At 43.1% G+C, this 288358-nt stretch overlaps 3 protein-coding genes across 4 annotated transcripts; 1 reads left to right on the top strand and 2 right to left on the bottom strand.

Moving 5' to 3' along the window:
• Nucleotides 1-95018: 95018 nt before the first annotated feature.
• PDGFRA (platelet derived growth factor receptor alpha) lies at nt 95019-142512 on the bottom strand. Its single transcript, XM_090035936.1, has 23 exons — nt 142373-142512; nt 135331-135391; nt 133620-133934; nt 129644-129907; nt 126311-126441; nt 124718-124889; nt 124434-124623; nt 123139-123254; nt 122038-122164; nt 119455-119648; nt 118872-118966; nt 118636-118768; nt 112587-112691; nt 111336-111446; nt 110945-111098; nt 108367-108533; nt 107072-107187; nt 106137-106259; nt 105490-105601; nt 101771-101870; nt 101539-101644; nt 99875-100110; nt 95019-98728 (listed from the first exon to the last, which is right to left on the bottom strand). Exons 2-23 carry the CDS (start codon nt 135377-135379, stop codon nt 98581-98583), a joined length of 3264 nt encoding a protein of 1087 aa, XP_089892062.1. The 5' UTR covers nt 135380-135391; nt 142373-142512; the 3' UTR covers nt 95019-98580.
• A 224-nt stretch (nt 142513-142736) lies between these two features.
• Nucleotides 142737-275816, top strand: CHIC2 (cysteine rich hydrophobic domain 2). Of its 2 annotated transcripts, XM_090035938.1 has the most exons (7): nt 142737-142940; nt 185365-185417; nt 244236-244290; nt 244489-244644; nt 265359-265415; nt 265582-265641; nt 268660-275816. In XM_090035938.1, the coding sequence occupies exons 2-7, from the start codon at nt 185383-185385 to the stop codon at nt 268708-268710; spliced, it is 414 nt and encodes a 137-aa protein (XP_089892064.1). In that variant the 5' UTR covers nt 142737-142940; nt 185365-185382; the 3' UTR covers nt 268711-275816. The 2 variants fall into 2 exon arrangements, with proteins under 2 accessions (XP_089892064.1, XP_089892063.1); XM_090035937.1 differs by lacking the exons at nt 142737-142940; nt 185365-185417 and adding an exon at nt 234473-234718.
• Nucleotides 189233-191433, bottom strand: GSX2 (GS homeobox 2). The gene is made up of 2 exons (XM_090035939.1): nt 190859-191433; nt 189233-190713 (listed from the first exon to the last, which is right to left on the bottom strand). Exons 1-2 carry the CDS (start codon nt 191301-191303, stop codon nt 190373-190375), a joined length of 786 nt encoding a protein of 261 aa, XP_089892065.1. The 5' UTR covers nt 191304-191433; the 3' UTR covers nt 189233-190372.
• Nucleotides 275817-288358: the final 12542 nt, after the last annotated feature.

The raw sequence follows: 288358 nt of genomic DNA, 5'->3' as shown, positions 1-288358 counted from the left end.
CAGGTAGCCGATACCAGCCACGTAGGCAGAGGGAGCAGGTTTCCCCCCTCCCTCAGGAATGCAGCCAGCTCAAGTTACCTAAAGAGATAGGCTGAGGTGTGACTCCTGTGCTGGGTTCATCCTAATCAAATGGTCACAGCACAGAGATTTTAATCACATTGTCACAGGGCAGAGATTTTGGGGAGAAACCAAGGTGGCTTTCTGCCACATGGCCCTTCTCCCTTTTAATAGGCCTTGATCTCCCAGTAATAAGCATCTTTCCTTTCTGGTAATTGTGTGTCTGCTATTCTTGGGAACTTCTCTCACCCCCTCCCACTGATGTCTTTTTTATTATGCTGTGCCTGGCTTCTCGTGATTAGATCTAAACTATTCTAACTTTATCCCAACTACATATCTGGTTCAATAGAAAATACCACCCTAAGACACCCTTGCCTTTTGCATAATTTCTGGACCGTCAAAACTACAACATCACTCTTACACTACCTTTAAGTTAGATAGCCATTGTTTTAAAAAATTAGAACATGAAACAGATAATGTTGGGACTAAGGAGAAAAACCCACAACTCCCTCTCCCATCTGAGATTCCTAAATGTTAAGCTACAGAATCAGGCTCCATTTCTTTCTCTAGCCCTAGGACTCATATTCTCTGCTGCAAAATGGCCCGATCTTTTCAACAGAACAGGTAAAAGTGTCTCCACACAGCCTATCTATAACCTAGTGGTTTGGACGGTGAAACTAAATGGCAACCATGCATCAGAATGAACTCTCACAGAAGAAATATAAAGGACTGGCATGTGCTCATGAACCCCACCCAGGAGGAACATATTTCCCACAGAACTATCACTCCCTCTCTGACCTCACTACCCTTGTGCTCAAGGTAAGTCTGCTTAACATCTTCAAAAGATAGACTAGTGGTTTGAGTTTCCCCCATCCTGGAAATGGGTCATGTGGATTTTTTGCCCCTCAGGTTGAGAACTAACTAGAGCCTAGGTCTCCCAATTCCTAGGCAAGTGCTCTAACTACTAGGATATTTCATAAAAAGGTTGTCACTACCACTGCTAATAGTCAGTCTGGTGCTTATCCTCAGAAGTTGGACTAAGTAGTAGAACATAAGAACGGTTGTACTAGGCTACATCAAAGAGCCATTTAGCACAGTATCCTACCTCCAGTAGTGGCAAGTAGTGATTGTTTTAAAGGAAGAATATAAGAAACAGGGCTTGTAGAGAGTGATCCATCCCCTGTCACACACTCCAAGTAACTAAGTCATAAGTTCAGAGATATCCTGTGGCTGACTGTTGTATTTAATACCATTCTGGATCTCAAGTGAACAAAAGTGCCTAATATACAGCCTGGCTTGGTTCTGGAGGAAAAATAGGTATTTATACATACCAGTGTGATGAGCACTTCCCATTGGCTGCCTCTCTCCATTTTTTGTAGGGAATGCCAACGCATTTACATATCAAAGTCTACCCACTGATTGAATAGGAGCCATAGGTTTGTGAAGCCAGTCAATTTGAATAACCTTTTCAACAAGGGACAAGCTCTCTATGTGTAAACACCTATATGACTGCTGTGGATCTGGTCCTAATTACCTTTAAAAATATGATTCCCAGAAGATTCACAGAAGTTTACGGCTGGAAGGGACCTTGTGAGATCATTGGGTCCAGCCCCTTGCTCAGGGTAGGAAAGACTGCTGGGGTCAAATAACCCCACCAAGGCATGCATCCAGTCTCTTTTACCGTTGTGCCACTGCCTCCAGGGAATGCCTGTGCTATGTGTGCATGGCAGATTACCCTGGCAGTCCTGCAGCTGGGAGCCTGGCCAGCAGCCAGAGTGTGGCTTTGGCTGGCCAGGCCCTGGTTTTGGGTGGTGTGTGCTGCTGCCATGTTCACCATCCTGCTTTTTTTTCTGCATTGGTTTTTTTGAGCCTGGGATCTCCTGGGGTAAAAAAAAGCCCCTGCACTGCAAGATAGCATGAACCTTGACTGGTGCCTTCCAAGACTGGGGGGAGCACCATTGCAATGAGCAGCAAGTGGGGACTGCCCACAGACACCGGCGGTGGTGTCGGCAGTGGCAAACAGTGAGTGGGGACTTCCCACAGACGATGGTGGCCATGATGGCAGCAAGAGAAGGGCAGGGTGGGTGGTGAGTGGAGACTGCCTGCAGAAGCTGGTGGCAGCTTTGGCAATAGCCAAGCTCATGGGGGGCACATGCCCCCCCATATCTGCCCTACATGTTGCCTATGAGTGCAGGGAATGCCTGAATGTGTGGTGTGTGGCACCGCAGATGGGTGTGCGGTACCACATACCACATGGCTACACTTGTCTGGATGCAGCCTTTGTGAGCAAAGGCATTGTAGCAAACAGTTACTATTATTGCTCATGAATCCAACAGTGATAGCTTATGAACTCAAGTCACATGGTAAGAAAACATAGCAGACATGCCGGACACGGCATGGCTTGTGTGCAGCTTGCTGGCTTGAGCAAGACACTGATCCATTGATGGAATTTTTTCCATCAATCAGGAGAGGGTGCCCCCTCCCTATCCTGATTGGTGTGTTTAAGATCCAGGGGCAGAGCTCCTGGGAAGAGGGGTCCCGGGGAGGTTTTTGCTGCCCCTCACTCTGATTGAACCTTTTGTGATTCAGGGTGGAGCCCCAGATAGCTATAAAAGAACAGTGTGTTTGGCTGGGAGACCAGACCAGTGAGGGATAAGAAGAAGGGTGGAGCCAAGAAAAGCTGGCGAGAGCTGCCCCAGCAGGTGATAGCTCTAGGCCCCTGAAAATGCTGCTGGAGGAGCCACCGCCAGAGCTTCAGCCCTTGAAGCAAGGAGAGCTTGCTCAGACCCCACACAGTCCACACCCCAGTGCATGAAGCCTTGGCCCTGGAAGCGGTGATAGACTGCTTGGGCCTCATCAAGAGGCACCTGCCCTAAGGTACTTTTGGAGCATTGCCAGTCCCTTTCCTCCTACAGAGACACTGGGCCCAGAAAAGGCAGGCTGCGCCCCATCTTTCGGCTCAACAGAAGGCCTTGGAGGTGCCCAGGGCTGGACCCTGGCCTACAAAGAAGGAACGCCTGGCAGCACGCCAGAGCAGCAGCCGGGTCCATGGAGAGGCGACAAAACAGGCCTACCGTATCCCCACTCAGGACAACCATGAGCTCAGGGAATAGAGGCTTTGTAGGGGAGGGGCTGGAGAAAAGGGACCCTTCCTTTCAGAGAACTGGGTGAGAGTGTGCCCTACAAAATGGGGAGCTGCACCTAATATTTTGTGAACTGATTGTACTGTGTGAGTTATGATATATTTTAGCTGGTAAATAATTTTAAGGTTGTTATTTTCTATTAGAGTCTATTATTCTTATTGTTTAGCTTGTTGAGTACAGGCAGTCCTTGACTTATGTTTCGAGTTACAACATTTTGCACTTACAATGTTTATAAATTGACACTCTGTTTTAACTGTATGATGTCAGTTTCGACTTTACAACGCTTGATCCAATGTGATGCCACACCAGTGAACAAGTTCTCTGTGTTGCTCATCTCCCTGGAGAACATCTGTCCAAACTTCCTAGGACATTTTCTTTAAGAAAGCAGACAAAACTCCAGAAAAACCTGCAGCTAAGACTCCTGAGAAGTCTCCAGCCAAGAACCCTTCAAAAAGTCCAGCAAAGTCACCTCAAAAAAGTCCTTCCAAATTAATGATTGCTATTTACAATATAAATTCACTAATGTAGCTATATTACTCATCTATAATTGATCAAGTACAAAATTCTGGGGTATTTTTAGTGAAAACAAGGTATTGGGCTCAGGGTTCCGGAACCAATCTTCCATTTATATCATTATTTCTTAGGAGAAAATTGGTTCCCAGTTACAATGTTTCGACTAAGGCATGGTTTTCAGGAACCAATTGTGTTGTAAGTCCAAGGACTGCCTGTATTATAATGGGAATCTGGTACTTACCTGCCGGAGACCCACACGGGATCGCCCTGTGGGCCCAGCTGTTCACCTTAAGGATCTCAGGGTCCTGGGTAAGGGGGGCTGCTCTCAAAGCATACCCTGCACAACCCCATTCCCAAATATAGTTATAAGTATGTGTATGTATAAGAGTGTATAGTGGTTAATTCTCTCTAATATTATCTATTGTTTTGGGATATATATGTATATAATTGTATATAATTCTTTATATGTTACATAAATTCTGTATATAGTTAAGAACCCTTTGTATGGTATGGCTCTGTAGAGAATAGAGGGCTTTGTACCCGAGTCACAGCATCCCTCTCACAGCACTATTGCCTGCCCACCTATCCCATCCAATGGAGCATGCCCTTGGATTACAAAAAGACAGCTTGGAATGACTGATGTTTTAGCCTCAGACTAAATAAAGGGCACAGTAATAAAGGGCCCACAAGAAGTTACTGTGTAATTAATATTAGATCACTGTTTAAATGAAGGATATTATTAAAACCTCACTGGTTAATAAGAGTGTTGAAAGATGCTTAACATTTCAAAGATCCTGATTAAATACTGGTTTTAGTTTTAAAAGTAGATATTGATGAATATGGCCTATTCTGTCTTAATAACCAATTTGTTAATCAGACTAATTATCAGCAAATGAATTAAAGCATGCTCATTTTGTTAAAATTATGCAGATACAAAAGTTTTCCTTTCCATTAGCCTCAAATTCTATAAAATAGTATAGTAATTTAAAAAATAGCCTTTGGCTTCTAAGATTCTGCAGCTAAATGGTGAATATACCACTCTATAGTGCAACAGACTTAGTAGCAAAACAACTTTTTTTTCCAACTTACTGTTGATTATAACCAATGTGCTTCTTAACTGTATTGCAAGATAAGACCATGGCAGTTATTAATTTCAATGACTCATTAAATAATACAGAAGTAGTTTGTGTAGGTCTCTCTCTTCTCTATGGCCACCCTAATAAATGTTCCCACAATGTGAAGAACATGTTGTCACTAAGCGGCAAAATAAGATACAGCTGAAAACTATCTATATTTCTAATAATTTACTAGGGCAAACTGGAGCAAATTATCTCTGTAGTGAAATCAATGCAGTCACGCTGAGGAATGAATGTGCCTTATTATATACAGTTCTGTAGTCAGTACTTAAATGATATTATTACAATGCAATGCTAAAAGGAAAGCCATGATCATTATTATTTTCCCAGCACTGGGGAACATGTGATACTGACTGCTATTATAAAAAAAACTATCTGAAAGAAGTTCATTGAATCAATTCCAAAATGACTTTCACTAGCAGCTATTCCATTGATTTAACTACTAAAATTATTAATATCCAGTTCTGCCACAAATTCCATTTATGTAACTTACAGCCCACTGAAGCAATGTGTTAGTGTGATATGTGTAACAGTAATGGCACAAATTGTCTGCTACACCAATAAAAATATTCTCTGGCAACAGGCATAGGGTCATTTTCCTGTTCCTACTAGAATAAAAAAAAGACTTTCATGTGATGGAGATGCTAAAATGAATTTCAGGAGATTCATGCTTAGTTCTTCCTTTAGCACAGACTTCCTGCATGAGCGCTCTCATTTCCTCTGTACATCTGTCTGTATACGAGCTCTCAATCTGTAAATGTGGGACAATAATACTTTCTACCAACCTTAGACTTGTCTATTTAGACACTTGTTCTTCAGAGCAGGGACTGTGACTGTCTGCTGTGTTGACAATTTAACATTTTTATCACATATCTTGTTATATTTGATGTCTTCATTAAATCCCTCACACTTGAACTTGTGCCATGAGAATTTCAGCATTCATTTAGAAACAATCCTAGCCAATACTGTATCAGATAAAAGCTCACAAACCTCAAAGACTAGAAGACTAATTACAAGACCTAACATTTTTTGCTTCTAGAAAGAAGCTTGTGGTATTCTTTGCTTCCAGGTCATGAGTTCTGAACACCTGGGGGCAACGATGCTGTGTATCTATGTACAGCATATAAAACAAGCTCTAATCTCAGTCGAGACCTGTAGGCACTACCATAATATTAGTAGTAAGCCCATAACATTAGTAATAACCCGTGGACTGGGAAATATGCCAGAGGCTGCAATCCTGTATTTGGAACTAATAGCATATGGATCCAACCTCCTATGACATGGTCCACTCAAGTCCTTTCAGCCCTACTGGAGTCTGCAGCCAGGATACCAGCTGAAAAGAGAGGGTATTCATTGTGCAAGCATAATTTAATAAACAGGTTATAAAGGACACATTGCCTTTTCTTTCTAATCCAAGTCATCTTGCTCTACCTTTTTCTCAACTTTTCTCTAAGAATAGGGTTTTATTTCTGTCAGAGTATAGACTGCCTGCTTTTTGCATTAAAATTCATCTTTCCAAAGGGTAGCTCACCACAAGCTTTTACTCTTGCTGATGACCCAGCACAAACAACTGATGTATCAGCTGATGAGAAAGCTAGCATGCTCCTCCATTTTACTTCTAGGGCTCCAGATTTCTTAAACCATGATTCCCTTTCAAAAATTCACTCTTCCATCTAGAGGTAAAGGATCTCCTTGCAATAAATGGCTCTCAAAGGGTAGCAACCTACTTGCAATGAACTATCCTTCCATTTGACATTTTAGAAGTTCCACTGTCACCACTTTAGAGAGGTTGGAAATTTTTAATTGAAGTGAATTTTAATAAAACTTGAAGGGGGAAAAAAGACAAAATCTTTCAAATATTAGTCAATTTCTAACCTGGTATATAGCTGGTAACAGCACTCTTATGCAATCAAAATTTTGCAACTCTCAACCCCACCAAAAAGAGTTAGCTTTTTTTCTGAATTGGCATTGATTTTAGTAGCTGGTGTATATTTTCATTGCTATCTACCTTATTATCACTAATACAAGGCACACTTAATTAAGACAACTGTTACATCCTGGAGAACTGTGTTTGAGCTAATAACTGTTTCTGGTTAGCTCAGGGGCACAGTCTCTTTCTTCATGCTTTATGCAAGATAACTTTATTTTTATATCAGTGTTGTGGGAGGTCTACATCATCATCTCCAGACTATTCATACCGCTATTACTGCCTTCAGCCCTCCTTCCTCACATTGTTGCTTCAAAACAGTGCTATTTGGCCATCTAGTTTGCGAGTTCAAAGTACAATAAAATATATGTAAGCTACATAAGTTCAAAGTACAATTTAATAAAATAATATTATTGACCTAGTTTGATTTTACTTAATGTAAATTCCCCTTGCTATCCTGAGCATGTTCTATATTTCTTTGTTCCAAGATATTGTTTATTCTATTCACCTGCATGGGTGGATGGGGAAATGAGATGGTAACAATATGCTACTACGTAAGCCAATAGTAGAAGATAAGCACATTTCTTCTTGCAAGGATCTTGGTAGAGAAACAACAGGAGGATCCTTTGTATGACAGTTGGCACATGGGACATGTGCAGCCCCTGGGGGGTTAACCTGCAAGCCCCAGGCTCCCAGTCCAGGTGACAGGAGTCTCTGTCTGTCCCATCTTTCACTTCTGCTTCCTGCCCCTGGAAGGGGTGGTGTGATGTGGCTTGTGGTCAGAGGCACCCCATGGCCAGAAGGTTCAGGGGCATCCACAGGTGGTAGCAGGTAGGGAAGTGGTGCGGAGGCACTGGTGCAGTGCAGTGAGGAGCTCCCACTGTGCAGCATGTCAGGGGGCCTCATATAATGTAACACAAGGGCCCTGGTGCATCATGCACCTGTAACAAGAGCCAGGGGGCTCCTGCTACTTCAAGAGAATCCAGCAAGCTAAAATGGCTGTTTGGGGCCACAGTGGCAGGAGCACAGGCTGTCCCTAAATTAAAAGGGGAAACTCCTGTGTGTCGCTGGGGAGTAGGGCATCAAGGCATATAAACCCAGGGCCTGAGCCAGAGCAGGTAGTTAGACCTGCATGCTGCAGGGAGAGGAGCTTCCCCAGGGAAACTGGCTGCAGAAAGGAGGCCCACGGACACCCAAACCACCTACAAATAAGAGCAAGCCTGTGCTTGCCACAAGGAAGTATAACTTGTGGTAGGGTGCTGATCCAGACTGGGGAAGAGCTTTGTGGAAATGATCAGCTTATATTTCTGTTATCCTGATGTTTGTTTGTCTAGGACCAGAGGATCAAGTTGAGGCTATAAAGTGGTTTGGAGGCCACAGGGGTGACTGAGAGATCCAGTAGAGAGGTCCCTAGTGAGGGTCAGGACCTCCAGGAGCAGAGCAGTGTGCAAGCACCTGTGCCCGGGCTTGGGACCCTATGGGTTGCTATACAAGAGAGAGGCAAGAGGCCCAGACTATGAGAATGTGAGACAGGGCTGGGGCCCAGAGCTGAGGTCTGGGCCAGTGGTCCTTGGGCTAGGGGGCCCAGCAGGAGAAAAGGAGCTGAAAGCAAGGAAGCAGAAGCCCCCAAGCATGAATGCTGCATGCCCCCAGAGGCTGGGGGGTGGGGGGGCACGGTAAGCTCCCGCAGGCAGCGGTGGTGGTTTCAGCAGCAGGAGTGTGGCAACGGCAAGTGGCAAGCTCCCACAGGTGGCTGTGCCACTGTTGGCAGGGGGGCGGCGGGTGGGGAGTGCCAACCAGTGGTCAGCAACCACATCCAGGTGCTGCCGGCAGTGGTGGTGGCTCTTTTTGCAGGGGGTGCACTGCCACGCTCAGGGGGTGCATGTGCACCCCCTACACGTTGTCAATGCCCCAAAGGTTTGAGGCTTAAGGGGTCATGTATGAAGTTAGGCCAAGGCTGTCCCTCCTCTAAACACTGACTGCCATGTGAGACAAGGGCGTGACTATGGGGGTAGCTGGAGATCATGATTATTGCCCCTAAGGCATAACTGGGGTTGTCTTTAAAGGGGAAACCCACCCTTTAGAGTTTGGGACAGACATTCTGATGACTGTATACTGAGGAAAGGTACCCAGGAAGAGGCTACCCTGGCCTCTGGAGGCAGCCTCCACAGTTAAAAGACCCTAAAGATCAAGTTGTGGCAGGCAAGATATAGGCTGGGAAGCACGGACAGGCAGGTTTGACTATGGGGTGTCAGCTTCTGGGCAGATTGCCTGAGTCTCTTACAGGTCCCCAGTCAATCTAAAGTTGGACGGCCCTGGTTGATGAGCTTCTTATCCCTCTTTTAGCAAATGCTCATGAAAGCCTGACTGATTGTTCCACGATGTGCCCTGACAAATTCAGCTCTGATCTGGAGGGTAATTAAACTCTCATGCTTTGTGCTTTAATTACTTGACTCTTGGCTGAAACTCCCTGCAAATATGGTAATCAATGCAAATAAAGGTACTAATTCTGAAGTTCTGCGCTCTAACTGGGCTGGACTGTTCTTTACTTTAAACTTGGCATGTTCCCACACTGAGCCCAGCGCATGCCCAGAAGAGGCATCATGTTAGTTGGACTTGGCTTGCCCGATGTCTGTATAGATTGGGCGCTTTAGTGGGGCTCTTTTGGTGCTTTACCTAATAGCTGATTGAATTAGCTTTAGATAGACACACTAAAACATCCTGCTGAAGTGCACTGACTTCAATGGACATTGAACTGGGTTTCCTGTGACATAGGTTTTCCAAAGCCATATCTGGATCTCATCCAAAATAATAGAACTGTCATCTCATTTTTAGAGCCAGAACCATTTTTGATATAGGAACATGTTAGCAGAAAAGCAGTAGCAAGGAAAGGTGATAACAGGAAATCTTCTCAAACATATAAACTACTTAATATCTAGCACTTGCAATTCCAGCAACAATACCAATGAATTTAAACATGGTTAGTGTATAGGCTCAGCATATACAATTAGATTAAATTAAAATTAAAAGAATAAAAAATAAAAAAGCAAAAGACAAAACACCTGAAATGTTTAGGAATTAGTTCCTCATCTTTGTGGCAAGCATATTCTTTGCCCAGATTTGATCCTTCCTATGCGAGTAACCCATTCCTCTGCCATGCTAGTCATTCAAGAGTCTCCTCATCATTCTTCCCTGAATCTTGTGGCTGCTTGAAGTCAACAACTTTGGCAAAATCCTATAGTACTTTAAGCACCCAGTTGGCAGATGCCCAGCTGCCTCACTGCTATTTTTGGTATTTACACACAGTTTACAATCTTCCTCCACATCCAGTGTAAGCATATAAGCATAAGCATACATACAACTTCTGAGCCTAAGCAGTAATCTGTGCTCTGACCAGTTGCACATGTGGCTGTATGTGTGTATGGGATTACAAGTCCCAGACTTATGGCCTGGCTTCCCAGCACAGCTGGGTCTAACCACAAGACCACAAGGCATTAGCCATTTCTCTCTCCAGCCATCCTCTTGAAGCAGAGTCATTGCACCTTGCATTTAATATTTATTGGATAAAAAGGATAAAGAGTAGTGGGGAAATGTCTGCCTCTTGGGAGCAGGAGCCTAGGCTAAAATCCAGGGCCTACTCCCTTTTAAAGCAGCAGCCATCTAACTGAGCACATATCCTCCGCTTTGTTTTCATCCTCCTGTCCCTACATATCTCCCTCTTTTGGCTTTCTGTGGGGATAATTTGAAAAGGGGAGATGGAGAAGGACCTGAATATTGCCAGTGGCCTGGTTAGAGCACCGTGCTGAAAAGTCAGAAAGTTGCAGGTACCGGCACTGCAGAATGGAGACCTGTAACCAGGGTCTTCCACTTCCTGGATGAGTGCCTCAACCACTAAGTTACTGGGCTAACATATAGGAGAGTATTCTGTCACTGCCTGCCATCTCCAATTTGGGGGGTTTTGCTGGGCACAATTTCATTACTTATGCTTGCCCAACAGAAGCACATTGAGAGCTGAGTGCCTGCCTAGATAGAGCCCTGCCTACTGTGCATGCCAGCAACCATGTGGACATATGCACCTACACTGCACACCAAGTAGAGCTACAAACTGTGCATAGATGTTAAATGTGGCAGGTAAACAGCTGAGTAATGGTCACTTAGGCACATACATTGTATACATGGCTGAAGAGATCTCTTTTAGAATACATGTATAATTCTGATTGCTCATATTCAAGAAATATAAATTCCAATTGAAACAGGTGTAAAGGGCTGCTAGGATGACCAAAGAATGGAGACCCTATCTTATGAAGGGAGACTAAAAGAGCTTAACTAGTTGAGCCTACCACAATGATAGCTGTGAGGCAACCATCACTGGGTCTAAGCATGTCAGGGATAAGCAGCAGGGAGGGACAAGAGCTTTAGAATCAGCTTTAGATAGATGCACTAAAAAGCCCTGCTGAAGTGCTTTATCTATACAGATGCTGCAGAGCTGGGTTGAACTAACACACTGCTTCTTCTGGTAAAGCTTTTTTTTAATGTCTGTAAACAGTCTAAATTATATGTTTACCATCGAGAGCAGGCAAATGGCCTCAGTGACCAGGCGGGTCCCTTCCAGCCCCATGTTCCTAAAATTTCTATTGTCAAATGACAATAGAAAACTTCATAGTACACTTTGCATTTGTTCTTTGCCCAGGGTACAAAACCCTCCCTACATTTTAGTGTTAAGGAGGAAACAAATAACCTGCTGCTAAGAACAGTAATGTTAATTTGTGTTTGAAAGTAACTACTCCTGTGTACTTGTGTAGCTATTCTTGTGTACTCATCACCCCTCATATTTTGCGTTACAAACCTGAGGATGAATTTGAGAATAGACAATGCATTTCCTCTTGCTCCCTACGATAATCTTTCACATTTTTAAATATTCAGGAAAAAACAAAAACAAAAAAACAAGTAAATACATTAATGGCAAGAGGATGTCTAGTGCATGAAGGGATGCTCTGTGCACTCATTCGACCTATTTCTTGCATAACTTCCTGGCCTGATTGGAGTCAATGAGCATTTTGTCATTGACTTCAATGGGGCCCAACTTTTGCCCACTGTGCACACCGTGGCTCTCTGCACGTACTCATACACACATTCACATATGCTCTTTGTGATCACAACTCGGAGATGATATACAGCTTGGTGAACCGGCCATAGATTGGATGGCTAGTTGTGCTTTAAAAAAAAAAAGCAAAAACAGTGGACCTTCAAGAACCAAAGAGATCAAAATAAATGGGGTGACAAGATAATCCATGGGCCATTTTTTATCATGAGGCAATTATGGAGGAAAAACGCTGCCTACTCTTCACTACAGAATAATACAATATTTAAAGCTACATTTGCTCTCTGAGGGTTTTTCCTCGTTATTCTTTTTTCTTATTTCTCCTTTTCTTTGCACTTATTTTGTTATAACATCCCTTTTCCCCCCATTCTCTTTACTCAGTTGCAGTTAAATACTCATGGAAAGATCAATTACAGAGGAAAAACATGACAGTTCAATTAAATATAAACAATATAAAGCCTTTTATAATTTAAAATTCTTTGGGTCTTTTTTTAAAGATACACCTGATTCAGTTCTGTGAACATGCCATCTACCTGCCACTAAAATCAGTGCAGCAATGGTTATTTCACTGAATAAAATTAACAGGATAACAGGAAAATGATATATATTATATTTTATCTCAGTAGATTCCAGAGCATTTTTTATATTGCTATTGAGCTGTAGCAGGACTTCAAAACAGAAAAAAATATCACCCAGGCAGCAGACTGGCTCTGCTAACACAGTAATTTTATATCAGAAGAGCTCCACTGACTCCAGTACAGTTTTCCTATTTTATGCTAGTGGAAGTGAGAGGAGAAAGTCCCTAACTTCTTAATTGTTTGCTCTAGATAACTTGAATTCATCCTGGTCCCTCCTCTCCCCGTTTCTTGCTCATGAAAGATTTGAGCATATTATACTCCACTCTGCAGTCATGTTGCTCAACCTCTCTGTGAGAAAACAGATGATCAAATAAACAGTGAATTCAGACTCTGGAACCACTGCTGTTCTGTGTATTAGCTGGCAGGATATGCCTACTCATCCTGGACTTAGTTTGCATACTGCCTCAAAAGAGTCTAAACTCAGAGAGCCCTCATCTCTCTTTTCCTTCCTGGGTTTCTTCATGTTTCTTTAGTTTTCGGAGGTATTTGCCACCTGCCCCACTATCTGAATTTCTAAGGAGAATCTCCCTTCTTTACATTTTACGTGTCATTTAAACAGCAGCCAAGACCCTTAAAAGTCCAATTGTTGGCAGGAAGTGTCTATGCTTTTTTGTTTGCTCATTTTATTATTTTGTGGTTGTTTTATTCTTGTTTGGTAACAGGAATTGCTTATTTAGTGGAATTCACCTAATTTTCTTTTGTAGGTCTCCCTTACTCTTTCTCCTTTCCCCCCCCATCCTTTCATGACAGCCCACTTGTCAAAGAATGATTTCTCCATTGCCCTCATTCCTTGCTGATTACTAGCTTAGTTGTCCTTGCCCTATTCACAGCCTTTTGCTTTTCAACCTGAAGCCTGGCTTGGGTCACCTGATTTTCCTGAATTCCCAAGTAATGCAGACCTCCTTTTTACGCAGGGATCTCCAGGTCATGGTATCAAGCAGCAGAGGGGCTGGCTGGGGCACGAGAGTGAACTTCTGTTTGGTCCAGAGGATTGTTGTAACTTAGAACACTTCCTGCAAAGCATTCTGAGTTACAGCAGGGACTCTGCACCCAGAATATCCCCCTCAGGCCATACCGCTGTAGCAGGCAAAATTCATAACTGGCATGGCCTCCCCTGCAGTCATTCTCCCCACCTGAGACATGCTGCTTGTGGTAGGGCAGCCTCACAGGGCACAGCTGTCATCAGCTGAATGCTAACACCACCCTGAAGACATCTTCGGTAGTACAGTGCCCCATATACAGGGGAAGAATCTCAAGATTTTTCCCCTTCCCCTGCCAAAGCATATCTGTGTCCAAGCACGCATCACACATTAGGGAATGCCAAGCTGCTGTTATATCTCATCTGTTTTCAACAGACTACAACAGTGGTCAGTGGATCTTGATCCACTGGTAGATGTCAGAACCTCTTGCAGTAGATCTTGGAGCCTCTTGGAGTTGATCCAAGGCTGGGGTGGGGGGCTGTGTGCCTGTGTGCATGTATGCACATGCCCCAGCCCAGCAGGTCAGTCCGTGGGGAAGGGAGAGGTGGGGCTAGATCAAGACCATATCCTGAATCACCAACACCTCTTGCAGTGATCTGGCTTTTGATTGTAAGCCATCCATTAAAATACTGCACTGGTCTGCTTAGCTTCTGACATCAAAAAGGGAGTATGATGGATTGCAAGGCTAGCCATCAATTTTATGTTTAATAGGACAGAATCATTTGTTTATCAAGGAGTTGGCAATGCGTAACTAACTACCAATGTCACAATGTTGTCTACAAAATGTGCCTGCTTCTAAACTTGTTTTCTTTCAGAGATCTCAGAGAAATGACTAAAAGATGTTATTGAACTCTTTGAATTAGAATCCGCTGAAGGGAATATTTTGTTTAAAGGACTTTTGCTGGATTTACTGACACACTTGTCTGTTTGCATTACCATTCTTTTCCCAGTTTTTGCCATGTTTTTCTTTACCCAGTGCACAGACTTGTTAAATGAAAGACTGCAAAACTTTCTAATAAATGTATAAGGCTTGAGCTTAAGCTGTTAGTGGAAATCCTTTTTCAACATCACTGAGCATTGGATCAGGCCCTAGTAATATAAAAGAGTTAAATGTTACCCAGCAAATCTGGAAGTTTCATTTTAGGAAGCAGAGAGAAAGAAAAAAACCCACCAAATGCTTTTTTATAGTGTCTGTAGAATCATAGCTCTGAATGGTGGCTCTCCTGGAGCTGCCAATTGTTGTGTGACAAACACCTAATCAGATTAGGGTGGCTTTAAATAAGACAGCAGTAATCGGCTCAGAGACCCCCCAATACAGACTTGCAGATCTATGAAGAAAAGCAACTTCCCTTGCTGTTTCCAAGACTACAAACAGCTTTAGCAGTTAAAAGAGAAGAAACAGAAACCAAAGTACATAGTTTAGTTCTAAGATGGGATTCAATACCTTGGAGGCCACATATTGAGACAGAGGAAATATCATCTTTCTTTAAAAATGTTTTAGCATGGTTAATTTTCCCTTTGGTGCTAAAATTCTTCTGGCATTTCAAAGAGGGGAGGGGGACAGGGATTCAGAAAAGAAAGACAAAAACATTTCCCTTGGAGCACCAATACAGTTCTTTCACATAGAAGAAACAAGAGAGGAAAGGACAAGATGCAAATTCTTAATATGCTGGTCCCAATTCCCCATCACTGAGCAGCACATCAAATCAATTCCACCACTTTAACTGCTACTGTTATGTTGTGAGAAGGTGTTATAGCCATGTCATGCTTCGTACACAGGATGGAAGACTATGAAAAAATAAAGCTTCAAGGCAGGGGTTCACCAGGAATGAGGAAACTGGGGTCTAGACCAGCTCTTCAACCTTGGACAAATTCTTCATGCCTCTGTTTACCCAACAGTATAAACTATACGAACTTCATAGTGTCACATGTTTTAAACTTTTTACTAATAGCAATAAATTGCTTTGTGACTCTTAAGCAAGAGATGCTATATACTAACATTTCAAGGGATAGGTTACAGTGTAGGTTTTCACTACTGCAACTTTTGCTTTAGGGCAGGGGCGGGCAATTATTTTAGGCAGAGGGCCGCTTACCCAGTTTTGACAAGCTGTCGAGGGCTTCATGGGTAGCCCTGCCCACTGGTCACCATCCTGGGACCACTGTCCTAATGTCTTGGGACCAATGTCTCAGGGCCAGCGCTGGCAGGGCCCAGAGCAAAACACAGGCTAGCAGGGGTCTGTGGAGCTGGACTGGGCTACACCAGCAGGGAGAGGGGGGACCTGGCTTGGCTCCCTAGAGCCCCTGCCAGCCAGGACCCTGTACTCCTGCTGCCCTGCTCTGGGCCGTGCTGGTGCTGGCCGCAGGACACCGGTGTGGGCCCTACATTCCCACTGGCTTCTGCTCCCGCGCCCGCTCATGCCCAGTGCCCTCCCAGCCCTGCAGTACAGATAGGGGGCAGTGTGCAGCCCCGACCCCCTGCTTGCTGGCAGGGAAGGAACTGGTGCTGAGCATGGAGAAAAGTGGCCCGTCCCCCACCCCGTGGCTGGCACCCTCTGCTGCAGCTGCTTGCAGTCCACACAGGGCTGTCCTGAGGAGGCACAGGCTGCCCCACACAGGCTGCGAGCGGCTGCAGTGCTGGGCACCAGCCATGGGGTGGGGGAGGGGCTGCTTTTCCCTGCGCTTAGCTCCAGCTTGTAACCCGCCCCCACTGCCAGCCTGGGCAGCTGCTTGGCACAGAGGAAAGCGGCCCCCCCACTTGCCGCACCTGGCACTGCTTGCTACTGCCTCCTCTGTGCTTCCCAGCGCCTGAACTCTAGGTGGGCAGCAGCAGCAAACACTGCCTGGCATGGCAAGCGGGGTGGCTGCTTTCCTCCATGCTGAGCAGCTGCTGCTGCCATGGCACAGCCCCGACAGGGGAGCCCAGTGCTGGCACGGGGCCCAGGCTGGCAGTGGGGGTGGGTTACAAGCTGGTGCTGAGTGCAGGGGAAAAGCAGCCCCTTGCCCACCCCATGGCAGGTACCCCACACTGCAGCTGCTCGCAGCCCACATGGGGCTTCCTGTGCCTGCTTGGCAAGTGGCAGCAGCAGGGAGTGCCAGCCATGGGGCGTGGGAGAGACTGCTTTTCTCCAGGGTCCTCCCCTGCCCTCCCCCACCCTTACCTGAGTTTCTGGCACCAGTGCAGCTACATGGCCTCAGGCCAGAAGCCCCTGATGGGACTTCCAGCTGGGGTGGGGGGTGAGGTCAGGTAAGCCCTGCTGTCACAGGAGCCTGCTGGGGCTTCCCCTGGGTCTTACTGCCCCTGACTCCTGTTATTTTTTAAAGGAACCAAGGACAGATAAATATTAATTTTCTAAATTTTTAGGGGCCCTGTGGGCTGGATAGAATGACCGTATTTTGCCCACCCCTTTAGGGCTACCTGGAATTTAGCCCTGGGATCTGGAGAATGCACAGCTTCTCCAGTGGGTGCAAGTGGGTGAGGAGTGAACAAACACCACGTAAAGCCAGGATTAAGTACTGAATTATAGAGCATCAATATTTTCCCATATGTTCAAGAACAAAACTATAAATCCCTGAGCAGATATTAAAAAAGAAGCTAGATCTACTGATCATGCCTTTGGTAATGGATGAGTAAAATAAGCACTCAGCAGCTTGACTGCAGCCACATGCAGATTTACCCCAATCCATTTAATTAGAAGACAGTTTTGGTTCACTGTAGTAAAGTTTTGAAGTGAACAGTAAGTGATTTATTTTGGCCAAAATTAGAAATAAGTATTATTTTGCTGTCCATTTTCACAGTTCCACATTACACTAATGTAATAAACATGGCATCCCATCCACTTGAATTCAATCAGAATAAATTTGAGATAGCAAATCGGAGACACATAATATACCTAAATCATGTTGCATAAGAGTGATTAAAGGAAGTCATACTACTGGGTTGGGTATGGTCACCTTACATTCATAAATACATAATATGATTAAATAATATGCATTTCATAAGTAGAACTATTGCTTAATAAAGGCCAACTTTAAAGAAGTACCAAGAACTTCCCAGAATCATTAGGGCAAAAAATGGTCTGAAGCAGCCTTTGCTCCTTTCCCCTCATCTCACCTTATGGCCTACTTCTTCACTTCTTCTCTTGGAAGCGCAGAACAGAATCTCACCTTATGTTTTTTAGTTAATCTGTCTCTCATTAAGCATTATTAATCTGACCCTGAATAATGCCCCGTAAGAAGATTCTACCAGGACCAGGATTATAGCATTAAATTTTCTAAGGCTGTACCATCATCCTCAGAAGCACAGTCTTCAGTCAGAGATTCATCAGTGCATCTAGAAATAATATGAAGATACTGTACCCAAGTCACTGTTGTCCTGCACTTTGAGAGTTTATTTGTAACTGCAAAATGTCTATATTAACCCCCAGGTTTCAGGGCATATATTCTCCTATTTCACCTTGTGTGTTAATTATGTGATACGCTATACAGAAATAAGAAAGGATAGCATAGATAAACAGAGTATGTTTGGGTCAAATCACTTTAAGAAAGCATTGAAAAAGAAGTTTCATCGAGATAAGTGTTAGAAATTTACTATTGACCCCTGGAGTTCATTTTGGATATGGGTAGAGAGCTCTATAATGATATCAGATAAATATATACTATCAGGAATTAGATCACTATCCAATTATTCCTGGATGTGACAACCAAGATTTTTCTTCACCAAAATAGTCATGGAACCTACAAGAGATGATGCTATTTGTGATACCATTTTGGTAAATAAATAGTACATTTTAAGAGGGCTGAGTTATAGAAAATAACTTTGGATTGACTGAGCAGGAGTTGATTCAGATTAAATGCAAGAATTAAGGTGTTATTTCAAAAGGCAAGCTTTGAAAAATTAAGCAAACTAATGAGTGAAGTCAACTGAAATGAAGCAATCAAGGACTTGAATATGAAGAAGAGTTAGAGTGTTTTTAAGTGAAAGATGAAAAACATTGTATCACAAGCAAGGTATATGTGTGGTGGGGGAAAACCTTTTAAGGAAGGGCTCCAAAAGTAAAAGAATTAATATCCCCCTCAGGTTCATACTGAAAGTACCAAGGAGACTATCAGGAATAGGAAAAGAGCTGGATCAATAAAGAAAGCTAGATCCTAAAGGCTGGGAAGTGTTGGAAGAAAGTGAGAAATGCTGCAAGTCAAGCTGACTTCAAGTTTCGGAGGGAAATAAAAGGCAAATAGAAAAAGGTACTTCAGCCACATAAATAAAAAGAGAACAAGGGAAGAAGTGGGGCCACTATGCAGTGTGGATATGGTAGGGATTAAAAATAATGTAGTGTAGCCCCAAATTTAAATGAATACATTGCCTCAGTTCTCATTCATGATAATATCTCAGAGTACTGCTGCAAGAGCTAATTTATCCAGTTTATGCTTCACTGCTGGAGCCAACTCTGACCCAAGATGGCTGAACACTAACCTTGAGATCCATACATTTATGAATGATCAATAGAAAGTTTGCAAACCTAAGGAAGCACTGAAGCTCATACATATTTCTTAGACCTGCCCAGTGTGTCACTGTAAATACATTTTTACATCCATGCTTATGCTGCTGGAGGACATTTCATAATGTAAGGGCCCCTCTAGATGTTCATGTAAAGGCATAATAGGATTTCATTCATGATCAATATGATCACAATCCTGGGTTCCCCTACTCTGGCTACTGCTGCTATGAGCCCCATAGCTGACAAGACTCACATTCATGACAGTGACCCACAGGCTGCTGCCACTAGAAGTCCCATCACCTGACAAATCATACATCTACACCAGTGCCCCATGGGCTGCTGCAAATGGGGAACTCATCAGTTGATGGGACTCACAGCTGAAATACCTCAACTGTGGGACTCCCAACCACTGAAGCACATGGTGCACCCCTCTAGCTGGGACCCCTGTCAGCTGATAGAGCTCCCAGCCACAGAGGCATAGCTACGCTTTACATACAAATTACATCTGGGTGGAAACCAGCTATAAAAAGTGAGTACACATTTTCCAGCTCTAACTTTATATCTGGATGGACCTTTTTATGGCTGGTCTAAATTAATTGTGAAATTAACCAGGTAATATGCTGCAATGCTGGAGCGTCCCACAGGAGTACGGGGGAGCCCTTCATGTGCTCAGCAGTGAACCCGGGAGTGGACTGGAGGGACTTCTGGTGCACTTCTGTGTCCACAGAGGAGTGTGCTGGGGTGGGGGGAGGACTGCATCCCCTGGGCTCAGTGATTGGCTGTGGGGAGACCCTGGCAATAGTGACCATAAAATCATTATGTTTATGGTCTGTTGCAAGGCTGACAAAACAGATACCAAGCTCAAAGTCTTAGACTTCAAAAACTCAAATTTTATTAAGCTCAGATTACTAGTAGAGAATGCCCCAACAGACCAAGGGCCACAGGTAAAGGGAGCATGAAAAGAATGTTTGTTCCTTAAGGATACAATCCTTAAGGCTCAGAGAAAATCCATTCCCTTACAGAGAAAAAGTAGCAGAAGGGTCAAAAAAACCCTCTTGGCTAAGTAGGGAAGTTGCAGCCCTCCAACAGAAAAAGAAAGAGGCATACAAACAATGGAAGCTTGGGAAAGCCTCTAAGGAAGCCTACTTGACAATAGCCTGCACTTGTAGAAAACAGATTAGGCAAGCTAGGGCAGAAACTGAACTAAAACTAGCTACAAGAATCAAGGACAACAGGAAGTCCTTCTTTAGCTACATAGGGAATAAAAGGAAAACTAATGGGAGTGCGGGGCCACTGCTCAATGCCTCAGGATACCTGGTCACTACCACTCAGGAAAAATCTAACTCCTAAATGACTACTTTGCCTCTGTCTTTCACAAGACCAGGGGGAACAAGATGCCAGGTAGGGCACAGAAGGAGCAGGGCAGGATTGACACAGTTCCCACCATTGCCATAGAACTGGTGTATGATCAATAACAGAAATTAGACGTATATAAATCAGCAGAACTGGATAAACTCCACTCAAGAGTGCTGCAAGAGTTGGCTGAAGTAATTGCAGAGCCTCTGGCAAAGGTCTTTCAAAAATCATGGGCCTCTAGAGAACTCCCTGAGGACTGGAAGAGGGCCAGTATTGTGCCCATCTTCAAGAAGGGGAAGCGTAAAGACCCAGGAAACTACAGGCCAATGAGCTTAATTTTTATTCCAGGGAAAATCCTAGAAACCTTCATCAAAGAGGCTATATGTGACAAACTTGCAGAAGGCATGATACTGAATGACAGCCAGCATGGTTTTGTCGCAGGCAGGTCTTGTCTGACCAACCTCATTTCTTTCTATGGTCAGGTGACTTGTCACCTGGACAAGAGAAAAGCAGTTGACATCATATACCTCGACTTCCAGAAAGCCTTTAACCTGGTATCCCACGAGGTACTGATCAGAAAACTGGAAGATATCAGGCTCAACTATGGGACCATCAAGTGGGTGCAAAACTGGTTGCGGAGTAGGACACAGAGAGTCCAAATGAATGGATCAGTGTCATCCTGGTGAGATGTGGGCAGTGGCATATCCCAGGGGTTGGTGCTTGGCCCAGTGCTGTCAATATCTTCATCAACGACCTGGAAGAGGGGGTGAAAAACCCATTGGGCAAGTTCACAGACGACACCAAGATATGGCGTTGTGCAGATACACCCGCAGATAGGCTACAGATACAAGCAGACCTAGACAGGCTGGCATGTTGGGCAGAACAGAACCAGATGAGGTTCAACACAGAGAAATGCAGTGCTGCATCTGGGAAGGAAGAACCCCCAGCACACCTACAGGCTGGGCATCGCTAACCTGACCAGCGCTACAGATGAAAGGGATCGTAACAATAGACCCCAGCATGAATGTGAGCTGGCAATGAGACACAGTAGCCGCTAGGGCCAATAAAACTCTGGCACGCATCAATAGATGCATCTCCAGTAAATCCAAAGAAGTGATTCTCCCGCTTTACTCAACATTGGTGCGACTACAGCTTGAGTACTACATCCAGTTCTGGGCACCGCACTTCAACAAGGATGTACTAAAGCTCAAGAGGGTCCAGAGAAGAGCCACCCACATGATCAGGGATTTGCATGGGAAGCTATATGAGGAGAGGCTGAGGGATCTCAGACTTCAGCCTAAAGAAAAGAGGGGTGAGAGGGGACCTGATTGAGGCTTACCACTATATCAGAGGCATACATCAGAGGTTCAGTGAGCAGCTGTTCACCAGGGTGCCTTGGGGGAAAACTAGAAACAACACCCACAAACTCCCAGAAGACAGCTTCAGGCTGAACATTAGGAAAATTTTCTTTACAACTAGTGTGTCCAGACTATGGAATAAGCTCCCCCCAGAGGTGGTGCAATCATCTACCCTGGAGATCAAGAGAAGACTGGATTGTCACCTGGCTGGGGTTGTCTGACCCCAGATGTCTTTCCTGCTCATGCAGGAGGCTGGACCCAATAATCCTTTGGGGTCTCTTCCAGCCATATTATTCTATGATTCTATGTCCAAGTCTCTGAATCTTTTCGAATTTCTCTGAATCAATTTGGAGGGTTCTGATTCAATTCAGAGAGATTAAAGGGTCCTCTGATTCAATTCTGATTTGGAGATTCAGCCACCAAATCGAGCCAAATATCCACCATATCAAATCAGGGACTGAAGCTTCGCGCAGCCCTAGTATTTGTGTCAGTAGGAATAGCTGCATTTGATCATGTTTGTTTTTTATCTTCCAGTTTGCAGGCACAGGCAATTCAGGCATCATCATGTTGACCACTCTGTATCAGCCCCACTGGTAAGGTCCTCCTGGGGTTCCAGGTCCATTTCAGGGCATCTGATTGCATATAATCTTTCCTTCCATAATCTCAGTTCCTCCCCATCAGTCATCATGTCCAAGGGCGTAACACTGGTCACAGAACTCATTCATGCTTTCAGTCATTTGGTTACTTCTGTGTGACCGCAGAATGGATGCCTGGGCTCTTCCATCTGCCATGATCTTTCTTTTTGGCTCACTACCTTGCTTCTGATATCAGGTGGTGCAATGCCAGCCAGTTAAACAGGCTATCCTTTGGTGTTGGGTTTAGACATCTCATTATTTCACAACAGCTGTCATTTAGTCCTGGGTCAAGTTTCTTGGCATGAAGTGATTGTTCTCATACTGGACATGCATACTCTGCAATGGAGTAACACAAGGCAATAACTGTGGTTTGAAATGTAGCTGGGTTCACTCCCCACTTTGAGGTGACCAACTTTCAAAGTATGTTATTATGGGCACTGACTTTCCTTTTTATCTTCTCTACATGTGCTTTGAAGGTAAGTATTTGGTCCAATGTAATCCCAAATACACATGGTTCAGGTGATTAGTCAGCGGAATTCCATCCCAGATAATGTTTAGTTTCTGCTTGGCTTCTCTATGGCATAGCTGAAAGGCTGTGACCTGTACCTTGGTTGGGCTGGTGAGAAGCTGATTCTTACTGTAATAATCTATGAAGTTGCTCAGTGCACGTCAGTCTCTTCTCAACAGTGCCAAAGTCCTTCTCTTGTGACATAATGCATAAAGCATCAGCATATATGAAGCTCCACATATTGCTCTGTGTGAGTTTATCACTAGTATATGTTAAAGAGGATTGGTGCTAGCATGCTGCCCTGTGGGAGGTTGTTTCATTGTCATCTCCAGTGGCTCTGCTCCTTGCACAGTCCTGTGAAAAGGTCTATTCTCTAAAAAAGAATGGATGAGCTGCACTACATGATAGCCATTCATCATATCATAGATCGCTTAGGGGTTCACTTTCTGAAAAAAAAGTCTACTATCTGAATAGACTACTATGATGTTTGAAATATTAAATGCTATTAGCAAACAAACAAAATAGCCATACCTAGTGTGGAAGGCAGTTTTCTCCTTTGAAGTATTATGGGTCAATGTGAATCAAATTATAGGAACCCAAAAGTCAAGTTTAATAAATGCTTTCAAAGAATGCATTCTCTCAAGCAGCTGACTGATCAAAGGGAAGAAATGGAACAGTTACAGGGTTAAGATGGGAGTACACATCAGCATTCTTTTTGTTGAATACAGTATCTAGGTCTTGGTATTTTACTAGGATCAGTGGAAGAACCTGGCTTGGAGGATGGCTTCAGCTGTGTGGCTTTGGATCATCAAAAATTGTTGAGAAGGCACAAAGCACAGGATCATAGGAAAGTATGACTAGAAGGGGCCTCACAAGGTTATCTAGTCCAGAACCCTGCTCAAGGCAGGATCATCCCTGGCTAAATAATCCCAGCCAAATGTCTGTCTAACCTGCTCTTGAAAACTTCCAAGGATGGAGATTCCACAATTTCTTTAGGTAGCCTATTTCAATGCTTGATTGCTCTTGGCTTTTTTTGCAACAAGAGTATACTGTTGGTTTATATTCAGCTTACGATCAACTATAATCCTCAAATCCTTCTCTGCAGTACTACAGCCTATCCACTCATCCCCAGCCTATATTTGTATATGTGATTATTCCATTCCAAGTGCAGGACTTTGTACCTGTCCTTGTTGAATCTCATTTGACTGTTTGTGGACCATATCTCCAGTCTATCAGATCATTCTGGACCCTAGCCCTACTCTTCAGAGTATCTGCGACACCAGATTTGATAGCAGCCTTTAACTACATGAAAAGCAGTTCCAAAGAGAATGGAGCTAGACTGTTCTCAGTGGCGACAGATGACAGAACAAGGAACAATGGTCTCAAGTTGCAGCAAGGGAGGTTTAGGTTGGCTACTAGGAAAAACTTTCTCACTAGGAGGGTGGGACTGGAACAGGTTACCTAGGGAGGTGGTAGAATCTCCATTCTTGGAGGTTTTTAAGGCTGAGATCAACAAAGCCCTGGCTGGAATAATATAGAGGGGGAGGAGTAGATGACCTCCTGGGCAGGGACAGAAATTACACAGAAACTGGTTTAAGTGATCAGAAACTGGTTCAAATTTGTAACACAACAGAAGTTCAAGTTAACTCACAGTCCCTCAGCATCTCAGGATGTTTTGCAGCCTTGGCTGTGCTGTCTGCTCCAGTGGAATAGGTTTGGCCCCACCCCTCTGCTCCCTAGCTAGAGCACTATCACTCCTCTGGATGGCTGAGAAGGGGGCAAACATGGGACCAGTGAAACAGCGCATCAGGCTTTTCCCTGCTCAGAGAGGAGCTGCTTCACCTCCACCAGGCAGACCCTGGCTGAGGTCCTGTGCAGGCCAGGGAAGGGGCTAAACCCCACTCCCCACCTCCACCTCAGCAAGCCGGCTGCAGCCAGGGCCTAGCCATGCCCTGCCACTTGTGCGGGGAAAAACCTAGCAGGGGCTTCTCCCACTCTCACACCCTCCGCTAGGGCCAGGGTAGGAGTTTAAAAACCCCTCATCACACTTAGCAGGCCAGCCAAGGCCTGGCCATACCCTCTCTCTCTGGTCGAACCAGGGTGGGGGAGCCTCAGAGTGCTTCTCTCCCAGATTCTCTCCCTTCCATTCCCTTCGGCAGAGGCCTGCAGGCTAGGAGGTGTGCTTTAGTGCCCCCCACATAGCTTCTAGCCTGAGCCACTGCAGGCATGTAACTGCATTTCTAGTTACAGAATTAAAAAATGAATGTCTGTTCACTTACTTATTGGTTCAATCTACGCATCTTAGACTAATCTGCAAAGATTGAATCGATTCAACCTCTGGCTTTTTGACTATCTGTACTTAGCCCTGAGGTCCCTTCCAACCCTAATTTTCTATGATTCTATGACTTTTCCAATCATTCCAGACCTCATTCAACCTCTATTAATCCTCAGACTTATGGCTCTGAAAGTACCTGAGCCAAATCTTTCAGTATCCCATCCAGCCATGAAAACATCTAGCTTCTATAAGTAATCTCTAACCTCTTATGTCATTACTCCAGGCTATTTGTGTCCTTCCTTATCTCTGCTTTGAACTGGTGTCATAAGCTGGTAGCTGCCCCTATTTCTGAAAACAAGTAAAAAGGCATTAAATACCTTAGGCTTCTCTTAATCATCTGTAACTAGATTGTCTTCCACATTCAGTAAGAAACCTATGGTTTCTCTGGTCTTCCTCTTACTTCTGAGATATTTGTAGGCTCCTTTTTTATTGCCTTTTATGTCCCTTGGCAGCTGCATCTCATATTGTGCATTGGCCTTCTTAATTCTCTCTCTGCATGCCCAAGTGATACTTTTATGCACTGCCCTAGTCCTACAAGCATGTTTCTGCTTTTTATAAGATTCTTTTTTGAATTTCAACTCCTCAAAGAGATTGCTGCCTAGCCTGACTAGTATCTTGTTGCATTTCCCATTCTTCTGGCACATCTAGAGAGCTTGCTCCTTTGTATCTTAAAAGGGCCTGCTTAAAGCATAGTCAGATTCCCTCTCCATCCCCAGAATTTCCCTTGCTAGGGCACTCAGCTCCAGCTCCAGCTCCAGCTCTTCCTCTGGCATTGGAAGGCTCAGCATGGGAAGTGAAATGGGGGTGGAAGAGACTGTCAAGCTGGTGCTGGTGCTGGTGCTGCTGCTTGTTGTCATGGTGGTGGTGGTAGTGGGGGTTATGTCTGGTGCTCTTGGGGGGATGCAGTCTTAGGTACAGGCAGTGGCACTGGCACTGCTCCCCTCTCCTTGCTGCTTCTGGAAGCCTCATCCCTGCTAGTTGTAGGAAAGAGGCTGTGTCTCAGTTTGGGAGGAGGGGAACTTACACCTCTCCCTCTACCCCCTCTTCCACCCCTCTCTGAAGGCTTGCCAGCTGCCTTTCCACCATGCTTCATGGTGTGTTTCATAGTGTCTTATAAAAATATATAAATTTATCTGTGTCCCTATATAAATTCTATAATGTATGTAATATGCCACAAGGTATGAATGTATAGAAACAAAATATAAAGGTGTCTCCCTTCCTATAGAAATATATAAATTCTATAATGCAATATGCTGCAAGGAATAAATGTATTTCCCTTCCCATAGAAATTCTATGATGTATGTAATATGCCTCAAGGTATAAATGTATAGAAATAAAATATAAATGTATCTCCCTTCCTACAGAAATTCTATAGTGTAATATTCAATATAATTATAAAATTGAAAAGAATAAATCAATGAATATAACAATAAAATAAAAGGGTCCAAAAGAAAGCAAAAGGTATTGTGGAATCCCACTTGCTGGCTAGCAAGTAGGAAATCATTCAGATCAATGCTAGTAGTAACCTTTGTTGTCTAATGCTCCTGAGCTGCTAGAAGATAGCTCAGTAACTGTCAGACCCCCAAGGCAGAAAGCAGGCCAGTTCAAAGAATGCTGCCTTCTATGCTGGTTTTCCATCCCCCCCCAGAGCACTGGGATTTGAAGGAACCTCAGGGAAGGATCACAGTCACTGGCCAGCTACACAGTCAATATGAGGGCAGTCCTTCTCCACTCTTCCCCCTCCCTTTCCTAACTTTCCATTTCCCTGCAGCCAAGCCCAGCTTGAGCTCCAAAACTCGAAACGTTTTGAAACTTTTGAAACATTTTAACTGCCCCCATTTTGTTTTCAGGTTGTTTTGAAGCCTTTTGTTTCATTTCGATGTTGCTGTTTTGAGCTCAAAACAAGTCGAAACAGTGTTAAAATGAAACAAGAAGAGAAATTTCACACAGCCTTAGTAAAAGGAGTTGATTCTAGAAACCATAGAGCTAGTCTGAGTTAAAAAATCCTAACTTGCTTTGAGATAGAGCTCAATTCATTTATGAAGAAGTATTATTTGACCTAGCTGTCTTCAATTTCAGGGAGCTGAATTCACTCCCTTCCAGTCCCATGTCCTATGCTCCCATGTTCCTGTATCTGTCTACTGAGAATTGAACTAGCTCTTCCCAGAATGAATGAGCTCATAACTGCCTACAGGCAGCTTACTTAAATCTTCCTATGAAACATGTTGTTTTGGCCCATCTCAGAGACAGGATCTACAACAGGATGGACTATAGGAATGAGCATACTGGATCAGACCTATATTTCTAAACAAAGGCACCATATAGGGCTAGTTTTTAACTATGTGCCTCATGTGAATAGTGTGCCAATTCAAAAAATCTGTTGCATAGTTACACATATGAGTACTGATTATCACATAGTATGGAAACCAGTACAGCATGTAGTGAAAGAAGCTCTTGGCTGACAGTCATGAAAATAGGTAGTATAACTTAATGTGAGGAAATCTGTTGCTTTTGAAATTCAATATCAGATTTACAAACACTGTTTATCCATTAAATATGCATAAGTGCCATTAAAAAGGACTGGCAAAGATCTTAGTTTGTGCTTCCCTTCTGCAAATTGAAGCATGAATATTATTATATAATAACACTTTGTTAATTGGGCTATGCCAAGCATGGATTACTGGATATTCCTTTAACTGAAGAATGAGGAAAATAACATTATTTGATAAAATAACTATGTATAGTTTGTGAAATAAGTAGAAATAGAAGTGACAGTTCATGTGACAAACTTCAGGTCTATGTAAGTAAAAATGATCCAAAAATCATACCACTAGGTTTCAACAAATGAAAATCAGTTTCATTTTATGTAGTGTTTTTCATATCCATGAAATCTCCAAAGCTTTACTTGTTAAACATTATTGACTGATAATTGAATGGAAATAGAGCCAAATTAAGCTATAATGTGCATATCTGTAGTTCATACCATGATTTTCATTTTCTTATTGAAGACAAGAAACACTGGGTAGGCTGGAACATTGGACCTACACAATCTCCAATTTCTCCTCTGAAAAGCCACAAGATCTTTAATTTTCATTGTTTGTGTCTTCTTTTTAGAAAAAGAAGAAGGATATGGAACTAGGTGAATGAATAGGTCAACAAGGTGGGCCTGGCATAGGAAGATATTTTCTCTTTCTTCAGACAAATTTCATGAGTGAATGAGGTGCATGTTGAATAGCAGGAACTTGAATAAAAAATACATGTTGCTATTCAGATTGCATAAATACAAACTGGGAATGACTGACTAAGCTACAGTACTGCAGGAAAAAAAGTACCTGGGGTTGTTTGAGCCACTATAAAAGCCAAAAGTGTGTTTTTGTTGCCAAGAAAAAAAGCCGATAGCTTACTGGGCAGTATTTATAGGAGTGTCACTTGCAAATTAAGAGAAATTATTTTTCTGCTTTATTTGGTACTGGTGACAGTTCACCTGCAGTACTGCATCCAGTTTTAGGAACCACAATTCAAGAAGGACATGGACAAATTAGACAGGAGCAATAAAAATGATTAGAGGTGTGAGAAACGTGACTTAGGGCGAAAGATTGAAAGAACTAGAATTATTCAGCTTAGAGAAGAAGACTGAGTGGGAATTTAATTAATATCTTTAAATATGTGAAGAGTGATTATGCTGAGGATGGTGATAGACCAGGCGCTGCAGGTGATAGGACAAGAAGCAATGGTCTCAAATTACAGCAAAGGGAATTTAGGTTGGATATGAGGAAGAACTTTCTTGCTATGGAAGTGGTTAAGCATTGGAACAGGCTACCTAGAGAAGTTTCTTTTTTAAGAGCAGGTTGGACAAACACTTGGCTGGAATGGCTTAATCAGGTACAATCTTGCCTTGACTGGGGGTTGGATAAGTGGCTCACCAGCCCGACTTTTCTATGATCCTATTCTATTATTGGTTGAGGGAAGTACAGAAATAAAGAAGTTTAGGCCTTTGAAGAACCTAAGAGGATGATGTAGATTCATAGATGTTAGGGGCTGGAAGGGACCTTACAAGATCATTGGGTCTAGCCCCCCTGCACTTAGGCAGGAAGACTGCTGGAGTAAGATGACCCCAGCAAGGTGTGCATCAATTCGTTAAAGTAGCGGGTGTGGGGGTTTGCCTAGCTCAAAAGCCTTTACACTCTGCACAGAGTTTTATTTCCTGGGCATGCTTGCTTCTCAGGAACCATCACCAACATAAATCAGAACTCAATAACCTGCTTAGCATAGTCCGTACAAAGTGCACTCAGGCTAGGGATAGAAATTACAATAAACAATAAAGTGATAGGAAACCAGCTCAAATCTATAACACAACAGAAGTTCAGCACACATAAACCACTTTCAAAATGGCCAATACAGGTTTAAGATAAACCTGGATGGATGTAGTATCAGACTTAACTGATTTAGGTTAAATTGACTTACTGAATTTCTGTCTCAGATCCTATCCAGATTCACAGTCCCCCAACATCCCAGAATGCGTTTCACTTCCCCCACAAAGTCCCTCTGGTAGGGTGGGTGGGCTGGCATTGGCCCAAGTTGTCTGCTCCAGCCAAGCAGGGAGGTGTGCTCTAGCACTCCTGGCTTCTGGCCTGAGCCACTGCAGGCATGTGGCTGCATTTGCGGAATCAAAAGTGGCTGTCTGTTCACTTGCTTATTGGTTCAATCTGTGCAGCTTAGACTAACCTATGAAGATTGAACTGATTCGGCCTTGGGCTTTCTGTTTGTCTGTACTTAGCCTCACAGTCCCAAATCTCTTTTAGCCCTGAGATGGTGCCTCTAGTTCACTGCTGCTCCCTCTGCAGTTCAGTCTTCTTTCTGAGTCTATCTCTGACTCCAGTTCTGTCATGGTACAGCTGCTTCCAACCTCACAGCTTGGGTCTCTTTCCAGACCCCAAGGCATAGTCTGGCTCAGTTCTGCTGCTGCTAGCCTAGCTCCTCTCTCCTCCCTATCTCTTTCAGTTCCTCAGTCTTTCTTTCTTCTTCCTGGTTCCTTGTGGCCAGCCAATTATCTGGATCAGCTGGCCCAGTAGCCCCTGCTAGCCTGCAAAGCATTATGGCCTGCAGTGTACAAAATGTTTTTTGCATATAGGAAGAGTAAAACCTGACTTAAATTTAGAGGGATTCTAATGCAAGGCCAAGAGCATGTAACAAGCACTCCTGTCTAATCAACAGAGAGAATTAGGTACCAAACTGTTACTTTACATAGATTAATGAATTATAAGGACCACAGTAGGTGCTTAGCTTGATGCAGTATAATGTTGAGTTCAATTAATTTATTTTTACCTGAACCAGAGTATGTCTTTTAGAGAAGCATTTTATTTTGATTTAAAGATTGTCAGAGATGGAGGAGTCATTACAGTCTTTCAAAAGTTGTTCCAATGTTTATTTACCCTTGCTATTAAAAAAAATACACCTTCTTTGTCTTCTGAATTTGTCTAGCTTGACTTTCAAGTAATTGAATCTAATAGACAAAGCCAAAAATCTAGGTCCATCTTTTAGGTACTTCTGAGATCCTTAAAACCCTTACTTAGTTGCTGCCAAAGCCTATAGGTATCTTAAATTTCAAAAGTATGATTTTTTAATGGACCTACTTCTTAAGTCCCAAGAGCTACCCAGAGTCCTAAATCAAAGCAGGATTCTCAACCAGGCATGCCTTTACCTGCCCTGTCCATAAGGTTCAATGCTGTTAGCATTCTCAGAGCTCATTTAATATACTGGGCCTCACATAAAAATAGCAAAGACAAAACTTTTCCTGACTGTCTACATGCCCAACTACAGCTGTTACCCCAGTGATAAAAAGCAGTCATCTGGGAGGAGAGCAACCTGTTTTCCAGTCCCCACTCTGCCTGAGTAGGAACAAGGAGTTAAATCCATATATAAAGGGAGCACCCCAAGCACCTTGCTAGTGGCTACCCTGGGTTCCAGATTTCTCATTCTCTTGTGTTGTTATAACTGTTCCTGTTCACTGAGTCAGAGAAACTGAGTTTGGGCTTTCACTTGCCCTGTGGGTGGGAGGTTCAAGCAAGGTTCAAGTCCTTGCTCCAGAGAACATTTAAATTAGTGCAATTAATATAGCTGCTAAGCACTGTACACATCAAACCTCCAAGACACTAACAGCATGCCATATATACCATGATTCAGCATGGAAGTTGCTTCAGTGGCTAGGTTTTGTAGGTCCTGTTCCTGCGGGCTCCTCTCAAATATTTCCTCTAAAAGGAAGGAAGCTTTTCCAGAAAAAGGTTGGGGGAAAGGGAAAGGCTGCAAAACCCTATATGCAATCATTTAAACAGTTTTACTATGAGTTACCACAATAGAAGGAATCACCTAGGACCTAAGGGTGCAGTACAACAAAGGGTTCAGCTTCTAGGCCTAGGATCAGGCATGCCCTCTCCAGTTCAGTCTTTCATTAGAAGTAAATAACTCCTTGTGTGTATCCATGGCATGGCCATTTAGTGGAATGGCATGTCTCCCACTGGAGCCTTCTGGGTGCTTTGCTGCTTCCCCACAAGTCCCAGGTATAATGTCTGCACTCCACTGCATTGCACTGCTATAATGTCTGCACTACACTAATTCCCAAAACATGGCTCACCAGCTGTGTAAAACAATCTGTAGGGTTCCCTCGGCATTCATATTTTCTTCTACTCCTGGCTTGCTGTGCTGCTTTATATATTCTGGTTTATTCCTAAGTCAGTGTTTGTCTAAATAGTTCTTTACTCCTTCCCAGGGCAAATTTGGCTGGCAAATGGGAAGTGTCTAGGAGACACTAGAGTCTTGTAGATCAGCAGGGGAGGGGTTAATGGGAATAGTCATTCCCTGCATAGCCACATGATTTATTTATAAGGTGCAGAACAACTTCAACAGGAGAGACTGAAAAAGCCTCCAACCTAGCACACTGGCTCATTAGAGCACTCACCAGGATATAGAAGAGCTGGAGTTAAATCCTTGATCCAGATCAGATAAAATAGGAAATTGGGTTGTCTACTGCCCAAGCTGAGAGATCTCTCTAGTAAATACTTTGGTAGGTAGGAGTTTTTCCTTGTTTTTAGGTATATTAATGCTATAGCTCATGTAAACATACCCAAGATAGTTTTGCATAAGGCAGCTTGGTTAACAATTAGAGAAAAAAAGCATACAAAAATGAGCCTTGAAGGGACTTCAAGAGGTCATCTAGTCCAGTCACCTGCTCAAAGCACTCTAAAGCAGGGAGTTCACTGCAGGCTGTAAAACCCCACCCAAGAGCTGCCCTGCTCAGGCAGTTATCCCAGAGGAAGTTCTAGGTTGTCACGACTAGACTGTTTCCAGTTCTAAATGAGCCATCTTCTGTATATCTGCACTACTCTGCAGTCTACAGCATAGCATAGATGCATGCAGTCTTCTTTTGTCAACATACTGTATAAAATTGTTATTTATCTACATAAACATCATATCAATTGCACTAGTAAAAAACTGCTTTAGTTAAAAGTTGCCAAACACTTTCCATTATAACATCTATTATTAAGTGTTCACAGTATTCCAAAGCATTTGCCAAAAAACTCTTTGCAGAGGCTGAGCAGCGCATTCCCAAAAAATGCTTCAGCCAGCAACTGGGGTTTGCTGTGGAGTTAGTCTCTTTGAACAAGAGCAAAAAAACAGACTCCCTGTGGTTGCATCCCTCCTGGCCTGGCTGCCCAGGCAGCCTAGAGAAGGAAAAAGCCTGAGGAATGAGAAGGTTCTAAGGATGACTGAGAGAGGAGGTGGCATTTGGGTTAGAAACAGAGCGGGACCAGTGAGGTGGGTGTGGGATGGGGAGCCTGAGACAAGAAGCCAATGGATGGAGAGTGGAGGACTGGGAAAGCTGCCAAGTATGCAATGGGGAAGGAATGGGAAAGGGAGAGGCTGTAGGGGACAAAGTTAGGTTTCAGGCATGGGGGCTAGATGGAGAAGAGCCTGGAACTACCAGAATACATTGTGCTCCAGAATTTGAAATTACAAATAGTGTTCCTTGAATCCCAGAACTCCTTTGCGATCACTAAGCAGGTATGAAACCCACTAGCAAAAATGGGTTTTTCTTTATATCATATTTACTCACATACAACACAAACACTTTCTCCTAAAATCAGCCTTCCAAAATTGTGGTGTGTGTTGGGAAGCTGATTTTTCTTTGCAGGGAATAAAAGAAGCTGCAGATTCAGCTGTTAACCCCCTCACAGCCACTGGTGGGGCAGTGTCTTTTGGCTGAAAAGCCACTGAGCTGGCTGAGTGTGAGTGAGCTGCTGCATGCAGTCTCTTGTATCGTGATGAGATCTGTGGTATGAAAACTACACTTTATTATTTATAAGACCTTCCACAGAGAATTATGTAAAGTAAAAAAATAACAGTTTTGCCATTGGACTTGCAAGGTTCTGGGGCTTTTCCTTATTGCTGTCCTGCCACACCAAGAAGTTCCTGCTGCCTCACCCAGACTGTCTGTAAGATGCCATGCTTCCTTGACACATTGTGTTTCCAGGAAGACCTATTCTATGTCACACAGTCTGCCATGATTCTGAAAAAATCTTTTTTTACACTCTCCCTTCTAAAAACAAGGTGTTTGTTTTGTTTGTGGCTGTGTGATATGCAAGAAAAATACAGGTGATTGCACAGAAGAGACTCATCTACCACTGCTACAAGTCAGTTAGTTTAAGTAATAAAATTCTGTGCTGCAGATCTATAGATCCTAATCCTGCTAATGACCCACATGGGATCCATACAGGTTCACAACATGGAAAGCATTTTTTAATTCACTCTTTAAACAAAAATAGGAAATTACTTTAAGATATACTATGCTAAAAGATATGTGAGGGTCACAAAACTAGGAAATGCCAGAATAAGAGACTCTCATGCTACTATCATATGGTTTCAGTGTCTTTATGCATTACAGCACAGGTGGGCAAAATGCGGCCTGGGGGCCGGATGCGGCCCGCCAGGCCATTCTATCCGATCCACAGGGCCCCTAAAAATTTAGAAAATTAATATTTATCTGCCCTGGGCTGCCTGTCATGCTGCCCTCAATGGCTTGTGAAAACTCAGTAAGCAGCCCCCTGCTCAAAATAATTGCCCACCCCTGCATTACAGTGTAGTCTTTACATTATCCAATATTTTTTCCATGGGACCCACTTCATCTGTTGCAGAGGTTTAACTGTATCATGAATGAGGTAGAGGATTGTAGGAAAAGAAAGAAGAGTCCCATGGAGAAGGCAGCTGCATGCTACTCTAAAAATTGGTTTCTGTCCCTTTTGCTGCCACAGAGTTCCTTTATGATGCTGGAAAGGTCACTTAAGCCAAACTTCTCACAGGGTGTCACTAATTGCCTGTTCCTCATTCACTTGATGCCTGACTTGAGACCCTGGGCCCTAAGTGCCTCAGATTGGACACTCAAAATTAGCAGACTTCATTTGTTCCTGAGTACCTCATCAGTAAAACAAGGAAAACCTTCTTTACCTCAACAGGGGCGATGTGATGATATAATCATGTATGTATGGGAAGCTTTAGGCAATGTAGTCATGACTGCTCGCACTGAGAAAAGCCTATGAGGAAATGAATAATTCTGTATGAAGAGCAAGGTCTAAAGGATATACAGTAAATACCAGGTGGGGAATATATATTGAATATATGTAAAAAGAAATATTATTTCCCATTCAGTGAACATTGGCTATGTTGTGAACTGACTGAGACAAGGGATTCACAGAAAAAAAATAGAATGCAATCATATTTGGGCATTCAAATAAGCAGGTAAAACTACATATTAATGTGGATGTCTACAGCCAACATATCAATTGTGATAGGCAATCTTAACTTAGTCATTTCTTCACTTCTGAGGCTTGATTTTGCAATTTAAAGGGTGTATCTACATGTCGCTGTACAGCAACGTTCCTATAGCGCATTTTGGAAGTACTTATGGCATAGTACAGGCAGTTACTGCACCATGCATGTAGCCTATGGGTAGATTTCGCTGCTACAATTCTTTAGTGGTGTACTATACTCAGGGAGTGTGCCACTATGGCAACATAGTGGGTCATCATGTGTAGACACATGTGATGGCTACATTGCTGTGGCACACCATACAGCGATGTAGCGTGTCACTACATTACCACAGAGTGACATGTAGACATGTCCAAATATTCCTCTATCTTATGATTTTGGAAGGGTGGAAGGTAGATGTCGCATAGAAATCATATTGACTTTCTGGTGTGTTCTCAAAAAAAAATTTTCTAGCAATAAAACTTTGTGTATTATATTGGTTTAGCTCAAGGGTTATATTTTCAGCTAATCTATGAATATCAGACATGAAGATTCATTGATTAAACTCCTGACACAACTTTAACTACTGTAACAGAGATGATTTAACCAAAGCACATAAGCTGATTTTCCTATTTTGGTCATTAAAGTTTGGTTGGCAGATTGTAGCACTCTAAAGAAATACACACCAATAAGTCCTTTGTAGTCCAAAAATGGCAAATATAACATTTCCAGTCAATTTACAAATTCTTAGATAAGAGCAATTTAAAATGATTATAACGTCCACTGTTACTCTGTGCATTTGATGTTATGCTTTTTCATACAGTTTATTTTATGATCTTATGAACATGACATCCCTTGCATGTAAAGAGAAAGAAAAGTATTCAACAAAGCTTTAGGGCTATAAAGTTCACACTCAGAAGTCATGAAAATGGCAAACCTAAGGCCACATGGACAAACTTTTCTGTCTCCTGTAACTCTGCAGCATCATGCAAACTTTAGCAGAAGAGGCTTTAATGTCTAAAGTTGAGGACACTAGAAATTCATGGGTTCAGAAAATATACATAATCTGAAAGGGAAAAGTTCACACTTCTCTTAGGCCATCTTTACTTAAAATTTTGGCTGGCCTAGCTACATTAGTTACGAGTGTAAAATAACCACACTCCAGATTGACAGAGTGATGTTGGGGAAAAAAAGATCCAGTGCAGACACAGTTAATACTGACAAAACAGTATCTTTTAGGTCTAATTTATTTAATTTAGCAACCTAGTCTAAGCTATATTGAACTTTTCCCTTTCATTTCAGTGAAAAGTTAACCGTGATAACATAGTCAAGCATTACAGTTAACATTTATATTGCTTATTAATATGATAGAAAAATCAAGCTAGTGGTCTAACTCTTCAGGCATGATTAGTAATTTTGCATGTTCACCAACAGATGTTGTATAGTGGTTCTGGCCCTCAGATTTTCAGAAAGTGCTAACACCTGCCCTGTGAAATTCTGGCTCATAATCAAGTACCTTTTTATGGGCACACCTCTAAGATATTTATGTCAGGGCATCCAAAAAAATTGGGGCATTCCAAATTTTGCTACGTTTCAAAATGGAGGCTACCCTGCCTATTGAAGCTGGAAGTACCAAGACAATTCTAACATTTGATTCATTTGAATGTGCATGCTGTATGTAATATACTAGCTGCCTTAAATACTGGTAATACTTCTCTCTCCCGTATTTGGTTACCTCATCAATTTAGATTGAGAGCTCTTGAGGACAGAGCCCATCTCCTGCTATAATTATGCATGCTACCTCGCACAATCTGTGATCTTAGTTGGGCCTTCCAGACACTACTATCCAAACTTTAAATAAAAATAGCAATACGCAGGTAAAACAATTCCTCTATGTTGGAATCTCACCCATCTCAGTCTCTGGGTAAAGGTACACACTATACTAGTCCATAGTAAGGGCACTTAAAATGCAAGCGTCCACATATTAAAGCTCATGGATTCATTCTAAAAGTGTCCTTAGAGTATCTTAAAGACAGTCACCACTTCAAAGAGGTGACTCCGTACAGCACATCCTAACTTCAACAACACGTAACTTTGTATAGACTTAGTCTGGTCTAAGTGTTAACAAGTAACTTCACTCTCTCTCTCATACATACATGCACATGTAAACACATGCACACTAATGCTGGAAACTGAAAAACAGGTGGGTCCATGAACAATTCCTTTGAGGAATTTAGCTAATGGTTTGTCATAGTAACTTATACACAAAATAAGGGCCTGGAAATCTAGAGCTGTAAATAAAAAGACAAGTGTCCCAACTTCATAGTAAAATTGACTAAAGACAGTGCTCATTGAATTTTAACTGTTCTTACAAGATATATTTAAATAATTTTATAATTTTTTCATGACTGATTTCAGTTCATCTTAGATTGTCACTCCTTTGTTCCCCTGTTCCACCCTTGCAGCAACAGCAGCAGCACAGAAATTAGGGTGGAAGAAGTGCCACTGCCTTTTCTTCATCACCAGTGCTATTCTAACTCCAGCTAGAAAAAGGCAGTCAGACTGACAGCAATAAAGGGATAACTCGTAAAAGGAAAACCATTCGCTTAACAACAATCAGTTTTTCATCAGAAGTTTAGATTACTCTAAGAGATTACATAAAAAGTTCCTCTCATGGTTGACTGAATGCATTCAACAACACAATTTGTACACTTCATTTCACTGTTTCCCCAGTAGAGTCAGACATTTCCCCCAGTTGTTTTGTGTGGGTCTTTCACATGGTAACAAGGGGATGAAACATTTTTAAAGAACAAGAAAATGATTGTCAAGCCTCATCATTTAGAAGAGGAATGTGAGGGTAGGTGTAATAGCCAAAATACTTTAATCTTGTTTGTTCTAAATTGACTAGATTTGAAGATAGTCATGTCTCTTTAAACAACAACATGCTATGTGACATTTTTACCCCCAAGAAATAAAAGCACTGAATCAGTGACTCCATATAATCATGTGAGAAGCCATTAGCCCTAATTATGAGAGCCTTCTTTCTCTTAGCCTACCAAAAAGCCCAGCACATTTCAACTTGGCACCCTTCATGGTTCTCAGTAAACTAGATCAAATGTTTATCACCACATTCACATACCCTCTCTTCCAAATTCTGAAATGTCAGAGGTCATGGATTTTTTTAAAGAAAAACATTATAGTTGTGGCATCCATGACTCCCATGACAGTGCAGCAAAACTACAGTCTTATTATTAATGGCTGACCTCATTTAAAGGAAAAGAGAGAGAGAGAGAGAAAGACACATGCTTCAGGGTCCAAGACCTCCCACACAAGTTATTCTTAAATCCCACTAATTTTGATAGGAATCACTCATGTTATGAAGAGAAAAAGTAGGCCTTCTATATGGTAAATGGAAATCAGCCCTGATCAGCTGATGGGGCTCCCCTCCTGGGGAGCAGGGAGATAAGTTTGCAACTTGTCAGTGCAGGAAGAGACTTGCATCAGGCTCTCCCTGTACCAGCAATATGGCATGATGGGATCTGATGTGGGATCCTACAATCCCACCTCCTGCCACACGCATGCGGTATGGCAGAAAGTGCAATGGCTGGGATCCTGCATCAGATCCCATCAAGCCATTACTTCAACGTCTGTCAGGGACCCTAATATAATAGAAAATAAGGGTGGAACAGACCTTAATGGGGCATTCAATCCATCGTTTCTGCCCCAACAGAGGGTCAACAATACTTACACTAATTCTGATATTTCTAAAAATTTCTAGTTATGGAGATTCTTCAACATCTCTATAATCTATTTTAGTCCTTAAGCAGTCTTAGATTTAGAAAGTTTTTCTCAGTCTCTTATCTAAATCTCTCTTGTTGTAATTTAAGTTCAATACTATTTGTCCCTTTCCCCGTGGACATGAAGTACGGTTTATTACCTTCCTCTTTGAAGTAACTTTTGACATATTTCAAGGTCATCGTCATAGCTCCTCTTGTTAAACTTCTGTAGCTTAAACAAACCCAGTTCTTTTAATCTTTGTAGGCCATATTTGCTAGACTTCTGATAATTTTTGCTGCTCTCAGCACTGTTTGAAGTTGTCTCTTATTTTTCTTGAAGTGTGGTGCCCAAAACTGGATGGAATACTCCAGCTGAGGTCTTAATGAATAGAGTGGGACAATTACTTCATGTCTGTTTTGTATAGTACTCTTGTTTGTATGATGTTGGCTTTGATTTGAAACAGTGTGACATTGTTGAGTTATGTTCAGCTTGTGATTCACTATAACTTCCTGTGCAGAACTGTTGCCTAGCCAGTCATTCCCCATTTTATATTTGTGTGGTTGATTACTCCTGCCTAAATGTAGTACTTTTACTTATCCTTACTGAATTTTCCCTTGTTTATTGTATACCATTTCTCAATTTTATTTAAGATAATTTTGAATTCTGATCTGAAGTGCTTGCAACTCCTGCCAGTATAGTATTGTCTGCAGGTTTAATAAATGTGTTCTCAATTCTTTCATCCATTAATGAAAATGTTCAATACAACCAGATTTAGGACAAATCCTGCAAAACCCCACTCTATATGTCCTTCCAGTCTGAAGAAAGCTATTGAGCCATCACATATGGTTTTGCAATAAGTAGTGTACCCACCTTGGTTTCCTTTAGGCCACTTTACTGAATTTGCTTGAGGGGATGTCATGCATGGCAGTGTCAAAGTCTTACTCTTGTCCAAATATATGAAGCATTTACTGTTTTGCCACAAGGGCTATTTTCTTATTATAAAAAGAAATGAGATTGGTTTTACATGACTTACTCTCATCAAATCAGTGCTGTTTATCACTTTGTTATCTTCTAGATACTTACAAATACATTGATAATGTGTTTCAATAAGGTTGAAGTTACTCATTACGCATAAAAAGCTGTGGAATAGTACACGGTGTTAAAGTTAGAATGTGCTGCAAGCCATCACACATTAAGGGTTAATAACATTTCTTCTCCTGCCCCTCCCCCCAGCTCTGACTTGTGATGAGAGGGCTGGCAAGCAGAGGCAGGGCTAAGAGCCATGGGAGAAAGGGGGCTGGGAGTGATACATTCTGGGATACTGGAGGACTGTACATTGTTTATTTTATCTCCATGAAGCAGGCTGAAATTACCATTACGCTAACCAGGTAGTACAGCTGAGAGTTAACCCTCACTGGAAATGTCATAACTTTAAGACACTCAGAGGGCACTTAGCACAAATCACTTGAACATGCAAATGTTCATGTTTTAAATACCCTTAGTATGGTAACATGTAATTTTGCCCTATATATTTTTGGGAACTGAAGTTAGAATTCTAGAATTCCCTGGGCCCAACTTTTCAAAGATAGATGCCTTATTTTCAGTCATCTAGAACTTACTTGTCCTTGAAACAGAGTTTTCAATCCCTACATCTTTGACATTGCTTCAGCCATTTCCCACAGGGCTCTGTGGTGTCTTGGGCCCAGGTGATCTGAAAACATTCAACTTTCCTAAGTAATTTCTGATGTGATCCTTCCCTTATTCCAGCCAAGAAGTCTTGTCACTTTGTCATGGATTCCTACTAAGTTAGTCACCTGATCAAACTAACCTTTTTAGTGAAGACTGAAAAAAAGGCATTAAACAATAGTCAGTATCATCTGTTATTCATTTTACCTCCTTATTGAGACACTTTACTTGAGATTAAAGTAAATTACTGCACAGTAAGCATAACCATCTATGTGTGCAGACACTTATTGCACAGTAATTTGCTCTAATTGCAAATAAATTTGCTACCTGTAAATACAAGTAGTGAATTTACTTGTGATTACTTACTGCACTGTATGGCATGTGTGATGGCTGACTGGGAGCAAATGTGGGATTGCAGAGTGGGGGCTTGGAGAGTCTTACCTGATCATGGTTCTCACCTGATCACAGAGCAGGGGCTGGAAGATAAGAGTCTCCTGACCTTTGCTTTGTGATCTGTGATTGCGGAGAGTAAGCTGGGAGGTCTCTGCTGCTGGGGCGGGGGGACATTGTCCCCACCTGGTCTCTGGTGACAGAGCCCACCCTGTCTCCTAGCCCTTTGCTCCTGGCCAGCCTCTGGATTAGCTCCCCAGGGGAGCCTAAAGCTCTCTTCAGCTGCAGGGGGCCGGTGCAGGAGCAAATCTGCTCCCACTTCTCCACATGTATACATGCCTGTCCGGGGCGGGTTTACTCTCAAGTAAATTACTCTGGAGTAAACCTACCCTGCAGTATTTGCATGTGTATACACACCCAATGGGTAGTAGATCAACACTGTTCTTGGACTTCCTCTTATTACTAATGTATTTACAAAATGTTTTTCTTGTTACCTTTAATGTCACTTGATTGTTACATCTCATTTTGTGCTGTGGCTTGTATACCTCCATGTTCTGGTACTTTTCCATTGTAATTTGACCTAGTTTCCATTTTTCCAAGGCTCTGTGGAATTCTGATCAGCTGTGTCCCCTATTCCAGAGTGACCGCAGCTCCACTGGCCAGCCCCCGCAAGCTCGAGCAGGATACATAAGAAGGAGGTCTTAGGAGAAGTCAACAGCTGTGAGATGCTCTGTCCCAATCAGTGGAACTATAATTCTATCAGTGGAAAGTAATGCTTGTACACCCAAAATCTTTCAGAAACACCTGTACTTCAGAGATCAATGTTAGAAACTAGATAATTATCTAGATGGTACTGGCACCCAAAACACATAGTTATTATCGAAACACCATGTTTTGGCAATTATTAGACATATCTAAATGAGTTAAATTCCTAACAGTTCACAGTTATAATATAGAACCTGCGCAAGTAGCCGTCCGTGACAATTTCCAAATTTAATTAGTGCCATTGCTGTAATGCAGAAGCAAATTATTATGGTGTTCATCTTCCATCATTGAGATGAGGGTGTTTAATTCCTCTCTATCTCACTCTCTTAAAAAACGATTTGCAAAATGAGAGATCTTGGAAAAATCTTATCAAAAACAGCAATTAATGTACCTTTGGGCTGAAGGTACATTAATGAAAAAGGTAGTGAGTCCCCATTCTTACAGCTTAATCCAGTACATATTAAGCTTACAGAAAGAGTCCTATCAATTTTAATGGTCAGGAACCTTGGGAAAAAAAAACACATTGGCTCTTTAGGTGCTTGCAACTTAGGTTTCAGCATGCTTAAATATTAAATATTTGGTCCTAGAAGGATGATTTCAAGAAAGAGGATTAGGATCATAGACTAACTATACAGTCAATGGGGAGAATATTAATCTCTGAAGGGCAATTCAGAGTCCAAATGCTGAGCCTGAAGCTGCCTACAGGTAGCTAACAGAGAACTCTTAAACACAGAGGTATGCCTGGACTCCTCATTCCCCTCTAAAGATTAGGACTGTGTCTATACTGCCTGCACACAGAACTTGGAACTGCTGCAGAGAAACAAGCCATAGCCACTCCCTCCCCCTCTGCCTATGCTTAAGCTTAGCATTTAGCCAGAGTAAACAGCTTAGAGAAGTCCTGAGTGCTAGCCTCAGGAGAGTCAGAGACAGACACCCTGGAAGTGGGGCTAAGGCATGCTCCCAAAATCACTCTAAGCTGTCTGATTTGTCTAATTGCTAGGGATGGGCACACACACAGAGTAGGAGTGAGTAAATGGAGCTTGTTACAGACCCCAGCCTCAGTATTTTATACCCTAGTACAGAGGTTCCCAACCACCAGACTGGGCCACAAAGGGTTGGCTTCTGGATGGTGACATGAGGCCCCTGCTCAGACCCCCATCTGTCCACCAGGCTGGGAACCACTGGCCTAGTAGTTAGAGTACTGCTTTTGGGTGTGAATGCTATGAATTTGAACCCCAACGGAGGGTTCTAGGCCTGAGAAAGGCCTACGACTCAGGTGTCCCACTTCCTACTCTCACTATTATGCTATCATATAAAGCAGGGGTGGGCAAAGTCCGGCCCATGGGCTGGATCCAGCCAGCAGTGGTTTCCATTTCCCAGCAGCTCCTGCCCACTTGGCTGGGGCTAGTCTCCATGGAGACCCCAGCCTCAGCTGCACCATGATAGCACAAGACTGGGTTTGCCAGGAGACCTGCCCCAGCTGTGCTGGCAGGGCGTGGTGCAGGGCAGGGGGCTGCTCTGGAGCCACTGGGATCTTGTGGTGGGGGCAGCCTGGTTGGGGCCAAGGCAGAGCTGTGATCTGCAGCCTGCATGCTCCAGGAAGAGGCAAACAGGCAGATCATAGCTCTGTCCCAGGTTGGGACCTTGCTGTCACTGCTGCAAGGAGACAGGGCAAAACTTATCTAAAGTTTTGTAAGAAAGCAAATTAATTCTGAATAACTTAAGTATATTTGGGCCTTTCAAACCTGCTTTTCACTTTACTGTCACAATAGTAATAATTATTGCTAAATATTTTAGATTCTGGTAAAGATTTCCTACTGCTTCTGACTTCTGCAACCCTTTGATAGTGTAGATCATAAAATGTTTATTATAGATAAATTCTAACTGTGGTTTTATGACTTAGCTAGTGACAATGAGTCAATGAGTCTCATGAGACCTACAACAGCTTACTAGATAAAGGAATACATTGATGCTTATATCTTCAGAAAGATGTAAGGTTAAAAACAGTTGGTTGGTGTGATGGACTTCAGTTTTTGATGGCTTATGGCATGGCAGTATCCTTTTCCCAGTTTAGTTTGAAGCTAGCCTAATTAGAAGCTTAGTTATTAACCTTAGCAAATTCCCCCTGTAATGTTTTTTTTTTCTGAAACTTTACACACTTTCTCATATCAGCATAAAAATGTCTTGGAGGCATGGCAAAGATTCAGAAAGGGAGTTTACAGTTATGGTTTTAGAAGAAAAAATAACTGACATGTTTTTAAAGCTTTTTCCTTTCTTTTTCTTGAGGAGGCAAAATAGTTGGTTCTTAAAATTTGTCAAAATGGACTAGCCTAAGAATTCCAAATAAGTTTTGTTTTCTTAGCCTTTCTGGAAAGAACTGCCTGTTAGCATCTGAGAGGGGCAATTCTGGAGACAGAAAGAAAAATTATGTAGCTTGGTAGAAATAGCTTAGAATAACAAAATAACAAGGGGGTGATCAAAGCAAGATTATAAAAATGGAGGCAGTGGAAGGGCTCTGAGGGAGAAAGGAAGAAGCACTACTTACCATCTATGATCAGAGGACAATAAAAAATAATATGTTGTTATGGCAAAAAAGGCTGATTGCTTGTAGATCAACGTATAACGTGGGCAGGCAATTATTTTGGGTAGAGGGGTGCTTACTAAGTTTTGGCAAGCTATCGAGGGCCACATGATAGGCAGCCAGGGGCAGAAAAATATGAATTTTCTAAATTTTTTAGGGGCCCTGTGGGCCGGATAAAATGGCCTCGTGGTCTGCAGCTGGCCTGCGGGCCACATTTTGCCCACCCCGATGTATAAGCACTCTGAAGAGAACTACAGATGATGCCATACACTAACCCCTAGCAAATTATTCTTAGGCATGAGCTTGTTTTGCAATCAAAACTCTGAAGGCCCTTTGTGTTGTATATCACGGCACAAAAGAAGAGTGGACTTTCAGGGCATTTATACATGTGCTCTGGGAATAAGGAGGGGGAGGGGGTGCTTTAATTAGAGTGAATCTGAGAGCTGCTCTAATTAGGTGCCTGGAGCGTCTCATGTATCAGTGTCCTTGCACTTAAAAATGGTGGCAAGGGTGCTTTAACTAAAGCTCACTGAACAAGCTTTAGTTAAAGCACCCGTGCTGCCATTTTTCAGCACAGGGATGCTAATACATGAGATGCTACAGTCTGCTGGAGCATGGTAATTACCATGCTACAACAGGTTCAATTAATCAAGAAAGGGAGGAAAGTGGATCCAGCAAACTACAGGCCCATCAGCCTGACCTCTATCCCAGGGAAGGTCTTGGAAAAGATGATCAAGGAGGCCATCCTTAACAGACTGGCTGACGGCAACATCCTAAGGGATAGCCAGCATGGGTTTGTTGCGGGTAGGTCTTGCTTGACCAATCTCATTTCCTTTTATGACCAGGTGACCTATCACCTGGACAAGGGAGAAGAGATTGATGTCATATATCTTGACTTTAAAAAGGCCTTCAATCTGGTATCCCATGATCACCTCTTGGCAAAACTGGCTAACAGTGGCCTCGACCTCACTACAATCTGCTGGCTGGGGAATTGGCTCTGTGGTAGGACCCAGAGGGTGGTGGTTGACGGAAGTCGATCATTGTGGTGTGCTGTGACCAGTGGGGTCCCTCAAGGCTCTGTCCTAGGGCCTATACTATTTAACATCTTCATTAATAATGTAGACATTGGTGTCAGAAGTGGACTGGCCGAGTTCGCTGATGACACCAAACTCTGGGGTAAAGCATCCACACCTGAGGACAGGAGGGCAATCCAGGCAGATCTTGACAGGCTCAGGAAATGGGTGGACAAGAACCTGATGCTGTTTAATACTGAAAAATGCAAGGTTCTCCATCTTGGGAAGAAAAACCTGCAGCATGCTTATCGGCTTGGCAGTGCTACGCTGGCTAGTGTGACGGGTTAGCTGGTAGTGATTTAGCCTAGGGGTTTTGAAAAGGTAAAAGATGATTGGAGGTCTTGGAATACCCTTTCCTCACCAATCAGGCCCCAGATACTCACCCTCCCTATGCCCTAATTGGCCCCTTGGGTCACCTGGAAGGGGATAAAAGGGGCAGTGCAGCTGACTCGGAAGAGACCAGCGAGGGACCACATGGAAGGAGTTTCAAAGAGCTGGCAAGAACTGGGCCAGTGGGGTGGGAGCAGTTGTCCCAGGAAAACCTGAAAGAGCAGGACCTGCAGGCAGCAGTTGGGCCCTCAGCAGCGTGGCGTGTGGCCGGCAGGAGAGGCTTCCCGCTGGGCTCCAGGATCCCCTATGAGAGGCTGTGGCCAGCAGGAGAGGCTCCCCAGCTCCAGCAAGGATCTGAGCAGCAACATGAGAGGTTCCCAGCTCTGCTTCCAGTTCCTCCAATAAGAGGCCAGGAAGCTCGATTTGAGGCTGGGACTTCTGGAAGGTGAAGACCCCTAGCCGCTTGGAGCAGCACCAGCACTAGTGGCTGTGTGGTAGAGTTTCTGCTGTATCATACAGGGGATCTGAGCTCAAGTCTCAGCTGGGATGACTTACAGTGTGTGAAGTGATGGAGAAATTCTTGTTGCAGTGGAAGGGGTCACTGTGTTCCCCACCCCCCCTTCCAGGTACATAAGCCCTATATTTCTTGTTACTTGACATTTTGTATTTTGCACCTTTTATATTTCGCCTCACCAGTATTGTTTGTTCTGCTGTTTGTATTTTATATTTTGTTAACCCTGTCTTTTGTCAACTGGATGAATATGTCTATGATCATAAGTGTCTAACCTTTATTGAATCCTGCCCCATATACCCCCTGGTTTATACCTGTTATGTTCCCACTACTGTTCTCTCATTAAAAGGTATATGGTTAAGTCTCCATTGGTGATATGGCTCTGCTCTATAGGGGGAGGAGGGTCCCTACACCTCCCACAGCACTTGTGCACCTGCTCTTATCCCTTCAATTGGAGAAGGGGTACATCTTGGAGTACTGCACTACAGACGAAAAGAACTTGGGGGTCATGATTGACCACAAGATGAACATGAGCCTTCAATGTGATGCTGTGGCTAGTAAAGCGACCAAAATGCTGGCTTGCATCCACAGATGCTTCTCAAGCAAATCCCAGAACATCATTCTCCCATTGTACGCGGCCTTGATGAGGCTGCAGCTGGAGTATTGCATCCAGTTTTGGGCTTTACAATTCAAAAAGATGTGGAGAAGCTTGAGAGAGTGCAGAGGAGAGCCACGCACATGATCAGAGGTCAGGAAAACAGACCTTATGATGATAGGCTGAGAGCCATGGGACTCGTCAGCCTGGAAAAGAGCAGGCTCAGGGGTGATCTGGTGGCCACCTACAAGTTTATCAGGGGTGCTCATCAGGATCTGGGGGAACATTTGTTCCCCAGAGTGCCCCAAGGGATGACAAAGTCGAACGGTCACAAAGTCCTCCATGACCACTTCAGGCTGGACATAAGGAAGAACTTCTTTACTGTCCAAGTCCCCAAGGTTTGGAATAGACTGCTGCCGGAGGTGGTTCAAGCATCTACTTTGAATGCCTTCAAGACACATTTGGATGTTTATCTTGCTGGGATCCTGTGATCCCTGCTGACTTCCTGCCCCTGGGGCAGGGGGCTGGACTTGATGATCCCCCAGGGTCCCTTCCAGCCCTAGTGTCTATAAAATCTATGAATCTGTGAATTGAGCTTGCTCCAACATGCTTTAATTACAGTGGTAATTACAGTCCTTTGAAATTGCTTCGCTGATTGTATATAGGCGCCCTTAGGTTCTCAGTTAGACAAGCCCTAGGTCTTAGAGAGCAGCTTTGGTGTAAGACATTTCTAGGGGTAAAGCTGAGGAAATGGGGCAGGAAAGAGGGACAATGATAGCAACAGTAGGCTAGGAGGGAGGCTGTAGTTTTGCCATTTTAAATATAAAATAATTTATTGCAAGCTTACCCAGGAAAACATAACTGTACAGTGATTATGCAAATCTTTTCCCTCTGATTGGTTCTTAGGCTTTCAGAGTATACAGATTTGCATATTGTGTGCTTATTCCGCAATAACCATATAGTCATTATGCAAATCAATACCCTGAAGCAAAGTGTAAAGAATTGGGGTAGCTGAGTAAGAAAAGAGCTATTGTTTTGAGTCAGTAACTGTACAGCAATGCTTGTACCTCATGGAGACAATTCTAAGGCAATACAATGCTAAACCACAATACTTTCTGAAAATAGGAATCCTAAACTTAAATGAACGTGTAATCACAATCTCGATATGTTGCATACATTTTTACTTCATAGAACACACAAACAAGAAGTAGTAGGGCTGGTCATATTCTCTATGAACTCTACAGAACAACCTGTGGTAGGAAGAGCTAGATCGTTTAACTATTGTGTGCCATACCAAAGCAATAGTGGCCAAAAAACTTCATTCTGAATGTGCTAGAAATATAAGTACTGGGATTGTAATTCAGGTTGTATTAAATATTTCTAAACAACCACTAATACGATCTTATTCTTGCTCTCTCCCTAAAAAGGTTATCAAATAGTTTCAAGTAGTTCTAAATAGCATTCCAGATTGAAGAGTTGAATAGGGCATGGCATGCTTTTTCTTTTTACTATGTGGGGAGACAGGGTGGGTGTAAGAGTCACAATGAAAGAACATAGAACTAGAGACATATAATTGGCAAATAGAGCATCTCCTCTTCACTAAGTGTAGAAGAGAAATCACCAGAGAAACTGTAAGAGCAGCTGGGTTGGGTTTTACAAGGGATAAAAAACTTGGGCCTAGTTCCTACTAGGCCTTAGCATTTTATCCCTTATAAACAGGATAAATAAAATTGGAGGAATAGGAGACTGATACTACATGGGGCTGTGTGATCTCTACTATGGAGTTCTGCTTTCAATACTGGCGCCTTGCTTTTGCATGCCCAGGGAGATACCATACTAACAAGGAGGAGGACTTGTTTTCTTGTCTTGAAACACATTCTCCAGAAGTGTTCTTCCCTTCAGAAGTGCTTTGAAGCATATTTTGCCTTCGTATGATCTGTAACCTTTTTGCACTGGATAAACCCTTTGGTACAGAATGGTCCTAATCTTCAGGCCTAGTTTACCTCAAGCCATAGAGAATCCAGTTTTTTTAGTCGCTATTATTCCTGTTCCAACTATGCCCACAATATAGTAAATGCTGTGCATCTACATCAGTCCCTTGTCCAACTGGGCTCATAATCTGGTTAATTGTTTGCCTTTGTGAGGAAAGTAGGGAGTCAGATAAAATAAACAAACAAACAAAAAATACGTTTTTCAGATAGTAATTTTCTTCCCAGCCACTAGATGGAGATAGCTAATTGAGGTTAGTTTTGGGATTTTCTTCCATGTAGTGAGTATACAAGGAATTCCAAAAGGATTCAGGGTCAGTATTCAAAATATCTGGCCTTGGAAGTTGTTCAGAGTGATTCTTAATAAGGTTTACGTTTTTCATTAGCAACAATAGCCTTACAGAGCAAGGCTAGCTTTATCCTAACTTAACACAAAATAGGGCAGTATTAGGATAGACAGCTTTATTGTGTAGTTTGTATTTGGGCTTAATGGTTAAAATAAATAGTTCTTTTTTCCTGTTGGTAGCTGATGAGCCAGACTTACTTATGAACAACTGAAGACTTCTGTACTTTTTGACAAACACAGTACTCCAATTAAGAACAGTAAATAGGATTATACACTCTGAAAAGGCTCTTTATTGATAGAAAGTTTGTATGTGGGAAGGGAAATCTGGCTTAAGTGTTCATTGTGAGTCTATTAAAATACAGATTTAATGATTTTTTCAAGTCCAGAGCTCAGTGGCTTGAAAGGGAAAAGCTCCTTAAAAGCAGCAACCTTAAGATTTATTTTTAAACTGGAGGTCTTTAAGACCCCAGACTTAGATTTACTTTGATATAGATGAACAAAGTAATGTTGTTTATTCTTATTTAGTATTGCTTTCTTTAAATAAGTTTGTTATACATATTTTTTTCTCTTAAAAACAGCATATGTTATTTATTCTAGTGAATGTAAAGGCCCATGGGTATGGTTATTAAAAAAATAATATGGCTGAAGCACAAATGGATGAAGACCAAGACATTAAAAAATGAATTGGATACAGTACTTGGAATTGTAGGAGGGTCAGGGCAGACAACCAGAAAACAGATTCATTAGAAGTTCAGTATGTTTGTTAGAGTTTCATTCTGAATACAACTCACCTCACTTGTATTTTCATTAGTTCTGATTTAACCATAACCTTGGCAAAAATATCTCCCTCCATCCAGTTTGACAAGCAGCAGGGCTTATAATTATGAGAAATGCAAAATGCAGGTTAAATCTTTTAAGTCCTGAAGGTGCCCTGCTCTGGCTTCTGGTTTGGCATCCATTTTTTTCTCTCACTGCCTTATAAAATAAATGCCCCTCATTTAAAATGGGTAAAATAGGTTCAGTTACACCTAAATTAGTTTCCAGATGGTCTCATTGAGCTGTCTGTGGATCCTAGCTAGAAAGGAACCCCCAAAATCCAAGGTTATGGTAAAGGTCAGGAGATGAGTTCACAGATGCCATCAGAGTAGAATACAAGGGGTTTAGAATCAACTTAGGGGATGCCAGAAGAACTGTGCGTATCATCACAGTTAAAATAATAAATGAATAAGTGAATAAGCTAAGGAAAAGTACAGCAATTAGTTCATGTTTAGACAGTTTAATTTACTTAACCATCTGGAATGGTATTTTTTTCCAGAACATTTCTCCCCACAAGCCTGTATTTTGCAGCCAGAGAAACAACAGAAGTTTCCCTGAGCTGCACCTGAAGTTTTCTAGCCTACTTTGGGTACATTTTGGTAACTACTGCCCATGCCAGGTCGTCAGGTCAATTCCTGAGTCATCATCAGCACAGACTATCCTGCTTTCCAAAATGGAACTGCAGAAGCGAATGGGAAACTTGCTAATTCAAGGTATATGGTAAGCAAATTGGAAGGTTTTTTTCTGTTGTTCCTCAATGGAAAAAAGTGCTGCTGATGAAGAAGTGTGATAAATTACAAACTGTGAAATATCTAAAGTTGAAAGGAGTCTGGAGAGGCGAATAATCTCAAATTAACATATGTGTCTCTGCAGTAATGCAATGGAAGTTCTTTGCTTGATACTGATCATATCTTTAGCTGTAGAGATCAATGGTTTGTTAGAACAATGGGGAAAATTAGATGGTATATGATTGGCACAAGTTCCAAAGGGTCATGTTGCTAAGCACATCAGGGACAGTAACTACCATACCAACTCAGTCCATTGGTCCACCAGATGCTTCAGAGACGGCACAAGAAGACCAGCTGGATAATTGCAGAATAACCTGATCAACAAAATTAAAATTGTGTACTCCATCAGTCAGTGATTGGCTTATACCCTGATCCATGAAGGCTTATATTTCAAATAGGATGACTGTGGGATGTTCACATTATCCACATCATTGGCTAATGTTTTTTTGGCAATGATTAAGGTGTTAAACTTAATGATGTCTTCTGACAATGAACCGCATGGGTTAATTATGTGTATATCAGGTTTTTTAAAGAAATTCTTATTCTCACGAGATTTAAATATTCCTCATTTTGTATATTCTCTATTGCCTCTCGAAACTTAGCTTTCCTCACTGGAAGTTTTCTTATAACTATAACACTTCCCCATAGACCCATTTTATTTCTGATGCAACTGTTTGAGACAAAAGGTGTCCAGAACTTAATACAGTATTCCTAGTGATGGTGGGCTATTAATAGTTGTATTTTCAGTGTTATTTAATAATCCATTCCTTAAGCATCTCAGCATGTTTTGCTTTTTTGACCTCACATATACAATGAGCAGAGGTTTGCACTGAGTCATCCATATAATAGTCCAACAATGATCATGTGAGCACACCACCAGTTGAGGCCTATGACTTTTGCATGAATGGCTGTGGTGCAATTTATTCTGCTATGTTCATTTTCATTGGCTTCACTAGGATGAGTTTCAAATGATCCCCATAACATCATGAACTTTTGCCATTTAACCATGTGTTTGGCCATGAGTCTTGCTTTCCTCATTCTGGCTTTGTTTAGGCACATGCATGCCTCTGTTATCATATGTTTAGGTTGCCTCCATGCTGAATCTAAGGAATTTAGTGGCCTTCGTGTTGTCTTGGAGGTTGATTTTGGCTACCTGGCTCAGTGCGGAGCTGCCCTTAGTTTTCTAGAAATTAAGAGAAAATGGTAACTCTCAGTTTTCACCTACAAGCTTGACATTGAGTAGGCCTATTCGTCCCCCTCCATTTTTCTCTTTAGATATCCTGATTCATTAGCAACTATCAGTAAGGTCAAGTAATGAGGCACCAACACAGATAAAAAAGTGACAAATGGGAAGAGTCAAAATGAAAAGGAAAATCAAATTCTAGGCATGGTGCTGTCCCATCTCCTGTTTAACCTTTTATCTGTAACCTGCCCCTTTGTCCTCTACAGACCACTGAACAACTTATGAAGGGTGTTTTGTTATGTATCCTTTAAAAATTACCTCACAGTTGGATGATGCACTGATTTTCAAGGTGGAGGCAGGTATTTGCATGTGCTTTAAATGAGATTGTGGGCTTCAAATTTACTTTGATTTTGCAAATTGCTTGTAGCATAAATGAAGCCTCCTTAGACAAAGAAGAACAGAGACAGCAAGTGTAGCAGACTTGATCTTAGTGAGTAGCAAGGGATGTTGCAGCTGCATTTGTTGACACTAAATTAAAAAAAAAAAACTGGCTTAATGCCCCTGTTTTCTTAGTGCCCAAGGCCTTTCACACATTTCCCAGTGATCCATCTGTGGAAGACAGAAGCGTAGCAACAATGCTCAATGCACAGCATCGGGGAAGACCAACAGGAAGAGCTTTACACTCAACTGCTGAACACAGTGAGAGACTGAGAATTTCATTCAAGTCTGTTGACACATGCTGCAAAGTGAAAGGACAGTGGGGAGAAAAATCTTCACAGCACTCCATAAAACACACATCTGTAAGTTATTACTGTTGCTAGTTGGCATTTTGGCAAATACAGGTGCATGGGTAACAAGAAAGAGGAGAGGAAAAAATTCAGTATCAGTTGCAAAGTTAGTTGTTTGTTGAGACAGCTAGTCATAGGATTGGAGGAGAAAAAATTATTTTGAGATATTGAAAAGACAGTGTTATTCTGGTAGAAGCTGACTGGATCACAAGCATGTCCTAAATGATTTTTCATGATCAGCATTCAAATTTTATATAGACTCTGAGTAGCAACATGTTTATTATCCACATTCCAAAGTGCACATTTTTGATTCATACAATACAGTGTGGAATGCTGTTTTAAATACCTACAATTCTTCATTAGGGTCTTGAACCCACCTTGCTATTGGGTGAGAGAAATCTTGAGGGCCATTGAAACCTCCCATGCTGTTTCTCCCAGTATCTTTCAGCATTGAGAAACACAATTAAACTGAGAACTGGATACTGACCTTGTCTCGGGGAAACTGCTGGAATTGGACCTATATGATTATAGGTTTCAAGCTATTGTGCATTATTGGGCTACATGTGGTGCTGATATTTTTTTCCTTTAATAAACTCCTAGGTTGTAAAAGCTGGAATGCAACAGTTGCTAACAGTCCACATTTCCCACATTTAAAAAAATAAACCCTGTTTCAAAAAAAACCAAACACCATGTTCAACAGGTACTTGGCATAATGCAATAAACAGATATGTGGCAAGTTGGTGCAGAGCATGACTGCTCCCTGTACAACATTTCAGTGTATAATTCTGGAAAATGCGAGTGAATGAATCATCCTCTCACATTTTGTACAGGCTGCCTGGAGTGTGAGATGACATTTAAAACCCATTGGTTTCTGTCCCCAAAGGGGGAATGCTTACCAAGGGGGAAGATTCTGCATGATTCCAAGGGTGTTCCAACAGCTTTAGGGTGTACTTGTACCAGATAATATAGGTCTTATATGGGGCATCTACTGCCTCTTGGAGTTACTCAGAATGGTGACAACACACCCATTACATCCCCCTAATGATGGTGCCATGTGTTCCTGTCTTTACATATACCTGGTGTTACTAGCCAGAAGAAGACCACACCCTTCCTATGCCTGTTTCTTCTTGGATAGGTTTTCATGCCAAGGTGTGCTGGAGTTCGTAGAATCATAGAATCAATGAGTCGGAAGGGACCTAGACAGGTCATCTAGTCTGACCCCCTAATCATCTAGTCCAACCCCCAAATGGAGTTAAATGTTCTCTGTGCACAGGGGAATGATACGATTGCAGGTTTTCACAAGTGTTGAGTCGGGAGGGAGCACAATGGGGGAAGGATTTTAAAACGAGGAAAATGGGGTACAGCGGTGGATCTGCCAGGCACAATTAGGCCCAATTGACTTTAATACTACATGGCAATAAGCTGTGTTATGCTGGTCCTCTGTTCTCTTGGAAATTGACCAGAAAGCAACAGAAGAGAGTTCACATGGATAGATGAAAAGCATTGACTAGTCATTCACTGGTTAATCACATCTTAAGTGGAATGTCACCTAGGGGCCTGAAAGACCCACATTTTACATTTGAAATAAATCTCTACAGTGTTCTCAGGCAGGGGTGCAGCCTATTCTTACTTTCCAGAGAAGGGAAACTGAAAACAAACCACTACTCTAAACACTACAAACGTTTACATCAGCTCCCAGCCAGACAGCAACACACTCAGAAATTACACATGTAAAACTGGCCAAAGTCCTTGCTTTTATGCATCTCTGGAGTGAAGGGAATGAACACTGCTGCTGTTCACTCTTCCCCTTCCTCTCCTTACCCCTTTCTGCTAAGTTCAGCAGTGGGAAACGAAGGGGAGATGAATGGCAGCAGCAGTATTCACCCTCTGAGTGTCAGAGCCACAAGTAGGGGCTCTAGGGAGACCCTACACCAATGGCTCCTACATGGCATGGCCAAAAGGAGGTGTGACTACGCCACTGCACCCTCAACAACCCACCCTTGAATGTAGGCAGAGACTTCTGCTCGCTTGAAGTCTTTGCACAGCCAAAGTCATGTGGAATAAGTTTTACTATGAATAGGAATCACTTGCATCTTTTTTTGAAGATTATGTCGCCTAAGCTAATGCAGGAGTCATCCTCATTCTGATCTTTTAGATGTTTTTGGCTCTGTCAGTTGAGCTAAGCTCCCTAGCAAAACTGCTGGACATGAGCAAGTGGTGCAGAGATTTAAAAAAAGTAAATCTTTTTTTCCTAAAGTAACCTGTGAATTACCTGGTGAGTAGGTAAGGAACTACCTAAACCTGCAGCCCCAAATTCCAAGAAAAGATGACTTTCCCTAAACCCTCACTCATTTTCAGTCATCTTGCCACTTTGTACCAAATGTGACCTGAACTGGAAATACTGGATGAGAATTGCAAGCAGGATATTTCTAGTCCATCTAGAAGAAAGTTCAGATTTGAAGACAATGTTTCATTTGACTGGGCAAGGTTCTCATAAGTCTGGTGACTTCTAGATACCTTCATACCAAGCTTGTAAATCTGCTGAAGTCTAATTTTCACTCTTTTTACAAATATGACTGATGCTAGTGAAGAAATATGTCAAAGTGATATTTTAAATCAATCCTTTTCACAATGGAGTACTTACAAAAATATGCTTAAAGCACTGAATTTATTCTAAAACCCTATTTGCATTGAGATCAAAGCAGAATAGCCACAGGTTTCAACTAGTGATGGTGTTCAGCTAACACAGTTCTCATCCCTTTGTGGGCAAAGCCTAACATTCCTGCCACCTACAGCATATCCTGCTAGGGCTGTACGAGGCTTCGGACCGTGCTTTGGATCTGGAGAAGCTTCAGATGCTTCAGCGTCCGAAGCGGCATGTCTGGATCGAAGTGCTGGCTTCATTAGGCTTTCCAAAGTGGTTCACAGCTTCTGAACCACTTTGGAAAAGCTTTAGAGCTGCTTCAGAGATCCAGCCATAGGGTATAATGGGAAGCAATGAAATATCTATAACTTTGTTGTTTTTATCTGATTTGGATAAAACATGCAGAGGTGGTAGCCTATGCTGAGAGCAGGAAGTCTGCCATGTTTCAAGAAGATTGGTGCAGGGGTTCGGAGGGAACTGCACCCCAAATTCTTGAAAGCAAAACTCATGCTATGTGTATGTGTTACACTGTTAATGAGTTAACAAGCAACAATTAACAAACAACAATTAACACCTACAAAACCACAGACTGAGAAGAAAGACTCAATACAGACAATCAACTGCCCCAAGACAGAGACAGTCAGTTGCACAAGCACCCATGTCACAAGTTTTGCCTGTCAACAGCTAGAGGTGCAGGTTACCAGAACCCAGAAGCCCTGCACCTATCTCTTTGAAAGCTGGCAGGCATTGTGGCCACAGCAGGGGCTACCATCCCTGCAGCTTTCACCCTGCTGTGGCTTATCACACACAGTGTCACCCATGTCATAAGTTTTGCTTGTCTGCAGCTTGAGGTGCAGTTCCCCCCAAACCTCTGCACCTATCACCTTGAAACATGGCAGGCTTTGTGGCCTCAGAAAGGGCCCCCACTCCTGCAGTTTTGACCCCACTATGGCTTAACACATACACATGACGTGAGTTTTGCTTTCAAGAATTTGGGGTGCAGTGCCCCCCAAAGCTCTGCACGGATCTTCTTGAATCTTGGCAGGCTTTATGTTGTCAACAGAAGCTACCACTCCTGCAAGTTTCATCTACATCAGACAAAAAACAACAAAGTTATAGATATTTCATTGATTCCCAATTATACCCTATGGCCGGATCTCCAAGGCAGCTTCAAAGCTTTGGAGCCACTTGGGCTGGATCGAAGCAGGAACCCAGTCTGGAGCTCCGGATCAGATTGCTGGCATCCGAAGCAGCCGGATCTGAAGCCAGATCGAATAGCTGCCTACTCGCACAGGCCTATATCCTGCCTGAAAACATGAAATTAATTGTAGGTACCATAAAATAGATTAATTCTCTTATGTAATATCCATTTTACCATTACCTAGAATTTAAAGCATCCTGGTCATATATATTCTGCTTGACACTCAAGATCTAAAAAGTGAGCAGTGCATATTCGTTTAGTTACTCCACTGAATGTTCAAATAGAAAGATGGTTAGTAGTTCAGAGTCTTTCAACAATGCAAAATAGAAGAAAAGCAACAGTAAGTGGTTTCTGCATAGTAAAGTCTCTGCAAGATACCAGGGCGCTCAGACTGATATGGATATTATAAACAACAGCTGGTCAGATTTTTAAAAATTTGGTTTTGGATTTGGATCTGATCAAATGAATGCCTGTCACAGTTTCTGAAGCTGCAGCATTCCTGATATCCTTGATAATACTTTTCCTCACTTGCTGAATTAGTTCCCACCCCCTTTTCAGTTTTTCTTCCTTTAGATCATTCTGTCTTTCCAGTAATAAGTACAACTAATCTTTGTTGGGCATATGTCCTTAGCAATGTGGCGTTGATAACATACTATGATCACACTAGATTAAGATTTCTGTATGTTCCAATATTGATGTTCTTGTTGTGGTTTAAGATGAAGCTATAAAATAATTAACTTTACAATGCTGAGGTCCTGAAGTACCTATTTGTCATGATATGTATGTTCAGACACTTCCCAGGGTCACTTTCTGAGAAAATAATTAAAAGTTTTGTTTTAATTTGTGTTTATTTTAGTTTTAATGGGATAAAAAGGCCACAAAGTAAATGTATAAAAATGTTCTCTTTGCATTCTGCAGGTGCAAGCAGAGTTTCATAGAATTACTCCTCATACTACAAAGCACAAAGCTGCTTCAAATTAGATCTGTGTACCTGACAGGACTTCCTTGTACATATATGAGACAGTCAGTAAATTCAGGTACAAAGCCATCATCACAACTACCAAGAATGTCATAGAACAACAGATTCAAAGTAATTTGAATGGAAGTATTAAATAAAGTATTATATAGGTCATAGAGAAACTCTGAGTCCTGTATATATTTTCTTAAGCCCGTAAATATGATCAGTCCTGGTTGTCACTAGAGACAAGTCTGCCAATGAAGAAGTCAGTGCGGACAGTCAACCAGAAGATAAACTGCATACAGAAATAGCTATCATTAGTTGGAAAGTTTTCTGTGACTTCTTCATTGACAAATTTGTCTGTAGGGATAAAGAGGGAGGTATCTTCGAAGCAAGGCAAACGTAAGGAAATGGAGGTAGTGCAGCATATAGTACAACTGATCCCCTAAACTCTCACCAGCTCCATAAAATCACACTGGTGAGAAAATATATAGTAGTTTATTTGTGATTTTCAGGCAGTTACTCCTTCATTTTCACTTCTTATTTGCACACAGAATCCTAGGTTTTCTTTAAACAAGACTTTTTCTTTGCTGCCCATAAAATTCTGTCATCTTCTGCTTTCTTTTCTCATGCATTAATTGAATCTGTAAAACATAATTCTTATGATGCTATTATCCGGTGTCATGGAAACTTTGGAGACAGAATAAAGAAAACAGATTGAGAGGCTGACATTAATTCAAAGAATAGTGAGAAAGATATTTTTTGAAAACAAATACTGAAAAATTTAAGCTATAATTAAGGAAGAAATACCTTTTAAGCAGCAACTAGCAGGACGGTAAGCAATGCGTTTCACAGAGTTTATGTTGTATGCTACATAACATACAGTAACATTGCCACACACTCACGCTATTTACGACCTGATCCAAATGCCACTGAAATCAATGGAAAGATTCCCATGAAATATAATTCCTTTGGATAAGGCCCCTAAGCAGAAGCAACTATTCAGGATCCATTAATTAGAGACTGGTTAATTTTGGTTGACTAATATTAGGTTTGTTGGAAGGAAATTCTGCATTTGTTTAAATAATGTCTATGGAAGATGAATTTGAATTGCAAAGCTACACGTTACAAAATGAAAGTGTAATAAAAAGCACAAACACACAAAAATATTGTTTTCACAAAGAAAGACATTCGATTTACATTAATACAATGGACAAGACTGTTGAGGAAGGAAGAGTCACAAATCGATGAGTACGCTTATCTCAAAATAGAGACTGACATGGTATTACATTTCATGCATAAATATTATGTATAAAGCCTTGAAGTATAGCAGAAAACAAAAAACAGATGCTAGAAAAACTCCTATACTCTTGCAGTATAATCCCAGTTTTACATTATTGTAATTGAATTGCATGAATAAAGAGGCAAATATATCTACTTAAGAGTGAGAATATAAAATCATAGAAGTAAACACTGTCAGAATGTGTATAATAATCTAAAGAATATATTCCTATTAGATAAATGGTTGTGCTGGTAAAGAATTGTTGATCAAAACTTTTTTTAAATGAAAAATTAATTAAATAAAGCATGCCAGCAAGTTCTCTGCTAGCTAAAAGAGGATTCCTGACCTCTTTTTATGTTCTGGAGATAACTGGCCCCACCAATCAGCATGACTCAGGAATAAGTATTTTAATCTGAATGCCTTCAGACCTTGAGTGTGTTATAGTGCATCCACGTAAGTGAAATTTGGATTGGTATAATTACATTAATATAACTATCCTAGGGAAATCCTATATTATGGAGATGCACTGCCCAGTGCAAAATGTATGAGTAAAATATACTCCAGAAATTTGGCTCTATTTTATACCCATGAAATGTACCTATCTTAGGATATTGCACTGGTATAATTACATCTGAAAGTCTGCCAGTCTGTAAACATCTCTCTCTGCTTATTCTTTTACTTTGGAAATACTGAGTGCATCTACACATATGCCTTACTGTGGAGTTGACTAATTAGCTCCACAGTAGAGTCACAGTCTACACGTGTGCCAGTATTAGGGTGCAGTAAACTAATAATTCCATCATAAGATAGTCCCATTGGAGACAGTACTATCTTATGGCAGAGTCATTAAGTACAGTCAAATGCATGTGTAGACTGTGACCACCAGGCACAAATTGTACCTGGTCAGGACAGCCAGACTGGGGTCAGACCCCCAGTTCCTGCCAGCCCACCCCACTGCCCAACACTGCCACCTGGAGCCTGGGGCTGATCCCCCATACCTTCTGCCAGCTTGGGGACTGATCTGCCTTGGCTCCAATTGCTGCTGTCCCAGATGTACATGTAGATGCTGTGCACAGGAGCAGTGTGCTCTGGTTCAAACAGCTCCATAGTTTATTGCATTGCATTAATTGTATGTATAAATGCAACCCTGAGTCTGATTCTGATCTCCATCATGCTCACCAGTTTTCCAATGGCCTTAGCCAAGTGGGGGACAACCTGTATGACAGAAATGCCACAAATTAGCTCTGCACCCTCTCTGAGTGCCACTCCAATCTCCTTCCTCCTTCTCTGGTCAGATCTGCTGCTCTGCTTTCTATTCCTTCTCCTATCTGCCCCGGTGCTTTCTGTCCCCTCACTAGTCTGTCATATGTGAAACATAAAGCCTGCCCATGCCACTTGTGGCATGCATGCTGCAGGTTGTCCCTTATTGCCTTACCTATTGATGTCCCTTGAAAAGATTTCTGATTCATACCTATGTGAAATCTGAACCAAGTTGTCAGCATGCCCTCCCATTCCAGAGAGTCTGTAGACACTTAATTTCATGTTATAAAGAAGGAGAGTTGAAGCTCAGGTTTCACCTTCCTGTCACTTTGTTACTCAGGTCCTTCAAATGTTTTGCTAACACCCTATAGCAAGGGGAGGTTGGAAGGAAAACAGGATTTAACTAACTTTGCTAGTGTTAAAAACAGCACGAAAAAAACCCTCTAAAAAAAGTCTCTGAGATCATCATGATTTACATCAAAAAAGAGCTGTAAAGGGCAAAAGCAAATTTTTTGCTTTTCATATTGTGCATTGCCTTAACTAGAAGTCTTTTAACAACTAAACAACATTGCAAATTTATGGAAAACAAGCTTAGATAATTTTGATGGCAACGTACAGCCTACTGCAACAATATTGATATCGTTGTGGTTTTCACCGAAAAAAAATAAAAGCCTCTATTTTGCTTGCAGGTAAAATGTAAAGTTTAATTATTCAAACTGACATCCCACAGGAACTTCTATGAAAATGTGGATAGTTCTGCAGGTGGCCAAAAACACATCAGATAATCATTTGCAATAAAAGGACTCAATCCTGTACTTCACAGTGCAGTGCTCAGTCATGAGTGGCCCTATTAACTTAAGTGAACACTATTCACAGTAGTGAACATTACATTTGATAATGTTTTCCACTTAGGCTCATATCTGGAATGTTCATTTTTAACCTCACACTCTCCGCAATAATAGCTTGATCCAAAACTCATTAAAGGCAACAGAATGAAAACCACTGATGTTGTTGGGATCTGGATCAAGTCCTTGAATATTTTTCACTTCAAAATTCTGAAGTAATTCCGGCATGGTTTTTAGATCAACCTTATCTCAGCCTCCCTGTTTCCTTCTGCCCTTGTAATTATTTGGGTGTAATTTTGAATCCTCTATTACTTGCAGGTGCAATTGTTATAATGTAGCTGCCTAATCATCTGATTGCATCTGCACATCAAACTCTGAAGTAAGTAAACGATATAATTTGTCCTGTCAGATAACTGTTCACCTAAAATGTATGCCTGCACCTATTTTACCTACAAATTGCATGTACAAAATGAGAGACCAGGCTCTAAAACTCTGTTCAGCTTCTCTGTTTGCCCATTGTTTTCTCTTAGACTTTCATCTTCCAGCTTTCCATTTCCTGCTTTGACTTGAGTTTTTTGTTTTTGTTGTTCTTGTTTTTTCTTTTGGTTTCATAATGATCTGATTTTAATCTGCAAGGTCTGGACGACTCCTGAAAGCCTCAGTCATGCAAATAGCCCGTATATGCCATAAAGCTCATGTAACTAAGGATTACTAACAGAGAAAAGATCTTGCAGATTTGGGCTCTTTAACAACCAGCAAAAACATATCCATCAGCTATAATCTGTCCCATGCACAAAGAGCATGACAGGATGCATGACCTTTTAGAATAAGGAAAACAACAAAACAAGGAAGACTCCATGAGACAGAAGTAAAGACTTCATGAGACAACAGTACTATATTCTCTGTATCTGTTTTGTTAATTGTGGCAAATGCTTTACAAATTTAAAGAAAAGGTTCAATCCCCCTTTCTCCTCCTCAACAAATTATGACACCTAAGCTAAGTACAGACATTCAAAAAGCCCAAGGCAGAATCATTTAAATTTATGTGGGTTTCTGTAAGCAGAGTAGGTTAAGAGCAGGAACAGTGGCACCCCCTGAGAGAACTGGTGCACCCCCTGAGAGGCTGCACTTCCTGCTTCGGTGATGGTCCAGGGAGCAGGCAGGAACACTGGTGTCCTCCCCCCCGCAAGCACTGGCCGGGGAGTGTAGCTTCTGGGAGCACCATGGCTGCTTTCCGAACAGTGTGATCAGCCACGGGGGGACCCCTTGTCCCCCGGTCAGCAAGATTGGTCATGGGGGGACCCCCCTGCGGCACTGACTGGTCACTGGGGGGCATGTGCCCCCCCAACTCAGGTGGCACCAGTCACCCGTGATCAAGAACAAACTGAACATATATTTGCCCTTCGGGAGTGGCATGGGGACAAAGGCTGCCTGCACTGACCAAGGCCAGTAGGTTGGGAGTGCTCCTGCACACTTCCCAGCTGATTGGCTGCTAGGCACATGCCCCCAGCTTCCTGCTGTCACTGCAGACCCTTCCCCCATGCCCAGTGCTAGGCTTCCAAAAGAGCCCCAGAGCAGATCAACATGGCATGCCCCTCTTCCCCGTGCCACCACCAGCTGGGCTGCCAGGGGTGCCATGGAGACCCACTCTGGTGCTCTCCTGGAAACCTAGGACTGGGTGCCAGAGAAGGTCCATAGTGATGGCAGGTGGTTGGGGCATGTGACCAGCAGCAAGTCAGGAGTGGTGCAGACACTCTGCTGAGGGAAGAATCAGGCTCCTTGGAGCTCTGGCATGAGTAGGAGCTGCCAGGCACATCCTGCTACTGGATGCCACTAGTGCCAGAGTTTTGAGGGGCCTGATCCTTCCTTCAGTGGAGCCCCCATCCCTGCTGCCCAGCACGAGCATCCCAGGCTGCCAGGTGTACTCTGCTGCTGGCTGCACAGACACAGCTTTTCCTCCCCTCAACCTGTCTGTGGCTGACAACTGGCCAGAGGCAGGAGGCAGGGCTGAGGAGAGAATCTGTCCTGGCTTGCCTCTGTGACAGCCTGGAGGCATGGCTTGCTGGCAGGTGCTAGCACTTCTCCCTGTGAGGCAAGATTAGTGGGGGGCCACAAAGGTGCCTAGGATGCTGATAGACAGTGACCTACCATGAATCGATAGAGGATCTGGAACAAAAGTTAGATGGACTGGTCTAACTTAAATCCATTATGTTTGAATGTACATCAATCTAGGTCTATCTTAGACTGGGTTCCACCATTTTAAAACTAATCTAAGTGTGCTGAACTTCTCTTCTGTTACGAATATAGACAGGTTTTTGGTCACTTATACTGATTTATGTGTAGTGTCTGTACCTGGCCTTAAAGAACTAAATACCCCACGCTGGCTTTTTATCAATGTAAGGGTCTTTCTGCAATACCAATATCAATACTAGGATTAGTCTACACTGATAATATTTTTTCCAATAGTAACACCATTTATTGTAACCATTTCCCAGAAAAGTTGTCTCTCTCTCTCTCTCTCTCTCTCTCTCTCTCTCTCTCTCACACACACACACACACACACACACACACGAAACGAAGAAAAAATGGTGCTATTTTTGGTCTGAAACTAATATAAAATGATTCCTGTTAAAAATCAAAGCAGCTGAACTTCAAGGATTCCCCTCCCCAAACTTCCTTCATTTTCCTGGTGCTTACAATTTTTTCTTTTAAATCTTTCACCCTAGTGTTATCATAAGAGTTACCATCTCCTCTGTCTCTCTCTGACTAGCATACAGCAAGTGCCTTAGGGCTCTTAGGGTTAGTTCTATTCATACAGCACATAGACTCTCTTTGTCTCTCATGTGTATTAGCTTAAAGTCTCTCAGATAAAAGCAACTTGTTTATTTTATGTCAGAATAATGTTACTAATAATGTAGTAGAAAGTAAAAGTACCTCTTAGGGAGAAGATCAGCAACATGCAGACTAAAGACAATTTTATTTAATAAACTTAGCCTGATTACCATATGTGAATAAATGTACTCTTAGCTTTAGTTACAGGTCCTGAAAACTCTTGGTCTAATCTTGCAGCTGCTATTCTGGCAAAACTAATTCTAGCAGTGGTTAAACTATTCAGTGCAAATGTCATTTGTTACAAGTAGCTAGCCTTATTTTAAATGAACAAATTGCTTACAAATACATTCTAATTTTTATAATGTATTTCTATTTGGAGGGGTTCACTAGATGGCTTCAGTAAATACTTTCCAGGCTATAGATCACTTGAGAGCTGTTGTCTTCTGTGACTCACTAGTTTTTATTATTTGGTCTAGCAAGTCACATGGTCCTTTCTCTAGGGCCTGATTTGATGATTGATGCAAATTATGTTTCATATTATTGCACTAGCTCTGTAAATCTCTGGTGCTTTTCCAGTGGGGCAATGAGGGGATGACTGAGCAGCTGGAACAAGGTGAGAAGCAGAGGCTAAATTATCTTGGACAGAATTCCTTGCTGCTGAAGCCAGGCTGTTTCCACTATAAAAATTAGTTAGGTATCCCTGCACCAGCCTGTAGTCTGCAGTCTTGCCACACCCTCATATTGGCTGGGTTATTGGTGACAAAGTAACTAGAGAGTTTGGTCCAAGATGCATTGTTTACATTTTACATGGGCACCTAAAGCAATGGATAATAAGTGAGAAATAAATCTCCAGTTGCAATTGGCATGGTTGTAGGTATCCAAATAACTTTAAGTGACATGCTGTAGAAAAAACAAAACCCAATGAAATATTATTTTCAAATTCTGAGGCCATCTAATTCATCTGCTTTTCTCCAAATACTGCAAATCATTTGGGTTGCATTAAGCAGAATTGTTTTTATTAAGCTGATATTTTTCATTCTACAGCTTCCCCTTTCCTTAAAAATGATCTTAAAATAGATGTCAAAACCACCGAGCCACAAGCACATGTAAAGTCTCTAACTACATCAGTGACAAAAAGCAGTTTAAAAGATGCAAACTCTTAGTCAAGAAAAGCCTGCTCATTTAAAATTTTTATTTCATTTTCAATTCCCAATGTCAAGAGGTAAATTACTTTGCCTGTTTGGTAAGCTTCTGAGTTTATGTCAGGAACAAAAGAATGCTTGCTAACAAGCATAAGCAAACTGGTAAGTTTACCAAATGGGCAGAGTATTTTACCTGTTTTGTTCCTGATATAGACTCCCTACCCTACACTGAAAAGTAGTTACCCTCTTTCCTCCCTCACAAACTTGATTTAAGAATATTGTTCTTGTTGTGCTTCAAATGCTGGAATGTAATCTTTGCCTATTGTGAATACACTTTCTTTACCTGTAGAGGTATCAACAAAAGGCTTCACTCCTTTACCTGAAATTCAAAAATATAAAGATTTTTTTTAAGTTTATCTATTGAAGACAAGCTCAGTGTAGCAAGGCACTAAGGCCTGCTACTGACAAGTGGTAATATGGGCTCAGCTGCCAGTCACCAGGGCAGCACAGGTGCGGGTTGCCGGGGCAAGCAGTCTGGTCAGCTGACCGGAAGGGGGCAGGGCCTGGCCTTTATAAACAGCCAGGCTGAGGCTGGAAGGGCAGTTCCCCTCTGAGGAAGGTGGAGCTCTGCTGGAGCAAGCAGGGCAGGCATAGCAGAGAAGCTGAATGGCCTGAGTAGTTTTGTATGAGGATACTGGGTGGAGGAAACCCTAGTAGGGATATGGATGAAGGTTAGCCGGTTTGGTGTGGAGTTTATATTATAACCTAGGAGTGGGAGTTTTCTGTTTTGTTGTTACACCAGAGGACTGGGTGAGGCTGTAGGGGTTGGAGGAGGCCTCATGGGAGTTCCCCAGTAGCATGGGGGGTTCCTGGTGCTGGAGAGGTTGCTGTGTTTTGGGGTGTCCTGACCCCGGCCCCAGTGTGGGCAGTATCAGGAGGAGCCCAGGGTGGGTGCAGGCAAGAAGCCCCAGGGGGGCGCAAGACCTGGAAAAGGGGTCTAGGGGCCAGGTAAGGCTGAGGCCACCTGAGCCTCGATTGTGAGGAGCCCAGTGGGCCTGAGATCTGGGAAAGGGGTCTGGGGGCCAGGCATGGCTACGGCCACCTGAGCCCTGATTGCAGGGATTGCGAGGCAAGGCCCCGGTGTGGGCTACGAGAGCTGCAGGGATTGCAAGGCAAGGCCCCGGTGCGGGCAGGAGCCGCAGGAGAAGCCAGGAGGCGCCCGCGAGGGCAGAGGCGGGCAACGGAGACCAGTCTGGGAACCTGTGAGGGCACGGGTGACTGTAGGACTCACGTGTAGCCCCAGAGGTTGGAGTGCACCGGGTGACTAGACCGAACCAGGATACATCAAGGCACCATGCCAAAGAGGGCAGAAAGGCAGCCTCCCTTTTACTATATCAACATCAAAGATGTGGTGGGCGAGATAAAGAGGGTGCATTTAAGACCAATTTGGCATGGTAGCAGGGCACTAGGGGAGTTCACGGCACCCCTAGGTCGTGCGCTGCCACACTCAGTGAAACAGACAAGGGGTAGAGGGCTTTTTTGTGCAAAATGTGTTCCACACGGCAAAATACTGCAGCACTCTGGGTTGGTGACCATATGTCTGTATTTGGCCAGGACACTCCAGGATTCTGTAGCCCAGTCCCAGCCAGTGGGTCAAAATCCCAGCCTGGAGTCTGAGTGCCATGGTGCACATAGCAGACAGCCAAGCAGACACCCTTGAAAGGATTTCAAGGCACCCCAGAGTGCTGTGGGATCCTGGCTGAAAATCACTGTCCTAGACCCAGCTCTCAGACTGACCTCCTGGTTTCCTGACCCAGCTTGTCCCTGGATTCTGTTTGCTCTTCCCGACCATGGTCAGCACCTTGATTCTCCAAGTGGCACCAAACTAGGCCATCCATGCTCCAGTGTGACAGGAGGAGTCCCTTGTGATATAAAAACTATTACAGGGCAGGATTCCAATTTAAAATCTTCTGAGAATCTAGAAAGGGACCTAACTGATACACTAAGCTACAAGGAGCTGTGTGCTCCTGCTCTGCTATTTTGAAAGTAAATTAGGCCTGTGATGTGATGTTTATTCTCTTTTCTGAAGTAAATTTGCTTTGGAGCCTCATGTTTCTTCTTTTTAAGAATAAGTATAACTGCAAAGTGTATTCCCACCCCGCCTCCCAAACCAACAGAAGCTATGTCTTCACTGATAAAAAGGTGTGTTTTTGCTGTGTGATAACTATAAACAACGCACATTAGTTTTCCTGATATAAAAGCATAGTGGAGAAAAGGCATTTGTAGTGTTTGCAATGAGATAAACTCAGCGAGGTTAACCACAGGCAGGGGTTAGAGTGCTGACCTCACCCAGCTACCTTGCAGCAAACATCTCAAATGCCTTTTCTTCACCTGGGATTTCGCAGTGAGATAAGTGCATTTATTATCCCACTGTAAAACAGAAACCTTTGTGTCAGTGAAGACAAAGGTTGACACATTCGATTCTGTGATAGATAAAGCGACAAACCTGTTCTGTTCCCACCACTGTGCTTGCTTCAATCTGCCATGATTAGACCTAGGCAAGTATCTGGATCTATTCTCCTGGATGGCTACCATAAAATCCCTCATTAATGACACTCAGATGAGAATACTAGCAGTCAGTTGATAAAAATTATATAAATTATCAGTCATCCTGGTATGCGTCTGAGTAGAGGTGTGCAACATAAAAAAGAAAAGAAAAAATATTCTTTAAACTGGTGAAAAATAATGTTTTCAACCCATACTTAGCAATGGGCCCTGCCTAGTGGGCAGAGATGCACACAGTTTAAATAAGCAAAGTGATCACTAGTGTACAGAAGACAGTGTCAAGTGGCTTTATAGATTACGCTCAGCATCTGGCAAAGCAGGCTGGAAAGCTCATGCCTCTCCCAGGGATTTAGTCTGTAAAATGCCACCTTGCCTTGAATTTTGCCTAACTTCAGACTAACTAAGCTAACTACCCCTCTCTACTAGTACAAAGGATATAGTACAGGGTTTGTCTATGCCTGTTTTAGATTTGATATGCTTTGCAGCTGTGTCATAAACTGGTTAAAAGATGACTGAACATGTTAGTTCAGCTACTACTGTCAGACATCACTGGCCTAATCCCTGAAAGTCTGTTATCAGTCTTCTGCTTGTTACCTCAGTGCAAATCCCTAATGCAAACATACTGCATTGATACAAAACAGGGTTTGCATCAATACAATGTACACAACACATCTATGCTGTGATCTTGCACCAGAAAGCTACAACAAAAAGGAAGCAAGCAAGCAAACAAAAAATAGACAAAGTCTATTGCTGAAAGGGTAAGGATGACAATATTGCAAACTGAAGACCTCTTCCACACACATTCCTTAGTCGGAGCTACCTAGGAAGGCAATGTCACTACTTCATTCATGCTGCGTATCTGAAGCATCTGAAACCTGATCTTCCGGCATATGGGTTTACAGTATCCACTGTCTTTGGTCTTGCTGCTGATACTCAGTTTTTGTGCTTGATTATATTCACCAGGAACTAGACTGCTACTACCAATTTTATTTCACTAAAGCTATCAAAAATGCATCGGATGGCAATGACTTTAGTTTACCACCAAGCTGCATTGGAACCAAAGTTATGTTCAATGACTCATGCTTGTCAGTCTTCAGCAAAACTGTAGTTATTGTTGGCACATACTCTATGTTTGAAAAATCATTTCTGACTCCTGTTTGCATCCTGATTAAATTCAAGATTAATAAAAAGTCCTCATTGGGCTGGCAGTGAGATTCCTCAGACACCTCTCAATAATTATGCTCATCAGTAACATGGTTATGACTAGCACCCTGGTAGATAGCTGACATGGTATTTTCAGTGCAAGATTTTATCCTTGGACCACTACTTTAGAGTAGTTCAGAGACTAAGTGGAGGAAAAAAATCCAAGAAAAAGCATCTAAGAGTCCTAGGTAACAGGATCAGAATGAATTTTAATGTTAAACTTCCTATCTTACTGTTATTTAGCTATCTTATAAACACTTGAGACACTCAAATTCATATCTAAATATCCTTATCTTCTCTGTAAACATATTACTGCCCTTGACAGTTGCTTCATTAACACTTACGGAGGAGTTCAATAAAATGTTTTCCTTCCTTCTTTTTCCAACATTTCCAGTATATTTTGCACTACAATTAAGATTGGCTTTCTATATCACCTCCCTCCGTCTTTGTCCTTTCAGTTTTCCTATGCTTACACATTTGGGTTGGATTCTGAACAGCCCTACAACATGTTCAGTCATACACACCAGTGCAGAGGAGTGTAACCATTATTCATCTCATCTAACGGTATCCTACTGCCTGGTGCACTGAACCTGGGTGATGTGAATGATTATACCAGGCACAAGTAACAAGGGATCTGGCTTTTGTTATCCAATCCTCCCCCCTTGGATTTAATAGGAGTTTAGCTTTGACTTTACAGGTAGCAATGCCTTGATGTTTCTGACATCAGGTTTTCCTTCTCTTCCTTCTCCACTCCTTTCTCTCTCAATATTTAAACTTGTTTTGTTACAGCTTTGAATTTGAATTTTTCAGTCTGCTTGCATTTAAATCTCTACTTTCCTTACTACTGTTCTTAGTTCCATCACTTTTATTTTCTTTCAGTGCGTTAAGCTGGTTCTGGATCTGTATACCATCATTTCCTCTCTAAAACTTATTCCCTTGAAATGAACCTATCCACATTTTTCTGATTGAAATTGTAATGGTCCAGGGATCTCAGAGAAGCAAAATTGGCAAGGTGATCTAGTATCTCTTATTGGACTAACTTACATAGTGTGGAGAAATAGGCGTGATCAAATTTATTAACATAAGTGAGTTAAACTGGGCATGTCAACATGTGCATTAATGTGCTTTTCCTAATGCTCAATTTTGTAGCTCCAATGTACGGTACTAAATAAAAGCAGTAGGCTGCCCTAATGCATAGTAGCAAAAGCGCATACTTTTTTTGTTTTACTGTGACTTAGCATGTTTTTTAATGCAGCGCTGAGCATGTTTTTTAATGCAGTGCTTTAATGCACAGTAAAATATTGCACACTAAAGCACATGTGGACACATGCCCATTGAAACATTATTCTGATTTGTATTAAGTTGAGACTATGATTGTTTGTTTCCTAGACCTGATAAAAACACTTGAAACCCAGCATCTTGGGTCCTTCTACATGATTTACTTTACTGTGCAGTAGTGTAACTTATTGCACAGTAAGCATGTGTATCTATACGTGCACACACTTATTGCACAGTAAAACTCACTAATCACAAGTAAATTTGCTACCTGCAAATGCAAGTAGCAAATTTACTTGTGATTAGTTACTGTGCAGTAATGCTTATGTAGATGCCTGACTGGTAACGCTTATGTAGACACCTAACCGGGAGCAAATCTGCTCCTGGTTAGCCGGACCCCCAGGGGACAGAACGTTGCTCCCTGCCCCAGGAGCTATCTACTATCAGGGCAGGCTCCATCACTGGAGCCTGGGTGGGCACGATGTCCCCCTCCCCTGGCAGAAGAGAAGTCCAAGCCCCCCACTCTGAGATTGTGATTGGGGAGTGGGAGCTGGGAAATCCTTATCTCCCAGCCCCACTCCGCCATCACAATTAGGGAGTGGGGGGCTGGGAGATCCTTATCTGGCAACTGTCTGGGTCAGGGGCAGGTCCCAGCCCCATGCCCCATTGGGGCACTTGAGGTGCAGGACTTGGAAAGAGCTGCAGGGGTGGGGCAGGTCCCAGCCCCCTGTGGATTGCGGCAGAGGGCTGAGACCTGCCCCACCCCTGCAGCTTTTTCTAAGTCCCCTGCCCTGGTTGGGGAGCTGAGGCCAGGAGCTCCCTGCTGCCAGGGCAGGAGGACATTGTCCCTGTCCTGGCAGCAGACAGACCCCCCTCCCAACCCCTGGGCTAGCACCCAGAAGGAGCCTAGAGCTCCCTCCTGGTGGCAGCAGGGGTCCATTGCGGGGCTCCAGGAAGCAGGAGCAGTTTGTTCTCATAGCAGCAAATCTGCTCCCACTTCCCTGCACTTGTAGACACCTGCCCAGGAGTGTTTACTCACAAGTAAACTGCTCCCAGATCCAATGCATGTGCAGACACACCCCTTGTCTCCTATCTCTCCCAACTATACACACTGATCCAACAAAATAAATTACAATTTTTATTCCCCCAATTTTCTCTTGACACTAACTATGCCTGGCCTTTCTTGTTTTATGACAACAGTGTGATCAAAACTTGGTGGCAGTTTGTCATAAAGCAGTGGAGTGTAACCTTAAAGCTTTCACATTAACTGGAACTAAGGGCGTGATGTTCCCAGTAAGGCCCATTATTTTATATTGTGACAAGTACCTGTATTAATACATTTACAGGATTACAGGTTGCATGAAGGGTAAGGGGAATGGTTTAACTCCCCAAAGATTTTGTACAAAACTTAGAACATTGCTGCATGGCTAAAAATTTTACTATCCTATGTACCTAATACTGACTCATTGAATGTGACTGGCTTTGAATTAGGATCTATATATGTCATCTGTCTGTTAAGAATTTGTGAGAAACTTGCAGTGCCAAATGACTATGCAAAAACTACAGTTCATTTTGCAGTTGACATACAGGAATCAGGGAGACAAAAAAAAAATTTAATGTAGAAGAATTGTTCAGTGATGGGAAAAGTTTGCTTAAACTATTTTTTAACAGAAGAAATAACAGAAGATTTCTCCAACTTCAAATATTTATATGAACAGGAATACTGTGCTATATCAATCAAACACTTCACTAGACTGAAGACATGTGTAGAAATCTATGTATCTAATCTCTTAAAGGATTTGATGAGCCATAGTGGAGCAAGTTTACATGAAAAAATAGCTAACTAGAATGACAGTACCAGAACTTGTTAGTTTTGTGTTTACAGTGCATGACCTTAGGTTACCAAAACGACAGGAGAGGATGTATATTTTAGATAATGCAATCTGGTTTATATCTTTTATATTTTTAAATTTTAATCCTATTGCTCTCTTAGCCAAGCAAGGAAATGTCATGTTTAACCATTGCTGTGAAAGGAGGAAAAATCCTGGCTTAGCCTGCAAAACATGGATAAGTAAAAGAAACTATAAAAATAAATCTAATAATTCCACCTAGAATCTGTAAATCATTTTACTGTAACTTCTGATTCATTAATGAAATGTAATTAACTGAAAAAAAACTAACTGAACTGTTGCAAAGGTTGCTCTTGTTGTATGTTCATGTGTAGAGCAGAACCAGCTTTTGAACACTGAGCTTCACTGTATTAGTGCTCAGTGGCTGTGTCTACATGAGACGCTACTGTGCAGTGGTTACTGCACATTTATTTAGCACTTGTATACTAAATGAAGTGCAGTAACCCTAGTTACTGTACAATAATGCCAGGGAATGCCTTCTTGTGATGCTACAGTCATGTCTTTCAGTGATAATTTGTATTAAAATATACACATGTAGGAGCAAAGAGAAGATAAAACAGAATACTGCAGAAATGACTGCCCTTTATAAGAAGGGTTTCATTTACAAATAATTAATAAATGATTAATGGGTGATTCATTAATGACTAATTTCTAGTCTCCAGAGGTCAATAGATTCCTCATAACTACAGTATATAAACATCTATATCCCCTTCTACTGATATGCTATATAAATCAGTATCAGACTATTAATTTCTATAGCAGGCTTTTGACATCTCTCAGTCTTATAACATTTTTTGTCATTTAGTAATTCTTTCTGAATTGGCCTTATTACAAATGGCAATCAAAATCTTTACATTTTGGTTATCTCTGTATCAAATTTCAGAGGAAGTACCTGCAAACATTGGCAAGTTTCTATACTAATTTCTTGTATCCGTTCTTATTACTACCAATTTACATACACATTTTCTTTCATGTTACTTTACCATGAGATAGTCAAGAGTGTATAAAGTCCTAACAAAGCTAAAGGAAGACTTTTTAAATATTTCACTTAATTCTTTCTCCACAGCTTTCTGCTGCTTCATAATGTGGACCATACCTTGTAATCTCTGATGCTTGTGGTATATTCACTAGTGCCACTTGAAGAACTGATAAACAGCACAGGAAGCTTTGAAGGAGATTGAACTTATATTGATCATAGGACTTCTGGCATTTCACATCGTTTTGTAATCTTACAGAAGTCTGAAGTGACCTGTTGGCATAATTCTCATGTCTGCATCACGGCATAGTTTTCAGCTTTGTTTTTTAATTTTTAGGGTGATTTACTGGGGGGGGTTCTATTCAATCTGATGAGCTCAACTGATATAAGTACCGAGGGGAAGGGTCTTTTAAAGAGATAGATTACAGTTGAGGACTTGCGACAAATTATTTCTCCTGAGAACATTTTTTCTTTTAAATGATACAAGTAGCACCTTTCATGAAAAGTAAATGACTGTTCAAATACAGTGAACTTAGTTCAAATGAGGAACTTATGCCCTTAATTACTCTAAGCCATATTGGTGATGACATGACTATACAGTAGAAATGAGAATTTCATATTAGATCTATAAATGCTTCTTGTACATAGACAGATAGAACTTGAAACTGAAAATCCAGTTCCATTTATTCTTATTCTCCCACAGCAATAAACATTCAGGAATTCTAAACATTTAGGCAGTAAATATTTTCTGTCTTTTACTTTTATTCAAAATCACCTACGTACATCTATGCCCATTACTATGCCTTAGTCCATAGCATCCTTGTCACCTCAGTTCTAGATCTGAAGTACACAGAGTGTGAGCAGGTGGGCAAGGCTTAATTCTTGGTAGTAGTCTCGAGAATACCATGGAGCCTGGATAGACATGCACTCAAGCTGCCTAAGGGTGTGTGTATACAAAATGAGGGGCATGTGTGCACAACAATTTAAAGCAGATTATATGCTTTTGCACTGCTTTGATGGTGTTGGTGTTTGCACACGTCGGTGGCAGATTGCACATCCTCTTTAGCACATTTGGTGGCATAATGCACCTTAAATGACTTCAGGGTGCAGCAAACTAAAACAGTTTTTGTTTGCTGCCCTACAGCCACAGAGTGAAGTACCAGGCTCCGTGCAGCTCAGGGGCTGTGCAGGCAGCCCGTGCAGGCAGCCTGGCAGCAGCCCAGGAAGGCAGGCTCCACTGAAATTTAAAAAAAAACAGTGAGCCTGATCTTCTTCCTTTTTTTACCCCCCTGGAACCTGTCTGCCTGCATGAGCTGTACGGGGACCCGGTCAGTGAACAAGTTTGGGTGCCCAGAGATTGCAGAACAGGAGACTAGTAGATTGAAGTCAAAAGACTATATTTCTGTTGTCACAAGGAGCTAAATCTTGAAGGTGGCTGAATACCTGTAAAACTCACTGGCTTCAGAGCTCAGTAGAAGGTCATTTTCGCCAAGGGTTTAGCTTGTTAATTTCAGTAAGACCTGGTACAAACCTTTTCTTCTTCCTTCTCAGCTCTAAACCCATATTCAAACCCTATCTATGCCTTGGATTACAATGAGAAACTAAAAGTCTCTGATTTAGTTAGTTTATAAGGTGTAACTCTACCCTGCCTTCTGCCAAACTACAAATTAATCTATTGTACATCCAGCATGATATACAATATGTGATATTCAGAAAGCCCTCAAACAGGACATACACCTTCTCTTCTACCTTCTGTTACACTCATGAGAAATACCTGAACAACCAAGATAGACAAATCAGTCAGGAAACAAAGAAATAACGTGGGAAGGACAGAGAGAGAAAATAAGCCAGATGATTTTTAAAAAGCATCACCACTGGGTCTCTCTTTTCAGATCCTATTTATACAAGGATGAGATCTTCTAATGAAAGATCATGGAATAGATGAGAGTTAAGCCAGCAACCAAATTACATAACAAATCTATACTACGGGATACAATGCCAAAACAGCATGTGACCCGGAAACTGGAAGAATAGTTTTAATAACACATCCCAAACTTCCTGAGGTTGTTTATCTTGCTTCAGACTGATGAAGAGCCTTTTCTCCATATACGTCTTTGTGTGGAATGCCTTTTAGCCAGTGCTTAGTGTTTAAAGAATTGTGGGTAAAATACAACAGAACAGAAAACCTGCTGGCTAGAGGTAGAAGAATTACTTTAATAGCCTGATGGAAAAACACATATTTAGTAAGATAGAGATTCATGTTTTATCCAAGAATTACTTCCCTTATATAAATTAATATATTAATCAAAAGTCTTGCTGTAATGTTAGACTGATTTTATCATATCATATGACTGCAGAAATTGTCCTTTTTTTTTTACAGTATCACATGGCTCAAGGGATTAGCAGTGAAATACGGAACCCTACTTTTGAAAGCCACTTGTATGAATACAAAACAGTGCCATATTCACAAATGCTTTATTCTAGTTTTAATTGAACTCTACTGACAATGGCACAAAACTGGGAATCAAATCCAAAGTCTTTAGTGCAGTGGTTTTTAACCTTTTTTTGCTGCAACCCTAAATTGGCCACCAACAGGACCTCCCTGTTGGTGTCATAGGGGCTGCTGAGAGCAGAACGCAGCAGCAGAAGTGCCCCGAGGGTGGGGGCAGGGGAGCCGCCAGTAGCCCCGTTGTGTGCGGTGGCCCAGTCCTGCCCACCCGCCGCTCCCAGACTGCGTGCCTGAGAGTGCATGTGCTTGTGTGTGCGGGCTCTTCTCGACCCTGATGAGGACCTCCCATGACCCTGGTTTGGGTCATGCCCCAAAGTTGGGAACCAATCCTTTAGTGACTAAACACTAGTTACTAAAGAACAGTATTTTTGATGAACCAGATTAAATGAACCGGTGTTTTCAGTATAGATTCTAGAAGACAGATGCCTATATTACAGGAATTGTTTCACAATTGACCCTACCAGCCTCAGAAAAAGGAAAAGAATCTAAAGGAACACCAGCAATCCACAAGTCATGTTTCAGTTGGAAATACATTTCCCTACTATCATCTGTTTATTTTTGCTTGCATTATATGGCAGTAAGCACAACACTGGGAAGCTAATCAGGGTCCCTGAACCTCTGTGTTACATACAATGATAGCAAACCCACCTAAGATTATTTAAATTGAAAGTGAGTAGGTGGAAAAAGAAAACTTCTTTTTTCTGTATTATTCAGCAAGAAGGAGGCAATGCCCCTTTTTACTTAAATATCCTGCTGATATAGCACCTCTCCAGGATAAGGGAAACCCTGAACCATTGTCTTCCTTTTCATTAGCAAATTTTAACCCAGCTGCTATTCTCACAGAGCAGTTCCTGAACCACCAGACTATGAGGCCTTCTCACATGGTCTGTCCTCCATCTCTCCATTGATATTGAGCCACTTTGCATGGAATACTTAAATATTAACTGTACAAGAAAGAGAACAATTCCATAGCCCAGTGGTTATGGTCAACCAAAGTAGCAGTTCCCAGGCTAACAAACTACTTTCCAGAAAACGTTTGCCCAGACCTATTAACAAGTACGTTTACTGGAGAATCAGGGTCTTTGTGCAGTCACAATTACTGTGACTAGGGTCAGGCTTTCTGCTCTCCTGTAGTTAGTTATATACCCTTCAGACAACAGCAGGGGCTCAGCATGAAGAAGGTAACACAAAATGGAGTTTGTTCAACTACATATACTGGCAAACAGAGATGAAACCCTAAGCTAATTTTACCTCATTTTAGGAAATAAAAAACTTTCAAGTTGTTTATAAAATGGGTACAGATTCCCACTAAGATATGATCTCATGAGAATAAAGTTGGGGTACATCGGTGGGGACATGTGAGGCACTTCGAATGCCCTATTTTGTGAGTAATGAGAGAACTACCATTTCCATTGCTACTAACACAGCAGTTTCCAAGGAGGCCAAGTGTGTCTTAAAGTTAATTTTCAGTGCCATTTACATTATATTAAGTGAGGGTAAGGAATAAACCAGCTAATAACTGTCCTTGAGTTCTTCTCTGCTCTTTAAACAAGTTTGGCTCTGCTGCTGTTTGTTCGCTATCTGGGTCCATTTCTGAGTTGGAAAATTTAGGTCCATTTTGGCAGAGAAACTATGGGTCCAGACTGGAGGTTGCACTCCTGTGAGATGCAGACATCGAATTTTTATTTAGTATTGTTCAGACCCCTGTTTGGATGAGATGAATAGCTATACTTTGTCAATGGGCCACAGCTCCCAGGAGGCTTGTTTTTTAAACCTTGCCACCAAACTGAAGGGAGGCCTGGGATGATATTCTTTTCTCTCAGGATATTTAGCCCCAGCCTGTGGGCAGCTAAATCATCTTGGTTGGCAGCGACCTGTCCTGGAAGATGATACATGCTTCTGGAGACCCAGGTTATGAATTGGAAAGCAGAGGTTTGCACCAGACACCATCTTGCCAACACCTGTAATTTTTTGTCAAGCCTGTTATTTTTTTAAAATAAGGTTCTGACGCTCATGCTTGCAGAGAAAGATAGGCTAGCGTGAAATGAGTACAGCCCAAAGGGTTAGACAGGCAAAATGAAAGAGCCCAACATGCATTGTTTCTTTAAATCATGAGTTTTGGGGAGTTTGTCCAATGACTTCTGAAAGCTTATATTCAGTATTAATGCAAGGACTTTCAACTATTCATCTGAGAGAGGATAACCTTCTGCCATTGTCAACAGTAAGTTACATAGCCAATGGACTATCCATTAATAAGTGGCATGAAATACGCTGAGGCAGCCAGGAGTTAGGGACCTATCAGGACTGGGGAGCCATGAGGAGAGCAAGTCAGATCTGGAAATGGTATAAGAGACCAGCTGGAAATTATCTGTTTGTTCTTTTAACTTTTTTCAGGCCCCAAGGCTTCCAAGCCTGGAAAATCTTGGCCTTGTACACTGATTAGGAGGGGAAAAAATGCCTAAAGTTTCCTCCACACAACCATGTTTTGCTTTAAATGAAACATGATTAATTTAAAGAGAGAGAGAAAGAGAAAGGGCATGGAAATTTGCCACTAAATGCAATGGGGGTCAAACACAAGGGCAGACTGTGACTTAAAGAGCAGCAAGGAGGATACGGTAAATCAGCTGTATCCTCCACAGCAGTGTTTAGGAGGGTGAATCATAACACCTGCAGAGAGGGAAGGAGTCAGACTGATTTTCCATAGTCCTGACCACTGATAGAGATGTGGCCTATAGGCAAGGGCAACAATGAGAAAGGAGGATGCAGCAGACTGTGCTGCTGCGGTTTGCGTTTCAGAATGACAAACGTGTGCAAATTTTGGAAGAAATATGGAAAGGCCCATGTCCATCAGCTGTCACTTTCTGGGTCCTACATATCAAAGGGACCTTCTGCCAGACACTTTTAAAAGAGATATTGTTCCTGCATGTCAAAACCATTTCAGTACTGCCCAAGAGTCAGTGCCAATACAGAGAGCTTCTATGTCAGTGGTTCTCAACCTTTTCAGACTCGAGTCACCCCTTGAGAGACTCGAGGACCCCTCAAAAATGTTAGCTCTTAGTTTTCACTCAGTTTTTGACTACAGAAAAATAATAGGCCAATTCTTTTGTTGCAAGAACTCAGAAAGACTGCAGCAGGTCCAAATGTTTTTAACACTGTGGATTCCTATTTGAAAACTCCAGGTTTATCTTGTGAATCATGTTTGCGCACCTAACAGTGCTAACATTGCTTAGTACCCTGCAGCACCCTCTAAAGGATCTCAGGGGACCCTGACTGAGAATCACTGCTTGAATGGTCCTTGCCTACTCCGGCTTCCCACATTCCCTATACAGATCAGGAAATGCACCTTACAACTGGCAGGCAACATCCTTACTAACCTGAGCCTGAGTACCTGAAATAGAGACCATACTGGGACATAGAGAGATGTACATTCAGGTGAGACCACTGCATTTATTTCACTTGCTATCTAACCCATCTCAAAACAAAGCTTGTGCTGATAAAAATCTTCTAAATCTTACTTTTTGTCCTTCCTTATACATGGGATAGATCACTATTAGATAAATATGCATACTGTGGAAGATTTTTAAAATGCACTCTTATAAAAAAAAGAATTCTGCAGTAACTTAACATTATCAACAAAGAAAAATCTGTCACACTGTAATTGAGTGCCAACTCCTGTATGTACTTAAACATATACATTTCTATGGACATGTCTACATGTCGCCGTACAGTGACTTTGCTACAGCACCATGCTTTAGTACTTCCTTTTGTAAGTACTAAAGGATGGCGCAATACAGGTGGTTACTGCACCATGCATGCAGAGTACTGCATGATAGCGGTGCACTATAGCATGCTGCTACAATGACATAGCTAGTAATCATGTGTAGACCTGCGTGATTACTATATCACTATAGTGCATTGTACGGTGATGTGGCGCATTGCTACGTCACCATAGGGTGACATGTAGATGCACCCTGTGTGTGCATAAAGAGCTCCATTTACTTTAATTATGTTATTTATGGCTAGGTACGGACATTCACAAAGCCTGAGGCAGAATTGATCTAAGTTATATGGATTTCTGTAAGTGGCATAGTTTAGATCAGTAGCAAACAGAAGACACATTTGCCTTTTGGTGGAGGGGTGGAAATCTTAGGGTGCAGACAGAAGTGACAATTTTCACCTGATCTGGTCACAGAAAGCAGTGTATAGCCATAACCCAACACAAGTACTTAGCTGTAGACAGCTTCAAAAATTTGGCCTATCAGGTGAAAATCTGATACCTCTTTGCATGAGGGGTCAGATGAAGATGTTTCAAAACAGAGCATCTTCTGTAACTTCTGTTTGTGCTGTCTGCTAGCCTGTTGCTGTTTTCAGAATGGGAGGGGAAAAAGGGAACAGAGGAAGCTCAGTCTCAAAGTGTCAGGGCTCCAATTCATCCACCCCACCTTCCATCACCGGCTGGGGAACCCCTAGAACGAGGTCCCTCTGCTCCTTTTCCCCCCTCCCATTCTGAAACCTTTGCAGTCTCACAGGGAGGAGGGGCCATTGCTAGGGGAAACCAGGTGCAGGCTCCCAGCCAGCAGCTAGATTCCCCTCCCCACTGGAAACAACAGTGCACTTCTGTTTGTTCCAGGGATCACTGTAACTCAGAAGGCTTCCTGCAAAGTGTTCTCAGTTACAGCGGGGAGCTGCACTTCTGTCTGCACCCCTAGACCAGGTTCCACCATTTTAAACCAGTCTATGTGTGCTGAGGTTCTGTTCTGTTATAGGTATAGACCAGTTTCCGACCACTTATATCAGTAAAAGTGCAATGTCTGTACCTTGCCTATCTGTGCAAACTTATGGGTATGTTCAAGTCTTTCCAGGATTAAAACCTTAACTTTTAGGTTGCATTCAAAAGAGCATTCTGATGCAGTTATGCTATGATGGGTGACATTTAGGATATGTATATATTTTTAGTAAATTGGGTTCTTTCCCATTAATTGGAACATTTCCTACCTATGTCCAAGCTTAGACCTTTCATGCATAGAATCTGTACAGATGGCAGTGGAGCTCTGTACTTGGATGAACTGTAAGTAGATATTGCTTCTAGATGCATCTGCTGTGTATGAAAGATTTGATCTTCTCCACAACCCTGCATAAGAATTTGGGATGGTTGACTTGTTTTTGTTGTTGCTAAAATACTATTAAAAAGTTCTTTTCAAGTATTTGAGTAAAAAATTTCCGTGTTTTTGATGAGCGAAAAGTCATTTTCAGCTTTCAAAAAGCAACAAGAAAAAACTGCAAGTTTTTCTATTTTCCCCTCCTCACTTCAGGTTTTCCAGAGTGAGGAAAAAGGACAAAGACATTTTCAAAACATTGTTTGTTTTCAGTTTCATTAAAAGAATAGAAATTTGAGGTATTTTTTATACTTCATTCAAAGCTGTTTAACAGCTCTACTCAGGTTGTGTGGGAATCAAAGACAGCAGAGGATACAGCTATGGACCTGATAACCTATATAAACATAACAATCTGATGCTGTTGATCCTGCACAAATATGCTCTGTTTCTTAGATAAGCCCCTTTGTTTTGAAGAAAAGCAACCAATACTAGCACACGGCTTCTAATCTAGGTAACTTTCATAAACTCTTATCCTACCACATCACATTACTTTGAATAATGTAAAAAAAATCAAGAATTGTCATAATTTGCCAGTATTTCCACTAATGCTAGGGTATTGTTGATCTACAGCAGTAACTAAATGGAAGGCTTTGGGTCTTTGCAAGAGGATATACAGCATATCAGCTGTTCAAATCCAGCCCAGATTGCCAATTGAAATAATAGTAGTGGAAAGTCTTTACCACCTGACAGCTGTTTGGCTGTGCAAAACAAGTTAGTGGTCTACTCAGATATTTTTAGAGTACCCATCACTTGAGTTTCTGGATAAGGATATCAATCTCTGACCCCATTTCCTGGTGCACAGGTGTCCATGCCATAAAATTCAGCAAGGCACCATTAGTAACGATCTTAGTGGAAGCATCTAGGAACAAGTAAGTTCAGTATGGAGACTCTCCCTCACAGAGCTGGCTCCTTCAAGACAAGTTTGGGATATGCTAGAAGTAGAAGACAGTAAAACCTTAACTGCCAGGAACATTTTTGTACTTTTGTACAAAGTTAAGATTATCATTCTTCAGGGTCTGTATGAATTCAGCCGCAGACTCACTACCATAGTAGAGAAGAAAGGTATTTAGGTTGTGTCTATAGAATTCAATTTTTGGTCCTATAAAACCCCATAAAAAGGATTTTGAATAATCCTCTGTTCTCAACACATTCTCCATATTACGCTTCTCTCATGTTTTTCCCTATACAATATTGTCAGTAACCATAACATACATAAAATAATATGACAGCAGTAGTAATCAGATTCTTCCTTTATGTTATTCCTAGAGTCTAAAGCAGTGGTTTTCAACCTTTTTTCATTTGCAGACCCCTAAAAAAATTTTAATGGAGGCATAGATGACACATAAGTGTAACCAGTGGAAGGACACAGCTCTGCACCACCGCTGCCCCCACCATCCACACTGCTGCCAGGTGCTGGGTCTGGCTGGGCTACAGCCCCACACTCCAAGCCCCACTGTTAGCACAAAAAATCTGAGGTGTCATGTACTCCCCCATACCCTCCCACACATTGCCTTTGAATGAAGATATGGATCCCTTTGAATTGTAAGTGTGGGTATTCACATATTTCTGATTGATCATAGTAATATATCACAGATCCCTTAGACATACTCTTTGGACCCCCAGACTACAGGTTGTAAACCACTGGCCTAAAACAAAGAGCCTCTGGGCACATGGTAGTATGCATTACACAGATGATGCTATGTTCTTTGCAGTCACACTTGTGAGCCATTATATCAGAGTTGCTCCCCTTGGATGTGTTGCATAAGTCCCCTGCAGATTCACACCACAGGGAGAGCAAGAGAACTAAATGGATCATTCATGGTCAGATGTACTGAATTTTCTCCTTCTCTCCTGTTTGGTTTTGTGCATGTCTCAGTTTAAAAACACAAAAAGTTTTAGTAGACTTCAGATAGCTTCCCACAGGCAGGAAGGTATCTGAAGTCTGTCACAATTTCTTGGAGCCTGCCAATATGTCAAACACAGAAATGTTATGATAGGAGCAATAATACTACCTAGTAGTTAAAGTCAATCTGAACCTGTTGTTTTCTCAAAAGGTCTGTCTTGTGCTACATGCCTGTCTATTCTTATTCTGACATCATAGCATGATTTTTTTCACCTGTACTCTCAGCAGCCCCAGGCTAATGTAGATCAAAAATACTTTTGCCTCAGGAGCTGTTGTTTTTTCCACCAGTAGAGGGACTCAGTAATCCAAAAATGCCACCAATGCTCCTCTAAATCCAGACCCATCATTTTTTCAAGCAATGTGAAAAAAATAGCCAGGCAACGAATCAGCCTGGATCTGCTGTTTTAGGGAGGGGAGCTGGCCTCTGCATACCTGCATAGGGGCTCAAGGAAAATGCTCTCAGGAGCCCATGATAGATGGAGAGGGGCAAAACTTGGTAAAGGAGTAGTGTAGCCAATTGACCAACCACCCAAATTCCTGAGACGGAGAAAAACATGGTTGATTTCAGTGTTGCTGCAGCTCAGTGAAGTGGATTCCTCTCCATCCTCACCAGCAATACACAAAACTTATTTATTTATTCATTCATGTAGAAGACAAAATATTTGGTCCTGAACTAGTGGTTTGGGAGTGGCGGAATCTTTGCAATGACTTTGGTAATTAGCAATGCTGTAGCAACGAAGTTTGGCACCTGGGGCAAAGTCCTCAATGGCAGCCTGCCCTCATCCCATGCACAAATCTGGGGGGCACACGGCCCCCCATGCTTGCCCAGGAGTGCACATGGTGGCGAGACCCACCCTCCCCCTGTCCCCACAACCCCCGAGATGAGCTGCTTGTGGCTTTGTCCTATGCCCTGCCCCAGCTGGGCAGCACCTGTTAGCACCCCTTCGCTTTGGCGCCCAAGGCAGTCACCCCGCTTGCCCCCCGCCCCAACCCAGTGCTACGGCACTGGTGATCAGAACATACTAGTGAAATGTGTGGACATGTTAAAATCCTCATTCAAGCACGCTGCTCTGGACAGAGCACTGTTTGCAGAGCCTGATACAGAGCCACTTCTCAGTCAGGAGGAGTCAAGGGAAGGTTGCCATACAGCATGAAGGAGGGAAAATAGGTTGAATGAACTTGACCTATCTGCTGTGGCAAGACAAGAGAAAGGAGCCAGTCAGCCCCTGCCAGTCAAACCTTGGCAATGCTGCTTGTAATCATATGTTACTCTGAAAAATGAAAACAGTGCTCCTTGAACCATGTGCTTCACTGCTAGCTGAGGCCAGAGGCAGTGGCCTGAGTGATGGAAGGTCACTGATGCCAGATTGGATGCACAGTGGTTGGGAATGGTACGAGGAGTTTTCTCTGCACCCCCCCCCACTCCCCTCCCCCCTTCCTTCCAAGTCCTTTCTTACGTTTGCATGATTGCTCTAAGATCCTGGCATAATTGCATTGCCTGAATTCAAGGCAGCCCTGGAATTGCTGCAGAGTCCCCAGGGAATTGTTGGGGTCAAAGGGGAAGTGGCAGGAAGAACATAAGGCCATAACCCCACCCTCCCTCTTCTCCCTCATGGATCAGGGCAACAACAGGGAAAGCCTCACTGTATCACCAAAAGCTGCAGCACTCCTTCTAACATGGCAAGAAGTTGGAGGAGACATTCAGATACATCTGTACTTCTGTGCTCCAACCCAACCAGAAGTTAGGAATTTGCAGTAAGAATTTCTGGGTGAAATTCTACAGCCCATGTTTGTCATGCCAGAGATCACACTAGATGTGGATAAAGGTCCTTGAGGTCTTAAAAAAATCCATGAATCTCCTGGTGCCCAGCCTCTGTACCACCCCTCAACATAGTACAGTGCCTTAAAGACCTTGGAGCAGAAACTCCAGCTCAGGTAGGCCACAGAAAGAAGCAAAGCTGTGGCCCAGAAGAGATAAAGAAATCCTCTCAGGTAATGGAAGGAAATCAGGAATGTCAAATTCAATTCACTCATCTATTGTTGCAGACTATAAATAGCACTGGTGGCAGCTGAAAGGTACACTTCTGCCTCCGGGTCTTTCTTCTGATGATAACAGGTCCAAGATGAACAACCTGCATAGACATAGCCCCGGGTGTTTTATACTGATTAATGGAAGTTTGTATGAACCAGTAGAAAAAGTTCTGCCCTAGTGAGATGCATTAATGAAAACCAACTGCTGTCCCACTCATTTCTCCAGTTATACTAGTAATAATGGCTGTTGGGCCTTCATGTCCATCTAAGCAAACAACACTGAGATGTGGCCTGGTATATGCCTAGTGTGTAGAGCTAATATTTACTCCACATATAAGCAGCTGCAAAAATTGGTATTTACACAAGGATTTGCAGAGTTAAGTCATTTTTTTAAAAAAGATATGCTCTAGTACAAACAGGAATTAACTCAGGGAAGGCCTTTAGCTTATACATGTATCAGGTCGGACAAGATAATGACATAAGTCCCTTCTGCTCTGTCAGCTATGAATCTAGGAAGGAATCTAATGCTTTAATATCTTGGCATTGAAAAATATGACACCATATTTTTACTGATCAAACTACTCTTCTTTGTTTGTATAAGTTAGTATAAGAATGAAGGTTTTTTCTCGCAAACATTTTTTCCAAATCAACAAAAAATTGGATACAAGTACATATACACACATGCACATTGCACATCTATCTTGGCTAGTAAGTGAGAGTTTTCTATAGAGCTGGTATTACTATGTGTATTCTAAATGATATATACTAAGTTTATTTTTCACATGATAGAGTACATTTCCAAGCCTATGGGATAATTCTTGAGTAGATAATTCCCTCACACTCAATCATCTGAGCCAGGGTACAGCTGCTATCAACACGGTAGCTATTGTCACAAAACACATGGGTAAACTTGTAGCGCTAGTCTCTTCAGATAAGTGTTCCCAGAAATGCTGCAGGATGTGAATCTTGTCCAGTCAGGGCACAATAGCACTAATGACTAAGGGGACATCAAGAGGAATAGCATATTAGTTAGATAAGGTCTTGACGTAATACTGGTCCTGGGCATGACCATAAACTGCATCCAACTGGAAGGCCTGGTGGCTATGTGGTGAGGCTACTTGTAGTGGGGTTGCTTCTATAAAATATCACAATATTGCAACCTCCAAAGTAAGGCAAGTATAGGGAACCTCAAAAACCTAGCCCCCCAGTGCCATGTGGTACTCCTTGGTTGAAGAAAGGCTGTATGACATTGCCCTTACAGAAATGTACCTTCACTGAGGTGTTAGGCAGTCAGCAGCAGTTTTTATTTGTTGCTCTCTGGCATAAGCTACAGTTATTGAGGCACTAAATGTCTGGACTTGGTCTAGCCTTTGGATTCTGTCTTGGTGGCCTAAAAGGGGGATGGTAGGTCTTAGGCAGCCTCCACTCCTCCATACCCTCGCCTATGCATACACGACAAATGTCTTGGTCTGATATTCACAGGACTCTGTACAAGCAGTTTCATCAGGCACCTGATTAGACCTCTTATGTATACACTATGATCCAGAGGATCAACAATTACCTACTGACATAATATCAAAACTCACCAAAAGTGTATCATAGACATTTTGGGCCAGCAGTGAATTTTGCATATGGATCAGAATTTAACCAGATTCAAGAATTATGTGGATAAGCTCCATCCCTAATACTAGAAACATATTTAAAAAGATGATAAATATCTCACATTGGTAAATATACTCATTTTCTAGAAGTCAGTCTCAGTTGAATCAAGTCATTTCCAGTCCCACAAAGGCTTAAAAAACATGCCTTATTCTATGTTCAATTATTGAGAGTGGAACTACTCATGTGCTTAACTTTAAGTACTTACAGGGGAAAAAAAGGTTGGGGGAAGAGAAGAGGTGGGGGGCGGGTAGTCATCAGTGATTTAACTGACCTTGAGTTTCAATGCTCAGTAGCCTATCAGACTTCTGTAATTAGGAAACTCTGGTTCCTACAGCCAACAGTAAACAAGGAAGTGCTGTGGCTAGTGTCACATCCAGCTGTCTTTGGCCCCTTGGTTGAATGATCAGGCGTCCATTTACAGTTGGGTCAGTGAGAACCAGCTTTCCCCACATATACAGAACAAGACTTGAATTTCCAGCTATGGAAATATACAGAGATATGTTATCTAATATGCTACCATACCTCCTAGGCCAAAACAAACTTAATAACAACTAAACCTTGACTAAACCAGCATGGTTTCATTGGGGGAGGTCATGTCAGACCAACCTGATTGCCTTTTATGATCAGGTCACAAAAGCCTTGGATGCAGGTGTTGCTGTGGATGTAGTCTTTCTGAACTTCAGCAAGGCCTTTGACACTGTCTCCCACCCCATCCTCATTAAGAAATTGGGTGACTGTGGCATTGATGCCTACACAGTCAGATGGATTGCAGATTGGCTGAAGGGTCGCACTCAGAGGGTGGTGGTGGACGGGTCATATTCAGCCTGGGGAGAAGTAGGCAGTGGAGTCCCCAGGGCTCGGTCCTCGGGCCCGCTCTGTTCAATCTCTTTATCAGCGATTTGGATGACAGGGTGAAAAGCACCCTGTTTAAATTCGCTGATGATACCAAAATTTGGGGTGAGGTGAGCACACTAGTAGGGAGGGAAAGACTGCAGGAAGACTTGGATAGGTTACAGGGGTGGGCTAGCAAAAACAGGATACGGGAAACTCCCTTCTTGAGAGCACGGAGGCAGAAAGGGATCTTGGAGTCATTATTGACTCCAAGATGAACATGGGCCGACAATGAGAGAACACGGCTGGCAGGGCTAACCGGACCTTGTCGTGCATCCACAGGTGCATCTCTAGCAGGGCCAAGGAGGTGATCGTCCCCCTCTACACGACACTGGTCAGGCCACAGTTGGAGTACTGCGTCCAGTTCTGTGCGCCCCACTTCAGGAGGGATGTGGACAACATTGAGAGGGTCCAGAGGAGGGCCACCCGCATGATCCAGGGACAACAGGGCAGACCCTACAATGAGAGACTGTGGGACCTGAACCTGTTCAGCCTTCACAAGAGAAGGCTGAGGGGGGATCTGGTGACCATATATAAACTCACTACGGGGGACCAGAAGGGTTTGGGGGAGACCTTGTTTCCCCTAGCGCCCCCCGGCATAACAAGGAATAACGGCCACAACTTGTTGGAGAGTAGGTTTAGATTAGACATCCGTAAGAACTACTTCACTGTCAGGTGCAGCTAGGATCTGGAACCAACTTGCAAGGGAAGTGGTGCTGGCTCCTACCCTGGGGGTCTTTAAGAGGAGGCTTGATGCCTACCTAGCTGGGATCATTTGAGCCCTGTTTTTTTTCTCCTGCCCAGGCAGGGGTCAGACTTGAAGCTCTATAAGGTCCCTTCCGACCCTATTTCTGTGATTCTATGATAAATTCTGGTGGAGACCCACGAGAACTTCACTGTCTTTACAAGCCTTATACCACTTTTCTCCAGTGTTTAGTGGCATTTAGCCATTTTATTTATTCAAACAAAACAGAGTTGCTTGTACTTCTAAGTATAAGAAAAAATATGGCTATTGTGTGCAGATTCAAATATTTCTTAGCAAAGCATTCGGGCATGCATATGTATTCTTGTTGGTTCCAAAAATCCATGAAAATTACCAGGTACTTCAGGAGAACTCTTGTCTTGGCCTTATCCATGCTTCTCTGAAAAAAATAAGAATTACTTTACTAATTTTTGTGCAATACTTCCACCTTGTGGTCAGCTAGGAAAGAGAGGAACTTCTCAGAACACAGAATAAGAAGCTCCTTAAACTATATGGATTTTTGTAAATCCTTGCAACATTAAGAATTAGCTATGCCACAATTCAAGAAACATGACACTAAAATGACTAATGACTAAATTACTAATAAATTCAGCCCTGGTACAATCTGTGGGCAAGGCAAGAGCCCCCAAGGGGACACTTGCCTGCCTGTACACAAATGCCAGGAGCTTGGGGAATAAGCAGGAGGAGCTTGTCCTCCTGCTTAACACAAAAATTACAATATCATAGGGATAACGGAGACTTGGTAGGATTCGACCCATGACTGGACCATGGGTATAGATGGCTATACCCTGTACAGGAGGGATCGAGTAGATAAAAGGGGCAGGGGTGTAGCTCTCTATGTTAAGGAAAGCTACACATCCTGCAAGCTGATATTGGTGACCAGAGTGGACGACTGGAGACCCTCTGGGTTAAAATCCATGAGGAACACAGCACAGGGGATGCAACAGTGGGAGTCTACTACAGACCTCCCACCCAAAGTCCTGATCTTGACCAGAAGTTCGCCCAGAAACTGGCTGAGGCCGCATGCTCCAGGACCATGGTTGTCATGGGTGACTTCAATTACCCGGACGTCTTGTGGGATGATCACTCAGCAAAAGCCAAGCGGTCGCAAAGCTTCCTCTCGTGCGTGGATGACCTCTACCTGACTCAAGAAGTCTATGGCAAATACCAAGCAAAGCAATGCTTGACTTGGTACTGGCAACTGGAGATGACCTAATCGGTGACCTAGTGATCGATGGGAAGCTGGGTGACAGCGACCACGAGCCGATCACCTTCACCATCCACCGTAAAGCTGGCAAGTCAGTCAGCAACACTAAAGTCCTTCATTTTAGGAAAGCTGACTTTGAAAAGCTCAGGAGGCTTGTCAGTGAGGCCCTAAGGGACCACGACCCCAGGGGGAGGGGAGTTCAGGATCAGTGGTTGCTCCTCAAGGAAGCGATCCTTCAATGCACAAGCTAAAATTTGATTCCATCTCGGAGGAAAGGCAACAAGAGGGCACAGCAGCCCCCCTGGCTCTCCAGGGACCTAGCAGACCTCCTGAGGCTAAAAAGAAAGGCCTACAAAGGATGGAGGATGGGATTCACCTCCAAGGAGGGTTATTCTGCACTGGTCCAGTTCTGCAGGGAGCAAACCAGGAAAGCCAAGGCTGCAACTGACTCCAACTAGCTTTGAGCATCAAGGACAATAAAAAGTCCTTTTTCAGATATGTGGGGAGCCGGAAGAAAAGCAAGGGCAACATTGGACCCCTGCTGAACCAGATGGGGCAACTGACAACTGACACCCAGGAAAAAGCCAACCTATTAAATGGGTACTTTGTGTCAGTCTTTCATCAGTCCCATGGGATGCCCATGCCCGCTACGGGACAGGGAGGTCTGAGTGAGGGTGATCCATGCCAGAAGATAGGCGGGTGATCCAGGCTGACCTGGACAAGCTCAGCAAATGGGCAGACAAGAACCTCATGGTGTTTAACACCGAAAAATGCAAGGTTCTCCACCTTGGGAGGAAAAACCTGCAGCATCCTTATAGGCTCGGCAGTGCTACACTGGCTAGCACTACGGAAGAACAAGACTTGGTGGTCATCATTGACCACAAGATGAACATGAGCCTGCAGTGCAATGCTGCGGCTAGTAAAGCAACCAAAACACTGGCTTGAATCCATAGATGCTTCTCAAGCAAATCCTGGGATGTCATTCTCCCCTTGTACTTGGTCTTGGTGAGGCTGCAGCTGGAGTACTGCGTCCAGTTTTGGGCTCCACAATTCAAAAAGCATGTGGAGAAGCTTGAGAGAGTCCAGAGAAGAGCCAGATGCATGATCAGAGGTCAGGAAAACAGACCTTACGACAACAGGCTGAGAGACATGGGACTCTTTAGCCTGGAAAAGCGTCGGCTCAGGGGTGATCTGATGGCCACCTATAAGTTTATCAGGGGTGACCACCAGGATCTGGGGGAACGTTGTTCACCAGAGCGCCCCAAGGGATGACGAGGTCGAACAGTCACAAACTCCTGCAAGACCGTTTCAGGCTGGACATAAGGAAGAATTTCTTTACTGTCCGAGCCCCCAAGGTCTGAAACAGTATGCCATCGGAGGTGGTTCAAGCACCTACATTGAACACTTTCAAGAGTAAATTGGATGCTTGTCTTGCTGGGATCCTATGACCCCAGCTGACTTCTTGCCCTTTGGGCAGGGGCTGGTCTCAATGATCTTCCATCCCTAATGTCTATGAAATCTATGAAATCTAAATGTATTACATCTATAGAACATTGATGGCATATATATAGAGTTGGTTAATTTTTTCTCTGCTAAAAACATTTTGAATGGAAAAGTGGGTATTTGCCCAAATGAAAACATCTGCTTTCGTTCAATTTTTCTTTTGATCTGTTGTAAAAAGAAATGTTTCTATTTTTGGAAAGTTTATGGTATAATTCCCTTTTTGTTTTAAAGGAAGTCAAAATCTCCTACTGAAAAGCAGTCCTTTTTGCTCAAGTTTATTTATGTGAGGAGTGAAGGATTTCTGAAGCCCTTTCAGACAGTAGCATATCTAAGGCAGGGCAACTGGGACATCACCCCAGGCACTGACTTGAGGACAGTGGAAAAATGACAGCTGCTCCTTCCTTCATGCAGCCACACTGGTAGCACAGCAGCAGCCAGAAATCCAGGCATCACCACTGCCCTGGGCACATGCCTTTTTATTCCTCAGCTTTCAGGTGGTGGGCCATGTGTAAATTGTAATAGCCAGCTGTATCCCAAAATGGTAGGGCTTGGGAGAAATGTGGTGGAGGGCTATAGTAGTTTGCAGATATATCATCCAGAGACTCCTACAGAGTGGCATACTTTGTAGAAGTATGGGTTAATGCAAATGGGTTAGCACACCATCCCACTTATCGAGCTAAAAGGCAGGTAAGGTCCTCTTTTCCTCCTTCTCTGTCATTTCAGCATCTTCCTCAGAGTGAAATGGGTAGCTGTATAATAGAGCTGTATGGGTGTGTCTATGCATGCATATTAATGCAACACAATAAACTCTGGTGCATAATGCACCAGAGTTTATTTCTCCTAATCACCATGTTTACATGTGCATCCTACAGTGCAGCACATTTAGCTAATAAGGCAACTCTACCAATAAATGTCTCATATAGACACACCCTATAAGAATAGGTGGAAGCTATGTACTTTCCTGGATGTATTAGGAGTATAAAAAGCAGACTTTATATGAATAGGAGAATCACTTGTCCATGAAGGCTGAATCATGGGACTGGGCTAGGTTGCCCATTGAGAGACTAGGAGAGCCGTGTGTCTTCTTGGGCAGATTTGGACTATGCTACTGATGCATGATTTTTGTGCTTTCTCATTGAACTATTTAATTTTCTTCAATGTGAAATCACCAGCTCCAAGCAAGTTTTGGCACTTTTCTGAAAATGAAAGTTCACAGGGCTTCCTTTTATCCAGTAACTCAATGGAGCCTGCCAGGAGATACCTGGTCAAATACCTGCCTTTTCTTAGGCAAACAGTTTCCTAAGCTGCAGGCTATAATGTATCTAGAAATGCACACAGAGTTTTCCCACTTAGTATAAAAATATTTAAGCAGTCATTTTATGATTATGACAAGGAGTTTCTAACTTAACATCTTGATCACTCAAGTGGGAAGTTGGAACATGGGTTCCAGAGCCCACCCTAGAGAAAGTTTAGTTATCTGTGCAGACTATAATAGCTCTAACAAAAGAGCTTAAAAGCACTTTATGCCCAATTAACTTGTAGCCTGATTCTTTCTTCAAGATTCTTTCCTGGAAGGTAGGAGATGTAAATTCATATGGCCTAAGGCAAATATGCCAATTGAACTTGAATCTTCGGGAGCCTGACACTGAACTACTGGATGTGTGTTATTTCCCACCCCTCCTCCCATCGCCAAAAAAAAAATTAAAAAATCACCCAATGATAGTTTCCTATGTATTGACTGAATTTACAGAAGAATAGCCATAGAACTCAAAGGGATATCAGCAAAGACATATAAGCACCAAACCTCACCAACCGCATCACCAGAACCAAACTTTCTGTGGCCCAAAGTACACCGAATATATCATAGTATCATAGTACATAGTAAACAGATTATCAGGCCCGACCCCCTGTCCCGGGCAGGAACGGGTGCCAGGATCATATCACCCCAGCCAAATATCTGTCCAGCCCCGTCTTGAAGACCCCCAAAGTAGGAGAGGGCAACACTTCACTTGGGAGTCCGTTCCAGAGCCTGGCAGCCCTAACTGCAAAGTAATGTCTACTGATGCCCAGCCTGAACCTTCTCTCTAACAATTTATGGCTGTTATTCCTAGTAACCCCGGGTGGTGCCCAGGGGAACAGCGCCTCCCCCCAGTTCCCACTGGTCCCCACTGGTGAGTTTGTAAACAGCCACCAGATCCCCTCTCAGCCTTCTCTTGTGGAGGATGAACAGGTTCAGGCCCTTCAGCCTCTCTTTGTAGGGCTTGCCCTGCTGCTCCTTGACCATGCAAGTGGCCCTCCTCTGGACCCTCTCGATGCTGGCCGCATCCCTCCTGAAGTGCGGCGCCCAGAACTGGATGCAGTACTCCAGCTGTGGCCTGACCAATGCCACATAGAGGGGAAGGATCACCTCCCTGGACCTGCTTGTCATGCAAGGTGTGGTTAGCCTTACTGACTGCTTCCTCGCATTAGCGGCTTATGTTCATCCTGGAGTCAACAATGACTCCAAGATCCCTTTCTGCCACCGTGTTGACAAGAAGGGTGTTCCCTAGCCTATAGGTGTGTTGCTAGTTCCTTTTCCCTAGATGCAGCACCTTGCACTTGTCTGCATTAAGTTCCATCCTGTTCTCATCCACCCAGCTCGGTAACCTGTCTAGATATAGCTGGATGCTGTCCCTCCCCTCCAGCGTACCCACTTTGGCTGTATGAGCTCTGACCATAAATGGATCCAGACCATGCCGGGACAAAAAATGTAAAACCTGCCAGCACATCTCCAACATTTCCACAATAACTACACCCCACAACAGGACCATCACCATTCCTGGATCTTACATCTCTTAGCACCTCCAGAAATGTAATATATCTCATCCAGTGCACTAAATACCCTGATGGGAAATATATAAGAGAAACCAAACTACAAGTGTGTACTAGAATGAACATACATCAAAAATCAATCAAAGACAAAAATACTCAATTACCTCTGGATGCACATTCTCACAAGACAACTGCTCTCTCTCCAATCTCTCAGTTCTAATCCTCAAAGGAATTTGCAAAACGCCTTTCATAGATGAATCTACAAACTTCACTTCATAAATCTACTGGATACAAAAAATCATGGACTAAATATAGGCATTGGATTTATGGCACATGATAACCTGCCTGCTATCTGATAACCCCAGGTAACCTGTCTGCATTTTACCAGCTACTTTCTATCAACAGGTCAGCGTCCCCCTTCCCCCTTCTGTCTCCCCGCTAACCCCAAGGACATGTATTGTCTCCCATTCCCTCCGATCCTCGCTGCCACGCATTTGCATTTTCACAGACGTGCACGTTGCACATTGGCTTCTATTCTACCATAGAGAACACATAACACCAGTAGACTTTCCCTATGCCTGAAGAAGGGTGTTTTTGCCGCAAAGCTTGCAAAGGACAATTTTTCCAACTATTTAGTTGGTATAATAAAAGATACCACATTTACCCAAAGAATCTTGTCTGCCTAAGACAGTAAATACATCCTCCTTAGAAATGGGACTGTATGAATTGCTACATGCCTTACCAGAATTGTTAAAGAGAAACACTTTTAGAGAGAGAAGGGGAAATTAAGTCAATTTGTTAATGTCTTATCTCAAATTTAGGAGAAGACCTAAACTCTTCAAAGATGATTCTGTCTATAGCTAAATGAAGTGGAGCCTTGCTTGATGAGAAATTGATTTAATTGACAGGTAGACTCTGCATAGAACATCAGCTAAAGACATCAGCTAAAAAAGAGTGAATGGACAGAAGCAACTGTTCCATCAAATAAAAGATGCTAATCTGAAAGCCTTTCTCCAATATTATTCCACAGCTTGGCTCCATCTAGCTCCCACTGAGATGGATGGCAAAGGACACTAAGAAAAGGAGCATACCTAACAACAGTAATTTAGTTTTCATGCTGGCACCTGGGGGTTCTTCTCAGCACATGTGACTCTCTTATGTTCAGTTATGTAGTGTGGGAAATTGGACCCATGGGGTGAATTAGCTTGGTTCTGGGAAAAAGTTTGCTCAGGGCAAGTTTAAACACTCCCCTATCCCCCTCTTCCCCTTCCTCAGGTCCCCCATCCAAAAAAGGGGGGGGAACATTCAGCCATAGCCAGAGAAAGGGAAACCGTCAAGGATGGTACTTTTTCAGCCATCAAGAACATTAGATTAAAGACTCAGCCTTGCAGGTGTCAGTACTTTTTAAATATAACTCTATGTAAATCCTTTCCTGTGCTGTGCAGCTTCAAGAGAAGAGGAAGAGAGTACAGGACACCTGTAGCCTTCCCCAGCAGCTCACTCAAAGATAAGCAAGGGAGGATCCCAATTTAGCCCTCCAGACTAGACTAAACGAGCAACTACCCTATCTGTCAGCATCCTGAGATAAGATGGTTTGTCATCCTGGAAGAGTAGCTAGGCCCCCTCCTTTTTGTATAGAGTCTGGAGTTGACAGCAGGTTCTGGAACACAGCTCCTCCTACATTTTAAAGGAACAGCATGGTTTATTGCAGAGGACATGTCCACCCAGAGTTGCACATCCTTGTGTTCTTCTGCAAGATCAGAGTATGTTTTGTCCCTACTAGTTCATGGCATTGCAGAGAAAATCAACAAAACATGTCTAGAAAATAAGAAGTCGGGCTGATTCCTTATGAAGTGATCCTCTTTAAATAAGTGAGTATAGACCCCTTGTATATCTTTAAATTATATATCATTTATTGAAATATAAAGATCTTCATTTACAAGTTTTAAGACAAAATCTGAACAGGGGCATTTTTAATACATTTTGTGCCTGTGGTCACTCATGCCAGTTTGCCCTTCTTCAAACATTTCACAACAAACCACCATTTGGAAACACTTACTTTTTTATTATTCTAAAATATAATTTTTGGACATTCAAAAGTGCAACAGTTAACGTGCCTGTGGAGTATATCACAGTAAAAAAAAATATTTAAACAAAGGCAGTGGTACAGCTTGTATAAATGTTTTGGCAGTATTCTAGAAGTCTATATAAAAATACTTATATACATATTGATGTATAACATCACCATATCTTACGTCCTTCATCACATAATAGGACCATTTTGTACAAGTTCCAGACCACATTATAAAGAATCAATTGGCCATTCAAAATCAAAAGGTGTGTTTCATAGGCAAAGTTTGATTGTCATTATTCAGTTACTACACAGAAGGAATTGGGAGCGTCTCTTCTAGTGGCTTCTCAAAATTAAGCCATAAAAAAAAATCAGTAATACTGAAAACAAAAGAAAACAAACCAACCCCCCATTAGATTCAAATCCAAGTGTTTTTCCCCCCAAGCTAAAAAGTACAGTCCTTATCCTGAAATGAGTTGTGCATGGTTGGATCCCTTGCAACTATACAGAACTCTCATCATATGGTTGCTGTGACTGCACACACAAATTAAGCTACCTGTTGTTTCGAATAGCCTGCAGTCTAAAGGCTGGAAAGGCCTATTAGATCACCTAACTCAATTTCCTGTCTATCACAAGCCCTGTTACACTAATGAGCCCAGTCACTTGTGCTTGACTAAAACATTTTCCAAAAAGGCTTCCAGTTATGATTTAGTAAGAGATGAAGAAAACACTGGCTCTTTTGGTAGCTTTTGGTAGCTTTTGGTGTTCTAACTGCTAATCACACCCAGGTTTGAAAATATGCACCTAACTTGCAGTCATAATTTTCTGTATGAAAACTTTTGCACACAGCCTTATTTTTATGACATTTTGAAATTCAGACCCATAACAAGTTACCTATAACACTCCATGTTACATTTGCTGTCTGCTCACTATCGCCAACTGAAGTCAACAGGAGTTGTGCTGCATGTCAAAGGGTCCAACTGGTCCTTCAAGTTTAGTTGTAGTTTGTTATACAGAATCCAGGCAGTTTGTTCTTTTAGTTAGTATTTCCTGGTCCAGATTTCATACTTACTGGGCATGTCTACACATGCACATTTACTGCACAGTAATAGAAATTACTGCACAGTATGGGCATATGTCTACAGGCGCATTCCCATACTGCACAGTAAATATGGTGACTTATACTGACTTGAACATAAATTTAATACTTGCATTATACAAGTATCAAATTTATGCCCAATTAATTACTACGCAATAACATGTGTGTAGACGCTTTACTGTGCAGTATCTCTGTGAGTATGGACTGACTTGGAACTAACTTTAGTTCCAAGTCAGTCCACACACAGCGTTAATGTGCTTTAATGTTTGCATGTGTAGACACCAGCCTATTCCCGCTTACTGTGCAGTAACTTACTGTGCAGTGAATTTAAGCCAGCATAAATGCACGTGTAGACATGCCAACTAGGAAACAATTACAACACAAGCTTGATTTTGTATTGCATTTGCATTGTTTGTGTCATGTTAAGTGCTGAGCACTTTATGGTTAGTTACAGACATTCAAAAAGCTTGTGGAATCAATCTAATTTATGAGGTTTTCTGTAAGTGGCATAGCTTAGATCAGTAGCAAACAGAACACACATTTGTCCTTTAGTGGGAAGGACAAATCTTAGACTAGGTTCTGCCATTTTAAGCCAGTTTGTGTGTGCTGAATTTCTGTTATCGCTATAGACTGTTTTTTTTGTGCTGAACTTCTGTTCTGTTGTGGTTACAGACTGTTTTCTGATCACTTATGCTGGTAAAAGTGTAATGTCTATACCTGGCCTATGTGATGTACTCAGTGCACTTAATTGTTAATGAGTTTAAAAGCTGAGCACCAGAGAAAGATGTGGCCTGTTGCAGGCACGTACCTTAATTTAATGTGTAAGTCTTCCCAAGTATACTATATCAATAATATACCATACAGTGATAGCAATAATCATAACATTTTCAGACGTAAGGTGTCAGCAAACAAGCATTGCAGACCACAAGTGGATTAATTTTTGTGTTCCCTCCTTTGTAAGTGAGGGGGCAGATTAAAACTACCAATACACTTGGAAGCAATTAATTCTCTTACAGCTGGCGAAGATAATAGTCAGCCTTCTTTACTTTTACTTAAACCTGAGAACTAAAACAAGAACATTTGTTGAGAAATGATAGTCATGTATTTCCTTGTTAACATCTTGTACAGTTGAAATAATAAATCAGTTCTTCACATTTGACCTCAAAATAAATTCTATTGAATAGATATGCAATATGTTATTTTAACACTAACAATACTGTTGCTGTTGATTGCTCATACTTCTATTAAACAGTAACATGAGAAACATGGTATAAACTAGTATGTTTAAAAATAGCTCCACATTTTTAAAAGAATCAGTAAATCAAAGATTGATTGATTGCTTTTAGTATATCTTATTGGGAAAGCCACTCAGCAGATGGTAGAAAATCAAATCTTAACTTCTCCTAGAAGAAACATGTTCTTCCTAAGCTGGATTTAGCTCACCAGACATTATCATAATGTGTTCAGTTAAAAACCACTGCTCTTTCATACCAACATTTGAATCTTAAATCTCATTACTTATTTAATAATTTTTTTAAAACATTGTGCTTTTGCTGAAGGACAATGAGTTATAAACTATATATTTAGTGTTACTGAAAACAGTAGTATTATTATGAAAACAGCTATCTTCTACAGTTAATAAAGACTTACTAGGCTTCTAACCCCTATTATAGAAGGTTTTTTTAATTATTATTATTCTCTTTTATTTTCATTAACTGTAAAAAGTATAATATTATGTAGTGCCAGTCAGTACCTTAATGTTTCAAAAGTGGTTTTTGCATGTACTTCATTCACGTGGTAGTTTAACAGCAGCTGACATTGAGAATAAAGAAGGAAGTATACAAAAATCAGGAGTGATCTCTTCTATAGTCTGTAAAGTATTGTCAATGTGCACCTCAAAAGTTCCTTGAGGAGACGCTTATATACATAATTACAACAGTGAAGTTTTGCTGCAGTGGAAATTCTATCCATCGGAGTCATGAATGCCCTTGAAACACAAGCTGGTCTGTTTATGGCCTTTTCCTTTGTCCTTCTACCTATTCAGACTGCAAACCACACTGAAATGCTACTGAAGTACGCAAGAAGCAACACTAAAAAGGTGATTTCAACTTCTTTCTGTTTCAGGATGATGCTCATTACTGGGAACTTCTCTTTACATATCCAAACTCTCCTCACATCCTTTGCATTGCAGTAAAGTGGTTCTCTCTGGAGTAATAGTCTGTAAGTTGTACGGCAGCTTCCCTTTTTACATAGCTTGAAGATGTCCTTTTTGATTCCATGAGAATTACAGGAAGCTGTCCTCAACCAGATCTGAGGAATCTATTCCAATGTCATCCATTATGTCAATGTCCTCAATGGTCTCATCCTCTCTCTTGATAAAGGTAGAGCTGCTGGAACCAGTCTCAATAGCACTTTCTTCAGATGTTTGGGAACTGTAAGAGACAAAACACTTAGGAACAATACACTGAGTAATAAACATAGTACAAGTCTCAGCACAGACTTTCTAACAACTTAGTAATCTTAGAAACCTGTGTCTCAAGACAGACAGCTTGTATGAGAAAGTGACCAAAGGATAATTAAGTGTCTTTGAATTTAAGCAAGCAAGTTCAAAACTCTTTCCTAAGGACACCTTCTGAAAACTCATTCAGTCAGTATTTATGGAAGAAATAGTTGGCTTTAAAGAAGCCCCCAACAGAACAATGAGGTGTTGATGACAACTGTCCAATTTAAAAAGTTGGGGAAAGTCAGGTACTGGAAAGCTTGGGGAAAGATAGCAAAACATAAAGAGACCATAAGTGCTTAGAGAGACTCCTTCCCACAGTCAGTAGTGATGTTAGTCCTACATCTCTTGCTTATAATCCAAAAGGTCCACAATTTTGCTTCCTATGATATTAGCTTTATTATAAACCAAGTATAAATTAATGCTATTGAAAATGTTACTAGCCAGCTAAACCTAGATTTGGCCACACTCATTTACATCAAGCACGGTATTTATTTAGATTGATCAGATTCCATGAAAAGGAGCTCACCTAAAGACTTCAGGCACTCTGCCATCCAAACCCCCACATAAGAACACTTGGAGCAGCTTGACCCCTTCTATGAGTACCACAGGGCCTCATATACAGTAAATCACTCACATACCTTAAAATCCTGCTTCAAGCCATTTATCTTTGAAGAAAACAAATGGGCTTTCAAGTGTGTGCAGGTCAATCTATTTGTGCTATCCTGTATCTAGCTGGAAAGTGAGTTTTAAAGAGTGTCAGAGGGAACATCCTAACACCTACCCCATTTCTTTGGCAGCACAGCTGTGGAAGAGGGTGGTCCCTCACATAACTAGGTTCTAGTCCACAATGAAGGTCTGGCTTGATGGATTGCCCCATTGAAATCACTGTAACTAGTCATATAGAGCCCACTCTTGTTCTGTAGGTTGTCTCAGTGATGCCAATTGAGCTATTTTTGGAGTAAGGTACTATTCAATAAAACTAAGGGTATCAGAAACTGGGCCAGAATTGGGTAGTACAAGAAAATGTGGTCAGTGAGATAGTCTCTGGCATATAACAAACTGAAACAGCATCTACCTGTGCCTGTTTCTTTTGCCAAGCTCATCTTCAGATACAGGGTCAATGTCAGGCAGAGGGATGATGTATCCACTGTCAGCACTCAGCCTCTGCTCATCAAATCCGCTCTCCCTATCCTTGAGTTTGTCTTCATTCTTGTAGGTGACACCAATATAGGTGTTGTCACAGTCCCCTCTCATGCGTGTGACAGCTGGGTGGTCACTTTTCAGGAAGTCCAGATGAATCTTTTCATAGCTCTGAAAATTTTCATTTTAAAATGTTATATGATGCACTACACTGAGGCCTCAATTATTCAGTCACCTTCTGCAGCTAGCTATGCCTCATGAACTAAAAGAAAAAGAATGATACTACCCTGTAAGCAGGTACAGTGCTAGTGCCTGAGGCTGTGATGTCTGAGCACCTGGGTTACCAGGATGCCAGCATGAGATGTCCCAGGGACTGGCAACCTACATGCTATGGCTGGCTCTAGCCCACCCACTGGATCCAGCCAGAGGAGGTCCAGCCTGGCCTGGGTGGTATGGGAATCACACAACATGTGGCTGCACCTAGCCACTGGTCTCCTCTGCAGCCCCCTTCTCCTTTCTGCTCTCTCATGCCTGTGCTTAACCTCACTGCAGAGAAGCTAGGTATGTTCAGTGAGGTAAGTACAGGAAGCTTTAGTTCTCCAGGGGGTGGAGATTTATAACCCACAGTAGGAAGCTGGGTCACAAGTTTGAGTCCATAGCAGCAAAAAGTTGCTGACCTCTAAAATAGATTATTACAGTAGCATAACTGAAGTAGGGCAACTGGGGCAGCAGCCCTGGATGCTGCTATTGTTGGGGAGGGGTTCAAAAGAAGGTATTGCCACAGCAGCAGCCAGCACATCAGGAACCAGTGTTGCCCCGGGTGCTGCACGGCTGCCCTGGGTGCAGGGCCGAGCTGCTAATATTAGAAAGATGTCTATGTTTCTTTTCAAAGTAGTGCCTATATGCATTACATGTGCGTGTTTTGGCGCAGTAGCACCTGTGTGCAGGCAAATGATGGTATCTTTTGATTGGCACTTGTAAACCTTATAGGGAGATGTTAAATTCAGTGGGCACTTAGGCCATGAGATTGATTACCACTTAAGTGTTAGGTCACACCTATACAGTAAGCTTACTGTGCCTTGGCAATGGTGCCCTCAAGCATGCTGTGCTATTCTACATACACTGCATCCTAAAATGGAAGCTATGTTGCTGCAATTGTATGGTTCCTTGGGCAGGCTAATTAGAAAAGAAAAGAAAAGAAATAAAGGAGACTCAGTTAGAGGATCTTTGGCATGAAGGATTAAAGTATGAACAGAGAGGGTTTGTGGATACTGAGATTATGTGTACATGTCAACTGATAACTTTTTTTCTTTTTAAGGATTCTTGCATTTCCTTAAAGAAAATCTATAAAATAGGTAAAACCATCTCTTTGGTGATCAGAAGGATTCAGATGTATTGATGCCTATTGAAAATGGATACTGTTCTTAAGTAATATTGTAAAACTAGTCTCTATCAACAACATTCATGTTTTCATAACTGTTTACTCTATCTGAATCATTTAATTCACACACACAAATTGCTCATTGCTCAGGTTGTCTGAATAGCAGTTACAACCCTTCCTGTACAGACAAAATACAATGAAAATTCCAAAGGGCAAACCTTCTTGTACTCTCCAGGCAATAGACACTCAACAATTTCACTCAAATGGTAAAAAGAAGGTCTTTTTTCTGGTTCGCTGTTCCAACACTTCACCATGATCTCATACCTGAAAATAAGGTGGAATCCAGTTTAACCAGCTGCAAGTTGCAATAAATAGCCAGCAAAAGTGATGAAAAATAAAATAAATTATTATTTTAGTCCGAATTAGGAGAGAAGAAAAAAGCATACATACACTTCATTGGTGGCATGGTCAGGTTTTGCCATTCGGTAGCCACTTTTTATCTTGTTATAGAAAGTTGAATCAACCATCATTCCAGGGTAAGGTGTGCCACCTAATAGTCAAAACAACGATACAAATGCACCAACAGTGAGAAGTGACTCTTACATTGTTTATTTGAATACTTGTAGTGTTATAATCACAGAATCACTGGGTACCTTTACCCAATGTATTCTAATTAGATTAGATCTAATTAATCAAGTCTGTTTCAGATTCGAATTAGAACTCTCCAGCATCACCACAGCATCACGTGTATAAGCACCCACAGGTTTAAAAATGACTGCTGGAGTGCTTTAACTAAAATTTGTTGAAGGAGCTTTAAAGTGTCCTGCAACCATTTTTAAACCTGTGGGAGCTTAATACATGTGATGCTGTGACATTTTAATTAGACTAGCTCTCCAGAAACCACTCTAATTAAAACACCCTCCCCTGCTTGAGTAGGGGCATTTATAGGCACCCATAGAGAAGTAGGGCTGAAAGGAATGTCTGGAGGTCTTCTAGTTCAAGCCCCTGCCTGAGGTAGAATCTTCCCTATCTAAACCATCCTATACAAATCCATTGTCTAACCTCCTAGCAAAACTGCACACGACCCAAACATGACACAAGACAAAACACCCTGATTTGCCACAGGCAAAGCAGAGGGACCATGGCAGTCAACATCCTGCTGCTGCAAAAGTTATTAAAATATGGTCAAGAAATACCAGAAAGAGGGCCATAACCCTGCTACAGAGAAAGGCAAGAAAACCTACAGTCCATACCAATCAAAAATTGCTTTCTGACCCCTAATGTGGCAATCAGTCTCAAGTCCCTCCAGCAAAGAACCTCCAGGTTTTAGTCCCAGCAAGAACATTGGCACACCCCAGTCAAAATCCTCAGCCTTGTCTACAGCCACCATCCAATGCTTCTGAGAAAGGTTTAAAAAAAACCCTGACACACGTAGCAGGAGGGGTAAAAAATTCCTCCAAGCGCCATGCATCCACCAGCAAAATCCAGAAACATGGGAAATACCTATAGTAGAACACTGGCATAACTATGCCTAGAACATCCCTGACCAGTGGCTGTTCAACCTTTTCTTGAACACCTCATGATGGAGAGTCCGCAACTTGCCTAGGCAGTCTATTCCCTGGCCTCACTAGTCTAACAGTGAAGAGGTTTCTCTTGATACTTGTCTTGCAAGCCTTTTATCATTTTTCTCACCTGCCTCTGAATTCTCTCTAACTTTTCCATATCCTGTTTAAAATATTGAGCTTAAAACTGCACACAATATTTTAGATGAGGTCTAACAGGTGCTGAGTAGAGAGGCACTATCAGCTCCTGTGTCTTGCATCTGTTGATGTATTCCATAACTGCATTTGCCTTTTGCATGGCTGCATCACACTGCAGACTTGTATATGAAAAAACATGTATATAATTAAACCCCAAACAGACAGTTATGAAACTGCATATATTTTCTGGTGGGCATTTGAAAAGCTGGCCATGAAAGTTGGATCAGGGAAGGCTTCCTAATTAAGGCATCTCTTTAATATTCTTGACATGGATTTTTTTTTATATTTTGGAGAGTGCTAAGAATGTCTTTTATATGAAGGATAGGGAGGCTAAACTATATATCAGAAAACCATTAACAATGTTCTGAATTTATTACTATTGTGCTGTATATTATTCATTTAAATTTTGTGATGCAAAAAGAGCTAAGGATTAATTGCTGCCTTAAAACTGCAAATAAATATAAATATGTTATCATACATACACATATAGGCCATATCCAGACAAGTGTGGCCATGTAGTATGTGATACCATGTCTGCAGCACCACATACCACACGTTCAGTTGTCTGCAGCACCACATACTACACGTTCAGTTGTTCTCACACTGCAAGGGAGCAGCACAGAGGGTTTTTTGGATCCCTGGATATCCAGGGGTCAGAAAAACCTGTGGAGAAAAAAAGCGGAGTGGTGCACGCAGGGGCAGCACTGGCTGCTCAAGAGTGGAGCTGGACCATTTGGAACCATGCTGCAGCTGCCAGCCAGGCTCTGCGTGGCAGAATTGCTGCTGCAGCTCCAGGAGGCCCCCAGGACATCAAGTAGGGCTGCTGGGACCAGCCCAGTGATAGCCCCAGCCTCCCCTACTGCCCCCAGGGTAACTTACCACACACCAGATGGCATGTGGCATGAGTGTTCCCCAGGGACAACTAGCAGCATTGCAAGGTGCACCGCCACTAATTTGCCCAGGGAACCAAATGTCCACATCACATGTGGACATGGTCATAATGAGCATTTTCTTCAACTCCCAGCAAAGATTCATGGCAGACCACAACGGTTTGACTTAATTACTGGCAATATTATTTGTTACTTGTAAGGCACCAAAATGGCATCAGATCTAGGTTCTAAAAATTGACAGGAGTATACTAGAAAGGATCTATTATTTATATAGCAAGTATAACAGAATACATATTTATCAGTAGAATGCTCATTCTTTTTAATGGCTTTAGACTTGATTGATGCTTTGATACAAATCTATATTTCTATATAGTTATGTCTATATGAATACTTGGAATTGACCTTAAGTTGGCTCTAAGACTAGGGACAGACATTCAAAAAGCCTGAGTCTGAATTGATTCAATCTTTGCAGGTTAGTCTAAGCTGGCTAGGCTAAATCAGTTTGTAACTGCTCAGACATCCCAGACATGCCGGCTAAAGCAGCCCTCCCTTCCCTTCAACAACACTGAGCGGGGTGGTGGGGCATGGCAAGGGCAAGGCAGGATGATCCGATTATCCCAGCAGGGAATTAATAACTGTGTTTATCACCCCTAACTCAGTGCTTATCACCCCATGAAGAAAATAACTAATTACCAGCTACCTATTGATTCTGCCTTTGTTCCCATCTGCTACAGCAGGGACCATAGCCAGCATGTGGTCTGCTAGCTAACACACAGACACCTCTCAGCAAGGCAGAGGGAAAAGGGGAATTCCTGCTTAGCAGGGAGTGGTGAGGGAGTTGTGGGGGAGCAGCCTGCAGTCTCTGCTGGAGGTCCAGCCAGGGAGCAGAGGGGAGGGGCCAGCTCTGCTGTGAAGCAGGGAACTCTACCCAACCCAGAGAGCATGCCAGGATGCTGGGGGTGTCTGGTGCTGGGACAGACATTGCATAAACTGGTTTGACACAAATTAGTTATGCCTGACACTACATTCAACCAGGTTTATCTCAAACTGGTCTCAGCCATTTTCAGTTTATGCGCACTGAACATCTGTTCTGTTACAGGTTTAAACCAGTTTCTGATCATTTAAACTGGTTTATTTGTAATGTCTGACCCTAGCCTAAAGCTCATGTTCGCTAACTGTCTGTACTATAAACTGTGTTTTTTAACTCCCAGCAACAGTTCCTGCCAGCTGTGGAAGCCTCAAATACAGGAAGACCACAAGCAACAATCCCACAGTTCTTTGTTTCTCACTTCCAGCCCTTTTGTACCTCACTTCTCTTTACTGGCTATAAATAAAGATAAGCTCAAATAGAGCATCTAGCTCAATGAGGACTTTGATCCCATTAATATATATAATATAAATAACTAACAATAATTAACCACAGGTATTTTACCAATACTGTAGGGTTTACAGTACTTTAAGGCATTACAAACTCAATAAGCTTAATTATTGCATATAAGGAAGTCCTTATAGTACATACCAAGAGAAAATATTTCCCACAGTAGAATGCCATAAGACCAGACATCACTTAATGTTGTGTACAGATTGTCAAAAATGCTCTCAGGTGCCATCCATTTCACTGGAAGAAATGTCTAAAAAAAAACCCCATTAATCATTAACTGCTCCTCAGCACACTGGATGATCTGTCTGATAGCATGAACAAGGTTTTCTATAATAAGCAGACATTTGCTAAAATGGTTAGTAATTATTTTTCTTCAAATAAACATGAAATGATTATGAGATGAACTGCTTCCTCCTCATAAAATCTAATCCAAGGATTTGATTTGCTAGTTTATTAGCAAATGACCCAGTTGATTAAGGACATGATATAAGAAGTCACTGACTGATATGGTATGCTGTATGTATCACAGTGACAGTCCCTTAGTAATTTATCCAGTTACAGAGCTTGCCAATGAAAATTTCAGCCTGAAAAACTCTAGATGAGTCCAAGGATTTTTCATCATTCCAGAAGACTAAGTTATGTAAATTAATGAACTGAAGAAAAATCATTCCCAGAGTTTTCATCCAACTATCAATTAGTGTAACCAAACGTTGAGCAGTAGAATTATAAATGGCATTTTAAGCTGACACATCATCTCTAAACTAAAAAGATTAAGAAGTACATACACTGCCTTTGGAAACATAGTTGGAATCATGCATGATGTCCCTAGCCAGACCAAAGTCACAGATCTTCACAATTTTTCCTTGAGCTAGAAGGACATTACGAGCTGCCAAGTCACGGTGCACACACTGCATGAAAAGAAAATAAATCATTTTAGAGATACAAATTCCCATGACAGCCCTTTTCCTTAAGAATGTACAACTCCCTCCCTGAAAAGGCGTAGACTTGTTAACCTACTGAGGCCAATATAAATTGGGCCTCCTATTGTAAAGGTATTTGCAAAGGACAACCGGTGGGGCAGGGTAGTTCTGGTTTGCCATACACACCTGACTGGCAGTTGCTGTCGGACATAATGGGAGAAGAGTGCTGCTGCCTTTGTTTTGTATATCCTTTTTATCCTGTTTTTAAAGTTAATGGCAAAAGTGCCTAGAACCCTAAAAAGGCCTTTCCTTTTAGCTGTGTCTCTCAATCCAAAAAAAATAAATGCATGCTTTGAAACTAGGCCAGTGCTACCCAACATTTTGGCCCATGGGCCAGATGAGAAGCGCAAGGTGGATTCGCAGGCCAGATACAGTGTGTGGGCCCTATCTAAAGTAATAGCAGCTGAGGGCCCAGCACCACATTGGGCCCACTGTGCCTGCCCCAGCCCCAGCCCCAGCCCCAACCTTGTTTGTGACAGATTGGGCCCCACTGCCCCAGTCCTACCTTCTCTGCAAGCTACATGGGAAGAAGGCCATGTCATCTGACTCTCAAGACTTAGAAATGTGGCAGTAGGAAAGTGGGGGCAGCCTTAATTGCCACTGATCCCTTGCCACCAAATTTCTGGACCATTCAGGATCCCCACAGGCTGGATCACAAGGCTCTGAGTGTTGGAACTGGCCCTCAGGCCAGAGGTTGAAAACCCTAGGCCATGCCAGTTGTATTCCTCAGGGACACTTACATTTTTAGAAGCCAAGAACTCCATTCCCCGTGCAACTTGATAGGTGAAGCTCAGTAAGTCCAGTAGGCTGAGGCCTTCAGAACTGTCATCAGAAAGTAGGTTCTTGACTTCAGATTCTGTTAAAAAAAGGTAAAAATGTGCTTGCATTATAAACATTTCTTAAAGTTGTGAAAACAATGTCCAATTCTTTCTACTTTCTGTGAGGCTCAGTTAATGACTTTAACAGAGTATCATGGGCCAAGACTGTCTTCTCAGAATAACTAACTCCTGTGTATGTTTGTATTAGTTGCTGGCACATACCACATTCTTTTTTAAAAAGAAATTTCCAGTACCAAATATAAAGTTTGTTTTTTTCTGCATATAATTTTTCCCAGAGGATTATAGCAAAATGCTAAATTTAAAAAAAGCTGTCAGCATATTACATGGGTTGCTTTTTCCTATTCAATTTGTGGTTAAAAATGAAATACTGATTTAGAGATGGTAACTTCGTTACTTTTTTTTGTACATGTATGTACCTTTTTTACCATTAACTTTTGCTGAGCAGTGTTATGCTTCTCAGCAAGCATTCATTGGGATATGTCCAATACTATCAAAAAAAGGTCAGGAATTCTATGGCAAGCGTTCTTCATTTTTATGAAAAATGACAGCAAAATGCAGACTAAATCCAGTCATTCATTCAACCATGCTAACCTAGATCAAAGCAACAGTGCATTGGTCTACCATCTAATTCTGGATCTGGATATGATTTAGGTCCCAATGCCAGAAGTGATCAAGACTATTTCGGAAGCAATGCATTTAGTTGCTGAGAAAAGGAATAGGGAATGGGACGTTTTCATTGCCCTCATTACATAATGCAGGAAAGTATTTGGGAGTATTCTCTATTTGGAAAGTGCCAGTTAAAGTGGAATGTAAATGGAAACAGAAAAAGATAGATTATTGTTATTATTACGTGGTCTTATTGCTCAAAAATGTGCAAAATACATAAACGTAACAAAAAACTGTTGCCATGAAAGACTCTGTGAATGCCTTCAAGCCATGCAGCATGGCCACTCATACTTCACAGCAACAACAAAAACAAAACTCTATCCATTCTGCTCCTGATGGACCACAAGCTCCTATCATTAAATTTAAACAGTATAAGGCTTACATGACACAGGTGAGAAAGTCCAGTGCCATGAGGAGGACAGAGATAATATGTCTGTTTCTGTAGCAATGTGTTTTTAATAACAATGAATACAAAAGAGAGAGTTCTCAGTTACCTGACATGGATTACAAAAGAGAGAGTTCTCAGTTACCTGACATGGATTTCTTCTTGTATGAAGCAGGTCGATCATACATAGATCTCTGGATATCAGAATATTTAGAACCCTCCTTCCTTTCCAGCATGGGCACATACTGGGTCGTATCAGCTTGTTTCATGTCCATGTATTCTCCATTGTTTTCAAAGGATAAAATTACATAACTGAAATATAAACAAGCATTGCCCAGTAGATACATTAATATTTCACATGACATCTTCAATCAATTTCTGGATGGTGGTTCGCTCTAAACCCATAATTTCTCTTCTCTTCATTTTGCTCTGAAGTATAAAAGTATAAAAGCTTGCATATGGGAATAAATATTGCAGTTGATAAAAGTATTCCAGCAAGCCAGCCAGGTTTCATAGAATCTATTCTGCTGTGTGAACCCATATTCTCCTAAATATTTCCTATTCACACAAGTCAATGGGGTATTTACATGGGTGACAATTCCTGGAATCTCTCTATGTAAGGTTTATGAATTCTGATTAATTTTATGAAATTGTGTAGAGACTCATATAATGTTTTCAGGTGGTAGGAGCTAAAGAACAAATAAAAGGAGGTATTAACTTTAGTGCTGGGACTCTGCCCAAAGAGTGTTCATGTAAAGGAAGGTGTTTGCCCTTGGAGAACCAGTGCTAGTAAGTGGTCTAAAAGGATGGAAGGGTCAGAGAATGGAAAATACCAAGAGAACAAAAACAGTCAGAAATTGTTCATCTTTAAAAGATTATAATGACACACAGAAGCAAAAGATAATACGGTGGGTGAGAGAAGCACATGGATCATTTTTTGTTATAGAAGGGTGCAGTGTTCACAGTAGGGGTGCTACTATGAAGAGCCACCTGCCTCAGTGTGCCAGGCCTAAAACCATGCTTTGGGAGTCTCCCACAGAGGTCCTACAGCCAGCTGTCCCGCTTCCTGAAGAACACCCACAAGCCTGGAGTAACGCTGCCACCACCTGGGCACTGGTCCCTGGTAGGGCTCTGGGCAGCCCAGGGCACACAGACCCTTGGGAGCAATTTGCCCACAGTAATATTTCTGGGTTATTTTTTCAGCCTGAAGCATCCAAAGATAGCACCAGGTAAGTGAGGGAAAATAAAAAGACGAATTGGCCAAGCTGGAAGTGAAAGGCTTCCCCTCTCTCTACCCACAGTAGCACAGAAAGGCACGCTGTAACTCAATACCTTTATTGTTAAGGGGGGGGGGTTAGAACAAGGAAATCAGAATACACTTTGAGCAAACATAAGGAATGTGAATCTTTTACAGGTACAGTAAAAGCCATGTTATCCGGCACCTTACAAGCCGGCATGCTCTACTAACCGGCATGCTGGCTTGTAAGGTAAAGTGAAACCGGAAGTGCCCACCATGGCATTTCCAGTTTCTCTGAGCCCCCACAGCCCGAGGCAAAGCAGCCTGGGCTGCCATGCCCACACGGCCCAGGGGCATAACAGGCTGCACGGGGCCCGCCTCCCTGTCCCGCAGGGCTCCCAGGGCCCGCAGGACAGTCAGCGATGCCATGGGAGGGGCAGCAACGCCCCAGATGCGGTGGGAGAACCAGAGGCCCAAACAGGCAAAGACGCCTGGCTGGGCTGCTCAATTACCCAGCGTATTTTGTTATCTGGCATCCCCCGTTCCCGGGGGATGCCAGATAACAGAGCTTTTACTGTAATTGGACCCATAATCCTTTCAAGACATGACTGACCTAAACATAATTCCTAACTCCTGGCCACTTTCCAGGGGTTTACTTACAGAAAATCACAGGGGCATGTTGCTCATGGTGTTCCAAAATGCCTGCCACCAGGAAGAGGACACTCCCACCTCCCCCCAGGAATTTATCTGACCAGGTCATCTAATTGACCAGCCTGTACTAAGAAGAAAACCAGGAGATAGAGGGGTCACCTGGGTTGGCCCAAGTGAGGGGCAGAGAGAGGTGGAGGGGATTTCTTCACAAAGGTTACTTTGTGCATTCAGAAACAGTTGAGGAAAAAGGAAGATGGCTGGAGGAGAGAAACAGCAGACTGCAGGCTAAAGAAGAAAAATTATAAAGAGAGAGTTGCAAGGGAAGGGGGCTTGGAAATCTTGAAGGCCCAAATCCCAGAGAACACTTGTGTGAGGAAACTGAGATGGGAATTGGAGTAGAGGTGTTATATGATTTTTTTCTAGATCTCTGTATCTCTTGTGTTACCCAATGTAAAGAGTGATTGGTTTTAGAACTTTGCAAGGTCTCTGTGGTATGTGTTTCAACTATCATGTTTTCTTGAAAAAGTCAACTGCAACTCAAAGTGCCTACATAGTTGAGTTTGGGAAAGGGTATGCACAAGCAATTTGGTTATTTATGAGGGGCTTAGCACTGGTCCTGGGGCCTAAAGCAACTCTCCGAAGGGCTGACAGCAGAGTCAGTGTCCAAGAAGTGTATTGTGCTGGACCTTGCTAAGACTGAAGGAAACCTGATGAATATCCAGAAGAGGGAGCTTTATTGAGAGCTGTGACATCATGAATAAGGAAAGAAAAAAAAGAGAGTTTTCAACATCACACCCTTAATTTGCAAAATGTAATAGTTTTTCACTTTTCTCACCTTCTTGTGCTTTCATCAGCTGGGTTCATGCCAAAGATGTCCAAGTCCTTCTTCAGCTTTTCTGGGTGTCGGCTTAGAAAATTATCTCTGTTCTTATGCAAGTAGTTTACCAAATCCCCATAAAAGCAGTATTCAGTAATGATGTAAATTGGACCTAATTAAATAAGGCAAAATAATACATTTTTATTTAAAAAGTAAAATAATGAAATTCACATACAAAGGTGTTAAGAGTTATAAGTTTTTGGTTGTTAATCTGTGAAGGTAAATACTGGTATCAGTTTATGAACCCATTCTGTCATATTTATTTTAAAAAGTTCTTGTTAAACACTGCTTAACTGTGTTTAAATTTAGCTCTTAAGTAAACAGTAACTTTGTGCTGAATAAAGCCTACCTGATTTGGTACAAGCTCCTAACAGATTCACAATGTTCAAATGGGGCCCAAGATGTGTCATGATCTTCAGTTCAGACATTAGTGCTTGTTTTTCACTGGATCTCGCTGTGGCTATTGGAAAAAATAAACAAGCCTGTTAAGACAAATGTTCCATGTTATTGTAAATCCTATACAGTCAAGGCAATTTTTTCATGCAATATATATTGCTTTCCTGGAAACATTTATGTAGAAGTGTACTTCATATGATGAAAGCATAATACTGGAGAATACTATTAATGACCAATAAAGAACTCACTTGACTCAATTTGTTAAAGGGTCCTGCCTGTTTGCACATATCCAGTGTTGCAAAGCAGCAGCCATACATCCCATTTTCACTGCCACTCTAAGAGCTCCTATGTCATTTCTTTGCTTTGGGAAGAGCCTTGTTAGGAAAAGGGGCATAATCGAGAATTCCAGTTCCCTGGTGACACCAGAACCTAGAATGATGCTGGTAGTCACAAGCCGGTGGAACAAAGTAGAGCAGCTCTGGGGACTACTTGACTTCATTGTGGGAAGCAAAGTGAGAGCCAGACAGACCCAAGGTCAGTAGGTCACAAAAGTAGTTTAAAGACAATTATGTTCTATTATTCCAGTCTTGTATCTCTGCTTTTTATATTATTTATAATGCAAGAGCTAGCCAACAGCTTGCTATTATCAATGCTCAGTACCACTACGAAAAGTACTTATAGAAATAGAAATATTAGAATTCAACAATGTATAATTATGTATAATGTCACATCATGTAAGTTTTTCCTGTGTAGTGGACATGAACACAATTATGTTGTAGACATTCATTTAAAATTCCTTTTAAAGTCCCTGAGTCAGATCCTGAACTACTAGCTAGCTGCATTTCAATCTACATGCATTTATAGCAACTAAAAACCTGTCTGATTCTACTTAGTTACACCATAATGTCATTCTAACGTGCTCAAAAATGTAATGATTATTATATAATTTTCCAAGCTTACTAAAGTATCATGACATTTTGGCTGAAATAGTACCTTCTAACAATCGTCAGAAGCATAGCGAATAAAAAAAATCACAAATAACACTAAACAATCCAAAGGATAATCTCAAAATCAAACAGTTCTCTAGTTTACTTTCCAATTTAACAGTGGGAAGAAATCACTTACACACACTGAAACAAAGCTAACAATCTCTTGTGAATGTGAGCTATCTAGTCTGGAAAGTGGAATCACAAAGATTACTTACGTTTCAGCATTTTCACGGCTACCTTCATCACTGGTTGAGAACGACTTAACCCATATGCAGTTCCCTCAACAACTTTGCCAAATGCACCAGAACCAAGAATTCGACCTGCAGATAACAGAGTTTCACAATAGGTTATCTCAGTGTTTGTAACCATTGCTCTTTATGTTCACTCTTACACAGCATGAATATACTCATTCATCCAAAACATCATCATAATCTTGTATTATGGTTGTTGTTGTTCTTGTTATTCATAAAAGGAAAACAAATAAAAAATAGTAGTTTTAATCAAATAATATTTCTAAAAAAAAATAAAATAAGCAAACAATGAAGAGCAACTATAACTGGTTTCTGTGGGGCTGTGCCTTCCTACTTAAGGGTTAAACCCATTAAACCCTCCATGTTTAATGTTAGGCCCTTAACCTAGAACTGGACAGAATTTCAGACTGGAACTAGCAATTAAAGCAACCTACAGCTCTCAGGGCAGATGCCGCTTGCAGAGTCAATGGATCCAATCTGCAGAGCGTCAGCTTCAGCAACATCCAGCAACAGGGGTCTCCACCTGTGCCACACCACATCAGGTCACATTGCACCACAGCTATGCAGCCAGACACTTCCCTCATGCTATGTCACAGCTGGGCAGCAGAGAGAAGTAGCAGCAGGGAGAAGTGGTAGTGAAGGCTAGCTCCTAGTGCCAGCCCATCTTTGACCAATCTGGGTCATTCCAGCTCACTGCCAGAAAATGTTGCCACCCCCAGAATTAAAGGCTGGTTCCATAAAATGTATTGGACCATGAGAGCCACACTTTAATGATACAGTATGTTTGAGGGTGGTATCAGTTCAGTGTAAGACTACAAAAGCAAGTATTACAAATAATCTGAGAGACTTTAAAATACATGTTGATCACATATGAGGGAAAAAAACCTCTGAAGTTTAATACGCAAGTGTGTTTCATAGGCAAGAACAGTTTTTTATTGTAATTTCCAAGTGCTATAAGACACCTGATGTTTATCCCTACCCTACTTTTCCCTACCCACAAATCAGGTCAAACAAAAATGTTGGATTATCATATCCTATCTTCTGTTACGGATTCAGTATGCAAAAGGACTAGGTATAGAGCTGATACAAAGGCTTAGGCCAGATTTTTAAAGAAATATGTGATGGGCAAATATACATAAAAATAAATGTATTTCATAGATTTCATAGTCAAAGTCAAGTCAAGTCAAAGTCAAATTTACACTAAAACAGTGAAAATTTAGTGAACAAAGCCACATATAAATTCCAGAAGTTAGTATTTTATCATACTTGTCATCCATGTTACTTTTTACAACCAGTACAAAAAATAGTGCTTGTTCTTAACACTTAAAAATACAATATTGCATCTTTCAAAGTATTTATGTAATTTAAGTACTTATTTTGCCATATACTGCACTTTTACCTCTCCCACGCTCCTAATGGTGCTGTTTCTAGAGAACCTACTCTGTATTGTCACAACACACAGTACTTGATTTTATTGTGTGTGTGTGTGTGTGTGTGTATATATATAATTACATATATATAACTAATAGACTACGTCCTCTGTGTTGTTTTCAGCCAAAAAATTCATCATTTATTTTACTAAAGTTGGACAGACACTGGGCTGGGATGATTTAGTCTGGAATGAACCTGCCTTAAACAGAAGTCAGACTAGATGACCCTGTCCCTTCCAGCCCTACTTTCCTATGATCCTATGTAAAAGATGTTTTTTTCAAAAATGATTACAGCTGTTATAATTTAGTTCTCATGGAAAATCAGACTCAAGTTCACTGATTCTGATTTTTGTGCATTCCTGGTTTCTCTTATGATTCAGGATATGAGCAAGCTTCCTACTATACTGCAAACTGATTCAAACATATTGAGGTTGAAATGTATCCTCTGAATATGTTCAGATGAAAGGTCTGTGAACCACATGGCAGGATGCAGCTCTTAAAACACAATGGTATGTGCCGAAGCTGCTTGATCTTGTCATTTTCATATGCCAGTTCTGCCCAAAACCATATTGTCAGTTGAGCATGGAAAATACTTCCTCTTCATCAGCACCTCAGATAACATTAGCCCCGTGCAGAGAAGGCCAGGAGCACTTCCTGGATTCCAGGAATTTGTTGTTATCATATCTCCTTTTCATTCCTCTCTATACCTTTATTTTTTAGACCTACTCTGCATGTGTTTTCTGAAATTGGGTGGGAGCTGACTGAACAAATAGCACACAGCAAAATTCTGCCTACTGATACTACACTGGATTTGAATTAGTAGCCCAAAATCAAACTATGACTTTTTCTTTCTAAGCCATAGCAGAGTACCATAGCAACCACCTTGGAAAGCAAATTACACAGTTTTTCTGCGAAATGGGTATAGCCTGGGCAGCAATGATACAAGATTCCTCACACTGATGAGGAAGCCATGTTCAGGATTGAAATTTTTCTTCAGTGTAACCTCCATCCCTATCCTCATGGCTTCCTTGTTGACACGGCCAAAGAGAGCGCGATTTTTTAGCTAATATAAACTAAATTCTGTGCTTGGTAAAATGCTGACATCAATAGAGCCGTTCCATATTTAGACATATGAAGTAGATAAATCTGCACTTAAATAGAATTGTCTGTGTTGACAATGTCATCCAGGCCTTGAAATCTAGGGCCATCTTTGTCTCCTCACTCTTTACTACCTTTCCCATCTAAGCTTCTTCTTCCATAATATTTTAAGTGACAGAGAGCAGACCTCTGCCCTGTACTGATTATTGTAACCTCCTCTTCTCTGAACTCCCCTCCCTCCACATGGCTTCACTCCAGTGGTGGGCTAAATAGCACAGGAATAAGTTAATGAATACTGTAATTTGGCTAAGTAGTTATCCCACCCAAAGTACTACATTGCCTTAGCAACACTGATTCTGGTTTAAGAGGTAGCCTGCCTACTGGAGGGTGCTACTGCCCGCTACAGTCAATTTATCATGTAGACGTGCCCTGAATAGCTACCACACTAGGCTACTCTGTATTAAAATAACTAAGAAGTGACAGGCTTTGTAACCTACATCCAAACTCTTAAAACAAGTAAATGAGTGGACCACTGATTTCAATGGTAGTTCCATACATTAAGTAGTCAGGTGCTTGGCTTGATTTCTATGTAATATTGGTAGTCTAAAGACGGGAATAGTATCTGTAATTTTATCTGTTAGACTTACATTGGGTTTTAATGAGTACATTGTGACAAATATATGATCAGGTCTGAAATCAGGGTGGTCACCCTGAATCAGGGCAGTGACACATTCAGAAGTTCACGACACTAGCAGGGAGAAAACTCAAACCCTGCTACTTTGAAAATAATGTTTTCTGCCACTTCCCAGTATAGTATTCTAACCACCAAGTGACAAGTTAGAAATTGTCCAGCCCTCCTCTTGAAGCTAACCCTGTTGGCAGCCAAAAGAGGGAGATGGCCAAAGAAGGTTCAGTGAGATGACTACTGTTCTGTTGTGTTATACCCTGGGTCTTTGCTTCCACTGGGGCAAAAACTTTCCACTGCTCAACTTCTATTTTATCCAATCAATATTAAATGCAAGGTTCAGTGGTTGAGCCTCGAAAAAGGGCTAGAAAGGAGTTTGGATAAGGACAAATCTATGCCTAAAATGGTTAGCATACTGTCCTGGGGAGTTGGACAGATGTGCATTCAAGCCCCGCCCCCCACTGGGGTGAGGGCAGGTCTAGAACATGGGTATCCCATTTCCCAGTGTCCTAACAACTAGGCTATTGGCCTAAATCATAAGAAGGTTCCCCACTCCTCCTGTCATGTTCAGTTACAATTTAGGATTTATACATAGATATGTGCATATGGAACCATGTACCTGCCAAGTTAGAGTGTAGCATACAAGGCATACACAGTAGTCATGCAGACACTTGTGCATCTACTCTGCATATGGAATAAACTCACAAACTGTGTGTAAGTGTAAAAAATGTCAATAACACATTTGGGAAAGTGCCATGTGGGCATATAAAATTAAATAGAATTCTTCCCTGTATGCGCTATGTTTGAAAAATGAGAACAAAGCAAATACATTAGTGTAAAACTTATTTATGGAACTCCAGACAGTTGAAGCTTTCACTTTAGGAATGCCAAAAATTAAATCATAATCCCTGGTTTTCCCAACTCATACATTTTCAAAGAGTATTGACTATTCCTTGAAAGTCAGTGGATTTCTACTGGGCTAAATGAAGGCAGAATATAGCCTATCAAGTATGGTGAAAAGCTTAATATGTATCAGAAAAATAGTTGTGAAAACCATTGCTGATTGCTACAAGAACATACAGTATCATTTTTTATACCTATTCATTATGAATTTACTCATAAACAAGAATGCAATAGAGTAAACTGATGGTAATGAGTCAGAGAAACAAAATTACTGTGGTGGACTCTTAACAATTCAGCTCTGACAAAATCTTTTTATGTACATAATTAAATCCAGAAATGTAATAAAATAATTCCTTTAAATATCCAGCATGGTTTAACCTCATATTAGCAGCATGAATTTAATTAAGTGATTATTTTCCTGAACAAAAATGTATTTGTAATACATTAATTGTGAAAATTAACAGCAATCCTTTCTAAAACAAGAATTGCTTTTGTTTTGACTTGTGCAACAACAGCCAGCGATAGAAAAAGTGAACGTATTTTAAAAATGTACTGGACAAAAATATCTTCCACTTTTTCTTCACCTGTAGTTTTTCAATTAATTTGAGGTGCATGCCGCTAAAAATAGAACATTAGAAATGTTTAAGTCAATAGAAAATAGAGAGAGGGCATAATTATTTATTTTACATTTCTCGGGTTTATACTAGAATCTTATAGTTCACCTATAATGATATAAGGTACTTGTCCTTACAATAAAATTCTGCATGAGACTCAACAAAGGGACAGCAAAATAGTAAAAAATGCATGACAAGAAAGTAATGGTCACAGAAATAAAATTATGACCTTACTCAACAGTGATCAGGGCCAGATTAACCCATTAGTGGCCCCTAGGCAAACAAACTCATGGGCCCTGGGTGAGTCAAGGCCCTCCACCCCCGTGGCACTGCCCCGTGCAAGGAATGGGGCTCAGAGCTGCCACTAAGAAGCAGCTGCAGTGGCAGTGTAGCCGGCAGAGGGGAGGGAAGGGAAAGGAAGGGAGGCAGATGGGACCATTTGTGCTGCTGTCGTGGAAGGAAGGACCGGGGCTCTCCCACAGCTCAGAGCTATAGGAATGTTCCTAGTTTACCTATGTGTTAATCCTACCCTGACAATGATGTGCATATCATGGCTTAATAATTTTTAAAATATTTGTTAATAAATAAGCAAAATTACTTTCATATTGCACTGGAGCTTTCTGCAGTGAATAAACAAATGTCTTATAAGATAAACATGTCCCTGCTGACTCATTTCTTTTAGGCATCTCACCTGAAGTGAGTCTTAAAGCTGGAATTTAACAAAAAGAGGTGACAGTAATGGCCTGAAGAACATGAGAGTGTTTGAGTGCCCATATGGAAGAAGGTTAAAACAGAGACGTGGACGATGCTAACATTTGAGGCCGAAGGCTGACATTATTGGCAGAGAAGTACAAGCAAAGCATAATGCAAGAAAGGTAGAGTCAAATAAGAAGGTGGACATAGAGTTACACAAAACCTTAAAAATTGAAAGAAGGGACTTGAACTTAATGCAGTGAAGCATAGAAATCCAATGGGGTAGTACAAGAAAGTATGACATGGCTGAACTGATGGGTGAGGAAACTGATCTTTACAGATACATTTTGTGGTGTTGATTATTATATTCTAACTTAAGAATCCTGTTGATACTGACTGGCACAGTGTGAAGATATTGTACTAGTTTTATAATACCCTTTCACAAAATAGGAAATTCTTTCTCTATCTAACCTTCTCTAAAATAGTATGCCTCTTCCCAGAGCTCACCGCTGAGTACAGGTTCAGAATTCTGAATCCCCATTAAATCAAAGGTTTATCTCTACAAAAGAAAAAGGCCATGAAGTATTTACCAAGCACTAATCCATCTCTAGGAAACTCCCATCTTGAGTCATATGGCAATTGCATTGGGTCCACATAAATATATTCATGGCCATCAGGACTGATTGATTCAATGACTCTCCATCTTATCTCATATCGTGGCTTCTGCAATGCGGAAACAAATTATACATATATAGGTCAGGTTTATGCCTGCTTTAAGACTGGATCAAATAACAATATGAAGTTAGCATAATTTTTTGTGAGTTACCTGTTTCCATATGACGACCAGGACAATCAGTGAGATAATCACAATTACTAACAACACTAGGACTGCAGCAGCCACTGTTAACTCTGATCGCAATGCTGTCATAAAAAAAAGGCCACAGTTTAGCTTTGTCTCCTAAACCTGGAGGGACCTGACAGAGGTACAAGTTTGTATGGGACAATGAGACAGCCATCTCCTCTGCTGTCAAAGTTCATATGCTCTACAGATGTTGTAAGCGTGGTCCCTAAAGGCAAGGGATATTAAATCATTCGCCATCAAGAATAGCTGTCTTCCTATCTAAAAAACAACCATAGGATTTGCTTGGAAGAAGCTTTCAAGGTCAATGGTAACTCAGATGAAAAGATGAATCATGGAACCACATAATACATGAAAGATGGTTCCAGAATTAAGACTATGAATAGCTCATATTCAGATGTCTCTATTTTCATATTTACTTACTAGGCTGTTGGTTTTTTATCTAGGAGACATGCATGCTGCATAATTACGTCCAGATTTGACTGGTTTTACTTAAGGGGGATTTCAAAATGATTGCCCTAAACTCACAGGAGGGACAAATTTAACTCACTAGGAGCCACAAGCTTCAGCTCCCGAGTAACGGCACCAAGGTCGTTCCTTGCAATGCACCGAACTGCCAGGGTTTCTTCTACCTTCTGGAAGGTCACCTGGCTTTCCACCATGTTCTTCTCATCCAAATGAGCCTCCATGCTAATATCTGAGATGTTGCTAGTCAGAAGTATCCACGAGGTATCATTGCTGCATCTACAGAAAGAAGAAACAGAAATATATACATTTACTTTAGATATGGATGAGTAAGTGTGAACAAAGTAAGAATCACCTCAAGCAGTTCCATATACCCTGTCTCTGATAAGTCATTTTAAAGGCCAAAAATATTTATGGAAGCAAGTATCCTTTTCCTAAGAATCTCCTGACCCCCTACTTGTTCCTGATGGATTTGTGGTCTCCACTAGCAAATACTGCTTTTGATTCTCAAGCATTGGAGCCAAGCAGGTGTGGAAGGCTCTTTATTATGTTCCACTACTATTTAATCCACCCTTTGCATTCCTCTGGGGGTTTCTCATTACACTCAAAATTCATGACTCTGAGGCCTCCGTGCTGCACAGATGTATTTGGGGAATTGGGGAATCCCATACAGTAGTGTGAAATGTAGGTATAAGGACAGCCAAAAGCAATTGTGATAGTTTTTGTGATTTCTGGTCTCTACTAGAGCTGTAGTTTTCCTGTGTTGCTGTCTTCAAAGGGGAGAGAGAGAACTGTATATTTGACTCATGAAGATCCAGTCACCTGTGGTTGTCAAGAGGGTGACTCTCTCTCTAGCTCAGTAAATATGAACAGAATAATTAAACAGTGTGCCTGCAACTGTTTGAAAATGAAAAGTGCTACTATAATATACAGTGGGATCAGCTTCAAAAAGTTGGAGAATATAGATTTTCATAGACTTTCATAGACATTAGGGCTGGAAGGGACCTCAGAAGATCATTGAGTCCAGCCCCCACCCGAAGGGCAGGAAGTCAGGTGGGGTCATAGGATCCCAGCAAGATAAGCATCCAATTTACTCTTGAAGTTGTTCAATGTAGGTGCTTGAACCACCTCCAATGGCAGGCTGTTCCAGACCTTGGGGGCTCGGACAGTAAAGAAATTCTTCCTTATATCTAGCCTGAAACAGTCTTGCAGTAGTTTATTACCGTTCAAGCTCGTCATCCCTTGGGGTGCTCTAGTGAACAAACGTTCCCCCAGATCCTGGTGGTCACCCCTGATAAACTTATAGGTGGCCATCAGATCACCTCTGAGCCTGCGCTTTTCCAGGCTAAAGAGCTCTCAGCCTGTCATCATAAGGTCTGTTTTCCTGACCTCCGATCATGCACGTGGCTCTCCTCTGGACTCTCTCAAGCTTCTCCACATGCTTTTTGAATTGTGGAGCCCAAAACTGGATGCAGTACTCCAGCTGCAGCCTCACCAAGGCCAAGTACAGGGGGAGAATGATGTCCCAGGATTTGCTGGAGAAGCATCTATGGATGCAAGCCAGCATTTTGGTTGCAGCATCACATTGCAGGCTCACGTTCATCTTGTGGTCAGTGATGACCCCCTAGTCTCTTTCTTCCGTAGTGCTAGCCAGTGTAGCACTGCTGAGCCTATGTAGCACTGCTGAGCCTATATGAAAAGGAGATGGGGTAGGTGGGTTGGTCTAAGACAGTAGTGGCCAAACTGCAGCTCACAAGCCACATACAGCTCACTGGCAAGGTACTGGGGGAGAGCCCCATCCATCTCTTCTTGAGGGGGCTCCAGGGGACAGAGCAGTCTGGCACTGGGTTGCCAGGGGCAGGGGCTGCAGCCATGCCACTTACCCCAGAGTGGGCTCCCTGTGGGGAAAGCCAGAGTGGCTCAGTGGTGCAGGGGGTGGGATAGTCACCTCCACTCTCGGTTGCTCAGCACCCCCACCCCTCCACCCCGCTCTCCGACTTCAGTGGAGGATCAGATGTGGCTCCCAGGATGAGTAACTCTGGCCACCTCTGGTCTAAGAGATAGCAGGAAAACATCTGATCTTCCTTTTTCTCATCTGAACAAAGCCTCTGAGCTTCTCTGAGGACCTGTGGCTATATCTACAAGAGACGCTGACAGCACAGTTGTTACCGTGCAGTCATTTAGTACTTGCTTACCCAAGTACTAAATCACTGCTCTGTAATCAAAATTACTGCACAGCAACTGGTATTACCATACAGTAGTGTCGACGCATGGCTTCCTGGTGACGCTGACTGTGCAGTAACTTGTTACTACTGCACAGTAGCTCATCACTACTGTGTAGTAGTGTCACATCATGGTTCATGCCCTGTGACTCTACTGAGCAGTAGTAACAAGCTACTGCATAGTAGTAATGAGCTACTGTGCAGTAAGCATCTTGTGTAGATGCAGCCACTGAGGAGATACATTGTTTTAGAGAAAACCCTTAAATATCATATCTCTTCTATGGGATTAAATCTATAGACATGATGTTAACCATTTCTACCTAAACTCTACCTAACCATAAGGAACACACCATAGAAAGACAAATGTATTTATTGTTCATAGACATCAGACAAATCAAGAAAAAAACAGTCACATTTGAGATGAAGAAGCATCCATATTTTCTTACTTTTTAATGTCCTTGCAAATTAGCCATTCAACATCAGGAAGAGGTGTCCCTTCTGCCAAGCACCTTACTGTCTGTCCCCCAGCTGAGCCATGATGATTATCCACGAGGTCTAGAATTAAGGCTGGAACTAGAAATGAATGGGAAAAAAAAGTCAGAAAGGCAGTAGGTTTTTCTAAGTTTCCAGGCAGCATTTCAGATGGAACAGGACAGAAGTCATTTGGCCAGCAGACTAGTAATAACCAGAACTAGTTTAAAGTCAGGATTTCCACTTGATGGGAAATTTCAAAATTCTGCAAAAAATATGTTTTATTTGGAACAAACAGATTACACTTTGAAATATTCCATAAAAGGGAAAAGGCAAACAAAAATAATTTTGAAATAATCAGGAGATCACTTAGTCAAAAAACTCCCAGCCACTACTCATAAAAGTCCAAAGTCCTGCCCCTAAGAGACTCTGAAACTGCATCCAGAGGTTTTTGGTTGCTCCCCGGGAACTGATTCTCTACTTCTCTGAAGGAAAAAAATAAGTCAAATTGACTTCAATAGGAGGTATTCATATTTTGTAGGGTGGAATTGGGCCAAGACCTCAGGTCCATTCAGTACCTATAGTCACAGCATGGAAGTGCTATGCTGGACCTAGGGATCAGAAAAAGAAAGAGAAAACAGAGAATTTATGAGAGATAGTAGGTTGATAGCAATTTGAATGTCTATATCTGGATGCAACCAGTTGAGCTAAGCTTTAATCTCAGCAATACCTTGTATCAACTCTCATAATATCCTCTTAGATTACTTGAATATTGGGCCCTTTACAAATTCTTCCTGATTGGGATAAAATGCCCTGCTAGATGTCTGTCATCCCCATTTATCTGATTCCTGAATAAAAGCTTCCTGTCAGGGCTGTTGCAGGAAGCTGCACATGATTTCCTTCTCTTAGGAGTGAGGAAGAATTTTCTTGGAGCAGGAGCATCCATAAAAACACACATTTTACAGGATGGGACGTTAGCACAGGGGACTGGCATGCCACCATTCTAATACACCTGTGTTTAAATTAACTAAATTTTTGCTGTCTACTACTATTTCTACAGCCCAAAAAAGGCTTACCTTGTATTAGTAATGAGAAAGTATATCTTTTAGTCTCATCTTCATTTTCAGCAACCAAGGTGTAATATCCACTGTCTTCTTCCTTAGCTCTAATCAACTTTAATGTACTTTGAAACCTATGGAAGCAAGAGATTTTGTTCACACTTTTTGCAAAACAGCAAACTTAATTAATCCAAATCAGTAGAAACAAACAACTGAATGGTACAATTAATATCTGTATATGGACACTGTAATATAGAGATGTTCTGCATTTCTATAGTGCCTTGCCTATGTTTGAAAGAGGTGTTCAAACATTAACTAACTACCACAAAGTCACTAAAAAGTGAGCTAGCATTATTATTCTTTATGGGAAATTGGAAAGTCGCCTAATATGACTGAAATTGTAATCAAGAGATTATTTTGGAAATAGAGTTTTGGAAAGAGGCCAGGTTAGTATCAAGACAGGACTACAGAGGATTGGAGGAGGTTACAGTAATTAATGTAACCAATGAGTACAGTTTGAGCAAGTGAATTAGCCAGTAGGATAAAGGATGGATATTGTTTTTTCAGTATTGTTAAGGAAGATGTGGCAGGTTGTGGGGGAAAGAAGAAATAGGAGACGAATATGCTGTTAGGTTGTGAACCTGTACAATTAGAAAGATGATCATGTTGTCAACAGCAATGAATAAATGAATAAAGGAGAGAATGTGTGAAGGAAATATTGTGAATTTGATTTTGGCTTTTATAAGCTTGAGCTGGCTGCAACTACCCAAAACCAGATGCCAGGAGGAAAAAATAGATTTGTGAGACTAAGCCCCAGGAGATGCATATTTATGTGGAGAAGTGTATTTGAGAATTTACACCAGAAAGGAATTAGTTAAAAATGTAAGAAAAAAGAAACTCAACTTTAGAGTGCAAAGGAAGAGCCCAACTAGAGAGACTTGACACATTCCTTCAGTGAGGTGGTATGGACGTCTCCAAAGGAGACATTTAAAGAACAGTGGAAGAAGCAGGATTAAAAACAGGGAGAAGTCAAGGAGCAGAGGGAGTCAAGGAGGATAGAGTGATCAACAGCTGGGAAAAGACAAGGAAGATGAATGTATATACATTTTTGCATAGCTTATATATATATATATAGTGAATATATATATACTTGCATATTTAAACAATGTCCTTGTTCTTCATTAAATTCTAGAAATAGATGTCATTAAGTGTCATTATGTGAAATCAGAAGATGTCTGTAGAAGAAACTTTCAAATCAATATGGCAAAATGACTTCTAAGATGCTTACTGAAACCTTGACAAGAACATTTTACCTTGTCTCATGGATCTTATTTGAACTAGTAACAATCTCAGTAAGATTCTCAATCAGGGTCACATTGTCCTTCAGCCAGAACATTTTTGGAGCTGGGTATGCGTGCACATCAACTACAAAATTTTTGACCTCATGGAGATTGACAGCTTCCAAAGGACTAAACTGGGGCTCCAGATGAATGAATCCTTTGTCTATAAATGATGAAAGTTTGCATAAATAATTCTGCCCAGAGTAGACTGGTGTTTGTCAGTATGCAAATGTTTGAACACTAAAATCAGACTGTACCGTGAACTGTAATGACTACTCTCCTATTTTCCTTAACCTCCTTGGTTGCATGTCTGGCAGTGCATTCATAATCCCCAGTGTCTTTCACTGATGCCTCCGGAATGGTCAAGGTGTAAACCAGCTTCTGGTGTGGAACTTTTATGTCATCAAGTTTTATCACACCTTTTTCTTTCTGTATTTTGGAGAGGGGAAAAATCTTACTTAAGCAACCAAGGAAAGTGTTAAAGAGCTGTGATATCACTTTAGTGAAAGGCATGAAAAGTTGCTATTATATATTCCAAATTTCATACGTTAAAGAAACTGCATCATACAAGACACATTTTCAACTATGAATGAAAGGGGATCCATAAGAATACACAATTTTGGAGCTAACTACAGAAGAATGAGTAAGTTAAAAAGTTGTGTATTTTGTGCAGATGGAGTAAATTGCCATCTAAAAATTAGGTGAAGAGCCTGAAAGAGCATTTTAGTGCCAACATAAGCTAAGAGATTGTCTCCTGTGCTCATGGGGTGGGGAGAGAAGCATAAAGCTATTGATTATCATTCTGGTAGTCTTTATTCAATTTCACAAAGTGAGACCAATTCTTAATGCCTGCTCCTAGTGACCACGTTCTATGTGCCCTGCTTTTGAGCATAGTACCCTAGCCAGGAGTTCTTACAAGAACAAAAGTGTTCCAAATGGAAGGCAGCACATTCATTATGACTAAGGAATTGAAATAAAATAATATGTTGGATATCATAGGCGTTGACTCTTATTTTTCTGAGGGGGCCTAGATGATGGACATGTGGAAAGGTTTATGCATTTCAGGTGACAGCCCCCTTCCTGAGGGGGGCCAGGGCCCTTGAGCTCCCATGTACTTGGCACCACTGTTGGATATGGCATGAAACTAGAATGATTCATAGAAGGACAAGGTTGTGATATTTGAAACTGAAAGTAAAATAAACATTTCCTAAATTAAATATTTTATTCTTGGACCTTGGGAGAAATTATCAGATTTTTTATATAGTGCTAGAATCACACTATACTTGGATGTTCTGACTATCATGGGGTTCTACTAAACCTTTGCTTTAGAACAAATACTATGAAAATTGAGACTGGTTTGCCTCTCACAATGGGGTTTGATTAGTGTAACTCCACTGTTTTTAATAGTTAATACTGATTTATATCTGTTTAACTTCAAGAAAAATCAAAACCTCTGAGCCTGTGATTTTAAAAAAGTAATTTTTAGAGACTCACCAATGTATGTGAGCAGCAGGTTTAGGTTCAGGTACTACGCGAGTCATTTCCCAAACGTTCTATTTTGTTCCAAGAGACATCCCTCCCTCATTACCAGACTCCATCTTCCTAAATCTTCCTAAAACTTTTGCACACTTAGCTAGCCCTCATCTTCCTCTAATATTCTGAATTCTTACTAACAATGACTTCTAGCTCCTGATTCTTACTTTCAGTTGTGATAACCAAATAATATTAAAAAAATTCATTTTCATGTTCATCTGTCTCATTCAAACAGCAAAGAGTTGACCCTTTTCAGCCTCATATTTTCCTTCATTGATGCTAACACAATTATTCAGAAAGAAAAAAGGAATATTTACCACTTTCCCTGGATAATTCCAGTCTAAATTAACAACCTCATTGTGAGAGACCACACACGTTACAACAATGGTTTCGCCTTTTTTATATACAGTTTTAAGGGCTTCAATTTTAACTGGCAGCTGTGAAGTAGCTGAGGGGAAAAATAGAGAGAAAGTGCACCATGTTTAAAAACCATATGCAGAACATGAAAAAAGTTTACAATCCAATCTCATTTGTGCTATTGTAAAGCAGAGATAGCTCCAGTGAATCAGTGGAAGCAAGTCTGATTAACATTGGTGTAACCACCAAAAGAATATAATCTCTCTTGGTTATTTTTAACTTTTTCCAGAGTGGATTTAAAGTAATAAAATTCTATGAAATCTTAACACTTTCCAGCTGAATTTCAGCAAATACAATGGAAATGTCAGATATAGAACACATTACTTGTAACAAATTCCCCCCCAGAATTAAAGGTATTTTACACTCATCAATTTCACCCAAGGAGAAAGCTATAGTTTCAAAACTTTCAAAAGCACCTCACTAATTTAGGCCTAGTCTTCATGACAAGACTATGCTGCCATTACTTAAGTTCTGCCAACCACACTGTGAAGGCATTCACCCTCATAAACCCCTCTGCAATGGCAGAATCCTCCTTTTTGCTAATAGAGTTACTCCACATCTGCTGAGTAGAGTAGGGCTTTTACCACCACACACCCTATATGTGTCATGTGCTGCTACATGACACATGTAGGAACCCCCATGCCCTCAGCCAGCACACATGCATATGTATCAGCCCAACTGCTGTGTGGAGCTGTGGGGAGCTTTCAAAAACCCATGGCTGGGTTTGCACTCTGGCTGCTTGGCTGTGGTGGCTGCTGTTTCCTACCACAAGGCAGTCTTAACAATTTCATTTTCAAAAGTGACTTAGGGCGTTGTTTACACTATACTAGGGGTGTGATAGAAATTTTGGGGGCTGATACCAATAGCTGATATCTAAGGAGGCATATTGACCCACACTGATCCGATATCAGATACAGCTCCCTTCAGCTGGTAAGTCCAATGTGGTGGCAGGGTAGGGGAAAGGCAAGGGGCATGGGTGGGGCAGATCAATGCCCCCCCACAGTAAGGGAGGGCTAGGGTCAGGCACTGCCCCGCCAGGGTGGAGGGGGGCCATAGAACAGAGGTGTGGCTTGTGGTGCCGGGGCAGCTCCCAACACTGTTTGCAGACCAGAGGGCAGGGGCAAGAGGCACCTGTGCCCCTGGATCTGTGTGGCATGGGGTGGGTGGCAGCTGTGGGGAGGAGCTGGTGCTGCACGGGGCTGTTCTCACCAGGGGCTGGGCTCAGAGCAGGCTCCAGCAGCTCTGGGAGGAGGATGCAGCCACTCCAAATTTCACCGCAGCTCCACTCCCAGCCCTGCACCACTGCCTGGTGCATGGGTGGAGGTGGGGCATTCAGCTGGGGCTGTGCCAGGCAGCAAGCAGGTGGTGATGCAGGGCTGGGAGCGGAGCTGCAGTGAAATTTGGGGTAGCTGCAGCCTCCTTGCAAAGTTCGGTCTGAGTCCAGCCCCCAGTGAGAAGAGCCCTGCATAGTGCCAACTCCAGCTCCAACCTGCAGCTGCCACCTGCCCCATGCTGCACCATGCCATGCAGATCTGGAGGCACACACCTCCTAGCCCCCACCCTCCAGGGTGCAAACAGCGTCAGGAGCCATCCCCACCCAACGAGCCATGCCTCCATCCCGGGTCCCTCCTGCCTTGGCTGGGCAGTGTCTGCCCCTGCCACTGCCCCCTCCCTCACCACGGGTGGCGTTGACCTGCCCCCCCCACCCTCTTCTGTACCCCTCCCCTTCTGACTTACCAGCTGGAGGCAGCTTTCCATGCTGCCAGCTCTGCTCCTTGCTGCACTGCAGCTGCATGCAGCATGGGCATTTATCAGCCAAATTATCTGCCCCATAGGGCTAATATCCAATATGGACAATTTTCTTCATATTGGTGCTGATCTGATAGCAGACTGATGTATTGGTGCACCTCTAGCAACTACCATTGTGACTGCTGATTAAGAAGACAGGTCCAAATCAGCTTTAAACTAGTTACCTCATCAAATACTACTAGCAACGTAGCTGTAATAGCCCAGAGCTCAATGCAGTTTAACTGCCTGAGTATTTACCCCACATTATGTTGCAGCTGCACTGTGCTTCACACCATAAGCTACACTCGTATCAGTGCGTGAGCCACTTAGTTTAAAGTTCTCTCAAGTGTAGCCACACAATCTGCAAACACTGAAGTAATGTCAGTGTAGTCATACTCTTTAGCACTTAGGGCTAGATTTGAAAAGTATATAGGTACCTAAATATACACATACGTGCCTCATGTGATTTTAAAAGCATGCAAACAGGAGCCCCTATCTAACCTAGGAACTTCTGTGTACCCTATCCAGTACCTATCTACATCTTTAGGAACCAAAATGTCTTTGCAGATCCCTTAGTAGCCTAAATTCCAAAAACTATCAATAACACTTAGTCTCCCATCGATGTAGCTACACATGCACTTTAATGCAGAGTAGACTAATTAGGTCCACAGTAAAGTGTCACCATCTACACATGCATCGATATTGATGCACAGTAAATTAATTAAGCCCACTGTAAGATAGTACTGTCAAGTATGGTACTATCTTACAGCCAAGTAATTGACTATGATAAAATTCATGTGTTGATGGTGACTGCAGGCAAAAATGACACCTGGTCAACCTGGGGCCAGACTCCTGCCTGCCACCTAGCCATGCAGCTCCACACTTTCAGCACTCTTGTGCTCCAGCCAGCCCCTCCACCACCCAACACTGCTATCCAAAGCCCAGGGCTGACCCTCTGAGCCTACAGCCAGCCTGTGCCTGCTCTTCCCCAGCTCAAATTGTCGCTGTCCCAGGCACATGTGTAGATGCTGTGCCTGGGAACAGCGTACTCCAGCTCAAACAGCTCTAAAGTTTATCCCTTTGCATTAATGGCACATGTAGATGCACCCCAAGTGTCTAAATTACCTTTGAAAATGAATCTTAGGTTCATAAGACACATAGGCACTATTAGAAAATTTACCACTATTCACTAGAACACAGGAATTGTTATATCAGAACAAACCAATGCAACATCTAGTAAGTATCATTTCTTAATCAACAGACAGAGCCAGATGTTTCAAATGCAATGTAATCTGTAGGGAAAGAGAAAAGCGCTTCCTAAACCCAGATAATGAACTGTTCGTGTCCTGAATGAAAAAGAATTATGGATCTTATGACAGAAGTAAGAAAAGAATCAGGATCACCATTTTTTACTTCCCCTCCTAGGAAAAATGAAAAGGGATTACCTCTTAAAATATAGATAAAGAACTCATCGGACTTGAACTCCACTCCCTTAACAGTTGTTTTGCATGTGTATGTGCCTGCAGGAAAATTTCCTATGAAGCCTTGCTTGCTATCATAAAAAGCATATAAGGGTTTGGCTTCACTGTTAATTAAGGTTACTTGAGCATCAGGGTCAGTTGTACGACAAGGGATAACAGTGGAATCGCCTTCTTCTATTAGGATGAATTGATCCTCTTGTAACGTAGGAACAAAAGGGATATCTGGATCTGTAAAAAAAGAAAAAGTATAAGTGTTTTTACATTGTATTGTTTTAATACTTCCATAGTATAGGAGTAGAGAGATCTGCAGCTATTAAGCATCTTGAATTAAATTGTTTTTCCTTGCTTTTCCAGAGGTAACTGTTAACAGACATTAAAGTAGCATGCTGTACCTGATACAAACTCACAATGATGACATTGCTAGCAGATGGGACATGTAACCAGAGATCCCATTTGCCCACAAAGCACAAAGAACTATTTGTAACAGAAAGTGTAAGGCCACCAGGAGAAAAGTAAGGGTTGCTATTTCTTTTCCATTTACATCTGGTGGAGGTTCTCCAAAGTGCTATTCACTGGCAAAATTAGATTAAATGACAAAAAACAAGACAGTCACTAATATTGACATGTAAAAAATGGTCACACTTTTCAGTGGAATGAATTAAAAATAGAAGGCTAAGTTTGGATACTTCTATATAGACTCACTGAAATCAAATTATACCAAAGACTATTGGGCAGATTTTGAATCCAAAAGTCCAATTTTCAAGCTGAAAAGCATTAACTTGTACTTTGGACATATAATATATGCCACAAACAATAGGGAGATTAAGCAGGAGAGAATGAATGTCTTGGCATTTACTGCTATTTATTCTAATTCCTTTATAGTTGTGATAGCAGAGTCCATATAACTAAACAACCCTAGGAATTTTTGTTTTAAAATGGTATTACAAACCAAAGACATTGAATAGTTTGGGTTTGGCTAAATTAGTTAAAGCCAGATTTAATCTGAAAATAGTTATAGCTACATCACTTTGTTTATATATTGCTAAAATGCCCATTACTGGGCCAATAACTCAGATTATCACATGTCATCTCCAAAATTATAAACCACAACCATTAGAAAACATAAAAAGAAAAAAACCCCAAATGTATAAAAAATGAAAACTACAGCTCCCAAATCATCAAAATCTGTCATTTCAAAACAAACAACTGCTGCACAACTACATGCTTATGAGCCAAGTGTTACAGTAAATTTTAACAATGGGAGTATAAGCCCTCCAGCACTAGAACATTGAACACTGGCAATCTTTATAAAAATAATCCAAACTGGCACTCTATGGCTGTGTCCAGACACGCATGGACATTTTGTTCTCTGGGGACAACTAGCAGCAGCGCATCTTGCACCACTGCTAGTTGTCCCTAAGGAATGCCTGTGCCCCACACACTCTGGAGCACAGCAAGTTACCCCAGGTAGGGGAGGGAGGGGAGGGCCAGCACTGGACTGGTCCCAGCAGCCTTACCTGGGAGGCCTTCTGGGGCTGTAGCTGTGTCACTCCTGCCACACACAGCCTGGCCAGCAGTGGAGTGAAGCTCCAGCCAGCTAGGCTCTGGCTTTGGGCAATGTGTGCCACCATGTGCGCTTCTCCAGTTTTATTTTTGGTAGGGATATCCAGGGGTCAGAAGAATCATCTACGCTGCTCCCTTGCAGCACACAGAACAACAGAACATGTGGTATGTGGCACCACAGATGTGTCTGCTGCACCACATACAGCACAACCATGCTCATTTGGCAGCAGCCTATAAGATTTTTCTGCCAATTATATATATATTTATTTTCCAAATACAATTTAATACAGAAAGGGGATTTACCTAGATTTTTTTTTCTGCCTGCACTAAAATTGCAACATTAGGAGCATGCACAGAAGTGCTCCATGCATGTTTTACAGCAATGTAATTTAGAGCATTTTTTGAGGCATTATGAAGTTTCAGTGCTCTTAAACATGACAGAAGTACAGCATTTGGTTGGGGAGGCCCCTGAGCCTGATAAGCACAAGGGGGCAGGGGGCGCTTTACAGCCTCCTGGGGCTTTTCCACTAGCCAGAAACATGGCCTGCTTCCAGAAGTTATTTAAAGCACTATTGGATGCTAAAGTGCTGTAAAATACAGCATTTCAAATTTAATACCTCATTTAACAAGGGTTATTTAAAGCGCTGTACCCATTTTTAAAGTACTGCAGAGCTCTGCAATCTGTTAAATCACAGCAATAAAGCATTTTAAATGGAGAAAAAAGAAGCTTCTGTCATAAAACTGTATACACCCCATGTGAAGCTTTGAAGTGACTTTTTCTTGATAAAGAAAGTCTTATAATTTATTTCAGGGAAAAGAATGGTTTTGTGTCCAAAATCAAGAAGGTTTGCTGTGGAAAGGGAAATTTTGCAATTCTAAAATTTGTAGAAAAAAGACTATACTGAAATTTCAATAACTGTTTTAAGAAGTGCTAGTGTTTCAAGTTTGTTATGGTAAATATCAAGGAAAAAAAAGAAAAATCTTTCCTTTAGCATGTCTTTACACAGGCTCTGGGGTGGAGGAGTCGCTTTAATTAAAGTGCTTTAGGGAGCTGCTTTAATTAAAGTACTAGCCGTGTCTCATGTATTCAGCATCCCACACTTCAAAATGGCAGCCCTTTTGAAGCACAGGGACACTGAATATATGAAACGCTAAGGCTGCTGGAGCATACTATTTTGCTTACATTGATCAAGTCTGCTCTGACACATGCTAGATAGGAACAGGCATCAGACACCTTGTGTTACCAATGACACAAGCCATAATCTATGGATACTTAGCTACCTTTGCAAAATTAACCTTCAAGTTTTGACTGTTCAGAAAACCTCTAGTACTTGCTGCATGTTCCTCCTTATATAATCTTATTTTTAGCCCCAGACATTTTTCCTTCCTTTACAATCACATCCAAGTGTTGTGGAGTGAATTTCAACCTCTTCCCATTTTTCTGTAATGCCCTGATAGCCTACTTACTCAAGAACAAACACAGTAATTCTACCAGTGTGGACTTTTGTCCCATAACGTATGAAAAAGATGTATCCTTACATTAACTTATAGACCCATGTTTCTTTGCACTGATTCCCTACCCAAACACCATATAAAAATTCAAAGGTATCAAAAGTTATGGATGTAAAGAACTTAGACTTCATGGGCTCTTGTATTAATCAATTATAGCTCAGTTTGTGTGCTATTATAACTATGAAAAATACCGAAAAAACGAGAGAGAGAGAGAGAGAGAGAGAGAGAGAGATTTTGACCCTAGCCTTAGAAGACTAGTGAATAGAAGACTTTCCTGGGACAACCCATCTTAACAGAGTATGTGGGTGGGTATAATGGTGGACACTTTTAAAAGGGCAGGGGAACTTAATAGGTGCAGTGATATTCCCTGAGATTTATAAGGGGGGTAGGAAGCAAGGGGCGGTGGATCCAGTAGATTTTCCACTGTGCAGGAAAGGCAGTTTAGAGACAGGGAAGGCAGTATACTGTAAAAACGCTATAAAAATTGCAAAGCACTGTAGGAAATTGTAGGTGGAAACATAACATTGTTTGTCTCTCACAAGACTGTCCAGCAGTGCCATTTCTTTTTTTAAACTTTTCTCAAGCATATGTTTCAATACAGCAAAATGTTCTTACTAATCAGGATACCTGGCCAGATGAACCTTTAGTCTGATCTAACATAATAAGTCTTGTATTCTAATATACGTAGTCCAAGCAAAGAGGTTGCTTATAATTTTGATGTTAAAAATGGCCCCTGATAGTATTTCATGTCACCTTGCTGCCAAAGTACCATCAACAATCAACGTACTATCAATATCTTTCTCAATAGACAAGTTACAGCAATCCGGGTGAATTTTTCAGTGGAAACATGGCATAATCCACTCACCAGGTACATAGATGTAAATATCCGTCCCCTCTACTTCACCATCCTCCACTTGGGTATGATTGTAATAACAAGTGTATAATCCAGTAAGAGCAGCTGAGGCATCTCCTACTTCAAGCACAGTCACAAAGAGGCCACTGTTGTTCTCTTCAAGTCTAATGTCTATTTTCTGGTTTTCTTCAGCCATAGGGTATTGCCAGCTCACTTCACTGTCCCCAGAGCATTTCAGGGTGAAAGAAGAATTCAACTGCACAACCATTTCATTTTTATTTGGAAATATAGTTGGCAATGGAAGCTGGCAAAATATTAGCCATGGTCCTGGGAAAGTAAAAAGCAACATGTTACTAGGCAGGACATTCTCACCGCAGAGCTGTGGAAAAGAATGAACGATCTGTCTGTATTGTAATAATTTTCATGAATGATTCAGTTATGTGGCTTCCCCTGGAAATGAGCCCTTTTTGAAAAATCACAGCATTTCTCTACAGAAGGCAAAAAACCATCTCTTTGAAATTGAAGAGATTAAATACAATTTATTTTAGTTCAGTACTACTTGTGTCAAGACGTGAAAGACAGAATTGAAATTAGAGACAGTGCTTCCAAAATCCCAGATCCAAATGGACCCAAATTTCGGGAGCATTTTATTTTAAATCCATAAACAAAACTTTACTACTAGTTTTTGTTTCTGCAATGCAGAGACCCAAAACCAAGTGTTGTGGCTCAGACCCACTTCTAGTTAAAATGTGAGGAAGGTCTGTAGTCAAATATAATTGTAACTCATTAAATAGGATATTGTAGCTGAAGTGCTTTTTAATATGCAATCTGCATTTACAGCACCAGATTTTCTGATTCACAGACATTGTGCTTGGCCTGGCCAAAAGCCAGTCTAATTCCCAGTATAAGCATGAGCAGTCACACCTACAATTCTACACCTGGAGAAATCATCAAGGAGTGAGATACACTGTTTATGACTGCCAAGAGACAAGCACAAAGCAGACTTCATGCAACTGAAAACTGAGCCCAGAGTATAATGGTAGGCTGTGTAAAATAAACCAGCTATCCATACTTGTTTGGTAACAAAACAAGCATGGATGCTTTTATATGTATTATTTGGATCTACTGGCTATTTTGTTCTCAGAACCTGGCACCAAATCTTGTCTCCCACCCCATTCCTTTTGCAGATATGGAAGGCCTGATAGGCAGTACAGCTGGTCTGGTTATATGCTGCAGAGTGAAAAGAATCAAGGAGCTCACTCTGGGAGCCTGCACCATGCTGCTCGAGGAAATCTGTTGTGAAAAACATGGGATGGCTGGTGCGTTGGCAATCACACAATCCACCTATTTGAGAGAGCTAGAGAGTGCCACAGCCCTAAGGCTACAGCAGTAAGTGCATGGTGGATTTCATTTCTCTGACAACCTTAGAGCTTCTGGGAATCCCATCCATTTACCTGGCCTTGACACAAGACACCAGGCTATGGTCCTATGTATACTGTCCTGTCAACAGATTTTATTCCATTCTTGGGATTTGTTCTTGTCTAGTTTTACCATATTAAATGTGAGAAAAAATTGAACTTATAGATTGACTGATCATTTGATGTTCATTGCCACAGATGACATTGAAAAGAATTGTTTGAGTAATCCACTATTGAATACTGATTTAAGCACAGATTTATAAAGAAATAATAATTAAGAAACCTCAGGGATTTGGGAATATTACCTGTTAGAATATATCCCAGTCCCAGGAGTGTCCTTGGGAAAGTACCCATGATTGCAGAAAACTGAAAAAGAATAAAGGAAAAAGTAAAGTTAGTAAACAGATTTAAATAAATCAAAAAATACTTACTCACAGAGATTCTGATTCCATTAAAACACTAATCCCTCCAGAGCCCTTCCATAAAAATGATCCAGACATTTTGGGCCAAATTCTACAGCCATGGTCCAATCCTGCAGGTTACTGAACTCTTCTTGCTAATTTCCAAGTGCCTGAAACTTCAACAACAGTTTTCAGACTTGACATCATAAGAACATCACCGCACATATAGGGAAATGTCACAGAAGTCAATGGGGTAGCAGTGTATTTAGAGTAGTGTAACTGACAGCAAGATTTGGTCCTTTGATTGGATTTTTGAGAGGAAAAGCATATTGAATGTAATTTTAACAGTTAAAAGTACCATCATCCAGTTATCTTAATATTCTATACTTTTAATTCTGTTAATTGTGTTTGTTTCATCCAATTAGAATTACCTTGATCAAAAGACATTCTGTTTAAAACATGACATTCTCCAGTAAAACGCGAGAGGGAGCTCAAGACTAGCATTCATAAAGTACTTCTTCTCCCAAGCAGTATGAAGGACAATGATTTATATCTTTGCTTCTTTAAGATATTCAAAGCAAATTGCCATAAAACTGAAACAAATAGCCATCTAGCTACATGCCATATTATAACATTTCAATTTACAGTAATTGAACCATCAACAGATTTTCAAAGGCAAATCCTGCAGTTACTACAAACAGAAATGTTGTTATTAGCTTCAACAGGAATCCATTCTGGCCCAAAGTGGGTATAAACTGAATAAGAGCTGTACCAATGGACCTCTACTGGGGAGCACAGACCACTTAGATGTGAATAAAAGAATGATAATGCACTGTGCTTGGGATCAGTTCTTAAAGATTTGGGGCATCTTCAATTCATGCAATTAATACAGAACAGTTGGTTCTGGGAAAGGAAAGCATGTAAGCACGTCCAGATATTAAGAATATGTCACCTACACCTTTTAATAAAATTATTACAGAATGTCAAGAAATATTTCTTTATGAAAGATGAGTTTGACCCTCCTTTCTCTTGCAACATGTGGAATAAAACATATAAGGCAGAGTAAAATGTGTTTGATATCATGTGAAGGATTTGAATGGTGTTGTGGCAACACTAAGATTTACACACTACCAGCTACAAAAACATGTGCAGCAGCTTCAGAAATTCAGCAGACAGAATTCCAACAGAGACAAGCCATTTAGGCTGATTTTGCAATTAGTAATAATGGTCATATGTTTACGTATCTGCCTCTCACTGATAACAGACTCTGGGACATCAAAGAAGTCCTCCAGTTTCAGCCTTCTTACTCATTTTTATCACGTGTATGTCCTGTATTTCTTTAGATAGTGGCCTACTGTACATCCTTAAAAAATCCCATACTTTGCCCTACTGATTTGATTCCTAAATGTTCAGGATTCTCAAGACAGTAATACTCACACTGCCTACCAGGTTTCCTTCTGCCTTTCAGAGAGAAGGATCTCTTGCCTTCACTTTTATAGACTATTCACTGCAACCAGTAGTAATATGGAAGTGATTCTTATCTCACATAAATGAGGAGTAATTTCAACTAAAATCAGTGGAGTTTACAGATGTAAAACTGGTATAAGTTAATAGTGAATAAGGCCCTATAAATACCCATGTACATTTAGGTGACAACACAATATGTTTCCAAAGTACTGCATGAGCTTTAGCCAAAGAGCTCAGCTACCATAAAAAAAACAATAGGAGCAGAGTGGCTTAATCTACTGTGATGAATTTAAAATATACAGACTTCCTAGATGTCCTTTGGCAGACTGGTTGCTCTTTAAGACTTCATGACACTGATCATTTCCATCAGTGACATTAATTAGAGGACAAGACCCAGAGCAACTGTCAGAGAGAGACTAGAGACAAATGGGTGATGCTACGTCACATAAGCCTGATTCCATATAGAATTTGACTTAATGTTCTGCATTCTTGTGAAGGCACACAGAAGACCAGAAAGCTGCACCCATGTGTTATGGCTTATGCTCATTTTTCCTGTTTACTTAATTCAGTGCCCATACTTTAGGCGACACACTGGTCAGAATCTAATGATTTAGTTTTTGCTAGACACGCAACATTTTAAGTCTCATCCCAGGACAACAGAAAGAATGAACCCATCACTGTCCTCCAAGTTCTTTAACTATTTTTGTCTAGCAATCTTCAGTAAACATAGCAAGTCCAGTTCCTCCTAACACACCCCAGGGACCAGATCACCAGCTACTGTAAATTGGAGTAACATGTACCACTAAAGTCTCTAGAGCCACGGAAGCCGAGGTTCTGACCCAACTTCACTAACACATATGCATATCTGGTCTGATCCTTCATTCCTTAAGCATCTAACAGGAGTTTGGGAGCATGCAAGAAATACAAGACCTGGCCCAAATTTCAAAATAATAGTTTGCCAGTGTCTAGGTAAAAGCAAGAGGTGTTGAGTAAAACAGAAATTTAACTTGTTCAGATGTTTTGATTTTGAAGTGGTCTGAATTAAATATTAGTGCTTATTTTTAATTAAAATAAGTTATTACATGAACATAAGCAAAATGTTTTGTTTGCAAGTACCTGACCTTCCAAAATCTTACTGCTAAGCACAGGCAGACCACCATTGACAGTGGTATGGCAAAGCAAAATGTGCCAAAAAATTGTATAGAAAAAAATTGACAATCCTAGTCTGCCCTTCTGCATATAATGAGGAAAATGTTAATGGATGGAAAGAAAGAGAGCATCTTTTCTGCTGTCATAAATAAAACATAGAAATTTACGGGGATTATAGAATTTCACAAACACCGTTAAACCAAAAGTAACAGCTCTTGCCCATTGACACTATTCACCTGCTTTTAATCCAACTGGCCACATGATGGCAATGTTGATCCATCCTAATGTAATCAAATTTCTTTTCCTTGGCAGAAGGAAAAGGTTAGTCTCAAAGGCAGCAGATGGAATTTGAACTGGGTCTCTAGGGATCAAGCTAAAACCATCATTTTTTTCATATTTTAATTTCATATGAGCTCTATTTTCTTAAAAAAAAACAAAAAAACAACAAGACGGTCTTGCAACTGTTGTTCACGCGTTTGAGTGAGCAGTACCTCTGAAGACTATTGATACAAATAAAGGGTCAGAGGTTGGTACCCCAAATTCCGTTATCTCTTCAGGTCTTGGAAATACTATCCTAACTATGAAAAGGGGTGGATACTTTAATATAGTTCTCCCCAGACTGTAAGTCTGGCCTCCCTCAGGAAGCTCTGATCTTTTCCAGGAAAAGTTCAGGCAAGCCCAACAAAAGGAAATCATTTAATGAAAATGGTATATTTTGTTAGGTTGATTTAAACATGAGGACAGGGCCACCTGAAACTTTTCTTGGTGGTTGGCTCCTTTCCTTATGAGAAAATGTAAGGGAAAGCAGAGCCTTCCATACAATGAACAATAGCAGGCTCTGGAGTTTTTGGTGAGTGCAGAGAGGAAAGGAATGAGCAAGGAAAAGTTATCCATCTATCCCCTTAAAATTCAGCCTAACAAAGTAAAGCATACATTCAGTTTCAATGTTTCCCCTAAAGGGAGGTTTGCTCCAATACATCTTTACAAAAAATTACTTCTAGGATGATTTAAATATTTCTTCTATACCACAGAAGCATAATTAGCTATCATATCTAACTGTATGACATCCTGACATTGTGCACAGCCCTATACAAGCTACACAGTGGAGAGTCCCAAAGTGTTTACAAGTCAAATGCCTTGGTTCTGTGATCTCATGCATGGAACAAGTCCCATGTGCCCAAGCAGGGCTCCAATGACTTCAAAGAGCTTGTTCAAGAATAAGGGTTTCCCCTCATGGAATTGCTGCAGGATCGGGGTCCAAATGTTTAAAAAGATGGAGAAAACTCAACCAAATGGCAAAGCATGGAAATTTGGGGGAAAGGGAATGCTTTTGCTGGCTCTTCTAATTCTTGTGGGCATCCGTGAGGCAACTGTTGAAAAATCCTGCTTTGATCTTTGAAAGAGCTGAAACAAATTTCTTCCCCTCAAAGTACTCAAAAGCATAAGATACATTCAAATCCTAGTCTTGGACTGCAGACCAAGAGAGACATAAAAAATAAGATTTAAAATGTACTTAATTAATTCCTGCTTTCCTTGGTACCCAAACCTGTGCAAAGATCTCGTTAGAGCCTAGACAGCAGACCGCAAATGACAGCAAATTTGCTCACAACCCCACAATCAAATAAGTGCCCACAGATTTTTGTGCCCTCCTGCGCTGTTGTAATTTCAGCATCAGGAGCATGATTTTAAAGTAAACTGACTAGGGAGGGGGAGCCCGGTGTTGTTTCGGTTGCTAAATCCTAACTTTTTGTATAGTTGTAATTCTTCTTAAAACTGTTTCCAAGTTTTGGAGAAAAATTCTCTTTGTTGAAGCCATTGTTTGTCTGGGGGCATGTCCAACATGCAGAGCAAGGAAACTGGTTGGAAAAGAATTTTCTGCTTCTAGATCAGGCTTTGTTAGGTCTGTGTTGTGTCAGGGCTGGCAGTCTTCTTAAGTAGTTTAGATTATGGAGGGTATAGGGTGGCTGGGATAGCGATGACCGGCCTGAGGCAGGGGGTTGCACCAGGTGACCTCTGGAAGGCCCTTGCAGCCCTACGATTTTATGATCATTTTGAAATACCCTATCATCGGGATTCAGACAGAATATGAACCTTGCAGGCTTTGATTCCCGACCTCCTGTCTTGTCAGGCTCTGTCCCTCAGCCCACTGGCTTGCTAGGAAACTCCGAGGGAATCTTCTTCCCCGGGACTGGTGCCCCGGGGGAGCTGTGCTGGCAGATGCTGTGGCAGGCTCGAAGCCCTAGACTGCATGTGCGCTGGGACAAGAGCCACAGGCTTGATTCCTCGTCATCACTACGGTGCGGTGCTCCCCTCAGCTCCACTGAACTGAAGCCGGGCCGAGGTTCAGCCTCACCACAGCAAGGGCACAGGATCCGGCCCGCGAGGAGCCCAGCTGCGGGCTTTGGGGAGCGGCTGGCGGCTCCTCCGCGGCGGCCAGGGGGCAGCAGAGCCCGCGCTCCGGCCGGCCGGCCCCAGGGAGGCTCCGCCGCCCCTTGCCCTTGGGAAACCGCTGCCTGGCACCCGGCGGCCTCCCCGCTCCTCTCCTCTCCGCCCCGCCACATCACACAGCTGCTCCCCGCCTGCCCTCGGGAGCCGCCTCAGCTCCAGCCACCTCCGGCCCCTCGGCCTGTACCAGGGAGCCTGACCTTGCTCTTGGGACCCGCTGGGAAACGCAGGGCCCGGGGGGCTCAGCCTCACACCGCGGAGACAACCAGATGCGGAATCCATTCGCTCACGGATCCTTCCGGGGGTCCTTCTCTGAGATGAGCGGAGATGACCCCCCGGGCGGGATCCGGGCGCTGGGCAGGAGGTCACAAGTCAGGGGGCAGATAGTCTCTTCCCCGCCCCCCGCCCAGAGCCAGTCGCACGTGCGGGCCGGCCCGGATCCGGAGGAGGGAAAGGGACGAAACCAGCGGGGTCTCTCGATACTGCGGCCGGAATCCCCCCGAAAGCTCAGGCAGCTTAAAGAGACAGCAGCGCCGGGCTTGAGGCTGCTCTCCACCCTGGTCTAGCCTGCAGCAAGGACCCGGAGTGAGCGGCTGGGAGGTGGGGGTCTGCCCCGGCACGGGCATGGGGGCTCCTCCACCGCTGGATGTTATGGAGCCGCGCAGCTGGGGAGGGGGGTGTTTACATTCACCCCTTCAAAGCCCCTGTCCTGGGGTTTTGAATGTCTCCAGAGCACGGACTGGCCCTTGGGAAGTGAAGCCCTGGCAGGCGCCGGTGTCCCGAAGCGGGGAAAGCCACCGCGCCTGGGGGACCCGGAGCGTGGGGGGATGATCCGAGAGGTGTCCAGAAGAGGCGGGGGGGGAGCAGCAATAGCAACATCCAGCCTCGGAGTTGTTTTCCTAGGAAACAATAGGGGAGCCCTTGCCAAGTTGAAGCAACATTTTTTTCTGCGGGTTAGCCAGGAAAAAAGAGAAAGGAGAGAAGGGCAGGAGAGGGGGACCCGCAATGATTTCCTCCCTGGGGACTGAAATGCTGTCCAGGCTCGGATTGCCCCCTTCCCCGGGCAGGGCTCGGCTGCCCCACGGAGCAGAGGGCAGGGGTCCGCCTCGCCCGTGCCCTGGGGGGAGCCCGGGCGGGGGCCGAGGGGAGCGGGAAGGAGCCCTCGGGGCGGCGGCGCGGCCGGGAGCGGAGCGGAGCGAGAGCCCGTGGCCGCCCCCGCCCCGCCCCCGCCCCGGGGACGTGGCCCTGCCCGCTGGGCGCCGCGCTGGCCAGGCGGGGACGAGCCCTGAGGGATCCCGCGCCGGCGGGAGAAGCCGCGCCGCGGTGGCCGGGGGCTGGCGGTGCCGGAGCCCCCCGGGCTGTGCAACACGGCCGCGACCCCTGAAGCCATTTCCTCGCGCTCCCCGGACCTTGCCGGGGGGTCCTGACCGCTTCCGCGCCGACGCCAGCCCGGGCTGGGAGGGAAGAGCTGTGGGGGCAGGTCTGACGGGCCGCCGTGCCCGGGGATCGGGACCATTTGGTCCGGCTGGAGAGGCACCTGGGGGTCGCCCTTGTCCCGGCGCCCGGAGCCCGACCCAGCTCCCCGGGAGCCGCCACGCGTGTCCGCCAGTCTCTGCCGCCCCATCGCGCCCGCCCGCAGCGCGGGGCAAACCCTGTCCCCGCGCAGCTCCCCGCTCCCGGCCCCGGTCTCCATCCTGCCCCCCTCCCAGATGTGCCCTCGCCGCCTCCCGGCGCTCCCAGGTGAGCCGCCCCAGGGGCTGCACAACCGCTGGCTCTCTCCCCCACACGCCGCGACTTGATCGCCGGCATCGGCGGGGACGGCTGTGCTTCCCAAGCGACCCCGGAGCGGGCGAGGCGACGCGGGACGGTCCCACCCGGCCCGTACCTGCTCCTGGCTCCGCGGCCCCGCGCCGCCAGCCCTACGCGCGGAGCCCCAAATCCGTGCACGTCCTTGGTGGCTTCTCCTCCTCCCCCTAGATCCGACTGGGACGGGCTCAGAAACCGCGCCTCGTCATTGATCCAGCGCTCGAGTCCATCCTTCCAAAACTAATCATTTGCTTTAAGTAAATAGCTGTCAGGAAACGAAGCCCCCCCTCCACTCCCCTCCGGCCCCTTCAGAATAAGAGCCGCCCTCCCGCGCCCCGCGCCTGCGGCCCCTCCGCCTGCAGCCTGCGTGCGGGGGGGCTCTTGTGCAGGCAGGGGAGCCACTCGCCGCCTGCAGACTCCACCAGCCCCGGACTGGGCCGGGGGGGCGGGGGGCAAAGAGGGGGGGAGTTTAGCCATATGGCAGGGGAGCGTGTATGGGGGGGAGGAGAGCTGTGCACTGCAGGGAGGGGGAAACAAAGTTTCTTTAAAGCCCCAAGTGTTCCCCGTGTCGTGAACGAGCTCTCCTCCTCGGCCACGCACTCGGGGAAGGTGTGCCAGATGCCCGGACGTGTGTCCATCCTCCCCATGTAAGTCTCGGGATGAAAAGCTGAGCTGGAAATGACTGTCACGCTGTCGTTTCGACCCGGTTGGGCTCAGGGCTCGGCGCACAAAGCCGCCTAGCAGAAGCAGCAGGCACTGAGCCGCAGCCGAGTGAGCAATAGTTATGAATGAAAGAAACCGCGAAAGGTAACGCTAGGGAAAAAAACCCCCAAAACAAGAGCAACAACAAGCCCGCTGCTTTCCGACACCCGGGCTGCTTGGGATGGTCTCGGCACGAGATCAGGGGACCCTGTCTAGACGACGTCTCCACAATTTTGGACTGCTCTTGTGAATCCAGCTCTCTGGACAGGGCTTTGATCACCCGGCGGGAGATACAAGTATCTCTGCCTTGCTGATTGTTGCTGCGCGCTGGAGACAGGGAGGGGTGGTGCGCGCCGAGGGGTATCTGTGCTGGGGGGGTGAGACGGGGTCTTTTCCGTGCGGTCTTTGCAGCGGGAGCTGTTCAGCGGCCGTGGGAGAGGGGGCACTGCAGCCTCAGGAAAGGCGGCTGCGACGCGTCGGACGGGCCCCTCTCGGGACGCGTCGGGCTCGGGGCGGACGCGCCCGGGCGCTGGGAAGGGCGTCTCGAAGAAGTGGAGGTTACAGTGGTTCCCCCTCTTCTCGTCTGCATCCCCTGCCTGCTTTCCCCTTCCCCCGCGTCGTGCCTGCGTGCATCGCCCCTTCCCTTCCTTCCTAAGCAAAACTTTGTTCTCGGAGTCAAGCAGCAGGCTCCAGCAGCTCCATCTCTCCCAGACTAAGGAGAATTAGTCTCTGAAGCGAAAATGCCCCCGAAGGGAAATGAGGAGGGCTGTGAAAGGCAGGCAGTGAAAGCATGGGCCAGCCGAGTCCCCGTGGCTGGGCTGGCAGGGTCCCCCCTGCCTGGGCTCAGTTGCTCACATTGCCTGCAGCCTTCTGCAGCCTTAATACATCTTCAGCTTGAGTGAGTGCACAACCTCACTATTGCTTCCACATGTTCCTTCAGGAAATCATTGGAGGCAGATATATGAACAGCCCCTTGTTTGGAATGCTAACAGGATACCGTAATGCTTGTAAATAAATAGCAGGCTCCCATGGATTGGAAGTAAGGGTGGGGAGTAGTGGGGGTACACTCATCTTGCCATTTTTTACCTGACAGGTAAATAAATACATAAGTTTGATCTGTTTAGGTGGTGGTGAGGAGAGAGAGAATGAGGAGAAAAGGCTCTCAGGAACTCGAAAGGTGCTTTAAGATCACTGAAATGCAAATGGGCTTCAACATTTGAAACAAAGTTAGAGAATCAGTCAGGGGCTGCCAGGAGCGAGCGTGGGGTGGGTTTGCAAGCTGGCTTCACTTTCGTTGCCTTGATTTGTGCACGGATAGGCCGAGTGACGCTGTAAAGGGACCTTTGATGGAGTACTTTCATGATCAGATGTGACGAGAGACCCATTCTAGGACAAACAAAAAAAAATGAAGCAGAAGAGGGGGAAAAAAACAAAAAAGAAAAGCTCCTTCTGTTTGTAATTACCTGCTTAATTTGAATAATGCCTTTGTCATGATCATTAACAAACAATCGCTAAAGGGCTTCCATGTGGGAGTTCAGATCACAGGGCTGAACAACAAAGCGAACCCCCTTGGAGTGCAGGTCTGGGGAGGTGTAGGTTGTAGCCGTGTTGGTTTGGGGAGGTGGCTGCCTCCCAGGCCTTCATCCCCGGCGGGAGCAAGCTCCGGGGATGGTCTCCAGCCCCGCGCCGGGACAGCAGCAGGGCTGCCCTCGTCTCGGCGCGACCCTGCTTGGGGAGCAGGAGCAATTGTTAATCACTCGACCTTTCCTGCCTCTGCTCCTGGCCCAGCGCAGGGATCGGTACCTAGGACGTGATGACATTTGCAGCCCTTTATCTCCAGTCCCGAGTCACCTCATTAATTAGCCGGGGAAGCTGTCTCCAGGCCCCTCTGTGTCAATCACCCTGCAGGGCTTCGCCGGGGGGGAGAGCCAGGAACCCTTTCCATGCTGTTGTTGTAAGATCCGACGAGATTATTGCACGGAGAGAGGAGCAGGGCTGTCCTGTGTGGTCCCGCGCTTGGAAACAGGGCGAGAAATCTCCGCGTTTACAAGGCTGCGTGTTTATTTTTGTACCTCCCGAGGTATCTGCCGGGCAGAGAGCAAGGGGAGATGCACACCAGATGTGCCTTCGGGTGGAGAGCCCCGCTCTCCCCCGTTCCCAGCACAGCTGCCTCTTGGCCATTTGCTGGGAGAGAGACCCCACTGTGCTCGCGTCCCAGCCCCCTCCAGCCTCCTCCTTCCTGAGTTCAGAAACAGGCTTTGCAAACGGATCCTGGCGCGGTGCTGGCGGTGGAGAAGGTGGCACTCCATACAACTGTCACATGCCAGCACCTCAGTACTCCGGCTTGGGGGAAGGGGCTGGATGGCAGGCGGGAGGAACCTGGTGGGCTAGGAAGCCCTGCCTTACACGGCACTCCACATCTGGATAGTTTTACCACTTTTCTTCCAGAAAAACTTGGTGGTTGCGGCTTTGCCAGAGCCGGCAGCTCTTAAGGATGATGTCTTAAAACAAACATCTCTCTCCTAAGCTAGACGCTTCAACAAGTTGTATTCCTGTGTGCGCTGTTTCCCAGATGGCTTCCGTGACGACTTGTCTGATCCCAACCCCAGCGAAGGGCATCTGGGCAAGGCAGGAGGCACCTAGGCTGCTTGTGTTTGCGGGGGGCAAACCCGAGTGCCCGGGCTCTGGGGGCAAAAGCAAGCACGTCAGTGGGATGGTTTAGGAACATCTGGGCAGGGGGTGGGACTGGGTGACCCTTGAGGTCCCTGCCAACCCTGGGACTGTATGTGACAGCGGGGACAAGCTTGGTCTCTCCTATCCCGAGCTGTTACAGGGCTCCCTTTTCAGGCTCTTCCAGAATAGGCAGCCTGAAGCATAAGGCGCTGTGCCGGGGGGAGGGAGGGCTGTTTATGTGGCACGCAGAAGCGAGCTCCACATCTCAAACCAGTCCCAGCTGAAACAAGACAGAGCCCGGTGTTGACACCTCAGCCCTTCCCCGTGCGCTGTCTGCAAGGCCCAGCTGGGAGGGAGGCTCCGGGGCTGCTGTGGGGAGCGGGCCTGGCTCCCCGGGGAGAAGGGGGAGCTGGGGAGCTGTGCGGGGAGGAACAGCGCTTCCTCCTCTCCGGGGCTGCTCATTACAGTCTGCAACGCGCCGCTGTTTATTGGGCCGAGGCCCGGGAGCCCCAACCTGCCCCCCTCGCCCCTGCAGCGCTATTGGCCTCGGGACGAGAAACAATTTGCTGGAAGTAATGACCCCTTTCCTGCCTCTCCCGAGGGTGTGATGGGCTCGGGTTAAGTAGCCGAGGACACGAGGCGGGCGAAGGCCCGTTCCTTCGGGCTTCTCCAGACGCCGTCGGGGGGAGGGAGCCTTTGTCTTGCTTGGCGGAGGCCTGCTTTTAATTATGGCGAGCCCTGAGCAGGCATCTGCAGCACATAGGTCCTGGGAGCACGGGGCAGCCGGTTCCCTGCACACCCGCCCGTCTCCGTGCCTCTGCCCGCCACCCACGCGCGATCTCTTTCGTGGGCCCTGCGGGGTGGAGGGGGCAGGCGGGAAAGGGGGTTTCTGTCTTGCACCGGGGGACACACGGCCACTCCATCTGGATCCGTGCAGCCGTGAATGCCCCGCGGGGCCAGGAGCTGCAGCCCCGTCCAGGGCAAGGGACTCCTGGCTCAGGCCATGCTCGGGACCCTTCCCCGCCGTTGCCAGTCTCAAAGAAACGCCTCCCTGCCCCGATGCAGCTGAGCAGCATGTGCAGGAGCGGCGGCAGGAAGTGGCTTCTGGGAATTTCTCTTTGATGCGCAGTCAGATGCTCACTCCGAGCGGGAAACGAGCTGCGGAGGCGCGGACCGCCCTTCGCGCCTGGGCTCATCCGCACCGCGGCGGGGGGACGAGGTCGGCTCGCCCCCATGCGTATCTTGCTCGCTGGAAAGGAGGAGGGGAAGGGTGCGGAGCCAGGCTTAGTGAGACTCACAACTCGGGATTTCAGCAGCAGGTACTGGGGCAGACGCTGATTTCAACAGTGCCAGAGAGAAGGGAGGCTGGAAGGGGCCTCGGGACACCTCGTAGCCCAGCCGGATCGGACCTGCCGCCCGGGCCATGCCTGGGCGGGGACTCTCCAGGCCCGCTCCGCGCTCTGCAGGGCGCCGTGTTCCGGAGGGGCCTCCCCTGACAGGACAGGACAGGACCAGCCCCTGGGACAGCGAGCCGTAAACTCGCCTCTCACGCAAGTGCCCGCTGCGGAGACTAAAGAGGAGGCGAGGGAGGAGGAGGAGCAGGAAGCCAGCCGTCATGTCCATCGGGGCTGACAGGGGCAGACAGCCCCTCTGCTGACGCGCGCACATTTCCCCGCTTCCCTGGGATGTTTTCTTTTCCACAACACCAGTTCCACTCATTCTGTTTGCTCAACACAATTTGGCTTTGAATGAGCTCCAGTGACACTGGCGGGGAGCTGAACCAGACAAAAGAAGTTAACGCCGAGCTCCCTCCCACCTTTATTTGGATTCCCAGTGCTGCTGAAGGCAGGCGATTGTGCCCACAGGTTCTCTGGGGCGGCTTCTGCAGCGCGGAGATGTTTTGTTTCCATTGCTGGCGTTGCCTTTTAACATTAAAAAGGAGGTGGGGGTGCGGGGGTGAAAGCGTTTTATTCTCTGAAAACAAGCTTTGTTTTCCTGCGGCTCCCGCCCTGGGTCTGGGCTGCGGTAGTGTATGCAGGCGGCTTGGGTCCTGGCGGTGCTCACCCAGCGCAGAGGTGAGGTAATGCAGCCCGGGGAGGCGAGGAAACAGTGACTCCTCCGCCCCGCACCAGGCCTGGGGCCCGGGGGCAGGCAGACCATCCCGCTTGCTGCCACGGTACTGCGGGGAAGCTGCTTCCCCATCCCGCATATCCAGAGAGATAGAGACAGACGCGCTGGACTTTTAGTAGCAATCCTAGTATTACTCGCGATGCTTCACTGTGACAGTCTCCTCTTCCTGCTTGGGAAGAGCTTGCCATGTCAGCAGGCAAGAGAGAGGAGAGAAGGAAGGAAGCCTTGTTATCCCTTTGCAAAGAGGAGGGGCAGACTTCCAGACTTTGGAGAGCGGCCTGGCTTTCCTCTGGTTCAAGGGGACTTGGATGTGTCTGCCTTTGGGGTCGAGGCCCGAGGCAACCCAGGAAAGCTGCAGCACGCCTGGACTCAGTGCAGAGGTAGCTGACTGATCCGGGGGACAGGCAGATGGGATGGAGGGGACACATGTAGGAACTAGGGTGGCCATCATAGAGGACAGTCCGGTTGTCCTCTGTCCTCTATTGCTACAAAACCCGATGCATTCAAGAAAAATAGAGGACATAAAGGTGTCGTGTTTTGTAGCAATAGAGGACAGAGTCCTCGATGATGGCCACCCTAGGAAGGACTGAGCCAAACACTGTCCAGGAATCCCTGAGCATAAAAGCCTCCAGGTGGTCCGAGGTTAGTCACCTAAGAGATTAGCAGCATCCTCTGTGTATGAGAATTTCACAACATCACTTCACAAACATCTGTCAGGATCTGTGGAAGGGAAAACAACATCTTTCCTGTGCAGACTGCTGCTGGCAATAGCATTGCACAACGTGGGCTGGGCTTTGTTGTCGTTGAAACGGCCTGGCTTGCGCTGGCCTGGCGTCAGGGACGTTTTGGAGCGACATGGGGGAGACGTGTCTGCACGGATCCTAAAACCGGAGTCCCGCCCGGAGTCGGAGACAGCTAACGGCAAGAGATACTTGGAGATACTTATTTAAATCTCGAAAAGCTGCGAAACTTCCGCCGGTGGCCGCAGCTGAGAGCACTGGGGGGCGCTCGAGTCCAACACAGGACTCAACCGGCTCCGAGGCGGCCCGGGCAAACCTGAGCCCGGCACGAGCGGGCGAGCTGGCCTGTTCCCCGCGCCGATGGCACGTCCGGGCGGGGCTCCGGCGGGTGTGCATGCACGCGGGGGTGCTGCATCCGCTGACTTTGCAACGAAGTAAAAGCCTCTTTAACAATGACTCGTTCCTCGCATTTGCCACCGATTTCCTTTTCTGAAGATTTTGCCTGTCGGAAGGGTGAATGGCTGCTGGTCCGTGGTGGGCCTGGTAGGTACAGCGAATGGGAAGCCTCGGCCAGGAGAACCCGCAGGGCCGCCCTCCGGTGGTCCCCACCTCCCAGAGTGCTAAAAACACCCATTGGCCCAAGATAAATACCCTCAGCGGAACCGATCCAGCACAGCGGTTCACCAGCCCGGCCCGTGTAAGATGACCACGTGAAGCTGGCCGCCCTCGCAGGCTGCGAGGGAAGGTCTGCAGGCAGGGAGGGCGCCTCTCCCAGGGTACTGGAGCCAGTGCAGCTGCAACTGCACGAGGGATGAATTTGGCTCAGGGTAGCGAGCAGATTCGGGGCAAGCTGCTCGACGGGGGCAAATCCCTGCTGGCCCACCGGCTGGGTGGGGCTGTCGAGCGTCGCCCGGGTGACGGTGAGCAGCCACGCCTGAGAGAAGGATTTGAGAGCTGTTTTCAGCCGACAGCCGTGGACAGAGCGCTGCCGGGCTCGTTGTCTCCCAGCACGACCCGGCTTCATGCAGAAGGGCTCCCGGAAGCCCCCGGCCGTGCGCTGGCGGGAGTCGGGCCGGTCCAGGAGAGGGCAGTGTCCGCTCGGAGTTAGCGCTCCGGCCAAGGCAGGCAGGGGGCGGGGGCAGCAGCGCCCCGTTGCCCGGAGAGCTCGTGGGCATTAAGGAGCCCGGCTGCCTTTCGCACCACGCTGTGCTCCAAATCTCTTCCCTGCCTCCTGCAGCTCAGAGCTGAATTTCTCAAGTTCTAGGCCCCCGAGATGTTAATTTCCCACACGCCAGGGTTGTGATATGTTTAATTTATCTGCTTTACCCCGGCGTATTTTCTTGCTATTCTGTCTATTGGTTTTGGGTTATATCAAGGTGAACTTCTGTTCAACCCTCCAGCTGTGCCCAAGGTTTCCTAATTCCGAGCCAGGTTTAACTGGCTAGGCTGCAGTATATCTAGCCACAACCCCCTCCCCCCATCTTTCTCTCTAGGGAGTGCTGATTCAGGTCCCATTCATGGCAATACTAATGAAAAGACCTCTGCAGAAACAAGTGGATGGCACTATGTGTAAGGGAGGAAGGGCGACATCATGGCATTCTCCCACTTCTGACCTCCTTCAGGATTGGGATCTGAAAGGCTAAGGCTGAGGCTGTGTGGGATGGGAGCAAAAACAGATGCCTCCATATGGGACCGGAGGCCTTTTTTACATATAGCTCCAGAGAACATCACTGAGGGATCCGGTTACCTGTTTTTGAGGCGTCCCTTGCAATGGAAAGTTTGAGGCTTACATAGCTATGAAGAATCTGTGGTAGACTGGAGAAGAGAATATGGAGAGATGATGGAAGGGCCCAGAGCAACCGGCATATGTGGTTCACAGGGAACAATCAGGAAGAGATTCTGAAAGGATCATCTAGAGATGTCCTCCTCCTTCACACCTACTCCTACCTGCTTTGATTTCATCATGAAAGAACCAGATTTAGCCTCAGATCATTCTGGTAAACTGCATTAACTGGTATCTTTGCTGGCAGTCTAAGCCCAAGGACTGAATGGACATGGAGACTTAGCTTTTCTCTCTATGCAGGTTATGGCTGGGGCATATTCATCAGAAAACACAAAGAACTTTATCCTTCTTGGGGTCCTGTATGTTTCTGTGAATAAATAGAAGTTTTCCAGTTCTGGGACTATTCATATGACCCTGAATAAAAAAAAAAAAAAGCTACTTTTTTAGGGGGGAAAAGATTTGTCAACAAGGAAAAAATCAAGCACAAATCTCAATGGATAGTTCCTGGAACCACCCTGAAGAGCCACAGGTGTCAGTCTGAAGATCTGCATTTTTCAACAAGGAAACAGGTGGGGTTGATAGACAGGAAAACCAACAGAGATGGCCCCTCTGTCCTCTGCCACCTAATGGCCCAGCTGCAGGTGGAACCATTCTTGGCCTAAGAGATGTTTTCCTTCAGTCTAGTGTTGTCAATTTTCTCTATAATTTATTCAAACCCAGCATTTTCTTTCCCCATTGGAAGTACACACTGTCTTGTTAACAAGTTCCTTTGCCCCCCTATTGTTGAACAGTCTTTAGAACGTTAGGCTTTTTTGTCTGTCATTTAAGCAAGGCAGGCACAGTGGGTGAAGCTCAGTGCAGAAGTAAAGAGTGGGGGAGAGAAAATTCAGGCAGTTTGATGTGCAGAGCAGTGACTGTGAGCTGTGGATAGTGAATTTAAATTGAACAGGAAGCCACTGGTGAGACTCAGGAAAACAGAAAAACAGTGGGTATCCACCTCTGAAAATCTGAACTGTTGGCTGTCTCAGTCAGATACCCCCATTTTTAAGTTGAAAAATAGGTACTTATAGAAACTGAGGTGAGATTCAGCACTTTCCTATAAATCTGGTGCAACATCATTAACTTTCCTGGAAATAGTCCAGATTTAATCTAGTATATAATTGAGATAAGAAATTGGCCCTGGATATCTTTTCTTTGGCAATAAATCTAGAGAAGTTCTGGGAAGAAAAATAATTTGAACCAGATCATTTGTGAACACTTCTATTTAAAATATGCTATAGGCACTTTAAAGGCATTTATTCTCCATGGCAGCAGCATTTTTAAATGTTCAGTTTGGTTCCAGTAACCAAGTTAACTGTGGAGTGCATAGTTCCATCTCAAATACAGTGTGTGTGTAAATATATCATTCAACATGAGGGTTACTGATTGGCTGGGACTGTCATGAGATGAACAATGCTGTTCACTGTACTAGCTAGGAGTTATATGCAAATCTTAGCAAACCAGAGTTTATGGCCTGTCTTATCAGAAGTAGCTAGTCACTAGCTAGCCACTTGGAAGGAGCCTGATTTTCAGAGAGCAGTTGTTCAATGCCTTTCCAAAGCGAACTCCTCTGTGGTCTCCTTGTTTAATTCCATCTGCATCATGAAGGCAATATATCCTTTAATGCTCACCCTTATGTCCTTTGTTTACTGAGCTTACATCAGTGTTACAGTATCAGCTTATCATAAATTGTGGCAACCCATAATGTCTCTACATAGCTGCATGAGTCAATGGCAATGTGCTGAAGGCAATAGGAAGTTTGCCATTAACTTTCCTGGGGCCAGGTTAATAGGAATTTCTTTAAAAGGACTGCAAAAGTAAAGGAAGGATATATAGGTTTGTGCTCTGATTTATTTCTTTATCATACATTATTCTGAGAGTGGAAGGAGGAGATGGGCTACAGGCAACCTGTTAATTTTTTCTCTGGAAATGACAGAAATTTTAGGTCTTGTCATTCCTGTGTGTATTGGAGGACTCACTCACTGAGCCAAGCAAATGACACAGGTGTGTTCTCAGCAATCCATTTAAACTGGATCTTTCACAAAATAGTCTCTGCTCTCAGATGCTTGTTGAACACTTGAGTTAAATAGAGTTTAATAAAAAGCGTCAACAATCAAAGAGTTTCAAATAATCTATTTCACATCTTTTGCTCAGGATTCACTTTCTTGTTACTCATGATAGCAAAATAGCAGTAGTTACTCAGATACCCCCAGTCTTCTGAAAACAATAGGGTAAATAAGATCCAAATGTCTAAGAAGAAAGCTGAAGAAAAGCAAGATTTTAAAGGGAGATGGTCAGTCTCAGTGAGAGGTTACAATTGCAGGTAGCATGCACTCTCTTTTTAGAAATAGCTCCAGATGCCAGATTACTTTTCCTGTAGGAAAAGTAAGAATTAAGGCATAGGTATTTCCTTACTGAAAGGAACTGGAAATTGGGCCTATTGTGGTATAAGCACACAAAATTTCTTTTAATAAAAGTAATTATAGGACTAAATGCTGATCTTTCCAGTTGCAGGGTTGTTGACTGTAGCCATGTTGGTCTAAGGACATAGGCAGGCAAGGTTCTTTGGATAGATGTGATATCTTTTATCAGACCAACTAAATACAGTTAAAGCTCTATAACCAGCATTCTACTTCTGAAATACTCTATTAACCAGAATTTATGGCCTGCCAGCCAGACATGTGGAGTGGGGGAGGGAAGCTTACATGCGGTGGCTGCCGCTGCCACCCACCACCCTGCATTGCCCCTGCTTCGCATGTGACTGCCATTCCCCACACCCCTACTCCACGTGCAGCCACTGCCACTCCCCAACATCCTGTTCCAAAGGGATTCTTATAAAGGTTGAAAAACCCCTGCCTCAGATAACTGGAATTTTTAGATACCTGGCACCCCGCTTAGCCCACTCATTCTGGTTAACACAGCTTTTAATGTAGTTGGAAAAAAGTTCTTTGCAAGCTTTTTTCCAACTAGTTAGTTGGTCTAATACAAGATATCACATCTACCCAAAGAACCTGGCCAACATTTCCAATTGCCATTCTGATCCAACAGTATTTTATACTTTGCAAAGTGATGAAGGTGTAAATTATGTAAAAAGCATTTAACATTGGCAAATAAGAATGGTAGCATGTGCCCTGATGTGAGTGACTCCAGAGGGTGTAGAGTAATGATGAACTGAACCCACTCTTTTTCTATCTCAGGGGCCAAAGGGAGTAAGATCCAATTTAAGCATTTTAGTGCATTAAAGCTCCCTTTCTCTTTTTCATAAAAGGTAGAACTTTTGCCAAGCCTGTTTCAAGCCACATACATTCTTGCAATTCCTAACAATTTCACAGCCTATATTTTCTATATTTGTAATGATTTATTTTGGTTCCAAGTTGCTACTACCTCCAATTTAAACAGAATACTATAATACAGTTCACAACATAGGCTGTGAAAAGTTTTAGAAATTGCATAGATACTGTATTTGATAGTTTATGTCTAAGCATACCTCACACCTTTGTAATAATGCCTAAGATTGTATGAATTACAAAATGGGGCAGGATTTAGTCAACCTAACAAAATGGGGAAAAAAATCAGGAAATTGCTTTACTGCACAGAAAAGACACTACTAAGTGATTGTCTGGGGCATGATCCAAATCCTACTCACCAGTAGTCATGAAGGATGAGACTTAAGTTTTTATTAATGTCACCAGTGTAAACACTGGAAGTTGGAGTCATGGAATTTTGCTTATGGTTCGTTAAAATCGTTTAAATAAATAGGTTGTTAGCTTCATTGACTGCAGGTATTGTAAATATATAAGGGGCTGAGTACCTTCTTTTCCAGGGAGACAAATGGTTCCACAGCACACTTGCACCTGTCACTGCCCCTCAGTTGCCCTTTGCCCTGTATGGCTGCTTACTCTGAGTGCTTCCAAAGCATGGAACAGTTCTAACTTCTTTTCCGTATGCTGTTTTTTTCATTGCAGCCTATCCCAATATTGACTTAGGAAGAAGGAAAGTTAAAAATAACTCGCTCTGTTACGGTCTACAGACCCACTGCATAACTTTGCTTTAGGATCTTCATTGGCAAACATTGACTTAAACTATCATTAGCATCTGAATAGAGATACAGGTCATAGGAGAAAACTGGGTTAGGCAGTCACCTTGTGTAAATACCACCCCATCAATTAATTTCAAAACAGAGAGTAGAAGCAGGAGAGCAGCAGATGCCATTTGAGCAACTCAGCAGCATAGATTAATCTGAATTAGGGTAGTGACAAACTCACTTTTAACCTGTGTATCAAATCCAGTCTTACTCTAAATATATCCACTAGGTACCAGATTAGGATGTTGATAGCATGGATAACCCAGTTCTTTTCACAGATCTCTTCCTTTCTTTTCCTAGCCTCTCTGCCATCTGCATTTCCCCCCATACTGTTAGCAGCCTTTTGTAGCCAACAGACTCTAAGCAGAGCAGGCTAAAAAGCACTCTCTGGGTTTGGGGGTAGTAGTGGGAAACAGCAACTGTGAGTGAGAGTGGGATGCCAGGGGTCTGACTACAGTGGGTGGCACGATTTTACGAAGGTCAGTAAACTTTGACTCAGTCAGACCACCAGAGAAAGTGAGTTTCACAGCTGGAAGCACTCAAACAAGTGACCATGTACTAAAAACACTCTAGTCTCCAAAGAGCTTGCATCTGGAACTGTTAGCAAAAGCATCTCAGATGATCTCAATATTGCAATGTTGCATCGGGCCAGAGCCATGCTCTGAAAATGACATAGTCTGAATCATATAAGGCTATAAAGATTAAAATCAACTTCTTGATTTGCACCTAGAAGCAGGAAGGAAATTAGTAACATAACACAGGGTATAGCTAAAATGCATTCACTCTCTCCCACTACATTCAACATGCAGTTCACCATAATCTGTACACTTTGGAGCATCGGAGTGATCTTCAGGATTAGCATAAAGGAGAGCACACTGGAATAGTCAAAATCAAAGGTGATAGGCATGAATTATTATGGAAAGGCCTCCTTCAACAAGAAAAATAAACGGGGGCATTAGACAAAAGCAGTTACTGTTTTGACAGATTGGTAACTTTATGAACTAAGTCAGAGATGCACAGCATAAGCGTTTGTAACCAGAGAGCTTAGATGCTCTGAAGGGACTGAAGGAAGCAGAGCTGCTAAGTAGAAAGTAGTGGTTAGAGTATAAAGGGTAGGAAAGTTGGGAGGAAAAAAGAGGGGGAACTGCTGAGAGAGGCAAAGTGTGTAACAGAGAGAACAAAGCAGTTAACCCACTGAGGGACACGGAGGATGATCTTTATTCTGGAAGCTGTAAGTATAAATTATATCCTGTGTGCATAACCTCCTCAGAGCAGGGTGGGAATGCTACTTGTTTATATGTGATGCAAGAGTGGGCCTGAGTAGTATCACTTGCACAAATGAGGAAAATGGAAGCAACCCTGAACCAGGTCATGAATTGGAATAAGCAACTGCTGCAGGTTGTGATATAATTTCTGAAGGCATAGGTGACACATAGGAAGGGCATGGGACAGGAGCACATCTCCCCCCTGAGATTGTCCACTGCCACCGGTGTTTGCTGGTGGTCGCCACTCCCCACCCCCCTCCGGCTACTGACACTGCCGCAGCTGCCTGTGGGCAGTCCCCGCTTGACTCACCCTCACCACCTACGTCCCTGCTAGCTGCCACCATGCCCCCACCACGGCTGCCACTTGCAGGTGGTCACCATGCCCCCCAGCCTCAGGAGGCATGAGTCATTCATATCTGAAGGGGCAGCAGCAGCACCAACAAGCCCAGGCTGTGGCCCCACAGCCATGGTTTACAGAAGTGGCAACAGATCCAGGGTACAGTTCAACAGCAGCAGGAATTCCAGGAAAGGCAAGAAAGCCATTTCCAAGAATCTGTAAAAAAACATGGACCTGAGACTGATTCTTCAGAGAAATCACCACAACTACAATTCAGAACTCAGTAATGCTCGTCTATACAGATGAGTCACATTATGCAGAAGAAGAGTGCCCTCCCAGACTCCAGAGAGAAGCCCCTTTAGGTCAGGTTTTGTCTTGTGGTTAGTGAGGCTATAAATAAACATCTCCTTTGAGGTAGTCCTGAGTATGTTGGGTTTTAACCTGGATCGAAACAGGAGTGGCACAACACTTTACACACATGTCACTCTTCCAAGCTACGTTGCTGTCCATCTGCAGTAGGTGGCCAGGAAGAGCACAGATCCTGACATGCTTGTCCCTGGAATGACTGGCAATTACCTTGAATGACCTCCATTTAACTTACAGACATACACAGGCAGCATTGTCCTTGTGGGGGAAGGGTTAGCAAATTTGGCTAAAAACAGATGATAGGTTTAATCCCGAGATGATTAGTCCAAGATTTCATTCCTAGCAGAAGGGGCATAGGATAGTTAGTCATTTACACATGAAGCTTAAATGGCAATTAATTTGAATTAGCTGCAATTCTTCAGAGGCAAAGTGTTAATTCGGATGTTTTACAGGTACTTAATGTGGGACAATGGGCTTGTCCATCTGTAAAGTCAGGGGTTTGCTGTTAGACAAAATGCCCAAATCTGAATCAAACCAGTCATCTGTTTTTAGCTAAAGGGACTTAAGTGGGATCCCAGGACAAAAGGCTTTCTCCCAGGAGAAAAGCAATGTTTGTTTACAACTGAAGAGCATATACAAAGATTCATTTAATCAACTGTGGCTGTGAAAGCCACAAAGTCTTGCTTGCATCATAGTGTCCAAAGGATCCAGAGGCTTGTGGGTGTGAGAGTGTATCTAAACAAAAAACTGGAATGGCATCTAAACAACCAGAGTTGGGGTTCATCCAGGCAGAGGGGTAACAAACAAGGTTGGTATCTTGGGCAAGAGTGGGGGGACAGTGCTGTGGGAGTGGGGGAAGGGTGGTTCTGGTGCCCCTCCTAAGTTAGTGGCTGGTACCCCACTTGCCAACAAAACTTTACACTTTGAAAAAATCTAAAATTCATGAAAAGTTAACAAACCATGTAAAAGCTCCCAAGTTTTCCTCTGAACCATTTAAAAGGGGAAACAATTCTGAATTTTCAAAATAGTCTGAAATTGTTTCCCATCACTATTTTTTAACACCATTGCTGGAGGCAGTAATGTCATTAGAGGTGGGTGAGAGGGGCACCAGTCCTGGACACCATCTCTTGGGGGGCACCAGAAAAGCCCCTTACTCTCATAAAATGCATGCCCTGGGGGCTGGGACATTGTGGTGCTGCTAGGGTAAGAGCAGCAGCTGGGGAAGACAGATCATGCAGCAGGGAACTGTTCTGAGTCCCTGGCATAGGTAAGACTTCTGCATGCTTCCCTGCCCTGGTCTCAGAATCTGCACCCCTTCAAAACTCAACGCCACCTCTGGCCTCTGACTCTTGGTACCTGCACCCCTCTAGCATTCTCCTTATGCCCTACCCCACCTTTTATGCAGGGTTTGCCCAGGGTGCCAACACTGCTTGTTATGCCTCAGAATTTTGCTGTCACTTTATGATCAGGTTCAACAACTGGCTTCAAGCCAAGAGTGTGAAGGGGACTGGAGAGTCTCTCTGAAACGAAGGGAACTAGAGCCAGAGGAAGTGGTAACATCTGGGAAGAAAGTATGGGCAGATACTTTTGCTTTGTTTTGGAAGTTATGTTGGCTACGAAGGACCAACTCGCAGGATCATCATAAAATTCTAGTTTATTAGATGGATGCAAAAGTCAGATCATAAACCTTGGGGCTGATCCCCTCAAACACGTACACGTTCATGCACAAACACACACTCACAGTAGCTAGCTATGAACACTAAGCACTGGTGTCAAGATATACCTATCCCCAAGAGCTGGAGTCTGCTGTTGATGGCCAGTCGAGGCTTCTTTCAATGCAGTTTTGCTTCAGAAGGGGTTGCCAGCCAGTCCTTCTGGCTGGGCAGGTAGGATACTGGTCAGGTCAAAGAGGGTACCATTGGGGGTCATTCTTCACTGCCTTTTATCCCTCTCTGAAAGACTTTGGTGACTCCCCAATTTTCAGGCTTACTCAATCTAGGGGTTGTTGACCTCGTGGGACATCACCCATGGTGGTTGCTGGATGGCAGCTGTCAGCCCCAGGGATCATATCCACAGGTACCTTCAGTCTTGGGAGTCCATTGATGAAGTTTGTTAAATTCACAGCCACGATGAATAGGGCTCTGGGAGCAGTTGACTGGGGGGTGGGGGATATTCAGTCCCAAGAGTTGGTCCTCCGCATTGATTAGTTTAAACTGGGGCTTCTGTACCTTTAACAGTGAAGTTTCAGGGAGTTCCTGGGTCAGTATTGATTCTTTCCTCTCAGTCTGTGGTTTCCAGATGTTAATTGCTGCTCCTTAACTTGTTATCCTGGCTAGCTACTGTGTTATGCAATCAATGGCGATTCATTCAGGGACCTGCTCAATACAGAGAACCCACGGTTCAATTCCTGCCCTTGCTAACTTTTAAACTTAAAGTACATTTGTTACAAAGTTAAAAAGCATAGAATATAAACATAAAGGGTGAAATGCCATGGTACGTACAACAAATAGACCAAATGTGGGGGGGAGCATATTGATGCAGAATACTATTTTATACCCATAAAAGAATTTACAAAGTATATTTTTATTACAAGTACACCTTATATTCTATTAAAAATAATAATATAATAATAATATAAATATAAATAATAAAAATAATAATATAATAAAAGAAGAAGAGGGCGGAAGGAAGAAAAGGTAGAAAAGAGAAAGCATCCCCAAAAGGGAACAAATACGGCAAAAGGAGCTTTTGCCATATGGAGGGGCTTCACATTGGAGGGGGTGGGGACAGGCAAAAAAAAAAACAGTTTCTTGCTACAGTTATATATAAACCAGTTTAAGTGATCAGAAACCAGTTTAAACTTGTAACTGAATAGAAGTTCAGTGTACATAAACCACTTTCAAAATGGCCAAAATTAGTTTATGATAAACCTGGATGGATGTAGTATCAGACTTAACTGTTTTAGGTCAAACTGGTTTATGGAATTTCTGTCCCAGATCCCTAAGAGAATAATAAAAGCAGGGTCCAAAGTGGGGGAGTTTATACATAACTGTCTGAAAGATATAGTCAAGGCTGGATTTTACCTAGCAAGTGAAATTCATCAACCAATGCTCATTGCTAATTGTGAATTGAAAAAGACTTCAAGAGCTTCTCAGGGCCTGGGCAAATGACGACCATACAGTGGTATAAGGGCCTTACACTCCATGCCATAGCAATGAAGTTTGAAACCTGGGGCAAAGCCTGCAGCAGCAGCCTGCCCTCGTCCCACGTACAGATCTGTGGGGTGCACACCCTCCCATGCTTGCCAGGGAGTGCATACAGAGGTGGGAGCTGCCCTTCCCCCATCCCTGCACCTCCCACAAATGAGCCACTCAAGACTCCTTGCCACATTTCACTCCCTGCCCCAGCTAGGCAGTGCCTTTTGGTGCCCCTTTGCTTTGACTCTTGGGGTGGTTGCCCCACTTGCTTCCTCCCTCCCCTGCTTTTGCTGCAGCACTACTTACACTGATGTAAAAAAGTAGCAGACAGATTCTGCAAGCTCTAAAACTGGGTTAACTTCACCCAATCTGGTGGAGAATTGGCTCCTGAAAGAGGCAGGGATAGAAGTCTGCAGCTGAAAGTTACACCAGCATGGGCAACTGGTGACACCTTAGTCAGGGGGACACTTGCCTCCCCTGCCATGAGTCTCACTGCCTGGGGGGGTCCCCCCATGGCCAATCTCACTGCCCGGAGGGAGTTCCCCCACAGCCAATTGCTTCCAGGAATGGGAGCAGCTGCAGCGATCGGCCAGTGCTTTCAGGGAGGACACCGGTGCTCCCACCTACCCATTGTCTAAGCAGTGAGTATAGTCAAACAGGGGGTGCACTGGCACTCTCAGTGGGTGCACGTGCTCCCCCATGTACCCCCCTACATGTCGCCACTGTACACCAGTTTAGATGTTATCTGTAATCTGGTTTGCTGCTCCAAGCTTGTTATTTGCCAAAGGCAAATAAGACTATTATTGGCTCCCCAGTTGCCTCATTGTAAAAAAAAAAGTATAATAAAACCTATCTGCTACACATCACCAACCCAGGGATAGCTGTCTGTTCATCCATGCCTGATCCTGGTGTATCAGGATACAAAGCAGAGGCAAATTACACCAGGTTATCATCTATTCATGATTTCAGTTCCAACATGGTGTAAGGAAGAGGAGAATCAAAACCTGAAGCTTAGCATCTTTTCTGTCAAACTATGGTAAACACATGTTTTCTTTTTAGTGGTAAAACAGGGACTGAAAACCTTCAAGGGCACATGAAGTAATAAAAAATGTTATGCACCAAGAACTGCCAGCATATCTGAGCAAATGTGTCCAAAGTCAGAGCTCAAAGAAAGTTGCTAATATGTTTATTCCACTTTTTCAGACTCATATGTTAGGAAAATCACACAGAAAGAATTTTGTTTTTGGAAACATACAAGAAATGGAGCCAACTTTCCATTTCAAGTATCGCCCATTTAGAAAAAAAAATATGCAGAAAACCTTGATTTGATATGAATAAAAAGGTTTATGTTTTGCCAGCCCCAAATTTTAGGAAGAGAAATGCACCATTCTCTTCTCACATCAGAGAGAATATTCATTTGTTTTCACTCTATCCTGAATACCAGACTATTTCCTAAACCTCAAAGAGCTGACCATTAGCTTAGATTTTTTCCAAACTCTTGGCAGGACCGCAACTTAGCATCTTGTTTTAAAAATACATTTAGAATGTCCTTGAATTTAATCCACAATCAGGCTCTGGCTCCCTGGGTTTAGAGGCTTTCTAAAAATTAAAACAGGATCACACCACTCCACCAGGGTTGTCTACACTGCCCAAGGCCACAGTATGCCCACCCCATGTACACCATGTCCTCCTGAATCAGACAAAAGGGAGCCACCTTACTGTGGTGCTGAGTGTGTACTGACAAACTCACTGTCAGGAGTGCTTACTGGAGCACCCAGCACCACACAAAGGCAGATACTTTACATTTATCTGTGGTTCAGCACATGTAGAATGAGGGCAACCTGCTTCACTGAAGCATTCCAGCATGTTCTTTTGATAGTTCAGACTTGCCCAAGAATTGCAGAGGTCCCCTACAAGGCAATGCCAGGGTATTGTCTTGGCAATATCAGGGTAGAAGTCCTTTGCTGATTGAATCCTCCTTTCTTGCCACCTGAAGGTTTTTCCAGATGACTACAGGCATTGCAAGGGAGTAGACTTTATGAAAAATATCTACCGCTGCTCAAGACCTTGGGGTGGAGGGTTGCTTTATGTTATAGAATCATTCATTGCTTTGCAGGAATTAATCATTATGCTACTTACTCTGCAAACAAGGAAGATTTGCAGGAAGTCCTGCACTGACCATGTATCAAAAGTATTTTACATGCTTATAAAGATATATAAAATACCATGACTCTGTGCAACCATAAATGGATTCCATCTGGACTGGGGTAACTGGATCTTTATCATGTTGTGCACTTCTGCTCAGCGCTACCATTCTCTGTCCAAATGCATGGAGCTTCTTGGAAGCTCCAAGTGTCACCCTCCAAATTGTCTTTCCTACAATTCCTGGTCCAACCTGCTACAAAGGCCTGGATTAGATGATCTCTGCATGGATTGTTGCCCTCCCATGTTGATTGATAGGTTTAACCTACTCTGTGCCACTGTCAGTCCTCTTCCAACAGATCCTACAGAAAATGTTTTCTAGCCCAGAGTCCACACAGGGAAAAGAACAGGTAATGGATGGATTGGGGAGAAAGAGTGAAGTGCTTGGGGCAAATATGAGAGCACATATATTTATCTGCCTTTAATGATTGTTCCCCAGTGGGCACATCTACACAAGACGTTTACTGCAGGGTTGCCTAATTAGCATGTAGATGCTGACCCAGCTAGCCCCTTCATGCCCCAGCCAGCCCCTCCACATCACATTGAGCTGGGCAGGAACAGCCCTGGGCTGACAGGCTGACCCCTGAGGAATAGTTTACTCTGGCTTAAATTGCTCTAGGGTTTATTGCTTCATATTAATTGCAAGTGTAGACACACCCACAGAGGATAAAAAAAATACTTCCCAGGTTTTCATTTTTTTGTTTTTAACAAAAGATCTATTGATGATTGATCATATTTTCAAACTAAAAGGAAGTTTATAGTTACAGATATTTTGCTGCTATTGTGCATTCTAAGCCATCAGTGGTGATTTCATTGTAAGTAGCTTTGATATGTAATGTTTTCCCAATTGCATAATAAGCTCCTTCTTAAATGAGCAAAGTCAGTCCTATTTAGCAATTTATGCCAAAAGGAACTATAACTCTTAGAAACAGTGGAAGAATGGAAATAACAGTTCGTCATTTGTCCTGTAAAAAAAGCAATATAACTCTAATAATGAATTATTTAAAATTGATTGTGCACCCTATTATATAAATATTTTAAATTACATTGTAGGGAATGAAGTCTATAAATCTGAAAATAAGCTAAATCATATGGGAACAACATCATTTTTGGTTGACTAGATGCTGCACCAGTAAAATGTTTTCGCCCCTGGCTTCAGTGGTAGAGGAGACTTATGGGGAACTGGAAAGAGATTCCATTTCTACTCATGCAGATCGGGAGGTAGTCCACTGAAATCCATAGAATAACATTTTTGAAAAAAAAATCAGTATAACAGGAAAGCAGCACCTCTCAGGGAAAGGAACAGGTGTATGTTACCTGCTCTACCTACAAATGACTAGGTTTCTATTCACTTGAGATACTCCAAAGGATACAAGTGTTCATGTTACTTATATTCAACTGCATTATATTTTCTTTTCTTCTTTTTTGCTGGCATTTTCATTGATAGGCTACTTAAAAAAGGAAATAATCTTGCTCATTATTAGAAAGATTCTCTCTTCAGCTAGGCCCTGATTTCTACAATAAGATATGCATTTCCAAACTCTTCTATACTACAAAAGGGTTACATGAAAAAACTAAGAAAAGGAAGCAAAGATTGCCAAGAAATCTTTTTGATTTGGAAAATGTGCTCATAAAGTACAGCTCAAGGGCTTCATGTGCAACTCTTGCTTACATGAAATTGGCCTTAAGGGAAAGTCATTAGGTCAAAGTCACTGTTCATTTAACTATAGAGAAAGGTACATATCAGCTTTGGATACAAGGTACTTTCAGCTTCATTTATAACTGCTTTCCCCAAGACTTTGGAGAAAATGTTTCTGAGTAAAAGCTCACAAAAATGAGCAAGTGATTAAAAGTATCACAACTAATACTCCAGCAGTATCTGCTTTTCCAGATAGCATTCATAGGAGCTAGCAAGATTTAAAATTGGAAGAAAATGAACATTGGATTACTCTTGTCACAGACCTATCCAAATCACCACTCACTGCACATGAACAGCAGAGACTCCTTGTCTCAGAAGAGTAGAAACTCCCAATGCCTGAAGAAGGATGACTGCACCCGAAAACTTGTTAAGAACTTTTTCCCAACTACTCAGTTGGTCTAATAAAAGATATCACTTCTATTCAAAGAACCTTGCCTGTTTATGTCCTTAGACCAACACAGCTACAACCAAAAACCCAGGGATCTATCCTGGTTTTTCAGTTTTTAGGTTGGAAGTATAGGATTTCTTCCTTTGGTCCACTCTGGCACAAAGTAATGTCTTTGGAACAGACCCTTTAAATTGTATTTGTCCCTATGTAAGGAAAACCCAAAAGGGCCATATCCTAATCTTCCACACTAGGGTTCATAGGAGGACTGTCTCACAAGGGGGGTTCAGGAGATTTTGCAAAGTTTGCATCAGAGAGGTTGTTCTGAATGCTACCCTCAAAAGAAGGAGTGGGCAGAACTATAAGAAAAGCAAGACCAGCTCTCCTCCACTGCAGGTCAGTTTTCCATAATGGGGTTATTGGCCAGTTCTAGGAAGGGCCCTAGTGAATGGGCTCTGAAGCTATAGCAAATAATCTTTGATGACTATAGGAGGTATAAAACCCCTTCTAGATCTAATAGCAGGAAGGAATGAGAGAGGATGAGGTTCAAGATAACCAGTTATAGGTCTTGACCTACTTAGCAGCTCTACTAACACCTAACCATGGTCAAAACTGAAGTCAATGGCTCTATTCATGGCAATGTTTGCAGAATCAAGCCCTAACTGCAAAGCAGGCTAATTAAGGACTTTATCCTGTTCCTGTGACAAAATTCCCATTAAAATCAATGGAAAGAGGTTGCAATCTAGGTAGACACTTTTTGGTTCAAACAAGCTTTGCAAAGGGAATCAGAGAACTTTTAGGAATTTATAAGCTCTCCATCCAAAACCAGCAGAACTTTAAGATGCATTAAACAGTTCCTACAGACTTTTATTTTTCTTCTGTATTTTGCCCCTTCTTACTTTTGTTTTATTAAAAGAAATGACCCCAGACATTAAATCCCAAAATAGTGTCTAGGTAGAAGGCCAATAGGGATTTTAAATGTCTATTTTATTTGTTTCTCTTATATTAAAAACCTTTGGGAATTATTTCAGATATACCTCCACCCCTTTTTCCCACCCGGAGTCTTAAAACGTTATGAATAAGAAAATAAATCTGAGAACATTTTTAAAAGTTGGTGTGAGACCCTACTTGTGAAGGTCAGATCTGTAATCTGAAGAAGGATACAAAGCTGGATTTTTAATTTTTAATGCTACACACGGTGATAACTGGCTAAAACTGGAAAATATGAAGACAGGCAATATTCACTACTCAGCCCAATCACAGTCATATTACATCTTTAGTTTGAAGAATGGAAATACATTGACAGGAAGCTGCCGAAATAGGTGCAGATTTCCAAAAGCATAGGATTTGTTGCAGGTGATAGGAGACACCCGGCGTTCATCATAAAGGGTTACAAGTATGCTTAGACATTCATATGCTTCTATTTAGTTAAGAAATAGAAGGTATTGTGATACCTTTTTTTAATGTGAGCAAAATACTCAACTGTATGCTCAAAAGCATTGAGAAACATAATCATTACACTGTACAAAGATTTCAGTTTGAAGCACTCAGTGAAAAAATATACTCAAACTATCAACAAACACTTCTCTTGCATGTAACACAAAGAGCCATCTTGTTTATAGTGTTGAAGTGAACCCTTTTTAGAGGTACTGTAGTGCATTTGTCAGAAGAGTTGACAGTGTTATTGTTAATCCCATTAATCAGTCTGTAAGGATTTTCACTTGGAAGCCATGTCCAACAATACCTCAAATGGGAAGAATTGTTATTTGACTTATTCTTGAAAAACCCAATCCTGCTTCCATTGAGGTAAAAGGTGTAATTCCCATTGATTTCAGGAGCTCACATGAACACCTAGTCAAATAAATAGATGACATTTTGTTCAAAAAGAAAAACCTTGCAAAAGTAGCACATAACATCTGTTAAATGTAAATTAATCTGTCTAATTTTTCAGCTAGAAGTATCTTTTTGCCCCTATTTGCATCATGTGCTTAACTTCAGTAGAATTCAATGCGACTCAAAAGCATGTTTAAGCATGTTCAAGAACTTTGCTTGACAGTGAACCCATAAAAATAATACACAAAAATACATGTAAAATAGTTTATGTAAAATAGTTTGTCCTTGTTAATCATATTATTATTGACACATTTTAAAATGTAATGTGTAGTTCAGTAGAATTAATATGTAATATTGAATGATAAGAGATTTATGGATGTATATCATTCTTTCCAAACATGAAAAAGGCATGAAAAAATGAGGATGAGGCCAAAAAAAACCCAACAACAAAAAACTAAGTAGCAAACACTTGACTGAGCTGTTTTAGACAGAGATGATGCTGCCTTGACCAAGGGATTGGGCTAGATGACCTCAGTAGTCCTTAAATGTTGCCAGAATTTATGTTTTTAGGACGGGTAATAAAACAGTGATAACTTTTTTGGATCTCAAAGCCTAAAAGCCAGCTTTGTAATATTATAGTACCATGATAATATACAATGTACATATTAATCTGCTGTCACACTTCTCCTGTTGCCTCCAATTTTCAAGTGTCTTTCAATGTCCAAGTGTCCCCTGCACTTCACAGGCAATAATGACCCTACTTAAGATTTTGTTCCATCTCCTATGCTTATAGTTGTGTCTGTTTCCATCTCAGAGGCCTGAAGGAGGGTACTGTGATACCTGAAAGCTTGCCTATGTCTATACCAACCATGATGTTGGTTCAGTGAAACATATTGTCCACAAGAATGCTTGCCTACAACATCATCTCAACATTACTGTCTCGTTGTAAACATTTTTATTCCTGACGTTTGAAGAAAAGCAAGTCTTGGGTAAAAATCATATTCTAGGAAGGCATGGAAGTGTCATATGAACTGCTAGTTTTTATACGATTACAAGCCTCCATCTGGGTTTTTAAAGGGCTTATTTTAGGAACTATGAAAAAAAATCTAACCCTGTTCCTACAGATTTATGAGCGTTTTGTCACTGATTCCTCTGGAACAGTTTTGCAAACAAACATGACTGAGTCAAGCATAGTGTTTTCTACCTTGTATAACTCTATTGTAGTAATAAATATTATGTATATTAGCAATTATTTGCAAGACCTGGGGCCTGCACATAGTGCAGGGTGCTGGCCCAGCCCACTGGTGCACACCATCAACCAGGACCAGGCCAGCTCTGTCACTTAGCACTGCACGCAGAAGCTGTGCACTCTCAGGCCAGGCTGGATCTTGCCTCCATGGAGGTGGCCCAGCCCAACAGCATGAAGGACACATGGAGGCAGGACCCAGACTAGCCCAATAATGTGAGGCTTCTGCTTGTGGTGCTGGCAGCCAGGGTGACAGCAAGAGACAGCCTGGTCCTGATTGAAGGCTTGTGCCCTGTGTCATGTGAAGCCACCAGGTCTGAGGCAGAAATGCACCAGCAGGGGTCTCTGCCAGCAGCAAGCCATGTGTGCCCCAATGGCCACTGCTGCTGCTACTGCTGCTGCTGCGGGGGTGGGGGCCGGGGCGGGGCATGCGCCATTCAGGGGGCTGTGCACTGTGCGGAGGAGCAGATGGGAGACCTCCCTCCCAAGCAGTCCCCTCCCCACAGTCCCCCCACCCTCCCAGTCCCCCCACACTTACAAACTTCACCACAATCCAGCCCAGTCAAGAGCTTCCCAGGAACAACATAGGGATTGCTGGGGCTTGGGTACAGGTACAGGGAGTAGAACAATAAGGGCTGGCACTGCTCAGAGCCACAAAGCAGGAAGTGGGACAGCTGCAGTTGGGCTCATATCCTGGTGCTGGGACAGGATATGAGAGCTGCTGCCAGGAGTGAGCTAGTGCAGGCAGGTAGGTGCTGAGGGTCAGGAATGAGGGGCACTTATGGGGCTGCTAGTTGGGAGTGAGGGGCTGGGCTCTGGCATATCAGTGCTGCTCAGTGCCCCATATCCAGGTGAGCAAAGGGGGCAGGATAAAAGCCAAAAGCAAACACCGAAGTGTATAGCTACTTAGAATTCATTTTATTATGATGATAGAGGCACTGGTAGGCTTTCAAATTGCTTTCAAATTGTAACTGTATCAATAAAATATTGACCAATTGATCTCCCTATATATAGTGGTGTTCAATTTTAATTGCAGAAGAACATAGATTTGAGGTATTTTATGAGATAATTTGGATTTTTATCAGAGAATTTGCAATTTTTAAACAGGGGACCCCAGGAACTCTGCTAGTGAGGCAAGTGGTGGGACCCAGGCAGAAAAGTCTGCTCAGGGCCAACACTGGGGACCCAGCTGGAGTGGCTGATCTCCTGGCCATTTGGGGCCAGGAGAACATGCTTCAAAGTGGGTCACCGCAATGAGCACATCTTCTGGGCAATAGCTACCCAGATGGCAGAGCGGGGACAGCAGAAGACATGACAGCAGTGCTGCCTGAAGGCCAACTGTGCAGCCACAGCCCGCTGGCAGCTGGCCCAGAGTTGCAGACAGCTCTGGTACAGTGCTTGTACCATAGCCCAAGTGGCCATACAGTCCCCAGCTGAGTCTGGCAAGCATGCAGCCATGCAGCCACAGGTCCAAGGGGCCAGATGCTGTCACAAGTGGTATCAGGTCACAGCCAGGCAGCAGCCCCACTGCCAGAGGTACACGTACCCCTGGGGGTATGTGAGACATAGGCAGTGGGTATGCAGGTGCTGCATTTTGAGTTTGCCCCACCTGCCTGCCCAGCAGGTTGGAGGGGTTGTTACCTTTTTGGGACAGAAGTTCCAGCTGCTTCCCCTCCTGCCGCATCTGGTGCACCAGGGGTTTCGGTCTTTGGTGTCAGTGTGCCAAGGGACAAGGAGGGGAGCCCCACACAGGCTGTTTTGCCTCGGGCCGTGGTCCACGAGGAAAAAGTGGGACTCAGCTCAGGACGGCAAAACCAGAAGTGCAATGGTGGAACTTCAGGTTTCACTTTTACCACATTGATCAGCAGGTGGTACACAAGGTACCAAAGGTTGAGAACCACTGCTGCATTGGATAGTGGGTGCAGAGGCCACTCTAGGTTAGGGTTGCTTCATCAGTCCAGCTGGCACAAGGGGCTAATGTCCCTAGATACCAACTGGCTGAGCCTCAGAAGCTCCTGTCTATTTGTATCTTCCAGAGATCATGGACCTTAAGGCACACCTAGTTACCTAATAGCCACACTACTGTATGGGGCCAAAATTTGAAAGATACAACTATTTTTTTTTTGTGGGACAACTAAGGAAGAAAAGAGTAGGAGTGACATGGGGGTCCTCAGAAGCTCCTGAGAACAAGTATCCCTGAGCTGCTCACCAGGGTGACTTTTTATACTGCTGGGGCCAGCACCTGTGCTGGCCCCATGCTCTAGCTCCCCCTGGCTGAAGATCTAGGAGGAGCTGGGCAGTAGGGATGTGTGAATGGGCCGTATTCAATTCGGATTCTGATTTGGCCTGATTCGGAGGACAGTGATTATTTCGCTGATTCGGATCACTGCTTCAATTAAGCCAAAACCAAATCTGAATGTTGGACTCTGATTCGAGGAATCAGTGATTCGGTCATAGATACAGCTTTATATGTTTTTTCTACATACCTCAAGGTACCAGACATGGCTTGTGAATGCTGAGATGGTGGAGCAAATGGAGCATCCCACAGGAGCATTGGAGGGGTGGTCCCCCACATGCTCAGCAGTGGACCTGGAAGTGGACCAGAAATATTTCCAGTTCACTTCTGGGCCTGCCACCAAGCACATGAGGGATTCCTCCCCCTCCATGTGCTTCCAGGTTTGGCAATTGCTGCGGAGGGACCCCAGGTGCCCCCCCAGACCCAGAATGCACCAGTTGCCAAGCTGGGGAGCGGGAGGGGGAGAAGTCCTCTGCACACTCCACAGCAGACCCGGAAGTGGACCTGAAGTGTGAGTGTCCTCCTCCTGTGGGATGCTCCATCTGCCCCACCATATCAGCATTCACAAGCTGTGCCTGGTATCTTGAGGTATGTATGGTGACTCTTTACTGCATGTTAAATTAGTCTACTGTGCAGTAAAGTGTACTTGTAGACACACTAGGCACATCTACCTGTTCTTTAATGCACATTAAATCTAGTACCTCCATTGTGAGGTACTAGGAAAATGCATATTAGCCCATCTTAATGTGTATTAACTAAAAAGCATGGTTTTCAGTAATGCTCTAATGCACATTAGCCTATTTTAATGTGCATTAACTGTTTGAGCAATGCTTTAATGTGCATTAAAATAGGGTAATGCACATTAAAATGCATGTGTAGACACACCCACTGTTTCCTGAGACATCGTCCCATCTATCTTATAACTAGGTGCAGTAACAAGCCAACCACACCTGTGAATCAGCCAAGCTTTCTTAGTACTTTCCCAGGCGGGTGGAAAATGGGTAAGTGCATGAGGTGTTTCAGGCCAACTTAATCATCCAAAACAAACAAATAACATTCTCATGATAAACTGCACATGATATTGTGTGTGAGCCGATCATACTGCACACATTCTAGCCCTGATTTCTGTGTACCAGTATATGCCCATACAGATAAATCAGGGTTTGTGTGTACAATTGCACTTAGATATGCCCAAGTCAGGCACACATTTTGGAATGTTTGCCCCCCACACCCTTCCTTTTTCTGAGAAAAAGCATGACACATTTCAAACAAAAGTCTACTTTATGGAGCTCTAAGTGCCTGGAACAGGCCTATATTTCAAATGCCTCCTTAGTCACTCTAACATCACTTTCATGATGCTATAGAAGAGTTGAAAGAAGTTTGCTGATCAACGTCAATGTAATTAAAGAGGACGCTTATGCTCTTTAAAGATGAATAAGTCTTTGCTGATGCACTGTTCCAGAGCTATGAGCATGCAGTCATTCTAGCAAAGAAACTATAAGATTCCACAAATAAAGAGCCAAGGGTGTTAGGGCATCCAAGGAAGACCACACAGGATTACTTTATTAAAACTGTAATGGGTTACCTTTGTGCCATTCCCATTCTCATTTACAATCATTGCCACTAGAATGGATTCATGTTGTGCCATTTTCTGCTCTGGTTACAAAAGAATGAAGTTTTTAAATCCACATACATTCATTGATTTGATGGTCATTCCTGTTCTCCCTTTCATACAGTTTGGCAGCTTGGGATAGAGAAATTGTCAGTGGATCAAAATATCCACTTTGTACGAAAAACTTTTGTTCTCCACTTTCTCTTTTTAGTTTTCACCTTTTGCCTCTGCCATACCTCCCAAAGAGGGCCCAGGATAGAACCAACACCCAGCTACCCGGACCTAGCCCTACAATACAATACCTTTTTTGTTAGCTAACCTCAACTCTTTAAGTTATCCCTTCCGTCCATTAGATGGCACCAGTTCAAGAGTGGAAGTTTTCTCTTCCAGCACAAACTGTTCCACTGAAATTGCTCTTCAATAGACTCTCCCAGTTGACCAGCTCATCTTTTCTGTATTCACTTGTTGTCTCAACCTTGTGTCTCACCTTCTCCTGGTTGTTATTTCTCCATGCCTTCTAATAACCAACACCAAAAACACGTAAATAATATATTAATATATTTTTCATCGATTTGCATAAAGCTAGGTATAAATCCTTTGAAGTACATGACTAATTATTTTAAAATAATAGTAATACAATCCATAACATGTAGAGAATTGCATTTACTTGTTGGGAGTTTAGAATATTTGATGAAGAGCACAGGTTTATATCCAACCCAACAAGCAGATGACAAATAAATTCACAATTATTCAAATCTTGTGGATGATCTTTTAAAGTGTAAAGTTGTTAGTTGGTAGAAGCAAATGGAGCCTGTGAGCACCTCCCATACTTTACTTTTCATTTAATTAATTCCTAAAATAGCAAAAGGAAACTAAGCCAGTTTAACTAATTCTGGACTAGTGTTGTGAGGAAATGTAAAAATGACACCTTAATCTTGTTTCCTGAAAAGTCATGGATTCAAACTTTGCATCCCCTTCTCCCCTACTTGAAAAATTCCAAAGTTCTTCCAAGAAGTTCTCATGGAACATTTAAAATCTGAATAAAATTAAATCAGTCTGAGCTATGTGGATATTGAGTGAAAGAGACAAATATTTACTTACAATTGTGTCTTGTATCTGGAAAAATTTAATTTGAATAATCTAAATTATGAGAAAAGTCAGCGGAACTGAGTTCATTTTAAAATATCTTCATTTCATGTTTTTTTTTCCCTTAACACTTCTCACTCTTGTCTTGCCTCAGGAGAAAAAAAACAATGCATCACATTAATTTCTCTGCATAAAGAGAGGAAAACCTGGTAGGCTTAGCAAATCAGTATTCTTCTCTTCTCTAAAGATGCACTAACACCTACCTTCTCATCTTGCTGTAAAATCCCATTTTTAAAAGTGAGATCCTCTGGTTATCTCTTGAACAAAGTCTACTATTATAAAGGATCAGTGCCTTAGCTTCTGACAACTGCATCATTCTGTTAGCTGTGCCTATTTCACAGGCAAGTCTATAGCCTGTCTCCATGGCACATCAGACCAGTTACAAAGATTACATCTGCTCTGCAGATAAACTGAAATTATCTCACCTTTCTTTTAGTTATCATGGAAGTACTAGTTTCTATCGGCCACTGAAATGTTTACCAATATGCAATATAATACTATTTAAAGCAGTTCTAAACTATATAGTAGTAACAATGGAAGTGGCCAGTGTAAACTGGTAACACCACCAAGGTATGGTGAGATAAATCAGTGCTAGAACCTCAATGGGAAAAGAAGCAGGACTACCGGGCCATGTCCAGACAAGCACGGACGTGCATTATGTGGTGCTGCAGACGGTTCTGTGGCACCACATAACGCGCATGCAGGTGTTCCCCATACTGCTCCTCGGGGGTCAAAAAAACCCACACTAAAAAAGTGGAGCAAAACACATGGCAGCAACAAATGCTGCCCAAAGCCAGAGCCTGGCTGGCTGGAGCCACGGTCCAGCTGCTGGCCAGGATCCCAGCTGCAGGAGCACCGCAGCTGCAGCTCCCCAAGACCCCCATTACCCCAGGTAAGGCTGCTAAGGCCAGCACAGTTGCTGGCCCCAACTTTCCCTACCCCACCCAGTGTAACCTGCTGTGTGCCAGAGGCAAGGTGTGCCACTGCTAGCTGTCCCTGGAAAAACAAACAGCCATGATTATATGGATGTGGCCCTAAGCAGTATCCTTTGCTTCCTGAAAGCTCCCAAGTTTCATAGTTAATCCCAAATGGTCTGTTTTTTTCAAAGATTCATTCACTAGGCACTTCCAGTATCTTCACATGCCAAGTAAAATAAAATAAAATAAAATAAAATAAGCTGTTTTTCCTATCTCTCACTTTACATTTGCACAGGGCACAGCTTAAAGTTCCTTCAGGAAGTACAAAAAGAAATAATCAGGGTCGGGTATTTATGCTGCTATTAGCCATCAGTCTTCTCTATTCCTCTGCTACCAAAACTTCCCTAGACTTCAGCAGCAAGGGTAGGGAGATGGAGCCAGTAAGGGCAGAATTCTGTTTGTCCTTGCAAACAACCTAAGTGCAGTTTGTGACCAGCTCTGGGCTAGCTGACTAAAGTATAGCGATGATTCTGTTACACCTCTGTGAATGTAAGTGGCTCTATTCTAGCAATAGGTTCACGTCTGCCTGTCTCCAGAGAGTGATTCTATTCCTGTAATAATGCGGGCATTTATATGCTGAGAACGAGTAATAGAATTACACCTTCACTTTAACTGGTTAACTCAGAGCTGGTCAGGAACTGCACTTTGGCCATCCAATAGGTGATATAAAATTCTGCCCTAAGTGTCCCTAGCCCATAAACTCCCCCCACTTATTTCATATGCAAATAGCCCTCTCTATACACACCAGGGAGACCATCATACTTTTTCCATTTTCCTTCTCAGTGAACCTTATTAAATGTTGTTAGTCAATTATTCTTAAGAAATTCAGGTCACAAATCAAGGCAAGAGTCAGTGTTTCTGTATTGTTCCAAGGTTTCAACCAATGTTGACTTCCTTCCTTTTAGTGGCCACCTCTAGCTGTGTGTTTTCTCTCAAGCTCTGAATTGTTTCTGTAAGTATAAGCTTTCTGAGCTAACTATTGAACAAGTTGCTATATTTTAAAATAAAAAGATGTTGGCATTTTATCATAAACTGAGTGTCTGGCAAGATAATATAGACATAACTGATTTTGCTTAAGGAATCCATTGAATTTCATATTAATCTTAGAAAAGTTTGAAATTTGAGAGCTACTGTGCACACTAATAATTTGGTACCAGTGATCATTTGTTTACACTTTAACTGAGTAGCACGTTTAAAAAAAACTTGACAACTTAATTGCAATTTGACAGATATAACTAAAAACCCAATGGACTAAACTACCAAAATCTATTAAACTGACTCATTGTACATTGTCTAAGCCCACTCAAGTCTTGGAGCAATTATAAAAGACAAATCAGTTAAAAAGCGAGAGAGTGAGAAAGAGAGAAAGAAAGATTTTATAAGGTGAGAACAAAGCAACATAAAAAAAATTATCTGTCTTGTTATCTTTCCATAATGACAAAAGCATTTTAATATAACTACTTTAAGGCTGATACCTGTTTTCCTCTGGAACATTGGCAGGTCCCACTGCCTGGAAAAAATAGAAACTGATGCTTTGCTATCCATTAACTCATTGACATCAGTCCCTTACTTCAGTGAATAGAGAGAATTAGAGGCACAACATCTAAATTGTAAGAAAAAAAATCACATTAGAGATATGAAAGTTATTGTTGCCACCATGAATCATAACTGATATTCTCCTTGATAGAGTCCTTACCATGCAGAAAAGATCAAAAGTTGTTCCTATGTAAGCAACTCTTACTCAAGCAAATAGTTTCAATGAATCCAGTAGAATTCCTAAGGACCACTTGTGTCAATGGACTCATCAGAAATCTGTTTCCTTACCTTATATTGTACTGTTCGTAATATTTTCATACTTCTAGACTCTTTCCTGCTCTTTCTATTCCACAGCCTTCATCAACAGTCAGCAAAATGGGTTATACAGGGTTACTTAATGGCTGCATCTACCCAAGACTCTGACTGTGCAGTAGCCCAAAACCACTGTGCACTAGTGTCATGTGGCAGAACCCATAACACAATGCTACTGCACGGAAATCTCAGGGCTACTGCGCAGTAGCATCACAAAAAAAGCCATTCAATGGCACTACTGCGCAGTAATTCAGGTTACGGCACACTCATTTAATACCTGTTTATACAAGTACTAAATGACTGCACAGTAATGACTGCACAGTTAGTGTCTCATGTAGATGCAGGCAGTGGGCACATCTACATGTGTACTTTATTGCGGAGTTAACTAATTAGCTCCACAGTAAAGTGTCATCATCTATACGTGGGCCATGGGGTAGATTAATGCAAGGGCCTGCAGGGCCTAGGCCCAGGGGCCCCTGCCAATCAAGAGCCCCCTGGCATGCCAGGGGAAGCACAGCCCAGGCAGGTATCATGCCGAGGAGAGGGGGGGCAGCCGCAGCCCCCTAGCAGGTGTAGAGGGAGTCTGCCCTCACCTGGTGGGGGGCCTCTAATTTTCTGTTATTGGGCCTAGGGCCCCAGTAAAGCCACTGCATATGACCCTATTAAGGCACAGTAAATTAATTAATTCTGCTGTAGGATAGTACTGTCTGGGAAAGTGGAGTAGTTATGTGCACCAAAACATATGTGTAGACGGTGACTGGGGCTGGTTGTGGTACTAGGTTGCTACAATATGAGGGCTGCCTGCCAGCTACTCTTGTGCCCCAGCCAGCCCCTTGGCAGCCAGTTGATCTGGGGTGGAGCAGCCCCAGGCTGGCAGGATCGTGCCTGCCCCTGCCCCTTCACCCCCTCCCTGCCCCTTGCCAGCCAGAGCAGCTCCACCCTGGCTCAAAATGCTGTGGTCCCAGGCACATGTGTAAATGCTGCATCCAGGAGCAATAAACTCAGATACAAACTACACTGGAGTTTATTGCTAATTGCAGGTGTAAATACACCCACTACTCCATTTTCTTTTCTTTTGTACTGTATAAATGTGGAGGTTTTCACGTAGTAGTTTTTTTTACCTGTTTTTGTTTTGTAATATCAATAATGTGACATCTTAACTTCTCCATTCTTGATGAAAGAGGCATTAGAGAACTGGAGACTGGTGGTGGGGTAGTAACATACCAATAGACTGAAATCTGAGTTGAAAGTTTTTCAACCATCCAGAATGGGAACAGTGTTGTCAGACTGAGAGCATTTGTTTATTTTAATTGCACTGTACATCCCTTATCTACAGCATGCGTTCTTGGCTCACATTGAATATTGCCCCAGTGTCATTTGCCTCCTTTATGTGCATAGTTGTCTACATCTGTGTCTTAGATTCTTCCAGTTTGCTTTTTTGGGCTGTAGTTTCACAGAAAAGTCCTGAACCAATCCCATGGAGGGTAATGGAATGATTGCTCTTAACTTCACTATGCTCGGGGTGAGACCTGAGGGTAAAATGGTCTAAAGGCTTGGGCTTAATTGTTTGTACAGTTATTTGTAGCTTTGATGTAAACTTCATTTGCCATGTAGAGAACCTGAATATTTAAAAATAAAAGAATTCAGTCATCTGTAAACTTTGAATTGAACACTGAGGTTGTTTTGTATGTGGATTTTGTATATATATATCATTAAGGTAAAGACAGATACAAATAAAGCAGTTTGGCATTTTAAATGTTACTTTTGTAGTTTTCTATCCTCTCTTTCTTTTAAGGAGCTATAGCTGTCATTTAATTTAGTGGGTACGTAGATGGCAAGAGATATAATCCGGTGCTGTTTTGATCAACAAGGTCCAACAAGCCCTAGCAGGGAGCAGAAACTCTGAAAGAAATGGAGTGTTCAATCAGTTTTAAAATGGTAATTTGCCCACTTTTGAACTTTTCATACGTGGCAGTTTTTAATCCAGCCTGGTCCTGAATAGGAGGATGGACTAGATGACCTCTTCAGGTCCTTTATGGCCCTATATTTCTGTAATACTCCCACTGGCTTCCTTAAGGGCGTGTCAGTCCTCTTTCCACAAGTCATACAGCAACTAAGGAGGGGGCTGCCCCTAGACATCCCCTGCACATCCAATCCATTCCCATATGAGAATGCCATGCTTCCTCATTCATTGAAATTATTTTGGTATGCTTGCAGTACCCCTAACCTCCACTGCTTCCTTTTTCAACACTTTTAAGCAGTGTGAGAAAACTATCAGTCTCATTTTAATTTTTTTTTTCAAAGATGGATTTCTTTCCCTCAGGGCACTTTTTCTCTTTTTTTTCTTTCTTGGAAACAAATATATTAGGAGAGACAGGGGGAGACTTGCAGCCAAGCTGTTACTGTTACAAATTGCATACCAGAAAATACTTCCCCTTGTTGTGAGACTGCAGTTTTACTCATGTTGGCAAGGCTTATTGGGTAAATCTGATGTCTTTTATTAAACCAACTCAAATAGCTGGGAAAATTCTTCTTTGCAAGCCTTCGAGTAATTGACACCTGGACATACTAGATGGTAGCACTGAAGTGCAATTGCCTCCATCTTTTCATAACACAGGAGCATTAATTCAGGTGGGAAGTTGTCTGTCAGAAACTGCAAGCCTCTTACTTCGATTTTGGCCTGAGTCTCCCACCCAGTGAAGAGCTTGGTCCTGGTTGAAGGGCCTGACTGGTGGTTTGGCCTTGGTGATATTTTTGGTTGGTTGGTTGGATGATCTTTTGGCTTTTTGTTTGGTTTCGGGACACAAGACCTTTCCTGCCTGGGGCAGGGGTTGCACTGCTAGATAACCTCTTGAGGTCCCTTCCAGCCCCACTTCTGCATGATTTCTATAATGTTTGTTTCCCTTCCCTAGCTGCACCGAGGCTGGATGTCACTGAAACCGAGCCCAGGCCTTGAGCCCAAGTCCCTCCGAGGGCCCCCTGTCCTGCGAGGCTCTCTGCCCCGAGCCGATTCCGAGTCCCCGATCACGTTTGCCCCGTCCGGCCTGCCTGCCTCAGTTTCCCCGCGGGGGTCTCTCCTCACCTGCGGGCCTGGCGAGGCCGGGGCCCCCTGAGGAGGGTCCGGAGCCGCCCGCCCACAGGCACCCACCGGGCTCAAGCCCGCGGGGAGGCGGCCGCAGCCGCAGTGCCGGGCGCGGGCCGGCCGAGGGCAGCCCCCCCGCCCGCCTGAGGGAGGCGCGGGGCTGCCTCCAAATGCTCTTGCTCCGTGACAAGGGGGAAGAGGCAGGCGCGATCGCCAGCCGGCAGCTCCCCAAAATAAATAAATACATACATTTCCAAAAAAAAAAAAAGGGGGGGGAAGTGGGGTAGGGGAGGAGGGGGAGGCAGGAACAAAACAACTTTTTTCCACACAATCTCTGCCCGTTTCCTCCCACTTTCCCAATGGGCTACCAGCTGCACAAGCCCTGAATAGCCAGCTTAATTGTGCTTTGTCATGCAGAATGCCTCCCTTTTCTATAGGAGGTGACAAAGGGCCATTGGGAGTAGCTCTCTGGGGGCTAAGACGGGTTCATTTGCATGGAGCACCTCTCCGCCTGCCAGACCCAGGTAGCGGGGCCGGAGGCTCGTCCCCTGCCCGCCCCGGCCCGCGGGCGAGCCCCGGGGCCCCGCGCCCGCGCCCGCTCCCCGCCGGCTCCCTCCAGCGCCGCCCTCACAAAGCGCCTCGTTTCACAGTGATTAGGCGCCGGGGTTAATTGGCAAACCGGGGCTTTGCCATTAGACGCTAATCAGCCCCCCTCCATATGATATAAATAGCATATACCGCGCGGGGCAGATATTCACTGGGAATTACACCTAATTATTATTTAGCTCCCAAGCTGCTACTGCTCCCTCTTGATTGACACCTCTGCCTTCAGAGGATCTCCCTACCCGCCCCCCCCCCTTGTTTCTTGTTTTGACAGTTTAAATCCAGGTCTGTGTGACACACAAAGCTAATAAAATTCTCATTTCATTGTTAATCTGATTTCATTGCAGTATAGGTTTTTCCCCCTCACACCTGCGTGGCAGGGTGTAATTCCATTAATAATAATAATAAAAAAAATCAACATATTCATTGCATGTCTTTTCCCTGATGATATATTGTGAGCCGTGTGAGTTGAAAAAGAGCCATTTATTCCCACCGTGAATGAGTCTGCCTGGAACTGAGACTTCACCTGCCTCCTCAGTCAATTAGGAATGTATCGAAAATTCTACCAGAAAACGAGTTAAATTAACCGTTCGCTAATTTCCTTGTGTCCCTCCTACATAATCCCCCCTTTTCAGCTTGCCCCAGAAATTACCACATGTTGCAAGGTTCAAATAGTGCCTAATGAAACAGTGACTAAATGGTTCTCTCAAGCCTACAGTGGAGCCCTTTCGCTGTGCCTTCAAAGCATGTGGGGCTGCAGCAGTCGGGGGTCTCCATCTTAAAAAATACTTGTCTTTGGCAGAAAAATCTAACCTGTCAACGGCTTTGCCCAGAAATGTAGCTCCCCCCACCACACACACACACACACACGCACACGCACACACACATACACTTTCTCCGGGGCTTGTAACATCTCCAAATTGCTGCATTGGCTCCAAAGAGATGCCCCTGCCGGGGGCAGACCTTACAACTTTCCATCAGACCTAACAGTGGGAGGAGTAACAAAATACATCATCAAAGTAAAACTTCAGGACATATACATCTATATTAATATCTACATTAAAATCCATAGAAAATGCCCTCTCAATACAATTCAATTCAAATTTCTAAGGTCTTGGATGCTGTTTACTAGAAATCCTCCAAAAAAAAAAAAAAAAACAGCATTGATGATATGTCACCTAAGCATTTAACAATTAAATTTAAAAAAGAAGGCAAGCTCTTGCTGAATGCCTTTTCATTTACCCACATAAACCTTTTGAGATGTAACATTTCCCCACTGGCTGTAAACAGCCCTTACAATAAGCCTTCAGCATGTTCAGTTCTGTGTTTTCCTTCCGTCTACAAGAATCTCCACTTTATTCTTTTATCGCTTGGTGCAACTAAATTATTTTACTTCTTTTATATTCTGTTTTCATCCAAGTTTTATACAAGTTCTCAGCACTACCACTTTGCGGAAGTTATTTGTTTAAGGATGAAACAATTAAACCTTCCTATGAAGTCCTAATCCATGTTCTTTCTTTCCTAAACATGCTAAAGAAGCTGATTTTCCCCCTGGAATTATAGACTCCTGGTACTGTCTAAAGTAGCTTCACTGAAGTGTCATCCACTAAATTTGGTTGAGTTCTGTAAAGGGAGGAGAGTCACTTATTTGAAATGGTGAGGCTAATACAAAGTCATCAAAGCACTATGGTTCTTGTCTTAAAGTGACAACCCTCTTTATTGGACTGTTTGAAATACGCCTCCTGCTTTTCAATGTCTCTCTATCCATCTTTGTCTACTCTTCAGAAAAGTAGACAATATAAAGCAAAGCCTGGCGAGCTCCCCACGCTCTGGCTTGGGCAGTGCCAACCTCAGCCTTCAAACAGATTGAAATTGTCACTGCTTCATTAATCTGAAACTAGTTATTTTCCAGAGCACACAGTATACACTTCCGATCTATTTTGATACACTTGCAATAGCTTAAATCCCCTGGATATGTTTGATGTGTATGAGGCCTTGAAAAAAGCATGGAACCAGCCAGCTCTAAGCACTTTAAAACAGTCAGAGAAGAGCAAACTTAGCTTGAATATCAGATTGCTCCAAAGCTGTATAGCATCAGTGTCAGAAAGAATAGTGGGGATTTGGTTTAGATCAGCTATTGTGTGAAATTAGTATTTTTTATTTCAAGGATGTATAGTGGTCTTTATAGAAACACAGGCATGTGAGAAAGATTTTAGTGAGCTTTTTTTATAACTCTTTAGTAACATTGATGTAGTATTTGTATTATTTCACAATAATTAGGACATTTAATTCATAAACAGTAACAGTGCAAACAATATACTTACACATCAAAATGATAGAGCTGGTTACAAGCATGGTGGACTACAACTGCAAACCATACTACAGCATATTTAAAACTGTTATTTTTGACAGAAGATACTGTGTCCATTTTTAACTTTTGTGGGAGACACTAGTGTGTATGATGCTGTTTTGAACCATGGGTGGAGCTTCTTGATAACATTACCAAAGTGTGTAGTAGTTTTCCACTGGTTCTGTGCAGAGAGTGCCATTACACGTAAAAAAAAAAAAAAACCCCAACAACCCCTCCCCCCACAAAAAAAACAGAAATAGAAATACATTTTAAATATCCTACACACAATCTTTTTTTTTCTTAATCTTACATATAAAAAAAAATGCCCACACCTTTTGCTTAAAAATTTCTCTTCAATTTTTAAAAAAAATGTAAGTGAAGATTCTGAGAAATAATCTTTCCAGAACATAGTAACTTGTTTTCCACAGGGTGGCTAGTGGTGCAGAATTCCCAGCCCTTAGAGAATTATAGACTTTCTGCTCTTATTATATGGGTAGCCTACCAAATAGAGGACAGGGAGGCACTATCTCCTGGGCCTGCAGTTCTTTGTACCAACTCAGGTTTGTTCAGCACAGTTGTGTTTCAGCCTCCTGAATTCTGCAGTTGTCCAGTGATTGACCCAGTTCCTAGCTGTAGCAGAGCACTTTGAGGCTTGCATTATCCCTGTTCGGAATAGCCAACCCAGAAAGATATTCAAGCTGGTTCTGTCTCTTCCACTTCTGCTTTCAATACTCCTTATACCAGGAGTTCATGGAACAGGATTATTTTAACTGCTGTTCATCACCTGGACATTCCCCATAGGCAAAGGGAATTCCTACATGGCTAAGTCAGGTGGTTTAACGTCAGTTAAGGGCTGAAATGAGATACAGACTGAGGTACCTGTGATCCTATGATTCTGTAAATTATTTCCGCCCAAGAGATGGGTCTACATACATTTTGTGTATCTGTGTGTCCCCCTTAGCATGTAGATTTTTGTCCCATCCTGTGACCCACATTTGAGTCTCGATAGGTAGAAAACTTTAGTTTCTAAGCTTTAAGTTCTGTCAAATTGCAGCCAATTTGGGAGAAGTCTGTTAGCTCATCCCCCATTCTCCTCCCTTTCTTTAAATGCACCAACAAAGCACTTTGAGATCCTCAGATGGAAGTGCACAGTATTGGATGATGGGGTACTTTTCTTGTCACAGCTGTGATCTTCTCTCAAGACAGAACTAATATCACACACATCCGGCTTCAGCCCTGGGGAAGGTTACTCTAGGCTAGGGGAAGCGTTACAGCTTGTTGTCATGGGCTCTAACCATCATCATATTAGTTCTTCCTTTCAGGGTGGAGGCGCCATTGACAGCACTAGATTTTTCTCCTTGCAGTGCTGCACCTTGTTTCTGTCCATAACTACTTCTGGGTGGCTGGTAATTCTACTGATACAGCCACCAGTAGAAATAGATATTTTTGTAGCCTTCAACAGCCTGCCTTCAGGAACTTTTCAAGTGTTACAATTCACACCTATATACCTGCTTTAATGAAAATCTTGGAAACCACTGTTATATTGCAGTGGTAGGCAACCCTTGACACAGGTGCCAGAGCATGGCACACAAAGGGATTTTCTGGGCATTCACACCTCAGGGTGGACGGCAAGGTAGGGGGCTGGGGCTGCACTGCCACAAGAAGGATGAGGCCCCTCACAGCTCCCCTGCTGTCTGACCTTGGCATGCCAACATCTTACAAGTCAAGGTTGTGGGTGTTTTTTGGCACTCTGCCCAAAAATGTTGCCAACCCTTGGTTATATTGAATTGTGCCATTGTTCCTAATTGTTATATATTCTTGAGGAAGTGCTTCCAGCATAATTCCACTTTGGATATTGGGTGTTTTTAGGCATGAAGAAGGCTATCCATCATGAAAAAGAAAGAGAAGAACTATTTCTCTCCTTCTTGAAATGTTGGGGGAGGATTTTGTGTGCTATCTTAACACTTGGGCAATAGAAGTGGCTGCAACAATTAAGGATCAAAAATAGATAACAGAGGAGCACACAAGATATGAGTTTTCGGGGGAAAAGCATCTGCTTTTATTGTTATGTGACTCAGAAGTGTTGATAGTAGGTAACATATTGTATGCAACTCAGAATTATAGAAACATAGACAATTAGTGTTGGAAGGGACCTCAGGAGGTCATCTAGTCCAACCCCCTGCTCAAAACAGGACCATCCCCAACTAAATCACATGAGCTCTAATCACATGAACATTAAGGTCTGTGCAGTCTTGCATGTAGTTGAGTTTTGCCTGTGCCTTTATGTTTTTTGTGCTGAGATGGAATGAACTTAAAAATCATTGGCATGTTCTCTCCACAAGACAAATAAATAGAGGATTAAACTATTAGGAGGAATTTCACTGCCATGCTGGTTTTCTTCATATATGAGCAGAGCAAACATACACAGAGCTGACAGTAAAGCCTATAGTTAAGGTTACTTAACATTTTTCATTATAAGGCCCTAGTTTTAGTTGCTTACAACTTTCCCAAACTTTAACTGTTCACACTGAAAATTTCCAGCCTTTTCTGAGAATGAGTTTAGGATAAATATATTGTTTTGCCAAGGTGAAAGCATTTATGCAACCATTGTGTTGAGAAGTTCTAGAGCTTTCAGGTGGTCTGCAGTTAGGACTGTGCCTTTTGTCACTCTTGTGAAAATTCACCAAATCTTGCCAAGTTATAAACCTCTGACTATTGCTAGTTGCACATGTTCACTAGTCACTGATGGCTACATTCACCAAGTCTATTTAGGCTACTATTGGGATCTGTGGTAGGGAGACATAGAAAGGTCTATAATCACAAAAGGATTCCCAACATCTCCTGTCTTGTAAATAGCTGTGAAAACTATGGGATGCTCAAAGTAGTTTATCCATATAGGGGATAACAGCCTGCCACTGCTGCTACAGTTTTTCAGGTAATTCAAGTGAGAGAAATTTACTCTCTGGATCTAACCATTGAAACCATTGAAACCCTGCTGATAGCATGCCTAGATATCTACATGGCACTTAATTTCTTTCTGTTTGTTTGCATTTTTAAAAAATCTGTTAACATTGAAGCTGCAAATGACTCCTCAAAATATAGGAGTGGTCAATATTAAGGTTGTTTATTCAAACTTAATTCACCCTGTTGTGTGTATGCATCCTGACACAGCTTTAAGGCTATGTTTTTACCTTATTTTTTTTCCAAAACTTCTGCATTGTTCAGTAGACAAGAGCTCAAAGAAAGAATCAGGGCTGTACAGTAAAGGAATATGTGATCTGTAGGACCCCTGGTTTATATGCTGCAGAAACTAGAAGGTGTGGAATGAATGACATGGGGAACTGAAAGAAAATAAAGGACAGTTTTATGGCCAAGCAAGCTGAAAAAGCTGCTATGGAGACATGGAATCTGCTTTTGCCACAAAAGTCCACAACTTTTGTGACAAGAAAAGTTTATATGAGATGCTGGGCAAAAAGGTGGCCACTTTGCACCCTTTCTTTCCTCAGTGTTCAGTTGGAATTACCTGTGGTATGAATTGTAGAAGTGCTGAGCATTGCAAGAGCTGAAGTAACAAACTATGCATTGAACATGTAAAGCACTAAAAATGTTAACTACACCAAAAATGTTGTCCCTTGTTTGTAGCTCATAATGAACACCCGAACTGGACAATTTGGGCCATAATTTCTTCAGGCTTTAGTTCTATATTTGTAAAAAGAGCTAATAAAACCAACTCATCTCAGAAGGAAGTTATAAAGTCAAAAAAGTTCTGAAGCAGTCATGCAGCAATGATAAGCATGACAGCAAAGCTGATGAGGAAAGTAGCAATTCTGTATTGACTGTGGTTTTTGGAGATTTATAGTAAGAAAGGCCTGGGATCACACATGGAATGAGAGAGAAATACTGAAGAGTTATACACCCAGGAAGCTCCATCCATTCCATGCCCTGGATCCTCTGGAAAAAAGTAATTTGTGATCATGTGATTAAAAGCTATATCATGGCACGTATGCATGAAGCAGCTGAACTAAAAATACATGGGAAATCTTAATTTGGGGGGAGGCTAATTTCTGAGCACTTGCCTTTGCCGTATTAATGTGCTTTGAATGTAGGCTGGGAAAGGGTGTAATTTTACTTATCCATTGTTTAAAGGTATGTCTGAGGCACTGGGTTAGGGTTCTGGAGAGCTGACTTCATTCCTAGTTTTTCCACAAACTGCATTGTATAAGACATCTCCCTGGGCCTCAGCTCCTCTTCCTCTGAAAAATGGAAATAAGAAAATCTACCTATTTCCCAGATACATTCTGAAGAAAAAATCATTTATGAGGTGCTTACTTACTGTTGTGGTGGACACCACATAAAGAACTATTTTACATTACATTACCTATATAGCTGTTATAGCATGTTATAGTTTCAAAGCAATATACAAGCATTGACTAATGAAAATGACTAACTTTTTTACCATTTTCTTTCCTTTTAAAGAAATTATGAAAAACTATAATGAAGACATCACTTCACACACATCTCCAGAGCTTGTAAGTACCAGAAGGGAGTGAGATATTTAATCTCTACATTGAGTCAAATCTTCCCACTCAATTATATAAAAACAGGTAAATTCTGTCCAAGAAAGTATGTTACAGTTAAAAGAAAATGAATTCTGAAATTTCAGCTCTGAAGTAGAATGTATGTAGCATATTGCTATTCTCTCGCACAGTATTCTTCAGCTGTACTTTCACATCTCATGTCTGAGAAGTGTGAAGGTTTTTTCTTCATAAAAGTTTCTGTCATGTTTAGTTCCAGAAAATATTAAGATCCTGCTAGACTCTCCTTCTTATGTGTATGGAGGGACATTAGGGAATTTGCATGTAACTTTCCTAGTGGTTGCTAAAGAAGAATCTTACTCTGTGGCATGGTTTCTTCCCACAGTACTGCAGGAAAACTTCCATTGAGGAAAAGCTTTCTGGGGTTTTGGAATTTAAATTCGGAGAGGCAGATAGGGTGAATCAGGGACCACTTGGATTTGGTGCCTTTTCCTGCCATTCCTCTGATTTTTCAGATGTAAATGAACATTTCTTGAATCAGTAATAATTCCAGGTGGGTGCTCTCTGCTGCTATGCTATTCTGCCTGAAGTAAAGAAAGCAGTGCAAAAAGAGAGGCCAAGTCATAGTAAGGAGGCATCAGCTAGAGGCCTCAACCCCCAAAACTAGAATTTCCTTGCCTCACAGACTTCTCTGATTTCCCCCATATTCCTTCTGCCTGGCTGGGTCTACACAAGACATTGACTGCACAATAACCCATTACTGCTTTGCAGTAGTATTGCATGGCAGAAACTGTGACACAATAGTAACGAGCTACTGTGCAGTCAGCATCACCTAAAAGCCATTCAGCAATGCTACTGCACAGTAATCCCAGTTACTGGACAGTTATTTACTACTTGTGTATACAAATATTAAATTACTGTGCAGTAACGACTACACAGCGTTTTGTGTAGATGTGACCCCTGAAGAGACAACTGGCTGGATATTCCCTGAGAACTACTTCAGTGAAACTTCCAGCCTCTGCTTCTCCATCTGAGAGGCTCTTCTGTAGAAGAAGATAATCTAGCCCCACATATTTACATTAAGAGTGGTCATTTTTTGACAGCAACCTGTTCCCCTCCCTCCAACTCATTCACTTTAACTGAAGCAGGACTGGGGTAAAAGGTTAAAATCTCTGAACATACCCACTTACTTGAGCTGAAGAAATGTAATGTTTTCAGGAATGAAGACATGAGGATCATTTTTCTTTGTTTCTACACTGTGATTAACATCTGTATGACAGGCACAGTTCCATACAGGCTGAAAGCACTGCTTCCACTGGTTATTTTATCTCCTAATATATATATGTGCCATGTAAAGCATGTACCTCTGGGCTTCAGTTTGAAAAATGTTGAAGTATATCATTGATATATGGTATCAGTTATACTATACCAAGATGGTGCCAGTAGCTCAATGTCAGTGGCCCCCTTTCTCAGTCCTCTTCTCATATAGCTAAGAACTAGCTAGGATACTCTCTCATTTGCAAAAACAAGACGGGCAGGGTAGTCCCAATCTGCTGACCTCTGCCTATTACCTTTACCTTGCAACCTCACTATAGTCCCTACTTTGAGTCCACATACAGATCAAACACTTACCAACAAAGCCAGGTAAGTATATGATTTTAATAAGCAAATAATTGGCACTGCCTAGTACCACATTCCACCACCCCCTGTACCAGTCATACCACCCTCCCTGGTCTGTTTAATTTTCTTTTTCCTCCTTCTATAGTGGTGAATTTTTCATATTGTGTGTGGATTGACAGCCCAGGTCAGGTTTGCAAAACTGCCACCCTCTGACCGTTCCAGTTACACTTCATAGATTTTCCATGCAAAGCCCATAAGAAGTGAATTTATTGTATTTCTGGAGTGCAAGAGTAAAACCAAATCAGCCAGACAAAGCACTCTAAGCAGTCTTCAGCTTTGATTATCTGGGACACACTATCCATGCGTGCAACTGTTTTCATAACTGTTTAGGGCAGGGGCTATCTTAGCTCTTGTGTATTATATGGTACTTAACATTTTACCAACACCCGATTCATCACATTAGCAAAAAACAGAAGTTAAGTAGCACAATCAAGCTCCTTGCATCTGATCTGATGAATCACTTGGCCCTCTGATCTGATCTAATTCTTCTCTCACCTCACACTGACTTCATCAACTGCAATGGAGCTATTCTTAATTCAAGATTAAGTAAATAATAGGGAAGTCAACTCACTGACTTCAGAGGCAGTTGAGAGCGCTAAACACATTGCAAAAGTCAGGCTCTAAACAAATGAAAATATTAATATCGACATACTTACACAACATAGAAATAGTGCCTGACTAATTACCCCTTTATCACAGGTGTCTTTTGAGGGCTACAACCCATTTTGATTTGCTCTTTTTCTAGAAGACAATCATAATGCCATTGTTAGGAAGTTCATCTGAACTATGCACCAGTTATGTATTATTCACTGCTAATGTACATTTATGTTATTCACTTTTGCAAATAGTAAGGAACTTTATTATCTAGCTTGAAATTAAAAGTGGAACAGATAATTGGAATGAGATTTATATCTGACCCAGATTCCAGGGTTTTATTAAAGACAAAACATGTGAAATAAAATATAAAAGACACAAATATTGTTTTTAAAGGCTTTTTCAGTACAGCTTAAGTCATAGTTAAAATCTATGCTCAAAAGAGATATACATAGAGGGGAAAAGCTGCAAAATGTTTAGGGAAAAATTGCAACAGGGAAAAATACTGTTAGAAAAGAAGTCAGTATAAAATGGATAAATCTGGTCTGATGCATTGTGCAAGGATATCAGTAATGGTTTCTGTATGAATCTTGATCTCAAAAGGTGTTCCAGCTATTACAGGGAGTCTGTGATAAAGTTAGGATAGATGGACTCTTTGCCAAGAACTGATGTACAGGGCTTCATCCTGCTCCATTGAAACCAGTGACGAGCACTAATAATAAGCATTCTAGACTTTACCTCTGCAGTCAGGAAGTGGAACTGGACTATAAATAAAACTCAGGAGCCTTACCCTTCATCCCTTCCTCCCCTGAGACAGACTTCAATGCAAGTAAGGGTCACTTGCCTAACTAAGGCTCTCAGGATGGAGCCTATTTCTAGGCAGCATCCACAATCAACATAAGACACTGCTAGAAAATTCACGTTCTGCATCCATTATCTTCCCTAAACCTGTTCTTACAAGACCAGTTCCTACTGACTCTGCCTAGAAGCAGCCTGAATTAAGTAGGACTAGCCTGCCTGAACCAAAATAGTCAGGGTCAGCTCACTGAACACAGAAGACTGAATGTTACATCAGGGGGTTGCAATCAAGCGTAAACATTTGCTTCCTCCCTTCTGAAGATCTTTAGGACTTTTTAAATCCTCGAAGTAAAACTGTCCACCCCAGCTCAGGTAAAATAATGGGTCTCAAAGTACTATTTAGGTTTTGTACACAATAGGCCTGTTCGAAAGTCCAGTTCAGCCAGCTACTGAAATTAGGGGGAGCTTCACATGCAAAAGGAATGCAAACTCCAGCTCTTGCCCTCTGGAGCAGTGGTTCTTGAAACTTTTTGAATCCCGTGTCCCTAGTTGGTTATGCTACTGTGCACCCCATGAGTCCTGGCTATGAATTACTTAAAAAGCAACATTTTATGACAAGGCAACATATTATATCACTCCCAACAACCTAGGAGATATTATGGAGTTGTTTTTCCTCCTATTACTTCCATAAATAATTCTCCTTTCCTTCCTTCTGCTTTCCCAATTCTTCCTTTCAGGCAGCCCCCTACAAGTCCCCAGGGATATGCACATCACATTTGGAGAAGCTATAGGGAAAGCTGTACCATTGACCCAGTGGGAGAAGAATCATTTGCTTACTGGGATCTATTGCCCCATTGGCAGTTTCAAGGGATGCTTCCTCATGCTGTCCAGCTGTTCCCATTTTCCTACTTTCTGAAACCTAAAAGCCACCAAATTCAAAACTGTTTGGATGCTGAATGACGCATATCAGCAGACAAATAAAAGCTGTCAGAAATTCCAAGAACACTTCTTGTCCTGCACTATTAGATGAGACAACCCTAATTACAGTGCCATGCTTAGAAAAGCTGCTGCTTTTGCATTCTGCTCACCTAAAGCCAGCTTGCATTTATTTTCATGCCAGAAGTCAGGGTGCAACAAAAAACATAATTATTCAGGTTAGTAGCTGATGGCATTTATTGGCATCGTTTATATATTTCTGAAACATACTAGTTCATTTATAGTACAAAGGAGGTTAGAAATAAGAGAGAGAAACATTTTGCCCGAGTATGAACACCATCATTCTTTGAACTAGGCTGGCACTTGGAGAAGAAAAACGATTAAAATTCTTGCCTGACCTCATTTATTTAAATAAATATAAATATAACTTTGATATAAAACTATTCACATACAAAGGGACGACTGTCATTTTTAAAAACTCTGTACAGATGATTGGCAAATAAACCTAAACGTTTTTCTTTTATGTCTAAATCCTCAACCAGAACATTCAGTAAACAAACAAACCATGAAATGAGATTTTCTTAAACTGTACTGGGAAGTGGGGGGAGAAACCTGTCATACACATAGGAAATTACCCAGTCCCGGGTTCGCTCATGAATGTTTAAGTCGCGTTTTCGCTGAAACTCTCACGACTGAAACATGTACATTCAAAAATATAGATCTAGGGCTGGGGCTCAGGTAAAAGTAAGCTCACGGGAGAATGGAGCCGGAAAAGAACTGCGTCCTTGTGTGTGTTTGCTCCTAGCAGGATGGCAGCTCGCGGCAGGTGAATGAAGCGGCCTCAGCCCCGGCTCGCCCGTCGGGCTCCGGCTTGCCCCCATATGGCCGAGCAGCGAGTTCAGAGAGCGGCGGCGCCAGGTTCAAGGGAAGCCGCGGGTGCTCTACAAGGGGGAGATCTCTTTGTCCTCGGGGGCCGACGAGGGGGATAAAGACTCCTCGTCCTCCGAGCGGGGGTAATGCCCCTGGCTGCTGGCGCACTTGCAGCCCCCGTGCCCGTTCCTCGGGGTGCCCTTGCCCTCCTTCTTGTGCTTCACCCGGCGGTTCTGGAACCAGATCTTCACCTGCTTCTCGGACAGGTTGAGGTAGGTGGCGATCTCGATGCGCCGGAGCCGCGACAGGTACATGTTGGAGGAGAACTCCCGCTCCAGCTCCAGCAGCTGCGTGCTGGTGAACGCCGTCCGCATCCTCTTGCCGTTCGGGATCTGGCTGGTGTCGGAGCCGCCTGGACGGGGAGGGAGAAACAGGGAAGAAAGTCACACTCCTCTCCCTTGGGACCCGTGCCCCATCACTCCCTCCCTCCCTTGCTCCCGCCCCGCACCCCCGCCCGCCGGGTGCGGGCAGGCAGGCGGGCAGGGCCGCGCTCCTACCCATGCCGAGGCAGTGGAAGCGGCGCGGGTCGCTGACGCTATAGGTGGCGGCGGCGCAGGCAGGGGCGTGATGCGTGGCGTGGCCCAGCGCCGCGGCGGCGGCCGCCGAGCCCTGCTGCTGCGGGTGCGGGTGCGGGGCATGGCCGAGGCGGGGGCAGTACTGGGCGTCGCCGCCGGCGGGGAACTGGCCCTTGAGCAGCGGGAGGGCGCCGCCGCCGCCGGCGCCGCGGGCCGAGTGCAGGTGCGAGGTGACACAGAGCGGGCAGACGCAGAAGGCGCCGCTCTTGCGCGCGGGGCAGCCGGGCCCGGGCACCGACATGACCAGCGGCGAGGGCACGCCGAGGGGCAGCAGGAAGTCCTGGCCCGGGCCCGGCTCGGGCAGCGCGGGCGCCGGCCTCGACGAGTCCTTGATGATCAAGGAGTCCACATAGAAGGAGCGGGACATGGCGCGGCCGGGCCGGACCGGGCCGGGCCGGCCGGGCTCCCGGCGGAGGAAGGTGCTGATGTCGGCGAGCCCGAACAAAAGGGTCCCCGGAGAGGGCTGGGCTTCAAGTCCCCCGCCTGGCTCCCCGGCGCCGGCGTTTTATAGCCACTATTTAACACGTGATTCCCGCGGGCCGCGCCGCTCCGCGGCTGCCCCCGGCTCCGGGATAGGCTGCCCGAGGGGGGCAGGGCAAACCCCGGGGGGCGCGGGGTGCGGCCGGGCCGGGCCGGGCCAGCACAGGACAGGACAGCGCAGAGCCGCTGGCCCCGCCACGTGTTGCGCTTTGCGACGGGCCCCGGCCCGCCCCGCCCCGCCCCCGGGACCCGCCGGGGAGGGGGCACCCGCCGGCCCGGCCCGGCCTGGCTGCCCGCGTAACGTGCGGTGGCAGCAACGCGTCGAGGGGCTCAGCCCTCCTTCCCCGCAGCTCACCGCCTGCGCCCCTCGCCCTCCGCCGGCCCGGCCCGGCCCGAGCACTCGGCTCTCCTGCGGCGGCCGCCAGCCAGGTGCCCGCGGGCTGCGCCGGAGGAGGCAGCAGGCTCCCCGGCGGGGTGCAACCCGAGCGGGGGGCGCCCCGGGCACGTTCAACCCCGCCGCCCCTGGAGACGCAGCGCATCGCGACTGCTCGGGCTCCGCCAAAGGCCGCAGTCCTCTGCTCCCCATCCCCAGGTGACCCCAGGCGAGGAGCCGCGGGACGGAGGGGCTCGCCCCTGCCCCACTGGGGCCCTCCCGCACCCGGGCAGCTGAGGATTTATGGATGGCAATTAAAGTTTTATGAATTGCGGCGGAGGCTGGCCCCTGAGCTATTCCAATGTGATTAGAATTCAATTAGAAAGTGTTTACCGGCCGGCGGCCCCGGGAGGGTAAACAGGCAGCTATTCCAGCAATGTGCTAATCCCGCGTCTTGTGACAACAATTAGGGAGCTGCGGCTTAGGGCCGGTCGGCCCCGACTCGGCCCGTTGCGGCGGGCTGCGGGAGGGGCTCCCGGAGTCGCAGGTACGGGCTGTGGGGACAGAGGGCAAAAGCGAAACTGCCCCACCTGCTCCCGGCTCAAAAGAAAAGCCAGGCTAGGTAGCCAGCCAGCTGTGCACGAGGTTTGAAGTGCGCCGGCGTTTCCAGGGGCTGTTCCCATCCCCAGCCCAGCCGCGGGAAAGGCAAACACAACTTAAGTCACCCTGAGCTCGAGTCTGCCTGGTCCTTCCTCCCTACTGCAGATCCACCGTGCAGCTCTGCTCTCCTATCATCCTGGAAGAGCTGGGGGGCGGGGGGGACGAGCTCTCTGCTGCGCCAGATTCGATCTTGCGAGGGAAATGGCCTCGTGTCAAGGGAAGTCAGACCGAGTAAGGATCAGATCGGGCTTTTAAGCCGTAATTGTTATAATAAACCGAGCTCAGCGATGGGGAGAGACAGAAAGCAGCGCTTTGCGGGCACCGCTACCCCAGCCCAGGCGGAATGATGCTCGGCGCGCGCCCACATCACAGCGACCTCCTCACTATTTTATTTTTCAATAATTCTGTCCGATAAAATTTCATTGCCCATTAAGTAATCCCCGAAATGAGCGCTCTTATGAGCCTATAATGAGCTCTAATTGCCACGACTAGTCGAGCCACGTGGAAGGATTTAGAAGGTATTAAGCAGTCGGGTACAGAGCACAGGCTGTTACCTAGCCATTACTTTCATAATTCAAGGAGAAAATTAGTCCTTTTAAGGGAAAATCCTTTGATTCCCTCCATTCTGCTCGGGGTGACAGGGTATAGCTTTGTCTGCCTTTAGTTCAAGACGCTGGAACAAATGAGAATGTAACGAAATTGCCCCCTTTTCAAAGTGGAGCAGTTCAAAAAGAACAGCAGAGCTGCTCCCCTCCGCAGGGCCAGCGACGCTCACGTCTCCCCTTTCTCCCAGATGTCCCCAGCACCTTTATTCCTAGGAGATTCACGGCTTCGGTGACAAAAGCCACCCCCCCCCCCAAACGCCTGCGAAGGGAATGGATGTGACTGGGGGGGCGGGGGCTGGGCAGAGATCTGGCTAGCAGTGCGGGCACACGGTTCCGAGTTAAACTCCGCAAAGCCCGGCAGATCAACCCGCCCCCCCCGGTGCATCTGCTGCTCTGGAGCAGTTTAGCAGCCGAGCGGGATATTGCCCCGCGTTTGCTGCTCAAATGTATTCCTTACATTTAACCCCGATTTCAGATTCCCCTCCAAAGCATTCCGCGATCTCGAATCGGGTTTTTGTTCCGGGGGACACAAACAGGAGCCAGGACTTGCCCCCAGCTCCCATTAATGAGGTCATTAGAAAAGCGTGAACAAGTCTATTAATGTTTTATTGAAAGCGCATCGTTAACTTGTATCCATCCTTCTCTGAAAGTGGCATTGTGATATTGCTGTCTGTGGCACATCTTACCCAATATAGCCCGAGATTTCTCCATTATCTGTAACCAAGCAACACTTTCTGAATACCAAAAATTGAAAAGAACCGCTTAGTCTTCAAGAAAGTCCTCAATAATAGTGGAAAAGAACAAAGATCCAGGAGACAACAAAATGCCACAGGGGTGACTTTTCATGAGCAATTATCTCTCATTAATCAGAAGAACAGCTGCAATATTAATTTTCTCTCTTTCTTCCTCTCTTTTCACAGTCCCCAACATTTGAATAATCATAAATTTTTATTTCATGGAGGAGCAACATTTCCAGTGGCTGGAAGAGACGAGCTACCTATACAAGGCGGACTTTTTTAGCCAACAGCTCTTATTTGCAGGCTGCCAAAGAGTAAAGGGGGGGCACGAATAAAAGAGTGAGGTGGGGGGATGTTTTTTCCTCCTCCTTGAGTGCGGATTGAAAGAAGGGACACTCCCTCCCCCAGCCGCCTTCACTCCACCCTGCCTGTTTCCCTCCTGCGAGCGAGCAGGGCAGTGTAGCGAGCGGCGGCAGTGGCTACAGCGTGGGAGTTTCAACATCCCCGCTGTCCATTTAACTTCCAAACATCAAGCCAAGCGTTGTAGATCTGTCCAAAGAGACAATCTTTGGGCGTAACACGCATTGTAGCACATCAAAAGGCCCTAGCATTATATGAACTCAGAAGTGCATTCAGCAGAAATGGGGCAAGAGTTCCCTTTTCAGGGTCTTAGACTCCGATTGTTCGCAGGAGATGTAGTGGCAGAAAACTAGGATCCTCCCAAGATAAGGATGTAACGTTAAAACGCCGCTTTCGGGTTTCAAAGGCAGAGCCTGGCGATCACAAAAAGGAAAGGCTGCGCGTCGGGCTGAAAAGGGGAATTTCAGCCCCAGCCCCCCCTGTCCGGGGAGAAAGCATGGGGTGAACTTTACAGCTGGGCAGCAAGCGGGTTTATTTAGAGATCGCACCTCTCGCCTGATTGCCCGTGGCGTTTATTGGCTCAGCGCTTAGCAAACTTTAACTTTCCTAAAAGCAGCGGAGCTTTTCTGCTGCGAATGGGAGCCCTCATCAAGTGTCGGCTGAAGTGACAGCCTGGGCTTTTATTTCTCACGGCAGTTGTAATCTGACATTTGTCCTCCCTTATAAAATGAGCAACAAGAATAATGGCGGTGATGATTCACCAGTTCTGAATGAACAGAACCTCCAGCTGTAGGACTTCCTGGCTTTATTCTAGGGCAGACCAGGTTCTTTGGGTAAATCTGATATCTTTTACTAGACCAACTCAAATAGTTGGGGAAAATATCTTCTTTGCGAGCTTTGGTCTATTCCTATGATCTCAGGAATCCCTTTATCGCATGATTGGAACAGTACCGGAACAGCAGCCGCGATGGGCTCTGTCCAAATGCAGTCCCAGCCGGGAAGGGAAGGTTGCTTCAAAGTTTATCTAACAGGATAGGAAGTGTTAGCCTGGCCGTGTTTCTAAGCCACTCTCAGCAAGGGTTTGCCCGAAAAGAGCTGCTCTTTGGGGAAAGTCTCTCTACTGCTAGTTAATAATCAATCCGCGACCTGCTTTCAGCACATGAGTTGGTAACCAGCTGACCGAAAGGGTCTCGCACCTTAGGAAGCAAATGTCTCCAGACGCAAGTGGATGCCTCCTGGCCTGCATTGTGCATGCCTAGGATTTAGGGTTACCAGCTGGGCTTCGGCGCCAAGTCTCTCCTTAAAGGAAGAGAATTGAGTTGCTCTGCTCGGCTTTTGCTCCGTGCGATCAGCTGTAGACAATCGGGCCACTGGGCGAAAAATGTTTTTACAACGCTCACCTAGTTTCCCCTCCCCGATTCCCCCATTAAAGCACAGCAGAATACTCCAAATTCACACTTTCCCGTGATTTAAATGAAACGTCACTCATCTGAGTGGTGTTCCATTTTAGTTATGGACAAAATGTGGATTTGAGGTTACTTTTTTTAACCGAAAACGGGATTTTTTCAACATCGGAGAAATCCAGCATCCCTGCATTAGGGCACCGGCGGCCAAACGGCCGAGCCCAGATTCCTCCCCCCTCCATACCCGGGTTGATCTCAGTCTCCAGGCTTTGTGAGTTTGCGAAGCTGTGCCGGAGGAAGGCGTGAGTGCGGAGACCTGGGACACGGGAGAGCTTTGGAAGCTGCCGATTGATTGCCAGGGATCTGCAATGGAAGAAACCTGTGGGTGCTACTAAACCTGCCCGGCTTCATTGTCACTCAACACCTTGTGCTTTAAAGTGTGAAGTATTTGAATTGAGAACCTCTCCCCCTTCCAGAAGGGAGATCGTCTCTGCAACACATCGGGGATCTTTCTTTTGGCCCAGAGTCTGCACCCGGCTTGGATGCTTGTCTAGGCGGACCTGAATTACCGCTTGAAAGCTGCAGCCCGGAGACTTCCCTCCCTCCCACGGGGCCGGGCCGCTGTCCTCCCCGCCCAGCAATCGCACCGGTAGCCCCTGCGCAGGACGCAAGACGGAGCCTTCCCTCCAGCACTTTAAAAGCAGATTTCAGCGCTTCTCAAGTCCTGAAGTGGTGCAAAAAAAAATTTAGAGAGAGATCCTCTGCAAGGTGCGAGCTTAGCGCTGGGTAGATGGACAAACACCTGCACCTGGTGTAGATGATGAACCTGGAGACTTCCAATGGGAATTCCCAGTCTGGGCTGCTGTGGGCTTTGGGAGATCTTTGCAACACAAGAGCGGCTCTGCTCTTTTTCCGAAGCCGAGAAAGGAGTGGGAGAGGCGGAGTACAGTGCTCCTCAATCTTTTCGGCCTATCTGATGCCCACGTTTTCCTGATTCATGTTTCCGAGTTTCTTACTCGCAGTCACGTCGGGGAGTGGAGGCTCACAGTAGAGAAGCTCCAGTACTTCTCTGTACCTCTCCTTGCCAGGTCCCTTGAATACTTCAGACAATGAGCAATTTCTTGCTATTCCTTTGAGGCAGGGCTGGCCATTGCTTAAAAGCAAAGCAATCTGACCCCCTCCAAGTGACACGTCAGAAACTAATGGCAAATCTTTACCTCGGGAATTGTCTACAGGGAAACTTGCACCGGTAAAACTCGAACTGGCTTTTAAACTGATCCAATTAAAGCGCTGCCCTGGGCTGTGGGGCATTTATTTTAATGCAAGTGGCTGATTTGGCGGTAGCACCAGTACTGAAGAGTCTGATCCAAAGCTTAATAGTGTCACAGAACGATTCCAATTGCTACTAACGAGCTCTTGAATACACCCATGGCCAATGAGAGTGCCTTTGCTTAATTAGATTGTTCTTTCTACAAAACAATCTCTCTGATAATTAGTTTTTAGCAGGAGCTCTGATACAGATCCTGATCCAGCAGATAGAGAGACTAGGCAGGTGCTTGCACTAACGTGGAACTACCCTTTAAAGTCTAGAGTTTTACTAGATTGGGACCAGACTACAGAGTTTGAATCTGATGCCAGGTGAAGCACAGCTCTCAGCCAAATGAGCGTGCTGATGTCACAACATACAGCAAGCATGTATTTTGTTAAAGTAAGAAAACCATTGGCTATTTCTGTTATTTAAAGTAATAAAGTGCCATTTTCATAACCAGATTATTGTAGGAACTTTGTGTCAATTTCCACTAATCTAAGCAAACAAACCAATTATACTTCTTTTCCTCCTTCATAAAGTGAGTAGGCGCATGGAGCTGATAAAAGAACTGTAAGGTTAGGGAAGGAGGATTAGAGGGGTGATGACAAAGCCTTGTCCTGGAAGTAGAACTAGCAAGCTGGAGAGAAATGAACAAGGGAAGTTCCTCAAGGATCAATCATGGGACCAATCTTCTTTATTAGTTTTGTTAAAAGCCTCAGCACAAAGGAGGTATATAAAATTTGACAATGACACACAGCTGGGAGAAGGAACAATAGATTTGCACCTTGATAATCTAAAATCAGGCATGCATAGTGTCTGATGAAGTAAGCCATCTACTTGTGAAAATGTATGCTCTACATCTCCGATTCAGTCTATAAAGAGGTGCAAATATATTCGGTCTTCTGCTGACTTCAGATTAACATGACTGATGTCTTCCTTTACAAAGCTGGAAAAGTCTCCCTCTACAGGGAGGACAACTGGAGTATCACAGGAAGATGTGGATAATTGTGAAGACTCAGATAATAAACCGAGATTGAAATTCAATATCTCAACATGCAAAGCTATGCCAAGAGACTAAGAAAAACATGTTTTATAAGCAGATTCTCATCAATTGGAATGAAACACAGAAGTAAAGTCCCAAGTGCATTTAGTTAATCACAGGATAACTATGAACTTTAATGTGATTAAGCCACACAAAAAGCAAGTGTGAACATTGGATGCATCAGGCAAAGTATTTTCATAAGAGACAGGCCACTGTTTATGCCACTGTACAAGATGAGTGACCCGGACCTCATCTGTGTACAATTGTGGTCACCCCTGTTCAAGAGAGATGAATTTAAATTGGCACAGGTGCAAAGAAGGGCTACTGCATGATCAGAGGAGTGGAGAACCTTTTTAAAGAGTAAAAGAAAGGAGCATAGCTTGTTTAGCTTAACAAAAGAAAGGCCGAGAAGGAATAGGACTTGGAAAAGACATCAGAAGGGTAGACACAAAGGGTAGATAAAAGATATTTAAGCTAAAAGATAATGCAGACACAAGAATAAATTAGTATAAAATCATCAGAAGTACAGGGTATTGAGGCTTGAGATTAGAGGGCAGTTTCTAACTATCCTGCACTAGAAAATCATTACAGGGTGCAAGATGACTGGCCACTTTTCATCTATGTTTACCTTCCCTCTGAGCTTAAATGCCCTTAGCTCCTCTGCTGAAATTACCAACAAAGGTGACAACCCTGGTGTGGATGTGTGATAGTGAGGGAGAAGGCAGGAGCTGCATGTTTTTGTAAGTAACAACTTATTTCATTAGATGCTGAGCAGGGATAAGGTGATGGGGATTTTTGTTTGCCAAGAACTAGATTTGGCTTATTAACTTATTTCAATTTAGATATTAGGGCACTGAAATATAACTCTCTACAACCTAGTCTAGGGGCGGGCAAAATACAGCCCAGGGGCCTGATAGAATGGCCTGGCATGCTGTAACTGGCCTGCAGGGCCCCCCAAAAATTTAGAAAATTAATATTTATCTGCCCCTGGCTGCCTATCATGTGGCCCTTGATGGCGTGCCAAAACTCAGTAAGTGGCCCTCCGCCCAAAATAATTGCCTGCCCCGACCTAATCAGTGGGGTATTCACATACAATGTTGAGTTTCTTAGACTGAAATGACTTGGTATAGAAGTCTTTCACAGAAATTTGGAAAGCCACAAGGTCATTTTTACTGCCACCTTTTTGCAGTATAGTCATACTGTAAGGCAGCTTTGTCCAAACTCCTGGCATCCAAACCAGAGCTCTTTGTGCATTTGACTGAAATTATTCTTTATAAAGTTTTCCTGCTTAAATGTATATTTATGCCCTAAATTCCAAATAAGGGAGTTTACAAATATTAGCAACTCCAGTCCCAAGATGGTACAAGTCAATAACATTACAGTGTCAAGAAGATAATGTCTTACGAGGGGAATTATGATGATTTAAAAAGCACAAGTTATCAGAATTTTGAAAATTAAATACTGAAACACATTAATGATGTCAATGTTGATTTGTGTGGTTTGCCACTCTTCATTTACAGTTAATACCATTTCCAAACTCACACTGGGTCCTGTCACAAGTGATTTGAAAACACATAGAAGCTAGTATATTTGCATAGTTTTGAATATTTTGAAGTTATGCAAGCAAGCATATTAATTCGAAGTTTATTTAATGTGCTATAGTTCTGAATTTAATACCAAGGGCTAATGGGAACAGTATGAAAAGAGGCCTAGCAGTGTTTACAATGGTCAGAGTGCTCTGTGAACAGACAGGAGATCCAAATGGAAAAAATAAAATGTGTAGTTGTTGGTAAGAAATATCAGAATCTGAACAATTCTGAGACATTCTGGGAAAGTAGACCTCAAGGGTTTCTTATAGAATAATGAAGTATGGTATTATTATAAATTGGCAAGCTGACAGGGAGGAGCTACAGAAAGATCTCACCAAGTTAAGTGAATGGCAAGTGAACTTCAGTGTCAACAAGTGCAAGGTAACACACATGGGGAAAAATAACCCCAATTATACAAACACAATGCTGGATTCTTAACTATCTGTTATGACTCAAGAAAGAGACTGTGGAGTCATTGTAGATAGTTCCCTACAAAGACCAGCTCACGTGCAGTGACAACCAAAAAAGCCTACAAAATTTTGGACAGCATCAGGATGAGGGAAAAAAAAAAAAAAAAAAATGGAAATCATCATCATGCCACTACCTGAATACATGGTGGATCCTCATCTTGAATACTGTGTGCAGTTCTGGTCTCCATATTTAAAAAATGATGTAGTAGAATTAGAAAAGGGTGTAGACAAAGTGAATAGGGAACTATTATTCACCAAAGTCCCAGAATACCAGAACTGGGGGCACCCACTGAAATTAGCAGGAGGCAGGTTTTAACCCAAGAACCTTTATATGCAGTGCATAGTTAACTTGTAGAACTCATTACCACAGGAGTTTGTAGAAGTAGGTGTCATAGCCAGGTTAAAAAAGGGAACTAGACAAATTCATGAAGAATAGATCTATTAATAGGTATTAAATGGAAGTTCAAGGTGCATCTTCTGCTGGCTCTGATAATGGTGGATTCCAGGCAGGGTAATAAACAGGAAATAGTTCACTCTAGGTGTACCCAGTTCAGTGATCTTCCTCTAAAGCATGAGATCCTGCCACTATCAGGGACAGGGTATAGAGATGCATGCACCATTGGTTCAACCCTGTATGGCATAATCAATGTTCTTTTCAGACTTGTTTACTCCCATCTCTCATATGTGGCCAGATAGTTTGAGAAGCACTGGTCTACACTATATCTGATGTGGTAGACCAGCAATTTTCTTTCCAGTGGGCCAGGGACCGGTGCCCAGTTCACCCGGTGGCAGCAACTGCGTGCAACAGTGATACACAAATCATCATAGAAGTAGGGTTGGAAGGGACCTTGTAGATCTTCAAGTCCAACCCCCTGCCTGGGTGGGCGAAAAGACTGGACTCAAATGAGTCCTGCCAGGTAGTCATCAAGCCTCTTCTTAAAGATCCCCAGGGCAGGCGCCAGCACCACCTCCCTTGGAAGTTGGTTCCAGCTCCTAGCTGCCCTAACTGTGAAGTAGTTCTTGTGGATGTCTAATCTAAACCTACTCTCTAATAATGTGTGTCCATTGTTCCTTGTCACGCCAGGGGGCACTAGGGGAAACAGCATCTCCCCTAAACCCTTTTGGTCCCCCCTAGTGAGTTTATAGACAGTCACCAGGTCCCCCCTCAGCCTTCTCTTGTGAAGGCTGAACAGGTTCAGGTCCTGCAGTCTTTCAATGTAGGGTCTGCCCTGTTGTTCCCGGATCATGCGGGTGGGCCCTCCTCTGGACTTTTTCAATGTTATCCACATCCCTCCTGAAATGGGGCACACAGAACTGGATGCAGTACTCCAGCTGTGGCCTGACCAGCACCACATAGAGGGGGAGGATCACTTCCCTGGCTCTACTTGAGATACACCTGTGGATGCACAATTAGGTGCAATTAGTCCTACCAACCGTGACCTCGCGTTGTCGGCCCATGTTCATCTTGGAGTCAATAATGATCCCTTTCTCCCTCCGAACTCTCAAGAAGGGAGTTTCCCATTCTATAAGTGTGCTGCTGGTTTCTACTGCCTAAGTGCAACACCCTGCACTTGTCAGTACTGAAATGCATCCTGTTTGTGTCAGCCCACTCCTGTAACCTATCCAGATCTTGCTGCAGTCTTTCCCTCCCTACTAGTGTGCTCACCTCACCCCAAATTTTGGTATCATCAGCAAATTTAAACAGGTTGCATTTCACCCCATCATCCAAATCGCTGATGAAGAAATTGAACAGCGCAGGCCCAAGGACCGAGCCCTGGGGAACTCCGCTGCCCACTTCCCCCCGGGTTGAATATGACCTGTCCACCACCACCCGCTGAGTACGACCCTTCAGCCAATCTGCAATCCATCTGACTGTATAGGCATCAATGCCACAGTCGCCTAGTTTTTTTAAATGAGGATAGGGTGGGAGACGGTGTCAAAGGCCTTGCTGAAGTCTTGAAAGACTACGTCCACGGCGACACCTGTATCCATTGCCTTTGTGACCTGATCATAAAAGGCAATCAGGTTGGTCTGACATGACCTGCCCCTAAGGAAACCGTGCTGGTTGCCCTTGAGCATCATCCCTGAAGCTGGCCCATCACAGATGTGCTCCTTAAGGATCTTCTCAAAGAGTTTCCCAAGGATAGAGGTAAGACTGACGGGCCTATAGTTGCCCAGGTCCTCTCTCTTCCCCTTTTTTGAAGATGGGAACCATGCTAGCTATCTTCCAGTCATCTGGCACCTGGCCCGAGCACCACGAGCGCTCGTAAAGCCGTGCCAAGGGCCCTGCAATAACCCCAGCTAGCTCCCCCAACACCCTGGCATGGAGAGCACCTGGACCTGCTGACTTGAACACATCCAGCCCCTCCAGAAGCTCTCTAACCTGGTCTTCCCCAGCCTGAGGTCTGGAGGCGTTCCCCTTGAGTCCAACTGGCATCACAGCGGGGAAGTCCTGGTCCCTGCACAAGAAAATGGAGGTGAAGAATTGGTTAGAGTTCTGCTTTCTCCTCTGGCACAACCACCAGATTGCCCAGTGTACTTTGCAGGGGCCCCACATTACCTGGTGTCTTCTTCATCCTCCCTACAGATTTGAAAAAGGACTTTTTATTATCCTTGATCTTGGACGCTAGTCCTAGCTCTATGTCTGCCTTAGCTTTCTTGACAGCCCCCCTACAGGCCCGAGCAGAGGACGTATACTCCTCTTTGGAGACAGCACCCCCCTCCCACTGGGTGTGTGCCTTTTTGGTAAGCAGGCATTCTTGGATGCCCTTGGTAAGCCAGGGGGGCTTTTCGGGCACTCTTGCCCCCCTTGCTTCTTGTTGGGATGGACTCCCCTTGTGCCCTGAGTATCGTTTCTTTAAGGAACGACCACTCGTCCTGGACACTGAGTTCCCCTGCACTCAAAGACCCCAGCGCCTCACCCACTAGTCTCCTCAACTTGTTGAAGTTGGCCCTCTTAAAGTCTAGGGCTATCGTCTTGCTGCAGGCCCCTGACACCCTGCGCTGGATGGTGAATTCCAGCAAGCGATGATCGCTATCGCCCAGGTGGTCAAGAACCTGGAGGTCCCTTACCAGGTCGTCGCCTGTGGCCAGGACCAGGTCCAGCAGGGTGTTTCCTCTGGTGGGACTGTGCACCTCCTGGATTAAGTGGAGGTCCTGTATCTTGGCCAGGAACCTCCTGGAACAGTCCGTCCTGGCTGACTGTTCCTCCCAGCAGATGTCATGGGTGATTTTTAATTACCCGGACAACTACATCCCTTGCCTTAAGTGTCACTGCAAGCTGGCCTGAAAATTCCCAGTCCAGCTCCTCCCCTTGGTTGGGGGGGGGGGGGGGGGTCTGTAGTAGACCCCCACTGTCAAATGGCTCTCCCCATGGTCCCCTTGAATCTTGACCCAGAGCACTTCAGCCTGCCCTTCCTCTGACCCCATTCTGCTGGCAGAGGATGTGTAGTGCTCCTTGACAGAGTGCCACACCCCCACCTTTCCTTCCTTCTCTATCCCACCTGTAAAGCCTATAGCCCCTAATGCTAACTGCCCAGTCATGGGATGAATCCCACCACATTTCTGTTAGCCCTATGACATCTGGGTTTGAACTAGCTATTCTGAGGGCGAGTTCCTTCTGTTTATTCCCCATACTGCAAGCATTGGTATATAGGCATTTAAGGCCTTGCAAGACTGTGTGTGCCACCCCCCATTTAGGGAGACTGTCTGGACCCCTGTTTCTTACCTTAGCACTCCTTGCCTTTGTCACCTGTCTTGCTCGGATGGCGTCTCCTTGTCTTCCTGCGGCCGCCTCCCCCGGTGAGGCAAATGCGCAACTGGCTGTTTCTTTGTCTTCCCTCACCTTGCACGACATGATGTCACCTGGAGTGTTGGAAAGTACAAACTGTGGCGCTATGACATATCAATGTTATGCTTCTGAAAATATATTTCTTTCTTTCCTGGAAACTCGCTGTGGACCAGCGACAGGTGGCTTGTGGACTAGCACCAGTCCGTGGACCACCACTTGGAGAAGCACTGCTGTAGACCATTAACTATTTATTCCCCAGAATGACCTCATGCTCCCAAAACAGCAACTTGTTTATTGCAGGTAGCTCCATATTAATTATATGCATCATATTCCAATGACACATTCATTATAGTATTAAAATCTATTTTATACGGCTTCCAGCATAGGTACACAGGATTTTTCATATTGTAATTTCAATGGTCTATCAAGTCTGATATCCTGCTTCAGTATTGGTCAATGCATTATACTGCAAAAGATAGAAAACTCAGGAATTCAGCTTGCCAGTTTTAGAATACTGCACGCAAGTACTAATGTTGAAAGAACATCCTCCCAGGTCCCTGTAGGTGTACACTGATACCATGAAGCAATTAGCCCTTTCTTAGCAGATATAGAATTAGAAAATTTGGGCTGGAAGGGACCTCAGGAGGTCATCTAGTCCAAACCCTGCTCAAAGCAGGGCCATCCCCAACTAGATCCTCCCAGTCAAGGCTTTGTCTAGCCAGGTCTTTAAAACCTCTGAGGTTGCAGATTCCACCACCACTCTGAGTAGCCTATTCCAGTGCTTTACTACCCTCCTAGTGGGAGAGTTTTTCCTACTATCTAACCTAAATTTCCCTTGCTGCATCTTCATAGTTGGAAGGGACCTAAGTAGATCATCTAGTCTGACCCCCTGACATGGGCAGGAAAGGATGCTGGGGTCAAATGACCCCAGCTAGGTGGCTGTCTAGTCTCCTTTTGAAGACCCCCAGGGTAGGGGCCAGCACCACTTCCCCTGGAAGTTGGTTCCAGCTCCTAGCTGCCCTGCCTCCTGATATCTAGCCTGAATCTACCCTCAGACAACTTATGGCTGTTTTCCCTTGTTACCCCCGGTAGTGCTCGGGGGAACAGGGACTCTCCCATTGCCTGCTGGTCCCCCTTGGCAAGTTTATAGGCAGTCACCAGATCCCCTCTCAGCCTTCTTTTTTGGAGGCTGAGCAGGTTCAGGTCTCATAGCCTCTCCTCATAGGGCCTGCTCTGCTGCCCCCTGATCATGCGAGTGGCCCTCCTCTGGACGCTCTCAACGCTGTCCACTTCCTTCCTGAAGTACGGCACCCACAACTGGATGCAGTACTCCAACTGCAGCCTGACCATGTCACATAAAGGGGGAGGATCACCTCGTTGGACTTGTTCATGATGCATCTATGAATACATGACAAGGTGTGGTTAGCCCTGACTGCGTCCCCACATTGGCAGCCCATGTTCATCTTGGAATCAATAGTGATTCCAAGATCCTTCTCTGCCTCTGCACTGACAAGAAGGGAGTTCCCCATCCTGTAGGTATGGTGCTAGTTGTTCCCCCCCAGGTGCATCACCTTGCACTTGTCCATATTGAAACCCATCCTATTCTCATCCACCCACCTCTGTAACCTGTTGAGATCTAGTTGTAGCCTGTCCCTCTCTTCTAGTGTGCTCACTTCTCCCCACACCTTAGTACCATCTGTGAACTTGAACAAGGTGCTTTTCATCCCCTCATTCAAATTGCTGATGAAGATATTGAACAGTGCAGGCCGAGGACTATGCCCTGGGGAACTACACTGCCCGCATCTCTCCAGGTCAAAAATGACCTGTTCACAACCACCCTGGGTGTGGCCCTCCAGCCAATTTGCAACCCATCTGACTGTGTAGGCCTTGACATCACAGACACCTAATTTTCTAATGAGGATGGAGTGAGTGTGTCAAAGGCCTTCCTAAAGTCCAGGAAGACTGTATCCACCGCAACACCTGAATCCAAAGCTTTTGAGACATGGTCATAGAAGGCCACCAGGTTGGTCTGACAGAACCTGCCTCTAATGAACCCGCATTGATTGCCCCTAAGCATAAAACTCCCCTGCTGGCCCCTCGCAGAGGTGCTCCTGGATAATTGTCTCAAAGAGCTTCCCCAAGACTGAGGTAAGACTAACAGGCCTATAGTTTCCTGAATCCTCTTTCCTCCCTTTTTTGAAAATGGGGACCACATTGGTCCTTTTCCAGTCATCAGGCACCTCAGCAGAGCACCACAAGAGCTTGTAAAGCTGTGCCAGGGGTCCTGCAATGACCTCTGCCAGTTCCCTAGGCACTCTGGGGTGGAGGCAGTCACTTCCCTCCAGAAGTTCCCCAACTAGGTCCTCACTGATCCTGGGCCTGGCTGCGCCTCCCTTGGGTCCATCTGGAATCCCAGTGCAGGGGGGAGGGGAAATGTCCCTCTTCCTGCTCAGAAAAATGGAAGCAAAGAATCTGCTAAAGAGATTACCTTTGTCATCCGCTTTGTTAAGCGGTTCCTTCAGGTGTTACAGTAGTGACCTTTGGTGGTACTGGCCTCAGATCTTCTGCTGGGTGTATGGGATGTTAGTTTCTGGATTCCTCATTGTTCATTTAACTTGAGAAGGCTGGTCCTTGTTTTGTTCTCTGCCACCGCTGAGAACAGCCTAGTTCTGTCCTCTCTGGAACGAGCCTTCAGGTACTTGAAAGCTGTCATTACATTCTCACTTAGCCTTCTTTTTGCCACATAAATAAGCCCAGTTCCCTCAGCTTTCCCTCATATGTTCATGTTCCTCAGCCCTTTAACCATTTTCATTGTCCTCCACTAGATTCTCTCCAATTTGTTCACATCCTCTCTCTGTCTGAACTGGACACAAGACTCTAGATGTGGCCTCACCAGTGCTGAATATAGGGGAATAACCATTTTCCTTGCTCTGTTGGCAACACTCCTACTAATGCAGCCCAGTATGATGTTAGCCACATTTGCAACAAGGGCACACTGTTGGTTCATATGGCCTTATAAACAACAACATCTGTAACAAAGTGCTTATCCCAGGGGGTAGCTGCAACCTCCTCTGTTGGCTGCTCAGCCCTAGCTTAGTTGACCCTTTTGCTCACCAGCTTGTTCGCCAACCATATTCCGGTCCTGAAAGAAGAGAGGCTACTCCAGGGCTTTCCAAGCCTGGTCTCATCCACTGGGTTTTAGTCTAATTATGCGTCTTGGGGGGTACCCATATGTTTGTCAGTGTTGCTCCTAGGATTCCTTTTACCAGAGACCCCCAAGGATTGACACAACCCCTCATCTGATTTGGTATCAAATGAACTTTTAATAGTAATCCCTAGGGTTATTACAAGTATTCTTCCTTGCAATATGACCTGGCAAGCGGTTCACATTCCTTAAAGGGAAATTGCTGTCCCTTGCTTGCCTACTGCCCCATCACAGCGCACACATCTCCCAGTGCCACAGAAGGTGCTCTGTTCAGCTCTGTTGCTTAGTTCTAGGAAGGCCTGGACTATTGCTATAGCCTTAGAATAACTCAGTTTGCCTGCTACAGTCAAGGCTCAGCCTTCCTAGCACTCAGCCTTCCTAGCTTTAGCCCCTTTTTCTCTTAGCTGGTTCCTGTAGCCTATGCCTACTACACCAGACCTGGTTTCTGGGTCCCAGCCTTATCTGCCCTGCTCTGGGCTCCAGGCTTACTGGCCCCACACACTGCCCTGCTCTGGGGTTGCTGCTTCCTCAGAATGCCTCGAGCCTGCCCCCAGGGGTGTACGTGTCCCCCTTCCCCCCACCCCAAGGGACGCAGCAGCTGCTGCAGCAGAGCACTAATGAGACCTCCAAAGATCACCCTTCACAGTCCCTCACCCCTGGCAGTACCCTCTTCCCCCATTCCTGCCAGTGCCCCTCACTCCCCACCCTCAGGCTCCCCCCTGCCCTGCCAGAAGAGGTCCCTAGCTGCCCAGGCTATGGGGCTAGGGACCCAGATCTGCAGCCCCCTGCCCCTGCAGCAGCACCCAGGCCCAAATGGCTGCCCCCAGGCATTAATGGGACCTCCAAAGATCACCCTTCAGTCCCAAGCCCTAGCCACCAGTATGAACTATAACCAAAAGAGAAGCCCCTCAGCTATGATACAAATTCTCCCTTCTGGACCCAGGCCCAGGCACCATCAACAAGAGGGAAAACAGCACACTGCCACTTTAAAAAGGAAAACCTTTTCCCTCTTGGGGTAGGCAAACAAACCCTCAGGGCCATAAATGACATATGCCCCCAGAGGCTGTCCAAACTGGACACAAGACTCTAGATGTGGCTTCACCAGTGCTGAATAGAGGGGCATAATCAGTTCCTTTGCTCTGCTGTCAACACTCTTACTAATGCAGCCCAGTATGACGTTAGCCACATTTGCAACAAGGGCACACTGCTGGCTCATACGGCAGCAGTGAGTGGGGAGTGCTGAGGAGGCCACGGCAGTGTCAGCAGTGACTGCCCACAGACACCATAGGTGGTATTAGCAGCCACATGCACCCCTTGCATGTCACCAATGCTTAGGGCAGCCCTGAATAATTAGTCCTAAGGCAGCTTAGTGGTATATCACACTCTCCCTTGTAGCTTTCCAGGCTAGGGGTTCCTTCTTCTGTAATCTTTTCCACCCTTAAGTCTGCACTTGAGGCCTTGTCTGGCCAGCAGGCCCTGGAGTTTGCTCCCCCTCCTCAGTAATGGGGTAGGGGCCCTATTATACCATCCTTTTAAAATCCAGTTATTTGAACAACATTTTGCTATTACTTAATGTTTCTGCAAATCCAAACTAACATCACTGATCTCCAGATTTATGTCGATGTGAAGGAGATTAGCATTTATCCTTTTGGCTCTTCGACAACCCGTACAGAGAATTCTCTACGTTAACCACAAGTTGTGTAAAGATGCATCTTCAGAGGCATACCAGAATTTTATATATACCCACTGTATGTTATATTGTATCTGTATTACAGTAAACTCTGAATATATATCAGACTTAATGAGGCTTTACCTGTGTGAGCCTCACCTCTTGGGGCTCCTTATTAAACGTCCAAATATGTTATAAATTTGCTGATATTGCACAGGATCAAGTACTATTTAAAATCAGACAGAAAATGTGTTTCCTTAAAGGCATATACACAGAAAGTTCTAGATTTGGAGGTGTTCAGAAGAAAGTAAACTGTCATTTATGAAAGAGACATGAATTAAAGATGTAAGATTGCTTGCAAATAACTGGTATAAATATGCAGGTATATCTAACTATTAATGAACATAAAAGAAGTCCAGGGGAAAACTTACTTGTGCATGTTTTGACAATTTTGAATAAAGTCATTTCTTATCATTCCCTCTAGATCAAAATTTGTCATAGTAATTAATTGGGGAAGTAATTATAATGTAATTTGTCACAGTAATCTGACAGGCAAAGAATTATGCTCTCAATCCTAAAGGAATATGTAGTTCTAGTTTTCCAACAGATTGGACAGATGTGGGTGGTACAGCATAATGTATTTGTCTCTAGGAAAACTGGAGACTGGATTTAGAATAAAAATAGTGACAACATGGAATAAAAAATGTGATACATGTGTCCATCTTTTTTTGGAAATATAAAGCATCTAATTTTGCTGGAATATTTTACATTAAAGAGTGTTACGGCATGAAAGCAGCTAACGTAAGTTGTATTCACCCTTTGAAGTCCTATAGTCTTATATAAAATACTTATACATTTACTTTCTAACTTTTTTTCATATACATGCAACCTTCCTGTGTTATGAACTTTAAGAAATCATCAATTTGCAGTCCAGAGATTAAGTAGATGGTGGGAAACTGGAATAAAGATTGACAGCTAGGGAAGACAGACTTAGGGATTCAATCACATTTGCCCAGATAAAACCTGTGTCATTTGGAAAAATATGAGCTATCATGTGAAACAAAGGGTGTAAAAAGGAGGAGGGAAAAAATGAAGGATGAGATAAAAACCTGACCTTACTAGGGTCAATAGGAATTAAGCCACTGACTTCAATGGCACTAAGATTTCACCCCACAGCTCTTCCCCCACCCCTGCCAGTGCCCCTCACTCCCTACCCTCAGGCTCCCCCCAGCCCTGCCAGAGGAGGTCCCTAGCTGCCAGGGCTACGGGGCCATGGACCCAGATCTGCAGCCCCCTTCCCATGCAGCAGCACCCAGGCCCCAACTGCTGCCCAAGGGAGACAGCAGCTGCTGCAGTGGAGCAGAGCGCAGCCCAGCTCCCCCTCCCCTGCAGTCAGCATGGCCAGAGTGCAGTCCATAGTGGGGGGCAGGTGTGGGCTCTTTGCTGCAGGCCCAGGCTCCCCACCTTGTTGCCCTCCCCCCAGGGCCTCAGTAGCCCAGTGGGTGGGACCCAGTGTAGTAGGGCAGAGTGGGGCAGGGAAGCTCAGTGCTGCCACAGTGAGGCATCCCCTGCCCACCCAGCAGCAGCTGGGGTGGCTGGGTGGGCAGTGCGTGACCCACCATGGTGCTGCAGGGTTCACAGCAGCAGCAATGAGCTTCCTTGCCCGGTTTCGCTCTGCTCACCTCCACTGGGTCCTGTCGGCTGGGCCGCAGAGGCCTTGGGGGAGGGCAGCAGGGTGGGGAGCTCATGAGGAGATTCTTGTCTGTTCCCATATCCCCTTGCTCTGCCGACCCAATTCTGTACTATAAAGTCAATGACAAAACTCCCTGTGATCTCTGTTATGCAGGATTAAGCCTCAGAGAACATCCTTCCCCCTTTTGTTTACATAGAGCTTTTCTGTTAGTATAACTTGGACTAATTATGCCATGGCTTCTTTCTACTGTGCTGATAATAAATTGGATCTGCTGTCTTTTCCTGACTTTGCTCTCCATTACTCTTCTAAAACCATAGTCTCAATCCTTTTTACTCTTCAGGACACCGATCTTTTTAATGTTGTAACCTTAAACTTTGTTAACACATTGCACCTCTTCCCGATTTCCTTTTGTTTCAAATTGTTTTCCTGGTTCATGGAGCCTAAAGTGTCTGATGTTTATATCTCTGCCCTCCAAAACAAAATGGTTTTCATAGTTTGAGACAGACTGCAGGATTTGAATGTTGCTGTCATATAGATAGTGATATTGGAAGTGACGGTCACTACCTATCACGTTTTGGGGAATGGGTACTGTTCATCCCTCTCCCTGGCTACCTCTTGGACTTTGCCAACATCTTTTTTTCTGATTTTTTTTTTTTTTTTTTTTTTTTTTAGCTGAACCTCTGGATGACTCCTATTCCATTCTTAGCTACTTAATCTAGGCACTTGGTATACATTTACCTATACAATGACAGTTCTCTTCTTCCCTCTGATATCAGTCATCCTGGGTGCATCTACATGTGCTCCTATGGTGCCATTGTTACTGCACTGTCATTTAGTACTTCCAGTTAGTACCACATGATGCACAGTTATTTTTAGAAGCTACGTTATATATGGAGGGAGCATGTCAGTATGGCAGTGTAGTTAGAAAATGTCAGAATTAAAGTTGCCTCTGCCATCTGAATTCAATTCTGTTGTGTGTATGCACTTTGCTTTCTTTTTTTCTTTTTTTTAAATTTAATGAGCAGGCTGGGCTTAGGTTTGAATGAGGCCATGTACATAGAGGGAAATACTGTAGTGGCTATATATAGGTGCTAGCAACACAGCTAGATTTCTTTGAGTCTTGCCCCATATATAGACTCACTGTGACATGGGGCATGCTCACCACAGCAGGTCAGCTGGGGTAGCCACTCTGCCATGGAGAGGCATACCTTGCAGAGGTCACAAAAAATCTGGCCATTTGTCATCCCCCACAAGGAAAGGGGAAATATCCCCTTCTACCCGGCCTATATTAATGCCCCTATATAGGCCCACCAAAACTAACAGCCCACCTTGCTGGCAGGAGCACAAAACTTGATCCCCCACATAATTTTAGGAACAAGTAACATAAGAATATGAACAGGAATGAGATTACAGATGCCAAATGAGGGCTGCAGGTAGAGATACTGAACAGAGAGCAGACAGTACTCACCACTGCTCCAAGGGTCCAAAGAGCTGGCAGATACCATCCTGGGGCATTTTTCCCCAAAGACATGAAATAACAATGGAACAGAAATAGGCCTTATAGTCACAAAGCACCCCCACATCAACTTTCCTCCCCCAGTCTGATAGAAAGCCATCTTGGACAAGGTTGAAAGGAAGTTTCACAGCTGTGTGGGGACCTAGATAATATGCACAAGCTTGAGAATATACCAGGGGGAGAGGGGGAATGCAGCCAGAAACACAATATGGGGTCCTGGAGGGTTCAGAACAGGGCCTGCATCTTAGCAGACTCCACAGAGATTACAGCAGGATCTCTCTTACTACAAAAGGGACAAGCATAAGGAGGATCAGTGTAGCATGCCATTAGTATTCCCAGCTGCATGCAGGAGCTGCCAACTAGTGCCCCTGGTACAGCTGGAGTAGTGGCTGGCTCCCTGAGGTTTTTGCCCTCTTCAAGTGGCAGGAGGTCCTTCATTTTGTATCAGGGCTGGGAAATAAGTGGTGCAGAGCATGGACACATACAGAGGATTGTGGAGTGTGGTTCAGATCAACTGCATAACATATAAACCGGTGGTTCTCAACCTTTTTTGTACAAGGACCCATTTGTCTCAGTCTCAACCCAGTGCCCCTCACTCCTGACCCACTGCCCCCCACCTGCCCCTATGTCCCCAGTGTGTGGGACAGAGGACGGGTATGTGGAGCAGGAGGCATAAGTGTGTGGCTTGGGGGCCCCAGCAGCCCCGTGCAGGCTGGAACTCTGCCAGTCCACAAAGGAGAAGCCAGTTTCCCCATGCTTTTTTCCCCCCTTTAGAAGGACAATCCACTTTTAAAAATGGATCGACAATGTTTAAACAGTCTGCTCACAACCCTTCCATATATTCATGTGACCTACTTATGGGTTGTGACTCACAGGTTGAGAAATGCTGGTGTAAACAACATGTATGGTGCAAAAGAGGTGGCCTGAGGGACATAGAGGGTAGGGGCACAATGACAGTCTAAAGAATGAGTGGATCAGTTGCTAACCCATGGTTGTTGTCAGTAAAGAGCTTGCAAATTGTCAGTAAACAAAAAAACAACTGCACTTTGTTACTGATATAGATATAGATTTTCCATAATGTAAACATAATTCTTTGGTCAGGTTCTGCCCTACTGCCAGGGCTCAGCTAGAAGGGCTGGGTTCAAATTTTGGATTTAACAGAAACCATGGGGTAGGGGAAGAAGCCCTGTGTAACAGGGAGCCTTCTTCTCAGGGCCGATTTTCCTGTGGCCCACCCACCTGTTTCTGGGCTAGCTGCCTGCCTTCACCTGCCATGCCTTGTTGTTAATTAATTAATTGATATTAATTAAGCAGGAGGCTGCCCATTTCTTGCTTCAATGCCAGGGGGCACCATCTGAAGCTCCATTCCTCCCATACACTGCAGCCCAAGCCTTGCAGATGGCATCCAGATGTTATCAATATCACCAGCCCTACACTGGGCCCCAGAATCCTGCTCTTTGAACCCCACCTGGATCCCTCCATTCAGGTGGCCTATTCCAACCTCATTCTAGGCTACATAGCTCCCTGAACTGCCTTATGGGTGTGGTCTCCCCAGAACTTTTGGCTACATAGGCCCTGGCCCACCTCCAGGCCAGTCAGAACCCCAGGCCCTCAGCTCTGGGCATCCCTTGTGGTGGGCCCCTGGCCCTTCAACCCTTCCAGTCCTGGCCCCAGCATGGACCAGTCAGGGTATGTCAAGACAGGTTTGAGTCTATGGCCCCACTCTCTTGCTGGGGTCCAACTTCCAGACCCTACAAGGGGGTAAGCCACCTGGTTGTGGGAGCTGGGGTTAAGGTGCCCCAACCCACCTTCCACTGGGGTGGTAACTGGCCTGGCATTTCTTGGGGGCTCCCACACCACTGAAAGACCCACTAGGCCACCCACTCCCAGCAGGGTGCAGTTTTAGCTCATGGTCAGGACCAGGAGCCTCCTGACCATCCCCTACAGCTCCGCCTTACCTCCAGTTGATATCAGCAGCCCTACAGCCAGGCAATGTTACTGCTGGAAGGCCAGGCAACAAAATGCCTTGTTTATATGGGCAGCCCTGAATCCAAAATGGCTGCCCTAATCAGGCACCTGCTGGCTGCTGTCTTCAGGCCCTTAAAGTGGCAGGCACCCACAGTGCCCTGCCACACCCTGGTAAGAATTTCCAGCAGGGTACTGCACTCCTGCTTAGATGTCAGGCTGTATTCTTGTGCTTCAGCACTGTACTCTTTCTTCTTAGAGATTTTACGGACTGCTCAGGTTATTTACAGATTTTATGGACAGGCATGTTTAGCTTGACTTTTTTACTGACTATCCATAAATGTATGGACAATAGGCAACCCAGCAGAGAATAATGGGGGTGGGGATAAGGAGCACCTTTACTCAGGACTTGATCAAGACAGGAGGAGGGGTAAGGCAGCCATCATCTCCTAGAACACATGATGGAAAACTGCCAGATAGGTCACAGAATCTATCCCCAATGTAGTTCATGAGGTCTCTGATTCAGTGCATAACAACTGTGCAGGTGTTCAGGCACTGATACAGATATCACAGGAACCAAAATAATAATCTTATGATTGAGGCAGCTAAATGCTGCCTGGAAAATTGGATTATAACCCTGCCCGTCATAGAGTATGATGTTTAAGGTAGCCATATGTCCTGCTTTGTCTGGGAGAGTCCTGGATTTTGTAGGCCATCCTGACATCCCAGCTAGTTAGTGAAAAATGAAGCAAGTCATAGAATTATAGAAAATGAGGGTTGGAAGGGACCTCAAAAAGTCATTTAGTTCAACCCTCTGCTCAAAGCAGGACCATCCCCAACTAGATCATTCCAGACAAGGCTTTTTCAGGCCAGACCTTAAAAAACCTCTAAGGATGGAGATTCTACCACCTCTCTGGGTACCCTGTTGCAGTGTTTTGCTACCCTCCTAGTGAGAGTATTTCCTAATTTCCAACTTAAACTTCCCTTGCTGCAACTTGAGATCACTGTTCCTTGTTCTGTCATCTACTGCCATTGAGAACAGCCTAGCTCCATCTTCTTTGAAGCCACCCTTCAGGTAGTTAAAGGCTGCTACCAGATCCCTCCTCAGTCTTCTCTTCTGCAACTAAATAAGCCCAGTTCTCTCAGCCTCTCTTCAGAAGTCACCTGTTCCAACCCCCTAACCATTTTTGTTGCCCTCTGTTGGACACTTTCAAACTTGCCTACATCTTTTCTGTAGTAGGGGGCTCAAAACTAGACACAGTATTCCAGATGTGGCCTCACCAGAGCAGAACAGAGGGAATAATTACTTCCCTTGATCTGCTGACAACGCTTCAACTAATGCAGCCTAGTATGATTTTAGCTTTCTTGGCAAGTCCTGGATTGGCACCACCCCACCTGCATGCTTCTGGCCTGGCTACAGTCACTGAGCAGTGGCTTGAAGTGGAAGGTGCACTCCTGCCTGGGGTGGGGATTTGCCAGGGTGAGGTGGGATAAGGGGGCAGCTGCCTAGGGCTGGGCATCTGTTCGGGGTGAGCCAGGATGACTCCCACCCCACCCCAACACTACTGGCAGCCTTCTGCACTGCTGCTTTGGATGCTGCTAGGGCCTGGGCTGTGTGTGGGAGCCCCAGGCAGTTGCTGGTGGCAAGGGAGAAGGCACTGCACAGAGGACGCTCCCAGCTGGGTCCAGCTTTTTCACACAAGGGATAGAGCCTGGCCACGGACCTCTGTGCTATCCCATCCATCTCTGCTCTGCCATAAGGGCTCTTGAGAGCCACAGGGTCAGGGCTGAACAAATTCAGTGCTTTCATGTGCAAATGTGTTGGACGGGGCCCTCACCGCCATCCTCTGCAAGCGTGTGCATATATGTGCATCTGTGTGGGAAGGGGGATACAGAGGCACAGGGGTGTGTGCACATGTGTATGTATATGTGCGTGTGTACATGTGTAGTTGCCCCATCCCAAATTTCCTTACCCCACATCCCAGACTTCCATAAAGATAGTATGGTTGCCTAATGATGCTAGATTAGTTGCTTGAACCAGACTCTTTACACTAACACTGGTGACTAAGGGCATTTTTATATGTACTCTAACTCCCTGCACCTACAGAGTGTTGCAGTGTCTCATGTATCAGCATCCCCAAGCTTCAAAATGGCAGTAGGGGCCATTATTATTATTAAGGATTCTGGCTAAATGCCATGCTCCCAAAGACAATATAAAACACACATACAACCATAACATAAATACGTTTAAACAAAGTAACTAAACTACAAATATTATACTAAAATAGTGCCCACCGACATAAAAACATTATTAATATAAACATAATAGTAAATCAAGACATGAATATATAATATTGTTGTACATAAATCTACAACTGAGACAAAAATCAAATCTAGTGTTACAATTTATCCTGCATATCAGTAATAAAGGATATTTAACTTTGATCGCCCCAGCCTTGTAAGCAAAAGTTGTGAGATGGTTTACTACATTTGGATCTGTTTGCTGTAGAAGCCAGATTAATTTCTCTCTATTTGAAAAATGTATCAATTTCTGCAAGTAAGGTAATAAATAGGTTGTCCTTATGTCATTATATAAAGAACATTCTAATACATAGTGGATAGTATCTTCCAAACTCCTAGACAGACTGGGCAACATCTTTTAGCCCTTGGAATGGAAAAATCTACATCTAGCCAGAACAGCTGTGGGCATCTGTTCGATTCTGAGTCTAGTCAAAGAGGATCGCCATTTATTATTGCTCCAACTGTAAATACCTTTTTCCTCACCCAATCAAATTTCCAAAGAGTATATAAAGGGGCAACGTGAATAGCCCTACCCACTGCAAAATCATTCTGCCTGGTAATATCTCGTATCCTCTGGAAAACCTGAACCTTTTCTATGAAGGAGAAATATCTTTCATTATCTTTGAGATAGTATCCCATCCCAGAAAGTGCAAAAGTGAGGGAAAGAAAAGCTAATCAGGGCGAGTGGAGAGGAAGAGGGTTATTAGTAACTTCTATGTAGCATAATTTAAGCAGGCAAGATGGTAAAAGGGGCAGGATTTTAAACCCAAATCCTGCCATTCTAATAATAATAATATTAGTTAAAATAGAATCCATTCCCACCTCTAATCTCAGAAAAGATGCAGGAGTTGAGGGAGGAAGAGCCAGAAGAGCCCCAAGAAACTTGTTTGGAGGTATGTCTACATCATTACTAATGGCATAACCCCATACTTCAGTGCCATATAAGATCTGAGAGGTAACTTTGGCTTTGTATGCTGATATAGGAGTTTGGACTGATTGCCCTGCTGTGGTTTCATAAAATTTCTTTATAGTCACAGCCAATTGGCTGCCTTAGTTTTAACTGAGTGAATATGATGTTTCCATGATGGGGAAGTGGTGAATAAGACGCTCAAATATCTATAGGTTTTGACAACTTCAAGCTTGGATCCTCCCATATTTCATGGATATTTTAATCAAACAACTTCCCCAATACATTATTTTGGATTTAACATAATTTTCTTTGAGTTATTTTATCCGCAAAGATGCTCAAAAGTTGTGATTGCTCTCTGTAATCCAATAGGAGTTCTTGCCAGTATAAGAGTGTCATCTGCATACGTTAAAATAGGAACTGGGGTTGCTAATAGGTTTGGGCGATAAAAATGCTCATCCTGCATATTTCCAATAATGTCATCCATGTAAAGATTAAATTACAAAAGGGCCAAAATACATCTTTGTCTAACCCCTTTGTAATTTTTTGTGTAAGTTCACCCTTCAAGCCCCACCTAACTTGGGCCCATGTATCTTTTTAATATTTTATCAACAAATGCAAAAGGGAAGGGACAATCCCATAATTTATCATTTTCTCCCAAAGTTTGCTTCTATCTTTACTGTCAAAAGCTCTTGATAGATTCACAGCTGCAAATAAAGTCAATGAGAGCTGTGCTTTTAATACATAAAGCGCTGTGCTACCAACCATTCAAAAATCAAATTTCAGATATTTCAAATTGAGTGCCTAAAATTACCAGATGCTTGACCTTAATTTGTTCAACTCCCCATATTTATAATTATGTTATGTCTACCCCTTACCAACAGGGAAGTTGTAAAGGTTATTTTCATGAAAAAAAAAAAATCAGATACTGTATTGATGTGCATCAGAGGAGTTCTTGAGGAGATAGGAAGATTTTCTTCAGAGCAACATTTGAAGAGTACAATAAAGAATGGGACCATGCAGTAAAAAAAAACTGGAGAAAAGAACCTGAAGAAATGCTTGAGTGAGCAACATCCACCCTGTGCATTGAATGAGGCAAGGGTCTTGCTATATTCCTACCCCCGCCACACACAGGAGGACAAATGATAACCATCCTCCTACTTTTGTAATCAGCACCCCCTGCCAGTCAATCCTTCCCACCACACAGCTCTGATTCCTGAACAGCTTTGCATGTAACCTGAATTTTGGGTGGTAGTTATTGTTCTGGCTGTCCTCTCATTAAAGCAGCTTAATTATTTTTATATTAATGCTGAATGAAGGACAATTATTGTATGAACTAGAATCAATTTTTTACCCAGCCTCCAGCTTAACAACATGAGCAAGTATCAAAACAGAACTTGCATCATACCAAGTTTATCCTTTGGGCAACAGCCATCTATAAACACTCATGTCAGTGAATGTTATAAATGCATGTTGAAATAGCAGGGGAAATTCATTTCTACAGGTGGCAGCCAACTTTCTCATATAGGCCCTCCAAGGGCTGCTGCCTATTATACAAAAACTAGAAAACATCATAATTAGTTTGCTGATATACAAGTCTGAGTAAAAACTTATCTTTTATAATTGGTCAACATCAATCATTTTACTCTCTGAACTCTTATGTCATAATTCCAGTAGCTCTCTGGTTGTCCATAGCATCAGGACCTACATTTCTAATGGAAAAGACACACAGAACTTTTTCATACTTTCGCCAGAAATTATCTGCTTTCTGTGGGTCACCATCAAGATGAGCTATTATAGAAAAGCTTTAGTACAATTGTCCTAGATACTCAGCACACAAGTTTGCATTTAGCTATTAAATGAGCTGTATGATTATTTTTCTTATTCTATGCATTATAACGCAATATGCGGTTTTGTGGAAACTGAGAAATCTGGGACAGTCCGCAAAATTCACAAAAATCAACAACAACATAAATAAATAAATAAATAAAAAATAAATAAAATGCTGGCTCCCCAGTGGGAATCAGCAGTCCTCACTCCCAGGAAGGGAAAGTGCCAGCTGGAGGGGCAGCACAAAGGGTAGCAGACAAATGGCGGCTGCCTCCTTGTCCCTCCTCCCTTTGTGAGAGCAGCTCTATGACCACAGGACTCTCTCAAGGCAGCTGGGGCCTCTCTGTCAATTGGTGCCAAGGGGCAGCATGAAGGGCAGCCAGCAATGAAGATGGTGGCAACCCCCTCATCCCTCTGGGGCCTCTGTGTCAGTCAGTGCTGAAGGGCAGTGCCAAAGCAAAATCAGTTCTGCAAACCATGAGTGGGCCACTGTAACAAGTGCTCATCCCAGGGGTAGCCACAATGCCCCCAGATTGCTCGTCCCAGGGATGGCCACTCAGCCCTTACCTAGCCTGGGTCTCTTTGGCCACACTCCCCTTCACTCTCTCACCATACCTTGATGTTATCCTTTTGGAAAAAAGGGGAGGCTACCCTACAGGCTTCCTAAGCCTGATCTCATATTCCTGAGCTTAGATGTCTCTGCTCTTAGCCTTAAGAGCCAATTAAGTTCCAACCATCCCTTACACCACATCTGTGTCTTGCAGGTGTAATCAATCAATCATCTCAATCAACACCCCTCTTGGGCTATGGCTTCAATCCCTGTGACTGGGACTCCCTGCCCAGACACTTCATCTACTTTGGCTACTCCCAGGTATAATTTCCAACTATGTCTTCTCTACCCAGGCACTTTGCCTCTCATGGCTACTCCTGTGTACAGCACCTCTGCCTGTACTCCCCACCTGGGCACTTAGCCTATGCAAATACTCCCAGGGATTTCATCTTGCCTTGTCAGGCTCTTTCTTATCTCTGCCTCTTCCTGGGCTTGGCCCCCCAGCCCTGATTTCTGGGCTTCTTTGCCCTGCCTCTGCTCCTTTGTGGGGGTGTAAATGTAGGCATTTGTCCTCTCTGGGCTTCAGGGTGCTGACCATGATCTCTGGGCTTCTGTACCTTCCCTCTGTGCTCCTCTGGGTTTCAGGCCCCTAGTCTCAGTCTCTGCTGTCTTCCTGGACTCTGGCCTTGCTCACAGACCTCAGACCCTTTCTGCTATGTTCCTGGGCTCTGGCCTTGCTCTAGGGCCTACTGGAACCTCCTCTACCCTGTCTACAAACCTTCTGCTCTTAACCAAGAGCCTTGCTGCAACCCTACTACCCAGATGCATATCTCTTCAAAGCTAGACTGCCTGACCAACTCAGGCCTAGAGTTTATATGCTGACAACCCAGCCCCTTGCTGGTCAGGTGGCTCCCCTAATTGCCACCACAACCCTTACCGTAGCCTCATCTTCTCTTAAGCTGACACACATGCATTATGTGCTGTGTCACAGGCACAAAAAATCTTTTGTCTCACCGTAATTTAAGTAGGTCCCTAATTATAGCAAAAACTAGAGACCAAATGAGACAAAATTCCCATTGTGCTAGACAAAGACAAAATTCCTTGTCCTGATTGTTTGCCATCTTTTAAATTTGTTACTGTGAAATATGAGTTTCTCAGTTCCCTTGTAGCTGCAAATTATTCAGCAATTACATTTGAGTTCACCAAAACCCTACATACACAAAAAAACATAAACAAGCAACAAAAAGCAACAGCTTCCAAGATTAGGACTGTTAAAACAAAGGGCAGTTTCTCAAAATTATAGTGTAAACTCCACACGTGCTATTACAAAATGGACAGTTGAAAACAGACCATCTATAACAAGTTATTAAAATCACCTACACAGTGAGTAAGACTTAGCTTTGGGTAAGCAGGCATGGCTTTACTGAAATCAATGGATTTTTACTTGCTTACACTAGTATTAGAGTTGCTGCATTTTCGCAACTTCAGGGCCACTAGGGTGACACAATGAGTCATCAGCAGAGATCCGGATTTTCCATTCCCCACAGTAAAATGGAGAAAACCAAAGATTTCCTGGTTTTACCAGACAAAATGTGGATTTTCTCTTTTAGCAGAGAAACCCATGCATTTGCCCTTTTTGCAAAGAGCTCTGCAGGCTGGCTGAGTTCCACAGTGGCCCCACAGGAGAGAAGCAGGGTGGGGAGCTCAAGCCCACAGCCTGCCCCCCCAGACAGATCTAGGGGTGTGGGTCCCCGCAGGCCTCCCAGGGGTGTGTACAGTCACCTAGGGCCAGCCCTGCCCCTGCTGGAGCTGGCAACAAGGGGGCAGCAGTAGGGGAGCCAGCTCTGTGCTTCTGCTGCAGCTGCCTTCTGTTGGGGGCAGGGAGCTGTGGACCTGGGTCCCTGGTCCCATAGCCCTAGCAGCTGGGGCCCCTTCTGGCAGGGTAAGGGTATAAGGGCTGTGGGTGGGGGGCAAGGGGCATGAGCAGAGCTGAAGGGCTGTTGTGGGGTCAAAGAGAGGCACCAGCAGGGCTGGGGAGGCTGTGGGGGAAAGTGAGGGGCACCAGCAGGGTCGAGGGGCGCTTTAATTTTAATAACAGATTTGGAGGGTTTTGTCAGAGAATTTGCAATTTTTTATCACAGAAAGCCAGGATCCCTGCTCATCAGTCTTACAGTGTCAAATGGTTGAAGGCCGATGGCAGGGAGGGTGTGATAAGGGATGGATTCCTTTGAACTCTCTGTCCATATACTCTCCCTCTAAAGTAGGTGTGGCTAGCTTAAGGCATGGATGTCACAAGTGGCACAGGCAGCCCCTGCATGGGGCACACTGCAGATCCAGGAATGGGCAGGCAGTACAGTGGCAGATAAAACAGCAAGCAGAAAGCAAAACAGCAAATTGGAACAGAGGGAAAGAAGCAGAAAGTAATGAAAATGAAGGAATTCAAGGCTATTCAATGGAGTTCTATTACCTGGAAAAGGAAGATTCTGACATAAAAGTACTTCATATTCTAGTGTGGTAGCACTAAGCAAAGGAATTGTAGGTTTCATGTTTAAAAAGCTTTTAAGTCTCTTAAGCCTCCATCTATGTGGGCCTTCAGTTAAAAGTTGATGGAGCCGGTGATTTTTGTCATCTTTTGCGTCTGTTGCCAGTAATGATGTCAGGGTCTGCGTAACAGAAAGGCTGAGACTCTGGGTGCATCTACATGTGCAAATGCTGCTGGATGGGTTTACTGCAGAGTAATTTGCTTTGGAGTAAACCCATCCTGGGTAGGTGTCTACATGTGCACCCATTTGGGAGGATTTGCTGCTCCTGGCAGCAGTCTGCTCCCACCCCCTCCAATCCTGCACCAGTCCCCTGCTGGGGGGAGAGGGGGGAGCACAAGGGGCCAAGGTCCCCAGGTGCTGGCTTGGGGGGGCACACTGGCTGGAGAGGCCAGAGCACCTCCCATGTTTTGGTGTGTAGCCCACCTGGCAGGTTGTGGGCTTCTTTTGCAGTTCTGGCTGTAAATTTCAACTGCTGCCTTTCCTCTTCCCCCCCGGATGACCTGTGTGCTGTATTGCTAATTCTCCCACAGAAGTGCTGTGGGGCTGGAGATGGGGCTCTGCACAGGCTGATTTGCCTTGGGACCTGCACCCTGCTCAGATCATCCTGGTGGTGTGGGGGTGCAAATGTAGGCATTTGCCCCCAGACACTGGAGACCCATGGGATGCTACTGCCCCCTGCAGCAGCCAGAGAGCTCCCTGTGGGTGCTCGCGCAGGGGCTAGGCAGGACCACAGAGCCAGGAGACAACTGCCTTCTGGTGCAAGCTGGGAGATTGCTCCCTGCCCCTGGGAGCTGCCTGTTGCTGGGGCATGCTCTAGGTGTGGAGCCTGGGCAGGGACAATGTCCCACTGCCCCAGCAGCAGGGAGCTCCCAGCTCCAGTTCCCTGATTGGAGTCAGGGGGCTTGGAAAGTGTTATGGGGGAGGGGCAGAGGGAGACATTCATATGCACTGAGCTATGAATGGGGGTGGGGAAGAGCTATGGAGGGAGGAGCAGGTCCCAGCCCTCTTCCCCAATCCACTGGTGAGGCAACTAGGAGCAAACCCCCAGCAATCTCCCATCCCTCCGTCCAGGATCCCAATTGCAGAGCAGGAGCTGGGCGCTCCCTGCTGCCAGGGCAGGGGAACATTATCTCCACCTGGGCTCCAGAGGCAGAGCCTGCCCCAGAATTAGGCAGCTCCTGGGGCCAGGGAGCAATCTCCTGCTTCCTGCTGTCTGCCTGACAGGGAGCAAATTTGCATTTGCAGGTAGCAAATCAACTGCCAAGTACAGCAAATTACTGTGCTGTACAGGCCTGTACATGTAGACATGGATGCTTACTATGCAGTAATTTGCTCTGCTGCACAGTAAGGTGTCCCATGTAGACATGTCCTCTGTCACTTTAAGAGAGGATGAACGAAGGGAAGACAGGGCACAGCTGCAGCCTGGCTGCCATGGAGCCCAGGTAATGAGCCTAATTTGAGGGAACCTGCGGATAACCCTGGGGAGTCACCTGACTGGAAAGGGGCAGGATCTGGGAGAGGTATAAGCCAGGGCCAAGACAAACAGTTTGGCCTTTGAGGTTGAAGAGAGAAGAGCTTGGTTGTGAGGTGCCTGTGGCCATGCTATATCTGGAGACAGCAAGTGAAGTGATGGAGGGCTAGTAGCAAACTAAGGCTCAGATTGGGTAGGAGTTGTGATGTATAGCTAGGAGGCTAGAAGTTTAGTTATAGACAAAAGGGCTTATGTTTTGTTTTCAGTTTGTTCTGGTGGTTTGGGTGGGACTGAGAAGGATGGTTTTTTGAGGTCCCATTAGCACCTGAGAGGCATACAACTGCCTTGAGCCCTGCCCAGGGCAGGCTTAAGGTGCAGACTGGGAGCCAGAGGGTCTGGAGTCTGAGAAGGGCAAAGCTTGGGGCCAGAGACAAAGGACCCAGAGGGCAAAATATGAAGCAGGGATCCAGAAGCTTTGCTTGGTACAGTGAATGGGAACTGGGCCTCCGCCTTCTCCGCTCTTGACTTGCTGGGGCCTCCAACACAGGAAACGATTGCACATAGGCTCACTCTAGGATCCTTAGGCGGCCTTCCCCCCCCCCCCCCCCCCAAAACAATATAGGCTTACAATGTTTCGAGTCACATTTTGCACTTACAATGTTTATAAATTGACACTCTGTTTCAACTTTATGACATCAGTTTTGACTCTACAATGCTTGATCTGATGCTATACCATGCCAGTGAGCAAGTTCGCTGCATCACCCATCTCCCTGGAGTACATCTGTCCAAACTTTCTTGGACAGTTTAAGAAAGCAGGCCAGGCTCCAGGAAAAACCTGCAGCCAAGACTCCTGAGACGACTCCAGCCAAGAGCCCTTCAAAAAGTCCAACAAAGTCACCTCAGACAAGTCCTTCCAAATCAATATGATTGCTATTTACAATATAAATACATTAAGATAGCTATATTACTCACTTATTATTAATTGAGTACAAAATTCTGGGTTATTTTTGATGAAAATAGAATATTGGGCCTTGGTTCAGGAACAAGTCCCCCATTTATAACATTGTTTTCTATGGGAAAATCGGTTCTGAGTTGCAAAGTTTCAGGAACCAATTGTGTCTCAAGTTCAAGAACTGCCTGTAACATCAAAGGAATGGCAGGAAAGTGAGGAGGGGAGGGCACCCTAGAGCTAGATCTAGCAGTAGGGATTGCACGGCCACCAGAGTATCATGGCCTCCCCTGGAACTTGAATTTGCTACAATCTGTCTTCTTATATCACTTGATTTGATGTCCAGGAGTACAGGGAGTACATCTCTGTATGTATAGGTTGTATAGCGTGTTATGAGTCTTAGCACACTGTTACGTACAATGCCCAGCTTTTTAGTGTGACAGCTTCTGGACCATTCAGAAGCACGATGTGGCCTCACCAGTGCTGAATGGAGGGGAATAATTACTTCCCTTGACCTACTGGCAACACCCCTACCAATTCAGCCCAGTATGCCGTTAGCCTTTGGCAACTAGGGCACACTGCTGGCTCATTTTCAGCTTACTGTCCACTGTCACCAGAACCCCTCCACCAGCCACACTGCCAGCAGTGTGAGGAGCAACAGATCGGGGGGAGGGCTGTGCTGCCCTCACCTTTTCTCCTGGCATGTGCTGGGCTGTGGCTCTACCCCACCACCATGGCCTGGCTGCTGCTGCCGCTCCCCGTAGGCCACAGCTCTACTCAGGAGAGGAGGTGGGGTGGCGGGCAGTGTTGTCTGTGCCCCCCCCCCCACTCCTTGACATGTAGTTTATGCCCCCCTCTCCCTGACTGCCCCATAGACTTGCAGGGAGTTGCTTTCCATGCTGCCTGACTGCCACATGTATGCATGTGGTCCCCACTGCCTGACTGCCCTCAACCCACTCCCCCCAGCCCCAAGCAGCTCCTTGCAGGCTGCAACTCTGCCAGCCTGCAAGGGGAAACTCACCAGTTGTGGCTCCAGCCCCTGTCCCCCCATAGCCTCATACTCCAATCCAAATGAGGGGCTTCTTTTCCGTATGTTAAATGAGGGGGGCAATTCATCTTGGAGTCCAGTAAATCCAAGTGGCACACATCCACAAGGGGCCTGCAAGGGACTGCATGCTTAGGGGCAACCAACATGGGTTCATCAGTGGCAGGTCCTGTAAGACCAACCTGGTGGCCTTTTACGATCAGATCACCAAATCATTAGATGCAGGGGTAGCAGTGGACATAGTCTTCCTGGACTTCCAGAAGGCTTTTGACACTGTCTCTCACCCCGTTCTCATTAAGAAACTGGGGGACTGTGGTTTCGACTCCCACACAGTTAAATGGGTCGCCAACTGGCTGGAGGGCTGCACCCAGAGTGGTAGTGGTCCTACTCAACCTGGACGTGGGCAGTGGGGTTCCGCAGGGCTCGGTCCTCGGGCCCGCACTGTTCAACACCTTCATCAGTGACTTGGACGAGGGGGTAAAAAGCACCCTGTTCAAATTTGCTGATGACACTAAGATGTGGGGGGATGTGGGCACACTAGAAGGAAGCAACAGGCTACAATCAGATCTAGACAGGTTACAAGGGTGGGCAGATGAGAATAGGATGGGATTCAACACAGACAAGTACAAATTGATGCACCTGGGGAGGAATAACCGGCACCATACCTATAGGTTGGGGAACTTCCCTCTTGTCAGCACAGAGGCGGAAAAGGATCTTGGAGTCATCACTGACTCCAAGATGAACATGGGCCGGCAGTGTGGGGAGGCAGTCAGGAAGGCCAACCACACCTTGTCATGCATCCACAGATGCATCTCGAGCAGGTCTAAAGAGGTGATCCTGCCCCTCTATGTGGCCTTGGTCAGGCTGCAGTTAGAGTGCTGCATGCAGTTCTGGGCGCCGCACTTCAAGAGGGATGTGGACAGCATGGAGAGGGTCCAGAAAAGGGCCACTCACATGATCAGGGGACAACAGGGCAGGCCCTATGAGGAGAGGCTATGGGACCTGAACCTGTTTGGCCTCCAAAAGAGAAGGCTGAGGGGGGATTTAGTGGCCTGTTATAAACTAGTCAGGGGGGATCAGCAGGCATTGGGGGAGTCCCTGTTCCCCCAAGCACTGCCAGGAGTGACCAGGAATAAAGGTCACAAGCTGGCAGAGGGTAGATTTAGGCTTGATATCAGGAGGCGCTACTTCACAGTCAGGGTGGCTAGGATCTGGAACCAACTTCCAAGAGAAGTGGTGCAGGCTCCTACCCTGGGGGTTTTCAAGAGGAGGTTAGATGAACATCTTGCTGGGGTCGTTTGACCCCAGTAGTCTTTCCTGCCATGGCAGGGGGTCGGACTAGACGATCTACTCAGGTCCCTTCCAACCCTAGAAACTATGAAACTATGAAATACAGTACAGGAGACCCTTGCCATTCGCGGGAGATACATTCTCGTATCCCACGCAAATGGGGAAATCCATAAATAAGGTACTGTGTTTATGAACGCTGTCTGCGTTCATGAATGCAGTGCCCCCGGTGGCTGGTGGGGAAGGCGGCATGGCTACACCAGTGGTGGTGAGAGCTTGGCTGTGGCGGTGGGAGCATGGTGGCGGTGGCAAGTGCAGAGCTCCTGAGGAGCTCCTTTAAATGTATTTAAAATGTGGGGTCGGCATTCACGAATATTTGAAACTGCGAATGCCGAACCCGCAAATAGCGAGGGTTTCCTGTATATAATCATTCTCTCACACAAGTCTTAGTCCTTGATATGTATGCAATGAACATCTGCTTAAACGATGAAACCCAAAATACCTGGACTTTTAGAAAATAATTTCACAAGTGCATTCTACATTTACCATACTCATAATGTATAGCACATGAAAGAAAAAGGTGTTGTAACTTGCATAATAATACACTTAACTGTAACAAGTAATTTTTTAAAGCAAAACAATAAACAAACAAATGCATGAGCAGCCCCCATCCCAACCCCCAAATTAAAGATGATAAATGTCTTACCCCGGTGGAATTATAGCACCAGAGTAACTCACACAAGCAACAATGCCTTCACGTAATGCAGATTTGAACAATATCAAAGTATCTAAGAGAGATTTAGCATGCTTCATCATCTGCCAGTTTAGTTGCCTAAACCAAAGATAAGTTCTCCTTTATGTAATGTCACCCTGCTGCCACTAAATCCCACGTTAGCAGTCTACAGCAGTGGTTCTGAGTTTGGGTGCCTTGAGATTCTTTCAAAGTGTCACAGGATGTCATGCAATGTTAGCACTGTTAGGTGCATAAACATGATTCACACGATAAAAGCAGATTTCACATAGGAATCCATATTGTTCAAAACATTCTGTACAAAATGTGGTGTTTCTGAGTTCTCTGCAACAGAAGAATTGGTCTATTATTTTTCTGTAGTCAAACAAAGAGTGAAAACTAAGAGCCAGCATTTTCCAAGGGGTGCCTTGGGTCTAATAAGGGGGACTTGCAGGCTAAAAAGACTGAGAACTACTGGTGCATTGTCCCAACAGCCAGCATAATATATATCCATTAACCATCACTGGTATTTTGCCCCCTTTTAACTTCTAGTTCTGACAAGACTACAAAGACACAAACTGCAAAGAGAAAACAGAAACTTTTGCTGGTTGTTTTGACCTATAAAGTCCTGGCAGTTGGGGGGTGGAAGCACAAGTTTCTGCATGACTTTTTGTGTATAAGTTCATTTTATAAACGCATCTGATAACTAGAGATCTTGTCACGTGGGAGATACTGTGGGTTACTGTTCGGATTATAACAGTGCCCAAGACCAAGGAAAACTTGGGTGAGGCATTCCTTCAAACAGCAGGTGGGTGGCTTTCCTAGCACCTACTTTATTCAAATTCCTGAGAACCAGTACAGGAGAACAGCCCTCCCTGTGGAAGAGCACAGGAGCCCCAAACCTCCAGCACTGCCCTTGGCTCGTCCTCAAGCCAAACGCCAAAGACAAAGCATACTTTGAGATGTTATCTGTGTTAGTCTGAAATCAAGTAGAAGGCAGGGTAAATTTGCATCTTATAGACCAGGGGTGCTCAACTCCCAGCCTGCAAATCCAGCTCACAGATCTGGAAATTTGGAGGCAGCGAGGAATGGCAATTAATACTGCCATCCTTCTCCTGCTGCCAAATTACCAAGGTCCCTTTCACCCCATCAGGTAGGGTCAGTGCCAATTCCCCTCCCCCTTCCCACACCCCAGAACAGCCAGGAGCGGCAGTACTAAGGCTGTGTGAAATTTCACTGGCTGGTTTGTTTCAACGCTGTTTCAAGCTTGAAACAAAAAAATCAAAATGAAGGGCTTCAAAACAGCCTTGAAATGAAACGAGGGCAGGCAAAACATTTTTAAAGTTTTGAAACATTTTGAGTTTCAAAGCTGAAGTTGGGTTTGCTTGCAGGGAAACAAAAAGTAAGGAGAGGGAGGAGGAAGAGGCGGGGAAGGATTGCTCTGATATTGACTGTGTAGCTGGCCAATGACTGTGATCCTTCCCTGAGGTTCCTTCCAATCCCAGTGCTCTGGGAACAGCATAAAAAGCAGCATTGTTTGAACTGGGTTACTTTGTCTTGGAGTCAGTTACTGAGCTATCTTCTAGAAGCTTATCAGTTAGACAACAAAGGCTACTACCATTCATTTCCTACTTGCTAGCCTAGCAAGTGGGATTCAGCAATACCTTTTGCTTTCTTTCTATACCCTTTTATTTTATTATTATATTAATTTATTCTGTTCAATTTATTCCTCCCCCAAAATCCTCTTTTTGTTTAGTCTATTTTGATTCTTTTCAAATCTCTGCTTTCTTTCTCAGTGTGCATTCCATTCACTGTGCAGGGAAGCATAGCATAATTATATTGCATATTATAATACAGAATTTATATAGGAAAACATATATACATTTAGTAAAAAAGAATTATTTTATTTATTACATATATACATACAAACATGCATACATTACATAAATACACATACATACAATTATCTTAATATCTATAGATATTACATAAAACAGATAGATAACATTATAGAAGAAGAAGAGAGATTTTCCAGCACACCAAAGCAAAGACAAGACACTATGAAAAATACCATGAAGTTTGCTGGAAAGGCAGCTGGCAAGCCTTCAGGGAGTGACAGAAGAGGGGGTAGAGGGAGAGGTCTAAGTTCTCCCTCCTCACCCCCCAAACTGAGATGCAGCCTCTCTGCTACAACAAGCAGGCATGAGGCCTCCACTAGTATAGGCCGCAAGGAGAGGGGAGCAGTGCCAGTGCCACTGCCTGTGCCTGAGTCTGCATCCCCTCCAAGAGCACCAGCCATAACCCCCGCCCCCCACCATCACGACAACAAGAAGCAGCACCAGAGTGATAGTGTCTTCCACCCCCATTTCACTTCCCATGCTGAGCCTTCCATGCATACTTCTCCCTCACAGGGATCAGTCAGGCCATTGGCAGGCTCTCCTTCAAGCTGAGGTGACAGATGAGTCCCACATGGCAACAGAGATCATGGGGGTCGTGAACTGCTTGGTGCAGGGGTGGCTTGTTGGGCAGGGCAAGCTCACCCGTGGGTTCATAGTCACTGACAATGGGGTCAATATGGTCACGGCGGTCCGTGATGCCAACTTTGTTGGCATCTGCTGTGTGGCACACAAGTTCCATCTTGTAGTCAGGGATGCCTTTGAGGTGGACAGGGCTGCCAGTGACAGTGCCAGTACCACCAGCAAGCTCATTTCCAAATGAAGGAAGGTGGCAGGCTACTTCCTGCCAAGGGGGGCAAGATGATGCAGGACAAACAAGCAGAGCTGAACATCCTGCAGCACAAAATCACACAGGATGTGGAAACTCAGTGGAACTCCACATACCTGATGCTCCAGACTCCAGATGTGGCCGGATCTGGCCACAGTTGTCCATGAACACCTGTTCTGTCCACTGACCAGTGTTCCAAGGGAGAGGATGTAGCAGGGCACTAAGGTGCCTGTTACTTGAAAAACAGTAGTATGGGCTCAGGTGCTGGTTGCTAGGGGCAACCAGGAGCTAAGGGGCCCACACCCAGTGAGTCAGCTGACCGGAAGGGGCAGGGCTCACTAGTATAAGACCTGGATGGGAGGTGGTGAGTGCTCTCTCTCTCTCTCTGCTGGCAGATAGGAAAAAGAAAATAAGGCCTGAATGTACCAGCTGTGAGTTACATGGGTGAGGGGTGGTGTGGTTGGAGGATGTTTAGCCAGGAGGTTTAACTTTGCGTTATAGCCCAGGGGCTTGTGTTATTGTCTTCTTGTTGTTGTTGTTAGACCGAAGGACCGGGTGAGGCTATTAGGGGATGGAGGAGGCCTCATAGGGGCTCCATGGTAGTGCGGGGACCCTGGTGCCAGGGAGGGCACAGCAGTTGGGGTGCATTGACCCCAGCCCCAGTGTGGGCAGTTGCGAGAGGCCCCAAAAGGGGGCCAAGCCAGAGCACACCAGTGGTGGCACGGGCTAAGCCAGAGGACGCCAGTGGGGTGTGGAGAAGGAAATCAACCAAACAACGTCCGGTACATCTGCAAGGCTTGGGGCGTGGTACAGGGGTGGTTGGAGCCACGCATGGCCCATAAGGCTGGGGTGCACCGAGTCACCCAAGATAGCACTGAGACACATCGGAGCACTGTGTTAGACAGGACTAAGGGCAGCCTCCCTTAAACATTAACATCAAAGACGTGGCGGGCGAGATTGTGAGGATGCTTTTACTATCACCTTGGAATGGTATGGGGTGCTAGAGGAGTTCACGGTCACCCCTAGGACCCTGCGCTGCTACACTGGGGATGTAGTGACACCCCACCGCACCTGCTTGGATCCTGATTTGGTGAAGCAGCTGGTGTTCCTGAAAGTGAACCTCCTGCTGGTGGGGTTCCCCAAGCTCCAGATGCAGATGGAAAGAATGCCACCCCCTTCACTCTGTTCACAGCTATTTCCTTTTTTTCATTTATTTAAAAACATCTAATGTCCTGCTCTCAGAGCTGGAGGGGACACTCACTGCATCACCAGCCAGCAGGGCAAGAACAAATCCCTGCTGAGCTCTCAGCCAGGATGAACTTGGAGATATGGGCTAGAGCTATAGGGAAGGAGGAGATCCCAGAGGTCCTGGGCATAACCACTAAAACTGCACTCTGCCAGTTGGGAGGCTTGGTATGACTGCTGGCAGCATAGCAACCCCAGGAAATGCCAGGACCAAGGACCCCCTGGTGAAAAGCAGGTAGGAGGTGTCATAACCTCCAGCCACCACACTCTCACATGGCACATTCCTGGCTGGGGAAAGCCCAGACCTATCACATCTAAAGGCCATAAGTTGACAGAGTAGATTCAGGCTAGATATTAGGAAGCACTACTTCACAGTCGGGATGGCTAGGATCTGGAACCAATTTCCAAGGGAAGTGGTGCTCGCTCCTACCCTGGGGGGTCTTCAAAAGGAGGCTAAAACAATCACCGAGCTGGGGTTGTTTGACCCCAGCATTCTTTTCTGCCCATGGCAGGGGGTCAGACTTGATGATCTACTTAGGTCCCTTCCGACCCTACCAACTATGAAATTATCTTTGACAGGCCTGAGGCTTGCTGGTTGCAATTGAGTTGTGATGCTCCAGGTGAGCTCAGCTTAGCTGCCTGGGATGCCAACTTACGGGTTGAAAAACTCTGTCAGGCTGAGGAAGTACCTGCAGGAGGTGGTGGTGGGGTGTGTGTGTGTGTCCGCGTGCTGTTCTTGGATGGAAGGAATAGTAAAAAAGCCAAAGGCTGGCATGCAAAGCAGGCAAGAAAGCCAGTCAGTGAAAATTCAAATGGAGGCATCAGGGGGTGAGGGACAGACTGGGGGAGGGGAGGGGGAAGAGAGGATGTAACAATGCAGGTAGGAGTGGATAGGTACCTGGGGAAATCAGGTGTCCAGAAGGTTCTAGTGTGTCAGAACCCCAGTGTCATCCAAATCTGCTAAAAAATGACAAAATTATAGGCATTTCATTTCATTATAGCTTATGGGTGAAATGTCAAAACAGCAAAAGTTTCGACTAAATGAAAGGGATCAGTGCTTCAAAACAGTTTTGATGAAACAAATCAAAATTTGAAATGAAATACTGTCTCATTGAAACAGCAAAACAGATATCAAAATGAAACAGTGCTGTTTCGCACAGCCCTAGGCAATGCCACAAGCCTTCTTCCTGCAGGACTGGGTACCCCCCCATCCATGTGGCTGGATCAGGCTCTGCTGGGCCCACTGGACCTGGACTGAGGATGCAGCAGACACTGTGCTCTGGCTTGTGGGGCAAGAGTTGAGCACCAAGGTTAGAATGAGCAAGGTAGATGCGTGTATGTCTGTGCATGTGTTTGTGTAATACATATTTATTACATGGAATACACACAGTATGTATATATTATGTATTACACACACACACTCCCTAGTTTAGTCAATCTGTAATGGTGGTGCTGTGCGTGCATGTACACACACAGAGTCAATCTGTATCATTGGTGCTGTGTGTACATACACACCTGAATTTGTAGCAGTGGTGGTGGTGGGGGGTGTAGCACAGGGGTGTCCAACCTTCTTGAATGTGGGGCTGGATCATGAACATTTTATCATCCGGTGGGCCAGTGAACCATATTCGAAGACCTCACAGGAAGTGGTATCACATCAGGAAGTGATGTCACGTGACCTTTGACACCAGTTAAGTTGCAGGAAGTGACAATGAAATGGGTCTGGAAATGTGGTTTAAAATCCAAAATAAAAACAATATAAAAGCAAGAATGAAATGATACCAAACACTTGACTAAAATAAACACTTTTGCTTCTACTCACTTCTCACAGAATGAAAGAAGCATAATGCAAATCAGCAGATGAAGTCCCAGGATTTGCTTGAGAAGCATCTATGGATGCAAGCCAACGTTTGCTCACTTTACTAGCTGCAGCATCACACTGAAGGCTCGTGTTCATCTTGTGGTCATCCATGACCTCCAAGTCCCTCTCATCCGCAGAGCTAACCAGTGTAGTGCTACCGAGCCTATAAGCATGCCGCAGGTTTTTCTGCATCCTGTAAGCCTGCTGCAGGGACCCATTCTGCATCCAGCCAGCCACTGTCCCAGAGACTGAAGGGGAGAAATAAATGACTTCATATCCCCATCCCCCATTCACAATGGTGCCTGGCTGCCCTCACATGCACCCCCAGCAGCCTCAGCCCTGTGAGCCCAGAGCATGTGGTCTGGCAGTCAGCCAGGACGCACATCATGCCAGTCATGCCAGGATCCCACCTGCCAAGGCCTCCCCCCCACCCAACTGCTCTGCCAACAGCCTGTGCCAGGCACTGCGCCCTGTTCCCACCCCATGGCCGCGGAGCCCGGCGGGTCCCAGGAGGCAAGCTGGACGCTGGGGGCAAGAGGTGGAGCCAGAGAGAAGTAGCAGGCGCTGTCGCCAGCTTGTCCTGTCAGGCGCAGCTGAGGCAGCCCCACGGTGCGCAGCCCTCAGAGCAGTGGCATTGGGACCTGGCTCACGTGGTAAGTCTGGCCCCTAAGCAGCTCCCCTCCCCTCACTGCTGGCTGGGGCCCACAGGCTGGCTCTGCCCACCTCGCCTTGCCACTGTCCCGCCACCGTGGAGCACAGAGCAGGAGCCAGGACTCCTCGCCTGTTCTGAGCAAGAGACCTCGGGCCAGAGAAAATGGCTTGGCGGGCTGCATGGTGGCCTGCGGGCCATATGTTGGCCAAGCCTGGTGTAGCACAAGCTTTCCTGGGCTGAGGCTAATTTGAGATATTGAGCTTCACTTTCACTCTCAACAAGGCTTCCCAGGGGGCCACGGACCAGCCCGTGAGCCCCCCCCCCCCATCCCCAGCAGCCTGGGAAATGCGGCGCTGCTTGTCACCCCACGCTCGGGGTGGGCGGACCTCGGCCCTTGCCGGCCGCCGGGGCTGGAGCGTCGCGCCGTGCCCTACAGCCGAGCGAGAGTCCGCCGGGGCCGGGGCCGCGGCCGGACTCACACCCGAACGGCCCTTCGCACCCCCCACGCGGCCGGAACTGTCGTAGCCGGGGGCTGCCGGGACCGGATGTTGTTGTTGCTGCGGCCGCCCCGCCCCCTCCCTGCCCCGCCCGCCCCGCCCCTCCCGGGGCCCTGACGGGCGCTTCCGCCCCGGCGCCGCAGCGACGCCGGCTTGGCCTCGCCGTCCCCTTTGCCCGGCCGTTCTCTGCCGGTGCGGCGTGGTCATGGCGGACTTCGACGAGATCTACGAGGAGGAGGAGGACGAGGAGCGCGCGCTGGAGGAGCAGCTGCTCAAGTACTCGCCCGACCCCGTGGTGGTGCGCGGCTCCGGCCATGTCACCGTGTAAGGGCCGCGCCGGGGCCGGGGCCGGGGCCGGGGCCGTTCCCGCGCGGGACTCTCCTGAGGCTGCGGCCGCTGGGGCGGGGTGAGGCCGGCGGCGGCGGCGGAAGTGGGGCAGCGGCCGGGCGCCCCCCCTGCTTGCCCGGAACGGGGGTCGTCTCTGCGCTCCGGCTGCTGGGGCTCGGGGGAGGCGGCCCTAGGATCACCCCAGTACCGGGCCGGCCCGGGCTGGAGGTGGCGGCGGCGGCGGAGCCGAGGGCCTCCCGCACCCGCACCTATTGTGACGCCGGTGCCGGCGCTCCCGGCAGCTGGGAGGTGCCGCTACCACCGCCCCGAGCCCTGGAGCTGCCTTGGGAGAGCCCTGCGGTCGCGGTGCTGCTTTCATGTGGTTAATGGCATTTAAAGGCGGGGGTGGGAGGAGAGTTTCGGTGGAAAGAAGCAGGGAAATGGCAGAAGGCTCAGGCCTTGTTTGAGAGCGAGTGGACGGGGCTGGGAGGTGTTGAAGGGAGGGGATCCTGTCGAGAGGGAGGGCAGACTCTTCTGGTAGGGTAACTTCTATCGCTTGCATCTTGTGGCAGGGATCAAAAGTCCTTACCATTTGGTGGCGGTTGGGCCTGTGTGAAATCTGTCAGTGGTTCTAGCTCGTTTCTAGTGGGGAGGTGGCCCTTGTGTAAAACCATACCCATGATTACACTCCTCTCAGTGTTTTGTATTTGGAAGGTAAAGCACTAAATAAAAGTAAAGGCTGAACTTCCCTCTGTAATCCCTTGAGGGTGGGACCTACACAACCAGATCCAAACCTGTTCGTGGGAAGCATGAGGAAGTTTGCATCGCCTGTGCTGTGGCTAATGAAAGAGCTGTGGGTTGGGGGCAGCTGGTCAGGATGGTGTTCAAGAATGTGTTCATGAAAATGCCTGGACTCAAACTTTTGGGCATGCCAATGAAATACCAAAGTCTGCCCTTCAAAAAGTATTTGATTTACATCAATCTGTGTTGCATTCAGTATTAGACATGTTCTGAGGTCCTTCAACTGAGTCCTTTCCTTTCTCCCTTTTGCTCCACCCCCCTTCAGAAAATTATATTGACTGCAGCTCCATAAAATCAGAGACAATTCAAAAAAATCCTGTTGCAAATCTTTTCCCTATTTCTGACTAATTGCAACCCACTTGTAGTTTATTCTTCATATCATCATCATGTTTTCTTAAATGAAAACATTCACAGGGAGAAAAGTTTAAGAAATAAAAGTTTTGTCTTAGCTGATATAACTTTTCTTATGTGCATACAGTTTTATTTAAGCTGGATCTTTTTCAAAGATACAAGTTCATTATTATATCCAGTGAACTTACAGATGGATCAGATACTGTACATGGCATTTATTTTTTTCTTAATTGACAAATAAGTTGTTTAATTTGAAGGTCTGGGAAACTTCATGATTTCTATGACTACAAAGTTATGTCAGAAAGGTAGAAGTGCTACCTGACTTCATCCAATGGGAAAAGGACATGGGATGTATGTAAGAGTCCTTTTAAATATTAGGGACATATTTTTAAATGACCAAGGAAAGACAGACGAATACGATACAAAAAAAACCTTGAGGTATGAAGACCCTTTACCCTGCTGTACTGAGTTGAGAGAGAAAAAAGAAAATGTAGGGGGTTAAATATTCTTGCTCTTTAAAACTTCTTTTTTGAGGTCTATGACTTTTGGATCATAGTGCTTGCTGTGGTACTTTGTTTCATGCTACTACTAAGCTGTTCAGTACTGATGTCCCCAAAATATTCTAAAATACTGTTAATACCTACAGGTTCTCAGAGGTACTTTCGATCGTATGAAGTTATAAAAAAAATCATTAAATACATGAATTTGAAAACATAAGGTCCTTATTTTTATACCTGTATACTGAAGTACATTTCTAGATGTGGGCAACTGGTAGGTGGAATGTTGTCAGCAAAATGCATTTGCTGCAGTGTCTGACCAAGAAGGAACTGATCTTCATTGCATTTGAAAACTATATGTGTGAGAGAAAGAAGAAAAGAACCTTTGTGTTCAGTGACAGGTTTCCTTGGTGTTCCTATTGATTGCTCAAAGCATTTGGCACATAATTATCTGTCTGATTCATTTTTCTTTTTCGGTTAATATATTTAATTTTGTCTTTCTACATCATTTGATATACTGGGTGTATAGCCTTATTGATAGCCTGCAGTATTACATGTTAAAATATAGGCCTTCACTATTATGTGTTAAAATACAGACAGGTAAGTAGCAGATACATTTCCAGAATATGAAACTATTAAGCTGTGAAAGATAGAGATAATGTGAGCAGTAAGGAGATGAGATCAGGCGACAACAAGAGCTTGTGGGAATTAGAGGTGAGAGTGGTAGGGGGTGATGAAGGAAAGTGTGGTGTGAAAGGTGAGTGTGCAGGATGAGAGACTTTAGTAGCACTACTGAATAGTTCAGAGTGGCCAGGTAAGTACATGGAAGTGTGAGAAAGGTAAGAGAGTTATGTGTACAAAGATCCTGTGTGAAGACTCAGGAGTTAACTTAGTCTCTCTGTACCTAAGGCACTTGTTTGAATGGCAGCCCATAGTAATATTTTTTTCAGCTCCCCTGTGCTCTGAGATTGGAGCTCAGGAAACTGGTTAACACACATGCATACACAGGTACTTGAGAACCATTTCTTTGAGGTTCCAGGAGAATGAAGGGGACTACAGAAGTACTTGTATGTAAGATGCATGATAGTGATCAAGATCTTATTGATTAAAAGACTAGGGTGGACAAGAGCACGGGGGAAGTAGGATGTGTATGTACTTCTGCAGATTAAGTGCTCTATGAAAGGTGACTATGAGAAGAGGAACTGCTTTGAGGGAGCCTAAATCCCACTGTTCCTATATTATAAGGACATCCTGTACTCTTTATTTTTGCTCTTGATGATGCCTCTGCACAATGGACTGAAAAAGAGAGTAATGTTATGGGGAGCCTTTCAGCTATTGATGTCTGATCTGCCAGATGGAGTGACACTGGGGGTAAGTCATCTACCAATCAAAATTCTTGATTTGTGGATCCATTCTTTTACATCGCTGACTCATCACAGCCAATAGAATAGTAACATAGAAATTACTTCAGAGGAAGCGGTTATTGGTTGGGTGAGTTGGTTATTAGAATGGGCACAGTTTAGAGATGACCCGAGATGATGACCTGGAGCTGATAACATTGTCTGTTTTTAATGTTGTGGATACTTCTGTGCTACTATCGGTTGCTTAAAGTTTACCTGGGTTGAAATTTTCCATGCTGTCTGTCTCCCTTAGCCTTAATCTTTGGCAATTTTCAGCCAATAGGATCAACTGTTTTGAAAAATACATTGTTTTTTCCATGTTCCATGCTGGTGACCTTTCATTCGAAAAGGTTTAGCGGTTGTGTTTGGAGCAGGAACTTGAAATTTGATAACGATTAGGCATCTGTCGGCTACATGCCCTTTTGATATTTGTATTGAAATTCGCCCAGTTTATTGAACTTTGAAAAATCATAGGTTAGGCACAGTTCAGGTAGATATTTTAGGCGCAGCAAACTTTCTTGTGCATTACATCTTCCCTGGGCATGCTTCAGTGCTATGCAGAACAAGGCTTCTTGCAGGTTAGTCACAGTATCTATGGGCATCTGAATAGAGAGCAGGGTAAAGGTCAGTCTTGCTCTTTCCATGCCTTGCCTGCTGTGCCTAGGTAGTCCAGAGGAAGAAGCTGCTGATTCAGATACCAGTTGGGACAAGGTTGACACCTTGGGAAATAGAAGTAGAGGCAGTAGCTAAGGGGAAAGAAAATAGGAACTGCAAGCTGGGGACAAAACTAAGAATTTACTTTTTTTTTTATCAACAATTATCTCTGTAAACTGGACAGCAAAATGTGTCTGAGCCCTCTAATATCATCCCACGTTAAGGATGTTAGTTTGCTAATGCTATCAGTTGCTTTGTTAGCTCAAGTGGCAGAGGTCAGCACAGTAGATCTAAACATTCCAGCCCTGATGATGATGCATGTGGCTTTTTCTGATACTAAGTGATAGAATATGGAGGAGTTTTTAACAAATTCATGATTTTGTGTCTTTGCACAAAAAATGCACATATACAGAAATGTTAAATATTGTTATGATTTTATGGCAAGTACTCAAAAGATTAAAAATGCCTCTAAAACTTTAATAGGGCCCCTTGTGCATATGTTTTGATTGTTTCTAAGTATAGTACTATTGTGATACCTCTTACTGTTTTGGTATGTTTTTTTTGTTTCTTTCTTCACCCCCCTTGGGACCATTGCATCATTTAGAGCCTAGAATGTACTGGGTTCATTTAACAAGCACCTGTTCAGTATTTTGTTTTCCATAATCCTGTGTATAAAATCCCATGTATCATTTAGCGTATACCATTCAGACCCTGCTCTGAAGGCCAATTATGAATTTCTTCCTGAACTTTTTCTATGCTGATTATTACTGTTGTGTCTGACTTTCAAAAACAGTAGTAAATTCTTCTCTGCAGTCATGTGAAGTAAGGGACTTGTATCATGCACAAGAGTTCCTTCAGTTTTAACTATATGGAAGCTTTGCATAATTTAGGACATAAAAGGTCTACTACTATTAGGTGCTGCATTTCCTAGATGGCTGAATACTCAACATTCATAAAGTAATAAATAAATGTACTTAATATGAACTCAGAGAATACACTCTATTTCATCATAAGTAGCAAATGTTTTGAATACCTGTTTTTAAGTGTTACAGGTTGTGGCCATATTGGTCTACAAGCAAAAAGGAATCAGAACTCTGGTTAGAGAGAGATCTTTTATTAGACCAACTAGATATTTGCAAAAAAATCTCTATTTGCAAGCTTTTGGGCATGACACCCTTCCTCAGGCATAGGAGAATGCAAAGATTGTAACATTTCTTCTAGGTGGAAATGAAAATTCATAATTCACAGGAGAGCTGAAGGTGTTGTAAGATCTCCTGGTTAAAAAAGTTCATTTTGTGCAAATTAGGCTCACATAAAAGTTAGAGAAGTCTATTTACCTCAGACTTGTCTGATGGTAAGCAGGATGTTGGATTATGGGGGTTTTTTTCTGGTTATGATGTTTCATATTTTGCAGGAGGGTGGGTAGATGCAAGGAATTTCTCTTGTATCGAGGCAGCTCCAAGCCCTGTGAACATGCAAATTTAGCTTGGAACAAAAGGCAGGAGCAAGGGTGTCAGCTTTCAGGTTTTAAGGTGTTGAATTTTGCCTCCTTGTAAAACTATCAAGTTTTCATATAACAAATGGCTAAATTTGATATCTTCCATGTTTCAGGGATACAGGTTGTAACCTTACTGGTTTACAGGCAAATGGAATCAGAACTCTGGGTAGAGGTGATATCTTTTATTAGACCAAGCTGACACCCTTGCTCCTGCCTTTTGTTCTGAGATAAATTTGCATGCTCACAGAGCTTAGAGCTGCCTGAACACAAGAGAAATTCCTTGTCCAGGGAAGCATTCCACCTGTTCCATCCTCCTGCAAAATATGAAACATCATAACCAGAAATAAACTTAAGTACACAGTTAACTATGTAAATGGTATTTCAAGTCAGTTATATGGCTTTTGGATCTGATCCTTCCTTGAGGGGTGTGCAACACCATTTAATTTGCGAAATGGGTAGAGAAGGCTTCTCCCACCTCTCCGTCCAACAGCTTAATGGGTAGAAGAGAGCTGTCCAACTGGTGGCCAGTGGACTTCCCTCCCCACCCATTGCTCCTGCTGACACAGCTGGGTTCTTCAGGCTCTTGCACTGTCCTCCAGCTTTTACCTGCCCCTGCTTTTGCCCCTGTAGTGGAAAAGGGCCAGGGGGGTTGAGCTGCACAAATAGCAGGGGGGAGGGCTGTATTGCTTGCACTGGATTTGGGAGGCAGAAGCTGGGCTGACCACACTGCTGGGAGGAGAGAGGAGAAGAGGGGTATACTGCTGGATGTGTGACAGAGGGAGCCAAGCTACCTGTGCTGTGGGGGGTGGACAGTAGTTGGACTGTGTGTGGTGTGGAGGTGGTGTGTTAGGCTGCCCATGGGGCTGTGGCCTATATGGTGTGTGGCTCCCAGCTGCCTGGAATTTTTATGGCTTTGGATTAGGGGCACTTGTTCAGACACTGGAAGACTCAGGTTCCTAGGCCTCCCTCAGTCAGCTTGACCCCACATTTCCCCTTTTGCTGGCAAGTGCCCTAGCATCCAGGCTATGGGTTAGGCCAGGGTAGGCAAAGTTTTTTGGCCAGAGTACTGAAAAAACCACAATGTCTACCTTGGAAGGTGCCGGAGTACTGACATGCCAGAGCCTGGAGCAGCTTTTTGCAGCCTCCCAGCTGCAGCTGGCCCGTGGAGCCCGCCCGGTCTGCCTGCACCAGGACTTGCAGCCTCCCAGCCACCTGCTGGGAGCAGCTTGGGCTCTGTGACTGGCAGCAACTGCTTAGGACCTGGGCTGGCAGTGGTGTGCCAAGCAAAACGGCCTTGCATGCCATGCTCAGCATGTGTGCTGGGGGTTGCTGACCCCTGGACTAGGGATTGCCAAGAACAGCTTCTACCTTTTTTGAAGCTGGCCTACTGACTGGCCAACAAAGCAAGATAAGTGAGGCCAAGCAGAGAACAGGCCAGAAGCACTGTGTTAGTGCTACAGACACAGTCTGGGAATTGAGTGTGCTCTGAATTCTGGCTTCTGCTCCTTCCCCAATAGTTTCTGCACTTTGCATTTAATAGTTATTGGATAAAATTGGGCTGACAGCAGTAGGATAGCTTGTCCCACTAGTCGCGTAGGGGCTAGAACTTAAGGACCCTCTCTTATCAGGCAGCACCCCTTTTGGCTGTGTTGCTTCGTGGCCTAGTGCATCTTTCTCTCCTGGCTGCTACTAATAGCCAGAACAAGTCCTTTCTTTTGTGTGTGTGCGCGTGTGCGCACATGCATGTGCACAGGGGCAGTATGATCTAACAAGCTGTATTAATGACTCAAAATGGCATTTATACAGCTGAAGATAAGTGCTAGTTCTCCACCAAAAGAGGAGTTGGATTTGGCCCCATAGCTTTAAAAGCACATCTTGTTTTGGTGCCACTTTGCTCTTCAGGATGTGCATTTGTCCTTCAATTTTTCAAGTGTAGAAATGGTTTGCTTCAACTATAGACCGTTGAAAAAGATGGCCTTTTCAAGTGTAAATCAGCGCTGAAGCTTAAGAATCTTCTGCCCAACCTTTTTCTAGGAACTATGCTGAGAATTGATTTTTAGCCTAAAATTTAAATACAGTAAGCATTCATGATGCAATTATTACTTGGAGTGCTTTAATACAAGTACAAAAATCAAAGCAATACCTAATGGAATACATTTTTTATTTATTTTGAAAAATAACTTGCATGGGGAAAGGAGAACAGTAATTTTCTTTGCCCTTAATAGAGATTTGAGCTAAAATTCAGGTGAAGCTACATTAGGTAAAGGACACATTTGAACAGGGAACGTCAACTTGATTTGTCTACCAAAGGTAACTCTCATTTTCATTCATTTCAAACCATCAAGATATATTAGGTAAATGGTTGTAACATAACATAAGTTGTTTGAATCCCAACCAGTACCATATCAGAGCAAGAGTATAGTATAGAGAGCAGCAGACCCAGCAGGGGTTTTGATATGCTTTCCGAGTTCAGTAATAAGTGATAAGACACATTCATGGTCAAGGTACAAACTTTTTCTTGGTAACTATTTTTAGATATTTATTTTTCCTGTAAAATGTATTGTTTTATTTTACTCTGGCCAGGTCATCCCACCTTGGAGGGATACAAATGATGGAGTAGCATCCACTGACCAAATATATTATCACAGTAACCTTTAACTTTATTTCTTAGCTTCCTATGCTGATGCTTCAGAGAAACTGCACCTACTTTTAACTGTTGGTCTGTGCCTTGGGACTAATATTTGTTGACAATTAAACCTCTACTTCAGGTCTCTGTGGATTGTGTTCATTAAGACTGCATTGGTTAATGTTTTAAAGATTCCTGTAGTATAAAAGTTAGATGTGTAATTCTGTAAAAGTACAAAATTAAATTCTGCACAAGTCAGTGGAAAACAAGTATTGTTGCGCCAGCCATTGGTGAGTGATTTTGTACATTATGTATTAGAATTTCTTCCACAATATTGCAGTGCATTCAGATTTGCCTTGAGTTTTGGGCATTAATAAGATCAGCACATATGGCAAGGTTTTAAAACCATATAGGAGTTAAAATTAGCAAGTTAAAACTTTTCTCATCTATTTTTTAAAATCTGTTTGAAAGGTAAAGCATCTTACAGTTCCAGACTACCTTAGTCTCTTAGCTGTTATCATTTAACATCTTGAATGGAAAACTGTCTCAGAAGTTTTTTTCAGGGTTGCTTTGTTTTATGCATCTCAATGAGAATTAATATTCAACCCAAGGAGGAAGACTTCTAGGTCTTGACTGAGTTGTCCTGGGTGGACCAGACAAAGACTCTTGTTGAAGGTTATGGTGTTCTAGGCAAGCATAGGCCTCTTATGTTAAAAACTGCACAACCTAAGCTTTATCTACCTTTATATTTTCTTACAATACAGGAAAATAACATGTGCCAAGTATAGCTGAATTTAATTGAATCAATTTTGTAATGATTATGTTTACATTTTGTTTGTAGACTACTACTCTGTTACCGTTGCAAAATTGCCATAAGGCTCTTTACTTGGTATGATTCATAGATCTTTGGCTGTAATGTTTGAGAGCTTAGTTTGATTACATATTTTGTAGTCATTTAAAACTTGTTTAAGCCGTGATGATATTAATTAAAGAAATACTGTCAACTTGATCTTTTTGATCAGCTCAAAGCAGGGGTGTCAGACTCATCAGACCTCACTGGTATGGGACTGGCCTGAGGGCTAGCATGCAGGGCTGGTTCACTGTGAGCACCGTGGACAAGCACCATGTGATGCATGCCATGTAGAGCCCGCGGGATCCGGCTACCCCTAGCTTCAAGAAATACTTTGTTACAATGCCTCTTAAATATGTCCAGAAATTAAAAAAAAAAAAAAAAGTTATAAATTAACTGGTTTTGGATCCCTTTCCCTTTTTGTGTCTAGAATAGTCTTTTGACCAAAGGCTTAATGCAACATCAAATGCATCCTTTTTCTTTCACGTTTATGTGCATCTACACTTAAAAGGCCTTTTCACCAGCACCAAAACCTTCAAGAAAACACCCCCTTAGAGGGCTTGAGGAAGAGTAGCTAGTGTTAACAAAACCAAAAAATAGACAATATATAATGTCTTTTTTAGCTTGGCACACACCACTTATTTTTTTCTTTAAACTTTCAGTTATAATAATTTGAGTGATTTTCTATGATTATAGTAGATATAACATTTTCAAAAGCTTTTTCCCCCCAAGTTAGCAGTGTCCTTTTTAGATGAGCTTTGATGTATGTTTTGAGGCATTTATGATGTGTGCGCTGAATTACCATTTTCCTGGTATGTTTTTGTGTTGTTTTTGCAGGTTTGGACTGAGCAATAGATTTGAATCTGAATTCCCTTCATCATTAACTGGAAAGGTTAGTATCCTTTGGATAAGTTAGAAATGTATAACGAGGTGATAAAACTTAGAATTTAGTAAACAAGATTTTGTTACTAGACAAGTTTGATATTTAGATTTCTATATATACTCAAGCTTTACAAGAAAACTTACAAAGTTATAAAGCGGTGGTATTAGAGTTATTTTCCTTTTCTTTTTCTTTTTTAATTCTTCTTAGGTTGCACCAGAGGAATTTAAAGCCAGCATCAGCAGAGTTAACAGTTGTCTTAAGAAGAACCTTCCTGTTAATGTCCGATGGCTACTTTGTGGCTGCCTTTGTTGCTGCTGTACCTTAGGTTGTAGTATGTGGCCAGTTATTTGCCTCAGTAAAAGAGTAAGTTGGATTGTAATTATTATTGCTTGCTTATGTGTTTGTGAATTTGGAAATAATTCGTATCTGTGCACCCATTTTTCAAAATGAACAGAATGGTTTTAAACCAAAATGACTTAATCGGCATTAATCATACCTTTTGTTCTTTTTGGTGCAAGTTGTCATTAGACTAGCTCTTTAGGTTATAATGGAAACTAGACAGACCCACAATGATTTTGTTTCAGAAAACAGCTTTCAGCATTGCAGGTGAATTAATCTTTTCCATCCACTTTCTTTTCCATAATATCCAGTTTGGACCTTTTAGAAACTTAGAAGGTGGTTACTTAGGTGTCTGAAAAACTCGGGGCTCCTTGTATCTCACTGTTTTGCAACCTGTTTCCTTCACCCTCCCTTCATACTTCCCTCCTATCTCCTCTGTTTTCATGGCAAACATACCTTCTCTCACTTCATCTCCTGGCAGGGGCTTTATGTGCTCTCATGTTAGCAATATTGTAACCCTTGCCTCAGCAATTTAAATGTACCCCATATGTTTAAAATGCCAGGTTATGGTGAGCTGGGGGCTTACTGTGACTCAGCACTTCAAAGTGCCTGGTTGCAAGACAAAAACAGGTTAAACAGTGGAGTTAAAACAGAAGGAGGGGAGAACCTTAGTCAGGATAAGCTGTGCAGCCTCAAGAAGTCAGTTCAGTTCTTAGAAGTCTCAGAAACAAAATAAGGGAGGCTAATTCTTTTGTCTAGAGACCAGATTTTTTTTTTTTTTTAAAGAAAGGAAAAATAATCAAAGTGATACTCTGATAACCATGAAAAGCAGTGAGTTGTTTTTTTTTTGTGGTGGTTGGTGGTGGAGGGACAGACAGGGTTGTCTTGCATAAACTTCTGAAATGAGCCCTTGGAATACTTGAATTTCTAGGGTTGCCAGTCTGGCAGCAATCATGAGCTGTTTTGCTGAAATATAGTAATTTTCAGTCAGAGCTGTAATATGAATAGAAGTGATTTTCTTAATACTGGTACCCTTGCTGAATTCTAGTCTGTAGATAAAAAAAATGAAGGGCATACTGATTTGCAGTCTTATTGTAATTCATTTCTTCTCCCTTCTGGATCTGTGCTAGTTCAGACGCTATCAACATTTAAGAAGATGATAAACTCTGCGAAAGAATACAGAGCACCTTTTGACTATTTTGATTTGCATCAACCTTGTGCAAAGGTGCCGATAATTAAAGAAGTCATGCTGTGAGGGCATCTTAACTCCAGTTAGAATATGAGAGGTCAGAATATTTGAGAGAGGTGGAGCCAAGGCTCTGGGGTAGGGGTGAAGGTTCTGCATAGAAACTAGGAACTGCCAAATTACAGGAAGGTTTCAGCTGAAGTTTGTTACTCAGGTGACCCATAAAGCTGTGACAAGAAGGTTAAGTTTTTGGGATGGATGTGTGTACATGCATATTCTGTTTTGAGGAGGATGGAAACTGTCCTGTGGTGGTCTTAGTTGGGTTATATACACGTTTTATATAAAAAGGAAAAACAGTATATGTTCTGAAACTGATGAAAAGCAGAAAAATGGCAGCGGGTCAGGGCTGCTGTCCATGAGCTATGGCAGCTGCAATTCATGAGATAACCCAGATGAACAGCTCAAGGCTGACAGTAAATCCTAGATTTCTCCTAGTCAAGCTGGAACGAGAAAGCAGAAGGCCCTGACCTTTTATCTAACAGCTTGGATGCCTCTGATCTGAAGCTTGAGGCTCAGAAAGTAGGGAAACTGGTAGATTAAAGATCAGTTAAGGCTGTCTTAAGAGTTCAAATGTTGGTGTAGTAGTATATGTATCCATGGTGGCAGGGGCTGCCCATCAAACAGGGTTGTTACAAGGGTGATGCAAAGGGAAACCATGACCACCAACTGGAAAGGATCATTGTTGGAGGAAAATAAAAAAAATGACTTTGAAGAGAGAAACCAGAAAGGACAAAAATGAGTACCCAAATTGAAATGCCCAAACCTGTAATCTGGCTGGGGAAGAATTCTAGCATAAGAATTCTCTCTCTCCAGTAACTTCTTTGAAAACCCGTGACCTAGCCATTGTCCAGAAAGGGGTGGTTTGGAGCATACTTGGAGTGAGAAAATTTGTGGTTAACATATAGCATTGCAGAGATTGTGGACAGTGCTGCTACCCAAGGAAACTGATAGTAGGTTACCGTAATTTAAGCAGTCTCAAGTCAGGGAGGCCTAAAGGTAATTTAAAATGATGTTGTCCCCTTTCCCCTTAGGTGCAGCACAGAATGTGGGAATTTTTAAAAAGTTGCAGTACCATTTGATCCCCAATATTTTTATAATAAAATTTTGGTATATATTATACAGGTTTTTGCATCAATAGTATCAAGACACTTTTAACAAATGAGGTTGTTGTTGTTGTCATCTCTGCATGTGGGGAAAGGCACACAGAAGTTAAATGACTTTCCTTCTGGTTTTGTTCTGTTCCCTAGATTGCAGAGTCTGTTCTGTTTGATTTTGCCTGTATTCAAAATTTATTTTTTCTATTGATAAAGTAAGACTATGAGATTGTGATGTGGTCTGGAATCTTCCAGTAAATTTACTGTACCTACATATACTTTAAGATAAGGGACATGTTACTCTAACAAACTTGAACTGTGCCCAAATAGTAGTGAGGAAGGGTTTCATCATTACTGGGCTTTTGCAGGTAGCAGAACTTGTTGCGGTCATCCATTTTATTGATTTGGACTTTATTATCTAATTCCCCTACAGGAAGGGGGGTAAAATGGGTATACTTCAGAGTGAGGGATTCTGCTTGCTCCCCTGGCTGGGTTCTTTGCATGGGATGGGGAGTCTAAGAAGTCACAGAACTTATTGGTGGCTGGAAAGAAAAATGCAGCAGGAAGTGAAGAGACTAGATTATCTGCATTGGTTAGGGAAGAAAACAGTTTGGCTTGGGGGTTTCCTTAAAGGTAGTTCTCATATATTGGGAAGACTCAAAGCAGCCATGTATCTGTTTAATGTTTCATACTAGATTCTAGTATAAAGATGCAGAGTGATTGCAGTTAAATCACAGTAGCAGATGTAGCTTGCTAACTTTAATACAGAGTACCTGAGGTGACTGGAGTATACCTTGAAGAGTTGCATTACAGTAGCGATTTGGATACAGTAATTTATGCAAGAGTTTTATGCAATGACCCAAATATTATTTAAGCTTGGAAAATTTTAGTCCAAGATTTGTTGTCTTGTATGTTACCAGAATCTAGTTTTATTAGAAACTTAGACATATTTGGGTTATAGTTTCATAGTGCTTAGGGTCAGAAGGGACAGATCATCAGGTCCAGCCCCCTGCCCCGGCCAGGAATGGATGCCACAGTCATATCACCCCAGCCAAATCATATCATGTTATGTTTTGTTTGTGCCCTCCTAGGCAAAGGAGGAGTGCCAACTCAGATGAGAAGCACAGCAGACTTTCTAATCCCTATGTAAAGAAGAAACAAGAACTTCTAGGGCAGGAGACTTCTAATTCTCTTAATCCTCTCCTACCGTAAAGGAAGCAAATGTTCTTACTAGTGTGGGCTTGGAGACAACCCAAGAATACACTAGATGTTAACATAGTACAGAACAATACAGTTAAAAGAGGAGAAAGACATCAGTCAGTCAGTACAAGGCAGTGCAGCCTCATGAAGTCTGTTCAGTTCTTCGGAAGTGGCAGGAACAAAAAATGAAGGTTAACTCACTTGTTTAGAAGGAGGGTTTGTTTGTTTTTTTTAAAAAGGAAAAAAAATAAAGTCCTCTAAAACTTGTTTACTGCTTTTCAAAAAATTTTTTGTCTCGCACAGCCTTTTGAAATGAGCCCTTGGAGCCCTTAAATTTCAAGAGCTGTTATCACTTTAGTACAGGGGTGGGCAAAATACAGCCCATGGGCCGGCTGGACTGCCAGGCCATTTTATTCAGCTTGCAGGGCCCCTCCAGAAGGCAATTATTACCAGCCAATGGCTGCCCCTTTGGAAGTTAAAGCATGGGTTTTGAGAGGTTGCATGCCATTAGACTGAGCCAGCTCTGTGCCTCAGCCTCCATGGGGCTTCCAGTAATCCAGCTGGGAGCCCCACATAGAGGCACAGAGCCAGTCCAGCCCAGTGGCACATGAGTCCCCACAACAACCAGAACTCCAGTGGGCCGGGTGGGTTCCATGCTGCCACATGCAGCTCCTGGCACATCTGGGAGCTGCATGCCATCAGGCTGGGCTCGGCTGGCTCCATGCCAGCATGTGGGGCTCCCAGTAGTGCAACTGGGAGTGCATGCCTTCAAGCTGGGTCAGTCTGGCTCCTTGCCTCCACATGTGGATCCCCACTGCAGTGTTGGAAGCCCCATGAGGAGGCAAAGAGCCATCCTGGCCTTGCCTGATGGTGTGTAGCTCCTGCCTGCAGTGCTGGGAACCCCACATGCTGGCACTGATCTAACCTGGCTTGGCTTGAAGGTGCACACCAGTGGGCCAAGCTGGGCTGGCTCTGTGCTACTATGTGCAGATCTTGGGACTCAGCCAGAGCCACGCACCACCAGGAGGCTCTGCCTGTGCAGGCCATGAGCACATCAAGGGCTTGCTGCTGCTGCTGCCGCCTCTGGCAGGGACTGTGTGCCATGGGGGGGTGGAGCGTGTGGTGAGGGAGCCTACACCCACCCACTTGCATTCTGCCACGTACCCCACACACACAGCCCCACCCCATACAAATCCCACACCCACTTACTGAAGCACACACACATCCCTGTACCCCTTTACAACCCTGTCAACCCCTCCCCCCACACAATATACAAGAGTAAGTCTTTATTCTGAGCTATTGTGCAATCACCTCTATACAAACTATGCAAACACACACAAATCAGAGCAAAACTTTTTTTTAAATAAAATAAAAATGTGTCAAAGTAGATATTTGATTTTTAGTATATGATTTAGGGGTTTTTTTCTGGTTCGAAGGTGGCAGATCACCCTCCCAAAAGGAGTACTTCAAGGGGCAAGGGGAAGGCCTTCTAGTGGCAGAGGTCAGGGGTTAGGGGTGAGAGTTCTGGTCCCAAGATCTCAATCAGGATGGGTTACCTGTCAAGGTATGGGGCTACTTCTGCGGCCCTTGACAGCTCACCAAAGTCATTAAGTGGCTCTTCAGCCAAAATATTTGCCCACCCCTGCTTTAGCAGCATTCATAAGCTAAATATTTACCTGTTTTAAAACTTTGAACTGGATTCTACTGTGTTTACAGCTTCCAGGGTTTAAAAAGCAACTGTTCCTTTGTGTTTGTATGGTCTATACATAGCACAGTGAACATAGGGCCTCCAAATGGTGCTTGAATACAAATAATTTCTTCATCTGTAGATCCTGGGAACAGACTAGCTTACTAACAGTTCAACATCCTTCTCCCTGCCCTGCTAAAACCTATAGAAAGTTTCTAAGAGCATGTTTTTCTCAATATTGCTGTAATTCTGTGGTATACTTTACTGAGAAACAGCATTAAAATAATTTATTTGAATACGTATCTGTCACTTTATAGTTTGGTGCTGTTAGATTTACTGGTCAGTTGTGTTAGCTTGTTACAGTAATAAGGTAGTTTAAATATAAGGTACTAAAATACTCAGTATTATCTCTTTACAGATAATGCCTTTGCAGTACAGAAACAGTACAGTACTTTCCCAGATTCCACATGAACCTTCTTCCCCTCCCCCTCCCCCTCTTCCCAAATTCATGTGTGTCTTAATTTTTCTTTTCTGGAAAATAATCACAGTTGGAGATGCTGTGCAGTTGACCAAGATGGCTACTGCTTGTGTTTGGCCCTATGGTAACTTTCTTATAGCTGTAGCTATTAGCTGAGCATTGTAGCTTGTTCCTGAAGCACTGGATGAGCTGCTAGTACACCTTGAGGTATGTGTTGTGGAAACAAACACTTTAGTTCCAGGAATTTATATAAAGAAGTACTTATAGTAAAGAGCTAACAGTCTTGCCACTGTCCTTACAGGGGTGTGTGTTTAACTTTGTATGACTTAGAGTAAGCTCTTCTGGGAAATTAGAGTGTACAAATGTGACATCCTATGGGACAGTTTGCTTGAGTTGCTGTAGCCTCACCCAGACTATCTACTGGGATATCACACTCTGTTCCTAGGAGGATTTACTCTGAGTCATATAATCAGCCATGACTCTGGAAAAGTCTTATTTTTTGCATTGTGGCTTCCAAAAAACAAGGTGTGTATTTTATTTGGAGGCATGTAGTACGTGCGAAAATATAGCAATAAAAATGTTAAAGATACAGCAGTGTTCTCAGACTAAAATTGAGAGAAATGATCCCAGTAGCCAGTAGATTATAGAATATCAACTAATTATACTGTGTATTATGTTGCAGTTTTGGATGATGTAATAAATATTTTGAGACACGAAATATTTTGGATAAATGACTCATTGAATTAACAAAATACATTGCTGTAGAACTTGTTCACTGTGTGATGGTTTACAGTTCAGGTGACTGCACATATTCTATTATTGGGAGTTTAGTACTTGAAAACATAAGAATATGAGGGAGGCCATACTGAATCAGACCATAGGTCCATCTAGCCCATTGTTTTGTGTGGATGATCTGTCCCATGCCTGTCTTGCCTTAGTGCTCCCAGAATTCAGAGGCCTAATTTGTAGGTTGTACTCATAAATATAATAAGTAATATCCTCTGATAGACCTATCCTGTCCAGTCTTCTTCTGAACCTTGGTAATCATTAGCCCCTACAACATCTTGTGGTAATGACTTCTACCAGTTAATTACATGCCAAGTGTAAAAGAATTTCCTGTTTGTTTTAAACCTGCTTCCTAGTGATTGCAGTATGTCTCTCAGTTCTAGTATTGTGAGAGATGGTAAATAGGACATTGTTGTGTACTTCATGCTATTCATTATTTCATATCTCTCCTCAGTTGTTTCTCAAAGGTGAAATGTCCTGCAATTTAATTCCCTATTATGGGACAGACACTACCTTTGTAGCAAGAAAGGAGCAACAGAAAGAACCAGTACAGCAGATCAGCATACTGGCAGCATGGTGCTCCAAATAGTACTAGATATAGCAGATATAGTGGGTAGGACCATAGCTACATCTATTACAGGAGGCACGGTCATCCTTACTGCAGGTGTCTGGTATTCTTCCTGAGGTTCAAGTTGACCACAGAAGATTTAACCTTTCAAAACAACAATACCAGTAGCAACACCATGCTCCATTTGTAAAGAGTCAAGAGCTTCCTCTGCTCATTGTATGTTCTTCTACAACAATAAAACAGTGTTTTGTATAGGCCACGGCTACAACTTTTTTTCTGAACCCCAAAGTAAAATACACTGACTCCATTTGTGGCATTCCCTTGGCTGTTTCTGATGTGCCACACATCAGTGGTTATCCAGAAAAGGAATATAATGAGAATGTTGAGAGCTTTGCCAGGCCACTTACTAATCTGTTTCCTTTTCCTTAGTTTGGCAGCTACTTTATTTCAGAGAAATTTGGACAGGGATTACCTCAGAACAGCTAGTTCCCAAGATAACAAACAAGGGATATTCCAACGAAATGCAAGTTTTTCTAACCCTTTCTTCTCATTCTTACGAGAGGTCCCTCACAATTTCTAAGACATTTGACCCACTATATAACAAATGGAACAGTGGAAGAAGTTTCTTAAGAATTTGGACGGAAATGTTTCTGCTCCAATTTACCTCGTGACAATAAGGGGGTGGGGGAAAAATTGGATCTTCTGATGTCAGCACTGTGATTCATCATTTTAAATTCTGGATGGCTATCGTAGCACCTCTCATCTGTTTCTTGATGTCATGGATTAGATCAGGGATTTCTAGGTACAGTCCATGGACCCTATTATCTGGCCTATGATACTGCCGATGGATCTTGGACTGGACTTTCATGTGATGCACACTGACTGGTTCCACATACAGGTGTGTGGGGCCAGTCTGCAAACCTGATCCACCCTGTGGACTGGCCCCATGCCACTCATGTGAGTTCTGGAGCTGAGTGTGTTTGACACCGCAAGATTAAATTATGGTTTTTGATCTATAAAATGCTTGCCTCCTTGTGGCAATACTTCTAGCATAAAGAAAATATTTACAATTTGTGGTAAGAACATCATGTAACCAGAATAGATTATTTCAGTTTGCTATCAGCACCAGTGTTGTTCACCAAAGTTCTAGCTACAGTGGTAGCATAACTGATGAGGTAAGGGGTCCAGGAATGGCCTTGTCTGGGCAACTGACTAATAAGCAGTTCATCCTTTCAGGAAGCCACTGGCCCAATACCAAAGACTAGTTTTCTTTGCCTCACTGGTCATAAGGGTTAACAGATGCAAGTCTACACCAGCCCCATCTCAAACATTGAGTTGGCAACAGTTTACCAGCTTCAGCAAAAATTCCAGGCAATGAGGAAGAACATGCAGAAGCTTCATGTGCATCAGAATGATGTAAGTAATAATCTATCTAAAATTTACAGTGCATGTGACACAGCATGCCAGATTTCATCCTAGCCCAAGGATGGTTGAGATTTACTGTGTCTGCTTACCAGACAGCATGGATAAAGGTTTTATTTTCCACGCAAGTCCTGTAAGTTCTGGCAGGTGGATGCAACAAAACTAGGTATGTAGTGGAGTTCTGTCTTCTGTGTAGATCCTATCAGAGATTCTGGCTACAGATACTTTGACCACAGATAGGGAATACACCTTGATCCATCTACAGATTCAGGGGGAATGGTCAGCTCACAAATCTGCCTTCCACATGAGTATGTTAGAAATTATGCCAAACAACTGAACTCGGACTTTTCCTTCATGATCTCTCAATGCAAGTGTTATATTGCTGTGGTGTTGTCAAGTAGTCACGTGAACAGGCAAAGAGAAGCAAGGCCATCCATTCTGTGTCTCAGAAAGCCATGCATAGTTTTGGAGTATCTGAGATCTTCTCAGTCTAGTGGCTGCTTCAGGGACTGAACAGCACCACAGCAAAGCTGTTTCCATACAAATTTTGAAACCAGCCTGCAATAGTTTTCACCTGTCAAAATACATGCTGCTCTACTTTTTGGGATTCTAATAACTTTTATTCCCTTATGTTTTATGTGTAGTATCTATCAGGTTACAGTGAACAAAATTGCAAGAGGAAATACAGTCTCTAGTTTGTAGGTCTGACTCCTCAGTATTCACAGCAGGTTCTGTGACGGTGTTCTCTCTTGAGACAATTTGCAGATTTCACAAATGTATGTTAGACCTTAATCCAAAGGGCAATCATTTTACAAGAATGATATATTTGATACAGTGCAAAAAGCCCTTCAGGCCAAGGTGTCTATCCAAAGACGCTTTCTGAAAAGACTGTAATCAATTTTTATGTAAGCTGATACCTGCAGTCCTCAATGAATAAAATGGGACAAATGATATCAAATTGGAAGAGAAATGATAACAGCTATGATGTGATTAGAACCTCCAAATCCCCCAAAAACAGCTGATAGATGTATAAAACGCATATTTTCATTGAACATTTTTAAGTAGCTTCATGTGAAAGGTATCTAGGTTGAGTAAGATAAATTATTTAAGAGCTGCCTCTAGTGACACTTTTAAAAGCTGCTTGTTACTTGCAACTTCACATAAAGATGAAGCAAATCTGAAATGCTGCTGAAACCACTAGAGAAATGTTGGCCTTGAAATTGACATTTAGAATAGTGGTTTAGATCTTCAATTTGCTGTATACACATCAGCTTTTAGTTGAACTAAAATTATGAGGGGAATACATTTTTATGAGCAGTAACCTTGTTTGCCCATAATATCATTTTGACATTTAAAATCAAGTTCTGAAGAGTATCCAGAATTTCAAATTGGGGATGGACTAATATTTTGGTGAATCAGTTGATAGAATAATACACTAGATGCTAGTAGATGTATGAGCCTATAAACAAACACAATACAGGGTAAGTTCTAGTTGCTTGTAAATTTAATTTCAGTGTTTCATTTTTTGATTTTTGTGTTTTCTTGATTCCACAGTAATAAAACAAGTACAAGAGTGGAAAAAGACTGGAATAATAACACTCTTGTATGGCCTTGTTTATTTTTGTCTGTTCAGGGAAACTAAATTACAGTAGAACTCATGTACCAGAATACAGGTTTACTATTATCTACTTACAGCATCTCTCACTCTCCATTTCCAATTGTATCCACCATATAAGGACAACGTTGCTTATCTTGCTGGGGTCTTTTGACCCTAGCTAACTTCCTGCCCCGAGGGCAGGAAGCTGGACTTGATGATCCTTGAGGTCCCTGCCAGCCCCTAACGTCTGTGAAATCTATGATTTGTTTTCCCCCTCCAACGCCCTTTCAATGTAGGCTTTCCTATAAAGCCCTCAATATATGGAGTCTGAAATATTCTCTATGACAACTTAGTAACGGTGATTAAACTGTCACAAAATTAAGAGTGTTTTGTTTTGTTTTTAAGAGAGTATAGCTGATGATTCTTGGTCTGGGATCACTGAATCTAGAACTTGCTACCCCATCCTTCTGCTATCAAAGCTCAGTTTTGATTACCATCAGGATACTCACTAAAGGTCTCTTCCTAGGTTTTTGTGGGAAAGTAAATGGGTGTTTAGTAAGATGTTGGGAGAGAGCTAGTAATTGTTTTTAATTTGCTGTTATTTTTGGAATGAAGGGCAATATACAAGACTGAAGCAATATAAAGCGGTGGTATCTTACTTTTTTGTGTGTAAAATCCTTATCCTGTTTCAAAAAAGTTGTTTTGGTCTATTATAAGGAGTACTACTTTATGTGAATAGAAGATTGTAGTTTTATATATTCTGAATAAAGAATTATATTTTTGCATTTCAATTTAGGTGCCGGGTATGCCTTTTCAATAGTACAGAGTAATTCTTTCTTTGAAATTTCATAGTGAATATTTTAAATGCTAATTTAATTCAGTAAGATTTTTAAAAAGTAATTGCATCTACATATTGAAATTATACCCTTGAATGCTTAATTTTACTCCAAAAAAGGTTATATGTGGAAAGGAACTGAATTTAAAAAAAGGAGAGTGGTACTGAACATTTGCATGCCTAAAAGTCAGGCTACCCAACTCTTGAGTGGAATTAATAAACTGTAGGTAGGCATGTAATTTTCTCCTATTTAAAGCAGAGTGATTTCATAGATTTCATAGACATCAGGGCTGGAAGGGACCTTGGGAGATCATCGAGTCCAGCCCCCTGCCCAAAAGGCAGGAAGTCAGCTGGGGTCATAGGATCCCAGAAAGATAAGCATAAGCTCTTAGGAAGCATGATGATGCCAAAGCCAGCTGATGAGAAATGCCAGAGAGAGAGGTGTTCATGAAATCATCTTCTCACCTATCTGTAGCTACATGTTGGCACTTTATTGACACTGGGATTTGCAGTCTGAAACCTGTGCCCAGATATAGGTACACAAGTCATCATTTTGTGGCTCTTACTTTTCGTTTAAGGCTGGGATGTCAAATTAAAGATGCCTACCAGGCCAGTGGAAGTTGAGAAGAGGGTTGGCTTGCTGCTGTATCTGTGGCCTTTGGGCCCTACTGCAGCAGGAGGGCAAATGGTTACCCTCCAGCTGCTTCCCCCTATCAGCAGTGCTGCAGCCCCAGCTCTTTGAATGTTGGCTCTGCTGCTGTCACCGCCGCCACTGCCACATCCTCCATGCTGTGTGCTAGAGCTGAAGTCATCACCACTAAGTATTCTGTGCAGTATTGCCAATTCCACCCTGTCAAAAATCTTGAGACAAGCTCTTAAAAGTCAAGAGGTTTGGAATGTAAATCATGAGATGCTATTTTTTCAGTGTGTGTATGTGGGAGGGTTATTTGTGGAGGTGTGGGAGGCTGTGGGTGTGTGAGGGGGGTGGAGACCATTGAGCGGCGGTCCCTGCACAGCCTGGCAGGATGCAGGGTACTGTGGGTCAGGAGTGAGGGGCAGCAGCAGGGCTGGAGGAGCTGTGGCTTGGGAGTGAGGGGTAGGTGGGTGGCTTGTCCAGAGGTGGGGGGGGGGAAGGCATGGGGGGCACGTGCAGGCATGGGCAGGCTGCAGGACAGGGCTGTGCGCCCTACTGTCTTTGCCCTAGGAGTTGTATGACACCACAAGTGGGCAGGGGACACATGGCCAGTGCGCGGCTCCCAGGACAAAGGCAGCAGGGTGCAGAGCCCCAGCCTACAGCAGGCAGCCTGCCTCTGCCCCATGCACATATCCAGGGGGCACATGCCCACCATGCTTCCCCCCAGGGGTGAATGCAGGGACAGGGAGCTGTGGCCCCTGTACCTCTGGACGAGCCTCCTATGGCTTTTTCACATGACCCACCCTGGCTCTGGGACCCCATTCACCCCAGCCCCAACTGCCTCGCTCACTGTGGGGGCCTCTATCTGCATCTCCTCTCTCTTTTTCTCTCCCTGTCCACTCCCCTCCACAGAAGGCACATACAAAGAGCATCCAGACTTACCAGCTGGATGCTCTCTGCTTGCACCAGAAAAAAAAAATCCCAAGAGCTGAAGGTTCTGTTCTGAATTCTTGAGTCAGAGTTAACTTGACTTGGAAATCACGACTTTTTATGTAATAAATAAATATTTTAGATACTTTTAAGAAAATGGGAGACCGGAATTTTATGCACATCAGTTTGAAAGACACAAATCTTACAAGCCCCCTAGTTTTAATAAAAGTGTCCTCACCAGAAGCCAGAGGCTAAGATTGGCTGGGGCACACTCCCCCTCCTTTGAAACCTAGTCCATTGGGTAGAAATGAATGCAAGAGAGTAAGCAAACACAGGGGAGCCTGATGTTATAGCACTGTGATAAGGGAACTCCCCTGAGAGAAAGGAGCCCTGAGTGCTGCTTGCTGTTCTTGAGGGACTTTGTGTTACTTTCTCATTGGATAACAAAATGCACAAACTACAGGACCCAGGAGCTGAGTTCCCGCAGCCTGCATTCATGACTTAGCAACTGAGTCCCATTCCCCCTCCTCTGCTAAGGGAGGTGTAGTTTGTGAATCCTAAATGGCTTTAGGTTTAGTGGCTAAATTCTTGGCTGAGCTAAGATGTCAGTGCTTGTGGGCACATGCAGTTGCTGACCTTTAGGCACTTAAGATTTTTTTTTCCCTGGAAAAAACTTAAGAAAAATCTATATTGGGCAAGGGTGCATTATGCTTGAGATGTTAGACTAGTTCCCAAACCAGAAACAGCGTAGCATGCCTATATTGCTGTATTATGGCATGGTTTCAAGCACTGCAGTGCCTTGTCTTATATGCACTTCGGGGGGTTTTGGTATCTAAGGTTAGGTGAAGTTTCTGTTAATTGCTCTCATTGGTAATCTGATATTGCCTTTGAGAAGCTAACTGGATAAGGAGAACAGACAGATAGTATTAACATGAAATGGGTGCACAACTGGTTTAAATACTTCACTGTCATGTGGGGGAAGACATTTCACATGGGACCTGTTCCAGTCCATATGAACATGGATGACTTGAATCATGGAAGAGAAAGTACATTTATAAAATTAGTGCATGATAAGAAGCTGGAAGGAGGTGGCAGGCACGTTTAAGGATTTGAGGTCAAAGTGGTGAAATAAAGAATGTGAGGGAGGGAGTTATACTTAATCATAAATTGCGTACGAGTCAGTAGTGATGTGCTTGGGGTAGGGAAGAGACAAGTCTTGCCCTGGGACATTAACGCAAGTGTTATTTGTAAGCATAGGAGAATATAGAGGGGAAGACATAAGTGTTCCAGTAAATAAAAAGTTGTTGTAAAAGAGAGGCTGATCAGTTATCCTACATGAAGCAATCTGGCTTACTAGCAGCAAAGGCAACTTACTTCAGATATTAGGGAAACTATATAATATTTATAATTTGAACTATAAAAAGTAGGGACATACTTCTTGTCCCAGGACCAGTTGTGCCTGCATTTGTCCTGGAACGCAAAGGGCACAAGATTGGCAATTACACACACTGCCCTTCCAGTTGAGGTTTAGCGAGCAACTGAATGCACTGCTGTTTTTCTGCCCTTGATTCAGTGATAAAACTGGGGGGTGACAGTTCAGATGCACTTTATCATGTCTGAGAACAAACTTTTAGGACAAACTTTGCTGGTTGCCACATGAGGCTGGGAAAGGAATCCCACCCTCTTTCCCTGCTGCTGTGTGTCGTGATTTAGGTTGTTTTGTTTTTTTAAAACCTTCCTCAGAGGCATTGGATGTTGGCTGAAGCCAAGACTGGGTGTTTTGACTGGGGTGTGCCAGTTATCCTTCTGAGACTTAAACCTGGATGTTCCTGAATAGAGGGCATTTCCCCTCCAATCAGGGTCATACCAGGTTCCTTCCTAATCCCCAAATCACCATATTTGGGGTCATGAAGGAGTTTTACCCTATGATCAGATTAGTATGGTGTGTGGAGGTTTTTGCCTTCTGTAGCAGGGGTTGTGGCCCTCTTCCTGGGATCCCTTGAGTGTATATGAACCTATACAGCAGTAGGACTTTGACTGCCGTGGTCCCCTTGCTTTAACTATGGTTGTTTAAGTTAAGTCTTGTGATGTGTCAGGGTCAACTGGATAGTTTTGCTAAGAGGTTAGACGATGGACTTGTGTAGGATGGGAATGATCCTGCCTCAGGTAGAGGCTTGGTCTAGATGACTCCCTTCCAGCCTTAATTATCTATGATTTTTAGCAGCTCTTATCCCACTGACCTTTTTAGGGTTTGTCCCAGGACAGTGGACATCTGAATGATTGCACTTTGTCCAGGGAAAAAATGGCTTGTCCTGGGACAAATACAGCATCTGTTCATAGCCAAAGACAGTGAAAGCCTGGAGGAGATTACCTAGGGAGGTTGTGTAATCTACTTCATTCATTCTTTAAATTCAGGTTAGACAATGGGCTGTCAGGGATGGATGCATGCATGTCTTGTCTGAGAGTTGGGGGTAGACTAGATGGTTACTTGAGGTCTTTCTAACTCTGTTTCCAAGATATAAAAAAAAATGCAGAATACAGCAAGTATATATTGAATAAACTCAATGTAACAGTAACAGGATGGATTTTTGCTTATTGTTATGATGGCATGTATCAACACATACCAGTCCCACATAGTACAATGAACTAATCTGAAAGAACAAAAAAAAGACAAATACAATAATACAGAAGAGTAGATGCTGTAAAACTGCAACCTTTATAAATCTTATTTCTTTAGATTGCTAACTGTTGACCTACAGCTTCAACAAATTATAAACATGATGAATGATTTTTTTTAATGATGAACTTTATCTTCTCAAGAACAAGTTAGGTAGCTAGCATAAACTATTTCTTTTTGTTATATATTGTGCCTATCTTATCACAGAGAGCCTGGAAAGCAAGGCAAGTAATTAAGCAGGTAGCAAAGAGAAGGGAAGTGTGAGGAGGGGGGGAAACATAAGTAGAGGTCAATATATGGAGGTCAGGTCTTGGCATTAATGACCCAGCTTCCCTGAGGCCCTAGGAAGCAGAATGTGGTTGGAAAGGGTTTTTAATTTTTTGTTTTACTTTGTTTTTCCTTTGTGGAAAGAGGATCAGAGTGTGAAGATGTACAGAAGCCAGTAATGCCCCACCCCATCCAAATGCAAACACCAGCCCTACCTAGCTTTAAATCTCCCTTGTAGTACATGGAGGCTGCTGAGAGAGTGGAATATTATGAATGTGTATCCCTGGTGCCCTCCTACTCCTGTCTACATTTTTAGGGGGCAATAAGCTAGGCAACTCCAAACACCAGTGCCATTCCCCTTCTTCCCTTTAACTTCACACATCCGTGCTCACTTCCTTTAGGGAGCCAGGAATAACACTTTCACTGTGAAGTATGGAGACCTTGGTTTTATTGAGAGAATAAGAAGAGGTAGTGCTTGAGCATGTGGAAAGCATGGAATTGAGGAGGTTATTTCAAATGGACTAACCAAAGCAAGAGGAAGGTGTGCTTTGTTGAATGTGGGATCCTCTGCATTCTATTTCCTACCCCAGCCTTCTAGATTAAGCCTAGCATGCCTTGTTTCTTGAGCACATTGAGGTTTTAAGTGTTCCCAGGTTACCTTGGTAATAGAGAAGAGATGAATGGCAGGAATTCTGGCAAGCACATGCTTAGGATTGGAGGTACTGGACAATGACCTATGTGGATGTTCATAAGAATATAAGAATTGCCATTTACTGGGTCAATCCATAGGTCCATTTTGCCCAGTATCCCATATCAGACTGCCGGAGAGTGGATGCTGAAAGGGAGAGTAAACTGCTGTAAGACCAGAATTCCCTCCCCTGCACTGTTCCTCTCTCACTTGCAGCTTCTAGCATTTAAGGTCTAGGAAGTTTCATAGGGAGGCAAGTAGGAGAACTGGAGCTGGGAGGATATAGAGAAGATGATTACATATGTCACATTACTACGTAGTACATATCTGGTAGCAATTCCTGTAAATACTTGACAACTCTGAAACTAGAAAACATGTAAAACTTTTCCCAGTAAGTATGTGTGCACTTTCTAATGTAAAGTGTTCAGGTAAGCAGCCTAGCAATACAAATAGCTAAAACCAAAGGAATCACAAGTAAAAGAGTAAATGTTTTCAATCCGAGCCTTCAAGAGGCCGAGAAGCGATATACTACAAGTGTGAAGCCTCGATTTATCTTTTGGGCCAGTCGTGCTCCCAAATTTCACAGACCTCCCTCATTCGGTACAGTACACAAACCTGGAGATGGCCTCCTCCAGAGCTAAATGCTGACTGCTAATCCCCTGCAATGACGCATGTGCATGGTCACAAAATCAAGTCAAACTACAGCATTCTTGTGCATTTCCTTCACTTGCATGATCAGTTTCTGGCTACAGCATTTTCTATACTTGCACAATTGGCTTTTTTAGAATGAAAGTAAGTGGCATAGTTCAGTGATATCAGAGAAATTTCTGCAGGACCCAGACCAAAATCGTTATCACTTAACTGGGGAAAAAGCTTTAAAATAAGTGGTGTGGGAACAGTCCTTGTTGGGCATGTGCTACATTACAACTTGCACCTGTATTAGAAATTTCAGAAGAAAGTGAGACTGAACCTCCCTATCACTGCTTGAAGAGTGTGAGCAAAACTAATGATTAGTAGTAAAATTGTATTATTGCTGACATTGCCTTTGTTCTAATTTATACATAGTGTATTGAGGCACTTGAATAGTCAGTGTTAGAATCTATATGGTACTCATATTGTGCTAATACTTGGAGGCTCCAGCTAGGATTTGAGCCCAGTTTGGTTGAATGCTGTAAGCATATAACAATCTTAAAATGACAACATAATTTAAATTTTATATAAGTACATAGCACAGTTTTACAATTAGATAACCTTTTGTTGGAGATTGCTGCTGCCTCGACACTCATGTACATGAAACTTACAAAGTATGAAACTTAAGAAAAAAGTATAATTTTACAAATTCTGGCTAAAGGGTTTTTGCCTTTGTTCCTATTATTGAATGGTGAAACATTCATTGACCTAAGTGGGAGCAGCGTCAAATTGTTACATGTATATTTGGATTGGGCATTTCCTGAGGGTTGAAGGTGGAATGTTGCAAAGGATGCCATCAAAGAGGAATGTTTTACCAGTCAGACCAGTCACAGAAATGTCTCATGTGCTCCAGTCTGATGATTAATTGAAGATGAACTTAAATTATGCCACAAATTATTCTCTGGTGGGGACAGTAAAGGGCATTTTGTTGCTCACAATTGTGCATCATGAAATAAATGTTTTATCTTCAGCAGTTTACAAAAAAGTCATTGCTTGAAATAGTATTTTTAGTTTTGTTCAAATATTGTTTAAAAAGTAACTTAAGAAACTGCCAGTATTAAATCTTCCTAAAAACGAAAGCTTTCTTCCACTTAATTTGTGCTTTTGTTGTTGCTAACAAATAATTTGCTGTATAGGTTTTTCTGTACACCATTGATAGAGTCTATATGCTTGTCATCCCAGTGTGCTGAAAATGTTACACTCAAATCAAGAGCTCCTTTCTGGTTTTGTATGTCCTCACCTGCTCCTCACTGTAAATCATTGAGATGTCAAGTGCAATGATTAATTAAGCTGCACGTGCAAGTGCTTTTTTTCACCTGTCAAGTAGGAGAGAAAACTTACTATAGAGAATTGTGTGTTGCTGTTTAATTCACTTTTACTCCAAGTGGCAAAGTTTGCAGAAATGCTTTACATCTAAATTTCATTTACATTTATATACTTATAATTTGGTGTTGGCCTAGGAATTTAGAATACCACAAGGCATAATTACAAGAATGTGAAGTTTACAGGAGGAGTATATTAAGGGCTGAGGAATGTAAAGGTTTATGGGGGACTTTTGCATAGGTGTACAGGAGGGTCTCAGCAATATTGTAATTTATTGTATGCAAAATGTTAGCATTAGAATAATTTTAAATCAGGTGCAGAGTTGCTTACAGATTACTGTTTCAAATAAACTGATTAATTCTGCATCACTAACCTATCAGCTTGTTTGTATGCATGTATGTGTAAAATAAGTAATTTCATTCATTTGCAATGCTTGAATTGTTTTCCCACTCTCTTTTTTTCCGGGCAAGTGGTAACATTAAATTGTATACTGATCTTAATCTGTTATTAAAAGGTCCTAGAAAGGCAGATTACAAGGTAGATTCAGGTTTTGAATCAGTTTTGCCATTGGTTTAGCAGCGGGTGGGCAGGCAGATGCCTGCTCAGAGTAGAACCTATTGCCATTTTTCACCATTGATAGAGTAGCCTTTCAGAGTCAATGAGCTCTGTCAATGTGAGCTTGTCAAGGCTACAACTTCATAGACCTGAGAGGCGGTTTGAGAGGTCAGCCCTTTTCAGGTTTGCTGTGATGCAAATGAACTTTAATGCTTAAACAACTATTGGAATTTTTATGTCTGCTCCTTGTTCTTTTTTCTTCACAAAGTCATTGACGAGACATTCAGTGCTTTTTAAATTGGAAGTTTCATTGTGCTAAAGACCTAGTACAGATTTACGGAGGGCTGAAAGCAGTTAGATCATGTTCTTTTCATGGTGCGATTAGAATCAAATCGATTTCCCTACAGCCTTCAGCATTCAGATGGCAATTTTAACAAAGCTTGGGGGCTAGACAAGGGACAAAACGACTGAACTGAATGTTAATTACACTCTGCAGCCTTATTTTCTTTTGATTTGGAGCTGACTGGCAACTAAATTAACAAAAGTGTGACCATAACTGCTGCCCTATTTTCATTTAAAAGGAGAGCAGACTCTAAAAGGCTATCTTTACAAAGAAACAAGTGAGGTCTGCTGATCATTGTTAAAGGGCACGGTTTTTAAAAAAGTAGTAATAACTCCCAAAACCTTAATTCCAAAAATTAATACAATAAATTAGTCACTGATGCAACCTATTTTTAGAGCTGTTTTAACTCCCACTTTTAATACATATTATGTGGTAAAAACACAAGTTGATAAAAAATCATTGTTATCTATAAATAATCATTTAATCATGTGACCATAGCTCAGGCTTAGTCATTTTGTTTAATATTGAAAGACTGCATGATAACTAGAGAGCCAATAACGAATTTTTATATGAACATTTTTTTTTCTTTTGAAACGTTAAACAAGTGATTTGAAAGCTGCTGTTAGTTTTGATTTGGTTCACAGAATTCCTGCGTGACAGATTTCCAGTTTGATTGTCAGTGTTTGTTTACAGTGTCTCTCTTTGGGAGCAGTAACAGCAAGATGCTCCCCTAACACCCCCTTTGCCTTGCTGCAGCTGCACTAAGTTGCATTTGATCCTTGTCATTGCTCCGTTCTTTGCACCTGCAGTTCTGTCCATCTCATCTTTAACACCTGGCATCATGAATTATCCTCCTTTATTCATACTGCTAGTAAATCCCATTTAGGGCTGAGTAGCATATATTGTGGCTGCCAAATGACCATAAATGTCAGAGAACATTTCTAAAATGTAAATATACCCAAAATACTGTGAAGTTTTACTGCAAAAGTCTGACCTACTTTCCATTAATACTTTTGCATACATGCAAATTTCAACTTTAAAAGATTTCAAGGTTTAGATTTTAAAATACTTTGGAATTCTTTGTCTAAAATGTCATGTGTGAAAGCTTAGATGATCAAAGATTTAGAGCTTTGGGATCTTCACTGTTGGTTTTAAGTGTTCGTAGGTTATCAGAACTTTCTGTATTTGCTTTTCCAGGATTATCTGGTATTCAGAGCTAGAGTTACAAGGAAAATTTCTTTTATGTATTGTTCATAGAATATTAGGTATTTGTACTTGACCTCTTATATTGCAAAATACAGTTTAAAGCAGCTGTCACTTGTCCAAATGATGACCTTTTTAGAAGCAACATAGTCAAATTAATGGGATTGGGTAACTTTATTTTTATGCTTAACAGTTGTTTGAAAATTGCTGTGAAGTACACTTATAAGAGGTTAAGGCCAAATTGATCTTCATGTAATTAAAATGTATTTATGAGCAGTTCTGCTCAAAAGTTGGAACACTTTTTTTCCAAATCCCATAGTTAGTTGCTTTTGTTTCTTAAAAAGGTCATCTCTGTTCTAGTTACTGTTTAATACTGAGAAGCTTTGATAGTGCTGCAGACCACCCTGTACTTAGTCACTGTCCTGTACCTCTCTCCTTTTCACACAAAAGCAGCTGCAAAACAAAGTTTTTCTAAAACCAGTCAAGAGTAAAATTCTTTCTCATTTGTCTTCCAGACACGAAGATCGATTGAGAAGTTATTAGAATGGGAAAACAATAGGTTATACCACAAGGTGAGTGCCGCAGGGAGCAGCTTCGTACTGTTGGAGTCTGAATTGCACAGTATGGAAACAGATGCTTTTGTTGAACGAAAAATATGAAAGGTGGACAAATGGGCTAGTCTGTGTGCTGCAATAAAATACAGCTCATTTTTCTTCTTTTTCTTTCCTCCTTGTCTAGCTGTGCTTGCATTGGAGACTGAGCAAAAGGAAATGTGAAACGAATAACATGATGGAATATGTAAGTTAAAGGGCTGTTTTGTGAGTTTCTCTATTAAATGATCATTTATTTTGCTTCTGATCTTATTCTTTTCATGATTATTAATCAGTAAAGGTGTCAAGAGCTTAATCGCCTGAGTGCAAGGATTTTCTACGGTTCACAGATGCATGGTTTCATGTGCAGGGCTGATTTATAAAGTTATGAATGACTTGAAAACAAGGCTTCACTGTGTTCTGAAAAATAATAAATTAATTGCCAAGATAAAATAGCTTGAACATGTGCTGATGGAGTGTGAAATTTTAGATGCTGTATAAAGAATAACTGCAACTTTGGTTACGCAGCAAGTCAGATATGGCTGTTTTATATAATGCTAATCAAGTCTAAAAGTATGGAAGAAGACCTTTCAACTAAGCTGTTGGAGCTTAAGAAACCTTTACCCTTTTTAGGTTTTAACTACCCTATATCTCAAGTGTCTTGAAAGTATCTTTATCTTTTAATAGCATCACTAAAATATTTTTAAAGTCATCTTAATAGTCAGCTGTAACAGACTCCCCAGTTCATTTATTCTCTAAAAATTCTATGCCACTTAATGGCATAGAACTTTTCATGACTGTTTTAACCACTTTATGGGTAACTGGAGGAAAATGCTTGGGGCAGATGAATTTGCTAAAACTATATATCATTGGAATAGCTAAGGTTTTTTTTTAATTGTGAAAAGTGAGAGCAGGAAAGGGTTAACTATTTAAAGTAAAGACTAACCTTGGAGAGATACCTAGTTAGCATTTCTAACTTATCTATGGTCTTTTATTACATGATATTTTGTCTATTCTTTGAAACAATGCAGCCATCGTAAGGAGCCGCATATAAAAAGATTGATTAAAACAGTGATTAAATAGTTAGAAATTATCTTAAAATCATCTTATCTCTGTTAGCCTTTCCCCTTTCTTCCATTTCACATTAAGTCCTATTTCTAACCTGAAATATAAAAGATTTTTAAAATGCCTCTTTTCATAGAATAGCTCTATTCAGTGAACTGAATAAGTACAATTTTTATATCATTATCTTTTATATAAAGCATGTTAATTTATGATGAGACATGAGATACTTCGCTACAACTAGAAAAAAGCAAATTTTAATATCCTGTTTTGATCTTGACCTATATGAACATGCTCCTGTTTTTTCATCACTGAAGACTACCTTCTTTCTACAGCAAGTACTTGTCATAGTCCCCTCCCCCAAGTCTTTTGCCAGTTAAACTGGAAACATAAGAGGCTATTTTTTGAAATTCACTTTGAAATGTGGCTTATCATATCTGAAACCTAATGTTTTTAAGATGAACTTGTAAGAAAGTACTGTTATTCTTCATATAGTAAACATTGTTTTGATTTGTGTATAAAACCATTTGGTCTATATAAGTTGAGCATAAGTGTTCACAAGATCAGGGACTAAGGGTGAAGAAAAACAATTTCTAAAACTTCTAACAAGTTTTGTGCAGATGTATTTAGTGTGAATTAAATTTCTCAGGCCTGATTTTTCACATAATTCCTTTGCTTCACTCTTTAGTTAGCAGCTAGTAATATACTGATCTCAAAGTAATTGTATTAAAAAATAACAGGGGAAAATGAACCTACTATTTCATTACTCTCCTGACTTCATGTTTAGGCATCTCAGTTGATCTTGATCACATAAGGGTTTTTATCCAAATGTATAATACTAAACAATTAGCAAGGTGCTTTCAATATACGCATATAAACAATGACTTGCACTCCTGTAGCTTGCCGGAGTTTGAAATGTAGGGATGAATTTCAAAATATGGAACACATATCTATCACTTAGTCATTGGAGATGCTGGGAGTTTGGCATTTTTGATACAAAGCCACCTTTATATAATAATTTAGATTCAGAAACCAAACTTTAAAGCACCTAATTTAAAAAAATCTTAACTTCATTGATCAAATTAAAGCTTTGTTTGTATTTCATGAACTAAAAAAAAAAGGAGATATCCTCTAAACTGCCAATTGTACATTTCCCCCCATGCTCTCAAATCTTTCTGTTATGTGTTTCAGGTAATAGGCTTTTTATATGAATGTTTAACAGTAAAAATGTGTATCTTTAAAATTAAATGTCTTAAATATATTTCATATAAGAAATAAACTTCTTAAATGAAAGGCAAGTTCTGTTTAGCAGTGTGTGTTAAATTCATAGTTAAGTTATTCTGGAAATATCAGTCCAAGAAGAATGTTAGGAATCCCAGTTTACTATGTCTGTATATTTATAGACATGTCTTTGCAAAAGGAACATTTTCATGAAAGGCTGCTTCCTTAAGATGCTCTTCCAAATACACAGATTTAAACTGTATTTGCCTATATTTTATTTGACATCTCTCATCTCAAAGTGTCAACATGGCATACAAAATACTTCATGGAGTTTAGATAGAATCCTGCCCTGTATTTTCGTGCTGAAACATGAACCAAGTTTCTTATTACCTACATGATCTTGTCTGAGATAAAGGTGTACAGTCTTGAAATGCATAAGGAGATTAGTAGAACAGTAATCAGACTTTTTATAGAAAATCATCAAAACTAAGCATAGCTTTATAATAATGAATACATTGCAAAATTAATTTGAACTCAGAGAATATTTATAATGAGGTTGCAAAGTTATTCTCATGTATTCATCTTCTGTCTTAAAAACTAATGTCTATATTTTGTTATGGAAAACTTATGAGCCAGATAACTGAGTTTGTCAAAGAATAATTAGCTGGTGGCATACTTTAATGTGTCTAGTGACCTGTGAGTCATGTTTCTCTCCCCCATTATTATAGTTTGGGTATTATAGTTTACTGCTCTTAGATAGGCACATGCTGTGTAGCATCACTTACTAATGACCCCCTACCCAAGGAGGGTGGCACGGGCCTTGATTGTTCCTTTCCCCATAGTTTTTGATAAAACTTAAATTTTGATTGGATGCTGTATTACACTTCAGCTAGTTTATAGGATTAATTCCAAGTCTATTTAATTTTTTTTTCTTTTTACACAGGTCATCCTTATAGAATTTTTACCAAAGACACCAATTTTTCGACCAGATTAGCATTTATTTATAGAGACTTACTCAAGTATGTTGTCTTTTCCAATGGTGCCTTGCTTGGTGCTCTCCTGGTGGTGACATAGCATTGGTTCTACAGAATCTTGTGGTGTTTTTGTTCTTCATTTTGTTTTTTAATAACAGCATGTTCTAAGTGCATTTTGTCAAACTTTGCAAAAGTCATTTCATGCAAATGTTAAATACTACTTAAGTTATTACTTGTACTTTTTCTGTTTGTTCATGTATCTTGATTTTTTTTCAGTCTTTTGTGTGTGTGTAACACATATATATATATATATATATATATATATATATATATATATATATATATATAGTGTGTATGTGTATGTATATATATAAAAGTATAAATACACAATTGAAATAGTCTACAAGTCAGCAGGTATTTTTTCCCCTGAAAATAATTTAATCACTTGATTGTAAATTGTATAAGTTTTAATGATGTACCTCAGTAAAACTTCTATAACCCTCCCCAAATTTTGCCAGTGACATTCCAGTCATAAATTTTATTACCTTTGGGATATCAGTCAGCCACCTCCAGTTTGTATAGCGAGATGCATTTGCTTTGAAACTATCTTTTTTGGAACCTGGATGTCACTGCACCATTACAAGTCTCTTTACTGTTTAATGAAGAGATCCTGTCAGCTGGTTCTGAGGAAGATCTACTTTAATAGTTAATAAACCAGAAGTATAATTATTTTACTTAGACTAAAAGAATCGCTGAAGGACTTGCATGCATCTTGTGATTTGTAGAGCTCAGGATTGCAAAAATACACTAGTATTACAACTTAATGTATATATTGTATGACAGGCTAATGCCATATAACAGCTTTACTCTTATTGTTTATCAGCTGTTGTACACAGGGGTGCAAAATAATTGTTTCAGTAAATTTATTATCCAGAAAAGTCTCTTTCAGTAGCTCAGAAAAAGTTAACTGGTAGGCAAGTGTGTTTGAGAGAAACCTTGAACATTACAGTTCAGTTCAAAATGCAAATACAGACAGATGCTATGTAGCTCAAAAAGTCAAGTCAGGTACGCTGGACAGTAGTGAACTTTATTTACTGTACCCTGGTTTCTGCTCATTCTGGTTTACATAGTTTTTTTCTGCACAGGTATGTTTTTTTAACTGAATACATGATGTAATGCTTGGGTCAGGTCAGTCATATTTAATTTCTTTAACTTATCTCTCTTGGTTGTACATATCTTCACACACATTTTTCTTTTAATAGCTACTCAATCTTTAAGTATATATTTAAAAGTACTGTACATGAACTGTACTGTACAGTGTATGCTAATAATTTGCTCCTCTAATGGCTGTGGTAGCAAGCAATAATGTGAATAACTATGAAAAACAAATTATACCTTGCTTAATATTTGTATGAATGGAAAGTTGACACCACTAGAAGAATAACATTCTCTTTTTAATCTTTTAAATATAAGTTTCATTTTTTGCAGTAATATACTACACATACCTTGATGTTGCAAACTATTTTTATATGCTTCTTTAAAATAATTATTCTATATATATCTTCCAATTGGTGTTATAGTCTCCATTATTTGATATCAGAAACTGTCTAGAAGGTGTTAAGAGCTCTCTTAATCTGTGTTCTCCATACATGCCTCAAACTTGCGATCTTCCATTACTCAATGTCTATCTTGTTTCAGACTGAAAATAACTCTGCCTCTACTTTTTGTGTTATATTTTATTGTACCAAAGTTCTCAGTTGACTATGTAAAATAAATTATGACCTAATTATAATGAAACCCCATGGGATTGTAAGAAAAGTTCATTGGAAGAGGGTGTTTGCTATAATAGGGTTAATGAATTCACTATATTTTAACAATCGCAACAGCAGGAACTGCATTTTTCCATTATGATAGGTGGGGGTTGTTATAATGAGGCTGTAGATGTTTCTCAGAGGTAGTGTTGTATATTTATAATCTTTTCCAGTTCCGGGTGATATGTCATCTGTGTGGAGAAATATCTGTGGGTCTGCCTACACTGTAGTCACTGCTGCACCTGTAGCTCATGGAGATCTACGCAAGTTAGCTTTAAACTAGCTAGGTCAGGTACTGCTAATAATGCAGCTGCATAGCATGCAGTTCACACAGACTAGCCACCTGATTATTTTCCCAGGTTCTCTAGTTTTTGCATCTGTGTTGAATTCTGTACTAGCTCAAGTGTACTGTCAGTACTACTAGGGGCTACCATAGTTCTAGGTCCAAAAAAGAGGACACCTGTCACTGAGGGTAGAGGGGGAGGGGAGTGAAATATGATGGTGGGGGGAGGGGTGCCCTGTCCATTCTGTCCACTCTGTTGCCCCTCACTGACAAGCCACTTTCCCTCCCCCCCACCCACCCCCAGCCCTGCTGCTGCTTCTCACTGGACCCACTGACCCTGGCACTGCCAGTGTCCCTCCCTCCCAAATATCAGTACCCTGGCCCCCACCTCTTGGTGCCCTTCTCTCCAAACCTGCAGCCCCTGGTGCTTCCAGTGCCCTGCACACCCAGCCCACAATCACCCATCCCATCCCGTGCCCCTCACTCCCTACCCAGAGCCCCTGCCAGTGCCCCTCACTCCTGACCTGTAATACCCTGCTCCTCATCCCTGCTAGTGCCCCTCACCCCCAACCTGCAACCCCCACCCCCAGTAGCTCAGGCAGTGCCTCTCACCCCTGATCTGTGGCCCCTGCCCCCCAACCCTGCTGCCCAAGCAGCTCCCGCATTGCTATCCCTCTGTCCCTCCCCCTGGCGTTTTTTTTGCAGTTCCTCTGGTCTGTTTCTCTGTAAGCAGCTGGCCTGGGAGGGCAGAAGAACAACAAAAAACCTGGACATTTTGCTCTTATTTTAAAAACCCACCCGGACACAGCACGGGGCCAAAAAAGAGGACATGTGTGGGGAATCCCAGACGTATGGTAACCTTAAGTACTACCCAAGCTTGCTAGATTGAAGCTAGCAGTGACTGCAATATAAATGTATCCTGACTGGTTTAAAGGCTTACAAGGGACATATACCTAGTGAAAACTTCTTCATATGTAGTACTGTCCTGTCCCAAGAATGTGACTGGTCAGGTGTGGAATTTGAATTAAAATTACTATCATCCAGTTGGTTAACAGACTTTGTGGCTAATTTTTTTCTTAACTCTCTGGGTTGCCCTTTGAAATTTCTATTGTAAAGTAAAGGTCCAAAAGAAGCTCTTATCCTTTTGCAGGTCACTGACTCTGGAATTTCATCGTATAAAGGATGTGTTAAAATATCTGAAATCATGCTTTAAGAAGCAATTCTCATCAAACTCAAGGTCTTTGACTAGGGGTGGCATATAGGGAAATAGGCATTTGGGATCATATAGGCTGTTATGCTTGACCAGGATTCTTAAATGCTTGTAGTTTTCTTGACAGGCAAGCCCATTCGTCTAATTATAAAATGTCTTTACACAAGTCCTTAAGCCTCTAAGCAAGAATCATAGAAATTGGAGATGACCAAGACATTGAGTTAATCTCTGTAGTGCACTGTAGGGATTTTTAAAAATAAACTGTAATCTCCAGAGTTCTGTTTGAACTATAGTTACTTTACATGTTTCTAACAATGGGGTTTTTTGCTACCTTCCATGCCCTAATTTGGGCAGACCAGAAAACAATGGTAAAGGGAAACAGAAAGTATTAAAGAGACTATTTGCTTTTAATGGGGGATTATAAGCCTTTCGCTTTTTTGAAGGATATATTTGTGCTATTGTTTATATAAGAAGTGCCCAACCCCCAGCCTATTGTCAGGTCCAGCCCATGAAGAGATGTCATCCAGCCTGCGATGATCCCCACAGTTCCAACTGTTTGGGGGTGGGGGAACAGTGCAGTGTTAATTGCCACTCCCCTACTATCAGATTTCTGGACCTGTGGAAATCCCAGTGAGCTGGATAGTATGGCTCTGTGTACTAGATTGGACAAACAGAATGGCCCTGTGCCTGTCATCCAGCCCACAAGGCCAAAAGGTGTGAGCACCACTGCTTTATATAAATGTAAAGCATTTAACACACTAGGATAGAATTTGTTAGACTTCTCGCAATGCTAATAATTAATTAACAGTGCTGCTTGTCTACATCATTCATCAATATTTGCTTGATCAGTGAAGACTGGCTACCCTCTTGCTATATGCGTACTTCATCCTTAGGAGAAAACACCTGGTGATAAAAGCATCAATGGCTATCTGTGAAAGTTAGTTGATAGTTGATTATAAGCATAGTTGCCTTTGACTGTTTGGCCAAGCCTTCCTTTTTTTGTAAACACTGACATTTGTTAAGTCCATTAGTGAGGGTATTTTAACTATATTTACGCATATAAATAAATTAAAACCTTTCGGAATATCCATTAGAATAACAGTTTTTCTAACTGTATTGGATTCTGAGAACTTGTTGTAGTTGGCTACTAAATGACATGTGAAAGGGTTCAAAATTATTTTAATTCCCCCCCCCACCCCCCAATTTACCAATTAAACATTGTCAGCTCATAATTTTATAGCAAGTCGCATAATATTTAGGGTTTTTTCATAATGCTTCAACTCCAGAAAACACATGAATAGGTATAAAGGTCAGCTTCTATTTTTTTAGGTTAATGTGACAGCTCTCATTGCTGCAGACAAGGTTTTAAGCACTAAAGGCTCAGAAACCAGAAGGCAAAGAAAAAGCACTCCAAATTTATTCTTTTTAACACTCATCATTTTCACACTAGTCACATGACTTTTGTAGCCTGATTTATGATTTTTGAACATTTGGGGTTGGCAATCCTGAAAATTACTACATTTTTCAAATACAAGTTTCCTTCACTTCATGCTGTACATGCGTTCCTGGAAAATGGTGCATAACTCAAATTCGCATAAAGGGAATCCACTTTACAATGTAACAAATATCGGAGACGTTTCAGTACCTTGACTTTAATGACCCCCCCAGACCCATTTCTGCCACTTTTACAGGACAGTTTTGGTACTTGCCAACAGCAGACAGTACACACAAGCATAGGGCACTGTCATAATGGGGATGGCAACTACAGAAACACATCACAGACAAGTGAGGAGCACAGATCCACACAGGAGACTATATTTGGGTGTGCATCACTCCCACAATGCACAGCACAACGCAGCTTTCACCCCACGGATTGCATAAGATTGAATTTACCTCACATACAATGAATTTTTGGTATAAAAAGGGTCATCACATAAGAGCAAATTTGCACATACAGAACCTGCATAAAGCAAGGGAAACCTGTACTGAGCAATTTAAATAAGTTCCTTAACTAAAGAGTTTTTATATCTGAGGCAACAGTCTGAGATTACTAAAATCCCTGCCCCTTTTCTGCAGAAACCTATCAGTATACTCACAGAAGTAGATATAGTTTATTCAAAGTACTTCATTTGGATAAATAAAAGAAATATGATCTGATGCTAAGGGCCTCTTTATTCCTATATGAGATCAAAACCCAGAAGTTTCTAATGTAAAATTGCTTATAGTTAATAATGGATGCACCTTGGTCCCAAAAGTTGTTTTGGATTCATTGTAGGAATTCAGTCACTACGAGAGGTGCTTTCAGTCTGGCTGGCTTTGGATCCATGACTAAAACCACTTATGCTTCTGCTTGAATAATTTGCTAATGAAAAGACAGTATTTCAGAAGTGAAATCTGTATTCATTGCCACTAATTTGCTGTAATTTCTGTGATTTTCTTCCCCAGACCCACATGGCATTTCCATCCCACGCAGCTTTCTAAGTATAGTGTTTAATTTCTGTGTTAGCCATACCTCTGATGAAAAAACTAATTCCTCCAAAACTCTTAGGAAAAATTAAAACAAGTAGTAGGCTGTTCATATGAAGATTTATGAAATTGCATCTGAAAAGATGATGTGGACTTAAGTGTGTATGACTATTGTTCCCATTAGTGCAGTGCTGTAGATCTCAGGCCAAATTAATATGTTCAGGTTTATGGATAACAGTTCTTGGTAGCATGTCTAGCTTCAGACTTTACCTTATTGTATACTGACAGTCAACATTCAGCCTGGTTTGGTACATCTTAAAACTACTTAAAAGGCCCTTTAAAACTGGAATGGAGCTTTAAAGCCAACTTTGCTATTAGCCCATCACATCTGGATGCAACCGATTTTCATAAGAGGCTATTTTTTGTTTGGTAGAAGAAGCCCTTTTAAACATTTCATCCAGGCATGTGCCCTTTGGTACTGCTTCATTAAAATCAGTTTGTCTCAGAGTATTTGTGAAAGCTGCACAAATAAGGCAGGGGTGCAATCAAGATAATTATAGTAAGTTTTAGTGGGAAGGCAAGATGCAAGATGCTGATATAAAGATTAATACCAAACTGTCTGAGTGTGTCTATATAAAATGGTATTGAGGGATGATGGTTATATTGAAGTTGGTAGAATCCTTTTGTAGGAATTTTCATAGACTTCTAATTCCTGCTACTACATTCTAGGTTTTGGGCAAGTGCAACATTGACCTCTTGACTGTACTCTAATTAATGGTAATTTCTTACATTGTACTTCTTATGAAGAAAGTTTTCCCCTTAAAGACAGAATCTTCCAACATTCTGGTAATTGGCCCCCTTTAGTTTAAAATTTTTAACTGTCCATGTAAAAAAGAGTTATTCATGAAAGCTGCCAGCTTTAAGTATATACCACTCTCTTCTAAGACTGAAGAGTATAATGCATGGCTAATTGTTTCCAAAGAAATTTCCTAACTTGTCACATGACAGGAGCTGTCTGGACTATGTAAAGACCCAAGAGCAGGGTCTGGTGGGAATTAACTTAAGTTCAGATAAGTTAAGGAGATTTGGTTGTCTGCTATCGTGAACTGCTGTCAGATGTTCACCTTTGAAGGACAGATACTAAGTTTTAGAGTATTCCTTGTGATCTACTTTCATTTCCATATGTTATTTTGAATGTTATTTTGTCTTGTGTTAAAAACTAAAACCAGTGATTGTAACCCAAATTTTTCTTTCTGTTTCTATGAAATGTATTTTAAATTTCTTAATCCATTTTATAGACCATATTATAAATCAGATACACTGGTGCAATGAAAGAATAAAGTATTTTCAGGTGGGTCTTTGTTTATATTAATTTTATTATACCAACAGAAAGACTTTCTTAAGTTTTTAAAAATGTATTTTTCATCTCTAATGATTTCAGCGTGCTTCATTATTCATGAAGATATATGTTGTGTATTTCAAAATTTATTCGAACACACCAATAGGGAAGACTGAATATTTCCTTAATGAAAAGTGTAACACTTTGTTTGCCTAATACTGAAGTGTTCAGAGAAAATGCTAACCTAAGGACTGTTTCTAGCTGAAACTAAATTAAGAATAATTTTCTGCAAAGCAGTGTCCTTAGAACATGTGATCTAAATTAACTCCTGTGTATTTCAGTTCATAAAATTGAAGTTAAGCAGACTTGCCTTGGGCTCCCTGTGTACATTAAAATCAAATGTTAAAATCACATGGACCATCATTGTTATGACATCATTCTTAACACTACAGTCATGTTAAATGCATTATAAAGCAGTAATCCTAAAAATGACTTATGAGATTGAGACTGACATTTGTCAAACCAACGAAATCAACTTGTTAATATAACTACATTACACCAGTCTATTAATATACAAAGTATAATTTGGGAAGGGATGTAATAGCAAAACAATGAATTTGTTTTAAATCTAAATACTTAGGAGGCTGCTATTCCATGTAAACTCAGCAGTAGTTATGTCAATTAAGGATCTGATGATAAATGTCTGAGAGAGATTTGATTGCTGCTAGTTGACCATTGGAAGACTCCACTTCAAATATTTTAAATCCAGGATGAGTGCCTAAAAGCTTAGGGGCCAGTTCTATATTCTTAGGGCACTGGGTGGTTGAAAGCCACATAATTGTAAATATACAAATTTAAGAGCATTTAACTGCATCTGCTACAATTACAGAAGTTAATCTGTTGCTGAATTATGTGACTTTATTTAACACATCAACATTCTGTTAGTTTTTCCTGACCTGACCCAGGATTGGAATGGATTCCAATACAAAACCTTTTTAAAGCATTTCTTAAGTTGTATGTATTACAAATTAATAAAAGGCTTATGAAACTATTTCTAAGGCCTGCTCTTTTCATTTTTGTAATGTGTGAAAGGTGTTTTACAGCATAATAACTTCTCAAATAATTTTAAATTTAATATTTTTAATTTGAGCGAGAATGAAAAATGTATGTTGGATGATTATAGATGTTCCTGAAAACTCTAGCACTACAGTTTTCAGAATTGGTGGCATTACCCTTACCAAATTTTTTAAACTAGGCTTAAGTATATTCTTGTTATGGCTGTTCTTCTGTCTTGTTTAAACATGTAACACTTCCATATAGTTAACATATAATTTCCACACACTTGACAGAAAATCACCACTTTATTCACAAAATAATCATTGTAATTAATTTGCTTCAATCTCAGTCTTTGCTTATAAAACCTAGTAATGTTGGTCAACCTAAACTTTAATAAGCAATACGAATCTAACCCTATTTGGTGCTATTAGGACAGTATTGAATTTAATCAACCAGCTTCTTATTTCTTTATGTGTGAAACATTTTACACTTTGGTTGCTTTACTAAAGAAATCCTAACAGCTTCCTTTTATATATATGAAAAAACCCTGGAGCTACTCTGAAGCATGCAGGGTGTTGTAATTTCAGCTTGCAAAGCGGTATGATACAATGTTGCTGAGCAGAAAAGCGCACGATAGATTTAATGTAGCCAATTGTGTACTTTTCAAAAAAAGAGTAACTGTTCAGTGTGAGTTAATTTTGGATTTTTTCAGCATCTCTCTTTTAGGTTTTGTGCTGCATTCTTCTAGACAAATGCGTATTCCATGTGGGCCACTGTTCTGCTAAATGCTCTCAGTTCTCCTTTTGCAATCAAGATTATGTTGCTAAGGAGATTTTGCTTTTATTGGTGCCATTGATTTGTGTTAATACGTTTTGAATACCTCTCGGTATTCTTCCGTAGACAAGGCCAAAAGAAAAACTTCCCTGAGTTTCCCGATTTACATTACAAATGGAGCGGTGGTGTAATGAAGCCGATATAAAGTGGGCAGTTGAAAGGGAACTAAAGAAGGGCACTCAAGTGAGAAATGAAGAAATGTGCCGAGAGCAGCCTGCAGGCCGCCTTCAGTCCAGCTGCAGGAACTGGCTCAGGCCAGAAGGAGAGGCAGAGGGAGAAGAGAGAGCGCCTCCATCCGCAAAGACCACCCACTTTCTGTAGCCCAGCTCTCCGTGGATTACCTCATTGATTAACATGGGGCAATCACAAAGCACTGCTCTGGCTGCAAGAGGAGACTCTCTCCCTTGGGAGCGATGGGGGAGGTTATTCCACCTTTTAGCACTGTAGCTTCCTCTATGAATCCCACAGAAAGTCCTAGTAAAGCTTCTCTGTTCTTCTTAAATACTTCTTGTGCTTTAATTTTTAAATACTTTATAGCGTTTCATTAGAGTGCTTTCTTTTTATAGGTACAGTGTGCATGGAGTGAATTTGACCGTTGCATCTTTTGCCTTCATGTTAAGGAATAGAGGGGACCTTTGTGAACCCCAGAAAACCATACCTCTTGCTTATTCAATTTTATCCACTATATAAAATTCATACCCGAGTGAGGAATTAAGTGAGCAGCTATGTGGTGTTACTTTTGTGAGGGCAGGTTCACTGGTAAAAATAGGGCAAAATGCAAATAGCGAGAGTAGTTACCACACTTGTCACAATGCTTAGAAAATCTTTCCTATGGATAATGTTTTCCCATTCCCTTTTAAACCAGTCTGTGTCCCCTGAAAATGATGAATTGACTCAATTTTCAGTTAATTGTATTTGGTATCTGGCCAGGCAGAACTTTTAGTAGGAGTCATATGAAATTATAATGCAAACTATGCTTTCTGACTCCTGCAAGATCCACTTTAACTGTAAACACATAGGGGTCTCTGCCTGCTCCCAGTCAAACCCATAGGAGATTTACTTGTGACTTTATTGATGCTTCCTTCTCCCATTGTTCTTGAGTAATATTAAAGTCAAGCATACTTCCAAAAATGTCAAATTGCCACATGGTTACTGATATTAATGCAATCACAGATTACCCAAACATGAGATGCAGTTTTCAACTTGGTTCTTTTGGGAACGAGAGAATTGCACAGTGCTGGTACTACATTTGTTCAGTAGTTTGTCAAGTGAAAGGCAAAGGAGTTTTTTGCCCTCCCTTGCAATGTTGCATTTAAATAGAAGGTGAAGGAACAGGGACTTGGTTTAGTTAATGTGGGCTTGGGGACTTACTGGAAAGGGTGGCTTAAAGAGGGTCTTGTAATTATGAAAGTGTTTTACCAGACTAAGTATGGTGTATTGGTTTGGGGAACAGGTGCTATGAGATTTGCTATTGGAACTCTTCCTGTGACACCTGGCTTCAGTCTGTAAGATATTTTCAGAGCTTCTACCAATTTGCAATTATGGGATTTTGAGGCTGGATATTTAGGTTTGATGAAACTTATGTTAGTCCAGCCAAGACTATAGCCATCGCTTAAGATCACTTTCCTTGGGTCACGCCAAAGTATTGGAATTACTATTGGAAAAAATTTGACCCTTTTGAATATTTGGCCATTGTGCTTTTGTCACATTTCCCTTGGTTATCAACAGTAAGTGTGTCTCTTGGCCTTTGAGCCTGTCGTGGAATAGGCTAGTTCTTCATTACAATTTTTGCCATCAGTTCATTTTGCAAATATGTAGTACATGAAATCTTTTTGCTAAATTATCTGAAGCCTCCTGGTTTAGAGCTCGCTTGTTTTGTGGGATGAGGGAACAGGAATAATTTGTGTTCAGAGGAAGCATACAAAACTTAACCCATTAATGATCCATGCTAGCTTCTACCCTTCATGACATGAGATGAATGCAGACTCATGGGAAAACCAAAGACAATATAATGTGAGCAGTTGCAATCAAACTAGGCTAGAGAAAATTATGTATATATTTGCTTAGTTCTCCCCCAACATATTAGGCAACTTAGTAGTCAGAAAAGGGAAATCTGGGAATCTCTTTTTTTAGAATTCAAAACTATTTAATATAATACGAATTAATAGCTGGTATTAACCTGTGTTAAGTTTACATTTAGGCAACTATATTACACTATAAACCAAAATAATTGTTCTCATTGGCCAGTGAAAGTAATAGTTATCACAAGTGTAGACTTAAATTCCACTAAATATTTTTGTTTCTACACGTGACTTTATCTGAGGAGCTGTGTACCCTTGTAAACATTTAGTAAGTCTTACCTCCCTCTTTTGGGTGGATACGTATTATTCATATTTTACAAATGAATAGAGTCTGGAGTGGTGTGTCCAGTGTCTGTATTCTGTATAGGAACTCGCACAAGGAGCTTCTATAATTCATTCCTATTGTGTGTTGATCTCAGGCAAAATATTAACATGTATTTTGCATATGCCAATTAAAAAACAACAAACAATACCCCCCCCAAGGTCTAGAATGTATTAAAGCAGGTAATCTTTTGGTAGCCAGGTTGTAGTCGTATTGGTCTAGAGGAAAAGGCAATCAGGATTCGTAGTAGAGATGATATCTTTTATCAGATCAACAAGATTTTTGCAAAAAAAAAAAAAAAAATTATTGAATTGCAATTTACGTGCCCAAAAGCTTACAATTAAAGAAATTTTTTTTCAAAAATCTTGTTAATCTAATAAAAGATATCTCTACCATGAGTCCTGATTGTGGTAATCTTTTGGTACATGTATTGTTGAACAAGCCCAAAGCACGCTCAGAAAAACCAAGGATGTCATTACTGGGACACTCCAACCTATGAAATTGCTTTTTTTCCCCTATCAAAGTGATTTAAATCTCATTTTCTCTCTCACCCTGGTGTAATCTTCAAGATTAAGGATTCTCTCCAAAATGAGGCATATATATGGCAGGCTTTGGCATCTACAGTATACTGTGTGGAACTGACAGGGATGGCATGTATTGCTGAGTAGTGAAAAATTTATTAAGGAACTTACAATAAAATTCTCTGTTTTTAAAGAGTTATTCACATAAATAAATAAGAATGACTTCATTACAACATATTAATGTGTACAGTAGTCTTAGGACTTTCAGAGAATATCAGTATTTTACATACACCATGATACAACTTTGTTGTGAGACAGATGAATGTTATCATAACCAAGTTACCCATGAATAAGTAAACTACTCAGAGCGAGTCACAGTTAGAACTGGTAGGAAAGCCAAAATGCATCCTGGATCCCCACTCCAGAGGACCATGTATTCTCTTACAAGTATGCTGCTTATCTTTCGCAGCCTGGATAACAGTAGTGTATATTTTCCTTACACTTCTCATGGATATAACTCCACTAGAAATCTGTGGTCCAGCCCTACCTTTAACCACCACCTGTGGCAGTTGGCAGAGAGTCTGCAGCTCTAGGCTTGGCCTTCTTACCCATCAGCAGACATTCATCTACAACCTTTACTTGACCCATGGAAGTAGTGATCATCCTCGACTGTGAGGGATTGCCACCGCCAATCTAAAATTAAACTTATTTACATTTTCAGTCATGCTTCATATTTCCAGGCAGTTACATTTCCACTCTACTGAGAAATGGATATAGTACTACCTTTCCCTTCTCTTACTGCTTGCTACAGCATACATTCTCATGAATACTAGCAGTAACAAGTGCCGTTCCTTGGAGGGTTGGCTCTTATGTTTTGTAATATTTTTATGTTCAGTAAGAAATGTAATAGCTTATGCCCAAATCCTCAAAGATATTGAGAAACTTAGCTTTTACTGATGTAGAGGCTTTCAATCAGCGTGATTGTGGCTGTTCCTTTAAAAAAAAGAAAAAAGACTGCAAAGGATAACTCTTTAAATTTTTTTATTAAACATTGTGTCTACAGTGTTTTAAGAGGAGACCTGACTCTATTTTGTATTATTACACATGTGTGTTATTCTCTTAAATTCAGTCCCCCCAAAACCCTTCCCAAGTACACATATCTGTTTATCAAATGCTTGGTGTGTACAATTCCTCTCGCCTATTAAACATCTCCTTCTTCTAGCATGCTGTAGGTAAGTGACTATTTCCTACCAAAGACAATGAGTTTGCCTGCGACATCAGCAGTAGTGGGATGAGGCTCAGAGTTCTTAAGTATTGTGTTCTTTTGAGTCTATAGTAGAAACAAATTAAGTGGGAGGACAGGCAGCATTTTTAAATTCTCTTTTATATATATATTGTTTAGCATTCCAAGTGCAACTGTAATATATGATTAGCTGCTGTTAATGAGTATCCTCTAATCAGTTAAATGAAAATGTGTGGAAAACCTAAAATGGTTACTGTGGAAAAAGTCTGTTTTACATTGTTATACCTCAGCTAAGAGGATACGTGGCATGTATGATGCATCTAAGGGAAAAATGTGGAAGGCTAAAGAAATCCTGAAGACAATTGGATCTAACCCCTTCTCCCTCACTCCATAGAGCAAGCTCTGATGACTTACTATTTTAATTAATGTCAATCCTCACTATCAAGGCTCATGGGAGCAATCATTAAACCAAGACAAAACATTTTAAATGGTTGGCAGTCTACCAGACACTGAGCTAAGCATTCCCATGGTAGACAGACCTGCTTCGTCGCCAGCTCTGCCTCAGATTAAATACGTTCTCTAATAGCACAGGCTTTAAAGCCTATTATTTTCATACTAAGCAATGCAATATGGTTTTAAAGTTTTCTATTTTAAAATATTTTTATATTTACCTCCCATCAGTGTTATTTGTGTGGATGTGATTTACTTTGGTTTTTGTTGTTCCTCAAAGGTTTCTTTCTCTCTTCTGTGGTTTCTGCTAAACCAGAAGCATGTTTTCTCTGAAGAAATTCACATGATTAAACCAAGGATTGAATATCTATGTTGTTTTGAAAGTTACTGGCAGAGTGAATAAAGTGGATTTTAAAATTTAAAAAACCTATGCGTGTGAAAACTTAGTTCTCATTGCTTCATAATTGTGCATGGTAAGAACATTTGTATCTCTCACTGTCTATTCAGTTGAATGTATGGTCCTCATCACTGTAATATCTGGGCAATACTACACTTTATTGTATGTTCTTTCTTGTGTCTCCCAAACTTTTACTTCCTCTCAACTTCTGCATTTGCTGTTTACTTAGACTGCATAAACATAGCATGCAGTGATAAGTTATTAATGCTGACCAGAACAATATACAGCACAGCCACATACTGTATAAGCATCAACTTACCTGTTCAGTTGCCTGCGTCCTGACTGGCAATACCCCTATTATTCCAACTGTTTGTCCCTCTTGAGCCAAAGCATTCATCTATGCTAAAATATATGAAAGATTAGCACAGTATTTGATTTTGGGACAAGTCCTGGGGGATAATGAGGGGGAAGGGGGAGAAGTTGTTTTACAATGTGGTAGTCCCATGATGTTAAATTAAATCTGCTTGGTTGGGAGATCAAGATTTAGCTCATAGTAAAGAAATAATGTAGGGTAGAGGTTGAGACTTTCCACTGATAACATTCCCCTAATCCATTGTACTATCCTGTGATCCTTTTGTTCCTCCTGCTTGCACATACCTGACTTAAAGGCCTTAGGCTTAGGAGATACTCTTTATATTAAGCTTTTGATTTGGCATCCACATAAGTAGACAGAAGACCAAAGTGGTAAGCTTAGTGTGGATGAACTAAACATACTGTAAGCAGGACAATGTGCTGTTAGCCCTTATTGGGAGTAAAAAATATATGATCAGGATGCAGAGTGTGGCACATATATTACAGACTATAGGGAATACCCTGGTTTTCTCATTCTGTCTCTCTAGGAATACTAATAATGTCAATAAGCAGCTCCTTAAAGTGATATACATGTTCTAGGTGAAGATGCTGCATAGGGGATCCTGATGATTCCATATTTTTAAAGAAGTGGAAAGAAGCAGGATCACAAGTTATACTTGTGATGCTGATATATAGAGAGGGAAGGAAGTTTTGATTTGTACCGTTTAATCTGTTTATGGGAGTAGACAATGGATAGACCTGATTAGCTTTTATGTAATGGGAAGAGGTAAATAATCATATGATTACTGTCAGCTATGGGGAACTGTGGTCCAGGGATTTATGGTTTAGGAAAAAGGCTGTAGGTACTACAGGGCAGAGGACAAAATGGATTGGTAGAAGACAGGAGGTCTGAGAATCAGTTCAGATGGAAGGACTGGAGACCTTAAAAAGCAACTGGCTGGAAGAAGACCCTGTAGGACAGAAGATGGATTGTCTGGGAGCTGGTAACACAGATGTGGACTGTAGGAGTTACAACTTAAATGAACTGATGGGGCCTACCAGAAAAATGGTTATAAATGGAAGAAGCAGCCAAAAAAAGCCACGGGAGCCCCAAAAATATTGGATGGACAAAGAAGAAATAATTCTGTAAAAATGAGCAAAGGATAGTAATGGGAACACCAAGCAGAAGCCTATGGAAGGTGAGACTTAAAAGACCTTTAAATTTAAGTGAGAGTCAGAAGATTCTGAACAAGGGAACACAAATAACATGGAGGGTTGAATAAAAAAAGATAATGGAAGGATAAAGAAAACTAAGATTCAGAAGAGGGAAGGCAAAAAACACATCTGTATGAGAAAGAAACAAACCAGGGGAAAAGAGACTGGCTTTTTTCCATGAATAAAGAAAGAGCAAGAGATGGCCTTCATTTCCCTCTAGAAGGATTTCCTCTTTAGGAATGTTTTGATGTTTACCCTAATGCATGTGGGTTTTGGAATAAGACAGCCCCTGGTCCCTAATTTTCGTTTTTATATCTCTATCTGGGTCAAGTGTAAGTCATTCCCTTAGAAATTGGGAAGCATCAGGGATATATACTTTACCATTTCCATCTAGTATATGTCCATGTACATACATGCTTTCTCTTGACTGGTTGGGGGGCCCCTGCGAATGAATTTATGATTTGTTTTCTTCCTCTGTCATGATTCCTTCATGCCAAAATAGTTTGTTTAGTACCGATCAGATATCAAGAACTATGATACAGTCTGCTTATGTTGCTGCTGCCTCAAATTCCCATCAAGCATTTCCTTACTGTGTCAGCCAAGGACAAAAAATAAATGATTTCTCGTAGTGTAGGGACCTGAAATTTCCCATTCTAGGCTTAACGGAGCAGTGGAGGAGCTGTGCTCACACTTACCAGGTCTCTATAAATGTCTTCCCCCAATACGCTTTGAAGATGAAGGGTAACAGTTTCTAAATGTCCTTATGCACCTTAGACATTTTTACCCTAGTTTTTTGGCCTATGTCATAAATGACTGCTGTAGTTAACTTAGTAAGGCCTATAGTTGCCTCAGTGTCTAGAAAGTCTGGCATGGTAGCTGAATTCTTCTGGAAACACAGAGTTTATTTAGCTGAGTATTACAGTTGGACTAACAGAATTTTTATTATTCTCTGGAGAGGACAGTAAACCTGATCAGTAAACCTGACTAGGACAAGTAGTTCAAAGAATCTAGAAATCCTAGGCTGGACATCTGATGCAGCTCAAATTTGATGCAGCTTGCCATGTCATACAGCCTCTGTTCCCTTTTGCAACCTGTGTCCTAGTGTTTCTACTTGTATTACAGTAAGGCCTATGGGCTCCCACTGGGGCCTTGGCCCTGTTGTGTAAGAACTGTACAAAGAGAGAGCTTGCAGTGCAAATAAGTAGAGACACAAACTGACTAGAAGCAAAGGTCAAAGGTGTACATCCTGAAAGTCGCATTTAAATACAAAAAAATGCCTCAACTCTCTCTCCTTCCATATTTTAGATGGTAAGTCAGCTTTTCAAGCTTTCTGACTAAATGGCATCCTGCCAACTGTGGGGGTGCATGTGTAATGGGAGAAGGGAAGGAAGCCTGATTATTTTTTTTTTAAATTACCAGAAGTCTTCATATTTCCCTACTCTCCTTCCCTCCTGAGAAGCAGCTATCTTTTTAAGTTCATGAAAAGAGTGTAAAGTAACTTAGCAGGCACAAAGAGTGGTATCTTCATGATACTTTTTTTTCTCTGTCTTATCAAGGTAAAGAGCATCTTCCTTTCCTGAGCATTTTGCCTCTGTCCAGCAACATACAGATTTTTTACTTTTACTCTCAGGGTTAGTTTAATGAAATGGGTAAACTTGATTTTCAAAGATTCCTGTCATTTTATCGTAGTCAGCACAGAACTGATTCGGCATCTTCAATAACAATGCATTTAGAGCAGGCATTTAGTTCTGAAAAAGTTGATTCGAATCTGAGATAGACAATGGCTATAGAGATAGGATGGAGACCTTTTGAAGAAAACTTTCTGAATACTATTTAAAGGAAGGAGAATGGATGGGGGAACAGAGGGAAAGAGAATAGGATTCATTTGCTTTCTTAGTGATGCTACAATTTTAAGAGGCAATCCTAATTCCTATATAGATTTCACTTCTGGGCAAAGAATGCTTCCAAAAAGCTTAGAATGAGTGCCACTTCCCATTGAGATAATGTCTAGGATTGTAGTCAGGCTTTTTTTCTATGTTTGTTTTGACAAGTAGATTCTTTTGCTTTATCTCTCTTAAACAAGAGAAGTTTTAAAGCTTAAAGATTTGAGCCCTCTGAGAGATCAAAACTTCAGTCTTTTGAGATTTGTGCTAAGTATATTTACACAAGATTTATGACAAATCCCACAGAAGTAAGGAGAATGCTTAATGCAATTCAAATAGGCTGGAACTTACCATCTAAATAAGGACTAATCTACTGCCTGCCTGTGCTTCTCTGGTAAGAGACACCACCACTCTCAATGTAAAACAAAAAAAGACTTTATGGAAAGTCTGAAAATCCTCACTGTCTATTCATGAGTTATCCCCTTTAACTGAAATTTCAAAAGTTATGCCCGCTCTTGACATGCATTTTTTCAGGTTTTGCAAGGTTCATTCTTTACCATTTCTAGTCTGTGTTAAAGAAAATCTCATCTGTTAATACTGTATCTTGTTCCAGCCATAAATAAGTTGGTATTTTGATCAAAGGAGACTGTTTTAACAGCTGTCCTTCACTGCACCATGTGCAGCTTTCTTGTTAGTTTCACCTACTGTGTTTTGAAGACAAACAAAAGTCTTCCCTATGTTTGAGATGTCAAAGAAGTTGAATACATTGCATCTTCTTGATGCTTTCTGTCAAAGCCATGAGGAGGCAACAAAAGGTGCCTTGCAGCAGGAACCCTTAACTCAGTTTAAAGGAGGGAAAACAATTACTTCTGCTTTTGTATTTCTCCTAGTATTCACTAATAACATTTTCCCAAACACTTATCACCTGAAATGGAATATTGCTTTCTATGGACAAATATGTTCATGAATTTGTTACAGGAGGAGTGCTGCTCTTTCGACTAATAGCAGCAGAAATGCCAGCCTCTGCTTTTCATTTGCTGTTAAAATAAAGATTCATTAGGCAGGATAATCAGAAGTGGAAATAGTAACAGGACTAGGTGCCTTCCCACCAGGAGGTATAGTAGAGTAGGAACAGTACTTGAATTGTCCCAGCTTTATGGTTATACTCCCAGAGTCTGTTCACATGCTATAGAAGATTTGTCCCCTTGCTTGCTCCTCTTCCCCTTGTCATCCCCCAACCAAGGGTACACAGAAGGAAAAAAAAAAACATCACTAAGAGAATGTCTACCCCTATGCACATAATGTACTTTCCCCTAATCAGAATCCCGGGGAAACAAAATAGCCCTGTCCATTATTTCTTTCCTCCTTTCCCCTGGTGAGGGGAATGGGTTAAGAGCACAAGGGATGCCCCTACTCACCAGCAGTTCATGGACCAGAAGTCTGTATGAATTCCTGAAGTCTTTGCTTTATGTGCTTCATTGTGCTCTTGTGTCAATACATTATGATGTGCTCCCCAAAAGATGCAGTACTACAAATGTATATCAAATTGTATATAAAACCATGTACAAGAATTGCAGAAATACCCATGGGAGCATATACAGAAATAAAAACAAAATCAGAGATTTAGATTTCAGGATAAGTTCAAATAAAGACATATAAATAGTTTTGTACACGCCTCTCTACAACAAGGTATGAAGCAGTTCAGTATTGACTTGTCTCTTCTGCCTTTACTGTCCCTGCTAAGGAGGAAAGGGTGTCTATAGGAAGGCAAATTGAGATACTTATTCAAGAAGGTAAAGGCTGGCACAGCAGGGCATTATTTTTTTTATGGCCAGAAATAATTTTAAACCAATGAAAGGGAACTGCTTCCTTTGCTTCACCTTTCTGTCCACTATTGCCTCCAGCCCTAATAGAAAATAAGTGAACTTGTCCATGTCTTAATAAAGTATTATCTAGCAGGCCATCCCATTTCCATTTAACATGTGTATAACAGCTATAGTACAGTAACTGTTTAAGTTAAAGAGCAGTACTCAAGTTTATTTACATTAATCTGTTCATTGCAAGAAAAGGTTTTCATAATATTAAACTTTTGCTTTTCATTGCATCCTCAGCTCTGTACTGTTTTGCTCTGTTCCCCAGCTCTCTCTCCAGACTGTTTCCCAGTTCTCTGCCCTTTGGTCCTCCAGACTGGCTGTTTTTATTCCAT

Source organism: Crocodylus siamensis, chromosome 2 (genome assembly GCF_052110815.1).
Source record: "Crocodylus siamensis isolate JL-2025a chromosome 2, ASM5211081v1, whole genome shotgun sequence".
In the NCBI taxonomy this organism is placed as follows: Eukaryota; Metazoa; Chordata; order Crocodylia; family Crocodylidae; genus Crocodylus; species Crocodylus siamensis.
This window is presented reverse-complemented; position numbering and strand designations above follow the sequence as displayed.

Excerpts from the sequence above, each read along its gene's own strand:
- PDGFRA (XM_090035936.1), bottom strand. The coding sequence starts at position 135,379 with ATGGGTACTTTCCCAAGGACACTCCTGGGACTGGGATATATTCTAACA. Across the intron at positions 123,255-124,433 it reads AATAAGATCCATGAGACAAG|GTTTCAAAGTACATTAAAGT; the intron begins GTAAAATGTTCT and ends TTGCTTCCATAG. Across the intron at positions 112,692-118,635 it reads TAGAGATGGATTAGTGCTTG|GTCGAATTCTTGGTTCTGGT; the intron begins GTAAATACTTCA and ends TGTTATCTGCAG.
- GSX2 (XM_090035939.1), bottom strand. The coding sequence starts at position 191,303 with ATGTCCCGCTCCTTCTATGTGGACTCCTTGATCATCAAGGACTCGTCG. Across the intron at positions 190,714-190,858 it reads CTTCCACTGCCTCGGCATGG|GCGGCTCCGACACCAGCCAG; the intron begins GTAGGAGCGCGG and ends CTCCCCGTCCAG.
- CHIC2 (XM_090035937.1), top strand. The coding sequence starts at position 234,600 with ATGGCGGACTTCGACGAGATCTACGAGGAGGAGGAGGACGAGGAGCGC. Across the intron at positions 234,719-244,235 it reads GGCTCCGGCCATGTCACCGT|GTTTGGACTGAGCAATAGAT; the intron begins GTAAGGGCCGCG and ends TTGTTTTTGCAG. Across the intron at positions 265,642-268,659 it reads CGAATAACATGATGGAATAT|GTCATCCTTATAGAATTTTT; the intron begins GTAAGTTAAAGG and ends CTTTTTACACAG.